This window comes from Corella eumyota, chromosome 6, assembly GCF_963082875.1.
Source record: "Corella eumyota chromosome 6, kaCorEumy4.1, whole genome shotgun sequence".
Lineage (NCBI taxonomy): Eukaryota > Metazoa > Chordata > Ascidiacea > Phlebobranchia > Corellidae > Corella > Corella eumyota.
In genome coordinates this window covers 7,128,502-7,413,379 of record NC_137495.1, presented here as the reverse complement: position 1 = coordinate 7,413,379, position 284,878 = coordinate 7,128,502, and the positions used below count along the sequence as shown (strand labels likewise).

At 31.0% G+C, this 284,878-nt stretch overlaps 29 protein-coding genes and 1 non-coding gene across 32 annotated transcripts in view; 12 read left to right on the top strand and 18 right to left on the bottom strand.

The window, feature by feature from the left end:
• Positions 1-51,291: 51,291 nt before the first annotated feature.
• On the bottom strand, positions 51,292-52,548 carry LOC145755272 (uncharacterized). Its single transcript, XM_082571496.1, has one exon. The coding sequence runs from the start codon at positions 52,468-52,470 to the stop codon at positions 51,901-51,903; it is 570 nt and encodes a 189-aa protein (XP_082427622.1). The 5' UTR covers positions 52,471-52,548; the 3' UTR covers positions 51,292-51,900.
• A 427-nt stretch (positions 52,549-52,975) lies between these two features.
• LOC145755185 (cap-specific mRNA (nucleoside-2'-O-)-methyltransferase 1-like) lies at positions 52,976-62,566 on the bottom strand. Its single transcript, XM_082571413.1, has 18 exons — positions 62,399-62,566; positions 61,736-61,818; positions 61,061-61,207; positions 60,410-60,547; positions 59,990-60,061; positions 59,761-59,916; positions 58,741-58,927; positions 58,239-58,357; positions 57,705-57,934; positions 56,977-57,162; positions 56,771-56,827; positions 56,415-56,676; positions 55,805-55,927; positions 54,953-55,044; positions 54,627-54,746; positions 53,862-53,977; positions 53,453-53,561; positions 52,976-53,293 (listed from the first exon to the last, which is right to left on the bottom strand). Exons 1-18 carry the CDS (start codon positions 62,517-62,519, stop codon positions 53,155-53,157), a joined length of 2,457 nt encoding a protein of 818 aa, XP_082427539.1. The 5' UTR covers positions 62,520-62,566; the 3' UTR covers positions 52,976-53,154.
• On the bottom strand, positions 62,564-67,035 carry LOC145755184 (serine/threonine-protein phosphatase 6 regulatory ankyrin repeat subunit A-like). Its single transcript, XM_082571412.1, has one exon. It carries the CDS (start codon positions 67,014-67,016, stop codon positions 63,699-63,701), a length of 3,318 nt encoding a protein of 1,105 aa, XP_082427538.1. The 5' UTR covers positions 67,017-67,035; the 3' UTR covers positions 62,564-63,698.
• Positions 67,036-68,062: 1,027 nt separating this feature from the next.
• On the bottom strand, positions 68,063-74,982 carry LOC145754983 (uncharacterized). Its single transcript, XM_082571168.1, has 11 exons — positions 74,810-74,982; positions 73,849-73,981; positions 73,052-73,214; positions 72,302-72,483; positions 71,851-71,976; positions 71,403-71,486; positions 70,878-71,058; positions 70,471-70,734; positions 70,115-70,227; positions 69,437-69,595; positions 68,063-69,355 (listed from the first exon to the last, which is right to left on the bottom strand). Exons 1-11 carry the CDS (start codon positions 74,862-74,864, stop codon positions 68,620-68,622), a joined length of 2,196 nt encoding a protein of 731 aa, XP_082427294.1. The 5' UTR covers positions 74,865-74,982; the 3' UTR covers positions 68,063-68,619.
• Positions 74,983-96,992: 22,010 nt separating this feature from the next.
• Positions 96,993-102,869, bottom strand: LOC145755764 (organic cation transporter protein-like). Its single transcript, XM_082572010.1, has 13 exons — positions 102,700-102,869; positions 102,400-102,487; positions 101,758-101,910; positions 101,487-101,590; positions 100,753-100,907; positions 99,882-100,071; positions 99,311-99,434; positions 98,755-98,917; positions 98,379-98,552; positions 98,058-98,166; positions 97,662-97,761; positions 97,279-97,478; positions 96,993-97,080 (listed from the first exon to the last, which is right to left on the bottom strand). The coding sequence occupies exons 1-13, from the start codon at positions 102,867-102,869 to the stop codon at positions 96,993-96,995; spliced, it is 1,818 nt and encodes a 605-aa protein (XP_082428136.1).
• Positions 102,870-104,463: 1,594 nt separating this feature from the next.
• Positions 104,464-105,911, top strand: LOC145754792 (N-alpha-acetyltransferase 20-like). The gene is made up of 3 exons (XM_082570910.1): positions 104,464-104,744; positions 104,919-105,130; positions 105,641-105,911. Exons 1-3 carry the CDS (start codon positions 104,565-104,567, stop codon positions 105,783-105,785), a joined length of 537 nt encoding a protein of 178 aa, XP_082427036.1. The 5' UTR covers positions 104,464-104,564; the 3' UTR covers positions 105,786-105,911.
• LOC145755763 (protein max-like) lies at positions 105,860-108,636 on the top strand. Its single transcript, XM_082572009.1, has 6 exons — positions 105,860-105,886; positions 106,371-106,430; positions 106,579-106,608; positions 106,803-106,910; positions 107,229-107,352; positions 107,924-108,636. Exons 1-6 carry the CDS (start codon positions 105,860-105,862, stop codon positions 108,019-108,021), a joined length of 447 nt encoding a protein of 148 aa, XP_082428135.1. The 3' UTR covers positions 108,022-108,636.
• On the bottom strand, positions 107,808-110,932 carry LOC145754609 (RNA exonuclease 4-like). The gene is made up of 4 exons (XM_082570689.1): positions 110,064-110,932; positions 109,519-109,673; positions 109,047-109,211; positions 107,808-108,599 (listed from the first exon to the last, which is right to left on the bottom strand). Exons 1-4 carry the CDS (start codon positions 110,688-110,690, stop codon positions 108,350-108,352), a joined length of 1,197 nt encoding a protein of 398 aa, XP_082426815.1. The 5' UTR covers positions 110,691-110,932; the 3' UTR covers positions 107,808-108,349.
• Positions 110,933-111,306: 374 nt separating this feature from the next.
• LOC145755189 (uncharacterized) lies at positions 111,307-113,498 on the bottom strand. The gene is made up of 8 exons (XM_082571417.1): positions 113,410-113,498; positions 113,085-113,280; positions 112,673-112,893; positions 112,468-112,510; positions 112,290-112,363; positions 111,955-112,170; positions 111,728-111,890; positions 111,307-111,660 (listed from the first exon to the last, which is right to left on the bottom strand). The coding sequence occupies exons 1-8, from the start codon at positions 113,453-113,455 to the stop codon at positions 111,567-111,569; spliced, it is 1,053 nt and encodes a 350-aa protein (XP_082427543.1). The 5' UTR covers positions 113,456-113,498; the 3' UTR covers positions 111,307-111,566.
• Positions 113,499-114,048: 550 nt separating this feature from the next.
• On the bottom strand, positions 114,049-119,054 carry LOC145754603 (Golgi resident protein GCP60-like). Of its 3 annotated transcripts, none has more exons than XM_082570681.1 (9): positions 118,891-119,054; positions 118,159-118,306; positions 117,474-117,614; positions 117,269-117,406; positions 117,076-117,167; positions 116,798-116,998; positions 116,156-116,302; positions 115,822-115,959; positions 114,049-114,880 (listed from the first exon to the last, which is right to left on the bottom strand). In XM_082570681.1, exons 1-9 carry the CDS (start codon positions 119,024-119,026, stop codon positions 114,672-114,674), a joined length of 1,350 nt encoding a protein of 449 aa, XP_082426807.1. In that variant the 5' UTR covers positions 119,027-119,054; the 3' UTR covers positions 114,049-114,671. The 3 variants fall into 3 exon arrangements, with proteins under 3 accessions (XP_082426807.1, XP_082426808.1, XP_082426809.1); XM_082570682.1 differs by having other exon boundaries at positions 114,049-114,877; XM_082570683.1 differs by having other exon boundaries at positions 116,798-117,002; positions 117,080-117,167.
• Positions 119,055-119,057: 3 nt separating this feature from the next.
• LOC145754604 (zinc transporter 7-like) lies at positions 119,058-121,851 on the bottom strand. The gene is made up of 2 exons (XM_082570684.1): positions 121,729-121,851; positions 119,058-121,513 (listed from the first exon to the last, which is right to left on the bottom strand). Exon 2 carries the CDS (start codon positions 121,466-121,468, stop codon positions 120,404-120,406), a length of 1,065 nt encoding a protein of 354 aa, XP_082426810.1. The 5' UTR covers positions 121,469-121,513; positions 121,729-121,851; the 3' UTR covers positions 119,058-120,403.
• Positions 121,852-122,535: 684 nt separating this feature from the next.
• On the bottom strand, positions 122,536-128,258 carry LOC145754910 (aminopeptidase NAALADL1-like). The gene is made up of 14 exons (XM_082571077.1): positions 128,044-128,258; positions 127,332-127,626; positions 127,054-127,261; positions 126,628-126,820; positions 126,366-126,520; positions 125,691-125,853; positions 125,288-125,486; positions 124,897-124,979; positions 124,325-124,412; positions 124,168-124,247; positions 123,483-123,670; positions 123,199-123,283; positions 122,874-122,966; positions 122,536-122,754 (listed from the first exon to the last, which is right to left on the bottom strand). The coding sequence occupies exons 1-14, from the start codon at positions 128,256-128,258 to the stop codon at positions 122,556-122,558; spliced, it is 2,244 nt and encodes a 747-aa protein (XP_082427203.1). The 3' UTR covers positions 122,536-122,555.
• A 2,473-nt stretch (positions 128,259-130,731) lies between these two features.
• Positions 130,732-139,014, top strand: LOC145755762 (uncharacterized). The gene is made up of 16 exons (XM_082572008.1): positions 130,732-130,805; positions 130,933-131,091; positions 131,541-131,734; positions 132,056-132,300; positions 132,399-132,574; positions 133,019-133,197; positions 133,712-133,869; positions 134,284-134,482; positions 134,720-134,951; positions 135,377-135,879; positions 136,060-136,191; positions 136,566-136,781; positions 137,176-137,252; positions 137,409-137,535; positions 138,129-138,320; positions 138,784-139,014. The coding sequence occupies exons 1-16, from the start codon at positions 130,732-130,734 to the stop codon at positions 138,951-138,953; spliced, it is 3,033 nt and encodes a 1,010-aa protein (XP_082428134.1). The 3' UTR covers positions 138,954-139,014.
• Positions 138,972-142,634, bottom strand: LOC145754923 (uncharacterized). Its single transcript, XM_082571093.1, has 3 exons — positions 142,501-142,634; positions 142,303-142,368; positions 138,972-142,161 (listed from the first exon to the last, which is right to left on the bottom strand). The coding sequence occupies exons 1-3, from the start codon at positions 142,523-142,525 to the stop codon at positions 139,463-139,465; spliced, it is 2,790 nt and encodes a 929-aa protein (XP_082427219.1). The 5' UTR covers positions 142,526-142,634; the 3' UTR covers positions 138,972-139,462.
• A 282-nt stretch (positions 142,635-142,916) lies between these two features.
• On the top strand, positions 142,917-151,511 carry LOC145754891 (uncharacterized). The gene is made up of 16 exons (XM_082571052.1): positions 142,917-143,078; positions 143,183-143,312; positions 143,393-143,575; positions 143,992-144,249; positions 144,373-144,431; positions 144,628-144,741; positions 144,996-145,080; positions 145,298-145,417; positions 145,850-145,979; positions 146,438-146,571; positions 146,965-147,109; positions 147,649-147,833; positions 148,205-148,384; positions 148,467-148,722; positions 149,345-149,528; positions 149,612-151,511. The coding sequence occupies exons 1-16, from the start codon at positions 142,963-142,965 to the stop codon at positions 151,185-151,187; spliced, it is 3,855 nt and encodes a 1,284-aa protein (XP_082427178.1). The 5' UTR covers positions 142,917-142,962; the 3' UTR covers positions 151,188-151,511.
• A 285-nt stretch (positions 151,512-151,796) lies between these two features.
• On the top strand, positions 151,797-153,684 carry LOC145754894 (protein Abitram-like). The gene is made up of 4 exons (XM_082571055.1): positions 151,797-151,904; positions 152,021-152,385; positions 152,985-153,199; positions 153,385-153,684. Exons 2-4 carry the CDS (start codon positions 152,104-152,106, stop codon positions 153,506-153,508), a joined length of 621 nt encoding a protein of 206 aa, XP_082427181.1. The 5' UTR covers positions 151,797-151,904; positions 152,021-152,103; the 3' UTR covers positions 153,509-153,684.
• Positions 153,589-158,533, bottom strand: LOC145754893 (uncharacterized). Its single transcript, XM_082571054.1, has 5 exons — positions 158,409-158,533; positions 157,985-158,189; positions 156,884-157,005; positions 156,337-156,508; positions 153,589-154,156 (listed from the first exon to the last, which is right to left on the bottom strand). The coding sequence occupies exons 1-5, from the start codon at positions 158,470-158,472 to the stop codon at positions 153,910-153,912; spliced, it is 810 nt and encodes a 269-aa protein (XP_082427180.1). The 5' UTR covers positions 158,473-158,533; the 3' UTR covers positions 153,589-153,909.
• On the bottom strand, positions 154,052-155,989 carry LOC145754892 (protein phosphatase 1 regulatory subunit 36-like). The gene has a single exon (XM_082571053.1). The coding sequence runs from the start codon at positions 155,787-155,789 to the stop codon at positions 154,419-154,421; it is 1,371 nt and encodes a 456-aa protein (XP_082427179.1). The 5' UTR covers positions 155,790-155,989; the 3' UTR covers positions 154,052-154,418.
• Positions 158,534-163,821: 5,288 nt separating the features above from the next.
• Positions 163,822-163,895, top strand: Trnan-guu (transfer RNA asparagine (anticodon GUU)). Its single transcript has one exon. It is a non-coding gene; the product is annotated as a tRNA-Asn (tRNA).
• Positions 163,896-168,947: 5,052 nt separating this feature from the next.
• Positions 168,948-190,421, top strand: LOC145755759 (complement receptor type 2-like). The gene is made up of 32 exons (XM_082572007.1): positions 168,948-168,995; positions 169,367-169,521; positions 169,597-169,652; positions 170,285-170,384; positions 170,613-170,677; positions 170,833-170,889; positions 171,089-171,202; positions 171,728-171,925; positions 172,123-172,329; positions 172,921-173,127; positions 173,214-173,420; positions 173,531-173,737; positions 174,123-174,329; positions 174,714-174,875; positions 175,821-175,964; positions 176,615-176,827; positions 177,184-177,396; positions 180,361-180,414; positions 180,668-180,770; positions 181,785-181,855; positions 182,453-182,509; positions 182,838-182,951; positions 183,415-183,603; positions 184,263-184,439; positions 185,126-185,302; positions 185,958-186,161; positions 186,648-186,842; positions 187,163-187,378; positions 188,290-188,496; positions 188,939-189,145; positions 189,564-189,767; positions 190,168-190,421. Exons 1-32 carry the CDS (start codon positions 168,948-168,950, stop codon positions 190,419-190,421), a joined length of 4,989 nt encoding a protein of 1,662 aa, XP_082428133.1.
• Positions 190,422-191,433: 1,012 nt separating this feature from the next.
• Positions 191,434-205,474, top strand: LOC145755758 (sushi, von Willebrand factor type A, EGF and pentraxin domain-containing protein 1-like). The gene is made up of 30 exons (XM_082572006.1): positions 191,434-191,507; positions 191,993-192,196; positions 192,744-192,947; positions 193,657-193,863; positions 194,096-194,302; positions 194,532-194,738; positions 194,974-195,180; positions 195,406-195,618; positions 196,041-196,253; positions 196,740-196,949; positions 197,120-197,323; positions 197,702-197,908; positions 198,141-198,347; positions 198,579-198,785; positions 199,021-199,227; positions 199,462-199,668; positions 199,904-200,110; positions 200,345-200,551; positions 200,786-200,992; positions 201,225-201,431; positions 201,661-201,867; positions 202,103-202,309; positions 202,544-202,750; positions 202,985-203,191; positions 203,426-203,632; positions 203,862-204,068; positions 204,303-204,509; positions 204,744-204,950; positions 205,185-205,391; positions 205,452-205,474. The coding sequence occupies exons 2-30, from the start codon at positions 192,064-192,066 to the stop codon at positions 205,472-205,474; spliced, it is 5,754 nt and encodes a 1,917-aa protein (XP_082428132.1). The 5' UTR covers positions 191,434-191,507; positions 191,993-192,063.
• Positions 205,475-205,629: 155 nt separating this feature from the next.
• Positions 205,630-207,926, top strand: LOC145755461 (uncharacterized). Its single transcript, XM_082571699.1, has 4 exons — positions 205,630-205,832; positions 205,980-206,105; positions 206,950-207,165; positions 207,590-207,926. Exons 1-4 carry the CDS (start codon positions 205,649-205,651, stop codon positions 207,829-207,831), a joined length of 768 nt encoding a protein of 255 aa, XP_082427825.1. The 5' UTR covers positions 205,630-205,648; the 3' UTR covers positions 207,832-207,926.
• A 2,577-nt stretch (positions 207,927-210,503) lies between these two features.
• LOC145755757 (replication protein A 14 kDa subunit-like) lies at positions 210,504-210,842 on the top strand. Its single transcript, XM_082572005.1, has one exon. It carries the CDS (start codon positions 210,504-210,506, stop codon positions 210,840-210,842), a length of 339 nt encoding a protein of 112 aa, XP_082428131.1.
• Positions 210,843-211,041: 199 nt separating this feature from the next.
• Positions 211,042-234,431, top strand: LOC145755756 (5'-3' DNA helicase ZGRF1-like). Its single transcript, XM_082572004.1, has 28 exons — positions 211,042-211,150; positions 211,271-211,414; positions 212,173-212,346; positions 212,643-212,750; positions 213,327-213,479; positions 213,823-213,920; positions 218,533-218,587; positions 218,944-219,091; positions 219,249-219,278; positions 219,381-219,415; positions 220,660-220,785; positions 221,338-221,486; positions 225,855-225,885; positions 225,950-226,034; positions 226,931-227,071; positions 227,209-227,337; positions 227,935-228,017; positions 228,172-228,298; positions 228,820-228,968; positions 229,083-229,226; positions 229,289-229,329; positions 229,674-229,788; positions 230,087-230,226; positions 231,227-231,402; positions 231,744-231,915; positions 232,313-232,441; positions 232,718-232,867; positions 233,641-234,431. The coding sequence occupies exons 1-28, from the start codon at positions 211,133-211,135 to the stop codon at positions 234,290-234,292; spliced, it is 3,702 nt and encodes a 1,233-aa protein (XP_082428130.1). The 5' UTR covers positions 211,042-211,132; the 3' UTR covers positions 234,293-234,431.
• Positions 221,223-225,246, bottom strand: LOC145755214 (uncharacterized). Its single transcript, XM_082571442.1, has 4 exons — positions 224,586-225,246; positions 221,951-224,216; positions 221,735-221,813; positions 221,223-221,581 (listed from the first exon to the last, which is right to left on the bottom strand). The coding sequence occupies exons 1-2, from the start codon at positions 225,244-225,246 to the stop codon at positions 221,959-221,961; spliced, it is 2,919 nt and encodes a 972-aa protein (XP_082427568.1). The 3' UTR covers positions 221,223-221,581; positions 221,735-221,813; positions 221,951-221,958.
• An 824-nt stretch (positions 234,432-235,255) lies between the features above and the next one.
• Positions 235,256-236,849, bottom strand: LOC145755755 (diencephalon/mesencephalon homeobox protein 1-A-like). The gene is made up of 5 exons (XM_082572003.1): positions 236,732-236,849; positions 236,351-236,526; positions 235,876-235,960; positions 235,508-235,601; positions 235,256-235,420 (listed from the first exon to the last, which is right to left on the bottom strand). The coding sequence occupies exons 1-5, from the start codon at positions 236,847-236,849 to the stop codon at positions 235,381-235,383; spliced, it is 513 nt and encodes a 170-aa protein (XP_082428129.1). The 3' UTR covers positions 235,256-235,380.
• Positions 236,850-239,232: 2,383 nt separating this feature from the next.
• On the bottom strand, positions 239,233-244,525 carry LOC145754833 (solute carrier family 49 member A3-like). The gene is made up of 7 exons (XM_082570968.1): positions 244,256-244,525; positions 243,160-243,364; positions 242,859-243,074; positions 242,143-242,266; positions 240,459-240,723; positions 240,106-240,338; positions 239,233-239,829 (listed from the first exon to the last, which is right to left on the bottom strand). The coding sequence occupies exons 1-7, from the start codon at positions 244,469-244,471 to the stop codon at positions 239,664-239,666; spliced, it is 1,425 nt and encodes a 474-aa protein (XP_082427094.1). The 5' UTR covers positions 244,472-244,525; the 3' UTR covers positions 239,233-239,663.
• A 7,872-nt stretch (positions 244,526-252,397) lies between these two features.
• Positions 252,398-255,875, bottom strand: LOC145755190 (transmembrane protein with metallophosphoesterase domain-like). The gene is made up of 7 exons (XM_082571418.1): positions 255,737-255,875; positions 254,730-255,277; positions 254,190-254,329; positions 253,885-254,055; positions 253,707-253,812; positions 253,144-253,283; positions 252,398-252,714 (listed from the first exon to the last, which is right to left on the bottom strand). The coding sequence occupies exons 2-7, from the start codon at positions 255,266-255,268 to the stop codon at positions 252,524-252,526; spliced, it is 1,287 nt and encodes a 428-aa protein (XP_082427544.1). The 5' UTR covers positions 255,269-255,277; positions 255,737-255,875; the 3' UTR covers positions 252,398-252,523.
• A 249-nt stretch (positions 255,876-256,124) lies between these two features.
• Positions 256,125-262,829, top strand: LOC145754965 (protein FAM227A-like). Its single transcript, XM_082571145.1, has 17 exons — positions 256,125-256,250; positions 256,433-256,576; positions 256,647-256,829; positions 257,171-257,233; positions 257,309-257,361; positions 257,861-257,998; positions 258,417-258,515; positions 258,849-258,953; positions 259,114-259,336; positions 259,698-259,809; positions 259,964-260,054; positions 260,779-260,838; positions 260,912-261,052; positions 261,477-261,571; positions 261,680-261,754; positions 261,861-261,933; positions 262,566-262,829. Exons 2-17 carry the CDS (start codon positions 256,453-256,455, stop codon positions 262,641-262,643), a joined length of 1,713 nt encoding a protein of 570 aa, XP_082427271.1. The 5' UTR covers positions 256,125-256,250; positions 256,433-256,452; the 3' UTR covers positions 262,644-262,829.
• A 12,543-nt stretch (positions 262,830-275,372) lies between these two features.
• The window catches only part of LOC145755513 (fibrillin-1-like), a 22,271-nt gene continuing 12,765 nt past the window's right edge, over positions 275,373-284,878 (bottom strand). The window contains exons 34-59 of the mRNA XM_082571756.1: positions 284,633-284,790; positions 284,225-284,394; positions 283,912-284,101; positions 283,591-283,716; positions 283,266-283,402; positions 282,792-282,987; positions 282,485-282,610; positions 282,250-282,372; positions 281,918-282,034; positions 281,632-281,754; positions 281,397-281,519; positions 281,065-281,187; positions 280,676-280,885; positions 280,430-280,549; positions 280,059-280,181; positions 279,841-279,966; positions 279,529-279,663; positions 279,262-279,384; positions 278,879-279,031; positions 278,591-278,770; positions 278,196-278,318; positions 277,899-277,999; positions 277,392-277,533; positions 277,000-277,216; positions 276,743-276,886; positions 275,373-276,557 (exon numbers count right to left, since the gene is read on the bottom strand). Coding sequence (XP_082427882.1) covers positions 275,942-276,557; positions 276,743-276,886; positions 277,000-277,216; positions 277,392-277,533; positions 277,899-277,999; positions 278,196-278,318; positions 278,591-278,770; positions 278,879-279,031; positions 279,262-279,384; positions 279,529-279,663; positions 279,841-279,966; positions 280,059-280,181; positions 280,430-280,549; positions 280,676-280,885; positions 281,065-281,187; positions 281,397-281,519; positions 281,632-281,754; positions 281,918-282,034; positions 282,250-282,372; positions 282,485-282,610; positions 282,792-282,987; positions 283,266-283,402; positions 283,591-283,716; positions 283,912-284,101; positions 284,225-284,394; positions 284,633-284,790 — 4,225 coding nt within the window. The 3' untranslated portion in view covers positions 275,373-275,941. The remainder of the gene's footprint in view (positions 276,558-276,742; positions 276,887-276,999; positions 277,217-277,391; positions 277,534-277,898; positions 278,000-278,195; positions 278,319-278,590; positions 278,771-278,878; positions 279,032-279,261; positions 279,385-279,528; positions 279,664-279,840; positions 279,967-280,058; positions 280,182-280,429; positions 280,550-280,675; positions 280,886-281,064; positions 281,188-281,396; positions 281,520-281,631; positions 281,755-281,917; positions 282,035-282,249; positions 282,373-282,484; positions 282,611-282,791; positions 282,988-283,265; positions 283,403-283,590; positions 283,717-283,911; positions 284,102-284,224; positions 284,395-284,632; positions 284,791-284,878) is intronic.

The window sequence follows — 284,878 nt, the reverse complement described above, 5'->3', positions numbered from 1 at the left end:
TAATTTTTTTCAAAAAATTTGTATGCAATACATTGGCCAAAAATATCACGTGACCTAATTAAACTCAAAATAAAAATCATCTCAAACTTTTGTTCTACTCAAAATTTTCGCAAAATGTTTTATCTTGAATGTTAGTTAGGCCAATGCACGCCTAATTAAATATAAAATTTCAGATTTTGAGATTTCATAAATTTTTAATAAAAGTTTCATAATTTTTATGAATATTAATATTTTCGAAAAATATTTTGTAAACACGGTAATTGGACCTGTGCGGTTCTAACACAACAATTATTTTTCGATTTAAAATTTTTTATTTTTTTTAAAAATTTGTATGCAATATCATTGGCCAAAAATATCACGTGACCTAATTAAACCCAAAATAAAAATTACCTCAAACTTTTGTTTTACTCAAAATTTTTGCAAAATGTTTTATCTTGAATGTTAGTTAGGCCAATGCACGCCTAATTAAATATAAAATTTCAGATTTTGAGATTTCATAAATTTTTAATAAAAGTTTCATAACTTTTATGAATATTAATATTTTCGAAAATTATTTTGTAAACACGGTAATTGGACTTTTGCAGTTCTAACACAACAATTATTTTTCGATTTAAATTTTTTTTTTTTTTTTAAATTTGTATGCAATATCATTGGCCAAAAATATGACGTGACCTAATTAAACCCAAAATAAAAATTATCTCAAACTTTTGTTCTACTCAAAATTTTTGCAAAATGTTTTATCTTGAATTACCTCAAACTTTTGTTTTACTGAAAATTTTCGCGAAATATTGTTAGTTAGGCCAATGCACGCCTAATTAAATATAAAATTTCAGATTTTGAGATTTCATAAATTTTTAATAAAAGTTTTATAACTTTTATGAATATTAATATTTTCGAAAAATATTTTGTAAACACGGTAATTGGACCTGTGCGGTTCTAACACAACAATTATTTTTCGATTTAAATTTTTTTTTTTTTTTAAATTTGTATGCAATATCATTGGCCAAAAATATCACGTGACCTCAAACTTTTGTTTTACTGAAAATTTTCGCAAAATACTTGATCTTGAATGTTAGTTAGGCCAATGCGCGTCTAATAAAATACAAAATTTTAGGTTTTTAGATTTCATAAATTTTTAATAAAAGTTTCATAACTTTTATAAAAATTAATATTTTCAAAAAATATTTTGTAAACACGGTAATTGGACCTGTGCGGTTCTAACACAACAATTATTTTTCGATTTAAAATTTTTTATTTTTTTTAAAAAATTTGTATGCAATATCATTGGCCAAAATTATCACGTGACCTAATTAAACCCAAAATAAAAATTACCTCAAACTTTTGTTTTACTAAAAATTTTTTCAAAATGTTTTATCTTGAATGTTAGTTAGGCCAATGCACGCCTAATTAAATATAAAATTTCAGATTTTGAGATTTCATAAATTTTTAATAAAAGTTTCATAACTTTTATGAATATTAATATTTTCGAAAATTATTTTGTAAACACGGTAATTGGACTTGTGCAGTTCTAACACAACAATTATTTTTCGATTTAAATTTTTTTTTTTTTTTTTTAAATTTGTATGCAATATCATTGGCCAAAAATATCACGTGACCTAATTAAACCCAAAATAAAAATTAACTCAAACTTTTGTTCTACTCAAAATTTTTGCAAAATGTTTTATCTTGAATGTTAGTTAGGCCAATGCACGCCTAATTAAATATAAAATTTCAGATTTTGAGATTTCATAAATTTTTAATAAAAGTTTCATAACTTTTATGAATATTAATATTTTCGAAAAATATTTTGTAAACACGGTAATTGGACCTGTGCGGTTCTAACACAACAATTATTTTTCGATTAAAATTTTTTTTTTTTTTAAATTTGTATGCAATATCATTGGCCAAAAATATCACGTGACCTCAAACTTCTGTTTTACTCAAAATTTTCGCAAAATACTTGATTTTGAATGTTAGTTAGGCCAATGCGCGTCTAATAAAATACAAAATTTTAGGTTTTTAGATTTCATAAATTTTTAATAAAAGTTTCATAACTTTTATGAAAATTAATATTTTCAAAAAATATTTTGTAAACACGGTAATTGGACCTGTGCGGTTCTAACACAACAATTATTTTTCGATTTAAATTTTATTTTTTTTTTAAATTTGTATGCAATATCATTGGCCAAAAATATCACGTGACCTAATTAAACCCAAAATAAAAATTACCTCAAATTTTTGTTTTACTCAAAATTTTCGCAAAATACTTGATCTTGAATGTTAGTTAGGCCAATGCGCGTCTAATAAAATACAAAATTTTAGGTTTTGAAATTTCATAAATTTTTAATAAAAGTATCATAACCTTTATGAATATTAATATTTTCGAAAATATTATGTAAACACGGTAATCGGACCTGTGCGGATCTAACACAACAATTATTTTTTGATTTAAAATTTTTAATTTTTTTTCAAAAAATTTGTATGCAATATCATTAGCCAAAAATATCACGTGACCTAATTAAACCCAAAATAAAAATTACCTCAAATTTTTGTTTTACTGAAAATTTTCGCAAAATACTTGATCTTGAATGTTAGTTAGGCCAATGCGCGTCTAATAAAATACAAAATTTCAGATTTTGAGATTTCATAAATTTTTAATAAAAGTTTCATAACTTTTATGAATATTAATATTTTCGAAAAATATTTTGTAAACACGGTAATTGGACCTGTGCGGTTCTAACACAACAATTATTTTTCGATTAAAATTTTTTTTTTTTTTAAATTTGTATGCAATATCATTGGCCAAAAATATCACGTGACCTCAAACTTTAGTTTTACTCAAAATTTTCGCAAAATACTTGATCTTGAATGTTAGTTAGGCCAATGCGCGTCTAATAAAATACAAAATTTTAGGTTTTTAGATTTCATAAATTTTTAATAAAAGTTTCATAACTTTTATGAAAATTAATATTTTCAAAAAATATTTTGTAAACACGGTAATTGGACCTGTGCGGTTCTAACACAACAATTATTTTTCGATTTAAATTTTTTTTTTTTTTTAAATTTGTATGCAATATCATTGGCCAAAAATATCACGTGACCTAATTAAACCCAAAATAAAAATTACCTCAAATTTTTGTTTTACTGAAAATTTTCGCAAAATACTTGATCTTGAATGTTAGTTAGGCCAATGCGCGTCTAATAAAATACAAAATTTTAGGTTTTGAAATTTCATAAATTTTTAATAAAAGTATCATAACTTTTATGAATATTAATATTTTTGAAAATATTATGTAAACACGGTAATCGGACCTGTGCGGATCTAACACAACAATTATTTTTCGATTTAAAATTTTTAATTTTTTTTCAAAAAATTTGTATGCAATATCATTAGCCAAAAATATCACGTGACCTAATTAAACCCAAAATAAAAATTATCTCAAACTTTTGTTCTACTCAAAATTTTTGCAAAATGTTTTATCTTGAATGTTAGTTAAGCCAATGCACGCCTAATTAAATATAAAATTTCAGATTTTGAGATTTCATAAATTTTTAATAAAAGTATCATAACTTTTATGAATATTAATATTTTCGAAAATATTATGTAAACACGGTAATCGGACCTGTGCGGATCTAACACAACAATTATTTTTCGATTTAAATTTTTTTTTTTTTTTAAATTTGTATGCAATATCATTGGCCAAAAATATCACGTGACCTAATTAAACCCAAAATAAAAATTATCTCAAACTTTTGTTCTACTCAAAATTTTTGCAAAATGTTTTATCTTGAATGTTAGTTAGGCCAATGCACGCCTTATTAAATATAAAATTTCAGATTTTGAGATTTCATAAATTTTTAATAAAAGTTTCATAATTTTTATGAATATTAATATTTTCGAAAAATATTTTGTAAACACGGTAATTGGACCTGTGCGGTTCTAACACAACAATTATTTTTCGATTAAAATTTTTTTTTTTTTTAAATTTGTATGCAATATCATTGGCCAAAAATATCACGTGACCTCAAACTTTTGTTTTACTCAAAATTTTCGCAAAATACTTAATCTTGAATGTTAGTTAGGCCAATGCGCGTCTAATAAAATACAAAATTTTAGGTTTTTAGATTTCATAAATTTTTAATAAAAGTTTCATAAATTTTATGAAAATTAATATTTTCAAAAAATATTTTGTAAACACGGTAATTGGACCTGTGCGGTTCTAACACAACAATTATTTTCGATTTAAATTTTTTTATTTTTTTTTAAAATTTGTATGCAATATCATTGGCCAAAAATATCACGTGACCTCAAACTTTTGTTTTACTCAAAATTTTCGCAAAATACTTGATCTTGAATGTTAGTTAGGCCAATGCGCGTCTAATAAAATACAAAATTTTAGGTTTTTAGATTTCATAAATTTTTAATAAAAGTTTCATAACTTTTATGAAAATTAATATTTTCAAAAAATATTTTGTAAACACGGTAATTGGACCTGTGCGGTTCTAACACAACAATTATTTTCGATTTAAATTTTTTTATTTTTTTTTAAAATTTGTATGCAATATCATTGGCCAAAAATATCACGTGACCTAATTAAACCCAAAATAAAAATTACCTCAAATTTTTGTTTTACTGAAAATTTTCGCAAAATACTTGATCTTGAATGTTAGTTAGGCCAATGCGCGTCTAATAAAATACAAAATTTTAGGTTTTGAAATTTCATAAATTTTTAATAAAAGTATCATAACCTTTATGAATATTATTATTTTCGAAAATATTATGTAAACACGGTAATCGGACCTGTGCGGATCTAACACAACAATTATTTTTCGATTTAAAATTTTTAATTTTTTTTCAAAAAATTTGTATGCAATATCATTAGCCAAAAATATCACGTAACCTAATAAAAACCAAAATAAAAATTACCTCAAACTTTTGTTTTACTGAAAATTTTTGCGAAATATTTTATCTTGAATGTTAGTTAGGCCAATGCGCGTCTAATAAAATACAAAAATTAAGGTTTTGAGATTTCATAAATTTTTAATAAAAGTTTCATAATTTTTATGAATATTAATATTTTCGAAAAATATTTTGTAAACACGGTAATTGGACCTGTGCGGTTCTAACACAACAATTATTTTTCGATTTAAAATTTTTTATTTTTTTCAAAAAATTTGTATGCAATATCATTGGCCAAAAATATCACGTGACCTAATTAAACTCAAAATAAAAATTATCTCAAACTTTTGTTCTACTCAAAATTTTCGCAAAATGTTTTATCTTGAATGTTAGTTAGGCCAATGCACGCCTAATTAAATATAAAATTTCAGATTTTGAGATTTCATAAATTTTTAATAAAAGTTTCATAATTTTTATGAATATTAATATTTTCGAAAAATATTTTGTAAACACGGTAATTGGACCTGTGCGGTTCTAACACAACAATTATTTTTCGATTTAAAATTTTTTATTTTTTTTAAAAATTTGAATGCAATATCATTGGCCAAAAATATCACGTGACCTCAAACTTTTGTTTTACTGAAAATTTTCGCAAAATACTTGATCTTGAATGTTAGTTAGGCCAATGCGCGTCTAATAAAATACAAAATTTTAGGTTTTTAGATTTCATAAATTTTTAATAAAAGTTTCATAACTTTTATGAAAATTAATATTTTCAAAAAATATTTTGTAAACACGGTAATTGGACCTGTGCGGTTCTAACACAACAATTATTTTTCGATTTAAAATTTTTTATTTTTTTCAAAAAATTTGTATGCAATATCATTGGCCAAAAATATCACGTGACCTAATTAAACCCAAAATAAAAATTATCTCAAACTTTTGTTCTACTCAAAATTTTCGCAAAATGTTTTATCTTGAATATTAGTTAGGCCAATGCACGCCTAATTAAATATAAAATTTCAGATTTTGAGATTTCATAAATTTTTAATAAAAGTTTCATAACTTTTATGAATATTAATATTTTCAAAAAATATTTTGTAAACACGGTAATTGGACCTGTGCAGTTCTAACACAACAAATATTTTTCGATTTAAATTTTTTTTTTTTTTTAAATTTGTATGCAATATCATTGGCCAAAAATATCACGTGACCTAATTAAACCCAAAATAAAAATTATCTCAAACTTTTGTTCTACTCAAAATTTTTGCAAAATGTTTTATCTTGAATGTTAGTTAGGCCAATGCACGCCTAATTAAATATAAAATTTCAGATTTTGAAATTTCATAAATTTTTAATAAAAGTTTCATAATTTTTATGAATATTAATATTTTCGAAAAATATTTTGTAAACAAGGTAATTGGACCTGTGCGGTTCTAACACAACAATTATTTTTCGATTTAAAATTTTTTATTTTTTTAAAATTTGTATGCAATATCATTGGCCAAAAATATCACGTGACCACAAACTTCTGTTTTACTCAAAATTTTCGCAAAATACTTGATCTTGAATGTTAGTTAGGCCAATGCGCGTCTAATAAAATACAAAATTTTAGGTTTTTAGATTTCATAAATTTTTAATAAAAGTTTCATAACTTTTATGAAAATTAATATTTTCAAAAAATATTTTGTAAACACGGTAATTGAACCTGTGCGGTTCTAACACAACAATTATTTTCGATTTAAATTTTTTTATTTTTTTTTAAAATTTGTATGCAATATCATTGGCCAAAAATATCACGTGACCTAATTAAACCCAAAATAAAAATTACCTCAAATTTTTGTTTTACTGAAAATTTTCGCAAAATACTTGATCTTGAATGTTAGTTAGGCCAATGCGCGTCTAATAAAATACAAAATTTCAGATTTTGAGATTTCATAAATTTTTAATAAAAGTTTCATAACTTTTATGAATATTAATATTTTCGAAAAATATTTTGTAAACACGGTAATTGGACCTGTGCGGTTCTAACACAACAATTATTTTTCGATTAAAATTTTTTTTTTTTTTAAATTTGTATGCAATATCATTGGCCAAAAATATCACGTGACCTCAAACTTTTGTTTTACTCAAAATTTTCGCAAAATACTTGATCTTGAATGTTAGTTAGGCCAATGCGCGTCTAATAAAATACAAAATTTTAGGTTTTTAGATTTCATAAATTTTTAATAAAAGTTTCATAACTTTTACGAAAATTAATATTTTCAAAAAATATTTTGTAAACACGGTAATCGGACCTGTGCGGTTCTAACACAACAATTATTTTTCGATTTAAAATTTTTTATTTTTTTTCAAAAAATTTGTATGCAATATCATTAGCCAAAAATATCACGTGACCTAATAAAAACCAAAATAAAAATTACCTCAAACTTTTGTTTTACTGAAAATTTTCGCGAAATATTTTATCTTGAATGTTAGTTAGGCCAATGTGCGTCTAATAAAATACAAAAATTAAGGTTTCGAGATTTCATAAATTTTTAATAAAAGTTTTATAATTTTTATGGATATTAATATTTTCGAAAAATATTTTGTAAACACGGTAATTGGACCTGTGCGGTTCTAACACAACAATTATTTTTCGATTTAAAATTTTTAATTTTTTTCAAAAAATTTGTATGCAATACATTGGCCAAAAATATCACGTGACCTAATTAAACTCAAAATAAAAATCATCTCAAACTTTTGTTCTACTCAAAATTTTCGCAAAATGTTTTATCTTGAATGTTAGTTAGGCCAATGCACGCCTAATTAAATATAAAATTTCAGATTTTGAGATTTCATAAATTTTTAATAAAAGTTTCATAATTTTTATGAATATTAATATTTTCGAAAAATATTTTGTAAACAGGGTAATTGGACCTGTGCGGTTCTAACACAACAATTATTTTTTGATTTAAAATTTTTTATTTTTTTTAAAAATTTGTATGCAATATCATTGGCCAAAAATATCACGTGACCTAATTAAACCCAAAATAAAAATTACCTCAAACTTTTGTTTTACTCAAAATTTTTGCAAAATGTTTTATCTTGAATGTTAGTTAGGCCAATGCACGCCTAATTAAATATAAAATTTCAGATTTTGAGATTTCATAAATTTTTAATAAAAGTTTCATAACTTTTATGAATATTAATATTTTCGAAAATTATTTTGTAAACACGGTAATTGGACTTGTGCAGTTCTAACACAACAATTATTTTTCGATTTAAATTTTTTTTTTTTTTTTAAATTTGTATGCAATATCATTGGCCAAAAATATCACGTGACCTAATTAAACCCAAAATAAAAATTATCTCAAACTTTTGTTCTACTCAAAATTTTTGCAAAATGTTTTATCTTGAATGTTAGTTAGGCCAATGCACGCCTAATTAAATATAAAATTTCAGATTTTGAGATTTCATAAATTTTTAATAAAAGTTCTATAACTTTTATGAATATTAATATTTTCGAAAAATATTTTGTAAACACGGTAATTGGACCTGTGCGGTTCTAACACAACAATTATTTTTCGATTTAAATTTTTTTTTTTTTTAAATTTGTATGCAATATCATTGGCCAAAAATATCACGTGACCTCAAACTTTTGTTTTACTGAAAATTTTCGCAAAATACTTGATCTTGAATGTTAGTTAGGCCAATGCGCGTCTAATAAAATACAAAATTTTAGGTTTTTAGATTTCATAAATTTTTAATAAAAGTTTCATAACTTTTATAAAAATTAATATTTTCAAAAAATATTTTGTAAACACGGTAATTAGACCTGTGCGGTTCTAACACAACAATTATTTTTCGATTTAAAATTTTTTATTTTTTTTAAAAATTTGTATGCAATATCATTGGCCAAAAATATCACGTGACCTAATTAAACCCAAAATAAAAATTACCTCAAACTTTTGTTTTACTAAAAATTTTTGCAAAATGTTTTATCTTGAATGTTAGTTAGGCCAATGCACGCCTAATTAAATATAAAATTTCAGATTTTGAGATTTCATAAATTTTTAATAAAAGTTTCATAACTTTTATGAATATTAATATTTTCGAAAATTATTTTGTAAACACGGTAATTGGACTTTTGCAGTTCTAACACAACAATTATTTTTCGATTTAAATTTTTTTTTTTTTTTTAAATTTGTATGCAATATCATTGGCCAAAAATATCACGTGACCTAATTAAACCCAAAATAAAAATTAACTCAAACTTTTGTTCTACTCAAAATTTTTGCAAAATGTTTTATCTTGAATGTTAGTTAGGCCAATGCACGCCTAATTAAATATAAAATTTCAGATTTTGAGATTTCATAAATTTTTAATAAAAGTTTCATAACTTTTATGAATATTAATATTTTCGAAAAATATTTTGTAAACACGGTAATTGGACCTGTGCGGTTCTAACGCAACAATTATTTTTCGATTAAAAATTTTTTTTTTTTTAAATTTGTATGCAATATCATTGGCCAAAAATATCACGTGACCTCAAACTTCTGTTTTACTCAAAATTTTCGCAAAATACTTGATCTTGAATGTTAGTTAGGCCAATGCGCGTCTAATAAAATACAAAATTTTAGGTTTTTAGATTTCATAAATTTTTAATAAAAGTTTCATAACTTTTATGAAAATTAATATTTTCAAAAAATATTTTGTAAACACGGTAATTGGACCTGTGCGGTTCTAACACAACAATTATTTTTCGATTTAAATTTTATTTTTTTTTTAAATTTGTATGCAATATCATTGGCCAAAAATATCACGTGACCTAATTAAACCCAAAATAAAAATTACCTCAAATTTTTGTTTTACTGAAAATTTTCGCAAAATACTTGATCTTGAATGTTAGTTAGGCCAATGCGCGTCTAATAAAATACAAAATTTTAGGTTTTGAAATTTCATAAATTTTTAATAAAAGTATCATAACCTTTATGAATATTAATATTTTCAAAAAATATTTTGTAAACACGGTAATTGGACCTGTGCGGTTCTAACACAACAATTATTTTTCGATTTAAAATTTTTTATTTTTTTAAAATTTGTATGCAATATCATTGGCCAAAAATATCACGTGACCTCAAACTTCTGTTTTACTCAAAATTTTCGCAAAATACTTGATCTTGAATGTTAGTTAGGCCAATGCGCGTCTAATAAAATACAAAATTTTAGGTTTTTAGATTTCATAAATTTTTAATAAAAGTTTCATAACTTTTATGAAAATTAATATTTTCAAAAAATATTTTGTAAACACGGTAATTGAAACTGTGCGGTTCTAACACAACAATTATTTTCGATTTAAATTTTTTTATTTTTTTTTAAATTTGTATGCAATATCATTGGCCAAAAATATCACGTGACCTCAAACTTTTGTTTTACTCAAAATTTTCGCAAAATACTTGATCTTGAATGTTAGTTAGGCCAATGCGCGTCTAATAAAATACAAAATTTTAGGTTTTTAGATTTCATAAATTTTTAATAAAAGTTTCATAACTTTTATGAAAATTAATATTTTCAAAAAATATTTTGTAAACACGGTAATTGGACCTGTGCGGTTCTAACACAACAATTATTTTTCGATTTAAATTTTTTTTTTTTTTTAAATTTGTATGCAATATCATTGGCCAAAAATATCACGTGACCTAATTAAACCCAAAATAAAAATTACCTCAAATTTTTGTTTTACTGAAAATTTTCGCAAAATACTTGATCTTGAATGTTAGTTAGGCCAATGCGCGTCTAATAAAATACAAAATTTTAGGTTTTGAAATTTCATAAATTTTTAATAAAAGTATCATAACTTTTATGAATATTAATATTTTCGAAAATATTATGTAAACACGGTAATCGGACCTGTGCGGATCTAACACAACAATTATTTTTCGATTTAAAATTTTTAATTTTTTTTCAAAAAATTTGTATGCAATATCATTAGCCAAAAATATCACGTGACCTAATAAAAACCAAAATAAAAATTACCTCAAACTTTTGTTTTACTGAAAATTTTCGCGAAATATTTTATCTTGAATGTTAGTTAGGCCAATGCGCGTCTAATAAAATACAAAAATTAAGGTTTTGAGATTTCATAAATTTTTAATAAAAGTTTCATAATTTTTATGAATATTAATATTTTCGAAAAATATTTTGTAAACACGGTAATTGGACCTGTGCGGTTCTAACACAACAATTATTTTTCGATTTAAAATTTTTTATTTTTTTAAAATTTGTATGCAATATCATTGGCCAAAAATATCACGTGACCTCAAACTTCTGTTTTACTCAAAATTTTCGCAAAATACTTGATCTTGAATGTTAGTTAGGCCAATGCGCGTCTAATAAAATACAAAATTTTAGGTTTTTAGATTTCATAAATTTTTAATAAAAGTTTCATAACTTTTATGAAAATTAATATTTTCAAAAAATATTTTGTAAACACGGTAATTGAAACTGTGCGGTTCTAACACAACAATTATTTTCGATTTAAATTTTTTTATTTTTTTTTTAAATTTGTATGCAATATCATTGGCCAAAAATATCACGTGACCTAATTAAACCCAAAATAAAAATTACCTCAAATTTTTGTTTTACTGAAAATTTTCGCAAAATACTTGATCTTGAATGTTAGTTAGGCCAATGCGCGTCTAATAAAATACAAAATTTCAGATTTTGAGATTTCATAAATTTTTAATAAAAGTTTCATAACTTTTATGAATATTAATATTTTCGAAAAATATTTTGTAAACACGGTAATTGGACCTGTGCGGTTCTAACACAACAATTATTTTTCGATTAAAATTTTTTTTTTTTTTAAATTTGTATGCAATATCATTAGCCAAAAATATCATGTGACCTCAAACTTTTGTTTTACTCAAAATTTTTGCAAAATACTTGATCTTGAATGTTAGTTAGGCCAATGCGCGTCTAATAAAATACAAAATTTTAGGTTTTTAGATTTCATAAATTTTTAATAAAAGTTTCATAACTTTTATGAAAATTAATATTTTCAAAAAATATTTTGTAAACACGGTAATTGGACCTGTGCGGTTCTAACACAACAATTATTTTCGATTTAAATTTTTTTATTTTTTTTTTAAATTTGTATGCAATATCATTGGCCAAAAATATCACGTGACCTAATTAAACCCAAAATAAAAATTACCTCAAATTTTTGTTTTACTCAAAATTTTCGCAAAATACTTGATCTTGAATGTTAGTTAGGCCAATGCGCGTCTAATAAAATACAAAATTTTAGGTTTTGAAATTTCATAAATTTTTAATAAAAGTATCATAACCTTTATGAATATTAATATTTTCGAAAATATTATGTAAACACGGTAATCGGACCTGTGCGGATCTAACACAACAATTATTTTTCGATTTAAAATTTTTTTTTTTTTTTAAATTTGTATGCAATATCATTGGCCAAAAATATCACGTGACCTAATTAAACCCAAAATAAAAATTACCTCAAATTTTTGTTTTACTGAAAATTTTCGCAAAATACTTGATCTTGAATGTTAGTTAGGCCAATGCGCGTCTAATAAAATACAAAATTTCAGATTTTGAGATTTCATAAATTTTTAATAAAAGTTTTATAACTTTTATGAATATTAATATTTTCGAAAAATATTTTGTAAACACGGTAATTGGACCTGTGCGGTTCTAACACAACAATTATTTTTCGATTAAAATTTTTTTTTTTTTTAAATTTGTATGCAATATCATTGGCCAAAAATATCACGTGACCTCAAACTTTTGTTTTACTCAAAATTTTCGCAAAATACTTGATCTTGAATGTTAGTTAGGCCAATGCGCGTCTAATAAAATACAAAATTTTAGGTTTTTAGATTTCATAAATTTTTAATAAAAGTTTCATAACTTTTATGAAAATTAATATTTTCAAAAAATATTTTGTAAACACGGTAATTGGACCTGTGCGGTTCTAACACAACAATTATTTTTCGATTTAAATTTTATTTTTTTTTTAAATTTGTATGCAATATCATTGGCCAAAAATATCACGTGACCTAATTAAACCCAAAATAAAAATTACCTCAAATTTTTGTTTTACTGAAAATTTTCGCAAAATACTTGATCTTGAATGTTAGTTAGGCCAATGCGCGTCTAATAAAATACAAAATTTTAGGTTTTGAAATTTCATAAATTTTTAATAAAAGTATCATAACCTTTATGAATATTAATATTTTCGAAAATATTATGTAAACACGGTAATCGGACCTGTGCAGTTCTAACACAACAAATATTTTTCGATTTAAATTTTTTTTTTTTTTTTAAATTTGTATGCAATATCATTGGCCAAAAATATCACGTGACCTAATTAAACCCAAAATAAAAATTATCTCAAACTTTTGTTCTACTCAAAATTTTTGCAAAATGTTTTATCTTGAATGTTAGTTAGGCCAATGCACGCCTAATTAAATATAAAATTTCAGATTTTGAGATTTCATAAATTTTTAATAAAAGTTTCATAATTTTTATGAATATTAATATTTTCGAAAAATATTTTGTAAACAAGGTAATTGGACCTGTGCGGTTCTAACACAACAATTATTTTTCGATTTAAAATTTTTTCTTTTTTTTAAATTTGTATGCAATATCATTGGCCAAAAATATCACGTGACCTAATTAAACCCAAAATAAAAATTACCTCAAATTTTTGTTTTACTGAAAATTTTCGCAAAATACTTGATCTTGAATGTTAGTTAGGCCAATGCGCGTCTAATAAAATACAAAATTTTAGGTTTTGAAATTTCATAAATTTTTAATAAAAGTATCATAACCTTTATGAAAATTAATATTTTCAAAAAATATTTTGTAAACACGGTAATTGAACCTGTGCGGTTCTAACACAACAATTACTTTCGATTTAAATTTTTTTATTTTTTTTTAAATTTGTATGCAATATCATTGGCCAAAAATATCACGTGGCCTAATTAAACCCAAAATAAAAATTATCTCAAACTTTTGTTCTACTCAAAATTTTTGCAAAATGTTTTATCTTGAATGTTAGTTAGGCCAATGCACGCCTAATTAAATATAAAATTTCAGATTTTGAGATTTCATAAATTTTTAATAAAAGTTTCATAACTTTTATGAATATTAATATTTTCGAAAAATATTTTGTAAGCACGGTAATTGGACCTGTGCAGTTCTAACACAACAAATATTTTTCGATTTAAATTTTTTTTTTTTTTTTAAATTTGTATGCAATATCATTGGCCAAAAATATCACGTGACCTAATTAAACCCAAAATAAAAAATTATCTCAAACTTTTGTTCTACTCAAAATTTTTGCAAAATGTTTTATCTTGAATGTTAGTTAGGCCAATGCACGCCTAATTAAATATAAAATTTCAGATTTTGAGATTTCATAAATTTTTAATAAAAGTTTCATAATTTTTATGAATATTAATATTTTCGAAAAATATTTTGTAAACACGGTAATTCGACTTGTGCGGATCTAACACAACAATTATTTTTCGATTTAAAATTTTTTATTTTTTTAAAATTTGTATGCAATATCATTGGCCAAAAATATCATGTGACCTCAAACTTCTGTTTTACTCAAAATTTTCGCAAAATACTTGATCTTGAATGTTAGTTAGGCCAATGCGCGTCTAATAAAATACAAAATTTTAGGTTTTTAGATTTCATAAATTTTTAATAAAAGTTTCATAACTTTTATGAAAATTAATATTTTCAAAAAATATTTTGTAAACACGGTAATTGAACCTGTGCGGTTCTAACACAACAATTACTTTCGATTTAAATTTTTTTATTTTTTTTTTAAATTTGTATGCAATATCATTGGCCAAAAATATCACGTGACCTAATTAAACCCAAAATAAAAATTACTTCAAATTTTTGTTTTACTGAAAATTTTCGCAAAATACTTGATCTTGAATGTTAGTTAGGCCAATGCGCGTCTAATAAAATACAAAATTTCAGATTTTGAGATTTCATAAATTTTTAATAAAAGTTTCATAACTTTTATGAATATTAATATTTTCGAAAAATATTTTGTAAACACGGTAATTGGATCTGTGCGGTTCTAACACAACAATTATTTTTCGATTAAAATTTTTTTTTTTTTTTAAATTTGTATGCAATATCATTGGCCAAAAATATCACGTGACCTCAAACTTTTGTTTTACTCAAAAGTTTCGCAAAATACTTGATCTTGAATGTTAGTTAGGCCAATGCGCGTCTAATAAAATACAAAATTTTAGGTTTTTAGATTTCATAAATTTTTAATAAAAGTTTCATAACTTTTATGAAAATTAATATTTTCAAAAAATATTTTGTAAACACGGTAATTGGACCTGTGCGGTTCTAACACAACAATTATTTTTCGATTTAAATTTTTTTTTTTTTTTAAATTTGTATGCAATATCATTGGCCAAAAATATCACGTGACCTAATTAAACCCAAAATAAAAATTACCTCAAATTTTTGTTTTACTGAAAATTTTCGCAAAATACTTGATCTTGAATGTTAGTTAGGCCAATGCGCGTCTAATAAAATACAAAATTTTAGGTTTTGAAATTTCATAAATTTTTAATAAAAGTATCATAACTTTTATGAATATTAATATTTTCGAAAATATTATGTAAACACGGTAATCGGACCTGTGCGGATCTAACACAACAATTATTTTTCGATTTAAAATTTTTAATTTTTTTTCAAAAAATTTGTATGCAATATCATTAGCCAAAAATATCACGTGACCTAATAAAAACCAAAATAAAAATTACCTCAAACTTTTGTTTTACTGAAAATTTTCGCGAAATATTTTATCTTGAATGTTAGTTAGGCCAATGCGCGTCTAATAAAATACAAAAATTAAGGTTTTGAGATTTCATAAATTTTTAATAAAAGTTTCATAATTTTTATGAATATTAATATTTTCGAAAAATATTTTGTAAACACGGTAATTGGACCTGTGCGGTTCTAACACAACAATTATTTTTCGATTTAAAATTTTTTATTTTTTTAAAATTTGTATGCAATATCATTGGCCAAAAATATCACGTGACCTCAAACTTCTGTTTTACTCAAAATTTTCGCAAAATACTTGATCTTGAATGTTAGTTAGGCCAATGCGCGTCTAATAAAATACAAAATTTTAGGTTTTTAGATTTCATAAATTTTTAATAAAAGTTTCATAACTTTTATGAAAATTAATATTTTCAAAAAATATTTTGTAAACACGGTAATTGAAACTGTGCGGTTCTAACACAACAATTATTTTCGATTTAAATTTTTTTATTTTTTTTTAAATTTGTATGCAATATCATTGGCCAAAAATATCACGTGACCTAATTAAACCCAAAATAAAAATTACCTCAAATTTTTGTTTTACTGAAAATTTTCGCAAAATACTTGATCTTGAATGTTAGTTAGGCCAATGCGCGTCTAATAAAATACAAAATTTCAGATTTTGAGATTTCATAAATTTTTAATAAAAGTTTCATAATTTTTATGAATATTAATATTTTCGAAAAATATTTTGTAAACACGGTAATTGGACCTGTGCGGTTCTAACACAACAATTATTTTTCGATTTAAAATTTTTAATTTTTTTCAAAAAATTTGTATGCAATACATTGGCCAAAAATATCACGTGACCTAATTAAACTCAAAATAAAAATCATCTCAAACTTTTGTTCTACTCAAAATTTTCGCAAAATGTTTTATTTTGAATGTTAGTTAGGCCAATGCACGCCTAATTAAATATAAAATTTCAGATTTTGAGATTTCATAAATTTTTAATAAAAGTTTCATAATTTTTATGAATATTAATATTTTCGAAAAATATTTTGTAAACACGGTAATTGGACCTGTGCGGTTCTAACACAACAATTATTTTTTGATTTAAAATTTTTTATTTTTTTTAAAAATTTGTATGCAATATCATTGGCCAAAAATATCACGTGACCTAATTAAACCCAAAATAAAAATTACCTCAAACTTTTGTTTTACTCAAAATTTTTGCAAAATGTTTTATCTTGAATGTTAGTTAGGCCAATGCACGCCTAATTAAATATAAAATTTCAGATTTTGAGATTTCATAAATTTTTAATAAAAGTTTCATAACTTTTATGAATATTAATATTTTCGAAAATTATTTTGTAAACACGGTAATTGGACTTGTGCAGTTCTAACACAACAATTATTTTTCGATTTAAATTTTTTTTTTTTTTTTAAATTTGTATGCAATATCATTGGCCAAAAATATCACGTGACCTAATTAAACCCAAAATAAAAATTATCTCAAACTTTTGTTCTACTCAAAATTTTTGCAAAATGTTTTATCTTGAATGTTAGTTAGGCCAATGCACGCCTTATTAAATATAAAATTTCAGATTTTGAGATTTCATAAATTTTTAATAAAAGTTTTATAACTTTTATGAATATTAATATTTTCGAAAAATATTTTGTAAACACGGTAATTGGACCTGTGCGGTTCTAACACAACAATTATTTTTCGATTTAAATTTTTTTTTTTTTTTTAAATTTGTATGCAATATCATTGGCCAAAAATATCACGTGACCTCAAACTTTTGTTTTACTGAAAATTTTCGCAAAATACTTGATCTTGAATGTTAGTTAGGCCAATGCGCGTCTAATAAAATACAAAATTTTAGGTTTTTAGATTTCATAAATTTTTAATAAAAGTTTCATAACTTTTATAAAAATTAATATTTTCAAAAAATATTTTGTAAACACGGTAATTAGACCTGTGCGGTTCTAACACAACAATTATTTTTCGATTTAAAATTTTTTATTTTTTTTAAAAATTTGTATGCAATATCATTGGCCAAAAATATCACGTGACCTAATTAAACCCAAAATAAAAATTACCTCAAACTTTTGTTTTACTAAAAATTTTTGCAAAATGTTTTATCTTGAATGTTAGTTAGGCCAATGCACGCCTAATTAAATATAAAATTTCAGATTTTGAGATTTCATAAATTTTTAATAAAAGTTTCATAACTTTTATGAATATTAATATTTTCGAAAATTATTTTGTAAACACGGTAATTGGACTTTTGCAGTTCTAACACAACAATTATTTTTCGATTTAAATTTTTTTTTTTTTTTTAAATTTGTATGCAATATCATTGGCCAAAAATATCACGTGACCTAATTAAACCCAAAATAAAAATTAACTCAAACTTTTGTTCTACTCAAAATTTTTGCAAAATGTTTTATCTTGAATGTTAGTTAGGCCAATGCACGCCTAATTAAATATAAAATTTCAGATTTTGAGATTTCATAAATTTTTAATAAAAGTTTCATAACTTTTATGAATATTAATATTTTCGAAAAATATTTTGTAAACACGGTAATTGGACCTGTGCGGTTCTAACACAACAATTATTTTTCGATTTAAATTTTTTTTTTTTTTTTAAATTTGTATGCAATATCATTGGCCAAAAATATCACGTGACCTCAAACTTTTGTTTTACTGAAAATTTTCGCAAAATACTTGATCTTGAATGTTAGTTAGGCCAATGCGCGTCTAATAAAATACAAAATTTTAGGTTTTTAGATTTCATAAATTTTTAATAAAAGTTTCATAACTTTTATAAAAATTAATATTTTCAAAAAATATTTTGTAAACACGGTAATTAGACCTGTGCGGTTCTAACACAACAATTATTTTTCGATTTAAAATTTTTTATTTTTTTTAAAAATTTGTATGCAATATCATTGGCCAAAAATATCACGTGACCTAATTAAACCCAAAATAAAAATTACCTCAAACTTTTGTTTTACTAAAAATTTTTGCAAAATGTTTTATCTTGAATGTTAGTTAGGCCAATGCACGCCTAATTAAATATAAAATTTCAGATTTTGAGATTTCATAAATTTTTAATAAAAGTTTCATAACTTTTATGAATATTAATATTTTCGAAAATTATTTTGTAAACACGGTAATTGGACTTTTGCAGTTCTAACACAACAATTATTTTTCGATTTAAATTTTTTTTTTTTTTTTAAATTTGTATGCAATATCATTGGCCAAAAATATCACGTGACCTAATTAAACCCAAAATAAAAATTAACTCAAACTTTTGTTCTACTCAAAATTTTTGCAAAATGTTTTATCTTGAATGTTAGTTAGGCCAATGCACGCCTAATTAAATATAAAATTTCAGATTTTGAGATTTCATAAATTTTTAATAAAAGTTTCATAACTTTTATGAATATTAATATTTTCGAAAAATATTTTGTAAACACGGTAATTGGACCTGTGCGGTTCTAACACAACAATTATTTTTCGATTAAAATTTTTTTTTTTTTTAAATTTGTATGCAATATCATTGGCCAAAAATATCACGTGACCTCAAACTTCTGTTTTACTCAAAATTTTCGCAAAATACTTGATCTTGAATGTTAGTTAGGCCAATGCGCGTCTAATAAAATACAAAATTTTAGGTTTTTAGATTTCATAAATTTTTAATAAAAGTTTCATAACTTTTATGAAAATTAATATTTTCAAAAAATATTTTGTAAACACGGTAATTGGACCTGTGCGGTTCTAACACAACAATTATTTTTCGATTTAAATTTTATTTTTTTTTAAAATTTGTATGCAATATCATTGGCCAAAAATATCACGTGACCTAATTAAACCCAAAATAAAAATTACCTCAAATTTTTGTTTTACTCAAAATTTTCGCAAAATACTTGATCTTGAATGTTAGTTAGGCCAATGCGCGTCTAATAAAATACAAAATTTTAGGTTTTGAAATTTCATAAATTTTTAATAAAAGTATCATAACCTTTATGAATATTAATATTTTCGAAAATATTATGTAAACACGGTAATCGGACCTGTGCGGATCTAACACAACAATTATTTTTTGATTTAAAATTTTTAATTTTTTTTCAAAAAATTTGTATGCAATATCATTAGCCAAAAATATCACGTGACCTAATTAAACCCAAAATAAAAATTACCTCAAATTTTTGTTTTACTGAAAATTTTCGCAAAATACTTGATCTTGAATGTTAGTTAGGCCAATGCGCGTCTAATAAAATACAAAATTTCAGATTTTGAGATTTCATAAATTTTTAATAAAAGTTTCATAACTTTTATGAATATTAATATTTTCGAAAAATATTTTGTAAACACGGTAATTGGACCTGTGCGGTTCTAACACAACAATTATTTTTCGATTAAAATTTTTTTTTTTTTTAAATTTGTATGCAATATCATTGGCCAAAAATATCACGTGACCTCAAACTTTTGTTTTACTCAAAATTTTCGCAAAATACTTGATCTTGAATGTTAGTTAGGCCAATGCGCGTCTAATAAAATACAAAATTTTAGGTTTTTAGATTTCATAAATTTTTAATAAAAGTTTCATAACTTTTATGAAAATTAATATTTTCAAAAAATATTTTGTAAACACGGTAATTGGACCTGTGCGGTTCTAACACAACAATTATTTTTCGATTTAAATTTTTTTTTTTTTTAAATTTGTATGCAATATCATTGGCCAAAAATATCACGTGACCTAATTAAACCCAAAATAAAAATTACCTCAAATTTTTGTTTTACTGAAAATTTTCGCAAAATACTTGATCTTGAATGTTAGTTAGGCCAATGCGCGTCTAATAAAATACAAAATTTTAGGTTTTGAAATTTCATAAATTTTTAATAAAAGTATCATAACTTTTATGAATATTAATATTTTCGAAAATATTATGTAAACACGGTAATCGGACCTGTGCGGATCTAACACAACAATTATTTTTCGATTTAAAATTTTTAATTTTTTTTCAAAAAATTTGTATGCAATATCATTAGCCAAAAATATCACGTGACCTAATAAAAACCAAAATAAAAATTACCTCAAACTTTTGTTTTACTGAAAATTTTCGCGAAATATTTTATCTTGAATGTTAGTTAGGCCAATGCGCGTCTAATAAAATACAAAAATTAAGGTTTTGAGATTTCATAAATTTTTAATAAAAGTTTCATAATTTTTATGAATATTAATATTTTCGAAAAATATTTTGTAAACACGGTAATTGGACCTGTGCGGTTCTAACACAACAATTATTTTTCGATTTAAAATTTTTTATTTTTTTAAAATTTGTATGCAATATCATTGGCCAAAAATATCACGTGACCTCAAACTTCTGTTTTACTCAAAATTTTCGCAAAATACTTGATCTTGAATGTTAGTTAGGCCAATGCGCGTCTAATAAAATACAAAATTTTAGGTTTTTAGATTTCATAAATTTTTAATAAAAGTTTCATAACTTTTATGAAAATTAATATTTTCAAAAAATATTTTGTAAACACGGTAATTGAAACTGTGCGGTTCTAACACAACAATTATTTTCGATTTAAATTTTTTTATTTTTTTTTTAAATTTGTATGCAATATCATTGGCCAAAAATATCACGTGACCTAATTAAACCCAAAATAAAAATTACCTCAAATTTTTGTTTTACTGAAAATTTTCGCAAAATACTTGATCTTGAATGTTAGTTAGGCCAATGCGCGTCTAATAAAATACAAAATTTCAGATTTTGAGATTTCATAAATTTTTAATAAAAGTTTCATAACTTTTATGAATATTAATATTTTCGAAAAATATTTTGTAAACACGGTAATTGGACCTGTGCGGTTCTAACACAACAATTATTTTTCGATTAAAATTTTTTTTTTTTTTTAAATTTGTATGCAATATCATTAGCCAAAAATATCACGTGACCTCAAACTTTTGTTTTACTCAAAATTTTCGCAAAATACTTGATCTTGAATGTTAGTTAGGCCAATGCGCGTCTAATAAAATACAAAATTTTAGGTTTTTAGATTTCATAAATTTTTAATAAAAGTTTCATAACTTTTATGAAAATTAATATTTTCAAAAAATATTTTGTAAACACGGTAATTGGACCTGTGCGGTTCTAACACAACAATTATTTTCGATTTAAATTTTTTTATTTTTTTTTTAAATTTGTATGCAATATCATTGGCCAAAAATATCACGTGACCTAATTAAACCCAAAATAAAAATTACCTCAAATTTTTGTTTTACTCAAAATTTTCGCAAAATACTTGATCTTGAATGTTAGTTAGGCCAATGCGCGTCTAATAAAATACAAAATTTTAGGTTTTGAAATTTCATAAATTTTTAATAAAAGTATCATAACCTTTATGAATATTAATATTTTCGAAAATATTATGTAAACACGGTAATCGGACCTGTGCGGATCTAACACAACAATTATTTTTCGATTTAAAATTTTTAATTTTTTTTCAAAAAATTTTGTATGCAATATCATTAGCCAAAAATATCACGTGACCTAATAAAAACCAAAATAAAAATTACCTCAAACTTTTGTTTTACTGAAAATTTTCGCGAAATATTTTATCTTGAATGTTAGTTAGGCCAATGCGCGTCTAATAAAATACAAAAATTAAGGTTTTGAGATTTCATAAATTTTTAATAAAAGTTTTATAATTTTTATGAATATTAATATTTTCGAAAAATATTTTGTAAACACGGTAATTGGACCTGTGCGGTTCTAACACAACAATTATTTTTTGATTTGAAATTTTTTATTTTTTTCAAAAAATTTGTATGCAATATCATTGGCCAAAAATATCACGTGACCTAATTAAACTCAAAATAAAAATTATCTCAAACTTTTGTTTTACTAAAAATTTTTGCAAAATGTTTTATCTTGAATGTTAGTTAGGCCAATGCACGCCTAATTAAATATAAAATTTCAGATTTTGAGATTTCATAAATTTTTAATAAAAGTTTCATAACTTTTATGAATATTAATATTTTCGAAAATTATTTTGTAAACACGGTAATTGGACTTGTGCAGTTCTAACACAACAATTATTTTTCGATTTAAATTTTTTTTTTTTTTTTAAATTTGTATGCAATATCATTGGCCAAAAATATCACGTGACCTAATTAAACCCAAAATAAAAATTACCTCAAATTTTTGTTTTACTGAAAATTTTCGCAAAATACTTGATCTTGAATGTTAGTTAGGCCAATGCGCGTCTAATAAAATACAAAATTTCAGATTTTGAGATTTCATAAATTTTTAATAAAAGTTTCATAACTTTTATGAATATTAATATTTTCGAAAAATATTTTGTAAACACGGTAATTGGACCTGTGCGGTTCTAACACAACAATTATTTTTCGATTAAAATTTTTTTTTTTTTTAAATTTGTATGCAATATCATTGGCCAAAAATATCACGTGACCTCAAACTTTTGTTTTACTCAAAATTTTCGCAAAATACTTGATCTTGAATGTTAGTTAGGCCAATGCGCGTCTAATAAAATACAAAATTTTAGGTTTTTAGATTTCATAAATTTTTAATAAAAGTTTCATAACTTTTATGAAAATTAATATTTTCAAAAAATATTTTGTAAACACGGTAATTGGACCTGTGCGGTTCTAACACAACAATTATTTTTCGATTTAAATTTTTTTTTTTTTTTAAATTTGTATGCAATATCATTGGCCAAAAATATCACGTGACCTAATTAAACCCAAAATAAAAATTACCTCAAATTTTTGTTTTACTGAAAATTTTCGCAAAATACTTGATCTTGAATGTTAGTTAGGCCAATGCGCGTCTAATAAAATACAAAATTTTAGGTTTTGAAATTTCATAAATTTTTAATAAAAGTTTTATAATTTTTATGAATATTAATATTTTCGAAAAATATTTTGTAAACACGGTAATTGGACCTGTGCGGTTCTAACACAACAATTATTTTTTGATTTAAAATTTTTTATTTTTTTCAAAAAATTTGTATGCAATATCATTGGCCAAAAATATCACGTGACCTAATTAAACTCAAAATAAAAATTATCTCAAACTTTTGTTTTACTAAAAATTTTTGCAAAATGTTTTATCTTGAATGTTAGTTAGGCCAATGCACGCCTAATTAAATATAAAATTTCAGATTTTGAGATTTCATAAATTTTTAATAAAAGTTTCATAACTTTTATGAATATTAATATTTTCGAAAATTATTTTGTAAACACGGTAATTAGACTTGTGCAGTTCTAACACAACAATTATTTTTCGATTTAAATTTTTTTTTTTTTTTAAATTTGTATGCAATATCATTGGCCAAAAATATCACGTGACCTAATTAAACCCAAAATAAAAATTACCTCAAATTTTTGTTTTACTGAAAATTTTCGCAAAATACTTGATCTTGAATGTTAGTTAGGCCAATGCGCGTCTAATAAAATACAAAATTTCAGATTTTGAGATTTCATAAATTTTTAATAAAAGTTTCATAACTTTTATGAATATTAATATTTTCGAAAAATATTTTGTAAACACGGTAATTGGACCTGTGCGGTTCTAACACAACAATTATTTTTCGATTAAAATTTTTTTTTTTTTTAAATTTGTATGCAATATCATTGGCCAAAAATATCACGTGACCTCAAACTTTTGTTTTACTCAAAATTTTCGCAAAATACTTGATCTTGAATGTTAGTTAGGCCAATGCGCGTCTAATAAAATACAAAATTTTAGGTTTTTAGATTTCATAAATTTTTAATAAAAGTTTCATAACTTTTATGAAAATTAATATTTTCAAAAAATATTTTGTAAACACGGTAATTGGACCTGTGCGGTTCTAACACAACAATTATTTTTCGATTTAAATTTTTTTTTTTTTTTAAATTTGTATGCAATATCATTGGCCAAAAATATCACGTGACCTAATTAAACCCAAAATAAAAATTACCTCAAATTTTTGTTTTACTGAAAATTTTCGCAAAATACTTGATCTTGAATGTTAGTTAGGCCAATGCGCGTCTAATAAAATACAAAATTTTAGGTTTTGAAATTTCATAAATTTTTAATAAAAGTTTTATAATTTTTATGAATATTAATATTTTCGAAAAATATTTTGTAAACACGGTAATTGGACCTGTGCGGTTCTAACACAACAATTATTTTTTGATTTAAAATTTTTTATTTTTTTCAAAAAATTTGTATGCAATATCATTGGCCAAAAATATCACGTGACCTAATTAAACTCAAAATAAAAATTATCTCAAACTTTTGTTTTACTAAAAATTTTTGCAAAATGTTTTATCTTGAATGTTAGTTAGGCCAATGCACGCCTAATTAAATATAAAATTTCAGATTTTGAGATTTCATAAATTTTTAATAAAAGTTTCATAACTTTTATGAATATTAATATTTTCGAAAATTATTTTGTAAACACGGTAATTGGACTTGTGCAGTTCTAACACAACAATTATTTTTCGATTTAAATTTTTTTTTTTTTTTTAAATTTGTATGCAATATCATTGGCCAAAAATATCACGTGACCTAATTAAACCCAAAATAAAAATTATCTCAAACTTTTGTTCTACTCAAAATTTTTGCAAAATGTTTTATCTTGAATGTTAGTTAGGCCAATGCACGCCTAATTATATATAAAATTTCAGATTTTGAGATTTCATAAATTTTTAATAAAAGTTTTATAACTTTTATGAATATTAATATTTTCGAAAAATATTTTGTAAACACGGTAATTGGACCTGTGTGGTTCTAACACAACAATTATTTTTCGATTTAAATTTTTTTTTTTTTTTAAATTTGTATGCAATATCATTGGCCAAAAATATCACGTGACCTCAAACTTTTGTTTTACTGAAAATTTTCGCAAAATACTTGATCTTGAATGTTAGTTAGGCCAATGCGCGTCTAATAAAATACAAAATTTTAGGTTTTTAGATTTCATAAATTTTTAATAAAAGTTTCATAACTTTTATAAAAATTAATATTTTCAAAAAATATTTTGTAAACACGGTAATTGGACCTGTGCGGTTCTAACACAACAATTATTTTCGATTTAAATTTTTTTATTTTTTTTTTAAATTTGTATGCAATATCATTGGCCAAAAATATCACGTGACCTAATTAAACCCAAAATAAAAATTATCTCAAACTTTTGTTCTACTCAAAATTTTTGCAAAATGTTTTATCTTGAATGTTAGTTAGGCCAATGCACGCCTAATTAAATATAAAATTTCAGATTTTGAGATTTCATAAATTTTTAATAAAAGTTTCATAACTTTTATGAATATTAATATTTTCGAAAAATATTTTGTAAACACGGTAATTGGACCTGTGCGGTTCTAACACAACAATTATTTTTCGATTTAAATTTTTTTTTTTTTTTAAATTTGTATGCAATATCATTGGCCAAAAATATCACGTGATCTCAAACTTCTGTTTTACTCAAAATTTTCGCAAAATACTTGATCTTGAATGTTAGTTAGGCCAATGCGCGTCTAATAAAATACAAAATTTTAGGTTTTTAGATTTCATAAATTTTTAATAAAAGTTTCATAACTTTTATGAAAATTAATATTTTCAAAAAATATTTTGTAAACACGGTAATTGGACCTGTGCGGTTCTAACACAACAATTATTTTTCGATTTAAATTTTTTTTTTTTTTTAAATTTGTATGCAATATCATTGGCCAAAAATATCACGTGACCTAATTAAACCCAAAATAAAAATTACCTCAAATTTTTGTTTTACTGAAAATTTTCGCAAAATACTTGATCTTGAATGTTAGTTAGGCCAATGCGCGTCTAATAAAATACAAAATTTTAGGTTTTGAAATTTCATAAATTTTTAATAAAAGTATCATAACCTTTATGAATATTAATATTTTCGAAAATATTATGTAAACACGGTAATCGGACCTGTGCAGTTCTAACACAACAAATATTTTTCGATTTAAATTTTTTTTTTTTTTTTAAATTTGTATGCAATATCATTGGCCAAAAATATCACGTGACCTAATTAAACCCAAAATAAAAATTATCTCAAACTTTTGTTCTACTCAAAATTTTTGCAAAATGTTTTATCTTGAATGTTAGTTAGGCCAATGCACGCCTAATTAAATATAAAATTTCAGATTTTGAGATTTCATAAATTTTTAATAAAAGTTTCATAATTTTTATGAATATTAATATTTTCGAAAAATATTTTGTAAACAAGGTAATTGGACCTGTGCGGTTCTAACACAACAATTATTTTTCGATTTAAAATTTTTTATTTTTTTTAAATTTGTATGCAATATCATTGGCCAAAAATATCACGTGACCTAATTAAACCCAAAATAAAAATTACCTCAAATTTTTGTTTTACTGAAAATTTTCGCAAAATACTTGATCTTGAATGTTAGTTAGGCCAATGCGCGTCTAATAAAATACAAAATTTTAGGTTTTGAAATTTCATAAATTTTTAATAAAAGTATCATAACCTTTATGAAAATTAATATTTTCAAAAAATATTTTGTAAACACGGTAATTGAACCTGTGCGGTTCTAACACAACAATTACTTTCGATTTAAATTTTTTTATTTTTTTTTAAATTTGTATGCAATATCATTGGCCAAAAATATCACGTGGCCTAATTAAACCCAAAATAAAAATTATCTCAAACTTTTGTTCTACTCAAAATTTTTGCAAAATGTTTTATCTTGAATGTTAGTTAGGCCAATGCACGCCTAATTAAATATAAAATTTCAGATTTTGAGATTTCATAAATTTTTAATAAAAGTTTCATAACTTTTATGAATATTAATATTTTCGAAAAATATTTTGTTAGCACGGTAATTGGACCTGTGCAGTTCTAACACAACAAATATTTTTCGATTTAAATTTTTTTTTTTTTTTTAAATTTGTATGCAATATCATTGGCCAAAAATATCACGTGACCTAATTAAACCCAAAATAAAAATTATCTCAAACTTTTGTTCTACTCAAAATTTTCGCAAAATGTTTTATCTTGAATGTTAGTTAGGCCAATGCACGCCTAATTAAATATAAAATTTCAGATTTTGAGATTTCATAAATTTTTAATAAAAGTTTCATAATTTTTATGAATATTAATATTTTCGAAAAATATTTTGTAAACACGGTAATTCGACCTGTGCGGATCTAACACAACAATTATTTTTCGATTTAAAATTTTTTATTTTTTTAAAATTTGTATGCAATATCATTGGCCAAAAATATCACGTGACCTCAAACTTCTGTTTTACTCAAAATTTTCGCAAAATACTTGATCTTGAATGTTAGTTAGGCCAATGCGCGTCTAATAAAATACAAAATTTTAGGTTTTTAGATTTCATAAATTTTTAATAAAAGTTTCATAACTTTTATGAAAATTAATATTTTCAAAAAATATTTTGTAAACACGGTAATTGAACCTGTGCGGTTCTAACACAACAATTACTTTTGATTTAAATTTTTTTATTTTTTTTTTAAATTTGTATGCAATATCATTGGCCAAAAATATCACGTGACCTAATTAAACCCAAAATAAAAATTACCTCAAATTTTTGTTTTACTGAAAATTTTCGCAAAATACTTGATCTTGAATGTTAGTTAGGCCAATGCGCGTCTAATAAAATACAAAATTTCAGATTTTGAGATTTCATAAATTTTTAATAAAAGTTTCATAACTTTTATGAATATTAATATTTTCGAAAAATATTTTGTAAACACGGTAATTGGATCTGTGCGGTTCTAACACAACAATTATTTTTCGATTAAAATTTTTTTTTTTTTTTAAATTTGTATGCAATATCATTGGCCAAAAATATCACGTGACCTCAAACTTTTGTTTTACTCAAAATTTTCGCAAAATACTTGATCTTGAATGTTAGTTAGGCCAATGCGCGTCTAATAAAATACAAAATTTTAGGTTTTTAGATTTCATAAATTTTTAATAAAAGTTTCATAACTTTTATGAAAATTAATATTTTCAAAAAATATTTTGTAAACACGGTAATTGGACCTGTGCGGTTCTAACACAACAATTATTTTCGATTTAAATTTTTTTATTTTTTTTTTAAATTTGTATGCAATATCATTGGCCAAAAATATCACGTGACCTAATTAAATCCAAAATAAAAATTACCTCAAATTTTTGTTTTACTCAAAATTTTCGCAAAATACTTGATCTTGAATGTTAGTTAGGCCAATGCGCGTCTAATAAAATACAAAATTTTAGGTTTTGAAATTTCATAAATTTTTAATAAAAGTATCATAACCTTTATGAATATTAATATTTTCGAAAATATTATGTAAACACGGTAATCGGACCTGTGCGGATCTAACACAACAATTATTTTTCGATTTAAAATTTTTAATTTTTTTTCAAAAAATTTGTATGCAATATCATTAGCCAAAAATATCACGTGACCTAATAAAAACCAAAATAAAAATTACCTCAAACTTTTGTTTTACAGAAAATTTTCGCGAAATATTTTATCTTGAATGTTAGTTAGGCCAATGCGCGTCTAATAAAATACAAAAATTAAGGTTTTGAGATTTCATAAATTTTTAATAAAAGTTTTATAATTTTTATGAATATTAATATTTTCGAAAAATATTTTGTAAACACGGTAATTGGACCTGTGCGGTTCTAACACAACAATTATTTTTTGATTTAAAATTTTTTATTTTTTTCAAAAAATTTGTATGCAATATCATTGGCCAAAAATATCACGTGACCTAATTAAACTCAAAATAAAAATTATCTCAAACTTTTGTTCTACTCAAAATTTTCGCAAAATGTTTTATCTTGAATGTTAGTTAGGCCAATGCACGCCTACTTAAATATAAAATTTCAGATTTTGAAATTTCATAAATTTTTAATAAAAGTTTCATAATTTTTATGAATATTAATATTTTCGAAAAATATTTTGTAAACACGGTAATTGGACCTGTGCGGTTCTAACACAACAATTATTTTTTGATTTAAAATTTTTTATTTTTTTTAAAAATTTGTATGCAATATCATTGGCCAAAAATATCACGTGACCTAATTAAACCCAAAATAAAAATTATCTCAAACTTTTGTTTTACTAAAAATTTTTGCAAAATGTTTTATCTTGAATGTTAGTTAGGCCAATGCACGCCTAATTAAATATAAAATTTCAGATTTTGAGATTTCATAAATTTTTAATAAAAGTTTCATAACTTTTATGAATATTAATATTTTCGAAAAATATTTTGTAAACACGGTAATTCGACCTGTGCGGTTCTAACACAACAATTATTTTTCGATTTAAAATTTTTTATTTTTTTAAAATTTGTATGCAATATCATTGGCCAAAAATATCACGTGACCTCAAACTTCTGTTTTACTCAAAATTTTCGCAAAATACTTGATCTTGAATGTTAGTTAGGCCAATGCGCGTCTAATAAAATACAAAATTTTAGGTTTTTAGATTTCATAAATTTTTAATAAAAGTTTCATAACTTTTATGAAAATTAATATTTTCAAAAAATATTTTGTAAACACGGTAATTGAACCTGTGCGGTTCTAACACAACAATTACTTTCGATTTAAATTTTTTTATTTTTTTTTTAAATTTGTATGCAATATCATTGGCCAAAAATATCACGTAACCTAATTAAACCCAAAATAAAAATTACCTCAAATTTTTGTTCTACTGAAAATTTTCGCAAAATACTTGATCTTGAATGTTAGTTAGGCCAATGCGCGTCTAATAAAATACAAAATTTCAGATTTTGAGATTTCATAAATTTTTAATAAAAGTTTCATAACTTTTATGAAAATTAATATTTTCAAAAAATATTTTGTAAACACGGTAATTGGACCTGTGCGGTTCTAACACAACAATTATTTTTCGATTTAAATTTTTTTTTTTTTTTAAATTTATATGCAATATCATTGGCCAAAAATATCACGTGACCTAATTAAACCCAAAATAAAAATTACCTCAAATTTTTGTTTTACTGAAAATTTTCGCAAAATACTTGATCTTGAATGTTAGTTAGGCCAATGCGCGTCTAATAAAATACAAAATTTTAGGTTTTGAAATTTCATAAATTTTTAATAAAAGTATCATAACTTTTATGAATATTAATATTTTCGAAAATATTATGTAAACACGGTAATCGGAACTGTAACACAACAATTATTTTTCGATTTAAAATTTTTAATTTTTTTTCAAAAAATTTGTATGCAATATCATTAGCCAAAAATATCACGTGACCTAATAAAAACCAAAATAAAAATTACCTCAAACTTTTGTTTTACTGAAAATTTTCGCGAAATATTTTATCTTGAATGTTAGTTAGGCCAATGCGCGTCTAATAAAATACAAAAATTAAGGTTTTGAGATTTCATAAATTTTTAATAAAAGTTTTATAATTTTTATGAATATTAATATTTTCGAAAAATATTTTGTAAACACGGTAATTGGACCTGTGCGGTTCTAACACAACAATTATTTTTCGATTTAAAATTTTTTATTTTTTTTAAATTTGTATGCAATATCATTGGCCAAAAATATCACGTGACCTCAAACTTCTGTTTTACTCAAAATTTTCGCAAAATACTTGATCTTGAATGTTAGTTAGGCCAATGCGCGTCTAATAAAATACAAAATTTTAGGTTTTTAGATTTCATAAATTTTTAATAAAAGTTTCATAACTTTTATGAAAATTAATATTTTCAAAAAATATTTTGTAAACACGGTAATTGAAACTGTGCGGTTCTAACACAACAATTATTTTCGATTTAAATTTTTTTATTTTTTTTTAAATTTGTATGCAATATCATTGGCCAAAAATATCACGTGACCTAATTAAACCCAAAATAAAAATTACCTCAAATTTTTGTTTTACTGAAAATTTTCGCAAAATACTTGATCTTGAATGTTAGTTAGGCCAATGCGCGTCTAATAAAATACAAAATTTCAGATTTTGAGATTTCATAAATTTTTAATAAAAGTTTCATAACTTTTATGAATATTAATATTTTCGAAAAATATTTTGTAAACACGGTAATTGGACCTGTGCGGTTCTAACACAACAATTATTTTTCGATTAAAATTTTTTTTTTTTTTTAAATTTGTATGCAATATCATTGGCCAAAAATATCACGTGACCTCAAACTTTTGTTTTACTCAAAATTTTCGCAAAATACTTGATCTTGAATGTTAGTTAGGCCAATGCGCGTCTAATAAAATACAAAATTTTAGGTTTTTAGATTTCATAAATTTTTAATAAAAGTTTCATAACTTTTATGAAAATTAATATTTTCAAAAAATATTTTGTAAACACGGTAATTGAAACTGTGCGGTTCTAACACAACAATTATTTTCGATTTAAATTTTTTTATTTTTTTTTAAATTTGTATGCAATATCATTGGCCAAAAATATCACGTGACCTAATTAAACCCAAAATAAAAATTACCTCAAATTTTTGTTTTACTGAAAATTTTCGCAAAATACTTGATCTTGAATGTTAGTTAGGCCAATGCGCGTCTAATAAAATACAAAATTTCAGATTTTGAGATTTCATAAATTTTTAATAAAAGTTTCATAACTTTTATGAATATTAATATTTTCGAAAAATATTTTGTAAACACGGTAATTGGACCTGTGCGGTTCTAACACAACAATTATTTTTCGATTAAAATTTTTTTTTTTTTTAAAATTTGTATGCAATATCATTGGCCAAAAATATCACGTGACCTCAAACTTTTGTTTTACTCAAAATTTTCGCAAAATACTTGATCTTGAATGTTAGTTAGGCCAATGCGCGTCTAATAAAATACAAAATTTTAGGTTTTTAGATTTCATAAATTTTTAATAAAAGTTTCATAACTTTTATGAAATTTAATATTTTCAAAAAATATTTTGTAAACACGGTAATTGGACCTGTGCGGTTCTAACACAACAATTATTTTCGATTTAAATTTTTTTATTTTTTTTTTAAATTTGTATGCAATATCATTGGCCAAAAATATCACGTGACCTAATTAAACCCAAAATAAAAATTACCTCAAATTTTTGTTTTACTCAAAATTTTCGCAAAATACTTGATCTTGAATGTTAGTTAGGCCAATGCGCGTCTAATAAAATACAAAATTTTAGGTTTTGAAATTTCATAAATTTTTAATAAAAGTTTCATAATTTTTATGAATATTAATATTTTCGAAAAATATTTTGTAAACACGGTAATTCGACCTGTGCGGTTCTAACACAACAATTATTTTTCGATTTAAAATTTTTTATTTTTTTAAAATTTGTATGCAATATCATTGGCCAAAAATATCACGTGACCTCAAACTTCTGTTTTACTCAAAATTTTCGCAAAATACTTGATCTTGAATGTTAGTTAGGCCAATGCGCGTCTAATAAAATACAAAATTTTAGGTTTTTAGATTTCATAAATTTTTAATAAAAGTTTCATAACTTTTATGAATATTAATATTTTCAAAAAATATTTTGTAAACACGGTAAGTGAACCTGTGCGGTTCTAACACAACAATTACTTTCGATTTAAATTTTTTTATTTTTTTTTTAAATTTGTATGCAATATCATTGGCCAAAAATATCACGTGACCTAATTAAACCCAAAATAAAAATTACCTCAAATTTTTGTTTTACTGAAAATTTTCGCAAAATACTTGATCTTGAATGTTAGTTAGGCCAATGCGCGTCTAATAAAATACAAAATTTCAGATTTTGAGATTTCATAAATTTTTAATAAAAGTTTCATAACTTTTATGAAAATTAATATTTTCAAAAAATATTTTGTAAACACGGTAATTGGACCTGTGCGGTTCTAACACAACAATTATTTTTCGATTTAAATTTTTTTTTTTTTTTAAATTTGTATGCAATATCATTGGCCAAAAATATCACGTGACCTAATTAAACCCAAAATAAAAATTACCTCAAATTTTTGTTTTACTCAAAATTTTCGCAAAATACTTGATCTTGAATGTTAGTTAGGCCAATGCGCGTCTAATAAAATACAAAATTTTAGGTTTTGAAATTTCATAAATTTTTAATAAAAGTATCATAACTTTTATGAATATTAATATTTTCGAAAATATTATGTAAACACGGTAATCGGACCTGTGCGGATCTAACACAACAATTATTTTTCGATTTAAAATTTTTAATTTTTTTTCAAAAAATTTGTATGCAATATCATTAGCCAAAAATATCACGTGACCTAATAAAAACCAAAATAAAAATTACCTCAAACTTTTGTTTTACTGAAAATTTTCGCGAAATATTTTATCTTGAATGTTAGTTAGGCCAATGCGCGTCTAATAAAATACAAAAATTAAGGTTTTGAGATTTCATAAATTTTTAATAAAAGTTTCATAATTTTTATGAATATTAATATTTTCGAAAAATATTTTGTAAACACGGTAATTGGACCTGTGCGGTTCTAACACAACAATTATTTTTCGATTTAAAATTTTTTATTTTTTTAAAATTTGTATGCAATATCATTGGCCAAAAATATCACGTGACCTCAAACTTCTGTTTTACTCAAAATTTTCGCAAAATACTTGATCTTGAATGTTAGTTAGGCCAATGCGCGTCTAATAAAATACAAAATTTTAGGTTTTTAGATTTCATAAATTTTTAATAAAAGTTTCATAACTTTTATGAAAATTAATATTTTCAAAAAATATTTTGTAAACACGGTAATTGAAACTGTGCGGTTCTAACACAACAATTATTTTTGATTTAAATTTTTTTATTTTTTTTTTAAATTTGTATGCAATATCATTGGCCAAAAATATCACGTGACCTAATTAAACCCAAAATAAAAATTACCTCAAATTTTTGTTTTACTGAAAATTTTCGCAAAATACTTGATCTTGAATGTTAGTTAGGCCAATGCGCGTCTAATAAAATACAAAATTTCAGATTTTGAGATTTCATAAATTTTTAATAAAAGTTTCATAACTTTTATGAATATTAATATTTTCGAAAAATATTTTGTAAACACGGTAATTGGACCTGTGCGGTTCTAACACAACAATTATTTTTCGATTAAAATTTTTTTTTTTTTTTAAATTTGTATGCAATATCATTGGCCAAAAATATCACGTGACCTAATTAAACCCAAAATAAAAATTACCTCAAATTTTTGTTTTACTCAAAATTTTCGCAAAATACTTGATCTTGAATGTTAGTTAGGCCAATGCGCGTCTAATAAAATACAAAATTTCAGATTTTGAGATTTCATAAATTTTTAATAAAAGTATCATAACTTTTATGAATATTAATATTTTCGAAAATATTATGTAAACACGGTAATCGGACCTGTGCGGATCTAACACAACAATTATTTTTCGATTTAAAATTTTTTATTTTTTTTAAAAATTTGTATGCAATATCATTGGCCAAAAATATCACGTGACCTAATTAAACCCAAAATAAAAATTACCTCAAACTTTTGTTTTACTAAAAATTTTTGCAAAATGTTTTATCTTGAATGTTAGTTAGGCCAATGCACGCCTAATTAAATATAAAATTTCAGATTTTGAGATTTCATAAATTTTTAATAAAAGTTTCATAACTTTTATGAATATTAATATTTTCGAAAAATATTTTGTAAACACGGTAATTCGACCTGTGCGGTTCTAACACAACAATTATTTTTCGATTTAAAATTTTTTATTTTTTTAAAATTTGTATGCAATATCATTGGCCAAAAATATCTCGTGACCTCAAACTTCTGTTTTACTCAAAATTTTCGCAAAATACTTGATCTTGAATGTTAGTTAGGCCAATGCGCGTCTAATAAAATACAAAATTTTAGGTTTTTAGATTTCATAAATTTTTAATAAAAGTTTCATAACTTTTATGAAAATTAATATTTTCAAAAAATATTTTGTAAACACGGTAATTGAACCTGTGCGGTTCTAACACAACAATTACTTTCGATTTAAATTTTTTTATTTTTTTTTTAAATTTGTATGCAATATCATTGGCCAAAAATATCACGTGACCTAATTAAACCCAAAATAAAAATTACCTCAAATTTTTGTTTTACTCAAAATTTTCGCAAAATACTTGATCTTGAATGTTAGTTAGGCCAATGCGCGTCTAATAAAATACAAAATTTCAGATTTTGAGATTTCATAAATTTTTAATAAAAGTTTCATAACTTTTATGAAAATTAATATTTTCAAAAAATATTTTGTAAACACGGTAATTGGACCTGTGCGGTTCTAACACAACAATCATTTTTCGATTAAAATTTTTTTTTTTTTTTAAATTTGTATGCAATATCATTGGCCAAAAATATCACGTGACCTCAAACTTTTGTTTTACTCAAAATTTTCGCAAAATACTTGATCTTGAATGTTAGTTAGGCCAATGCGCGTCTAATAAAATACAAAATTTTAGGTTTTTAGATTTCATAAATTTTTAATAAAAGTTTCATAACTTTTATGAAAATTAATATTTTCAAAAAATATTTTGTAAACACGGTAATTGCCCCTGTGCGGTTCTAACACAACAATTATTTTCGATTTAAATTTTTTTATTTTTTTTTTAAATTTGTATGCAATATCATTGGCCAAAAATATCACGTGACCTAATTAAACCCAAAATAAAAATTACCTCAAATTTTTGTTTTACTCAAAATTTTCGCAAAATACTTGATCTTGAATGTTAGTTAGGCCAATGCGCGTCTATTAAAATACAAAATTTTAGGTTTTGAAATTTCATAAATTTTTAATAAAAGTATCATAACCTTTATGAATATTAATATTTTCGAAAATATTATGTAAACACGGTAATCGGACCTGTGCGGATCTAACACAACAATTATTTTTCGATTTAAAATTTTTAATTTTTTTTCAAAAAATTTTGTATGCAATATCATTAGCCAAAAATATCACGTGACCTAATAAAAACCAAAATAAAAATTGCCTCAAACTTTTGTTTTACTGAAAATTTTCGCGAAATATTTTATCTTGAATGTTAGTTAGGCCAATGCGCGTCTAATAAAATACAAAAATTAAGGTTTTGAGATTTCATAAATTTTTAATAAAAGTTTTATAATTTTTATGAATATTAATATTTTCGAAAAATATTTTGTAAACACGGTAATTGGACCTGTGCGGTTCTAACACAACAATTATTTTTTGATTTAAAATTTTTTATTTTTTTCAAAAAATTTGTTTGCAATATCATTGGCCAAAAATATCACGTGACCTAATTAAACTCAAAATAAAAATTATCTCAAACTTTTGTTTTACTAAAAATTTTTGCAAAATGTTTTATCTTGAATGTTAGTTAGGCCAATGCACGCCTAATTAAATATAAAATTTCAGATTTTGAGATTTCATAAATTTTTAATAAAAGTTTCATAACTTTTATGAATATTAATATTTTCGAAAATTATTTTGTAAACACGGTAATTGGACTTGTGCAGTTCTAACACAACAATTATTTTTCGATTTAAATTTTTTTTTTTTTTTTAAATTTGTATGCAATATCATTGGCCAAAAATATCACGTGACCTCAAACTTTTGTTTTACTCAAAATTTTCGCAAAATACTTGATCTTGAATGTTAGTTAGGCCAATGCGCGTCTAATAAAATACAAAATTTTAGGTTTTTAGATTTCATAAATTTTTAATAAAAGTTTCATAACTTTTATGAAAATTAATATTTTCAAAAAATATTTTGTAAACACGGTAATTGGACCTGTGCGGTTCTAACACAACAATTATTTTCGATTTAAATTTTTTTATTTTTTTTTTAAATTTGTATGCAATATCATTGGCCAAAAATATCACGTGACCTAATTAAACCCAAAATAAAAATTACCTCAAATTTTTGTTTTACTCAAAATTTTCGCAAAATACTTGATCTTGAATGTTAGTTAGGCCAATGCGCGTCTAATAAAATACAAAATTTTAGGTTTTAAAATTTCATAAATTTTTAATAAAAGTATCATAACCTTTATGAATATTAATATTTTCGAAAATATTATGTAAACACGGTAATCGGACCTGTGCGGATCTAACACAACAATTATTTTTCGATTTAAAATTTTTAATTTTTTTTCAAAAAATTTGTATGCAATATCATTAGCCAAAAATATCACGTGACCTAATAAAAACCAAAATAAAAATTACCTCAAACTTTTGTTTTACAGAAAATTTTCGCGAAATATTTTATCTTGAATGTTAGTTAGCCCAATGCGCGTCTAATAAAATACAAAAATTAAGGTTTTGAGATTTCATAAATTTTTAATAAAAGTTTTATAATTTTTATGAATATTAATATTTTCGAAAAATATTTTGTAAACACGGTAATTGGACCTGTGCGGTTCTAACACAACAATTATTTTTTGATTTAAAATTTTTTATTTTTTTCAAAAAATTTGTATGCAATATCATTGGCCAAAAATATCACGTGACCTAATTAAACTCAAAATAAAAATTATCTCAAACTTTTGTTCTACTCAAAATTTTCGCAAAATGTTTTATCTTGAATGTTAGTTAGGCCAATGCACGCCTACTTAAATATAAAATTTCAGATTTTGAGATTTCATAAATTTTTAATAAAAGTTTCATAATTTTTATGAATATTAATATTTTCGAAAAATATTTTGTAAACACGGTAATTGGACCTGTGCGGTTCTAACACAACAATTATTTTTCGATTTAAAATTTTTTATTTTTTTTAAAAATTTGTATGCAATATCATTGGCCAAAAATATCACGTGACCTTATTAAACCCAAAATAAAAATTACCTCAAACTTTTGTTTTACTAAAAATTTTTGCAAAATGTTTTATCTTGAATGTTAGTTAGGCCAATGCACGCCTAATTAAATATAAAATTTCAGATTTTGAGATTTCATAAATTTTTAATAAAAGTTTCATAACTTTTATGAATATTAATATTTTCGAAAATTATTTTGTAAACACGGTAATTGGACCTGTGCAGTTCTAACACAACAATTATTTTTCGATTTAAATTTTTTTTTTTTTTTTAAATTTGTATGCAATATCATTGGCCAAAAATATCACGTGACCTAATTAAACCCAAAATAAAAATTATCTCAAACTTTTGTTCTACTCAAAATTTTTGCAAAATGTTTTATCTTGAATGTTAGTTAGGCCAATGCACGCCTAATTAAATATAAAATTTCAGATTTTGAGATTTCATAAATTTTTAATAAAAGTTTTATAACTTTTATGAATATTAATATTTTCGAAAAATATTTTGTAAACACGGTAATTGGACCTGTGCAGTTCTAACACAACAAATATTTTTCGATTTAAATTTTTTTTTTTTTAAATTTGTATGCAATTTCATTGGCCAAAAATATCACGTGACCTAATTAAACCCAAAATAAAAATTATCTCAAACTTTTGTTCTACTCAAAATTTTTGCAAAATGTTTTATCTTGAATGTTAGTTAGGCCAATGCACGCCTAATTAAATATAAAATTTCAGATTTTGAGATTTCATAAATTTTTAATAAAAGTTTCATAATTTTTATGAATATTAATATTTTCGAAAAATATTTTGTAAACACGGTAATTCGACCTGTGCGGTTCTAACACAACAATTATTTTTCGATTTAAAATTTTTTATTTTTTTAAAATTTGTATGCAATATCATTGGCCAAAAATATCACGTGACCTCAAACTTCTGTTTTACTCAAAATTTTCGCAAAATACTTGATCTTGAATGTTAGTTAGGCCAATGCGCGTCTAATAAAATACAAAATTTTAGGTTTTTAGATTTCATAAATTTTTAATAAAAGTTTCATAACTTTTATGAAAATTAATATTTTCAAAAAATATTTTGTAAACACGGTAATTGAACCTGTGCGGTTCTAACACAACAATTACTTTCGATTTAAATTTTTTTATTTTTTTTTTAAATTTGTATGCAATATCATTGGCCAAAAATATCACGTGACCTAATTAAACCCAAAATAAAAATTACCTCAAATTTTTGTTTTACTGAAAATTTTCGCAAAATACTTGATCTTGAATGTTAGTTAGGCCAATGCGCGTCTAATAAAATACAAAATTTCAGATTTTGAGATTTCATAAATTTTTAATAAAAGTTTCATAACTTTTATGAAAATTAATATTTTCAAAAAATATTTTGTAAACACGGTAATTGGACCTGTGCGGTTCTAACACAACAATTATTTTCGATTTAAATTTTTTTATTTTTTTTTTAAATTTGTATGCAATATCATTGGCCAAAAATATCACGTGACCTAATTAAACCCAAAATAAAAATTACCTCAAATTTTTGTTTTACTGAAAATTTTCGCAAAATACTTGATCTTGAATGTTAGTTAGGCCAATGCGCGTCTAATAAAATACAAAATTTTAGGTTTTGAAATTTCATAAATTTTTAATAAAAGTATCATAACTTTTATGAATATTAATATTTTCGAAAATATTATGTAAACACGGTAATCGGACCTGTGCGGATCTAACACAACAATTATTTTTCGATTTAAAATTTTTAATTTTTTTTCAAAAAATTTGTATGCAATATCATTAGCCAAAAATATCACGTGACCTAATAAAAACCAAAATAAAAATTACCTCAAACTTTTGTTTTACTGAAAATTTTCGCAAAATATTTTATCTTGAATGTTAGTTAGGCCAATGCGCGTCTAATAAAATACAAAAATTAAGGTTTTGAGATTTCATAAATTTTTAATAAAAGTTTCATAATTTTTATGAATATTAATATTTTCGAAAAATATTTTGTAAACACGGTAATTGGACCTGTGCGGTTCTAACACAACAATTATTTTTCGATTTAAAATTTTTTATTTTTTTAAAATTTGTATGCAATATCATTGGCCAAAAATATCACGTGACCTCAAACTTCTGTTTTACTCAAAATTTTCGCAAAATACTTGATCTTGAATGTTAGTTAGGCCAATGCGCGTCTAATAAAATACAAAATTTTAGGTTTTTAGATTTCATAAATTTTTAATAAAAGTTTCATAACTTTTATGAAAATTAATATTTTCAAAAAATATTTTGTAAACACGGTAATTGAAACTGTGCGGTTCTAACACAACAATTATTTTCGATTTAATTTTTTTATTTTTTTTTAAATTTGTATGCAATATCATTGGCCAAAAATATCACGTGACCTAATTAAACCCAAAATAAAAATTACCTCAAATTTTTGTTTTACTGAAAATTTTCGCAAAATACTTGATCTTGAATGTTAGTTAGGCCAATGCGCGTCTAATAAAATACAAAATTTCAGATTTTGAGATTTCATAAATTTTTAATAAAAGTTTCATAACTTTTATGAATATTAATATTTTCGAAAAATATTTTGTAAACACGGTAATTGGACCTGTGCGGTTCTAACACAACAATTATTTTTCGATTAAAATTTTTTTTTTTTTTTAAATTTGTATGCAATATCATTGGCCAAAAATATCACGTGACCTCAAACTTTTGTTTTACTCAAAATTTTCGCAAAATACTTGATCTTGAATGTTAGTTAGGCCAATGCGCGTCTAATAAAATACAAAATTTTAGGTTTTTAGATTTCATAAATTTTTAATAAAAGTTTCATAACTTTTATGAAAATTAATATTTTCAAAAAATATTTTGTAAACACGGTAATTGGACCTGTGCGGTTCTAACACAACAATTATTTTCGATTTAAATTTTTTTATTTTTTTTTTAAATTTGTATGCAATATCATTGGCCAAAAATATCACGTGACCTAATTAAACCCAAAATAAAAATTACCTCAAATTTTTGTTTTACTCAAAATTTTCGCAAAATACTTGATCTTGAATGTTAGTTAGGCCAATGCGCGTCTAATAAAATACAAAATTTTAGGTTTTGAAATTTTATAAATTTTTAATAAAAGTATCATAACCTTTATGAATATTAATATTTTCGAAAATATTATGTAAACACGGTAATCGGACCTGTGCGGATCTAACACAACAATTATTTTTCGATTTAAAATTTTTAATTTTTTTTCAAAAAATTTGTATGCAATATCATTAGCCAAAAATATCACGTGACCTAATAAAAACCAAAATAAAAATTACCTCAAACTTTTGTTTTACAGAAAATTTTCGCGAAATATTTTATCTTGAATGTTAGTTAGGCCAATGCGCGTCTAATAAAATACAAAAATTAAGGTTTTGAGATTTCATAAATTTTTAATAAAAGTTTTATAATTTTTATGAATATTAATATTTTCGAAAAATATTTTGTAAACACGGTAATTGGACCTGTGCGGTTCTAACACAACAATTATTTTTTGATTTAAAATTTTTTATTTTTTTCAAAAAATTTGTATGCAATATCATTGGCCAAAAATATCACGTGACCTAATTAAACTCAAAATAAAAATTATCTCAAACTTTTGTTCTACTCAAAATTTTCGCAAAATGTTTTATCTTGAATGTTAGTTAAGCCAATGCACGCCTAATTAAATATAAAATTTCAGATTTTGAGATTTCATAAATTTTTAATAAAAGTTTCATAATTTTTATGAATATTAATATTTTCGAAAAATATTTTGTAAACACGGTAATTGGACCTGTGCGGTTCTAACACAACAATTATTTTTCGATTTAAAATTTTTTATTTTTTTTTAAAATTTGTATGCAATATCATTGGCCAAAATATCACGTGACCTAATTAAACCCAAAATAAAAATTACCTCAAACTTTTGTTTTACTAAAAATTTTTGCAAAATGTTTTATCTTGAATGTTAGTTAGGCCAATGCACGCCTAATTAAATATAAAATTTCAGATTTTGAGATTTCATAAATTTTTAATAAAAGTTTCATAACTTTTATGAATATTAATATTTTCGAAAATTATTTTGTAAACACGGTAATTGGACCTGTGCAGTTCTAACACAACAATTATTTTTCGATTTAAATTTTTTTTTTTTTTTTAAATTTGTATGCAATATCATTGGCCAAAAATATCACGTGACCTAATTAAACCCAAAATAAAAATTATCTCAAACTTTTGTTCTACTCAAAATTTTTGCAAAATGTTTTATCTTGAATGTTAGTTAGGCCAATGCACGCCTAATTAAATATAAAATTTCAGATTTTGAGATTTCATAAATTTTTAATAAAAGTTTTATAACTTTTATGAATATTAATATTTTCGAAAAATATTTTGTAAACACGGTAATTGGACCTGTGCGGTTCTAACACAACAATTATTTTTCAATTTAAATTTTTTTTTTTTTTAAATTTGTATGCAATATCATTGGCCAAAAATATCACGTGACGTCAAACTTTTGTTTTACTGAAAATTTTCGCAAAATACTTGATTTTGAATGTTAGTTAGGCCAATGCGCGTCTAATAAAATACAAAATTTTAGGTTTTTAGATTTCATAAATTTTTAATAAAAGTTTCATAACTTTTATGAAAATTAATATTTTCAAAAAATATTTTGTAAACACGGTAATTGGACCTGTGCGGTTCTAACACAACAATTATTTTCGATTTAAATTTTTTTATTTTTTTTTTAAATTTGTATGCAATATCATTGGCCAAAAATATCACGTGACCTAATTAAACCCAAAATAAAAATTACCTCAAATTTTTGTTTTACTGAAAACTTTCGCAAAATACTTGATCTTGAATGTTAGTTAGGCCAATGCGCGTCTAATAAAATACAAAATTTCAGATTTTGAGATTTCATAAATTTTTAATAAAAGTTTCATAACTTTTATGAATATTAATATTTTCGAAAAATATTTTGTAAACACGGTAATTGGACCTGTGCGGTTCTAACACAACAATTATTTTTCGATTAAAATTTTTTTTTTTTTTTAAATTTGTATGCAATATCATTGGCCAAAAATATCACGTGACCTCAAACTTTTGTTTTACTCAAAATTTTCGCAAAATACTTGATCTTGAATGTTAGTTAGGCCAATGCGCGTCTAATAAAATACAAAATTTTAGGTTTTTAGATTTCATAAATTTTTAATAAAAGTTTCATAACTTTTATGAAAATTAATATTTTCAAAAAATATTTTGTAAACACGGTAATTGGACCTGTGCGGTTCTAACACAACAATTATTTTTCGATTTAAATTTTTTTTTTTTTTAAATTTGTATGCAATATCATTGGCCAAAAATATCACGTGACCTAATTAAACCCAAAATAAAAATTACCTCAAATTTTTGTTTTACTCAAAATTTTCGCAAAATACTTGATCTTGAATGTTATTTAGGCCAAGGCGCGTCTAATAAAATACAAAATTTTAGGTTTTGAAATTTCATAAATTTTTAATAAAAGTATCATAACTTTTATGAATATTAATATTTTCGAAAATATTATGTAAACACGGTAATCGGACCTGTGCGGATCTAACACAACAATTATTTTTCGATTTAAAATTTTTAATTTTTTTTCAAAAAATTTGTATGCAATATCATTAGCCAAAAATATCACGTGACCTAATAAAAACCAAAATAAAAATTACCTCAAACTTTTGTTTTACTGAAAATTTTTGCGAAATATTTTATCTTGAATGTTAGTTAGGCCAATGCGCGTCTAATAAAATACAAAAATTTAGGTTTTTAGATTTCATAAATTTTTAATAAAAGTTTCATAACTTTTATGAAAATTAATATTTTCAAAAAATATTTTGTAAACACGGTAATTGGACCTGTGCGGTTCTAACACAACAATTATTTTCGATTTAAATTTTTTTATTTTTTTTTTAAATTTGTATGCAATATCATTGGCCAAAAATATCACGTGACCTAATTAAACCCAAAATAAAAATTATCTCAAACTTTTGTTCTACTCAAAATTTTTGCAAAATGTTTTATCTTGAATGTTAGTTAGGCCAATGCACGCCTAATTAAATATAAAATTTCAGATTTTGAGATTTCATAAATTTTTAATAAAAGTTTCATAACTTTTATGAATATTAATATTTTCGAAAAATATTTTGTAAACACGGTAATTGGACCTGTGCGGTTCTAACACAACAATTATTTTTCGATTAAAATTTTTTTTTTTTTTAAATTTGTATGCAATATCATTGGCCAAAAATATCACGTGACCTCAAACTTCTGTTTTACTCAAAATTTTCGCAAAATACTTGATCTTGAATGTTAGTTAGGCCAATGCGCGTCTAATAAAATACAAAATTTTAGGTTTTTATATTTCATAAATTTTTAATAAAAGTTTCATAACTTTTATGAAAATTAATATTTTCAAAAAATATTTTGTAAACACGGTAATTGGACCTGTGCGGTTCTAACACAACAATTATTTTCGATTTAAATTTTTTTATTTTTTTTTTAAATTTGTATGCAATATCATTGGCCAAAAATATCACGTGACCTAATTAAACCCAAAATAAAAATTATCTCAAACTTTTATTCTACTCAAAATTTTTGCAAAATGTTTTATCTTGAATGTTAGTTAGGCCAATGCACGCCTAATTAAATATAAAATTTCAGATTTTGAGATTTCATAAATTTTTAATAAAAGTTTCATAACTTTTATGAATATTAATATTTTCGAAAAATATTTTGTAAACACGGTAATTGGACCTGTGCGGTTCTAACACAACAATTATTTTTCGATTAAAATTTTTTTTTTTTTTAAATTTGTATGCAATATCATTGGCCAAAAATATCACGTGACCTCAAACTTTTGTTTTACTCAAAATTTTCGCAAAATACTTGATCTTGAATGTTAGTTAGGCCAATGCGCGTCTAATAAAATACAAAATTTTAGGTTTTTAGATTTCATAAATTTTTAATAAAAGTTTCATAACTTTTACGAAAATTAATATTTTCAAAAAATATTTTGTAAACACGGTAATTGAACCTGTGCGGTTCTAACACAACAATTATTTTCGATTTAAATTTTTTTATTTTTTTTTTAAATTTGTATGCAATATCATTGGCCAAAAATATCACGTGACCTAATTAAACCCAAAATAAAAATTACCTCAAATTTTTGTTTTACTGAAAATTTTCGCAAAATACTTGATCTTGAATGTTAGTTAGGCCAATGCGCGTCTAATAAAATACAAAAATTTCAGATTTTGAGATTTCATAAATTTTTAATAAAAGTTTCATAACTTTTATGAATATTAATATTTTCGAAAAATATTTTGTAAACACGGTAATTGGACCTGTGCGGTTCTAACACAACAATTATTTTTCGATTAAAATTTTTTTTTTTTTTTAAATTTGTATGCAATATCATTGGCCAAAAATATCACGTGACCTCAAACTTATGTTTTACTCAAAATTTTCGCAAAATACTTGATCTTGAATGTTAGTTAGGCCAATGCGCGTCTAATAAAATACAAAATTTTAGGTTTTTAGATTTCATAAATTTTTAATAAAAGTTTCATAACTTTTATGAAAATTAATATTTTCAAAAAATATTTTGTAAACACGGTAATTGGACCTGTGCGGTTCTAACACAACAATTATTTTCGATTTAAATTTTTTTATTTTTTTTTTAAATTTGTATGCAATATCATTGGCCAAAGATATCACGTGACCTAATTAAACCCAAAATAAAAATTACCTCAAATTTTTGTTTTACTCAAAATTTTCGCAAAATACTTGATCTTGAATGTTAGTTAGGCCAATGCGCGTCTAATAAAATACAAAATTTTAGGTTTTGAAATTTCATAAATTTTTAATAAAAGTATCATAACCTTTATGAATATTAATATTTTCGAAAATATTATGTAAACACGGTAATCGGACCTGTGCGGATCTAACACAACAATTATTTTTCGATTTAAAATTTTTAATTTTTTTTCAAAAAATTTGTATGCAATATCATTAGCCAAAAATATCACGTGACCTAATAAAAACCAAAATAAAAATTACCTCAAACTTTTGTTTTACTGAAAATTTTCGCGAAATATTTTATCTTGAATGTTAGTTAGGCCAATGCGCGTCTAATAAAATACAAAAATTAAGGTTTTAAGATTTCATAAATTTTTAATAAAAGTTTCATAATTTTTATGAATATTAATATTTTCGAAAAATATTTTGTAAACACGGTAATTGGACCTGTGCGGTTCTAACACAACAATTATTTTTCGATTTAAAATTTTTTATTTTTTTAAAATTTGTATGCAATATCATTGGCCAAAAATATCACGTGACCTCAAACTTCTGTTTTACTCAAAATTTTCGCAAAATACTTGATCTTGAATGTTAGTTAGGCCAATGCGCGTCTAATAAAATACAAAATTTTAGGTTTTTAGATTTCATAAATTTTTAATAAAAGTTTCATAACTTTTATGAAAATTAATATTTTCAAAAAATATTTTGTAAACACGGTAATTGAAACTGTGCGGTTCTAACACAACAATTATTTTCGATTTAAATTTTTTTATTTTTTTTTAAATTTGTATGCAATATCATTGGCCAAAAATATCACGTGACCTAATTAAACCCAAAATAAAAATTACCTCAAATTTTTGTTTTACTGAAAATTTTCGCAAAATACTTGATCTTGAATGTTAGTTAGGCCAATGCGCGTCTAATAAAATACAAAATTTCAGATTTTGAGATTTCATAAATTTTTAATAAAAGTTTCATAACTTTTATGAATATTAATATTTTCGAAAAATATTTTGTAAACACGGTAATTGGACCTGTGCGGTTCTAACACAACAATTATTTTTCGATTAAAATTTTTTTTTTTTTTTAAATTTGTATGCAATATCATTGGCCAAAAATATCACGTGACCTCAAACTTTTGTTTTACTCAAAATTTTCGCAAAATACTTGATCTTGAATGTTAGTTAGGCCAATGCGCGTCTAATAAAATACAAAATTTTAGGTTTTTAGATTTCATAAATTTTTAATAAAAGTTTCATAACTTTTATGAAAATTAATATTTTCAAAAAATATTTTGTAAACACGGTAATTGGACCTGTGCGGTTCTAACACAACAATTATTTTCGATTTAAATTTTTTTATTTTTTTTTTAAATTTGTATGCAATATCATTGGCCAAAAATATCACGTGACCTAATTAAACCCAAAATAAAAATTACCTCAAATTTTTGTTTTACTCAAAATTTTCGCAAAATACTTGATCTTGAATGTTAGTTAGGCCAATGCGCGTCTAATAAAATACAAAATTTTAGGTTTTGAAATTTCATAAATTTTTAATAAAAGTATCATAACCTTTATGAATATTAATATTTTCGAAAATATTATGTAAACACGGTAATCGGACCTGTGCGGATCTAACACAACAATTATTTTTCGATTTAAAATTTTTAATTTTTTTTCAAAAAATTTGTATGCAATATCATTAGCCAAAAATATCACGTGACCTAATAAAAACCAAAATAAAAATTACCTCAAACTTTTGTTTTACAGAAAATTTTCGCGAAATATTTTATCTTGAATGTTAGTTAGGCCAATGCGCGTCTAATAAAATACAAAAATTAAGGTTTTGAGATTTCATAAATTTTTAATAAAAGTTTCATAACTTTTATGAAAATTAATATTTTCAAAAAATATTTTGTAAACACGGTAATTGAAACTGTGCGGTTCTAACACAACAATTATTTTCGATTTAAATTTTTTTATTTTTTTTTAAATTTGTATGCAATATCATTGGCCAAAAATATCACGTGACCTAATTAAACCCAAAATAAAAATTACCTCAAATTTTTGTTTTACTGAAAATTTTCGCAAAATACTTGATCTTGAATGTTAGTTAGGCCAATGCGCGTCTAATAAAATACAAAATTTCAGATTTTGAGATTTCATAAATTTTTAATAAAAGTTTCATAACTTTTATGAATATTAATATTTTCGAAAAATATTTTGTAAACACGGTAATTGGACCTGTGCGGTTCTAACACAACAATTATTTTTCGATTAAAATTTTTTTTTTTTTTTAAATTTGTATGCAATATCATTGGCCAAAAATATCACGTGACCTCAAACTTTTGTTTTACTCAAAATTTTCGCAAAATACTTGATCTTGAATGTTAGTTAGGCCAATGCGCGTCTAATAAAATACAAAATTTTAGGTTTTTAGATTTCATAAATTTTTAATAAAAGTTTCATAACTTTTATGAAAATTAATATTTTCAAAAAATATTTTGTAAACACGGTAATTGGACCTGTGCGGTTCTAACACAACAATTATTTTCGATTTAAATTTTTTTATTTTTTTTTTAAATTTGTATGCAATATCATTGGCCAAAAATATCACGTGACCTAATTAAACCCAAAATAAAAATTACCTCAAATTTTTGTTTTACTCAAAATTTTCGCAAAATACTTGATCTTGAATGTTAGTTAGGCCAATGCGCGTCTAATAAAATACAAAATTTTAGGTTTTGAAATTTCATAAATTTTTAATAAAAGTATCATAACCTTTATGAATATTAATATTTTCGAAAATATTATGTAAACACGGTAATCGGACCTGTGCGGATCTAACACAACAATTATTTTTCGATTTAAAATTTTTAATTTTTTTTCAAAAAATTTGTATGCAATATCATTAGCCAAAAATATCACGTGACCTAATAAAAACCAAAATAAAAATTACCTCAAACTTTTGTTTTACAGAAAATTTTCGCGAAATATTTTATCTTGAATGTTAGTTAGGCCAATGCGCGTCTAATAAAATACAAAAATTAAGGTTTTGAGATTTCATAAATTTTTAATAAAAGTTTCATAATTTTTATGAATATTAATATTTTCGAAAAATATTTTGTAAACACGGTAATTGGACCTGTGCGGTTCTAACACAACAATTATTTTTCGATTTAAAATTTTTTATTTTTTTCAAAAAATTTGTATGCAATATCATTGGCCAAAAATATCACGTGACCTAATTAAACTCCAAATAAAAATTATCTCAAACTTTTGTTCTACTCAAAATTTTCGCAAAATGTTTTATCTTGAATGTTAGTTAGGCCAATGCACGCCTAATTAAATATAAAATTTCAGATTTTGAGATTTCATAAATTTTTAATAAAAGTTTCATAATTTTTATGAATATTAATATTTTCGAAAAATATTTTGTAAACCCGGTAATTGGACCTGTGCGGTTCTAACACAACAATTATTTTTCGATTTAAAATTTTTTATTTTTTTTTAAAATTCGTATGCAATATCATTGGCCAAAAATATCACGTGACCTAATTAAACCCAAAATAAAAATTACCTCAAACTTTTGTTTTACTCAAAATTTTCGCAAAATACTTGATCTTGAATGTTAGTTAGGCCAATGCGCGTCTAATAAAATACAAAATTTTAGGTTTTGAAATTTCATAAATTTTTAATAAAAGTATCATAACCTTTATGAATATTAATATTTTCAAAAATATTATGTAAACACGGTAATCGGACCTGTGCGGTTCTAACACAACAATTATTTTTCGATTTAAAATTTTTTATTTTTTTCAAAAAATTTGTATGCATTATCATTGGCCAAAAATATCACGTGATCTAATTAAACCCAAAATAAAAATTACCTCAAACTTTTGTTTTACTGAAAATATTCGCGAAATGTTTTATCTTGAATGTTAGTTATTTCACGTACATAGAATCGTTCGCGTGACCTTTTGACCTATCAAAACTGTATACTTAGCTCGACCAATGATCATACAAGGGTTGTATGATCATTGGCTCGACCAAAAAAAATTTTTTGTCGCAAAACTTAAAATTTTATAGTTAATTAGAATTGTAATGACGTTACTAAGATTCAAGATAAAGAAAGTTTTTCAAAAAGTCAAAAGAACAAAAATTTGAGCACTTTTTTCTTTGCATATTCATAACATAAATTTTTTTTATATTACAGGTTGTGACTATAGCTATGCGTGAAAAAAAAAATTTTTTTCCAATGGGGAAGCTGGGTTTCGAACCTAAGAATTTGCTACTTACAACGTATGTCATTACGCGTTGAGCTACCGGACTCGATATATAAGCGTTACTTATTTATATACATATGTTTGCAAGAGACTTTCGATAATAAAAAAAATATTATGATCAATTTTATTAAACAAAAATGATTTTAGAAAGTTGAACAACCGATGTTGTTATGTGTTGTAATGATCAATACTGCCTGTAAAACAAAAATATATTTAATAATATATTACATAACGTAATTTAAAAACTTAAATTACACGCGATATATGAATATAAACTGTATACGTAATATAAAAATGATGTAATTTTTGTTCTGTTCAATATTTTTTGAATTGTTTTTTATCTTAGGTGTTCTTTTGAGTGTTTTAACATAAATATAATCTTAAGTTAAAGTAACGACATCCAACTATTTTGAAGTACTTTAAAAATAAAATTTTACTATGATTGTTTAAGCCAAACACATTTTAAAAGTTAAAGCAAACAAACCTAAAACCTAAAAGTAATCAACAAATTAAATTTATTTAAACTTGATAAACGCAAAAATGAAATTTTGTGATCGTCAGTAGAGATATAACAATATTAGAGATATAACAAGACACTTTGGCACGAAGAAATACTTTTGTAAACAGTTAATATTAATAACATTTTGTTGTTTATTATCAGATGATGTTTTTATTCTCCTATTTACAACATTTAATTATCATAAATTACTAATTAATAGGTGTTTGTTTATTAAAATTTAACGGTTGTTATTAACTTTTTAAATCTTGGTCAATTGTATATCGTGATATTAGTAACTCAAAAACGAATTAAAATTTTAATTTTTATCACTAATTACTAATTATTAGGTGTTTGTTTATTAAAATTTAAAGGTTGTTATTAACTATTTAAATCTTGGTCAATTGTATATTATAATATTAGTAACTCAAAAACGAATTAAAATTTTAATTTTTATCACTAATTATTAATTAATAAAGTATGCAGAAATAAATGAAAAATAAAGTTATATAAGAAAATGAGTTGACAGTAAACACATGCAACAGATGTGCATATGGTTAATTTTTAATGCAAGCATAATTATCTCTTGTCTAATTTAGTTAAGTATAAAAAATTGATTACAGTTTTTGTAGCAATATTGCATTTTCTGACAGTTTAATTCAATGTAAAACACACTAATACTTTTCACAATCACTACTGGTGTACTCAGTACAAATGGAGTTATTTGTTACTTCTGTAAACCCCCTTATTTTGTCTAAATTTGCACCTGTAAGTAAATTATGTAGATTGCAATAATTTGTGCCAAAATCCAAAATTGCATACCATAGAGAAGACTTGGAAAATCCATTTACTGTACAACCAACACCACTGCTGGTTTGCTTTTCAAACCTAATAGCCTTTTTGTTGCCTTGTCCATGCGGTTCAAGATCTATAGTGTTTGATACTTGCAATGTTTTAAAATCCATAACCAAAGTATCAATGTAATGCTTCTTAGGCGTAATGTGGTTTGCCTTAATTTCTGAGGGAGTAGTGCTTGTCAGCTGATAAAGACACTTCTCACCGCCATTCTTACAGTTCTCAGCCCCGTTCCATTTTTGTATTTGATCGATAATGGCGGTGTGTATTTCTTCACACGAAGTCGTTGGAAAATTCCATTGTAATTTGCAAGAAGCGTGGTACGGGTAAGACTTTACTTGATAACAAAAACATAATATAAACAAGACCGAAAATAATTTATACAACATGACGTTTTCTTAGGTACTGGTATCAATCTACAGACGAAGCTGTTTTGTTAAATTACGGACGACTTGATAAATTATCTTATTATATAACTTAAAAACATTAATCAGCTGATCAATTAAGTCTACTGACCTCCTGTGGATTTTTAACATAACAACATAGACACTCAATAAATTTAAAACACAATTTTTTTTAATTTATCTAGGCAGGAAATAGATTCAAATTTCCTTTTAGATTTCTGTATTACAACTTCCTTTAAAATAGCCAAAAATTATTTTATTTTACCAAAAATTATTTTATTACACCAAAAATTATTTTATTTTACCTAAATTATTCTATTTTAACAAAAAACTATTTTTATTTTACCTAAACTAAAATTATTTAAGAACTTACAAGGCAAAATAACTACCTAGAAATCTAAAACACATACAATCATCCCACATCTACCTAAAAACACATCGCCACTATTTCTACATTTTAATTGAGAAAACTAATTTATAAAATGTTTGCACTTTTGCCAAGTTTAAACTATCCAGAATTCTAAAAAGGGGAAATTAAGAGCATTAGAATATTGTATTTCATACAAAATTGCGTAGAACAACAATAAAAAGTTGAAGCCAAAAAGGATGTAGCTCAATTACGCAAGGAACAAAAATATAGGAAGAAAAAAACTAAAACACAAACATTCCTCAATGTGGACAGCGTTTGCTTACAAAATCTATGATTTGGTCCCTTGAAACAAAACTGGGGCGATGTGATACCATCTGGTCATTATGAACCCTAACATATTCGTTCCAAAACCAATTGACTCTTGTACTTTTGCACAATCTGTTAAAAAAAGCAAGTTTAATCAAATGTCAGTCTTATATTATAAATTCATGACCCCTTTTAAAAAATAGGCTCTTTTAACCCTGAAAACACATCATTTACTTACTAAGTTACACAGAAATACCCTCAAAAAATGTTTAAATATTTTATTATACTTACTCGTAAGGTGCATTAAAATCTGGGGGGCATTCGAAGCTTGACTTTTGAGTGTGCTGGTTGTAAAAGTAATTCTTGCGTTGCGATTTGCTAAACTCCATAGACCAGGGCTCTAACAAAATCAATTCAAAAAAGGTAAAATATTGAACTCCCCACTAACAGTTAGCACCAGCAACGTGGTGGAGTCGTCTGAATACATGGCTTTACTACATGATGTCCTGGGTTCGATTCCTACTGCTCTCATGCTGTAGTGCCCTTAAGTAAGGCACTATAAAAAGTATAAACTTCTGCCAAGCCAACACTTAATCAGCAGCATAATTACCTGATGTTACTCTATGGAGTAACTGATGTTACTCTATGTTGAGGTCGACCTTCTCACGCGAGGATAAATAAATATAAAAGTAGAACTTACCTTTTGCAAAGTTAACAAACGTTATTCCAGTTGGAACAAAGCACGATTCTGTGTCGGAAATATTGCTGCAAACTACAGGGTTACCACCATGTCCCTTTACACGTTTCATGACAAGACTGGGTAAAATAAAAATCAAAGAATATTTATAAAAATTACTATCCCATTTGGCAGTAGAATAAAATTTTCACCATTTGAAAAGCATTAAGAATTTGAATTTGTAAGTGCACAATGTATAATAGTCTTGGCAGCAGACTACGAAATGAAAGGTTTTTGGTTAGAGTCCCACCAAAGCCACACTATTCGCCTTTTGAGCCTGGCATTAATGGAAGCTCAAAAACACATCCGAACAGCACAACCTTTTTATTAAGTTTTATATATACATTTAAATAGGCATAATTTGAACTCAATAAAAAAATGAACGTTTAGTCTTACCTTAATACAAATAACACATTCTTTAAGTAAAGACAATGTCAATAAGTAATATAACTTGAACCGGCAGCGTGGTATAGTGGTAAGAACACTTGCTACACCACCACAAGGTCGTGGGTTCAATCCCCACTGCTCTCATGCTCATGCCGCTATGAACTCCTGCTGATCCAGCACTTAATCAGCAGCATAATTACTGGGTAATTATAATCTATATAATATCCCAAACAGCTAAAGACAACTCGAAACTGAGTCGGAATAACTGATGTTACTCTATGTTTAGGTCACGCATTCGACCTTCCCACATCGAGGATAAAGATATATACAAAAAAAACTTACCCCGAGTTAAAAATATCTTTGATATTTTCCAGTCTGAAGATTCTTTTGGAGCGAACGACATTCAGATGAGGACAACTCGGCTTACTGATTGCCTTGACAAACATTGACAAACTTTGCATTCTGAAAATTAAATAAATTTAATTGGTAATTTTTATATATTATCAGGTTTTTCGTGCACTGTTGTAAACTAAAATATTTAAAATAAATACTACAAAAACGTCAATTTTATTATAAACAATAAGGTTTACATAATAGATAAGATAGTAATTATATGCAATAGTAATAGCAAAAGCTTATCCCAATTTTAAAAATGCAATTTATTTTACCTATCTGCATAGTTTAGTTTTCTGATATCGTCACCCGCTAAGACTAAGGCATCAACTGCATGTAGAGAGTACACTCTGTGCTGGCCTTTACCCTAAGATCAAATAAGGACTTGTAATAAAAAAATGCATATTAATTTTTTGTTTGTAGATATTAATTTATCCTTATTGTAAAGGTTAGCTTCATAACCTAAACAAGGAGTAACATCAGTTACCTACCCAATTCGAGTTGTTTTGGCAGTTTGGGATATTATAGATTATATTTGTCCAATTATTAAATTGCTGATTTGTTTTGGCTTATAAGGAGTTCATACAATATAAATTGCCTTACTATAGGGCACTACAGTATGATAGCAGTAGTAATCGAACCAAGGACCTCATGTAGTAAAGCCAAGATGTCTAACCACTACATCACACTGGACAATACTAAAGTACCGGATGCGGGATCGAGCGGGACCGTATGTAAACGTTAACGAAAATTCGCGGAATGCGGGACGGAACGAAATTCTTGTACTTTTCTGCGGGATGATTGCTGTTTTTATCTAAAGGGCTAAGGGGTGATGCGGGATTGACTTTAAAGGTTAAGAAATGATGCGAAATTGAATATAAAGCACAAGGGAAAATTAGGGGAGGGTATAAAAAGTCCGTCATTTTTCGCATTCAGCGTCTTTTTGTTAACGTTTACATACGGCCTCGGTATTTCCCGCACCCCGCAACTTCCCGCATCCCGTATTTTAGTACTACCCATCACACTGCTGGTTTTTAAATACCCCACATTTTATACACCTGTCTACAACAAAATCGTAAACCGAAAAATAATTATTGATAAAAATATATTTTAAAATTTTAATTAACCTCTCCTCTAAGCTCTTGAACAATTTCCGCCTCCAGAATTGTATTTCTGGGAATTTTGCAGTTGACCTGGGTTAGGTTTGACCATCTTTTATTTCTTTCATTCCAAAGTGAAGTAAAGTTACCCTGAATTAAAATTCAATAAAAAATGAGAAAATAATAAAAAAATAAAAGAATTCTCCTCTACCACACACCCAAATCTTACTAAATAGAACTCGATACGTAATAATATAAACTCGTAAACAATTAAGTTAATTTATCAATAAATTTAGGATCACATATGTTGTGCGGTTCTAGACAAAATATAATTACACTACGGCTCTCCTAAATTCTCTCGTCTGGATTACAGTGCGAGAGAATTATCAATTACAGATTACAGATTCTCTTCTATGGTAAGCAGCATGTTGTTTTGTCTAGAGCCGGACAACATACATGACTCTAAATTTATATATAATGGGGCTAAGTGAATCATATCTGTATGTCAAATTTATAGGCCTATAAAATAAACTTAAGTGCCAGCTAAGAGTTGCGACCATATTACAGCAATTAAAAAGTCACCATATAACAGACTAACAGCTAGTTTACTATGAAGAGAGATATAAACACAACTTACCCCAAGGCCCACTATAATACTGCTACGCCCAGCGCTCAGGTAACATTTAAAGTTATGGAGTTTGCCCAGTTTCTGTTCCAAATTGTCCGATTTTAGTTCAACCGAGAGGCTCGACAGCTCCCCAGGATTATCGAGCCCGGTAAACTTATGGAAGACCGAGCCTGCATCCGTTCGAGGAGGAGCAGATCTTACCTCGTTAGGGATTCCCCATTTTTGGAGACACTTTAAGCGAATGTCGTGCTGTTTTAACTCCATTAAAGTTCTAAAAAAAGATAATAAATTTAAACTCATTTACTTATCCTTATGTAAGGTAAGGTAGGATAGTTAGAAAGGTTTAAAACTTTAAAGTAAAATACCTGTCTTTTGAATAAGCGTGGATTTTTGCCAAGGCTTTGCACTGTTCTTCTGCTATCCTAAATAAAATTTGTCATCTTAAAAAAAATTTAATATGGTTATCATTGTCTTATAGTGTTCTTATAATCCAGAACTAATAGGGTATATAAAGAAACTGATTAATTTAGAAAAAAATTAAACTTGAAATTAAAAAAAAAACTGCAAATACTTTTCGTTTGACAGTTTCACGTAGTTCACAAACTCTTCATCCCCGAGCAGGATCTCCATAGGAACAACCTCCAGGATATCTTCGTCAGAAGATTTTGCCTTGAACTGATTCAGCATGTCGTTAATAGACATCATATAATCACACACTTGACGATCGCCATCGCGATAACCTTCGCAGACTACATACCTAGAATTAATAGGTTTTATGTAAGATAGATTTGATGATAGAATAATTTAGCTCAAAGACAACTCAACTTTATATAACTTAACCGGAAGAGTACTTTTGCCAAAGACAACTCAACTCTAGATAACTCAACCCAAAAACAACTAAACTTGGACAACTCAAATCAAAGAAAGCATAACTTTGAACAAGTCAACCTAAACCTAACTTAAGATAACTCAAACTAAGGAGAACTTAACTTAAAGTTTTTGGGTTGAGTTGTGTAGGAATAATTTTTTGGAGGTTAAGTTGTCAAGGAATAAGTTTTTTTTTGTTTAATTTTTTTGGTTGATTTGTCCAGGAAAAAAATTTTTTGGAGGTAAGTTGTTTAGAGTTAAGTAGTCTTTAAGTTAATTTGTCCAGGATTACATTTTTTTGTTCAGTTGTCTATGAATTAAGTTGCTAACGGTTTAGTTGTCTAGAGCTCAGTTGTCTTTGATTTATACTGTTACAGAATCTATTTTTTTAAATTAGATTTAAACAATAATTGTTTTGCAAAAATTCCAAACCTTTCAGAGTTAGCAGGTCTACTCGTGACCGGTTTAAAAATACAAATTCTCTCAAAAGCAATTCTGAGCAGATAACAAAGACCGACAGAGAATGGGGTAAAAAGGTCAAATGTTTTACACACGAAATTCCCTCCTTGTCTTAGAATCGAAAGTGCACAAGCGAATTGACATAAGAGCAGTTGTTTTGTCAGAATTTCTTGGATATTTTCTTGACCTTCGACAGAGAATCCCTTAGAAATAAAAAACAAAAATTAACAAAAAAATATCTTTGGACAATTTTTAAAAGACCGGCAGCATGTTGTAGTGCTTAAAACACCTGACTTTACTACATAAAGTCCTGGGTTTGATCCCAACTGCTCTTATGCGGAAGCAACCTTAAGTAAGGCGCTAAAAACGATATAAACTCCTGTTGAGCCAACACTTAATCAGTAGCTTAATTATTGCAAAATTACAATCAATTATATCTTAAACTATACAAAAAACAGCTACATTGACAATATTTATATTTAAAAACCAAATTTCTGAAACAATCACCCCATCTGCCATAACAAAGTGCACACCTTCCCCATCTGTGTTGTTAAGCACAAAGTTTTGAAACTCATCCAAGTTGTCTGATTTCATTATGTCTCCGTCTCCGTTTATACCTTTAACACCTAAAAATTATTGATTCTCTTTCACATCTTTCTTGCTTATTTTCTCTTGTAATTTGCAGGCTTTCCTTAATCACCCTTGTACCTTACAAACCAAGTGTCCTGGTTTTTAACAAGGACACACTTGCTACACCACATAAGGTCATGGGTTTAATCCCCACTGCTCTTATGCTGTTCCGCAATTGAGTAAGGCGCTATAAACAGTATAACATCCTGCTGTACTTAATCAGCAAATTTATTATCGTGCAATTATAATCTATAACATCCCAAACTGCCACGCAAGACCGGGACAGGTAACAGTTGTGAGTCTATGTTTAGGTCGCACATTCGACTTTCCCACATCGAGGATGAAGATATATACAAAAAAACGCTTTGACATTACTTACCATAAACTGGCTCAAAAAATTCAGAATTTGCTGCGTAAAACTGTCCAAGCTTAAAGTCATTATTTCCTTTTAGAGTAAAGCCAAAACCTTTCGATTTCCACTTTTTCCTCCATAAAACATATTCAGAGAAACCTCCAGGACCAGCGCACACATCAGCAAAATACAGCATATCATTGCTTTGTAAATTCTATATAAAAGAGTTTAATAATATTAGTCTATTCAGGGCAAAGCATACTTACTTGCAGGGTGGTGTAATGGTAAGAACACTTGCTACACCACCATGAGGTCGTGGGTTCAATCCCCACTGCTCTCATGCTGAAGCACCCTTGAGCAAGGCACTATAAACGGTATGAACTCCTGTGAAGCCAGCACTTAATCAGCAGCATAAATACCGGGCAATTATAGACTATATAATATTCCAAACTGCCACGGGTAACTCGAGACTGGGTTGGAGTTACTGATGTTACTCTATGTTTAGGTCGCGCATTCGAGGATAAAGATATATACAAAAAAAGGATAAAAAGTATAGCAAAGTTTAAAATCTTAACGGCTATATTCTAACTATTTGAAAATGAACCTGAATTTATTTTTTAGTTACAATAACCTTAAGTATCAGGGCCCTACTCTGTAATTTAGTTTAGGTGAAGTTAAATTTATAGATCTAAACCAAAAAAGGCAAACAGTGTTATACATATATGGGGCAACACCAACAGTAGCCTAGACAGACTTGGCTTTAAAACAGGAGGTCACTGGTTTGATTCCCACTGCATACATGTCGTAGCATACTTGAGTAGGGCATTATAAATAGTATAAATTTTTTCTTATAATTTTTTTCTCACAACTAATTGGCAGTTTAATTATCTGACAATATTATCCTCAACTGCCTAAATTCATTTAACACTTTGTTGACAGAAAATTGGATGTTACTCTATTTTTAGGCTGCAAAGCCGAGCATCCCACATTAAGAACAAAATATACAAAAAAATCGAGGTTAAAAAAAATTGAATAACAACCACCTACTTTCGGTGACGTAAACATGTAATCTAAGCACTGGTCCATGTTTGCCATTTTCATTGCAGCACGGTTGAGAAAAATCACTCCTTTTATTGTCTCGAAAGGATTTGATCGCATTCTGGCATTTCTCATTTCAGGCCCCTCTAAGTCGTCGAATATCGACTAATTATAAATATATATTTTTTTACATTTATTTGAAAATAATTTTTACGAGCCTTATTAAATAACGCATTACCTTGCACTGTAGAACTGTAAGAAGAAGCTCTTTTTTGCAGAATAAAGTCTCGTCTTCAATTATTAATTTTTTCTAAAAAATTATTTTGGATATTTAAATTTATATAACTTTATGCTCAATGTGGGAGGGTCAACTTCACGACCTCAACATAAAGTTACATCTGTAACCCCGATCCAGTCTCAGGTTGCCTTTGGCAGTTTGAAATATTACAGATTATATTTATCTAATATTTAAGCTGCTGATTAGGTGTTAGATTAGGAAAAATTTATACCATTTATAAAGTTTTACTTAAGGGCGCTACAGAACGTGAGCAGTGGGGATGGAACCGAAGACCTTATGTAGTTAAGCCAAGTGTGCCAACCACTACACCACGCTGCCTGTTATAAAAGTTATAAATGATGCACCAACATTTTTTTTTACCTTTCCAGGAGTAAACCAGTCTCTCATCTCCTCCTCTTCCGGAATCTCATCCAGATAAGGTGGCATCCACACCACTTCCTCATCAGTACTCGGCTCCTTTCCATCATCCCAATGCACAACTATCTCTTTGTCGAGAGCCTGTGTAATAAAAAATCATTAAAAAAAATTCGAAGTTAAAAATTAATTCAGATAAGTCAAGTTATATATTTAACGGCCTATTGTTCTTTTTAGATGTGTAGTAGCTATGGACTACTTTTGAGTCAATAAAAATAACATTAAAAACTATATATACTTATAAATCTGCATATGGTTTACACACAAATAGCAGATTCGCTTATAATTGTTTAAATTAGTTTTAATAATCTAAGTATAAATCTCTTCTTCACATAAATATACATATAATCCATATAATGGAGCGTAGAGGACAATTTATGTCCAATTCATATGCCTGCACAATATATAAAACTGCCGTTAGTAATGCGCAGATAAATTATCGCAGGCAAATATCAGTTGGGATCATATTACGACAATTTAAATTCTGACTGTACAGCAGGCTATAGACTAGTATGATGATGTTTACTGCTAGATATAACACCCAAACCTTAAGAATTTACGACACAATCACCAATATACAATTATACCAGAACCCACCTTTACTTTTAGACCAAGACCTCTTCTTCCACGTTGCTGTGAAGCGGGGACTATATCAACCCTTCCCTGCCCCTCCTTTCCCAGCCCCCCTCCTGCTTTGTAACCCATCTTCGACATCATTTTACTGGCTACCGAGCTGTAGTTGCCCTGTTATGAAAAATTCTTATTAAAAATATATATAAATTAAAAGTCTTGAAAAAGGAATTATTTTTATAATAGCTTCAAGGTTCAAAGCTTTACAAGTATTGCGTTTTTCGTTTTAAAAACAATTTTATACAGAAGTGCAAGTTTTCTAGCCTAATTTATTTTAAATATATTTATCCTCAATGTAAAAAAGTCGACTCCACGACCTAAACATAGAACTACATCAGTTATCCTGACCCAGTCTCAAGTTTCCTATAGCAGTTTTGGATGCTATAAATCATAATTGCCAGATAATTGAGCTTTTTAATAAGTAATGGCTTAGTATGAGTTTAGACCATTTATAGCGCCTTACTCAATGGCGCTACAGCATGAGAGCAGTAGGGACCGAACCCAAGAACTTGTGTAAAGAACCCAAATGTTCTAACCACTACACCATGGTGCACATTTTATAGTTTATTGATATTTTTATTTTTTTTTGCAATTGATGAACATAATTAACATCCAAAACACACAAAAAATTATTGTCCTTACCAGCGCTTGCATTTCATTCATTTCTTTGTTGTGATTGCTATCTTCTGAACTCTGTGATGAGTCTGTGCCACTCTTATCATAATCTGATAAAAATTAGCAACACAGTTAAAAACAAAAATACCTTAAGCATTTTAATGCAAAAATTCAAGCTTAACCAAAAATTATTCAAAATATATACACAATGAATCTTATTGGACAATTTTACTATATATGTATGTCCAATTTATAGATCCACAAAATAAACAAAACTGCCATTTGTGCACAGCTAAATTATTATGGGCAAATATCGATTACAATTCCGGCAGTAGGACAGGCTATTACCTAGTATACCCTAATAAATAAATATTTTTTTGTATATATTTTTATCCTCGATGTAGGAAGGTCGAATGTGCGACCTAAACATAGAGTTATATCAGTTACTCCAACCCAGTCTCGAGTTGCCTTTAGCAGTTTAGTTATTATAGAGATTATAATTGCCCGGTAATTATGCTGCCGATTAAGTGCTGGCTCAGCAGGAGTTCATACCGTTTATAGCCCTTTACTCAAGAGCGCTACAGCATAAGAGCAGTGGAGATTGAACCCACGACCTCATAGTAGTGTAGTAAGTGTTCGTACCACTACACCACGCTGTAAGGTAATATAAAGCAAAACATAATATTATACTTGTTTTTCTTTTTTTGGTATGTTTAAAATTTTCCAAATCTTTAGCATTTTTTCTTTTGAAATTATTCGAATATTCATCACTTTCCGAATCAGAACTTGAATCCGAGCTTTTGGAAGCCATTTTTATTATTTCAACTATAACCTAATGCCCCGAAACAACTATAAGCAAAACAACAATTAGTTTGGTATATATTAATTTTAAACCATAATAAAAAATCAACAAAAGTTACTGGTATTTTAAATTTATGTAAAATTACCCAGAGTGTATTTTACTTTAATTGTTTTAAACAGGTTTTAAGGTAACAAAACAGTACATGCAGATACTAAAGTTTTTTATCTGACAACATTTTTTTAGTATTAGATTATGCTTATATTTAAGATTTAAATTGAAATTAATAAACATGGAAAATACATCCAAGTTTTTTATAGGAAATACATAAAGCCACAGGCATACTCAGTTTTATGGGTGTTTAGTTACAGAACAGAACACAAAAAGCTATAAATAAATCAGTTACTGTATGCTTACAACTAAGTTAATAAAAAACATTGATTTGCAATTTTAAATATCCTAAATTAGCAATTTCTTAGTTGTAATATACAGTGGTATTTTGGTTAAAAAAATTAAATTCGATAAGCTAGGTTTATAAATATTACGAATGCAAGTACCAAAACAAAATAATAAAATGTGTACTGTTCGAATAAAGGTCGTTTTGTACATATACCTTTACAAAAGTTTTAATATTTAGTTATTTTATAAGAAAAAAAAATGGTAATTTAAATTTGAACTTTAACATGAATACATTCTTTTAAAATTTTTATGAACTTAAACATAATATAATTTCAAAGTTTTTTAAAAAAAAAATTAACAGTAACGTTTTAGCTATTTCTTCTTAAACACATATTTTTTAAGGAACAATAATTTTAAACAACCATAGAGCTTAATAATACAGAGTAATAAAATAAATTTCAATGACAATGAACTGCACAGCACAGTGAAAGTTAAAATTATGATTGATCAAAATAATTTTACTTAATACTAAATAAATTTGAATATTAAATTGGCAAGGGCATCTTGCTTATAAATAAATTATTAACGTGAATATTAGGAAATAAACAATGCTGACATTGCTGACCCTGAAACTGTGCTGTCAGTATTTTTGATTTTTTTTTAGCCAAATAGAATTCCTATGTTTAAAAAAAATAACAAAACTAAAACAATCATCACAATAAACTAAAGCAAACCACGCGTACATTTTTTTTAAATTTTTTTTTTGTATTTACAAAAAAGTCTGTTTATAAATTAATACGTCTCCGAATCACTATCATCATCTGTAACAACAGATTTTTCGGCTATTGGTACTGGGTACGCATCACTCATCAATGAAAAGCGCTTCTTTTTTTCCAAGCCACCGTCTTTTTGTTCTCCAAGGCTCTTTCGAACAGACTGAAAATTAAAGGCCTCTGAGCGACAAGCCGGCGTGTCCGATGTACTCTTAAGCATGAGGGTAATAATCAAATCCAAGCAATCCACAACATTGTTGTTCGGTGCACAGGCCAGAGCTGGAGTCAATGCCTCGTTATCCATGATAGTTAAGCTGCAATTATTCTCTAACAGTGCCATCACAGCAACTGTCAAGCCTTTTCTTGCTGCAATATGAAGGGGTGTCTGTCCGTTATTATTCTGAGCGTTGATAACTGCCGGCTCATCGATTACCTTGAGTAGAATTTCTGCTGTGAATTCGTTGTCGTGAATACAGCACAAGTGAAGGGCATTATTGTTGTCGGTATCCACGAGAGCATAGTCAGCTTTTACTTTTAACAGAACTTCAAGAGAGTTGTCATGGCCGAGTTGGGCAGCCAACATCAACGGAGACTGTCCTTGATTGTCGGTGGTATCCACATCTGCGCCATGCGACAGCAAAAAATGGACGCAATCGGTGTGATTGTTTTGGACAGCAGCGTGCAGTGGCGACTTGCCCAGCTTATCCTTTAAAATGACTATTTCGTCACCCAGGGTTTCCAACAGTCTATCAGCACATGCCTCATTATCATTAAACACAGCACAGTGTAATGGACTGAACAAAGATCCTTCAAACTTCGAAAAGGAGCTGTGCAAAAGCAAAGCATCGGCACATGGCTCGTGCCCGTAAAAGCAAGTATAATGAAGAGGTGTATACCCAAACCTGTCGATCACATTAACTTCGGTTGCCACCTGTAGCAAGTTTTCCAGCATGCTTGCGTTGCCCTGAATCGATGCAAAATGAAGGGCAGTTCGACCAGAATGACTTCTGCTTAAAACTGGTGACATCTGGCTGGAGACCGATTGAATAACAGTACCAGAAGCAACAGTGTTTTCACTGTCATTTGTGAATCGAGCACGAATCGGCCGACTCTGCTGCTGCGAATGGCCAAGAAGATTCCGTACAATATCCTCATGACCTATAACAGCTCCTCGATGAATAGCTGTGCAACCGAATTTATCCACTGGCCACACGAGTGCATTTTTAGCTAGAAGATAATCAACTGCTGTCAGGTGCCCATTTGTGACACAATGCATCAGCGGTGTGCATTTATCAATATCCCTTGAATTAATATATCTAGCAATTCCATTGCCTTCCATGTTAGCTTGATCTAAAGAAGCTCCATCAACAAGTAACTGCATGCATCTTGCATGCCCGTTGCAAGCTGCCATATGCAAAGCTGTCTGCTTGTTTTTCGGATTTTTCTGTGTCATCGAAGCCCCTTGCATTTGAAGTGCTCGAATACATTCTGAGTTGCCCTGAAAAGCTGCAAGCTCCAAAGGCGACCTACCTTCGTTATCAGGAATATCAAGATAAAGCAAAAATTCTGACAAGTACATAACAACATTGACATGGCCATAGTAGGAGGCCAGATGCAGTGGAGAAGGCACTGCTGCTTCACTGACATGTGTAGCTTTAAGGATATTATTATTTGCTTCTGTGAGTTGTTTAACAACAGTATCATGACCGCATGCAGCAGCATAGTGAAGTGCAGAATTGCCGTTAACATCCTTTTTGAGAACATCCACATCGCGCTCTAATAAAAGCTCAACGCATCCACCGTTAACATCTGCATAAGAGGCATGATGAAGCAAGGTCCTCCCATCATTGTCAGGCTCATTTAGATCTTTGGAAAAATTCTCCTGCTTCATTGCACTGATTAGTCGCAGAGAGCATTCTCTGCGAGCCGAACCGAGTGCGTAATGCAGTGGCGTGCGACCTTTGTTGTCCTTTTGTGACAGAATATTAATTGTGTCAACAAATGCAAGAAACACTTCAAGACACTCAATCGAACCACCACATGCAGCATGATGAAGGCAAGATCTTCCATCTTCATCGGTTTTTCCAATAATCTCAACCGCAGACAAGCCCGATTCCTGGTAAATACAAGAATGTAGTAGTTTCCTGCAACAGTTGACATGTCCATTCAGGGCAGCAAGATGAATAGGAAGTCTTCCTCGAGATCCATGCATGTTGGGATTTACTCCAGATTCAAGAAGAGTAGAAACTAATAGCTCATGCCCATACCTGGCTGCTACATGCAAAACGCTGTTACCTTGGTTATCAACAGCTTCGGCATTAGCTCCAATCTGCAACAAGGTTTGCGATCTTGTAAAACGACCGTGTACTGCAGTCATGTGCAATGGTGTCTTTCCTTCCTTGTTACACACGTTGACATTAGCTCCATTGTTGACCAATAATTCTAAACAAAGGGCTCCCTGGGTGGATGCAGCAGCATGGTGCAAGGCAGTGCAGCCAGCATCGTTAACAATATTCGGATCAGCATTGGCTTGCAACAGCTCGTGCACAACAACATCTTGTCCGTTAATGCAAGCTATGTGAAGAGGCGTCGATCCTAGTGAATTCTGATTGTTGATATCAAATCCAAGATCAAGAAGGATTTTAACAGCGGAGATTTGGCCGGCAGCTGCGGCAGCGTGCATAGGAGTGTCTCCATTTCTCTTATCCTTGCAGTTCAACTCCGCCCCATGAGCAACTAGAGTCTTAATAATCTCTGTGTGCCCTTTGACAGCAGCCCAATGCAGTGTACGGCGTTCTTGCCTGTCATAGGCATGTATGTTTGCACCATGTTTAAGGAGTAAATTAACAACATCCAAATGGCCGTTAAAGGCAGCATAATGCAAAGGTTGACGACCTGCCCTATCCGAAAAGTTCAAATTACTTAAATGGGGAATCAGAAGCTCGACGCACGACACTGCATCATTTGCAGCTGCAACATGCAACGGAGACTGCCACAACTTATCTCTAGCATTTACGTCGGCCTGATGCTTCAGCAGTGCACATACCGCTTCTTCAGATCTGGAGGCACATGCACGATGCAGAGGAGTAAGCCACCTGGAGTCCTTGGCATTGATTCTAGCTCCACTCAAAATTAAAGTATTGATAATTTCAGGATCACCCAGATAAGCAGCTCCATGCAATGGTGAGCGCCTTTCCACATCCAGAGCATTAACATCTTCCTTGCTGTTAATCAGCAACCTTACTTCATCCGCATCACCTTGAAAGATGGCCTGAACCAAAGGGTTTTCATCGCTTAGACTGGATATAATAGACTGAGATGCCAAAAATGATTGCATTTTTATCACAATAACTTAAACAAACTACTTCTTGAAAAAGAAATATTTATGTATATATATATTAATATTTTATTTAATTTGACAGATTTGATGACAATTATTGACACTAGATAAATTAGAAAATAACCTTCTAAAAATGTGATTCACCTCACAAAGTAACACCTGACTAACTAAATATGTAAATAAATCAGTATGTGCATTTTTTAAAAAGAGCGGACAAAAATCTTATATAACAAAAATTAAGATTAAATACAACTTTTTTAAGGCTGCCTTTTTTTTGTATATATCTTTTCCCTTAATGTGAAAGGTCGAAAGCACGACCTAAACATAAAGTAACATCAGCTACTTTAACTCAGTTCAATTTGCCTTTAGCAGTTTGGGATCCGATATTATGTAAATTATAATTGCCAAATAACTATGCTGCTGATGAGGTGCTGGCTGAGCTGGAGTTCATAGTGTTTACATCGCCTTACTTAATGGCGGTACAGCATGAGAGCAGTGGGAATTAAACCCACGACTTCATGTGGTGTAGCAAGTGTTCTTACTGTCTTACCTCGCCACAACACCAACATCAATCACGCTGTCTGGCTGCTTATAAACAATTTATAAACAAATAAACTTGAATAAATTCTTAAGCAATAAACGTTAAAGACTTATCGCAAATGTTAGATATTACAAAATTAACCGGTTAAGGGTTAGGTTGTGGGCAGTAGGCTTTCAGTTTCTATTAAAAAGATGGCAAAAAGTTAATCCAAGTCTCCATATTCAGATATTGTGTTAAGAATACGGAACCAAATACAATAGGGGTCGTAACAAATTAAATCCGGATGAGGACCAATAGTCATGACATCGAACTATTTTTTCTGACATTATAAATAATAATTTTATCCTCTAAATTGTATTTATAAAATTGTTTTTTTAATATTTTAAAACGAAAGGTTTTCAAATATTTCAGCTTCGGACAATTCTTAGTTTACATAAAAATAAAGTTAATTAACAGTAGGCTATGCTATAACTTTTACAATTAAACAAAGTATAACTTAATATCTGGATAAATCCCCTTTATTTTAAAGTAAAGAAAAAATAAATTGGTATTAAAGTGCGATAAGCTACTCCATTTACATGTAAATAACTTCTAAAAATAGCCGTCCACAAAAAATTCACACAATCACAAAAAAAAATCCCATTATTGTAAAAAAACACTTTAGAACAAACAGGAAGTAGCCTATATTTAAAAAAAGGCAAGAAGATTGGCAAAAAATAAAAAATAAAGACTAAATCTGCAAACATTATACTAAGTAAAAACCCTTTTTATAGCCCTTGTTGCACAAGTTTATTTATAATAGTTTTTATATAGACTATTCTAACGCGGTTATAATTAGCTATATACAAAAAAATGTTTTCACTTAAAATGCGTAAATTTTTTTTGTCATTTTTCGGACAGTTAAAACTGTTTTTATACACGCCAATTTTTTTATATAACTCTAAGGCCTAAATTATTTGTCTTTTTTCTCTACAAATGGCACTTCTAGTTTTTGATTTTGTTTTCTTCAAGTAATTGTTGGTGTCTAAAAGAGCTTGAAATTAGATCTTTAAATCATCTTCAAATTTCTGATTGTGGTGTCGGGGTCTGGTCTTGATAGTTGACATCTAAATCTTCTTTGGTAATCTGACTTTGGTTTGAGACGTCGATTCTTAGGTTTTCTTGTGAGGATTGAATTGAACTGTGGACCAGAACGTTGACCATTAAGACATTTTTAGAGGCTGGGTTTAAATCTTGAGAAATGATCTTTGAGTCATCTTTCGAGTTCTGGTTCAAATCTAGAGAATTGATCTTTAGGTCATCTTTGGAGTCCTGGTTAAGATCTTGAGAATTGATCTTTAGGTCATCTTTGGAGTCCTGGTTAAGATCTTGAGAATTGATCTTTAGGTCATCTTTGGAGTCCTGGTTAAGATCTTGAGAATTAATCTTTAAGTCATCCTTAGAGTCTTGGTTAAGATCTTGAAAATTGATCTTTAGGTCATCTTTAGAGTTTTGGTTTGGATCTTGGACTTTATTATTTAGGTCTGTTTCGTTATTACGGATAATTGGAAACAAGTCAATGGTTTCGTAGTCATCTTTGTTGTCGATTACTAATGCTAAAATTGGTTTCCGGGCTTTTGCCTTTAGTTTATTGCCTTTTACAGATGTTGACCTTGATTTGTTAGCTTTAAACAGTGAGTTATACTTGGAATTCGGCAGATTTTGTTCTTGTTGTTGGTTTAGATCCTTAGGAGAGCTACAAAGATCTTCAGACACTTGGCCATTTGTTCTAGCGAACTCCTTTGATTTATTGGTTCTAGTTAAAACCAGGATTTAAAAACGCACTAGTAATGTAATTGGGCTATTTACAACGTAAACTCTAATTATACAAACTTACTTGGGAGACTTTGTCGAAAGTGTAACCACCGAAGTACTGTTTGTGTTGCTATCTTTTCTGGTACCTGATCTAGTGTACCTTGTTGAACCCAAGCCCCTGCTGGTAGTGGTAACGCTCAAAGTTAATCTGATTGAGTTGGAAGCTTTAAATAGGGCCAGCCTTTAAAAATAATATATAAATTATATATTTTAAGGGAAACTATGCATCATTATACATCACTACCATAGTTAAGGCAAAGTTTAAGCCTAATTTGGCGTTGAGTCCAAACAAAAAGCGGAAGAGTTATTTGATTGAACTATTGACAAACAATGACATTTAAAAAAGAAAATCAATAAAGCCAAAATAAAAGTTATTGAAAAAAAACTCAAGCCATTCATAAAATTTCGCAAGATCCTATTAACTAATTTGGGTTTCTTTAAAGGCTTTGAAAGACGTGAATACGTTTATTGTTAGGAATACAAACAGCTTCCGTGTTTTTCAAAATGTGTTTTAAAAATATTAAAAACAAAACTATATTGACCAATAATGAATAGGTTATATTGGAATTGTGTATTTTGTCAAGGTTGTTGTACTAAACATTTTAACGAACATAAAATTATATCCAAAACCAAGAAAAACAAAGTGGAAATACTCTTGTGTTGTATTTGTATGTATAACAACCAAATCTAGTTTAATCACCTTAATCTTCGTAGGAATTGATTTCCTTTAACGCTGTAAAGAAACGGGTTGACAGCCGAGTTCAAAAAAGCTAATAATGTCGCAATATTAGGCAACAATTCACAGAGATCGTCCTGTAAAAAAAGTGTGTACTTATCTTTGAAATCATTTTTTTTTCTTCATAGCATCATATGGTACACTGTAGCTAAGCCTATATAGCATAGTACGGCGTTAGGGCAAATCAAACTTCGGACCCTTTAATCAGCACTAATCAGTATGTCAAAATATTTGAAGCTTACACAATAACACCTATTTAAATTTTATAAAATAAGTCGTTAATAAGATAATGCGTTTCATATAGGTAACACATGTTAAACCTCTTCTTTGACGAGTGGTATTCCTACAATTTTGGCGAGATGATTAACGTGAAAAGGAAGCCAGAAGAGTCCAAATGATGCCACCAACATCACGCACATTATCGTGACTCTTTGTCGATCCGCGGATGATCCAGTAGACATTTTTCTTTTTCTTCGTGTAGTTAATAAGTTGTTCGCCCGTCGTGAAGCAATTTCTGATCTTTTCAGCCTAACACTCGAATCATGCAAACGAATAACTATGCAACTATAGCATATGCTCATAATCTGCAAAAAGATACAAAATTTGCAAAAAAAATTATATATAATCACTAAAAAACTTCACGGTATTGCCTGTTTGTCTTGTCAAAATACTGTTCTAAGGTATACATACCATTACCAAGCAAGCCTTTAATATGATACCAACTTACGATTAAAGGCAAGATGAACATCCCGACAAAAATAAAAACCAGAAAGGCAATGTAGCTGTTTGGTGCGTTCCAATAGTTGCACATATCTGAGTAAGTTAGTTCGGACTTTTGGGATTCAACATTATAGGTGTTATATGCCATAGACTCTTGGGATAAAGTTTCAACACTAGAATTGTCATCACTAAAAAAATGTCTTTATTTATAACATATCCTTTTCTTTTTTGTATATATCTTAATCCTCGACCTAAAAAGGTTGAATGCGCGCACTATACATAGATTAACAACAGTTACCCTGAACCAGTCTCAGTTTGCGTTTAAAACGCCTTACTCCAGGGCGCTACAACATGAAATAACTAAGGATCAGAAGAAAAAAATAAAGAAACGGGAAAAACAGTTTAAAGTGATCCGAAAGATTTGTTAGTGTGACAAACCGGGCTTAATTTCAATATGTACCAAAGCTATGTTATCTGTATTTATTTCGTGCACTAACAAGTATTATATAAAAAAATAAACTTTAATTCTTGCCTATAAGTTTCGTACTCCATATTGTCCGGCGGTGATGTCGTTTCAACTGACAAATGACTTTCCGATGACTGGGGGTTCGAGTCTCTTAATAAAGTAGGTAGTACATAACGTTTTATTTTTTAATTTTTTTTATATATTCATCCTTGATGTGGTAAGTTTGACTTCACAACCAAAATTTAAAGTAACGTATGTCACCCCGCCCAGACTTGAGTTGCCTTAGGAAGTTTGGGTATTATTGATTATAATTGACCAATACTAAGCCGTTGATTAAGTGCTGACTCAGCAGAAGTCATGCCGTATTGAAGGTCGCTACAGCATGAGAGCAGTGGGGACCATACTCACGAGCTGCTCATGTAGTGTAGCAAGTTTTTTGACTAAACTACATCATGCTGTCGGTTACTATATTTTAGAATAAAAAAAATTTACAATATGATTCCTAGTTTCTTACTTGCAAAGTGGCTCGTTGTTATTTGCGTGCTCCTTACTTGTCTTTATGCACTCTGTAATATTTTCAAGGGAAAAACCCTCGCGTTTACAAAACCGAAGATGCTCATCTGGATCGGGAAACTTGTACCTGTGTTGAAAAAATGTGTTGAAAAAATGTGATGAAGTCTTAAACAGCAATTTAACTATAGCAACTTATGGACGATTTTTTATTAACACAATAATATTTAAAGGTCGAGGAGTAGACAACTATTGAAATGAAAACAGCTGATTTAAGATCTTTGGCCCAATGCTTTTATTTTCAAGCATTTTTTGCCGAGCTAAACAGTAACTGACCAGAAAGATGCAACTATGTTAGGAAATATCTAAAGATTGGTGATTAAACAATGCTAAGGGCAATTGTACATAAAATTCAAATTGTTTTCCCAAAATGGCATCAAATCAAGCCGATTTACCCGCATTTACACTTCGGTTGTGCTCCCATCTTATGGCTGTACATCATAATCGGAATGCACATAAGCAAGGCAAGCGACCAAGTGACGACTGTTATAATTCGGGCAGATTGTTTCGTACGAAGTTTTCGCAGAATTTTGTGCAGTCGTTGACACACGGCAATGTATCTGTCGACACTCATTACCTGAAAAAATAGTGAAATGCTGTTGTGGCATTCTAGATACAACCAATTAGTATGTTTTTTTTTTTGATCGGCAACGTGGTGTAGTGGTCGGAACACTCCCTACACTACATGAGGTCCTGGGATCGATCCCCAGAATCTTACGCTGTAGCGCCCTCAAGTAAGCGCTTTATTTAAACAGTATGAACTCCTGCTAAGTAAATTCTTAATCGTCAATTATCTGTCAATTTTAATCCATAATATTTCAAATTGCCATAGGCAACTCAAGACTGAGTCGGGGTAATTGTTGTTAATCAATGTTTAGGTCGCACATTCGACCTTCCCAAATCGGGGGTAAAAATATATACAAAAAACCTTGGAACTTGCCGTCCGGTAACAACTTTTATACACGACAGACTCGAAAAAAATATTTCGACTTTACAGAGACTGAAAAAAATTGTTAACATGTATTTATTATTGAAATTGAAGAGTCGACTTTATGGCCTCAACACAACATCAGCACAGTCAAAAATCGCCTTCAGCATGAATAAAATAAAATTTCATTATCTGATAAGTAGAACATTGAACTTACCACCAAAAATAAGCAAGAAGCAAAGTAGTTCAGGAACAGAATCGTTTCTTTTGTTTTGCATAACGCCTCCGAAAAGTCCCATCTATTATTAAGGTCCTCTGTTGCGTTAAAGAGAATGGTTACAAGAAATAAAAAGTCGGCAATAGCAAGCTGCAAAACATACCTAAAAATATATTTTTTAACCAAGAAATTAAATTTGCACTTAACTTGTGCGTTATAAACATAAAATATACTTATTTCATTACTATTTAGGTTTTAGTAAATTGAAAATCGCCTTAAAAAGTTAGTATCAGTACTTTAACCGCTTGAACATCAACTAAAACTCTAGTAAGGGAGAAGGGAAGGAAAAAGGTAAAGGGGGATATAGAAAAGGGGTGAAAAAAAAGGAAAAGTGGGAAAGGGGAGGGGGAAAGGGAAAAAGGAAAAAGAAAAAAGAGAAAGGTGGATGGATAGAGGAAAAGTGAAAAGAAAAAGGAAAAAGAGGAGAGGAAAAAGGGAGAAAGAGAAAAGGAAAATAAGAGGAAAGGGAAAAGAGGAAAAGAAACATAAAGAAAAAAAAAGTGATTTTAATTTACTTTTTTAGCTTAAAACTATTTACAAATGCTCAGCTCACGTTAGGTAAAAATCAAATATTTTTAACCTAATAAAATTTTTGTTGTTTGGGCTAATTTCAATAGCAAAAATCATATAACACGTCGGTTATATATCATATCAACATATCCAGTAAAGCAAAACAAGCCACAAACATATGGTAGATGTACACAGGCTTACAATTTATTATCCAGTTTTTAACTTACCAGTTGGTGATCGATTTTTTGTATTCTTTTAACATCAAAATAACGAAAATAACCAAGGCATTTCCGAAGAGGCCGACAAAGCAAATCAGCAGACTGATTACGATTTTGGGCAATGGTACCATATAATCATCACCTTTATAATAAAAGATTTATATTAAACTAAAAGAATGGTTTGATTTTTAGCTACAACGTTTGTTTTTTTGTTTTTTTTTTACAAAAACATGTAAATGTCATATATTAGCGAGATTTTTATACTTAGAAATTAATAAAGTTGGGGTCACTGAACACAAAAATAATTTTAACTTTAAAAAATTTCACTTATTTTTTAAGTTATACAACTTTTTTTTTAAAATTTAAAATTAATTAAAAAAAAGAAAAGGGAAGCCCTGTTTGTGATGACGTAGAAAGACAGTTCTGGCGTGAATACATTTACTACGCTAACTGGTACTTTCTACGAATCGCAATTAATCTACCTGACGAAAATATATATTTGACGGATCAACGGATCGCACGGATTAATGTATCGAGTTTTATTAACTGAATAGAATAAATATAAAATAGATATGACATAATTCGAATGCAAATCTACGGATATTTATTTAAACAAAAAGTTTGCATGAATTAAACCCTAACCCTCACCTATTCAGATTACCCATTAACACAACCGACCCATTCGATTCTTCTATCCATCGTATAGTCAGTCAATCCATACGATCCGAAAATATATTCTCGTCAGGTGGATTAAGTGGTAATCACTTTCTACGTCACACAAAAAATATGGTGACCTGGTTTTTTATGTTAATCATTTTCAAGTATTTTTGAAAATTAAATTGTGAATATCACAGACATTTTTAAAGGTTGTAAACCCATTTTATGATTTAGTGTCAACCATACTAACATGCTGTATACATCACTTACAAAATTGCAAAACTCTGTAATATAACACTTTAATGTTGCTTACCGTTGCTGTCGTCAGTCTCTTCTTCAAGGTAACTCTCGCTCAAATTTCCGGACATTTTGTGTAACTCAAAAAAAATCTTTTTAATATAACACACTTTTATAAGCTAGTTTTAAAGAAATGCACACTGTTCGAAGTAACCGCTAACCGGATTTATTAATACTAGCTACCATAAGTATAGCAATATAATCAGAAATGCGGAAGAAAGATGAAACGGTTTTGCTTACCAAATTTGAGAATGAAAACACTTCCGCATTCGCAATTGTTTGACATCTACTTTATTGTGAATGGCATAATGGATTTGCCCACAATGAGTTATATATATCTAAAGAAAAATTAAAATCAATAAAGATTGTTCCATATGAATATGCATGCGTCAAAGAATTTAGGGTCTTAGTTGCCTAAATTTTAAACAATTTCCTATTATGTATTAAGTTGTTGTTTTAGCAAATTACCCATTTAAGGCTATCCGTGGACGAATATTCTTTTATATTCTCCCAAAGGAAGTAGTTTATTTCGATATTGTATTAAGTGTGTGACATGAGAGCGTGTTGAAGCCATCTGTAAGCGCCGGACTCAAGGACGAATAGTATGGCATTGGTGCGGCTTGAAATCTAAACCTTCTGACTTGTAGTCTGTCAATATGTTCAGCTATACCATCCCACATCTGGACCTTTTTTTATTTAAACACAGTTATACACTGTATTTCATACTTGCCTAGGCACCATCTAGCGGTTGAAATTTTTTGCAAAAAACAACAATTTTTCAGCGCACGTCACAGCAGTTCCAAGAAAAGCAAGTTTATAACCTTGCGGCTATTTTAATTCAAGCAAAAGTAAATTTGTCCTCAACTTAAACAATGTCGGCTTAATTTGTATTTTGTAAATAAACAAAGTTTTATTATTCTTAAATTAAAACCCAACAACCTTTGGAATATCCTATATTAACGGAACTATTCTCGGTAATCTCCATAAAAATTGCACAATTTATTAATCTCTCTAACAAAACACAATCCAAAAATAACTTTGCAAATGTTTTAAATAGAAAGCTGTAACAAAAATAAAAACACTTTCCTCGTCTGGTTTAGCAAAACATAAAATACTAGTTTATCGAAAACCGTTGCCCAAAAAAGTGCCTTACGAACGTTTACTAATTTGCTTGTACCAGTCGACTGCTGCTGTTCGGCCCTGGCAAAAATGAACTATGTCATAATTAGGCATCCGCCCACGCTTTGTAAGGCTACGAATATTGTTAATTTGGTGGTACGCAAGCGATCCGATTTAGATTAGAGATTGCTAAAGCGTTGTGTCGCCCTGATGTCAAAACCTAGGCTAATCGCTTCGCTACAAACAGCCGCAAAACGGGTTTTGAAATAAAGTGAATCAAAGTGCACTTGACATCGGCACGAGCTTATTTAAATCGCGGACTTGTGGTTAAGAACATTTTTGACGAATTTACCGAATTAGACAAGCGGTCAAAATCACACGAATTAGGCAATTTCCTCTATTTTAAAAACAGCCTTTTGCTATTTTTGAGACGGCGCAAGCTCAACTATTTTAATTGAGTCTAGCTGTTTAATCATCGCTTTCGAATTGCGTTAATTACTTATATTAACGTACTTGCGTATATCGAAAGTGTCATGTTACCCTAATAACTTTATAAATTTAAACATTTTTAAATAAACAATATTTAAATAAAAAAATGATAACTTACGTCAGGGGTTTCAGGTGTCTAAATCATACCAAGTTTCGTATGTCTGCGAATTTTTTTTTTAAATAAATTTAAAACTTGTCCGGTTGCATGTAAGGCCCTCTCCCTACTCCGTCGTATTACTAATAACAAAGTCACATCGCGCAGTACCACCCTATTGCTTGTGTCCTTCATCCGCCTAAATTAGATATTTAAAAAACGTGTTTTTCTGGGTCTATTTTAAGATGTTATAAATTTTGCAAGCCAATATCTGTATATATATTCCGTTGGTAGCAACTGCAATTCATAATCGAAAGAATATAACAAGTATTGCACCTCAAAAACGGTGGTCTTAATATTTATAAAACGGTGGTCTTAATATTTATAAAACGGTGGTCTTAATATATATATTCTTAATATTTATGGTCTTAATATTTATAAAAAAGAACTTTAATAAAATGACTCAAAAAGTTGCTAAGTTTGGTTTATTTGCAAATTTATCGCAAAAAACAAAACTAGGTCTAGCGCTTTATTATGCGTTTTGTTTATTAACTTTCGGATGCAGAACAAGTCAATCCGTAACCGTCAGGATGAGGAGTCGGAGAAGGCAGAATTCGCAATTGAGCATTGCCGAGATTTTGAACCTAACAAACTGGGATCGACAATTTCCAGCGGAGGCCGATAGCATTGCAAGGAAAATAGCATGTGCTCACATATGTTGTGATTGCGAGAATCAGGCAGGCCGCAAATTTCTGAAAAGCGCCATTCTCTCTGGAGTAGATATGCTTTGCGAAGAAGAGATATTCAGCAAAGTGTACGATACGAAATGGTCCGTACGCACCGTGAGGCCGGGGTCTATGCTAAAGACTATTAGTGGCCGAAAACCAAGAACTTGGAAAATATGGAGAAAGAATAATATGTACATGTTTGCGTTGCCGAAGCCCGGCACCAATGACCGGTTCTACTTTCTAAGTCGGTGCTGCGGGAACAAGCTCTGCCTTTCCACCCGAGCCTCTTCAAAAACCAGCATAACCGACAGTCCGATCGGTCGGATATTTGTATACACGAAGAGTCGGCTGCAGCATTTGGAAAGCGGGAAATTTTTGGGTTTTTCAAACGTCGGTTCGAAGCGCCAGGTCGTACTCACTCACCTCGAGTATTCGGCTGAATGGAGAATCGGTCACGTGACCAGGCAGAAAACTAACTTCTTGCTGTCCCGTTTTAAAACGTATTATAACACCTGTACAACCTCACTGTGATTTATTGCATTTGTATATACTCAGGTTGTGCTTCTATTAACATTTTGCGATTTTCTATCATGGTGCAACTAACGCCGACGTGTCGAAATGTTTTATCCGAAATAAAAATAAAACTTTAATGCAAGCACGTGTTACATGACTTATTTGTAAAGTAATAAGCTTAGTTATTAATATTATTAAGAAAATATGGGAAATGCAAGTAGCTTAGATATGTGTATGGTTAATATTTGCCCAATTTACCAGAGAACCTTTCATCTAAAATATAATTCGTTTTTTTTGCATTTAAAGTGACTGTATTCGAGGGCAACGTATTGTGGACCTTGGACGTTTAGTTACACTTACACCTTTTTATTGTGTCATCATGTAAACCAAAAGGCCGACACAAAATATACAAAGCACATCGCTTGCTTCTGCTAGCAACCGCAATAACTAACACATTGCTCTGGGCATGTCCCACTACTTTAACAGAATTCTTTAAAGGTAGTTGAAGCATCTACTGTAAATATTTATTCAGATTATGGCTCGGTTGTATAAGATAAGTTAAATACGGGAGAAAAAAAAACTTACTACTTAACATGCGATTGAAATCATGTTGTTTATGGTAATCCAATAAATATGTGACCCGAGGAAATACATTGTAGGGTATGGAGAAAAGGCAAATGCATTGTCGTACGGTGTTTATATTCAAGTCGTTGGAATTGTAAACCAACACCCAAAACACAGTGTCAAAAAAAATTTGCGCAATATGCAAAATTATGAAATCAATTAATCTTTAATTTTTTTCAAATTTCAAAAAAATGGTAGTATTAAAATATTAAACTAATATGTTTCGATTTAGAAGATAAATTGGTTTAAAGCGTTCGCCGGCTGAGGTCGCATTCGAGTAGTAAGCGGTATTGAGAAATACCCAAATGACGATTTAAATAACCTCGCGTCGGGTAGTTTGGTGTAACTTAAGACTCGTGCATATAATATTCACCAGGATGTTCGAATAAAAAAATTATGATACTGAATTAAATAAAAAAAAATTTCCAGACCCGAGTATTTTCTCTTAACAAAGCAGCGTTAAAAATGGCTCATCTAGTCATTTTTTTAAATAATGGGATCACTGGATACCTAAAGATGATAAAAAATAAATCAAAGTGTCATCTAATAACAGGACCCACTGAAACGAGTACTCATAAAAATTTACATGAGTTAGCATCATAAATTAAACCTAAATATACAAACCGAGTTTTTTTAAGCCAAAACTAATAAAAAATATTAATTCGTTATCGAGTTTCGGTCAAAAACTAAAAACTTGTTTAACTAGTAACTTTATTTAATCAGTAATAGTTTCATAAACAAAAAACACTTATTTAGATACAAAAATCGGAGTCAAACCTATGGATACGTGACCGAAATCGACGGCCCTAATAAATCTGTTAATCATTTATTCGTCAACACGTGGATACGTAACTATATATAAAACGATTTGCACACATAACCAAACTGCGATTAAAGAAAGTAGAAAAATGTAGATAGGGTCTGCAATGCCATACGCGGGGGAAAATTTCGGTTGTTAATAATTTAAGAATTCAACGAAGAAACTGGATATTTAGTGATTCCTTCAAATTTTTTGCGAACTAAAATATAAGAAAGGGAGATCAAATTTAAGCCTTACCAAGTACAGGCACTTTATATATCCCAAGCATATTATTAAGACAAAATAATACTGTGATAAATAAAACCACTAGATTATAATTTCGTCATTCAGAGATATAACTAAGTTCTTATAAAAATTTGTAGGCCTAGAAATTGCAAAGCTAGGTCGAGTAGTACCACGTGATATTGCATTACCAATTCCACTGACCTGTATCGGTGTAGATACATCTATTTAACGTCGGAATTTCCAGGTTAATGGGTACAAATATCTTTAAAAAAAACGAATTTCTCATTAGTTAACAATAGTCGAAATAATTTGCCAAAAATTTTGAACTCTCAAAAAATATATAGAAGAGGGCTAAATAATATATTGAAGAGGGCAATTATACGTCTCGCCGTTAAAAATTGTTGTTGTTTTTTTAATAATTAAAATATAACTATACAAAATGGTCCCCTTTTAAAAATTAACAGTATTTAAATTGAGCAATTTTATGTATAAATCGAAATCCATTTAAACAAGCTTTTGTGCGCAAGGGCGTAATACATGCTTTATTATAAGTTTAAACCTGTATGTACTGTGCCTTTTAACATAATGGGCTTTTAAAAAAAAGTGCAAGTGTTATTGCAAAAATTTATAAATTAGGGCAATATAGGACATGCACAACAATCCCTTTTTACTACGTTTTTGACGTCTGGGGCTTTTTACACCCTATTTACCTATATAACGCTTATGTAAGCATCAACGCTATTGGGTGGCTCGCTTTATAATATAGAGAACCAAGCCATGCAGACTGACGTAAAAATAAAAAAAATGCTTAGAGATAGTAAGGCTACCAATTGTAAGGTCAATAATGAGTTAGCCTCTTTTAGATTCTAGTTTGCAGCAGCTCATGATGTAATGAGTAGTGAAGCCAAGCCAAGAAGTGTATATAAGATGCAGATCAAGATGACTACCTCATTAGTCGTGATCAGACAATTTAAAACTAGATACAAGAGATCAAGAAAAACATTGTTACTTCTTCGGAGCTAAAAAAATTCAAGTCATATTAAACAACAAGAATTCATACTAACACAATGATCGTTTACCTTTCAAAGGCAATTACTATGCAGTTGCATTCACTTAGCGGAGATAAGGTCTTGAAAAAAAGAAGCACTGCCAAGCTATTATACTACGTAGCAGTGCTCTGTGCGATTATGGTTTCCTCCTGTGCTGTGGCAGAGGATAGGTCGCTTAACTTTGACAGTACAGGGCTGACAATTCTAAGAAATTTAGAGTCAGACAACGTTGGAAAATCTTTGCTCAAAAGAATTGCGTGCACTCACAAGTTAGCCGGTTGCCCCAGCAGCAGCACTACTAACCTTGGCCATGCGCGGTATGCAAGATCAATGTCCAGAGCGCGTCCGATATCCCAAGACGAGATCGTGAACCAAGAGTACGACGGAAAATGGTGGGTCAAGTTGGCCAAGGCCAACGCCAAGCTTTCGTCCACTGTTACCGGAGAAAAGAAAAATTGGAGCGTTTGGAGAAGACACAACAAGTTTATGTTCGGTCTGCCCGCTAATTCTCGAGGGAGATACTACTTTGTGGTCAACTGTCCTAAGCAAAGAGATCGGTTATGTCTTTCGTCCTCATCGCGAGCAGTTAGTTTCAGGGCGAGCCCCAGAAATCGAATTTTTGTCGGAGGTTACTCGCCGGGCCTGCAGAAATACCTGATACAACATGCTAAAAGTGGAAAGTTTGTTGGCCAAGAGAAAAACAACTTCAACAAGTTGGTACTTACCAGAAAAGAGCACGGTCATTCCTGGGAGATCGGCGAGTAAAAAGCAGTCAAACCGCCATGTAAAGTAAGTTATTTTGCAATCTAAAACGTCAGTTTATTCTATATTCAACCCACGCCCAATATTGCCATGTACAGCTTTTTTTTTATAAGTATTTACATTTTTTTTTATTTCAAGCTTTATGTATGCAATTTTTTTACTTCTTTCTGTATGCAATCCTAAAAATATTAAATTTTGTTGTGATTTTTTATTTAATTTTGCTTAGCCCCCTTCTTGCCATCAATTTTTTTTACTAGGTATTGCTTGCTCGCATTTTTAAGCCTGTTTTTTATTTAAAAAAAAGTGTTTTAAAACTAGAATTCCTTGACTAGACATTAAAAATTAATTCTCTTTTAAATTTAAACATAAAATTTATAAAGTGATCTTAAATCATTATAACGTGTTTCGATATTATAACCGCATTTTTCTAAGGTACTTTTTCTGTATTTCAATGTCATCAAAATTTATTAATATCCAAACAATCTTATCGTGTATGTCTATTTGTTAATTGAACCTCTTACTGTAAATACATTCACTAGTGTTTTTTCTAAATTTATAATACAAACCTAATTACTGTTTACTATAAATATTTCACTGCTCTATGCTTTCGCTTCTATTTTTTTAGCATTTTTCTCTTGTGAATTTGTATTTTATCGATTTATTGCTATTATTAAAACCAATATACCAAATAAAATGGTGTTTTTTGGTAGATGGTTAGCTGACTAAATTGGCCGAGGCCATTTTTAAGACCGTAAGGCTGTTTTAAAAATATTTATAAACGTTTTAAATAAAGCAAAAACTGTCTGTGAATAAATTTTAATAGACTGTTTTTAATAAACAAATATTTAATGTCTAAGCCTACAAATTAATAAAAAATATAAATAACATGCTAAATATAGGACAAGAGTGTAAAGTTTGTTATTGTAAAATAAAATTTTACAAAAACCAGTTACGTATATCAACTTACAGTTACGAGAATTAGTAAAAATTTGCATTTTATTTTTCAAGCCGAGTCACAAAAACACATTAAGTTCAAGTTTCTATATAGAAAGCATGCAGTTTACAAGTAGCACTCAAAAAAGTGATGAAATTAAGCACATTAAGTAGATTATGAGCATTTCAGCTAATAACGTAACTTCAAAAGGAGATAACGCACGCACTGCCTTTTTTCCATCACGTTTTAAATGGCCTAATTTTCTTACCTTTAGTTAAGGGTATTTAATACGTGTTATGTTTAGTAATCAAGTATGCTATTGACTAGTAGTATACTAAAATACTTTTTTCAATGTAAAAAATAAAAAAGTGTCTATTTTAAGACGGAGAAGCCGAAAGTAAATACTAAAGTAGCCCCGATTGTTAGTCTAACGCTTATTATTTATGATGTCATAAATACAGGCTCGGCGTAATGTCGCGCGTATATAAAGCCCGGGTTTACTGGAATCTTCAGTCTAACATCGAGCAATTTAAGAAACAGAACAAAATAAATATCACGAATTATTTTATTTCTGCTGCAGTTTAACAACTATTACTAAAACAAAATTAGCAACAAAACGAAAATATGACAGTCTATATTTCGCAGGAAGTCTCAAGACATTGTCTTAATCTCGAGGAAAATTTAACTAGGTGTTTACGAAATGGCCGGACTTTCTTATACTACGCCATTTATTTTTACGCGCTTATGGTATACTGCTGCCGAACCACTCAGGCCGCACCGCTCGGCTTTGGAAAAACGACCAAGTCAAGCCTGGATATTTTAAGTTCAACAGATATGGAAATAATGCAAACTCAAGAGGGTAGTTTTTTGTTAAGAAGACTAGCCTGCGCTTACATGTGCTGCGACTGCGTCGACAAATCAGGTCGCCTTGACCGAGAACGATTTCTAAACGCTATCGTGTCCAGCACCGATGTCGAAATGCGTTTTCAAGACGAAATTGTGAACAACGTTGACGATGGAAAATGGTGGGTGTCTTCGCTAAGACCCAACCGTAAAATTATGGCTATCAATACCGGCGAAGAGAGGAACTGGACGGTGTGGAGGCGACATAACTTGTACATGTTCGGCCAGCCTGCAGGCACCGACGGTAAATATTTCTTTGTCGTAAACTGCCCGAGAGGGGAAAGACTCTGCCTATCGCCAGCAACTCGGGCTACTAGCATAGCTGACAGCCCGATTCGACGACTTTTTGTTGGGAACTATTCCAGACTGTTATCCATTTACCAGTTGCAACATTTGGAAAGTGGAAAATTCGTTGGGCAGCAATCGGCAGGCTCAAGCAACAACGTAGTGCTAACAGAAGAGCAGTACGCCCATGACTGGAAAATAGGCAATTAAACCCCGAGGTACAAATTGTTAAAATTTTACAATACCCACCCCTTAATGGCCATGTTATATTTTACTGGTGTCTAACGCCATTAGCTTTTACCTCCATTTCTACCAAAAAATGCATTGCAAATGTACAGTTTATATTTATTTATTATATTATTATTTTTACAAATACTTTATATTTTTACTGCCTTATTTATTAGATTTTTTATTTATTCTTGGCTATTCGTTTTTTACCTATTTTTGTATTCATTTCTTCAAGAGTTAATTATTTATTCATCGTTATTATGTAACTTATTATGCATAGTTCTTGCCAGTAGTGTACTTTTTACTATAGTTATATGTTGCGTGCTTAAACGAATGGTGACATTACTGAGGCCTAATTAGTTTTCTAAAACTGTGTTCTTTCGCTAAAAAACGTGACAAAATTCGGCCTTGAATAGGATTAAATGAACTATCAGCTCACCAATAGATTTCTACGCAACAATTTGTTATTTAGGCAGAAATTTAAATTGCAAGAGAATGTTACGATATTTCGAACCAATTCGTATGCCTAAAATATCGAAATTGCCCAAAGTGTACCTTGTTTAGTTATTTATAACTTCAAAAAATTGCCTTGAAGATCTTATCGAAATTTTTTTTTGTTTTAAATTAACTAAAAATGTAAGCACTGTGCCTAACAATGGTTTCATAGTGTTTTTGAATTTTAAATCATGTTTTTTTTCCTTATACTTCTTATGCAAACTTTTAGCTTCAATTTTAATATTTATCGCGATACTGTTTTACTTATTCCACTGCCAAAGTTCTGCGTTTTTTTATAGAATTTGCGTTTTATTTTCATATTAATACAAATATTTATTCTTATACGAATATGTTGGTGTGTTAAATTAATTGGTCAAAGGGCTTAGCAGATGGACTAGAATTTAACCAGCAAAACAAATAATAAAATGTTTGCTTAGACAGATAGGAATTCTATAAAAAATCCAGCAAAAATGCGAAGGCAAAGGAAAGAGAGCACTTGACCCGTATTTGCATAGGACGGCAATGACGAAACAACATTCTAATTATGAGCTAAGAGCGCTTGCTGACCTATTATAACCCAAGCTTTGGTCTTGATCAAACGCCCGATACAACTGGTTAATTACGCCCTGTCACCTTAACAGTATAGCGTACCATAAGCTTATAGATTACCACGTGTTTTAAGCTATGCCAGAGCAAGGCACAGTACTCTTGGCCAGCACATACTTCGGCGTTTTTGTTTTAGTGTAAAACTACAAATTCAAGTGTTTTAAACATGATTATATGCACTTGCCTAATAGCTCGGTAGAAGTGCGTCATTTGTGTTAATTTAGCATTTAATGTGTAACCAAAAAAATCCATTAAAAATAGAAAGAAAGAAGCTATGCTATCGTAGTTTGAACAACAATTTAAGGATAATACCTGGAGTAAAGAAAAGCAGCTAAATGCACAAACAACTCATTACGAAAAACATGAAACTTAAGTATTTCCAATTCCAAATTGCTACTTGAAAAATAAATCACTTTACAACTAAATTGCGATCTATAATAACATCTATAATAACATACTGAACAGCAAATGACCTAGGTTAGCGCAATTAAAATAGTCGGATAACAACTTGCCTAAACTGTTCTTGGGATAGCACATAAAACTATGTTGATGTCACAGTGTGGTTAAAATCAATTGTGGGTACACAGCACACCTTTAATATTTAAAAACATATGGTCGTGCGGTTTTATATAATCAGCAATACACGACTGAACCTTCGTCTAGAAAACCGGGCTTAATTTGTTGTTGTACCAAGTCGCTGCGAAGTGCAATTACGCATTTTTGGGCAGCAATTAGGCCTTAATCCAATCTTGTCCTTCGTGAGAAAGGACCGCTTTAGATCGGCGAGTTTTCCCAGAAAAGAAGTAGACCTTCAAGCGTGTGTATTACAAGTGCAAAAAAATTGCCTCAAATGGTAATTGCAATGCCGTGCCTTGGATGGCCGAAGCGACGAAATTGCCGTATAATTGAGGGGGCATGATGCAATGCCCGTGCAAGCGTGTTAATCAATTGGGTCAATCCAGGATAACTGGCCCCGGAGAAAATCCCCAAATCGGCGTTCGCGCTGTAATCTTAACCCCCCCCCTAATTTTGCAAAATCGAAAAGTGCCCGTTGCTATGCTCACGATCTAAACACACATGGAGCACTTAATTCCACCGGGACATTTTACGAATATATTTTACTTTGTAGCGTGCAAAATTTTTTTTTCAAATTCCGACGAAAAAAAGGCGAAATTTTTAAATTAAAAATTAAATTAAAAAAAATGAGTGTATTTCAAATATTTCTATAAATTTGTAATGCCTTATATACTTGAAAAAAACTTAATTTATCTGAAACTTTTTAAAAGTTTTCAAAAAATTAAATATTTTGCATAAATTCAACACAGAAGGCATCTTAACCATGTCCCTTTTATTCGCCATCCCGTCGTCAAAGGGTCGCGCAATTACTAAATCGCGCTAAGTAAGTCATATCATGCTATATGTTAGTTAGTGGGAATAATCGCGTGGCTATTACGCTTTAAATCGGCTCCTTAGGTTTAATGTCGTCATTAGCTACAGCGTTTCTTCGAACCATAAGCGTTCGCGGAATTGGTCTATTTGAAACATAGCCGGCCCATATCACTCGCGCTATTTTTGCCTAGTTTTTGCAGGGGCGGTGGAAAAACTAAATTTAAGCTTGTTAACAATTCGAATCGTTTTGGTTTTGACGCAGTCGACTGTCGGAAAATCTACGCATGCTGTCTGTAAATATATTGGTTTCTAGTACATAGTTTTGACGCCTATTAGCCCGGCCTTTTAAGTGGATTTCAGCACCTTATTAGCATTGTTAATAATTAACTAAAATTAGGTTATTTCGGTTTAAATATTTCATAATTTTATGGGAATTACTAATGCGCGTCATTTGCCATAAGGTTAATGGCCAACGAATCCGAACCATATTTTCCTTATATGTAAGATAGCATTTGTGCTATCCTCCATACCTTTCGCTTTTAAAAGTCACATGGGCTCTTAGCACGCTAAATGACTACCGGGAAGCGATCTCATTTAAAACAGTTTAGCAAATTATTTGCCCGTTTGATTGATGTGAGATTCGAAATCGCTTCCGATTGCAAAACTCAAATTGCCTAACGCGCAATTAGGATACACACTTTGATTTATAAATATCCATTTTCTACGATTTCTTATTAGGAATTCAGTAAACGTAAATTGGCTAATGTATATTGTACGTGTTATGTCAATACCAATTTAGCTTGTGTAGAATGTAGATAATACGAGTATTGCAGAGCTATATCATACGGTAAAGAACAATTTTTTGATATTCTGACAGATTACAGGGGGATTTTTGCTTGATTACCAGCGCTTCTAATTGCATTAAGTTTATTAAATTTTAAGTGAAATATTATTAATTAATGACATTTCGTTGGACAGTAGCAATTTTTTTTTAAATTAATTAAATTGAAAAGCGTTTTTGCATTAACATTTTAGAGCACTTAACAGTTTTTGCATAATATTTCTTTAAGTATTTATCGCCATTTTATATTTATTGGTCCCTTTGTTTGAACCACAAATGTTAAGCGGAGCTGATAACGTTGCAAAATGGAAAAGTAACAAATGCAATTAACATCTTTCCGAATTTAATTAATCATCTTCATTGAAAATTAAATGTTCTATTTGAAGTGACGTCACGGCAACAAAGGCAGCTTCCGGTCGTGCGCACGCGACCACGTGTGTTTTAAAATTTTTTTTTTTGAAAAAGAAGAATATAAGAGAACCTTTGACCAGAAAGCTTTAAAAAAGTTACAAAAAAAACAATTAAAATATTTAATATTTCAAACTGCCAAAGTCAACTTAATACTGGGTCGGGGTAACTGATGTTACTCTATGTTTAGGTCGTGCAGTAGACCTTTCCACATCAAGGATAAATAAAAATAAAAAAGGACAAAAAACCAAAGACCCACTTTCGACCTCGCATAACCTTTCAGACCAACTTTTGTGACGTCATTTATGGAACAACCAATGATTTTTTTACTCGTAAAAATTGATATGGTTATTTTGGTATATCTAAAACAGTTTCAAGCAATTTTGCCATCTTCGTAAAATTAACGTAATGACTTTCAAAAATTTTGAGGTGATGTTGTTACCTGATGTAATAGTCAGCAGTTTCTTAATAAAAACCAAAAACCATTCAAAAATACCCTAAAACGTGTTCTCTTTACTGATCATAACGTATTTAATTAAAGTGCCAAGTTACATTTTGGTGTATGTAATCGTTTGATATGAAATGCCAAATCATATTGCGGCCCGAGCGATGGTTATAACGCTCACACCTACATTATAGCTCAGCATTTTGGAGAAAGGGCATTGCAATTTAAGCCGAGTCATTCGAAAATTACGTTTTTTTTATATCATTTACTTGGGCCAAGTCGTTACCCACAGCTATTTAAAATTTCAAGACTTAGACAATTTAAAAACTATTGCAAAATCGTTTTTTTTTTTTTTTTATTTTGGTTTTTTGCGCATTATTGAAAGTAAATAATAAATACGATATACAATTAATATTACAACAATGCGACGGGAAAAAATGACAAAATCAATTTAATGATATCAATTTAATGAATTTAATAAAACATGCCAAAAGTATTAATGTTTACATGAAGATTTTAATTATTTTATGGCATGGTCACCAAACCCAGTTTGTATGTGTAATACAGGCAGATCGAAATCGAAATTATGATGAATATTTCTGTTATTCAGTTTTGTAATAAAAATAGAATAAACTATGTTTGATAATTTAATTTTCTTAGTAAAAAGACTTTTGTCAATTAAAAATAACCATTCCCTTTCGCAGAAGCACGAAAAAAAAGTGGTTACTTCAATTTAAATATTTGTTGCTTGCAATTAATACCTAATAAAAAAAACTACAAAAATGCAATTAAAATCGAAATTAAATTAAAATGCAATAAAAAATCTTTTTTTAGCCAAAAAAACGACATCCGTTAGCATGCAATTCTGTGCAAGTTTTTATTAGACAAACACGCGAAAAAACTGTTAATAAACACGCAATGCGTATAGTGACTCACCGATGCATAAAAGCTTTGCATATAACTTTTAAGGGAAAATACATGTGATTTCCTATGTGTGTATTTATTACTTGTTATTATATTTAATATCTGTATAACCGCACGCGAAGCATGCTATTTTTGGCGGCAGCATTTAGGGTCATTTTCCTAGCGTTTTTAATTGGCTTTTTTCAATAACTTGCCCCTTTCGCAATTCTTTGTGTGTTATTATATAAGAATGGTTGTAAATACATCTTGTATTCAAAGATTTTACGCATTTAGAAATTGGGAATGCACTTTTAGGTTAGTTTGTTTGCCATACATAGTACACATACCGCTGTAAGGCAATTATTTATTAACATTTGTTTAATAAATGCAAATTCGAGCGCACTGTAGTCAAAACCTTAGCATGATCTAAAATTTTAAATCCGAAAAATTTACATAGTTATTACATTTCTAATGAAACAATTAAAATAAATTAACATTTTTCCCGATTCCTACTTAATATTATGATTTCGATTTCGGTTTGTGATCGAATTTTTTTTCGGAAAATCATGGCAATCGTTTCGTGCTGTTTTCGTCGAATTAATTTGTTTAATAATCAAGATCGCATTCGTTCCATATTTAGTTTTTCAATTGAAACTGCCCATATTGCGTGTCAGTTAGCATGTGTCACAAAAGTTTCATATGCATCGTGCAATTAGCAACACGTCGGAGGCTTCCGAGTAAGAGAGGGCGTAGAAAGTGAAAAAAAGGTTATACATGTAATTAACCTACTGACCGTTTAATTATCTCAATTACTTTTAAAACCAGATTTTTTTACAGATTTTTGCAAAAATTAAGGATAATTTTCCATGTATTTTTATATATATATAGATAAATATCACTTAATTAAGTTTGCAAAATTGCTATCATAATTTAATGTCGAATTTGCTAAAATTTAAAACCAATTTTTGCGACGTTAACATTACTTTTAGATAGAAATCTCATGTGTGCCAACCCGAGATCGTGTAAACAAGTATTTCTTGTTCTATTTTGAGCGAAATTTAAAAGAAAAACAAACAAGCAAACTGACAAAACAATTACCGGCCTAAATTTAACTTTTGACACGTTAAGTATATAAAAAAGTAAACGACTTTAACTAACAGAGGTTTTATTGTATTAATCGTATTAATTAGAAGTTCTGATTACAAACGCGGGAATTTTCTGATTTTTCATTCTAGGTTTACTCGAGTACGAATATCATATTGTAATCAAAAAAAGTATCTACTGAGTTTATTTGAGTGCGATTACCATGACGTAAGAAATTAAGTACTTAACCCAATTTAAAAATTAGAAAAAAAAATTTAAAAATTAGACAGTAATTTTTGTTTTAATTTTTTTTTCGATTTGGAAGCTTCTTCATAACTTCAAAATATCACTTGTCATTGGGTTACGTCATCACGTAAAGGGATGACGTGTTTCATGCGCATTTCGTCACCAAAACACCGGAATTTCTGTCAAAACATAAACGACTATTAATAACACCAAGAAAGTTTGGTAACTTTCTCGCGAAAAAAATTTTTGATGAGAAAAAAAATTACGATCGTTGCCATTCGTAATAAAATTTTTTTTATCGGACTTACGAAACCGTTTAGCCGAAGATATTTCAAAACAAGAGAAAGGCCTAAGAAATGACGCAAAAAATTTCCGCGATTAAGGCGAAGCATTAGTAACTAACTACATTACATATCAACTAACCAAGTTCTATTTTTGTCCAAAAGTTATTTTTAACCGTAAAAGGCATTTTTAATAAAACGTTACACAAATAATAATAACACGCTTAAACGTGTGTTAAAATGCCTCGCACGGGCATCTGTAATTAAAATAAGATTTAAATCCTTAAACAGCAGAAATTGATGATTTCAAGCGCTGGCCAATGCCGTATATAGATCTGAACATGTAATTCAAATGCCACGTTAAAGAAAATATTAACAAACAAAACATGACTGCATGACACATCGCTCTATTTAGGTGGCAGTCTAAATTTACATGGAAAACAATGATATCATTTATTTTGTCATCGGTGAATTATGTAACAGGCAACTGAGAATTGAATATTTCGGCTTTGTATGCAAAATTGAAAATCCGTTCAGAAATTCGGGTGTTACGTTTTCTTATTTCATTTGTTTATAGTTTTAAGTGAAACAGGTATTTAAATTATCTATAAGTTGATATACATTCCTTAGCGGTTAAATTGGACGCTGGAATTTTAAAGCGAAACCTTTTTTAAAAGGGAAACTTTCTTTCTCGTCTTTGTCTGTTTTATTTTAAAACAAACATCAAAGAAGTAGAATTCCCATAAATTACGGATCACTAAGATTTGTGACAATGACAAGGATCAATTACGTAACACATAACCGTCATAGGAATAGTAAATTGCGGTCCGCTGGCTTTTAAAAACATACCTTAAAACCCGAATTTTACACTCTACTACCCAAGCCTGGCAAGCCGGGTATATACCGGGGGATTTCCCCGCCCATTCATAAATTCGACAATTCGTGAGCTGCATACTTCTGAGACACGTCAGCGCGAATACAAATAAAGCAAAAACAGTTCTATTTTGATAGCGACGCTTTAAAAATATTAATCATAAAAAATAATGATAAAATTATATGAATACTGGTTAAAAAAAACTCGTCGAAAGGAAATGAGATTTCGTTTTGTAATCTGAAAACGCAAATTCCTGACGAAGCAGTTTGCGAATCTTAATTATTCGTTTTCGCTCGAACTGACTGACGTCATTACTGTACAAATCACATGTGATGACGTCATGAATTTCTGTTTATAGTGTGTAAAAATAAACGCGACTGCATTAAGAACGGATTATTAATTAAGGATATTTTCAGTTAGGGGGAATTTCAAACAGCAACTGTTTTAATTCAAAGACAAATAATTTAATACGACAACACAAATTAGGTCATATAAGGTAGAACAAACAACTTTTGTGTTGGTGTAAAAGTAGAGAAAAAATTACGTTATCACTATATTTATAAAACGGGCAAAATTTTTTTCTATTTTTGAACGCCTTTATATACGTTCAAGAAACAAAAAGCTGAGTCAGAAGGCAATAAATCACTACATGCAATATACGCTAAGATTTCAAGCGCATATGGCAAGTTATTCACAACCTTCAAATAAATAAAATCCTTCTTATTATATTTATTAGATACATAATTAGGTTACATGCGTAAGATATTACGACAGTTCAAATTTGACGACTTGACAAAAAAGCTAAGTCAGAAGGCAATAAATCACTACATGCAATGTACGTTAAGATTTCAAGCGCATGGCAAGTTATTCACAACTTTTAAATAAATAAAAGCCTTCTTATCATATTCATTAGTTACATAATTAGGTTACATGCGTAAGATATTACGACAGTTCAACATTGACGACTTGATATTTTAAGAAAAATAGGAAAATTCGATGCCCATATTTGGCGGCACTGGTGAAAAGAAACAGCATTTAAAGATACGATCCCTAATTAACGACGCCAAAAATAAAATACTTTGTTTAAATTCTGACGCAATAATCTTATTACAACAATTTTGTCTGGAAAACGCAACCTGAGGACGACGTAAACAATATCACATTGTTTGCCGTTCAATTTGACACAATAAACACAGTTAGATTGTGGTGTATTACATGTGTGTCATCCAACCCTAACCCTAACCCTAACCCTAGCCCACTTAAAGCGTATGAGTAATCGTTTCATAACAAAAAAGCGCCTAATTTTTCAAATTTAAACACCAAATTATAAATAAAATATGGTTATTAGAGACACCTGGAATACTATTGTAAAAGTAATATATTGTTTCTATGTTACCCAAACCATTCGACGTTTAAAAATACCTTGTTTTTATTGTTTGAAATTAACATAATAAAAAGTTGGCACATTTTGCAAATTAACCATGCTGTAAATTGTTTTATTAAGTTTAATGCTTCTTTGAATTTGGAATCACAATCTAATTTAAATGTAAATGTATTTTTAAATAATTGCGTCCTTAATACGTTTTTGCAAGCAAAATATGCGCTAGGACGGTGCAGAAAACGCGACGATCATACGATTTTGCATATAAATAACTTTACGTAAATTACGCGTACGGTATATATAGCGTTCAAATTTAGTTCGCTACACTCCAGTGCCTGCGTTAAGTTTCAAAACACAAAAAGAGAGTTGCGTCATCATTCTCAAATGCAGAATTTTGCAAGACCTTATTCAAAATACTAAAGCTTGTAGCAAATTTTAATTTTAGAACAATAAAATTTAATCCAAAATTTTCTTGATGTAATACAAGCAAGGCACGCCTACCTGTTTGGCTATTTTAAGAATCCAAAAATAAAATTCTGGCCACAATTCTTACATTGTTTACATCGAACTCGAGCCAAAGCCCACTTAAATTCATGGGTCGTACATTACATTTAACCAGAAACATAAAAATTCATAATTAGAAAAGGCGTCGACCCGGTTATATATGACCTAATAGAGTAACATTAAAAGATACCGTCTAAAATCACAAGACCGCGGCTCCAGGCAGTTCTAGGAATATGGGTATGTGCAAGGGGTGTGTGTGACATACTAACAACATAACACAAAAATAAATTAGTTTGTTGATAGAGTATTTTGTAATGATATCAAATCTATCCGATTAAGGGTGTGCTGGTAATATCTTAAGGTGAAGCTTGGTTGGTTGTGAGCTGCAAAGGTTAAGACGTCTGTTTGATGTTTAGGTGTTTGTTGCTTGGTCAAATGTTTAGTAATTACTAGATTAAACTGATATTTGTGCCAAACCCTAGACCGAGTTATCCGCAATGGCCCAAGGGGCTTTTACGTCAAAGAAAAAATACATTTCTTTTTGATTTACTTTGGTTGAATAAATAAAAAAGGGAAAAAATGAATGACTTTCTTTAACAAAAGGGGGGTTATTTTCTAGGCTAACCACGGTCAATCGACCTTTTAAATAGACTCGAGTTCAAAAAAACTGCTCAATAAAAAATGACGCCATGCTCTAGTAAATCAAAACACAACAAACAGTGACGTCAGTTCCAGCATGGGTTTTCAGTGGCGCGGTGGGGTTTTCTAGAGCAGAAAATAAATCCCCTAGTCGCCAACTACCCTGGGATTCCCGGTTTCTTTTTTAGTCTCAAAGCAGCGCCAGTTGCGTTGACTTACACAATTACAGTTAAAATCCCCCCAAAAAAATTTTTTTTGCGGGGTTACCGGTTTAAGGTTTAGCCTCACAGCAGCCGGATTGGGTTTTTCCTATAAAAATGTATTGTTACGTAAAATCCCTAATTTAGTGTGTCGGCGGAGGCATACCGACAAGGCTAAGGGGCAAGTAATGGAAAGTTTATAATAGTCACAAAAAACTACAATAAAATATTGGTTTATGCCTTGAAAACTAATGTTACAAATTTTATACCATTACTGTTTATTAAAAACCTTTAACAAAAACCCCACAACTGCTAAACGCAAATTTTCATGTTAAAAGTAATTACGTAATTATTCGAGAAGGTTCGAAAAAATTACAATGATCACGTAAGCAATGACGTAATCAGTTCTAATAATATTTATTGTTAATCGTTTTTGCATTTTAAAAAGTTTGTTTGGGCCCTTATAGGTAGAATTACCAAAATTTTATGTTACAAAATTATATTGCAGATTCCAATACGTCATATCTACAAAATTTACTCCTTTATTTATTTTTTTAAAAATGAAACTTTGCAAAATTTTGATTTTAAAAAAAATGTATTTTTAAATTATGATTTAACTTTGTTTCTATATACCATTGATTACGTGCATTTTAGTATTAATGTATTAAATATTAGCATATATGTTATATAAACTTTAACAAATCAATTAAGAGTGGGATGATGCAATTAAGTAAAAATGTGAAAGGGCAAATCTGCGTCAGATATTTCAAAATGCGTCAAAACGGTCAATTAAGAAAAGCGGGCGACGCTTGGAAATGTCAATACAATAAAACCACACCCTTTTGCAATTAAGATAGTGAAAGTTTATTAAATTTTGCAAGCGTATGTACGCAATAGGCAATTTTAGTTAAATGAGGGAATTTGCAAATATGTTTTAATAATATAAGATCCAGCAGCAGCAATTTTCCATAGCTATTATACTGGTAAAATAAACATATTTAATCCATGACCCAGTCATGGGGCTTTTCTAATGCTACCTTTTTAAAAAGAAAACTCATTGCAGCATTTTTAAAGCATAAAATCAGCTCTTCTGGTATTGTATTGCGTAATATTGGTCAACATTGCGTGCACGAAGTGCTTCTTTACGTTTGGTGCTGCCATGCGTACGAATTGAACCCAAGATAAGAAACCAACTCAACCGATGCAAACGCAATGCCAACACGCTAACGTCAACAAATTTAACAAACCGGCGCCGTTGCATGATTAGGCACATTATACTTCGATTGTTTATATCTTATATAATTAATAAATGAGTAACAGGATGTAGGAATTCCTTCCTAGCATGTTTTAAAGTCTGCTTACGACGTAGTCTAATGTCTTGTGTATGCCATATTATTAAAAACAATAAATTTGTCATTGGTTAAAGTAAGATTTAATGAACTACTTTAAATGCCAAATGCACATTTGAGTTTACTAAACAACTTTTATATTTGATTTTCATATTTACTTAATAATACCTGCAATCGGTTAACAAAAAAACATAACTTACCGAACAAACTTGATGATATATTTCTTCTTTGGTACATGCTGCTGCACTAACTAAATTACTTTAAGTGTTGATTTAACAAAGCAAAGCTGTGAACAGAATTCCACAAGCTCCCCTTGCTTTTCCAGAAAGGCGACGCATCTTGCGCAAGGCATTGCCAGTGATTTTGTTAAAGTTCAAAATGTGATAAATTAAAAGTTTATAAAGCTTTATTTTTTTGAAATATTATTGCACAGAAAACACTGCGATTTGCATGTAAAATAAATTTGCTAGCTAAAGTTTATGACAAATTAAAACACCATAGGCCTATATGTTTCTTATAAAATTATTTACCTTATAACATACAATATACAACCGAGTGTTTATTTCTAACTATGTAACGGGCAGCATGGTATTGGTAAGAATACTTGACTTCAAGACATGAGGTCTTAGGTTTGATCCCCGCTGCTTATAATGTAGCGCCCTTGAGGAAGGCGATATAAACAGTATTAATCCTGCTAGACCAACACTTAATCAGCAGTTTACTTATTGGGCAAATATAATAAATAATATCCTAAACTACCACAGGCTACTCGAGATAGGGTCGGGGTAACCAAAGTTAATCTATGTTTAGGTCGTAATTTTGACCTTCCCACCTCGGAGATAAAGATATATAAAAAGCGTATTGCTACATAGAATATTAATACCTAATGATCATACAACATGTGATCTTTATTGCGCAATTTTTTTTGGAAGGCAACCGAAATGTCTGCCCGATTTCATTAAAAATCGTGAGACATTCCGTAACAAAGCACACATTAAATAAGCGACAAGGCATATTAATATTGGTTCCTAATTGCACAACACACTTCCCTTTTACTAAACGAGAGATGTAATTAACGTGGACAGGGGCACGCGAATATTCAATCAGCAGCTCAAAAAATGCTTTTGTAATGTTGTGAAAGATGATGTAGCCAAATTTTTATTGAGCAATAAAAAAATATTTTCTACAAATCGAACCCTACTAAATAACTTGAAAAATATTTTAAAAATTTGATTTTAAACATAAAGATGTAAAAGTTTTTTGTTGTTGTTGTAAATGATAATTAAAAGTTAGGTATAAAAAATTTAGGGTAGTCATTGAAAAGTCGCAGATTCAGTTTTAAATTTTCGAAAATAAATTTAAAAATTGCTTTATATATAGTATTAAGTGATATGTGCTGTCTATATGTAAGCGTATATTTTAATACACTTTCTATTTAAACACGGCGTCCTATTTTAAAAACTATGACCTAGTAGATGTACGTAAAAATAACACTAAACTATTACAATCTTAAAATATGCGATAGAATTTTTATGACTCATCAGAAACCTATTCGTAAAAAAAATTGCTTAAAAAATTGCTCTTTATTCCACCTGCCGGAATTTAAAAATTTACACAGAATAACCAAAATTTGCCAAAATACTTTAAAAATTAATTTAAAAACATAACAGCACACAAATGATAGTTAACAATTTTAAAACAACATATTAGACCAAAACATAACGTTAGAACTATTTTGAATAAGTCAGTACCAAATGTCTTTAAACCGGGCTGTGGCGATATTTAAAATCTAGTCTGATCCCCTTTTTCTTCTTCGTCTTCATATCCTTCATTAACTTGGACTGTAAGATCTTCTCTCTTAGTTTTATTTCTGTAAAGATTAATACTAAGTTAAGCAAATATCTTTAAAGAGTTTTAGTTATAAAACTGTGAATCCTTGATACAGTTTTAAAATTCAGTTTAAATTTTAAGTAATTGTGAACAAATGTTACTAAACGAATACAAAACCTGTAATATGTAATCAATAATAACCCATAAACAGCATCTTTTTTTAAAGAATATTTAAAACATTGAAGGCGACAAATAACTTTGCCAAAAATTCATGATAAAAAAAACAGTCGTTGACCTGTTGAAGCACTTTGCAATCGCCATATTCTCCCAATAAAATTCTTCAGCTTCGTCCAACGTGTGAAGGTAATCAGCTTTACCCGTTTCGGGATACAAAAGAACCAAAAGACCCGACGTTACAGACAAAGTACCAAATATGGTCTAAAAACAGAGTTCAAATTTTGGATTTTTTGCTAGTAGTATTGGGTATGAACGGCATTATACATCAGATTGCAACTTTTAACTCAAATTTGAAGTTAAAGACAGGACTGATCTATTGCAGTGGTCAGTACATTATAAGTTTAAACATAAGTTCCTGTGTATAATAAAAGAATATTTTTTCACCTGTGTAGCCCAGGGGACACTAGATTGAAGTTGCAAAGTAAATGGAGTGATCATACTTCCAACCCTGGCCGCCATTGATCCCATACTAATACCTGAAACTCTGTAAAATTAAACACTTATTATCAATATACACATTGCAGTAATGCAACAATTATTTATTTGTTGTTTTTTAACTTAAATGTATTTAAATTTTTTATCGGGTATTTTTTTCCAAATATTACTAGAATCAAAATAGTAAAATAGAATATACTACACAATTATGTAATTACGAAATAAAGTTGTTGGCCATGACATTTAAAAGGTGGCCATTTTTACTAGGTTTTAATTTGTGGTTAATTAAAAAAAAAGGGTACTTTCCATTAAACAAACTATATTAATTTTACACATTTTACATGCCTTGCATTTGTTGGAAAAAGTTCAGAGGTGACAGAATAAACCAAACAAAAGCCAATCGAAGCAAAAAATTTGCCCGTGATGGCCATAGCTGTGCTGGCAGAAAGTAGCTCTAAAAAAATTAAGTAACACAAGTTACAACTTGCTTTGTGTGTGGATAGATATACGCCATACATCATAGGTAGTTTCAAACGTTAAACACAAAGAATGCATTATAATATAGCCTTGTATGCATCTGTGTTTTATACAGTAATATGTGCTTTTTTAATATAAACAAGAAAAAATGACTCTTTTTGTCAGAGATTCACAAAAAAACATTTATACCTGTTCTCCCGTTTGCATTAATGTCGCACAACATAGAAACAATGCAGCACACTCCCGCCATTATATAACTTATCGCCATAATAGGTTTTCTTCCAAGACCAGAAGTGAAATAAACTAGGCCATATGCAGCAATCTCAACCAAGCCGTTTAAAGCGTTGTTAAGATACGGATCACCTGCAAATAGGGCAATCAATACATGTTGAACTTTTATTTATAACAAGATATTTGTTATTTAAGGGAAAGTACAAGTAGTATAAATTTAGGTCTAGTGCGAACAGGCCAAGTTCTGCAACAGTCTATAAAAGTGTTAGAAGTTTTAAAATGTTGCCCCGTATTAGTAATATGACTTTTTGTTATACAGCTAAAGCTGTTCTACCTGACAGATTTCCCCCGTTCAAGGCAAGTCCATAAAACACCATGCTGATTGTAAACCAAGATATCATTACGTTTACGGACACAAACCTCATCAAAGGTCGACGGAAAAAATCCCAAAACCCGATTTTTTCGTTGTCCTTGCTGGCCTCGTCGGCGACATTTTTCTAAACAAGTATGGCGAGTTAAGCTTATGTTCAAAAAAGTCAGATTAAAAAAAGAATAAGCAAAGATGTTTAAAAAGAATAACCAAAGATGGCGCTGGGCGACATCGCGAACGACTCTTTCTAAACTTGCAAATTTAATTTGGAAATTTGTATAAAAATAAAAACGCTTTTAATATTATAAAGTGAGTCATCAGTAAAACTGTATTTAACTAAAACACTGTCGTGCTATATTAGGGTTGCAACGTTAAAGTTGGAAAAAAGATAGTTATCACATGTACTTGAAATGTTAAGCATATTGTAGTCTTAATACAAATTTAACAAGTGTTCAACTTTAGAATGATTTATTTAGAAACAAGCATACGCTACAGTGCGTTATTTTTATACAGAAACGACCTTTTCTTTTTCAGTTTTAACAATTCTCTCCCAAGTGTCGTCATCCAGTTCTTTCTTTTTGCTTTTAGCATATTTTTCGACTACCAATCTTGCTTCGTCGAATCTTTCTTTTGTCATCAGCCATCTTGTAAAAAATAAATTTACAGTTTTTAAGAAAGATAAAATTGACAACATTTTAAAGTTTCTAATACAAAACATTAAAGAAAAATAAGCTTAAACTGTTTTTAAACCTCATCTTGACAATAAAAGTGCAGAATAACCGTTGGGATATTAACATCAGCTAATAACATCTTTTTTATATATTTATTTATTCTCGACGTGGAAAAATTGACTCCATGACCTAAACATAGAGTAACACCAATTACTCCAGCCAGTCTCAAGTTGACTTTGGCAGTTTAATATATTATAAATTTATAATTTCCCAACAATCAAGCTGCTGATTAAGTATTTTCTCAGCAAGAGTTTATACCGCTTATAGCGGCCCGGTCAAGGGCGCTACAGCATAAGAGGAATGGAAGTCAAACCCATAAAATAGTTTAATACTGTAGCGCACTTGTGAAAGGTACTATACCTTGGTGACTCAGGAATAAAAAAACTTAGCAGCAAAAACGGAATAGGTATCAGACATATTGTTAAGTTGAGGTAGTGCCAATCTCTTATAAAGTAAGCGATTCCAGGGTAAATTGAATGTGAGAATGCAGTTGTCAAGTTGGCGTAAGCTCCGGACTCAGCCCTCCATTTTGTGACCACAACTTCCATCGCTAAATAAAAGTTAATAAAAAAATAAAACAAGCAATTTTATTAAACTTTTTAAAAAGTGTAACAAATCAAAAATGTAACATATGGTTGATATTATAAATTAGTGGTAATTTTAAGAATAAATTTTTACATTTTTTTTTCTGTATTTATTTTTATCCTCGATGTGAAAAAGTCGAATGCGCGTCTTAAACATAGAGTAACATCAGTTACTCCGACCCAGTCTCGAGTTGCTTGTGGCAGTTTGGGATATTATAGATTATAATTGCCAGATAATTATACTGCTGATTAAGTGCTGGCTCAGCAGGAGTTCGTATCGTTTATAGCGCCGTACTCAAGGGCGCTACAACATGAGATAAGTGGGGATTGAACACACGACCTCATGTGTGGTGTAGCAAGTGTTCTTACCACTACACCACGCTGCCGGTTGTATGAAACACCACATGAATAAGAAAATTAATATTAAGGTTATGTTTTTACAAATAAATGTTTCTGTACAATTACAAAACAACACAACTAATATTTTAATTAAAGCCTCATGACTACTCCACGTATACAAATTTACTTTAGACAATGTTGCTAATACATAAATACATTGAACCTATTTACCATATAAACCTAACCTTCAAATACATATGTGTATACTTAAGTTAGTAGCGCAAACAACCCAACCTCCTTATACTTACAATAGGTGTAAACCGAAATAAAACAGGTTATTCCGAAGGCAGCTTGAAAGACTCTCAGGACCACGTAAACTTCGTATGTAGGTGAAAAGGAACAACCGGACCCAAATGCGATAAGTCCGATGGCAGTCACTCGCATTGCAACTTTTCTGCCGAACCTAGTTAAATAAGACACAAAAAAAAAAATTTTTTAATGTAGACTCAAAATTTTTAATGTCATTAGCATTGAACTTTACGTTTAAAATTTTAGAGTCCTACTAAATACCAGACAGGAATACCACACAGAACGGGTTAACTGTTTATTAGGGGTTACTGTCATTTAATTAAAAACCAAAGACTAACAGTAAGATACTTTTTATTAACCCCAACCCTAACCCTTTCCGAAAAATGCTTTTGGTTGTCCTAAAAATTTTGCCTTTTTTTGTCTTGTGTGGTAAATGTATTGTCCTGTATTGTCTATGTTGTTTTATGTGGTAATAAGTAAGACCGTTTTAATAAGAGAATAATAATGACCCAATGTCGTATAATGACCCAAACAGTAAATTAATTTCGAAATCAGCAAATTCCGCTATTACCTTATTCAAGTACAAATTTAAATCCACATTAAATAAACCATAAAATTAACAGCCATTTTTATATAAATCAGTAACTTGTGTCAAAGTTTTAAACCAATGAAGCAAATATTGGTGCCCTAGATAAGCTCAAATTATGAATAAAGCAAACAGAAAATGATTTACCAGTCCGACAAAGGCCCAATAAAAAAGGAGCCGATGAAAAATCCAAGGAAGAACAAGGTGTTTGCTAAAGAGTCGAGATACTGCCTATCGCAAACCAGATTGAACTAAAATATAAATATTTAAATAATAATTTTTTTAAGTCATTTAGAAACTACAAAACTGTATTGCAAAATCAATATAGCATATTAATTCAAATATAGCAAGTTTATAAAAAGAAAAATACTTATTTGTTATAGTATTTTACAACATAAAATCATAGTAATCAAAGCACCTGAGATACGGTGGTTTCAGTATATATACTTCTATCATAATAATATCCGTAATCACAAGTCTGTGTGCCAGGATTTTTCTCATTGAGGCATTTTAAATCATCGCATGTGCATGTTGTCAGGTTGTAGTCATATCGAAAACAAGATTCGTACTCCTAAAATTTTTTTTTTTTTTAATTATTTCATTAGAGAAAAAACATTTTTTTCAACATTGTTTAAAAGATGCAAATTATGCTTGGTGTGTATTTGATGTAGAATGTAAATTGTTTATCTGTCGTTTCTTTTCACTATAGCTAGTCACCTATCTAGCAAACAATGATATTAAAGGTTTTTTGGTATATTTGATTAATGATTAGCGTGCTTAGGATGTTGTTAAAATTAATAAGTCACAGGCAATGTCCTTGAGTATAGTAACGTGGGTATACCCTAATTAAACAAAAACATAGCAAAAAAATCATAAAATTTATTAAATTTTTGCCAATAAAAATTCTAATTTTTCTACACTATTAATGTCTTTATATTCATAAACAAATATTTCATTTTATAATTTTAAAACCAAAGAATTTAAATAGCACAAATTAAATGTGCTACACTGCCCATATGTCTAATTAATCAAATATAAATAATATAGAATAGAACGTTACCGAGTCGGCAGAGTTATAAGGAATGGTCAGGTTGTAAATATCTGCCTGAGTTAGATCTTGACATGTGTCTATAGGAGGAACCGCACATCTAGAAAATATTTTGAACAAATTAAAAAAACTTTTAATAAAAAATAAATTTGTCTTTTTAAATAAAATATTTGTTTTATATTTAATTAGTTAAAAAACTTAAACTAGCAAAATTAGTTTTTTTAATTTTAAATTTTTTTTTGAAACTTCTATGATTTTTTTAAAACTTTTTTACATGCCTTCCTAATCATAATTTAATATATTTTCACGTACCTGTGTTGCGGTACTGCGCTTAGAAAAACAGCGGATTGAGAAGTAAATCCAGATCCGAATGTTAAAATACCAGCACCGACTACCAGTAAAATTTGATACAAACTAACGCCTCCGATTTCCTCTTGAAATTCATCTAAATCCAGGGGTTGAAATTTTTTATCCTCTTGCATAACTGACTTATTAACTACTTAAGAAAACCACTTTATTAAAACAGACTAGCTACAACGCATGTATAAACGCCAATGCAATAACGTACGAGCATGTTGACATAATGCTGCTACATGATAAAAGATTGGCGGAGTTCTAGCTAAATATTTGCGTTTAATTACCAAACCCAGTTTGTGTTTGTCTAAGCAACTCGAGATAAACATCAAAAAGGGACGTTGCAATTTTCGATTGTTAATTTACAAGGCTAAAAAATTTACCTGGTCATTTTATGTGGTTATCTAATGTAATCCGTTGACAAAATAGATAGCTCCGTGTTTGATTTAACAAGGCAATGACCTTTCGTGCTTGCTTAACGAAAACGACTTTTAACCTTTTCATACCTAAATTTTTTTTATAAAATTGTAATAAGAAAAAGTGAAAGGCTTTATCTATTAAGGATAAACTTCAAATTAAAATTTACTTTGCATAGAATGTGCAAAGTTTCAAAATGTGGGAATCAAACCTAGGACCTAACAAATGGAAAATACAACAAAATAAACAAACTTCAAAATAATACTGCTATTTGTGGTGACCAAATAGTTTTTTAACTTCTAAAATTAAAACGGCCATTTTTTTGGCATACAACAAGGCCTAATTATTTATGAATATTTTATATAAATTACTTTGCAGAAAAGTGTGCAAAGTTTCAAAATGTGGGAATCAAACTCAGGACCTAACAAGGAAAAAATATAATAAAATAAACCAACTTTAAAGTAATACTGCTGTTCGTGGTTACAAGAACAGGTTTTTTGTACTTTTTCAAACATTACAAAAAGAAAAAACAATATTTTTCGCCATTCAACAAAGTTTAATAATAAATATATTTTGGAATAATTACTTTGCAGAGAAATGTGCAAAGTTTCAAAATGTGGGAATCAAACTCAGGACCTAACGATAGACTAGTAGACTATGCCAAGTAGGTTTGAAAATAACGCTACCATTTGTGGTGATTTAAAAAACTGTATTTTTAAAAACTGAGCATGGTAAAATAATTTTCTGCAGAGAAAACTTATTTTTAATGTTAAAATTATAAATTGATTAATAAATAAATATTACTTTTCAAGAAAAGTGAAAAGTTTCAAAATGTGGAAATCGAACTCAGGACCTCATACCTTCAAATCGAGCAAATGGAAGCTACGTTAAAAAATAAAATGCCATTTGTGGTGACCGAACATTTTTTAATATAAATATAACGACTACATTTTTTTTTTAAATTTGACTGTTAATTAGAAATAAGGGCATGTCTGTAAACAAAAAACATACTTTGTTAATTAATAACTACGTAAAACGCAATATAACTGGCTGTAAACTGATGTATTTTAACCTAAAATACAGCCAAAGTTGTGGTGACTTGAATTTTAATTCCATCTTTGCTTTATAAAAATATAAAAAACCCAATTGAATAAAGCAGTAATTTTAAAAATTAACAAGCTGTTTAGTTCATTAATTTATGTATAAACAAAATGCGAAGCATTTATTAGCAACTAGCCTATGACGCAGCGCTTGAATATGTTATAAGCCCCATTGCCATCTTGTTTACTTTTTTTATTTGTTATACGTTAATGATATATGGTAAGGGTTTAACTTGTATCTTATAACCGCCTGACTGTATTTGTGATTCACAGGTTGTTAAATATAGAATTTTACACGGATTAGAAATGACTTATTACAGACCCTTTACCTGCAAGGATATGCTGAGGTTCAATCGAATTAACCTTGATCCATTGACTGAAACTTACGCCGTCGGTTTCTATTTACAATACCTTGCAAAGTGGCCTGAATATTTTATGATGGCAGAGTCAGCTTCGGGAGACCCAATGGGATACATAATGGGAAAGGTAAATGATAGAAATTTCGTAAAGTGACATTTTTTTCTTTAACTGTTTTTCTAGAAAATTATTTAAATACCAAATTATATTTATCCTCAATATGGAATTGTCAATTTTTTTACACATACAATTATGATATTTTTTAAGTTGTTCCTTATGACATTTCTTTTAAATTTTAATTAGGTCGAGGGTCGAATGCAGGACGATTGGCATGGTCATGTGACTGCCTTGTCTGTGAGTAGTGAATATAGGCGTTTAAAATTAGCTGCTGAGCTTATGAAACGTTTGGAGGATATATCCGAACAAAAAAAGGCTCTTTTCGTGGATTTGTTTGTGCGCAAGTCTAACCAAGTGGCGGTTGAAATGTATAAACAACTCGGATACGTTTTGTACAGGTCAGTTAACATGTTAATATCTGTTGGGTTAAGTTTGCCACATTTAAAATTTTTAAATAGTTTAACTGTTTTTTTATAAACTTAATTAATGGAGCGTGGTGTAGTGGTAAGAACACTTGCTACACCACACAGGAGGTCGTGGGTTCAATCCCCATTGCTCATATGCTGTAGCGCCCTTGAGTAAGGCGCTATAAACGTTATAAACTCCTGCTGAGCCAGCACTTAATCAGCAGCATAATTATCAGGCAATTATAATTTATATAATATCCCAAACTGCCACAGGCAACTCAAGACTGGGTCAGAATAACTTATGTTACTCTATATTGAAGTCGCGCTTTCAACCTTCCTACATCAAGGATAAAGATATATACAAATCTATGGTTACGCTAATGCTTTTTAAACCAAGGCCGCTTTTATAAAGAAATATCATATAAATTATAATTTTTTTATTGCTAATCCTTAAACCCATTTTTAAATATTACTAACTTAAAAACTCAATCTGATTTTTAGGACAGTTTTAAATTATTATTCATCTGCAAATGGAGAATCAGATGAAGATGCTTATGACATGCGTAAACCAACTTCGAGAGATGTTAATAAACTGTCAATTAAAACAGATAAAAGTATTATTACACCCGAAGAACTGCATAGCTAACACAGGACCAGCCCCTGACTTTTCTTATAAATAATAATTGTTAGGGATTATTTATTTAATGTTACTCTAAAATAATGTTGTATTGCTTTTTGGTGTTGATTGTATATAATAAAATACATTTGCAGTCTTAAAGCTAATGTTTCGGTGTTTTTTGTAGTTTTTAAAGTACAAAAAATTAAATTTAGACTGGTGTGTAACATATATAAATAAAATACTAAACATTAACTATTTAAAGTGAAAGTAATGTAGTATAATTATAAGTGAAGAAAATTTCTTTAAAAATCTAAGACCACAGCCACGCTGCCATCGGTCACAACACTTACACCACCTCGCCTCTAAATAATTTTTATAGGAAGTCGCGTGCAACGTTTGTTGTTTGACGCTTTTGTTTGGGTTTTTGCGGTTTTGTCGCAATATATTCAATTTAATGACCATAAAATTTATCTTTTAGACCTTATATCGCGATTCGTAGATTTGTTGAAGAAAGTTAGTGTGTAGCCCTATTAAAAATTGCTGAATATTCTATTATCTGTATGGCAACGCCAACCATATTTCCTACTCTATTGAAAAACTGAAACAAAAAAGCTGGATCACGAATATACCAAATCGTTTGAGGAGGATAGAGAGGTAGATGTTGATAGCGATGTAAGTGTATACCATTGTCACTTTTTTATCTTTAACTACGCGTGAACAAACAGACAAAGGCAAAAAGGCTTTATTGTAATTGTTTACCAGTTAAAAATTGTTGAGATTATCATATTCTTGTGTTTATATTTTCATTTTTATTTTACAGGGCGATGGAAAGTCGGAAATGTCAGGAGGGGTAAGTAATTGTGTATATATATAAAATAAAAAATCCTCGTTAAAAAGGGAACCCTAATTATTATCAGCATTATCGCTTAAATAAAAAAAATTTTAAGTCTATTGCTGAATTAATTTTTTAAACAATATTAATTTTATTCTTCCATGTGTTCAAGTCTTACTTTCGATCTTGATTTAACTTTTTTGTTTATTTAGGTTAATAAAAGGTCACACCACAACGCCCTAGAAAGAAAACGACGCGATCACATAAAAGAAAGTTTTAACGGATTACGAGATTCAGTTCCTTCTTTGCAAGGAGAAAAGGTATGACCCTGCAGATTTTTTACTCTTTGTTGTATATCACCAGCAGCGCTGTGTAGTGGTAAGAACACTTGTTACACCACCATGAGGTTGTGGGTTTAATCCCACGGCTTATTTATTCGGTAGCATTTTCCTAGCCAATACGTCTACTAGCACTTAATTAGCAGTTAGCTTGATTACCGGGCAATTATAATCTGTATAATATCCCAAACTGCCACAGGCAACTTGAAACTGAGTCAGAGTAAAGGATGTTACTCTATGTTTGTTTAGTCAACCTATTCAAGTTTTCTTATGGTAGGTAACATGTGTGTTGTTTAACAGGCTTCCAGGGCACAAATTTTAAACAAAGCGACAGAATACATTCAGGACATGTCACGCAAAAACTCGTCCAATAAACAGGATATTGAGAATCTACGAAGGCAAAACAACCAGCTGGAATACAGAAGTAGGTTTTTATACCAACTACTTTAAGTTTGTTATAACATTTATATAGAAGGGAGGTTAATGGACAATTATATACATATGTCCAATTTTAAGGGGTTCCTATAAACTATACAAGATCGAATGAATGTATATCAAATGGTTATCGAATGAATCGAATGGATCAAATGGATAGAATGGAACAAAAATATTGCATAAATTAAACCCTAACCCCGACCCTCACCCATTTAGAATAAGCATAATGCATGTGATCCATTCGATCCGTTCGGTCCATTCAATCCATTTGGTTTATTTGAAAACCATTTGATATACGTTCGGGTACATTCTATTTATTCGATCCATTTGATCCTGTATAGTTTATAGGTACCAAATTTTAAGCCCTGCAAACTAAAAAAAATGCTGTTTTTGGTGCATGGGTAAAACTCACAGGCAAACATTAGTTGAGAGTTGTGACCATAATATGACAATTGAAATCCTGACCCTAGGGTGGGCTATCGACTAGTTTTGACAATTTTATTGTAACTCCGAACTTGAAAAAGAGTCCGAACTTGAAAAAAACCTTTTTTTTTTTTTAGTAAAATCTTTGGAAAGAGCAAAGCGGGAAGGAATATTTTCATCAACACCTGGCGGAAACACAGAACAAAGCATGGACATGGAGCCGGACAGTTCTTAGTCTGTTGAAGACCAAATTAGAATCGTAGAATGCATTTTTTTGGGACTACAGTTTTAAACACCCGATAAACTTAGCCATTGTCAAAAACTTGTCTTCAGTTATATTCTTTTATTTTATTTTTACTATACCTAGAGATATATATTTTAAAAAACTTATGTACGTTTGGTAATCTTGCATAATTTTACTGTTTTCTCGTTTTTTTTTTGTAATTAATTGGATTTCAGCAAATTTTCAGTGTACACTTTTGATTTAATGTATCCTACCATGTTTTTCCCCCTCAATTAAAATAAACAATAATATTTTAAAAGGCAGTAGAAAAAAAGTTATCCTAACTAGTTGAAGAGCTTTTTGCTAAAACCTTGTCAGTGCTAAGGTTCTTTTTCGCCTTTTTGCTTAGTTTTGGGGTTGTCTTTTCCGCTTCCCATTGTTTTTTGTGCATAACATACAGCCTCATAGCAGCTTGAGCATCTTGCACAGAGCTGTGCTCCCCTTTTTGAACTTGTACACCGAGAATCTTGGCACATAATACTCTTAACGCAGGTGATCTTCCTGCTGTCATTGTTTTAAAGGGAATGTACCTAGAGAAGAAGGGTTTGCTTATTAACCCTTAAACTAAGAAAATTACAAGCTTTAAATTTTAGAATCGAAAATACATTTTACAACATAAACAATTTTTATAATATGTTAAGATTATGGCTGAAAAGTATGGCGAAAAAAATTAACGACAGCGTGGTGTAGTGGTAAGAACTCTTGCTACACCACACATGGGGTCGTGGGTTCAATCCCCACTGATCTCATGCTATAGAGCCCTTGAGTAAGGCGCTATAAATGGTACGAACTCCTGCTGAGCTAGCACTTAAACAGCAGCATAATTACAGGGCAATTATAGTCTCCATAATATCCCAAACTGCCACAGGCAATTCAAGACTGGGTCGAAGTAACTTATGTTACTCTATGTTTAAGTCGCGCATTTGACTTTCCCACATCGAGGATAAAGATATATACAAAAAAAAAAAAAAAAATACTTTGCTGTGTCCCTGATGCATCTTTTAGGATGATCCAAAAACAAAACTTTAAAGTCGTTCCACAGAGCATGACCAACTAAGATTCTTCCTTGGAGGATATCTGCAACTTCCTTTTGTACAACCTCGAAGTCCGGAGCGTCAACTAAATCTTGTGGCCGAATACCGCTAAAATTAAAATTAATATAATCAACTAGTTTTACAATTCAGTTAATTCGTGTTTACTATATTTCTAAAATTTGAAATAAATAATAAAATATTTTTCATAGACAACACATTGTAGGACAATTACAAATAATTTACTTAGGTAGTTAAATTAAAATCATAGAAAGATATATATAACCTTACAGAGTTTAAAAAAATGGAATTTAAAGAAGAAGCCAGTAAATACCAGCATTAAAAAAACAGCTTATTTAAAATGATATTTATATTATTTCCGTGTTTTTTGGATCAAAAAAATACTCTAGTACCGTACCTTACAAATGTCCTGTAGTCTGTTACCTCCTCCCTGGACTTGACATATTTGTCGTAAATGCATTTCCCAAACTGGTTGACTAGAGAAACTCGAGCTAAGACTGAATTTCTTCCTTCCTCACCTACCCCAACCATCTCACAATCCATCGCCACAACCTAAAAAAAACATTTTTTAACTAAGTAAGGTATATATATATACAATATAAATTAGTTGCTCAGCATTGACTGTGCGTTTTTTCCAAGGATTTGTAATTTTTTTTTTGTATATATATATATCTTTATTCCCAATGTAAGAATGTTGAATGTGCGACCTAAACATAGAGTAACAACAGTTACCCTGACCCAATCGCGAGTTGCCTTTGGCAGTTTGGAATATTTACTGATAATTGCTGACTCAGCAGGAGTTTATACCATTTATAGCGCCTTACTCAAGGGCTTTACAACATAAGAGCAGTGGGGATCGAACCCTTGACCTCATGTAGTGAAGACAAGTGTTTTGACCACTACAAAATGCTGCTGATTAACACATTGACAGGTTAGGCTTACCTTAGTTAAACCACCAAATGCATTGGTTTTAACCAAAGTTTTTGCATTTTCGTTTAAAGGAATTTTTTTCGATTTTCCCTTCTTTACTATTTGCATTGGTTCTTCAGATTCGGCCGACAGTAAGTCATGTACATCAACATTATCAAACCAAACATCCTTGTTAAATTTGGATTTTTTTGCATTTTTGGAAAAATCATTGTTGGTATAATGAAGTTTCCGCTTATGCGATTCCTTTTTATTTTTTTCGTTGTCCCGTTTTAGTTCCTGTTCAAGAATTTTCCAATTCGAGGAACAATTTAATATTTTCTTTTTTGATTTATTTTGATTTTTTGGTATTAACGTTGTATCACTTAAAGTTTTTGAATTGTCATTACCATTTTCAACCAAAGATAAGTTTTCTTTATGATTTTTTGATACTTTTTTAACAGTTTCAGATTTTAAAGTTATATTTTCCGGTAAAGTTTCAGTTTTTAACTTCTTTTTTAGCTTATTTTTAGAAGGTTGCTTCTTTAAAATTACTTTATCGATTATGTTTAGTTTGTCTTTCTTTTTCGAGAGTTTTTTAAGGTCTTTGGTTTTCTCTTTTTTGAGAACTTTAGATTTCATGTTATTTTTAAAGTCTGTCATTCACAATCAGACAAGAGTATACATAAAATATATTTTTCGTCAATCGAATTTCAGATTTTTTGTTAGCAGTACAAAAAATGATGTAACGTTAATAAACCTGAAATAAAAGGCGACACAACCTGGCCCACCTAATGTGATACTAAATATTAATTTATTTCACTTTAATCAATAAGTCTCGTAAGTTAATATCGACTTTCTATGTATTTAAAAGAAAAAACACGTGTCCGCATGTTTATGCTGCATTAGCTCTTCACGAAAAAGCTGGATAGGAAATTGTATTTACACCCACGCATGAGTAATTTTTCTATATTCACATTTATCTCCAATCCTTTGTTTTACAAATGGAAAAAACACTTTTATTTTACACTCAAAATTTAATACAACACAAAATGATTGTCAAATTACCAGTAATTTTGTTTTAAAGATATAAGTAAAGGTTTAATTTAACATTTAAGTAAACCAATGTCGTGGTATAGGTCAATATATCTAACCTAATAATATCCATTCGACAATTTACATTTATCAATATATTATCGATTTAATTATCAAATTATTATCATTTACAGCTTAGAAAGTATTTTAACATAAAATTGTGCAAGAAAACGTGTGAAAAATATATAAATAAGTGTTTGGTACATATCTGAAGTTTAGAATATTCACAATCAAGAAAAAACACAGTATTTATCAAAATTTTTCAACAATAATTTAACAAACTTTAAATACAAACAAACTAAGGTGAACTTTACAGAAAAACACACAACAAAAAATTACAAAAAAATTAACAACTGAAAAAAAAATATGCTTCAAGTTTTAATACAAAAATAATAATTAAACAGTTTGACTACCTTTGGTTAACTTATCACAGAATTTTTTTATCTAAAATGTATGGTGCTCCGAATACGAGTTCAGCTCTTCCACTCCGTGGGCAAAGTGGCAAGCAGGGCCAAACGAACACTTTTTCTGCAGCCATCTGATAAAAAAATACGAGGAACTGTATAAAAGTTATTAAAAAAAACGATGTCTCCACCAATACTTACAATTGACATATCTCGGTTTTGAACTTGTAAATTGTTGAGAGGTCTTTACGCTTTTCCATTTCGTGGTGTGCAAAAGTACACTGGGCTCCGTAAGGACATCTACCGGTGGTAAAAAACACCTTGCACATTCGGGTTTTAAACTTCATAAACAATTCGTCGTTTCCTAAAAAAATGTAGTGTAATATTAAATGTAAAAACCAGCAAGTGCACCAAGTACTTATATTTACCGTGCGCAAAATCGCACTTTTCGCCGTAGCTGCATTTTCCGGCAAGACCCCAAGCTTTGCAAAGTCTGGTTTTGGTGCGACTGACAGACTTCTCCACGTTTTTGTGATAAAAATTGCAATTCTCACCGTAAGGGCATGAACCAATTGTATGAAATGTTGTACAGGGTTCGGTTCTAAACTTGTAGCGCTTAAACCTTTTCGAGCCTTCAATTAAAACTAAATACATATATTTTTAAATGTCAAATATTAAAGTCAATTTATTCTCGAATGCAATATACATTTATAAAAAAAAAAAAAATTAAGAAAATGGTGGAAAAATGCAATTTCTGTCGTACCTGAAGATTTTTCGGCTAATTCACCTGTAGCGTCGTTATCCAGGCTTTTGTTTTCTTTCAAACTTGAATTGCACCTAAAATAAAAAAGGGCAATTATATGAAGGCAAAAAACCTGTTCCAGATATGCTTTATTTAACTATTTTTTATGTAATTAAGTAAGAAAAAAATCCATACTTACAGCCCTGTCTTCGATTCATTTTGAAGTATAGACTCGGTTGAAACTATTTAAATAAAAAAGGATTAAATTATTATTTTAAAATGACAGTTTAAAATAAACCTATCAGATTTTGTGATTTTTTTTTAAAACAATTTAGGGTTCATGTTACTTTAAATTTACTCTTTACTTTTACGGTTCTTAGAAACCTAATACAACTTAAACTCACACAGACTTGAGCTGCCTATCGCCAGATTCGTAAGATCCTTTGCAATGACGTCATCAACAGACGTCTCGTCACTTTGATGACGTAAATGCCCAGGAATAAACTCTGTGGCCCGGGGATTGAACATGGAGCACGTGGCGCTGTCGTCCTCCAAAGCACTCTTTTTCTCTTCGTGGATTAGGGGACATTTTGGGCCCAGCTCGCACAAGCCTTCGTTGTGGTACCTGGAAATGGCAACAGGTCGTAAGGTTAATTAACTTTAAACTTTCATTGTAATTTTATTATCTAATTTTGAAAAATTTATTACACTTTGCCCTATAAATAGCTACCCGCTTCGAAGCGGTTAAAGGCTTTAGCTTTTTCGTTTTAAAACCTTTATTCGCTTTCTAATCATGTGATTTGTTACCTACTTTACCTTGGGCAGAGTCGACTGCTTTCTATATCCGCGTCAGCGAAAGTCGAGCCAATACCCGAATCGAACGAGCCAGCTCTGCTGAATTCATCGTAAGAGCAACCGTCCGTGACGTCATCGCCTTGGTATTTGGGGACGGTAAGGTAGGGCGAAGAAAACTTTCGAGGGCGGAAAATCAAAGGAATAGGTGTACGAAAACCTGCGTTAAAACCGTTATTACTTGTTTGTTGTATTAAAATTTGTTCTATAAAGCTTCCGTTACATTTTGTAGGCTATTATGATCGTATAGTAGATCCTAGAAAAACTGCCCAAGTTATACCTAGCCTACCTTTGACAGGAGCCTTAATTTCTTGAAAACTTTGATTGTATTCCATTACTGATCTTAGAAGAAAGAACTGGAGTGGTCGTTACTGTTCGGTTTTGTAGTGCTTAGCTCCAGACGCTCTTTTTCTTTTAAAAAACTGATACTGATTTTCCATATTGGCCCTCAAGTTGTTTCGCACGATTTGTTCAGTCTAAACATAGATAAGAGTGATAAGGTTTAATATGGTTAGATATAGACAGCAAAAGTCGGCCATTGAGTTGATAATAAATAAAAGAATCCGAAATAATTTAATATTTTTACCAAACTGTCAAAACATAACATTTAAAATTGTTAGGCTACGAAAGAAAATAAACTGAAGTTGTAAAACGAAAATATAAATGTAACTTGCTAAAAAATCAAATACCTATTAAATGTAGGTATGAAGCAGAAGCTATAGTATGAAATTTTGAGCAACAAGAAATGCAAAATTTAAAATATCTAAAATGTCATACTCTTTTTACTACCTTTATAATTATTCACATTATATTGTCTACATGAACTATCACAATATAATAACTGCTCCCTAAGACTACAAAAATATTTTTAATCTAACTCCTTTTATATTAGATATCAACTAAGTACAATAATGCAGGCTAATAACATGAATATGATTATGTATTCTGGACAATATACGATGTTCAAACCAGCAGTTTCTTAATTAAAATTCAGACCTTCGAATTTTACGGGTAAGGATAAGTTTAAACGGGAATCGCTTATAATTACGTCATGCTAAAAAGTGTTTACTAATTTTCAACTTGCAATAGTATAAATATAGATATATAAATTTAAATAACAACAAGGGTTAAAATACTTAAAAAGGGGCCAAAATAAATAAACATTTTCGGCGATTTTCTAGTTTTAGAGGGACTAGTGTTTTCTTAAGAAAAGAAATCTTTAAAAAAAAGCTAAAAGTTTTTAATTTAAACGAAAAAAAAATGCTAATTCATTTACAACATATTGTTAATAACATCTATTCTCCTATAGCCTTAAAAAATCAACAATTATTAAAATAAGGCAAATCAAATTTGGTGGCGTGGCCTAAGATCATAAATTTATCACTACCACTGTGTTACTGGAATCGGAAAATCATGGCAAAAAAAAATGGAATAAAACAAATACAAACGAAGACTGCCTCAAAAAAGCCTCGCGTTGATATAAATAAAAAAAAAATCAGCCACAAAAAATAGGCGTGACGTCATATCAGCACCGTGACGTCATCCTCGGCTTTATCTTGTGTAGTAAACCCGGTAGTAGAGGGTTTTGGACCGCCACAGTGAGTAGCTATTGTCAAATTTAAGAAGGTAGACGCCGCGGCCGGGGTAGCGGTGTGAGCCGGCGTGAACCTCGGTGTGACTTTCACGTCGATACACGGGGACAACTTCGTCAACTGGCGGTCGATCTTCGCCACCAGAGCCCCTCTCTAAATCACCACCTTCTACAAAACAGGGAATTCTAAATTTGGGTGGAATTCAAAAACTAGTGATTGGTACTTCTTAAAATTTATTAAAATAGTTGTGTATTGCGCATAGGTGGCCACAGTTAATCGAAAAAGTAACTTCGTTAAATGGTTATTCGATACACAATACAGTAACTTCGCTAACGTTTTTTCGTTAAATTAAACCAAATGTAACGGAAGTTATCATTGAACGTTAACGTTAAAATTTAATTAAAACAAACAAAGAAATTACCTTTTTTATAAAAAAAATGTTTTTTTTTCTTAATCGATGTTTTAACTAGACGAAAATGGTTGAGAAGAAGTTTTTAAAACTGGCACAGGCCTAATGCCCAAATAACAGTGGCCGGATAGTAATTACTTACATCGTTTAAAAATTGCAACGTTTAAACCGGATAAACGGCGATATTAAACATATATATTCCTTATATTACCATGGATTTACTTGTAAAATATTGAGTTAACGGGCTTAATTTAACGGAAGTACAATTTAACGAAAGTTAACAGGTCCGATAACGATTTTTAAAATTAACTTAAAAGTTAACTTTTAACAAAAAATTCAACTTCGTTATTTAACGTTTAACGCATTAACGATTTGGTGCCCACCTTTGGTATTGTGATATAGCGGATATAGCGTCAGACTACAAGCCAAAAGGTTTCGGGCCGCACCAATGCCAAACTATTTGCCTTTAAGCTCGGAGCTCGGGAATAGCCTTAAAATGCATTACTACAGTACACTCTTACCTAATAAAAATACAAAAACCTATCACCTTAAGGCGATATAAAAAAAAATTAATCTATACAGGCAAGAAAGGCCAAAGACTGACAAAAAATTTTTTGATATTTGACGAAGGCTTTTTGTAGACATTCTGTGTTCATTACTATGTAAGACATTAAAAAAATGTTGGAAAAATTTTTTGTACCTTCGTCAGTGTCTTCGTCAGAGCTTTCACCGACTTGTACAGAAACCCTCTGATCACTGCTTGGTTCTGACCACTCAAAATGAACTCCGAATCCAAGGTCATAATAATCTGTCGCAAACTCCCAGAAAACATAAGCTCCTAAAACCCAACAACAATTTTTTAAGGAACTATAACTATTCTATTATTTTAAAGTTTGAAATTTCATATTATTGTTAATTGTATAAAAACTAATACATTTATATTTAAGACACAAGTGCATATCTGTTAAATGTTTTAAAGTGTTGTATTTAGAGGTAAAATGACTTAAGTTTTACTAAAACTCGACTCAAGTTACCTTCTTCATGAGTTGGAACTCTCACAGTGACGACTTCCCCTCTTCCCACGTTGATAACAGACTCAGGATCCCTCTTTATCTGGGTTTTAAATTCATCTATTTGGGGTCGGGTCCATAAGGAGGGGTCGGCAATTTTGGGCACAGAAACTGAAATATTTTTAAGGGTGATAATGTCTTTTTTAAATATACTAGCGATATCCAACCCCACAGTCGGAATTTTAATTGTCATAATATGGTTGCAATTTTCAACTAATATTTGCCTAAGACAATATCACCGTGCACCACAAACAGCAGTTTTTTTATTTTGTAGGCTTATAAATTGGACATATATACCTTCCACTAAGCTCCATTATAAATAGAATAAATGCAGACATGTAATGGTTAAGTGCTAGTGTGGTTAAGTGGTCATGGCATTAAACTACGGGCTAATAGGTCACAGGTTTGACATGCAACAATGTCACACTTCAACCTTGAGCCCCGCATTCGAAGATGTATCACATATGTCCTGACTGCACACCCTTTCCAAATAAAAATACAGAAACCATAACCTCGAGGTGATATGGATAAAAAAAGAGTGGCCAAATTATGTTAAGATGTAAGGTATTTAGGACCTTAACAACCGTATTATTATCACTAATTTACCTTCAGAACTTTCACTTTCAGTAGAATCGGATTCATTTGCTTTTGCATCATTAGACGGTTGTTGTTGTTGTTGTTGTTGTTGTTGTTGTTGGGGAGTTGTCTGTGCTTCTTCTTGTTTTTGTTGTTGTTGCTGCTGCTGTTGCAGATACAAATTCATGTATTGTTGATAGTGTTGTTCCTGTAGATGGCTGATCAAGACTGCTTGCTATTAGAAAAAACAAAAAAATATTTTTACGGTAAGTTTTATATTTTTGTGATTTTTTTGAAATTTAAATCACTTGCCTGCTCGGGGTTGCCTGGGTATTGCTGTGCAGCGTATTGTTGAAATTGAGCTTGTGTTTGCGCATTTAAGGCTGTCATTATTTGCTGCCTAACAAGTAAATACCAAAAAATTACATTTTCAAAAAAAAATTGAAGCTATAAACTTAAAATTAAAAATCGAGCATAAAAAAATGATAAAATGCTGTTTACTTTTGTTGTTCTTGTTCATTTTTAACTCTTTTTTCTTCAGCCATTTGCTGAGCAATGAGTTCTGTTCTTTTTCTTTCTTCCTCCTCTCTTAATTTATTTTCTTCTTCGAGTTTTCTCGCAGCCTCTTCCTCTTTTTTCCTAAGAAATCAAAAAAACATAAAAAAAAAAAAAATTTAAAAAAAAATTTTGTAAAATACTATTTTACCTTTTTAATTCTTTCTCTTCTTTTTCTTTTTGATGAGCAATCATAAACGGAGCAAAAACAGGTACGCTCGTTTTTATTTTTTCTATAAACTTTCTTCTAGCGTCGTTTGAAGAAACATCGCCCAACGACTCCCATACTCTCCTAATATAAAAATTTTCTAGATTTTTATTTATGTAAACAATAAGCCCTATAGAAAAAACATAACCATTTTTTTTATCTTTATCCTCAATGTGGGAAAATCGAACTTTACAACCTAAACATAAAGTAACATCAGTTACCCCGACCTAGTCTCGAGTTGCATTTTACATTTTGGAATACTATTGATTACAATTTACTGATAATTAAGCTGCTGATTAAATGTTGGTTTAGCAAGATACCATTTATAGTGTCTACTTAAGGGTGCTACAGCATGACAGCAGTTGGGATCGATCCCAGGACCTGGTGTTCTGACCACAACACCACTCTGCCAGACAATTTTGATTGCCATAATATTGTCGCAACTTACAAGTAGTTTTAATGCCTGTGATAATTTACATGCGCACCACAATTACTAGCTTTTTTATTTTAAAAGCGTTAAAATTGAATCGTCAACCAAGCACCAATAGTATATAAATAAGAATAAATTTCACATCATTTTTTTTAGACTTGTATTTTTCGCTGCATATCCAATTATAAAATTCTTTACCTTTTATCGTGGCCAAACATGTCAAGATATCCGATATCAGGTAGTTCAGTTTGTGAGCTCAGAGGTCCGTGTGATACTTGCTTGGTTAAAGCTGATAGGTAAACTTTATCATCGTATTCCATGTTAAAGGTTCTCTTTCCTTCATTTTCTGTCGATAAATAATTTATAAACCAACATGAAATATTTTAGATGCCGTTCTTGTATTTTTGTTTGTAATTAACCTTATACAAGTTTTACAGTTATGCAAATTAGCAATATTGTAACATACAAGTTGATAACCCAAACTACGGTCAGATTTTTAATTGCTGTAAAATGGTTGCAACTTTCAGCTAATATTTGCCAGCAATAATTAACCTGCCCACCACAAACAGTATATATATATAGCAGTGATACAGGCAGCATAGTGTAGTGGTAACAACACTTGCTACACCACCATGAGGTCGTGGGTCAAATTCCCACTGCTCGCAAGCTGTAGCACCCTTGAGTAAAAGCGCTATAACTGGTATGAACTCCTGCTGAGCCAGCACAATAACTATCAAGCAAGCAAAAAATTTTTATGATACTCTATGTTAAGGTCGCGCATTTGACCTTCCCACATCGGGGATAAAGATATATACAAAAAAAAAATGATGAAATTTTAAACTGGTAAGATCTTTTTAAAGAAGTTCAATTTTAATAAATTTTAAGTAAGTAGACGGTAGAATAAAACAAAATATAAATGTTTGCACTTACCTTTGTAAAATTTTATTGCCATTTTAAAAGCCTCAAAGAGAGAGAACCCCCAGTACGTGTCTTCGTCATCTTTTCCATTTTCGACGATCTCTATTTTGTCAATTTTTTCCGTAACCGATTCTACTTCAGCAGCCATTTAGTCAGTTGCCCTAATTTAAACAAGCCTATCTAAAATGAACACCGGCAAAAAATTAATACAAAATCACAAGGCAAAAGAATTAAATTTGTGCCTAGTATTTTAAACAAGCATTTGAAAATTATTATTGTAACAGTATATTGTCTGTCATGGTTTAAATTTAAATCCATTTTACAATGGCATTGTTTTTACACAAAGCAAAAATGAAATTATAATAATTACATTTACAATATTTTGGCCAATATGGGGCTTTATATATAACTTTAACCGGTATTTTGGTTTTTAGAAACATTGCCAAAGTAATTGAATTATCGCCACAACATTAATATTGTGGTAGTTTGACAGGATAATTTCTATTGGAAAATTATTTTGTGGCAAGAAGATAGATCAGTACAGCTTCGTTATTATTTAAATCTCGAGGAAATTAAGAACTTATTAAGAAAATAACCAGATTACTGCAATGAGCAAAAAATTTCAACATTTGAAAAACGATAAATTAAAAACACAAAAAAAACAATTTGTTATATAATTGCAATATAAACTGTTTTTTGTTTCAAATAAATTAAGAATTTTACTAGTTTTAATTTGCTAGTTAACTAATAAAAGCATTTACCTAAGAATAGGCCAATTTTTACAAATAATAATAATATGTTATACGTTATCATATAAAAGGCCAGTACTCATATAATTCATTGCACATAAGGGCCATTATAACAATAAAATATCGAAATTCAACCAAAGCAAAAAGAGAATTGTTAACAATTATGTAGGTATTATAACATTAAAACTGAAATACAAATAGAGTTGGCACAATATTAACAGGATGTAAGAATAGTAGGTTATTGTTTGTTTTAGCAAATAAAACACTACACATTTCGGTTTAATTTAACAAATCTAGCAACTTTTAGAAGGATTTCTTTAATTCATATGTACTTTTAAAGATATGATTGTTTTACTAAAGTAGTAAGTAAATTTTACTATCCATTTATACAGTGTAAAAAATGTAAAAAAAAATTGACACCGGTTTAATAAAATCAAAACACCATACGCAATTGACAATAATGGGCAAAAGTGTTTTACTTTATATGTTATGGGTATTAAAAAATAATTTAAAGTATTTTTTTACCAATTTAACGTGGATATCGTGCTTTGATGCCACTGAATTAAAAAAATAGATATAGTCAAGACAAATTTTAAAAATAATTAAGACACAAACTACTATACAATAATGCATTTAATAATATCTAAGAAATAAATACAATTTGTTTATATTATAATTCTCATAATTTTCTAAAAACTTAAAAAAAAGTCTACTATATGAACGCTTCTACTATGATTTTAAATTATTCTTTGAGTATAAAACAATTAAAGCAGCTACTATGATACTGGAAAATCAATTTGAACATACAATTCCCTTACTCCAATACTGGCATATATAAGATGGACTTGGTTTTGTATATAACCCGGATTTGCATTGGGCGCTATTTGTATTTTTATTGTACCAACATACACGTCAGAACATAGAGTCCAAAAATGTGGCTCGTGAATTCTGTATACCCCCTCCAACTGCATGACCTTTTGGTGGCAGTTGTGAACAGAGTGGTCAAGTTGTTTTGGTGTTCTTTGCATAAGGATACCAACAGAGTCTTGTAGAAGTGGTATCACGCTTATGGCAATTAACCCGCCTATCATGAGTGAGCAAATGGGATCGGCAATCATCCAGCCAAAATAGTGCATTAAAAGCGTGGACACAATCACACCTGCACTACCTAAGGTATCTGCTAGGATGTGTAAAAACACGCTGTGAAGAATTTGGCTCTGTGATGACTCAGGAGTATGCTCGTGAATGTGATCATGGTCGTGATGGTTATGTGAGTGTCCATGATCATGTACATGGTTGTGAGAATGCACATGGTGGGAATGACCGTGATCGTGACCGTGACTGTGGCCGTGATGACCGTGTCCATGAAATACAAAAATTCCAACCATATTTACTATAAATCCAAGAATTGAGACAATTAACAAACGTTCATGCTTTACTTCAGGGGGCTCGACAAGTCTTTCAATGGCCTCCGAAATAATGAAAAATGAAATGAATAAAAGAAAAAGTGCATTAATAAAACCAGCGAGAACCTCGGCCCGCACATAACCATAAGAGAATCTGTCATTTGATTTCCACTTTGCGACGACTGAAGCTGCTAACCCAGCGAGCAAAGCTGTACAATCAAAAAACATGTGAAATGAATCTGATATTAGTCCTAAGCTGTTGCTCCAAATACCCCACAAAAGTTCAACAAAAGCAAACGAGAAATTCAGTAACAAGAACATCAAAATGTTTCTGGAACTTTCGTCATATATCACAGTGCTGATCCAGCCTTTTAACTTCGAGAAAAAGCTGACTCCGGGCTTGTATTCCCCATCTTTGTGATTAACAGGCAACATTGTCTGTTGTCGGAGCAATTTGCTTAATTTTAAAAACTATACAAACTGTAAAATAAAAATAAAGCTCGTTCTAACTTAATATTTAGCCATTCAGACAATAGCCTATCAAAATTTAACAAAACTGCATGTTTAAACAACCTATTTTTACCAACTGTATTGCTTAATAACTTACGTTAACCCAAATTAAAATAATATAACTTTAGTGATTTTAAAAATGTATGTCGTTTAAATTTGTTTCCATAATTACTTAGTTTACTCACGTTCTAATATACAAACTCTTAGTTTTACGTCGAATAAAACAGATAACAGTGTTCTATTTAGGCAACACTTATATAATACAAGCCAAAATCCAAAATACTACGCCTATTTAAAGTTTTTTCTAACATGTAAATTGCTTTTCTTTTAGTTGTTAGATGAATCCATTAAAAGCCAGACACGTTGGTTATCGCTACAGCGGTTTTGTAGAACAGAGTAATGTCCACCATTTAATTCGGCAATATGCCACGAGAACCTACACGCAATAATATTAATTAATTCACAAAGTTATAACTTAAAATTTGTTAATTATTTATTTTTAATCAATTAATTTAAAAAATTTATAAAAATAAATAAATATATATATACAAAATAAAATATGTTGTCTTCCGACTTTTTGGTCACGTGTTATAAAAACGCGGTTCATGGATGCGCTGAAACAATCTGACAAGATTAGCGGAATCTAAATCCTGTTTATATATTAACTACATCATTTTGTGTGTTTAAAAAGAATAAGCATATCTCAACAACAAGCATACACCAAGGTAATAAACTGTTATTCTGGTTAAACTAATAAATAAGAAATATCTTGCAAATCCGAACTAAAAATTTATTTTGCAAAATCATGCAGTCAAATACAAACGAATAATACAACAAATTTTGTATCTTTCAACTGCCAAACATTTTACACATACTTGTTGGTATGCTCTTGCCTGCTCCGTGTTTGGCTGTAGGCTCTAATTAGACTAGTAACATAAATTTTTACATTTTGCTGAAATAAGGCTAAGAGAATTAAACAAATATTAGGATGTAAGAGTTTTGTTATAAATAGCTAATAAACTTGTAATCCATCGATTCTTAACAACTTGATGGCTAAATTTAGCCTGTAGGTTACTATGGCAAGCTGCTGTTCGACAATTGCCCAACGACCTTCTTGATCGGGATCTGAAGAAATTTTAAACATTGCATCTTGAATGCCAGGAAAGGAGCCAGTTGTGTCATCAAGGCTACCAGGAGACCCAGAAACATGGCTGTCAAAAAAAAGGTAATTTTAGGGTAAAATTTTTAATAATTGTGTCGGAAAATTCAAAACCTGGCCTAAACAATTTTTAAGTAAATTATTGTATATTTGACTCAGGACATTTGTTACCGTAATTGTTTCTTGTTGGGCAAACCATTGGGCTCTATAAAGGCCTTTTCCAGCTTCAAAAGTCTTTCGTTGACAAGGTTTATACTTTTCGGGCTACAGTCAAAATAAAATTTATAAGCATTAGTAGTATTTAAGTGTTTTATAGTTGGATTACCATTTTTAAATCTCTGGTTTAAAGTAAAATTCTTCCACATTTATTTTATTAAACATTTACTATTTCGACACTGGCTTATAAATATTTCATATTTACATTAAATTAAATATTTGGGACTGTGGACAAACATTGTTTTTATAAATAACATATATAGTTTTAATTTATAGCTACTCATTTCGATTCAACTTGGTTGCAATGTATTCTTGCATTAAGTCAACTGCTGATTTAAAATCAGTTCCTGCTTTTCTTAAATATTCTGTAATACATAAAAAGTAAGTATTTTTATAAATATTAAAAATTCCCTATTTAAAATTAACATTTTAAAGCTTACTTCACACGTATTAAACCAAATAATTTAAGATATAAAAATTACAAAAACAGTAAAGTTAGGTAACATAAATCGAATAGTTTTCTACTTAGTCATATTTTTTATGTTTGCTCAGCAAAATATTAACCTAATGTGATCCCTTTAGCTGTAAATTGTGTTTCAAAAGTATCTGCAGTTGCCTGGATTTGAGCTTGAATAAAGTCATTCATTGGGGACAAGGAAAATGGAATGATTAACGAATCAGAAAGAAGAAGAACTGCCGAACCTGCTATACGAGCAATTGCTTGGTGGGCAAAAAATCCTGGGTCTACAAACCTAAATGAAAACGATTTAAAAGTAAGTCATGTCTTTTGTCATAATATGTAATGTACAGTTATTTTTTCTATCTTTATCCTCGACGTGGAAAGGTTTCAAATTTTTGACCTTAACATAGAGTAACATTAGTTACCACGACCCAGTCTTGAGTTGCCTTGGCAGTTCAGGATGTTATAAAATATAATTTCATCGCTGATTAAGTACTGGCTCAGCAGGTGTTATAATGTTCACAGCACCTTACTTAAGGATGTAGAGCATGAAAGCAATGGGGATTAAACCCACGACCTTATGTAGTGTAGCAAGTGTTCTGACTACTGCCCACACCATGCTGCCGGTATTACACCAAAGGGATAACATTTTGATTAAATGCTTTACAAAATATTAATATATTTGTTAACCATGACAGTTTTAATATCTTAAATTTTAAGAGAATATAGACTAGGTTGTATGTTTTTTAATGAAAAATTAAACGTTGTTGAAAATCAAATGTAGTTTACCTGTCAACGTAGTCGAACGTATCATAGGCAGTGTGGTAGACGGGATAAGGCGATATCAAATACCTAGGATCTTTCTTAGACTGTAAGCACGAAAAAAAAGTTCACGTACAAAAACTTTATAAATAAATTTAGCTTGTGAAGATAGAGAAATATTTACGTTTCCTCGGTATGATAAATCCGCCGATGTAACGCCAGCCAACATGAAGAAAGGCGCGTAATCTGAGCTGGTATAAAGACGGCTAATGCTAATGACAAAAAATAATGAGTTTAATTCGATTATAAAATTATTAAATCTTAAGTATTTCCGATGACGTTGCGCTTATTGTTTTAAGACTTCGGCATTTGCAATACTGTATTATAAGCTTTGGCAGGATATGTATTCGAATAACAATATAACACTCATTAAAAATGGGATTATACATGAAATTTTAATTTATTTAATTACATTTATATTAGGTCACTACATATAGGGGTATTGTGCTACTAATATTTTTTTTATAGTAAAATAACCTAATACTCGACCGGGATACTTTTCCTATCCTTAAATTACTAAACACGGAAATACTCTTTAAGTCGACTAAGGCAACCAACCCCAGACTGGTCGGGCTTACAACAGCTTTAAATATTAAGTACAAAGTAGGCCTTTTTACGTTAAAAATACATTAGTACAAAATATATATATTGACTGTTAACATTTTGCGATTTATTTGGGCACCTCTATGTACTTACATAGGATTGTCGTTGTTGTCGTTGGGAAAGTTCTCTTGCCAGACTTGTTTGGCTGTGAGGGATGGATCGTTAAAATCAGTAACCTACATTTAAAATTACTATTTTTATTAACAATTAATTTATAAAAGTTTTAAAATTACAAAGTACAAAAAAGAAAAATTTAATAGCTTTGCTACGCAATGAAAAAAATAAAATGTTACCAACATTTTTATATCATTGCGTTCCGTATGTTTTTTTCAGAAAATAGAAACTTATTTTCGTGATTAACACGCTTTATTTGTTTTTTTATGTACGCACAAATTAACAAATAAACACATGACCACGCATTACTCATTACAACACTTCTACACACAATGACATGCACTTTCGCGGAGTCCGGCAACAAACAAACCTTTTCCGCCGCGTCGTACAAAACCTGTGTCATCAAAGGACTGGCACGGGCGAAAAACGACTGGTTGGCAAACACTGCAATGTCGACGTTGATATACGACAGCGCGCGGTCGCTCATCAGCCCGAAGTTGTCCTCTACCCATTCGGTCGACCCGATCAACCCGAATTCTTCGGAACCCCAACTCCCAAATACAATTGATCTAAATGAAGAATTTCACCTCAAATTTAACAACTAATAATTTTTAAATATTATTATAAATATTTTTTCACTTTCATACCTAATGTTTACCTAAGCCAAATAAACAAACTTGGTATTTATAACAAAACAAGCTACTTATCGTCAAAATAGCTTGTCAAGAAATAAAAAGTTGTTACCTTCGAGCTAAAAAATAAAAAGTTGTTACCTGCGTGGTCGCCACCCATTCTGACGTAACTGACCCAGCACCCTTGTTATTTCCATCATACAGGCGGTCCCGGAACCCGGGTCCACTGCCCCATACACCCACGAATCTCGGTGGTTACCGTACATGACGTATTTGTCCGGCTCTTCACTTCCTCTTATAATTCCTTAAAATATAAATTAAACGAAATCAAGTAAAATGGAAGCTTTTGTTAATTGCTTGGCTAAATATTATAATATTAGACCATGCTTTTAACTCAGTTTTATACCACTTTCGAAGGACATGCATTTAGCCTAATATTGTGCCACTGTTAGGGCGTGCATTTGGCTCAGTACGATATCCTTGTAATAAGACATGCGTTTGGCTCCCAGTATTATATAACACTGTCATTAGGTTATGCTTTTAACTCAGTATTATACCACTGTCATAGGACATACATTTGGCTCAGTATTATATTACTGTTATAAGGCGTGCATTTGGCTAAGCATTATACCACTGTTATAGGGCATGGGTTTGGCTCAGTATTATATTACTGTAATGCAATCGGCTTCCAGTATTATATACCACAGTCATTAGGCCGGCCATGCATTGGTTTTAGTGCGTAATTTAAACCGCAAGTTCACTAATTGCAATATAATAGTAACTTTGATACGTTGGTAACACGCTTTTTCCACTTACCAATAACGTTGTTCGATTCTGTAACATTGTATTGGTTGTTAACAACGAGGTGAACTTCACTGGTTTCGTTAGGGGCAGCAAATCCCGCGCCCACGTGAATTTTCGATGCTAGTCCCGTCGAAAAGCTCTCAGGGGCGATTGATCCCCCCAGGTTGCTAAATGAACAAGGATATTTGTTAAAGCAGACTAACATCCTTAAACAACCGTCCCTATACTAAATATGGTGTAAAAAAATTTAAAAATAAGAAAGAAACATTGTTACCTTAAAAGATACCCTGCATCTTCGTACGCGATGGGCTGTAAAGGTAAGGGTATTAGGGTGTCAATTTTGTCCATGGGTAATCTGTAAACGTACGGTGTGGACGGGTAACCTGGGGTAGAGAGGTCGCCGTAATCTGACTTAGCCGATCCCCGCTGTACTCCAGTCGGTGGGAGACTTGAATCGTCAGGGTAGCCTATTTAATAACTTCATGGGTAATAAATATAGCGGTTTTAGTTGTATTGTGTTGCGTTAAATTTATGAGAGATTTTCAGCGCCTTACTTGCGATTTTTACTACCTGGATTACGGTTATGTTATTTACCTAAACGAAGAGTTATTACTTGTAAGTTTCAATAACTGTTTTTTAAGTATTGATAACCTTTGAAGTACTCCCATTATTGCTATTAAAAAATATGTTTGTTATTTACCTTTTTCACCCTCCACTACCCAGCATTCTGGGTCCGAATACACTAAAACCCCGACAACCCCGTAAGGGGCGGCGTTGACCGATTTTCCGCCCCTGCCTACTCCGCCCCCGTACTTTACTAGCGCAATTGTCCCATTTAAGTCAACGCCCAGTTTCCGAAGAGCAACGTAGTCGTCGTCCGTTCCGAAATTTGCAAAAACTAGTTTACCCTGTCAAAAATTTAGGGATTAACACCATTTTAAAAATAAATATATTAATAATAATTTGGAATTTTTGTACCTTTACGTCGCCTGGCGGGCTGAATGTATTATAATAAGGGACAATCCCTTCCGGATCTTTCATGTATTCCTCGTACACTACCTCGGTGGTTCTTGTTTCAAAATAAACGGTACCAGCCGTGTCCACGACCGATGCGACGTTCGGTTTATTCGGGTCGGTCGATACGTACCCGTGCATGATCTGGTACGGAGTAAGGTAAGCCTCGTCCAACACCTCGGACCATTGTTGCTGAATGTATTTGGCCAGTTCTACATCGCGTGGTGACGTGGCCATGTGAGGCTTGTCAGCAAAATACCTAAAAGTGCGATTTGAATAAACGTTGTATTATCAATTTAAAAGAGTTTGTTATACTGACAGTGTGGTGTAAAGGTCAGAACACTTCCTACACCACATGAGATTTGGGTTCGATCCCCAGTGCTCTTATGCTGTAGCGCTCTTAAGTAATTCGCTATAAACAGTATGAACCCCTGCTGAGCCAGCACTTAATCAGCAGCGTAATTATCGGGTAATTATAATCTATATAATATCCCAACCTGCCACCGGCAACTCGAGACTGGGTCGGAGTAACTGTTGTTACTCTATGTTTAGGTCGCGCATTCGACCTTCCCACATCGAGGATAAAGATATATACAAAAAATATATAATTATGCAATGTTTCAATAAAGCGCACTTGTGCACACGCACTTTTTAAACTCTTGTGGTTACGACTTACTTTAAATTGTTTTTTATGTTCTCGGCTTGTATGTTTTCCACGAACGTTGCCACGTTGTTTGGGTCGACGTCTTTAAAAAACGCCTCGACGTTAGCGGTCCAGGGTGGGGCACTTGACCCTTCTTCGGGGTGAGAAAAAAATCCTATGATTACCCCCAGTGCTATCCCAAATACCCCTACCCCGACAGCTAGTAACACAGTAGCTGTTCGCGACATTTTAACTGATATAACCTTTGTTAACTTGAAAAAAATAATTATACTTTTTTTTGTAATTTTTTTATTTTAAGAATTTAAACTATGATGTTAAAGTTACTTCAAAAATTGCTTCTATTAATTTTTTTTTATTATTTTTTTAATTTATCTACAACTTGCAACAATTTATGTCTTATAAAATAGCCCAATATATATTTACAAAAGTGTATTTTTTTATTTAAAATAGTTTTAACTCCTGTATATACTACAGCCGTCTTAAATTAGCTAAAAAAAGCAACTTTCATTCACTGGCGCTTCCCGCTTAAATGATAAATTTCTACGCGTAATAGTTTAATGTTTAACCCTTAACCAAGAGATAAGGACACAACTATCTCTTTGTTGTGAAGGTAAAAAGGGTAAACTAGTGGTGGGAATACCGATGCAAACACACTGATGCAATCCCTAATCATTGTTAAATATTTAACGACATTGTTCAAACAATCGTAAAGTTCCGTTGCTCGAGTAATCACAGAAATTCATTGCGAGTGTCACATGATAATTTTAATTGAAAAAATGTTCATAAATAACACTTGTAGATAGCCCGCCCTACAATTTTAATTGTTGTAATATGGTCGCAACTTTCAACTTATATTTGCACGCGGTAATTTACCTGCGCACCACAAATGGCAGTTTTTTTAAACTTTGTAGGTCTATAAATTGGACAAATAAATTTGTTTATTTTGTACCATACTCCATTATTATAAACAGATGGATGTAACGAATTTGCTAATACATTGGGTTATAATCATATTCAACGGACGGTGGTTTAAAAATACTTAAATTTTTAACAAATAATCCGTTTTTAATAATTAACACGATACACCTTATCTTCTTCGGTTTAGAAGTCGCCTTCCTAAACTTTGGCGCTTGCATTATGACGTCATATAAACAATACCGCGTCATTATTTAGCTCGATTGCTTTAATTTAATTCTTAAAAACGCGGTGACACGTAAGACTACAAAAAAATAAAAATTCTAATTTTTGCCTTTCGAACAATTGAAGTTCAGTTATTATATTAGGTCAACGCATAAGCACTGTATAAAAATGAAGTTTTTTTACATGTTAATTCTATATTTAAGCTTATTATATATTGCAGGTAATAGAATGTTTTTGTTAGTTACGTAAGGATAAATGCCTAAATGTAAAAAAATTATAGATAGTGTTTTAAATGGTGAAAAAATTATACTTAGCCAAAACTTTGGTGTATTTTAATTTTTAAAACTATAAATTACGAATTTTAAATTTCAAATTTTTAATTTTTAGAGTCGTGTAGAGACAAAATACCTACCTCACAATGCCAAAAATATCTTCATCAAATTTGTTCGTCAGATCAGCGTTCGTATTGTGCCAAGTCATGCTGTAAGTTACGTTTTTTCTTTTCAACTATGTTGGTATCTTTTTTATGTCTTTATTTATCCTCGATGTATAGGTTGACTTCACAATCAGACATAGAGTATTAGTAACTCCGACCCAGATTTAAGTTGCTTTTGGCAGTTTGGGATATTTTGATTATAATTTGCCAATAATTAAGCTGCTAAATAAGTTTTGGCTTAACAGAAATTTAAACCGTCTATAGCGCTATACTCAAGGGCGCTCCAGCATAAGATCACTTGGGTTTGAACCCAGGACCCCATGTAGTAAACCGAAGTGTTCTGATTACTAGACCAGGCTGCCAGTTATATAATATAATAAGGCCGAACAAGAAAAATAGAGGATTATGTATTTAACACCCCTTAAAAATGTTGATTTTTATGGCTTCATTAGTATACAATGCTAAATATATGGACGGATATTTTTTTATAGAAGATTTAAGCATAATTTTATATTTATTAGCCATAATTTGTATTTTACATAGGTTTATGCACGGACTGGTCTCATAATTGCAAGTATTTAATTTCTACATTTTCATGCCAGCATCGGTCTACCAGCCAACTGTGCCCTAAGTCTTGCTGCAGATATTCCGAGGGTAAAATGAAATAAAATAAAATATTAAAAAATAAAAATTTAGTATAAAGAATATAAGATTGACTGATGATTAAATTTTTACCTTTTAAGTTGCTTTAGTATGTTTAAGCCATTATTATATTACCTTACAATAGATAAAATACTAAAATACGGATTGCGGAGATCAGAAAATAACGTGACTGTGACTGTATGTTAACGTAACAACAAATGCGGAAAGAAACCGATTTTTAAACCTTGTCCCTTTCATCCCTTGGGCTTAAAATTTTATTTTACATCATCTCTCGACTCTTAAAGTTAATCCTGCATTATCCCTTAGCCCTTCACGCAAATACCGCATCCATCCCGCTGCAAAGTACAAAATGTCGTTCCGTATTCCGCCAATTTGTGTTAACGTTTACATACAATCCCGCACTATCCCGTACCTTAGAATTATCCATTAAAAATTTTATGCGGAAATTATATATTTGCAGAATGGCTGGATTGGTCCGCTTGGTCAGAATGCTCAAAATCGTGCAACTCTGGCGCCACAACGCGGACAAGAAAATGTAAAACGAACAGTTGTGCTGGGAATTCTTTGGAAACCAGGCAATGCAATACTCACCGATGCCCCAGTAAAAATCTATTTTAATTTGAATTATTTATTTTTAATCAAGTTTTTTTTCAATTTTAAAGTATGCGATTTTCTGTAGCTTGGACAAAGTGGACGAAATGGTCGAGTTGTAGTACCACGTGTTCGACAGGTCACGTGGCAAGGTCACGTGACTGTGTCTACAGGGACGAGCGCGTCAAAAACGAAAGCCTTTGCCTCGGAAAAACCCTGCAACAAAAAAGGTAAAAAAATATTTTTTTCCCAAACAAGTATACTATTTTTACTCCATTTAATGTAACTACCTATTAAAGCCTTACAATTTTTTTAAATTTGATAGGGGAATTTATTAACGGCAGCGTGGTGTAGTGGTCAGAACACTTGTCTTTACTTCATGAGGTCAGGTGTTCGATTCCCACTGCTTTAATTCTTTAGTACACCTAAGTAAAGCGTTATAAACGGTACGAACGCATTCTGAGCTAGCACTTAATCAGCAGCTTTTTTATCAGGCAATTATAATCTATAATATCCTAAACGGCCATAGGCAACTAGAGACTGGGTCGGGGTAAAAAAAGTTACTCTTCGTTAAGGTTGTGAAATCGACCTTCCTACGTCAAGGATAAATAAATAATAAAATACATGTATTTTACGCATTTACATTTAAATATAAACCAACTTATTATTTAAATATTAGTTGTAATCGGCCTCCTTGCCAGCCAACCCTACCCCAGCTAAACGACGACGATAGCGGCCCGAGTACAAGGCAAGCAGGTCCGGTCTTGTCGGCAAAGGGTTGCGAAGGAGAATTTTGTCATCAGTTTAATATTACCTCTATGCTTAGTTGTGAGATTGGATATGTGTGGAATAATTCAACTCAGCTTTGCGAGGGTATGTTGGGTTATATGCTAACAATTGCAATGTTATCGTATTTTAACTTAGTCATAAACACCCTCTTTTGATTTCAAAATAAACTAATTTAGTCTGCCAATAACTAAATCTAGAGGAAAGATAACAAAGAACCTGGCTTTAAAAATTTGTTTATCCTATTAGTAGAATTAAAAAAAAAATTCTATAATACCAAAAAATTTTTTATCTGATAATTTTAGGCCTACTAAAAAAACATTTCAATTATCTCATATAAAAAGTAGTGTAATAAAAGAGGCATAAATAATTAAACATTTTCCAAAAAATTTTTTTTTTATTTTTTAGACGTAAATGAATGCCTAAAATGGAACGGCGGGTGCCCGGACCGATGCGTAAACACAATGGGCTCGTACGCATGCGCAGATAACCCACGTGACGTCACTTGTTCTTCGGGTTACCGTCTAAGGTACGGATCGACCAACATGTGTTGTAAAAAGGACGTCGCGACCTCGTGTGGCCAGAATATCGAGGAGGACAAGGATAAAATTGTCGGAGGAGAGGACGCGATTTTAGGAAGATGGCCATGGATGGTAAAATATTTAATTAAAATTTAATTTAATTTGTTTATTTAATTTGCAACATTTTTTAGTTTAAATTTATTTATTTTTTATTAAATCAAAAATTTTAGGCAAGATTGCTTATAAACGGTAAAAGTTTGTGCGGCGGGACTATGATCCACTCGAAATGGGTACTGACAGCTGCCCATTGCTTACGTAATAAAGACGTCACGCGTACCGGTCGGGTGGTTGTTACTGTCGGAATATTAAACCAGGAATTAATGTACGAACGTAGCAGGCAATACAGGTAAAATTTAGAAATAACAGAAAAAAGTAAAATATGCATACCACTCTTTACAGTGTAATTATCTTACAATACTTGCTATGCAATTTGTTATGGCTTAAAAGCTTTCTCAAATTGCCTTTAAAAAAATAAATATATATTTTTATTCTCGATGTGGGAAGGTCGACTTCACGATCTTAACATAGACTAACATAATTGCTCGATAATTTAGCTGCAAAGTGTTGGCTCAACCGGAGTTTATACTGTTTAAAGCGCCTTACTCAAAGGTGCTACTGCATGAGAGCAGTGGGTATCGAACTCACGATCTCATGTAGTGTAGCAAGTGTTCTGACCACTACACCACGCTGCCGGTATATTGTAACTTTCTCCCCTAAAATTAACTAACAAAGAATTTCCCCTAAAAATTAACTAACAAAGAATATTGTTTAATTATATACATCTAAACAGAATGGACAAGCGGACCATTATTCATCCCCAGTTCAAGTTTCCACAGAACGATATAGCTTTAGTTGAGGTGGACAGACCGTTCGACGTTTCAAGAATTTTCGCTCGACCAGTCTGCTTACCCAATGGCGAAATGCCCAAAACCGGGCAACGATGTTACGCAACCGGCTTTGGTACTCTAGGTAAGATCAAAATTGTAATATTTATGTTTAGCCTATTTTGTATCTTCTGATATCAAACACCATGCACTGAACAAGTGTTATGATTTGAAAATAAGATTCTCGTTAAACATTTTTAAAGCTATTCGGTAGCGTGGTGTAGTGGCAATAACAGTTGTTACACTACACGAGGTCGTTGGTTCGATCCCCACTGTCCTCATGCTACAGCGCCCTTGAGTAAGGCGCTATAAACGGTATAAACTCCGGCTAAGCTAGCACTTAATCAGCAGCTTAAATATTGCGCAAATATAATTAATAATATCTCAAACTGCTAAAGACTACTCGAGACTGTGTCGGGGTAACAAATGTCACTCTATGTTTAGGTCGTAAAATTGACCTTCACGCATCGAGGATAAATTTATATAAAAAAGCCTTTGAAAATTGTATTAAAATGGTTTAAACTTTTCATTGCGGCGTAGTAAGAGCTAACTGACAAAATTTACAAACTAATGCTTAAAATATTCTTTTTAAATTGCAGAATTTCGTGGCCAAATGGCTCCGGTCTTGCAGCAAGTCGACCTACCTATAGTGGATCACCCAACATGTTATAACTCGTACAGTAGAGTCGGCTGGAAATTGAAAGAATATCAATTCTGTGCTGGTTATATGAAACAAGGTGGTAGGGATTCGTGCCAGGTAATACATGAATAAAAGTAAAGTGTATACTTATGTGTACTTATGTAAATTTTAATCTATACCAAGGCGAATACTTATCTATACTAATACGAATACTAATTTATACTTATACGAATTTTAATTTATACTAACATAAATACGAATCTATACAAATACAAATACTAATCTACACAAATAGTAATCTATAAAAATACGAATACTAATTTATACAAATACTTATCGATATTAATAAAAATACTAATCCATACTAAAAAAAATACTGATCTATGCAAATTTTATTCGTTTTTAACACTAATTTATACTAATACAAATACCAATCTATACCAAAACCAAACTATGCTAATACAAAACGTGCAGGAGCACTAAGACTCGGCCTTGACCGTGGGTAACTATTAAATTATCCATTATCCCTAGGGGGACAGCGGGGGCCCGTTGGTTTGCCAGCGCTGCTCCTCTTGCAGCTGGTACCTGGCAGGAGTGACGTCATTCGGTCACGGTTGTGCGCAGCCCGGATTTCCTGGTGTATACGTAGGCGTAAGGTATTTCGAGGATTGGATATCGAAGCATACAGGGATAACGACCGGCAACAACGCGACATGCAAGACTGTTATTGGTATTTGTTTGTTTATTTAGGAAAACATTTGTGATTTTGTGACATTTACAGCTTAAATCGAGAGGGGTAGGGTTTAAAATGCAACTTGTTCAAAGTTTTTGACTTTACCTACCGTTACTAATAGTTAAATTTAGTAGGGTTATGCCATTTTTTTAACAAAAATGGCCTTTTTATTATTTAAATTAAAAAAAAATTGTCGATTTGTCAATAAAAAAAAATCTAAAATTATTTTTTTAGAATGGCAACCCTGGAGTTCCTGGATCGAATGTAGTTCCTCCTGCGGCGGAGGAATACAGCAGCGCGCAAGAATATGCATCCGCGACGGAGCATCGGTTTCCGACCATGTATGTACAAACCAATTAGGGTCATATGCCATCGAGCAAAAAACTTGCAACCAAAATCCTTGCCCGATTTGGACCACGTGGAGTCACTGGGGATCGTGTAATGCGACTTGTGGTACTGCCTTAAGGTAACGTTAAACAATGGATAAATACATTTATGTCAGTAGAAAAGTTTAGTTTTAGGTCAATCTTAAAAAAATAATGGTGAATGATAAATACTTGAAAATAATGTCGTTTTTACTTTTTATTTTTTTATTCTCTATGTGGGAAGGTCGACTTTACGACCAAAACATAGAGTAACATCAGTTACCCTGACCCAGTCTCGAATTGCCATTGGCAGTTTGGGATATTATTAATAATAATTGCCCGATAATTACGCTGCTGATTAGGTAATGGCTCAACAGTAGTTGATGCCGTTTATAGCGCCTTACTCAAGGATGCTACAGCATGAGAGCAGTTGGGTTCGAACCCAGGACCTCATATAGTGTACTAAAAACTACATTACACTGCGGGTTAAATTTTTACCACAGAACAGTTTAATATTTCGGTTTAGATTAAGAAAACGGGCTTGTTTACATGGAAGTATGAACCAGTGCCAAGGGGGCAAAGCAATGAGTTTTGAGACCCAGGCATGTAATGTCACCTTGTGTCCTTATTGGTCGAATTGGGGCCAGTGGGGGTCGTGCGGGGCAACATGCGGAAGCGACGTTCTCCGGAGCAGATTGAGAATTTGCGTAAACTGGACGCCGGGTGTGCTTGGTTGTCTAGGCAACCAGACCAGCGATTTTTCGAACTGCGGCTTAAAACCGTGTTTGTCTTGGTCAAGCTGGAAACAATGGTCGTTATGCTCGACTACGTGCGGAAGAGGAAGCAAAATAAGAAAAAGGCAGTGCCAGAGCGGCTTTAATTTCACAACGTTTAACGACGGCGTTAGCGTATCGCCGAACAAGACCGGGTTCAATATGAGTGAGCGAACACTTAACACGGAGTGTACGGGTTTAGATTACGAGACTGGCTCGTGCAGGATTCGGTCCTGTCCCAGATGGAAGCCATGGGGTTTGTTTATGATTGTTTTCATCATTGTGCTCTACATGTTTATAGTATTTTGTGTAATTTTCCTCAGTATGCGACGCGTTTAAAAAATTTATTAAAACATACTTTAAAGAAATCGGGTTTATATTTATTGGTAAAGAACAAGTCACAACAACGAGTAGGGACTTTAAATTGTTTTGACAGGTCAATGGTTGCCATGCAGCGTGACGTGTGGCGGTGGCACAAGTCAGAGGACAAGGGTATGTTCGCATAGCGGAGAATGCAAAGGAAAATCGACGTCTTCTAAACCATGCAATGATTTTATTACCTGTCCACGTAAGTAAATATAAGATATATATATATATATATATATATATATATTTTTGTAACTTTATCCTCGATGCGGGAAGGTCGAATGCGCGACCCAAACATAGAGTAACAACTGTTACCCTGACCCAGTCTCGAGTTGCATGTGCCAGTTTGGGATATTATAGATTATAATTGCCCGAAAATTATGCTGCTGATTAAATGTTGGCTCAGCAGGAGGTAATACCGTTTATAGCGCCTTACTTAAGGGCGCTACAGCATGAGAGAAGTGGTGATTAAACCCACAACCTCATCAGGTGTAACAAGTGTTCTTACCACTACACCACGCTGCCGGTAAATATTGCCTGGTAACCCCTTAAAAAATTAAAACCATGTTTTATTAGCTACGAAATGTACGAAACCTCTTCCAAATTTATCGAACGGATTTTATCAGTGCGACGACGGCAACTCCATCGGGTCTTTCTGCGTTTTCAAATGCCACCTCGGTTACATCATTAAAGGTGACGTCACAGCTACGTGTTTTAAAAACGGGAACTGGAGCTTAAACAAAACGTCTCGTTGCGAATCGACAATAGCAAGAAAAGTTTACGAAATTCAGGGTAAGTGACGTCACAAAACGTTTTAAGTATATAATAATTTGATCGTAATACTCAAGAAATCTAAAGATAAGAGCAGTGGTGATCGAACCCATATCCTCCTGTTATAAAGCCAAGTGTTCTTACCACCACATCACATTGTTTCTTACCTTAAAAACAACCATCGTAAACTAATACAGTATGCGTGTGTTTTTAGGAAATTGGAGCAAATACAATGCTAACATATTCTCAATATCGACAAGCTTTATTGGTGAATGGGTTATAGATACCAAGGGCAATATTTTCTATTTAAACAACTCTATCAAATCCCCCCGTTATAAAGGTATTGTAATTTCAACATGTTATACTTGTGTTATTTTTGTAATTTTTTTAATTAATATTTAACGTGTTGTTATAGAGAATCTACGATGGATGCAGGTTGATGTCAGGGGTTGGAACCCGAGTAACAATTGTAGTTCATCTAAAATAAATCAGGTTTAATATAAATCACATTTATAGGCCAATTTCTTACTGGGTGCATTTATTGTTAGACAAACCGTATATAAGTATTATTTGAACATTTGTTTTTTTGCATAACTGCCTTATATACAACATAAATTTGCTAATTTAGGCCTAAATGTTTTTTATTAGGTGCGTCCAGTAGAAATACGAACCGAATTTCGATATTTATTCATGATGGATTCTTGCGGAAATACGTTTAGAAGAATGGGGATTTCGTTGCTTAATCCGACTGGATATTACTGGAAACTGCTAAAAAGTAAGTTTTGTAGCGAATGCTTTATAAACAATGAATGTAGTAATGTTTACAAGTAAGCTAAAAACTAAAAACGTAAAGGAAAATCCAGTAAAATTGCTGGGTCCTTTAATATACTTAACTTTTTGTAGCTTTTTAGAAAAGAGATTATTAATTGTTAACATTTGGCTCTAATTTAAACTATAAAATCAGCTAAATGATTCGGCTCATGTTTGTAGATTTTTAGTCTTTCATTAAGATGTAGAGGTTATAATTTCCTTATAATTAAATGCGCACAAAAAAGAGCATCGGGCCAAGGCATATGTTCAGTAAACATTAATAGGATTTATATACCTACACAAACTTTTTTCAGTTAGCAACGTTATTCGCTTGCACTATAGTATAGTAAACCAATAATGATTATAAGACAGCTTAGGTTGTGTTGTAAAACGCTTACTTAAAAAGCAAGACTGGATGCTGCAATAAGGAAGAAAATCAAGTTAAATAGAAAAACAAAGGCAGAAATATAATGAAATTAAAAGAAAGGCAGGTTAGTAAGAAGTGTTATAAAAGGCGATTTTAAAGTATAACTTAATTTATACCCTTTACTTTTTTAGAGACGGAGCAGAACAAAATTATTCAGTCTTCTTTGCATAAATCTGGGATGACGTCACTTTGTAACGTTACAGCTAGTACTCAATTATTGAATAAGTCTAGCGGAAATGACGAAGGTATAATAAGCGAATTATGCCAAGTTGGAAATAATCAATTTATGTTAACCGAAAACGGAACGTTATGGCAATTAACAGGTTTGACATAATTAACATATTTGTATATTTCTTGCTTTAGCCAATTAAACATTTGTTTGTATATACTTTAATCCTTGATGTGGGAAGGTCAAATGCGCGTAACATCAGTTACCCCGACTTAGTCTCGAGTTGCCTTTAGCAGTTTGGGATATTATACAGATTATAATTGCACATTATCATGCTGTCGATTAAGTGCTGGCTCAGCAAAAGTTTATACTGTTTATGGCAATTTACTGAAGGGCGCTACATCACGAGAGCAGTGGGGATTGAACCCACGACCTAATGTGGTGTAGCAATTGTTTTTTACACTACACCACACCGCCTGTTTAGCATATAAAGGTTTTAAATGGGCACAATCACCCTTGGTCTGATACTTGATACTATGTCCTGACAACGACTTATTCACATTAGGAATCAGATTACAAAAGAACAATTGTTCACTTAGAAATATAAACTGTTTTAGGTAAACCAGGCTTCAACTGTATTGATATGAAATGGAAAAAAATTGCATCTAATATTGGTGGGCCGGGAGATTTTAAATTATCATGCAATTCCGACTTTGAGAAAACTTATCCAATTGATGTAGTCGTTATTGATTCAAACAATAAGCTAACAAAATATAGCATATACTAAACTTCTTTTATTTCGTGCATAAGTTATACACTTCATTCTCTTTTATTTATAACTAAATAAACCCTGAAATTTATGTCTGATTCTTTGTTAGTTAGAATACTACTCAAATGGATTGAGAGGTTATTATTAGTAAAACTACAAAATACTAAATATATATATATATAAGTACAACTATTTCGCATAGAAAATCAAATTAACAGTGGTTAATATTTTAAACAAAACTAAAGCAAGAAACTGTTTTTATACTAAAGAAAAGAGTGCTTCTATTATTTGGAAATGACTAAATTAAAACGCTGGAACAATAGTGCAAAAAAATTACAATGTACACTAAACATATTGGCATGATATTAAAAATAATTAAACATATTTTACAAAAACGAAACTTAAAATGATATACAACTAAATATAAAAACATTGGCTTGAAAATTACACAAAAAATAAACAAAAATTGGGCTAATAAAAAGGGCTGCGAAATTAATAAAATTCTTAGTTAAAAGCAAGCAAAGAGTTTAGTTATCACTTTTAAGTTTTTTGCTTGGGTTCATTCCCTCTAACTTTTCTTTCTCAGTCTCCAGGAGAGATACAAGGTGTGGAGGCAACTGACTTCTGTATCTTGAAAATTCCTCGCATGCTTTTACGGCTTCCTCGACTCGATGGCTCAATTTTCCTGCAACTACAGCACGAGCAAAATTTAGGGTGGCCCAGCATATTTCGTTTTTCTTGGCTCGTGATTTGTAGTACTTGAAGTAGGTATCAAAACACTCCTCTGCCTCTTTGAACTGACCACTTGCTGCGTTAAACTTGCCACAGTAAATCATGCAGTTGCTGGACATTGCAACTCTGCCATGGTGCTCCTCTGCCAAGCTCATCAGTTGCTTACTTACATCAGCACCTTTGCTTACGAAGTCATCCTTTTCCTTGTCATGTGCATAAAGCCTGGCGTTGACTCTTACTAGATAGCGCAGCACCTGCATTTGTGCTATAACACCGCTTTGTTGTTTTAAAAATCCGTGCTCATAGAACCTTGTCTTTCCAGTATCTGAAGCTTTGTTCTGCTCAATCACTTTAAGACAGAGGTCCTTTGCCCCCCTCAAATCTGTTGTTTCGGTGTCCTCTTTAGTTTTCAACTTTAATACCAACGGAATAAACCCTCCTACTTTAGACAGGTATTCAGTTAACAGGGTGACGTTTTCTGTTTTGCTTGCAACAGCAATCTCATAGGCCAGCTTGGAATACCATGTGTAACGCTTGTATTCCTCGTTTTTTTCCAGAGCTTGCCCACACAAAGGGAGTCGACTCATGCTATGCAAAATCATAGCAATTCTTTCTGCAAAAAACACCTTTCTGTGTGTTTCCTCTTGCAAAAAGAGGTCACACTGACGCAGGGTATTAATTTTTTCAAGATCCAGTGTTCCAGTGTCCACCACCTTTTCTTTAAAACGCTTAAATTTTCTTTTGTTCTTTGCTTGCGCTTCGAGAAATTCCATTTCTTTTGCTTGTTTAAAAACTACAACTTTTGACTCGTAGTCGGCGATAAAATCTTTCGGAAGTGCATTGCCAGCAAGTACACATAAATTGGCAATTTTCTTAGCATATTTAACCGTTTCCTCATTGCTCATTGGTTCATCTTCAAAGTCTTCCTCTTCTTCAGAGTTTGATAACTTTCTTATAACTTCCCACATCTTATCCAAGGCAACCTCGAGATATTCAGTACGCCTCTCTGCAAAAATTGTAGAAGATCCTTGAACAACAGCACCAAAAACTTCGTATATATGGGCCAAAACCATCTCGTTTAAAATTCCTTTAAAATCAATTGTTGATCCAGTGGTTTGTAGGGTAAAAATTTGTTGTTCCTCTTTTTCTAATTGAAAACAGTGCTCTAAAAGCGAATACATGTGAGGCAAAAGCTTAATCATGCCATTAGCAATTTGACGATCCCTCATGTCCTTGGTGCTAAGGGAAGCAATAGAAAAAATTGTGCTCTCTAAAGGTTCGATATCTTGATTGGGCCTTAGCTTAAAAGCGTGAAGAACAACCTCATGGCAACTAATCGAGGTGTACTCAGTATTTCCACTTTCACCATCTTCCTCGTCCGAATCACTATCTTCACTCGTACACAATGCATTCTCCTTCATCGTATTGATAAAATCCTTGCACTCCAACTTGTTCTTCGGCTTTTGCTTCCCTGAGTGTGGAAGAGGCCGAAATCTCTGACACAGAGAATTTATCACAAAGTAGGGTATTCTAATGTGATGAAGATAGGCCAAACATGAAAGTATCTTCCAATCCAAAAGCTTATCTAGATTATTGGCAAATGGAATGGATATTGCTTGATAAATGTGCACTGCGCTTTCTCCATCCCGCTTCTTTAAATTTTTTATCTCTTTTGTCTCAACAAAGTTGACATCGGAGTTTAGCAATTCTAAATACTCCTCATAATTGTACCCAATAGACCTACAAAGGCCTTTAACTGTGCGCAAACCAAGCGGTGATCGGCTGAACCAGCGAACAATTTTTTTTGCAGCTGCTTTGTTTTCATTTGTTGTTTCTTCATCACTGTCCATAAGATAATCCTGTCCTTCCTTAGCAGAAAATCCTTCTATTTTCTGGGATATAAAGCTCATTCCTTCACACTCACTTTGGTCAAGCATAAACGGTTGTTTACGACTTGCAATGTAGATGTGGATTTTTGTTTCAATTTGAGAGCTACTAAGGTTTCTCAGAAAGTCACAAAAAAATGTCTTGTCTGCCTGACGCATATCTTCAACTAAAATGAGGATTGGCACATCACATTTTATTTCACCACACAAAATTTTTACCAGCGAGTTAGCCGTATCTCTTTTAACTTCTGTCATTAGGTGATCTTCGTTAATTGGTTTGGACAGTAGTCCACTCTCACTCATTTGCACAATCATTTTGACCAGCTCCGTTTTTAAATCATGGGTTTGATCATCACATTCAATGTGCCACTTTACTGTATAGTGGGCATCGAAGAACGGAAAACCCTCAGCCAATCTGCAGACAGTTGTAGATTTGCCGGTTCCAGCCAAACCATGGCAATGGAGCACCAAAAATTCAGGAAAGTTTTTAACTTTTTCATAAAGTTTAACATAGGCACTAGTTATTTTTGCATTTAGAATTGGTTTCCGACAAGTATTTATTGACTTCATTACTGGAGTTTTAGGCTCATCAAATGACTGGTTCATTCCTTTAAAAAAATAAAACAACCAAGTATTTAACAAGTGCATAAAAATTAGCTTACAATTGCCAATTGATCGGTCAATTTTGTTTATAAGTACTTATATTAAAAATATATTTAACCAGTAAACAGTTTTGATTTTTGGTCTACCTGCATTTATAACCACATTCTGTACATCGGAAATATTCATCATGTTGTTATGTGCATCTAGCCTTCCTGTAATTATACATGTAAAATAGGCGGTCAAGCTGGTAATAATCTGATATAATTTCTAAGCAACAGAATAATAATTTTCTAAGCAAACAGAATTACGTAACCACAAAAATTGTATATATATGTATTAAAAACCTGATTGGTTTAAATCTTCCTCCATATTTATAAGTCACCTTCCCAAGTTTTACCAATTCCACTTGCAAGTTCAGCAGTCAGACAGTCTCGGTTGTCAGGTTATAGCAATACGCGTCGTTCGCTGCAAAACAGTTTCTCCCAATAAAACAAATAGACAAAGGTTGATAAAGGGATAAATGTTGATAAAGGGATAAATATTTTATTTATGTTAAGACTTATCTAAAAAAGATTTTTATGAAATAAAAATCACATATAAAAACTGTAATGTGTGACAAAAATCAACTTTTTTAATTTTGTCGTGCATAAAACTGCTTAACATTTAAATTATTTGATCACGTACTAATGTCTGACAACACTGCGAGTTCAATCGAGTAAATCTCGTTTTGCAGGCATTAATGTTTTAGGTTGAAAATCAACGATGTGGTTTAGATATTTGTGCTAGAACCTTAACTCTAAAATAAAATGGACGACGTTTTGCCAAGAAAGAAGAGGGTGCAGTATGAGAGTCATTCCAGAAAAGGAAAGTCGGGCTTGTCGCTTTTTAAAAAACGGCTGAAGATTTCAAAGATATACAAACGGTAATTTCAATTTATAACCAACAATTTCCCAAGTAAAATAAAATAAAAACTATTATAGTCTTCATAGATTACTGGAAGATTTTAATTAAATTCTGTTTTATTAGTTTAGCGACAAAGTCTTCAGTTCATAGTCGAAATATCCGATCTCTTATGCATACATGGAGCCAATCTGAAATAAAATCATTAGTTGATCAATATGAAATAACATCTATGCTTAAAAGCCTCTCTGAAACTGTAAGTACACTTAATTTTATGTGATATATTGTAAAAATTTAGCTTTGATTACATTTTTAATATTGTGGTTAATTTTTTAGGCTGATGGGGCACGTCTCGTTGCAAAAAATGCATCTCGTGATTTTCTTAAACTCCGAAAAAATGGATTTTTGTGCGATTTAACAATAAACACTTACAATGCAAACCATCAAGAAATCGAATCAGCACAATTTAACTCCACTCTGTTTTTGAAGAGAACCGGCCTTGTTTTAAATAAAGAAAAGGTAAGTAAACTATGTTTTGTTATTAGTGGTCACTTCAAATAGGCTGTAATATATTGTAGAACTGTATTGGATTGAGTTAATAGGGTTTTTGCACACTGTCAGACAAAAGTCTGGACAAACTAAAAATGATATATAAATAGTATATGTGTCTGCACACATTGCACACAGTCTTTTAAAAACCCCCGCTTGTTATTAGCGTCAGAAAACTGTCAATTTTTTTTATTATGAAAATTGATTTGACTTTTTTTTATTAGTGAAAAAATGCTGTCGTTATATGTGTATTGGTAATGGCAATGTGCTTTTTTAAACTCAGCATTTGATCTATCATACAAAATGAGAAAAAAAATGTATATAATATATATACAGATTTTGTTTACAATGTCCTAATTATTAAAAAGTTAACTTTTTATTTTTAGGCATTGAATGATCTGGATGCTTTTAACACAACTGATAATCTTTTGTGTCTGCCGTCGCACTCTTCACCTATCAACTACAACTATACGCAAAACAAATTGCAATTAATGTCTAACAATTTCCCACCGAGTTTTTTGAAAAAATTAATGTTAAATGTGTACTCGGACAACTCGTTTAATGATTCACTGAAAGACATACGAAGTGAATCTTTTCAATTGAATACGCCAAAAAAGTTAAAAAATAGCAAAGATTATAATGAGGTAGGATGTAAAAATGATAATATTTAAAGTATAAATAGTTAACCTAGATATAAAAAAAACAAAATTACATATTACCTTAAACTTTTGTAGTTTTTAAATTCATTTTTTTAATGTGATTTGTAGGACAAGGCCAGTGGAACACCTTCTAAACTAACTATCAAGTTATCAACCACTTTAACCAGGTTCGAAAATGTTTGTTTTTATATAGCCTATATACTTAAAAAGATTAGTTTTATATATCTGTGATTTATTTTTTTTTAATCGGGTATTAACTTTTTTTTAAAATGCAGTTACATTCATATTTTTAATTCTGTAATATATTATATGTATATATGTAAAATAAAACTTACTAGGATTTATTTTTTAAATTTTTTGTAGTAAAAAGGTTCCGAGTTTCAATCGAGGGTTCTACTCTGACATGAGGGATTTGTTTTTATCAGGAAACACATCGGGAGATATAAGACTGACATGCGTACCCTCTTTAAATATTGGGTTAGTATAGCAATATAATAACTATTTAATATAAGTTTTACTAAAATTGCTACCAAATGTTAAAAAATGCACAATTTTGTATCTATTTTTATATTAATCAGCACAATTAATAGTAATAAGCTATATATAAACTTTATTTTAGACGTATTTTAAGTTATTTGTTTTGTTTATTGCCAGCAATTAATTTAGTTTTTTAATCTAGAAAAACAATGGGATATTATATAATCATTTAAATGTAATGCATTTTTTTTTAGTGGTAACCAATCCAGTTTTCTATGCCATAGTTTTGTTCTTGCATCTAGATCAGGGTTTCTAAAATCAGTCATAGAAAAACAAAAAGTAAGTAAAAATGCATAAAAAGTATTTTATTATTATCTTCTTAGATTTTAAAAATTTTAGTTCTTGTCCTTTTAGGTATGTTATTGTTTTAGGTATGTTTATCGTAGATATGCCTATTGCATACTTTATGTTATAAAATATTATATACTGTATATATAAAGAAATGTTTTTTAGTTTACAAAAAATCAGGTAGTAATAAAATGTAATATTTGTTTAGAATCGAAGTGACTTAACTACTGACAGTTGCTCTCCCAATTTTATGACAATCCAGTTAGAAAGCAAAGTTTTTCCACCAAAATATCTGCCTGTTGTTCTATATGCTATGTACACAGACGAGGTAGGATTTAAATAGTTTTTTTTTTTTTTTTTGCTTTTAGAAATTTTTATTTACAAATGTTTAAACACTACATGAGGTTGTGGGTTCAATCCTTACTGCTTTAGTGTTGTAGCACCTTTGAGTAGGGCATTAAAAACAACATGAGCTCCTGCTGAGCTGGCCTTATCAGCAGCTTATTAAACAGGCAATTATATTGTATAATATCCCAAACTGCCAAGGGCAACTCGAGACTGGGTTGAGGTAACTGATGTTACTCGATGTTTAGGTTGTGAAGTCGACCTTTTTGTATCGAGGATAAAGATATAAAAAATGCATATCAATGTAGTTTTGGGGGTAAATAAGGTTCACTAATTTGTGTTTTAACTTTATATTATGTTGTGTTTTTTTTTTATATTTACAAAAAAATTCTAAAAAAAATGTTTTTTATTTTAGATTGATCTTCAAAGAATATCTAAAGATAATTTAAGGCCCAACAATGATCTGGAATGTGGTGAAAATGTTAAAGATTTAATGGAAATTCTTTATCTCGGTCGCTTTTTAGAGTTCCCTTACTTAACACAAGGTAAAAATGAGGTCATAAGGTGATAAACTTTTTAACACCTAATTTAATGTAATTGCTCTAGGTAAAAAATTCCTTGTAAAACTTTAAATAAAATAACAATTACATGAATGTTATATCATATATACCTTAAAAGTTATAGGCTATATAAAACCAGCAGAGTGTTGTAGTGGTAAGAACACTTGCTACACCACCATGAGGTTGTGGGTTCAATCCCCACTGCTTTTATGCTGTAGCGCTATAAATGGTGTGAACTTCTGGTGATCCAGCACTAATTAGCAGCATAATCACCGGGCAATTATAATCTGTATAATATCTTAAACTACTTTAGGTTGCGCATTTGACCTCCCACATTGGGGATAAAGATATATAAAAATATATATATATACACATCAATATTAACAAATACTATATTTATGTGATAGACACCAAAAAATGCTATGTTATTTTTTTATTTTAAGCTTGTGAGGATTTGATAGCGCTAAAGTTAAATTCGTCAAACATCGTTGAGGTATTAAGATGGTCATCCAAACCTCATGGTTCCTTATGGCTGAGGCGCAAAGTTGTGCAGTATATAAGGGACAATCTCACGCAGGTGGGTTTATTATATTATATTTATGGTTATAGGAAAAAGTGGCTTACAAATTTTAGTTGATATTTAATTATTAAATAGTACTATCTTATTTTAAATAATCAATGTCAATTCGAATTTTTTTGAATACATTTTGAGAGACAAATACTATTGTTATTGTATTTGGCTCTTTAATTATTAATCACTAGTGTAATAAATAATTCATGCATTGCTCACATTCTAAATGTAGGTTTACTGGTAAATTTACATTCACAACCTTTATAATTAAATGCATATAAAACTTACAATATTTTAAACAAATTTTCTCAAATTAATTAATCTTACTTACACTGAGTGTATTTTAAATTTACTTATAGGTTAAAAAAAAATTTACTTAGAGGTTAAATTTACTTATAGGTATCTGGCGTGCTTTGTGACCTTACAAAACAAGAGTTAAGTGAGGTGATAAGATCTGATTACGTGAATGCGCCTGAGTTAGATATCTTGAAAGTGGTCTTAGATTGGGGGGAACATGAATTGATAAGAAACATAGAGGCTAGAGGTAGTTAATTAAAGAAAAATTTTATGTTTTGCCAATTACAATCATAAATACCGGCAGCGTGGTAAAAACACTTGCTTCACCACACATAAGGTCGTGGGTTCAATCCCCACTGCTCTCATGCTGTAGTGCCCTTGAGTAAGGCGCTATAAAAGATATAAACTTCTGCTGAAGCAGCACTTAATCAGCAGCATAATTATCAGGCAATTATAATCTATATAATATCCCAAACTGCCACAGGGAACTTGGGACTGGGTCAGAGCCACTGATGTTACTCTATGTTTAGGTCGCACATTCGACCTTCCCAAATCGAAGATAAATGTATATATACAAAAAAAAACTAAATTTATTTTGGTGGATGAATTTTTATTGAAAATTTTTTTTTAAATTTTTAAATTTAAAACATTTTAGGAATTTTATTATTCCAATTAATTTTAGCTTTTTATATATTGTCATGCACAAAACCAGATAAAAACTTAAGTCTTAGGCTTTAAAAATTACATAGACATTATATATATTTATAATATCTTTCTCAATGACAGAACCAAATCTTGTCCAGACCCACATAACTTTAAATTCTCGAACAAAAAGTTATCGGACATCTTCCTTGATGTCAACTCGCAGACACGAGTTACTTCTCACCTCAAACTCGGAGGAATTACACGACTGCACAGCTGACCTTCTGTCTGCCGTCCGACTGCCACATATTTTACCGCCTAATCATGAGGTCAGCATTTTTTTAAAGATTTACAGCCTTATTGTAATCATTCATCTTATTTTTTGTGAGGTTTAATGCTTTTTATTTCTAACTGTATATATATTAAGTAATAAAAGTTTAAGTTGTTAGTTGGTTAAATTATTAAATATACTAGTCAATAGCTCACCCTATAGCCAGGATTATTGTTGTTGTAATATAGTCACAACTTGCAACTAAAATTTGCATGTGATATCTTACCCCTACACCACAAAAGGCAGCTTTATTTATTTTAACACATATATATCGTTATCCACTAAGCTTCGTAACATGTACAGAAGTAATGTTCAATACATGAGGTTCAATACATGAGGTTTATTACTTACAAAACGTTTTGTTTTTAGATTGTAGCAAATGCGATGAAGCGCGGTGTCATAAGTTCCCCTCCTGAGCATCTTCTTGAGTGGCACCATCCTGGAGGCACAACCCCAAACTCCCAACGAGCATTCTTTTGGCTCCGGGACAAAGCGGGGTTAGGGTTTTCCCCGCCCAGGTTGTTTACCCCGCATTGGGAAGAAGCTAAGGTGATTTTTTGGGATCGACGTAATAAATATTTTTTTGTTTAACAATTAACATGATATTTAAAAACTTCTTGATTTTCCACAGGCAATTTTAGAAGATCGGATATGTCAAGAATCGACCTCGAATTCCACAAATGTTAATCTTTGCGCTGTCCGTCAAAACTCGACACAAGGTGACTCTGTTCTGCCCTCTGGTGGTGTTGTGCCAGATGCTCTTTACATGGTCGGATCTGGTCGAACTGCCGCGGCTCAGCACAAGTGTGACACGTGCCGAAAGCCGGAAATGGGAGTCACGTCCTTGGCGACGACCAGACTCAAGTACATCAATAAAACATTTCCAGGTAAAATTTGATTTATATTCTTAAGGTTACTATTTAATTTTTTTAACTAAAATTAATATATATTTCTTGATTTTATTACCAGGGTACGAATTAACGTTTAAAAAACGATTCGCTAAAAATGAGGTTGCATTTTTAGAGTAATTATTAGGTTCAAGTCATAATCTTCGTTTTTTTGTAACACTTGACGCGCTGCGTGGCCTTTTTTAAAATGTAACCTATTGTTAAACAATTGTTAAAAATATTTTGCAAGAAAAACGAGACATTTTTAATTCTTTTAAGGCTGTGTTATGCATTTAAAAAATTGCGCAACAACTGAACGATCTCGGGAGCGAAATTTACGCATTGCCAAAACATGGAAAGTTATTGTTATTTAATGCCCTATAGTGACCTACATTTACGCAGGATTATGATGATGTAATTAAATTAGTGTAAAACCGGTGTAAAATAAATCGTAAAAATATACACGAGAGTTCTATCACTGCCTGAACCTTTTTTTTGTTGGTTCGTTATTTCTAATATATTTGTAAAAAACGATTCGCTAATTCAAAAAAACGATTCGCTTTTAGCGAATAGCGACCCGTTATTTCGTTCCCTGATTACCAATTACCATTTTGTTGTGTAGTTCCTGACCCCTCCATAGCTAGTAAATTACTGTCACATGAGCGACATCTACGGCAAACAGCTTGGGTCAAACAAATCCTACAATCTTGTCATTCCGCTTCTGTTGGACTTCCGCATTGTTGCTGCAGGTCGCAACGCTACTCGGCTAACGCTTTAGAAATTGGTGAAAATTCAGTGATGCTGTGGTACGCCTTTGTTGTCATAATTATCTTCTTTTTTTAAAAAAAGATTATTTTTAAATTTTATTAAAATTTTAAATAATATTTAGTAATTTGTGTCGTGCTGAGCACTACATTCGATTGATTTGTGTTCGGGAGCAAAATCTTCCGGATGCCACCAGCGATGTTCTGCGCAGACCCCACCTCTATTATGATCCAGACGACCTGTTAACCTTTCACAGTTCGACGAGTTATGGTGAAAAGGAAACGAGAATAAATCCGGGACCCCAAATTCCCCGAAGGAAGTTACAAAAGTTATTTCAAAAGAAAACAAGGAACAAGACTTGTGATGTAATACCGCCAGTTGTCGTTCACCGAAGTTGGAACAGAAGTTGTGACTTTAGCAGCAACAGCGACCTAAGCGAGGGTGATAACAACGAGTGGCCATTTCCGTACATCAATGCCATGCAGTCGCGGCCACTAAGGGGGCATAACAGTGATTCAAGCATATCCATTGAAGCAATAAATGCTTCGATCCCTGATGTTGCTGCTTCTGCGGATTCAACGATAAAAAGTTTACGATCTTTGTTGAGCAGCAGTAGTAACTCTGATTCGGTAGCTTCGGCTCCTTTTCCTGGTGACTTATTTTTGTTGCAAAACACTGAAGAGCCTAAAATAGAGGAAAAAAATGAAATTGAAACTGTTACTTTTAAACGAAAGGCCTCTGCTTTGTCTTATGCTCAATATTTAAGTATGAAAAAAGCCCCAACAAAGACTTTTCAGTCAGAGAGTTTGCGGTCGAGTTCTAGTTTTCGACTTTACCCAAAAACGATTTTCAATTCGACTGCAAAATCAAAATCCAATTCACTTTATTCTCCTAAGGAAATTTCTTCCTTTCATTTTAAATCTTCAGGTTCAACCACAAAGGATAGTTTGGAAAAACTAAATTTTTCCTTCAATGATACTACAACTTCTATCTCCAACACCAGTACTAATAATGCTGCAATCTTAAGTAAAGCAAATGAATTAGATGTAAATACCCTTACTACGATGACACTTACATCTGAAAAAATTGGTTTACCAGATGATATTCAATCAAGTATGTTACATCTAAATGTAGAAGATAATTTATTTTTAAAAGGAAAGGACCGGTCATCAGAGCCTTCATGCTCTTATGCTGGTAATGCACGTAACGCTCCAGACATTTGTGCCTCCTCAACGATCCAATTCATTGATGCCGACAATTCGTCAGAAGTTTTAAATGACCAGTTTGAAAATCAAGCCCCATTTAAAAATCATGTTATAGATCATAAAACTACTGTTTCATTACAAGGTGATACTTTGCATATTCAGAACAAAGATTCAAGTACAAGAGATGTGCCAACTAAGTTAGAACTTTTAATGCCTAAAAACACTCCAGAAAGTTCTAAACCTAACGTCAACGTTATAACACCTTTGTTAAATCATATGACTGGTAAAGAAAATTTTACATATGACAATATGAGCTTTTTTTGTGAAGAACCCACAGATAGTATAACTACTTCGAAATCTAATTTTTCAGGCTTAGATGACAATAAAAAACAAAATATAATTAAAACATCACTGGACTCGTTGCCTGGCGCAGCGTTTCTTTTAAATGAAACTATTATAGATAGCTCCTTTATTGATAAAGAAACAACTCTCTGATTTTTTTTTGTTATCATGTTTTGCTTTTGTAATTGGTATCTTTAGAATTTTTAGATGACGGCCCGCTTATGTTTTTTCAAGTTATATTTTTATATTTAAAATCAACATTTTCTTGTATCTATTTTAATACTACATTACGTTTTGCCTAAAATTAATAGTATTTGTATGGAAATTTGTTTATTATGTGTAATTTTCTTTTTTTTGAACTGTTAAGTTACATTCTAACTTTTTTTTTCAAATGTTAAGTTACATTCTAATTATTTTTAAATCTCATTGGTGCACTGTGTATTGATTGCATAATACAGTTTTCTTTATCGTTTCTAGGCATTTTAGGAAAACTGTGGTTAAAATTAGGGTTGTGACTGCTTTATGTCTACTGCCGGTGTTTATCAGAGAACCTTTAAGCCGCGACCACCTCTCAAAGGAGCTTTTCCATTAGATCACGAAGGTTACTAACAATTTTCAAATTTAATTTTTATTAACGAAAATGTATTTTTGATGCTTTATCTTAAAATAATTTTTTTATTAATTCCTTGTTATAGTTTTAACATGCAATAACTTTACGTCTTGGCTACTCTTAAGACTAACTAAACCCTTTTTCACAGGAGAGTGCAAAAATTTTAAAGAGATTTTTATGAACTGTATGAAAACGAATTTGTACGACAGCAGTAAGTGCAGGCTGCAATCAAAGGATTATCTTATGTGCCGCATGGAAAAGTAAAAGTTTTTTTCAGATTTTTGTGATATGAAATCAAAATGTTTTGTATTATAGTGTAAATATAAAATAGTTTTCTTCTTTTTAAAGATGTTCATTGCCAGTATTTTATATTTAGAGACTTAATGCAACCAGAAACTTTAACGCAATTAGGATACAAAGACTTGGAGCAAGCTCAATAAACTTTTTAAAAAATTAACCATGGATGTTTTAACCGATACAACAAAAAATGAAAATAATTATGAAGAAGTTCAGCCAGCAAGATTATGCCCGTCAGTGGCAGACAGATATTTTGCTCAAGGTTACAAAATAAATCTGCCACGTGCGAATAATTTTGAGAAATTTCTGGACTCGAAAACTTCAAATCGAAATGATGTTAAAATTTTGCGCCATTCAAATCGAATTTGTCTGGTGACTTTAGCATCTTATCATCCAATTGTCGCCAACCGTGAAACTGTTAAAGTAACTTCGATTAATTTTAAGGTAATATTTGATGATGAAATTAATTTCTGTTTTTTATATTTTATAAAAAATGTTCTATATATTTACAGATTAAAGTGACAGTTTATTGTAAGTAGATTTATCAGAAGTCAAGATTTAAAGGTTGTAGATAGATAATCAATACTAAAAGTTGGGCAAGTCATTTCAAGATGACTTGTCCAGAAAATACGAAAAGAATAAATTTTCAGAAAATACCAAAAAGTTGATTTGCCAAGGTACATTTTCAGAAAATACCAACAAGTGGAATTGCTAAAATAAATGATTAGAGAATACTAAAAAGTTAAATTGCTGAAATACATGTTCATAGAATACTAAAAATGTTAAATTGCCGAAATATGTTTACAGGAAAGACCAAAAAGTTTATTTGCTAAAATATATGTTCAGAAAATACTAAAAAGTAAATTGCAAAAGTGTATAGGCTATTTAAAAATAACAAGAATTTAAATTGCCTAAATACATGTTCAGAAAGTCAGAATACTGCTATTTTTCAGAAATACCATTATTAAGAAAAGGTAGGTTCTTATATTGTAAACTACTTTTTACATACATTTAATTATTAATTTAGTGCTTTATTGTCTTAGGTAACAGATAAATGTGACCGCTCTAAAAATAATGTGTCTGGAAAACGAAAGCGTGGCGCACAATGGTTAAATGCTGATAGCCCATTGTGCTTAGTGACATGCGATGATGGGACTACTCATACAATCTATTGTGGCATGCGAGGAAACTTGGTTGAAGTAAATGAACGATTGTTGAACGAACCATCTTTAATACAAGAATATTATGACACAGATGGGTAACTAAAATTAATTTTACCCTAAACCATAAAAATATTGTTTTTTAGGCAAAAGTTGGCAATGACTTCTCAAATTAGAACAAATTAAAAAAAAAAAGGTTTATGTGCATTAATTCTATTTCGACGTTTTTTTTAACATTTCTTAAAACGATTTATCAAAAATACCTTACCTAAATTTGTTTTAGGTATATAGCTATTGTTATGCCCAAGCTCCATGAGGCTGATGCCATGATGGAAAATCTCTTGTCAAAAGATCAATATAATACTTACACTCAAATTTTAAAGCAAACCGATAACTCGATACAATAGTTTATTTAATATATACAAATAAAATAAAACACGCAAATCTTAAGCATTAAATTTTAACTTATTGTTTGCTGCCTGCAGCCTTTGTCTTTATTACCATTAAAATCAAAGATTCATTTACTTTACAATGATTTTGTATAAATTGTGATAATTTGGATGAGTTAGGCCCAAAAGAAACATTTGGAAATATTGTTAGCTTTGTTTATCACTAGAGTTTAGGATCACAGTACTCTTATTTAAATGGAAACAACTATTGTGGTACTGCAAAATGTTTATTTAAAAATGGAAGGTTGAAATTGATATTATTAAAAAATGGCAAAGGCTGGACCAGTTTCAAAGAGATACTGTTGCAATTTTTTTGAACTTTGCTCTTATAGCCTACTTCAACTTTTCGAATATTAGCTTTACTTTTTTTTGTAATATGAAAAGTATTCAGTTGGATTTATTGAATAGACCTGAGAGATTTGAATGGCATGGTCTATGCTGTTATGGGCACACTCCATCAAAGGTTTCGAAAATTCTGAACTATCTTTAACAAAGCCAGCAACCCTGGAAGTCCAGCAGCTGTCACAACCCAGCTGATTGACGGAATAATAAGTACTGTAGGTTGTGTTTGAAATTACTGAATCGCAGCTACATATTGTGTCCCCCCTAAAAAAGTTAAAACTACATTAAAAACTTAAACTAAAATAATATATTTGCAAGTTCTGCTTTAATATAAAAATTGTGTATATAAAAGCCTAGCAGATGAAATATATACAACATCATTGTGCAACATAAATACTGTCTGTGGGCTAGCTAACTTTCAACAAAGCCAATGTTCCATACATCATATTTATTATTTTGTGCTACAAATAAGTGTTAAAAAATATGCAAAAGGTAAATAATTGTAATTTGTGCAAAAGGTAAAGTTTTAAGTATGATCGCCATCTTCTGTCGTGGCCCTGGACACAGCACTGTGCTTAGATAATATTTGTCCTGGATGTGTATTTTTGTTTACAGACAAAGAAGGGGAATTTTCGTTTCTGGAATCTGTGTCATCATCGTTTTCCATATTTCTTGGCAACAAGTTTTCTGGGTTGAACAACTCCATCGGCTCACCAATGATCCCGATCTTTTCGCTTGATGTTAGCACTTCTTGAAACCGGAGTGGGTCAAAAATTTGTTCAGCTTCCTGTTTAGTTTCATTGTATTTTTGCCTACTTGATCCAAATAGATATGATGATTCTTCTTTTGGCAACGGAAGCAAAGATACAAGAGCACTTGAACGTTGGTGAATTGCTTTCATGATTGCAGGTCTTTTTCCATTCTGTCTTCTCCTCTGAGCTGGGGTGATTTTTTCGACTTGAGGTAACTTTGTTCGTAACAGATCCTGCACTCGCTCTGCAACCGGCTTTTTGATAACCGTATTAAGATGCCTGGAAACTGGTTTTTTATTTTTGGGAGTCTCATTATTTTTAACAGGGGTATGATGCTTGTGCCTTAATGCGGGGTTAAATGTTTCTGACCTCAGCATGTCACCGATTTCCATACCAATGCGATCGAATTCTCTACGCCGAAATGTCACCCAGATTAAAAGCGTGCAATAAGTGTACAAATCTTCAAATACTTTTTTGTCACGATGCGTCGAAGAAACCCTCTGTCGACCACAGCCCATGTGATGATGCTTTTCAAGACCCAGTCCCAAAAGAAGAACACAGTATGACTGTCCAAGCTTTCGTTTTGAGACGGCAAGTTTTTGTTTTGTTTCGGCAATTGCTCGAACCTCTGCCTTGCTTGGCTCCAGGTAACTTGTCTTCTGCGGCTTTTTCTCTTGTTCAAGACCCTCAAAAAAACAATTAAAATAACGAAGCAGCGTAACCAAGAAGCTGTTAAACTGGTGGGTTGTAACAAGCTCCCTAAATGAGGCAGAGATTTTTGCATGTTCCATTTCCTTTTCAGTTAACAAAATATCCATTACCACAGACTTGACATCATGGAGTTCAACTTCAGAGTTCTCGCTAAATCTAAGAGCTCCTCCGAGCCTCGGTGACCCTCGATTAAGACCATGTCTGCCAACCATACGGCTGGAACCAATTCCAGTGTTACCAGCAATAGATGGAACGTAACCATGCACAGATTTTGTAGGCTTATAGGAAACCTGAGGTAATCCAACCGAAAAATGACCCTTGTTGCGTTTACGTCGGTGATCGCTGGTGTCATACAATGGATCTTCGGAAATAAATTCTAAGTTGTTGATCTGATCGTTCCATTCGTAATGACCTTTTGCAGATAACGATGCCATGACTTTTAATTGGGCCTGTCGCCAAGGATATTTTACTAAAGTTACGTTAAAGTCATGCAATCTACTGTTTAATTGTTAAACTAAAAACAACGTTAACGAGTTTACGGCCAGATTGTTAAATTAATATTCTAATGACTCTGGTATATTTCTTTAAAGCACGAAATCTGCAATACCTTTAAAACATTCTAAGTGTATTAATGTATAAATAACTGAATACACCCGGCAAACTATCTGATTTAATCTGCAAACCAAAACGTTATTTGCCGCTTTGCGTATCGTCATAGCTACCAAAAACAAGAGTCGTAACTTTCTGCACAACAGTGATGTCAAGAATTTTTTTTGTTAAACTGATTTTTTAAAAGTTAGCCCTGTATTTATTTTAATTTGTTTTTTATTAACATTATTTTAGTTTAAATATGCTTTCTGTAAGCGTAATATTTGTCGGCTCGCTACGTATCGAACGTATATTTATATTCGTTTACCGTTGATGATACAACTCATATGTTACTGCTTAGGAAAATTGTATGTATTTAATAGAGTTTCCTACCTGCACACTGTATATTTATCCAAAAAGTCCAACACTTCAGCTAAGCTTTTATCCGTCTTTTCGCCGTTTGCAACGCATGTCTGGAACGTATATTTTGATTCCGTAGGACAGGCCAATTGGTCGACTCGAATTACTTCAGGTTTACTCCAAACCAAAGAAGTTGTGGATATAGCTAAACAAGAAATTATTAAGTATAGTCCATTATTTTAAAGCTATTTTCTGGTATAAGCGTTTCTAATATAAACAACTGGTAAAAGACATGCCATTGTTTCAATCAAAAATCTCCCATTTGCATACAAAACAAAGGCAATACATTCCAAACCGCCTCATTACATTGTATACCTCTTCGTTTTGGCGAACTATAGTCTAATGATTTTTTACATAAATTCTGCCAGTGTCGATTCCTTTTGGAGAAACAGGCTTTCATGATAAAAATGTTATCGAATTAATTTTAAAGCGTACACAAAAAATGTTTTAAGGATACCCAGAACCAATAACGAAAACCTGAAATTAAAAAGTAATTCATTTTTTTAGCATGAGCATTTACCTGATATATCTCGTTTGTAAACATAAAATGCTCCGATGCAGTATTGCAGCGCGTAAAGAATTTTCGAATCCAAAGTAAGTAGAAGTTTGGAATTGTAAATCCAGCACTCAAATGAGTCGTTGCTAAAAAGAAAAATTAAAAAATAATTTTCCAAGTGGAGGTTAATTTTAAAAAAGGCTGAAAAAAAGCAGAACCATTAAGAGATTTAAAACATTTTTCTGCCATTTTGTTGGCAGACGACGTCGATTAAAAATGTCATGTGAAAATCTTTTGGCGTGTGAGAACTGCTCTTAATCACGCGATCTAATTAGCAAATTGGCGATTTCGAAAATAGTTTGTTAAGTTTAATTGCACCATTAGGTTGAAAACTTAAATTCTTGTGTTTAATTACCCAACGCGAAAAGCAGTCCGCGCTGCGCTACTTGAGTAAGTCCACCCAAATTGCGCTTAAAACTTAAGTGTTCAGGTTAATTTTTATAAGTGAGTGCCACTTCATTAAGGCAATGCGAAGTTGAAGTTTTAAAGCCAGGCTGCAAATATGTCTCGATTTAGTGATCGCAAAATTTTGCCATGTAATTATCTTCTTTTTATGACGATGTTACTCGGCGAATGACCTTAGATTAGTTGAAGGACAGTTTGCGGTGAGTTTAAATTACAGGCCAATTAATGCATTTATTTTAAACCTATAAACCAGTAGCTTAATTACGGTTTGAAATCGCATAAAAATTATATATTAGGTTGTCCGTACTATAATTACAAACGATGCTTGGTTTAATATAATGCCCCTCCTAAAATTAACTTCGCAGCAAAGCAAGTCTTTGGAAGTTAACCAATTAATACACCTTTTTTGATAAAAAAAATATTTATTATTTTTTGCTTTTAAAAACATAAAAAACAATGTAATCTAAGATTGTGAGAATACTTAGCCATAAACTTTACTTGCTCCGTATTCGAAATTTCTTACAATTTTATAGCATTCTTAAGAAGTATACTCGAAATCCGCCATTTAAATTTATAGTTAAAATCTATCGGTTAAGCGCCCTAATATAAAGAAACTGTCACATGTTAGGTTAGTTAAAAATGATCAAAAAATTAACTTACATGCAAGTTGCATCACTCTGTTCATACCACTTCGAATTTTCGACAATAAATTGTACGATATTCTCAAAGTTTATCGAATCGTCACCGAATTTCGTTTCCATGCATTTCGGGAAGAAATTGTAGATATGTTTCTTGGCCGTGTCGGTTCTTGTTGCGTTTTCCGCAGATAGCGATCGCTTGATGTAATGCCCAAAATAATGACAACCTGATATAAAAAATAAATAAAAAAATATAAGTTTGTATTCCTATAACTAGATTACCTTAATATTATAAATATGTAAGTTATATTTTTAGCAACAAAAATCTTATTTCGTTTCTATTAAAATTGGAAATTTAATCTTGATATGGTTTACAAAATGGCGTCGCTACCTGAAACTAATCACAAATTTTTATCCGTTAATAAAATATTAAAAAAAACACTTACCATCGACAGAAACATTTAAAATCAAAAGAGCTGCCGCCGCAAAAAGAATTTGTGCCTGCCTCATTTTTGTTGTTTCAATATTTATTTAAACCTTTTTAAATGAAAATAAAAATTTAAATAATAGTAAAAATCTAAATTAAAATAATTTATTTTTAAACCATCTTATGCAGTACTTAATAAACTTAATAAATTGCAATACCCTTTTAAAATTAATTTCTTACTAAACCTTAATGGTAGGTTGTCTTATATAGACTAACGTGTACTTTATCTTAAGACCGCAATTTATATAACGCTAATAGGCGTGGCTTTTCATCCTTATATGCCTAAGCCACTTCTTCCAACAAAACGGTCTAATCACAAATTTCTTGACTTTAATTACAATTTACGACTTCCCTTATTTAGAGCCTAAGTGATTACTGCTCTAGTTCACGGCAACTTGAACAATTTTTATTGTAGCCTATATCTATTAAGATTGCATGCGACATTTCGCTTTACGGCGCCGTATATTTTGCGTCTGTCAAATATAGCATTATTGGTTTATTTTTTTGGCTTTTTGAAATAAAGAGGCGCCGTCATTGCTGCGTTAAAAAAAATAAAAACCCAAAAAACAAAATAAATGTGAGCTGACTCTATAGATATATACATCCACAATAATTAATAACCAAAAACAGATTAAGGATATCGTTATTTACGCTTCTATCTATTTACGAAAATTTATTTTTAATAATTTAAGGTTCGTTTTAAAAAAATATCATTTGCGTAATTATAAAATGTACCTGACGTACAAAATTTTTTTCTGATTAATGGAAATTAGTAATCGTCGACCACTTTATTATTTTTCCCCGAATTTAGAATTAAAACTGAGTTTGACATTTAAACACTTTGACAACCCAAATTTGTTATCGGTAATCATATCTTGGTGCGCTCTATTAATAAGTTATCTCCATTGAAATCTCATTTTAACAAAGTTTAGTAAATATTTCATCGAGTTAATTAAGGCTGATAACAAACTGCTTTGATGCCAAATTGTCCTTAGAATTCAGTCACAAAATTTTACGCCCATATCTTTCTTGCTAAAACGCATGCGTTTAGATGTTATATACCTTTTATGCAGCCCTTCACTGCCTAGACTTTTTATGCTCTAGGATCTGAAGTTAAAAAGGGCGTCTTTTTATTATTAGGTACATTTAGTAATTTAAGTCAGTTTTTAGTTTATACTGTCATAAAATTAACATTACATTTAAAATTTAACACAGCCGATTTTTGACCAAAATCCTTGCGTCTTCAGCTAAAGTTTGAAACCCCTTTTATATATTTCACATATCTTTTGTAACACAATTTTTGTAAATGTACTGTAACAATTTTGATCCACTTTATATATAGCTTCGAACAGTTTGTGAAAAAGAGCAATGGGTTTAAATGTAAAGTAAAATGGGGAACTTCAGTTCAATAAATTACTATGTTGTTACATTAACTTATGCAATCTTATTGCTATTAATTGATGTATAAACATGCACAGTCATTGCCAAATGCGCGAACTTGATTTTACCTTGTTCGACCTCAAAATTGTTAGGGCTCACTGTCTCAGCAGGTTAAATATACTTTTAATAACACCTTCCTGAATTCGCCACTAGTGATTAAGCTACTTACAATTAAGATTCGTTGTAATTAACCCGCGCGACAAGCTGCAAAATCCTGGCACATTTCGGCGAAAAGTCGACCGCCAAATCCTTGGTAAAGGCCATTTTTCCATCAAAAAGTTATTTTAGTTGACATGTCAAGCCACATTTTAGCGAAATACCTTTAATTTTATAACGCCTTATGCGGTAATGTACTTACACTACGAACAAATTAAATAGGACTTATCGGTTTAAAGAAATTTCCTATGTTATTACAACTATCATGTATTCCTGTCTTCTGCGAATTACGTTGGTTACCACTTACGGTAATAGACATAGGGTGATTTTAATTTTACTACTTATGTATTTATAGAAAGGTGAATTTTTTCTAAAACAAAACCTTATATTATCTAATTTTAAAACTTTTTAATTTTTTTTTTAATAACTGGCATTTTTCATATAGGAATACCAGAATATTTGCCTTATTAATTAAGTCAAGCCACACGAACCACTAAGTGTTATCCTTTTTATTAATATATAGCTGAGTTTTGTGTATTTATTTAATAAAGGATTACTACTGTGTTTTGCACGTTTATTAAATGGGATTTTACGTTTAAGTCTTGTGTAATAAACTTAAACAAATCCAGACCAGAGTTGGGCTTTATGTTTTACTTAAGCACAATGCTAAATTTCTACCTTAAAGTAGAGGTATTTTTTGTAGATATCTTTACCCTCGATGTGAGCGCCTTACTCAAGGGCGCTACAGCATGAGAACAGTCGGGATTGAACCCACGACCTTATAGTAAAGTAGCAAGTGTTTTTAACACTACACCACGCTGCCGGTTTATTTGTTAATTTACAAAATTCCTTTAAAAAGCTGTAGGCCAAGTTGTATTATGTCGTTAGAATGCCACCTCTATGTACTACATTGTTATTGTTAGTATAACACACTTGACCATTTACAAAACTAAACAAATTGTATAAGGGAAAATAATTGAACGAGCAAGTGTTTAAAAAGTTCCTGAGCGCTTATCCGTTAACGTCGCAGAGCAGGATTTTAACGGATTTCCAAAACTGGAATCCATTTTGACTAAAGCGGCTATTCTTGACGACCAGCAGCTGTCGCAACGGAGTGCCTTTTCGGCATAGTAGTCGTTAAATGCGCGATTGTTACCCAGTACCTTCTGGCAGTTACAGGAGCTATCAAACAAAAATTTAGATAAAGTTTAAAATTTTCAAAAATCTTTTACAAACGTCACATATGTCAGTCTGTAATCTTCTTACCTGCATTTGACTTTTTTATCGATAAATTCCACGACAGATGAGAAATTCGAATTTGGATTCTTTTTGTCCATGCTGAAAAAGTAATTGTTAACACACAGGTCAAAGTTGGCAAAGGTTCGAGTTGGGCAATCGTTTTCGTTTTCCCTCGACTCTTCTTCTGGTACTGACAATGATATTCGATATTTCGGTTCTAAAAGCAACCAAGGATTTAAATTTAAAAGTGATTGCTAGTTTAGCGATGCTTTTTTCGTTTTTTTTTGCGCAATAATGAAAAAAAAGGTAGATATTAAATAAATATTGCAGTACTGCCTCGAAAAAATAGGCCAAAATCAATTTTATAATTTAAAACATGTTATAAGTATTAATGTTTATATGAAAATTGTAAATATTTTAGGGTATGTTGCATACATATATTTACAATATCTTTCTTTTTTTTGTAAAAAAAAACTGCCATTTTTTGGGTGAAATTAAACCCATTAAATATGGGGCCTTGGCAGTATTAACACTTTACAAGTTGTTATTAATTAAATTAGTGTTATTTTAAAAAAAATCTGTATTGCAAACAGCAGATGACTTGCTAAAGTAAAACATACAGAAGTCATATTAAACGCGTTACATTGTTTATTTGAACATTCATAATAGTTGTTTTCATCATAAAATTTTTTAGTAGTTTTCAGACCATAAGTTTATCCAAAAACAAAAAAAATTTTAGACCTTTCATGTCCTAGTAAACCTTATGCCTAATATGGTGGTCGTTAAATTTAATGAAAGATAATTAATTTTACGATCGCCCGTAACATTTTTACAAGCGTGTGCTTTTAGTCACGTTTAGATGTGTATGCCTTAGTCACGCCTAAACGAACAGGTAACATTTCAATTTTTACTACTTAGTCAAATGCTTATAATCTTATATTAATTGACTTAAATATTTATAAAGCTCTTTCAATGCTCCATTTTCTAGTTTGAAGTAAAATCAACTTGTTGAATATTTTTTAATAAACACCACTAGTAAATTAACTACCAGGGATTGTGTTAGTAACCAATTTTATGTTGCTCTTATTGCTATACAAAATGTTATTTTGTAATTTAGCCCACGAAACTTTTAAAGTAAACAGTTTATTTTAATCGACTTTTCTAAAAATTTCAGTAACTTACGTTTTGAGATGTCCCGATCTAAGTAACGGTAGTCGTCAACGCACCATCTAGCGGCATACAAAACTTTCGAATTTTCGACTAATAATTCGTCTAGGCTTGTTTTCCAACACTGAACAGTGTCAAAGTCGTTGCTTTAATAAAAAAATATTGAAAAAGTTAAAAGTACGTCGCCTTTATAAAGTTGTACGAAATATAATTAAGAAGCAGTTCTTTATATCAAATAGCCTGTAAAAAAAACAATTTGCACTAACTTTACATTTTTTTTGTTCACCTTTTTTGTTCTATGTCACTTACATTAAAAAAACTTTTACAATACGCTTAAACTTACGCGCAATTTTCCGAGTTTGCCTCTGAAAACCACGACGTGTTGTCGACAATAAACTGCACGACAGCGTCAAAATCAGCACCTTCTTCTGGCGCTAGGTTTCTCATACATTGTGGAAAGAAATCCAATATAGACTGACGCTGGGTATCTTCAACGGACAACAACTGGCTAACTGAGGCAAGACTTAAGTCAGTAGATAGGCTTTCGTCGGTTGATAGGCTAGTAGAATCAATTCTAGATTCTTGTCGCTTTCCTCGGACTAACAGCAGTGCTGCTGCTGTTGTCGCTTGGTCATGACCACCGTAATGACATGCTGAGAATAGGAAATATATCAATATATGTATAAACATAAATTAAAGTTAAGGTTACATTTTATTTTCGTAATATTATAGTTTTAACCTACCACAGGCCGTGTCAAAATTACATAATACCCAGCTACAGTAAAGCAAAAATGCTAGAAATTTCATTATTATTCTTGCCTTTATATCTAAAACAGCTTAACAATGCCTTTTCTAACCCGTTTATAATTGTCGTATTATTTTTTAAACTAAATCTCATGTTGAAGATAGTTCTTTGTTTTCGATTTTTGTTTGTAAACATTTTTACCGCGCCCGAGGTGGAGGGCAACTCAGTCTAAAATGGATATTTTTACTTTCCTTCTATTTTTAACTCTGACCTACTTTCGTGTCTATCAATTAGTTAATGATCTTTTGACTTTTAATTTAAAGATTAACCGTTAAAAGATTCTGAATTAGTAATCCAATGGCATACAACAGGTTGGTAACCAAAATTTACATTTTTGAAAGTAAATTATTTATTAAAAAAATGATTTTTTTTTAGATATTTCATACGTAGATTTACGACCCAGATCAAATAATTCAAAATATTATATTTTTTTTAATATAAATGCAAAATTATTATTAATAAGAGACAAGACACTAGTTTTTAATATTACGTTATTTTCATTGCCAACCGCATGGCATACGTAATGTTAACAATCACATCCCAAAGTAACGCAGTTTCGAACGTCGTCTCTGTGGCGCAATCGGTTAGCGCGTTCGGCTGTTAACCGAAAGGTTGGTGGTTCGAGCCCACCCAGGGACGCTCTTTTTTAATTTATTTTTTTATTAAAAAAAAGTGTTTTTAAAGGTTATATTCTGAAGACCACACAAATTTAAGTTTACATAATTCAGTATTATAATAATATTAATTTTATATTCTAAATAGTAACTAAGATTTATTTAATAAACAAAATATGGTTCGAAAACATTTGATTTTTCTTAACATAAATCTTTTTAATAAACAAACGCCTGTTAATTATTATTAAGTAATAATTTCATTTTGAAAGTGGGAAGTTGGAATACTTTTTTCGTTTTGTTGATAAACATTTGTAATTTGACTAAAACATTTTTAAAATCTCGGTAAGGATTATACGAAATTGTTCCCTTCTACAAAGGTAACTCTAGGTTATTCAAGGGTTACTACAGAACAAACTTTTATCATTTACTAACTTTGTGTAAATAAAAGTCAACTTTAAATAAAGAAGGTAAAATAATTTCAACACAGACCAGTTTATAAAAAAGGCATCTCCTAAAAAAGGGTTCACTATCTATTATTTTCTTTTCTGAATTATTTGTTTATCATTAACATATTGAACTGTTTAGAACAAGTTGTTTAATAAAGGTTATATTGAACAAATTAAAAGTTATTTGTCGGTACTCAATCAACAGCCAAACATCAAATTAAATATTTGCAACAAACTACAGTGTACTTTGATCCAGGTTACTTCTGGTTAGCTGGGTTACTACCGGACAAAAGTTTATTTGTAAAACATGTCGAAGGTTAATTCTTTGTGTTTGAAAGGTAAATAAAAGATCAATCTTGTAGGACAATTTGAAAGCGTTCTCGAAATTTATTAAAAAGTTCCTCAAACTTGGACCAACGGGGCAACAATATTTAGGTAAAACAAGTTCAAATCATATATACCCTATTAGCTTACTACTTGACATAGAACAACCGGTCCACAAAAAAGCAGTTCTTTAAACAGTTATTTTATATTGTAACTAAATACATTTAAAGAAAATACCTAAGTTAATTTATCTTTTTTATTATATTATTCACATTGTTGTAATAGTGCATGAAAAAAATTCGGGTTAACTTTAGTGTATCCGTCATACCAGCACATTGTCAATAAAATATGATACATAACTTCTTGCAAAATTAAACAGAAAAAAAATGGTACAACAAACTAAATAAAGTTAAGTTTTGTACATTTGGTGTATAAATGAGAAGTTGTGACAATGGGAAACTTGCATTGGTTAAGCATAATAAACCACACAGATATATTCAAAAACTTTGGCAATAATAATATGATGCGAATATAATTTACGGACAACAAATTTATAACTGAAAAACGATAAACTGTGTTTACTTAACGAAATATTTGTCTGGCCTTGAAAATTAATCATTAATAAACTAAACATTAAACTGTTACAACATAAAATTGATGGGCATCGGGGCAAGGAAATATTTAAACCGATCTAATTTCATGGCGCTCGTCTAGTGGAAAAATACCACGCATTCATTCCTGGCAGGTTCCTACGTGGGCTCTTAACCAAATAGGCATAGTGAAGGTGTATGTAGTTATATTGGCAAGTACATAACTCGCCTTACTTAAACAAACGACTACAACTGTTTATGGAAGTTACCCACGCGGGTAGTAACGATTTGAAAAATATTTTAATTTACAAACTTATCAACCTGAAAACCAATTGGTTTTAAAGTATCATTTGTTACTGCTTGTTCACAGTATATAGATTGCCTGTAAGGCGGCCAAATTCAAAAAAAAACGTCAAAGCACATAAAATAAATATTAAATATATATATAAAAAAAAAACAATTTACATCATCGAGGTGCTGCACAACACGCACCCACCTATGACAAGCACGCTAAGGGCTAAGAGCAAGAGGTACGTTGCCTGTATCTCCTTTTTAATTCGCAAGGTGATCACATTGGTGGCCCTGTAGTCCTCCACGACGCTGGCTTTGGCGTTTTGGTGTGGAAACGACTGTTTCGGAACCGGGATGTCCAAGAACTTACAAAGTGGCTCCCAGCCGTCCCTGACGTCGTAAATCAACAGTTTGTCTTTCGGCGCTTTCTGTGACGTAACAATCACGTGGTTATTAAATTTTAACGGCGAACTCAAACAGACCGTTAAAATGTTTGTTATGTCAGACAGTACAGGACTTTGTTGCAAAAAGACCTAGCTTTGCCGATTAGCAAGTATTTTACAGTCTTATAAAAATGTAACGTTGTTTGCCTTCAACCGAATAATACACAGTCACATGCTCTGCTTATACGTAGATTACGACATATTGTCTTAAGGTATAAAATGAAACATATGACGTTAAAAGCTTAAAATAGGTCGTTTAAATATTAACGTAGTAATATTAGTGTGTGCTTAAATATATGAACGACCGGTTGCCTAGAAATTTAAAATGAAACCAAATAGATGCTTAAATTTTGAGAGGACATTGCGCAATTACTTAATTAATATTTACCAACTTTCGTTTTTAAATAAAGAACCAAACCACATTGTTTACAAATCTTAGTAAAGATAATGAGAATTGGAAATTTTGAAATCAATATTAAGATCAACTGATAAAAGCGATTTGCCAAAATTGTCCCAAAATTATTAGTTGTTGTTTTTTTTTGTATATATCTTTATCCTCGATGTGGGAAAGTCGAATGCGCAACTTAAACATAGAGTAACATCAGTTACTCCGACCCAGTCTCGAGTTGCCTGTGGCAGTTTGGGATATTATATAGCTTATATTTGCCGATAATTATGCTGCTGATTAAGTGCTGACTCAGCAGGAGTTCACATCGTTTATAACGCCTTACTCAAGGGCGCTACAGCATGAAATCAGTAGGGATTGAACCCACGACTTCATGTGTGGTGTAGCAAGTGTTCTTACCACTACACCACGCTGCCGTTTTTTTATCACAACAAGACCAATGTTTTTAAAAATTGAAAAAAAAACAGCTTGACAAGGTATATCACACATTAGACAGCTCATCTCTAGTACTAGGTTTGATTCCCACTGCTGACATGTTTTATATTACTCTTTTAATTATTTGTGCCTAATTAGTATAACCAACAAACCAGAATATAAATACTAACTTAAAGACTAGACCAAGTGATAAAATTGACTTTGAGATTTAAATGTAAAACAACATCTTGCGATTTAGAAAATACGACAATTTAAAACTTACCGTCATGACATAATTATTATGTTCTCGGTAAATCCGTTTCATTATCATAGCGTTGTGTATTTTTGGTTTTCTTCGATACCACGTACGGATAGCACCGAAATGGAAAACTATAAATAAAAGCAAATATATAGGTTATTTTTTAACCTATTAATTTAACCGAATTATATTTACTTTAATAACCACAGCTATTTCAATATCCCGAACTAGTGCAATATTGGATTCTTTTCTGTAACGCCCATTTCAAGGTTTAATGTTTGTTTAATATAGTTATTTTAAACGACCTTTTTATTAGACGAAAATCGATAAACGGTGTATACAGTTTACTTTGTAAGGGTCGCTAACCTCTTGCTCGGCGGCAGTCAAATAACTGAATAAACCGTAAAACGGGCGACACACTTTAATTTTTTTTAATTTTTACACACTGTAATTTTAAATTTTAAATTTTAAAAAAATATAAAATAATCAAGCCTTCTATAAACGATTTTTGGTTTATTTATTTTTTTTTTATTTTTTTATGTTAAAGGTTATAAAAAAAACTTACAAAATAAATTTGTGTATGAAGATAGTCGCCAACCCGACGGACAGACGTTACTTAGCATTTGCAAGTGCGCTACGCTGTTCAGGGATTCGAACTGTCGAACCAAGCTTTTATACCAACTGTCTTCTTCCCTTATGGTTAATATTATCTAAAAAAGATACAATTATCTGCATGGAATAGTATTTTAATTTAATGTTTTGTATTAATTTTTTTTTAGGGTAATTAAATAAATTGCCAAAATTTAATAAATTTGTGTATAAAACGCTTGGAAAAAAAGACAAAAATTTTTAACAAAAATCTTTGTTAAAATAATTAATTACCTTCGCATCCGGAAACGCTTCGTGTATTTGTTCCCAGAACCAAAAACAAGGCGCGTCGGTTACTGCGTCCACGTCCTTGTACATTCTCCTAAAGTCCTCTATAGTTCCTCCTTTCGTCATTATTTTCGTCCAATCGTCGCCGAGGTACCAAAAATTTTCCATCCAGTCGTAGGTCCTTAGACCCAGAATTTGAAAGGCATTCGCCATGGTTTTGGTGCCAGTTTTGGCATACCCCGCCAAAATGACCTTCATTTTGACTCGGTTAGTATACAAAACGCTAAACTTGTAATTTTACGTTGATCAAGAACCAGACAGCGCCACTTTTAATATATAGGGTTATAACACGAGAGCGGGCGACTTTAGCTGTCCGTCTTTCGTAACGTTGACTGGCTTATTAATATGTGTTCAATAAATACCAAGTGCCCCTTTTTTTCTTCGGTGAGAATGTGTGCTTCGAATGTTTGTCCAAGCAAAGCGTGGTAAGCGGTTTGTAAATATATAAAAATATTCCGAATTAAATAAAGTGATAATGAACGATGATTTTTAAGAAACAATTTAATTTTTTTCGTCATTTTTTGAACTTGAAAAACAAATCAACAAAATATATTTTAAGTCAACGTACGGCCAATCATAAGTTAGGTTACAATATACGTACAAGTGACATCATCGACAAATACGTATTATGTCTTGTGACTAAAAGCAAATAATAACCTTATGAGAAAGCCTCGCTTATTGGGCGTGAGGTTGTTTAAATATAGCCGGTGATAAAATTCACATTTGACCGTTTACCTACTTTTTCCTTACACAAAAGTGTTTTGAAATACGCTCAATTTTTTACAAAATGTGCATTGTAATTAAGCAATTTCGCAAAAATCTACGACATTGCCCTATAGTCGTTAAGGGAAGATAAAATATTGGTTTTTATCTGGCGATTTCCAAACAAATTGTTGTATGAAAAGGTATGTGACCGGTGTTATGCTATTACTGCATCTGAAAACAGGGTAAGTTAGTTGTAAGTCAACATGCACGTGCAAATTGGTATCAGTTTGGTTTTGAGGTCTGTCTCACCTGTAACTATGTACCCCGAGGCATTATTTTAATGTAAATATTCGGACATAAGGTTTTAAGCGATATATTTTATATTTTTTTAACGTTTTAAAACTTTTGGGCCGACCTAAACAGGATGTTTTATACAGCGCTTTAATTGAGGTATGGGTAAATACGCTTTAGGCCATGATTACGCTATGTCTAATAACTATTGTAGATTATCCACAAATCAAAAATTACGTAGTTGCGCTAACCACACCTTCAGAAGAGACATCACTTCGATCGCAGAAACAGCTATCTCCGAAAAAAACTCACTACCGCATATATTTTACCATTTACTTTTTTGTTAAGTTATTGCGAGGAACTAAAATTTTGTACGTGTTTTATAATTTAGGTAGAGCAGCCGAGTATGTTACTTTTAACTATTGTTTTGCTTGTGTTATTTCAAAATCTTGTTGCTAGTCAAAATGATTGCGATTTCAGCACGCCTTTAAGTTCAAGGAGGTCATGTGGTTTCGATAGTCCAACACTGAGCCAGTGTTTAGCTCGGTAAGTTAACTAACTTTGACGTTCCTTATTTATTTATTTTATAAATTCGTTAGAGAATCAAAGTTTAATTTTTAGGGGTTGTTGTTACGACCAAAATACCTTATCCCCCACACTGAGATGTTTTTCTAGAGGTAAATGTTTTTATTTATTTTAAAACTTTTTACGATAACGTTGCAAACTTTTTATAACGCAGCCACATAAATTCTATGGCAATTTTGTTCTCTGATTCGGGTTTTCCCTAATTAACTTATAACCACGAAGTTGAAATTGCATTGCGCTGACGTTCTGTTAAATTGTAGTTAATATAACGAAGCATTTAAACATTTAGGAAGGGTTCTTAGTTTGGAATATCCTAGCTTTCGCAATTCTCGGTCAGGACCACAAACAACTGGTTTGTACTGGTTTAAAAAAACGTCTTTGCTTTAAATTTGACTGGCAGCTTCGTGTAGTGATAACAACACTTGCTGCACCACACATGAGGTCGTGGGCTTAGTTTCCACTGCTCTCATACTGTAGTGCCCTTAAGTAAGGCGCTATAAACGGTATGAACTCCTGCTTAATCAGCAGCATAATTATCGGGCAATTGTAATCTATACAATATCTCAAACTGCTAAAGGCAACTTAAAACTGGGTCGGAGTAATTATGTTACTCTATGTTTAGGTCGTTCATTCGACCTTTCCTCGGGGATAAAGATATATATACAAAAAAAATAAAAAAACAATTCTGATAAGTATACAATTTTTTTTTAATTACGTGTTTTAGAGATATTGTCTTTTGGAGGGGTGAATAACCATCGAGGATCACAAATTTTAACTCAATGCACTGGCAACATTTTATGCGGAAATCCCTTTTTTGTCACTCGGTGAATTATTGAATAATTTTTTTTCGTTAAGCTGTTAAGCCAAAAGCAATGTTTAATTTTTTTGTTCTTCGAGGCCTGAAAAAAAAATGTGTTTACTCCGTTTTATCTCGAGAATATATATTTTATGAAACTACTATCTTTAAAATAAGTTTTTGAAAGTGTGAAAAGTGCTTCAGATAAAAAATCTACAATATAAATTCAAGTGAAAAATCAATTTATCTATTTTAGGTCGTCATGTCGAAGATGGAATTGTTGCTGGTCAGCAGGAAGATGTGTTCAATCAGTGAACAACAGTATGAATATCGAATTTGAAAATTTAAAAATTTTAAAAATTTTAATAATGCAAATTTCACTTTTTGTAATGGAAATTTGGTGAAAGCATATTATGTGAATATAAAACTATTATGTTATTGTTTCAATAATTAATTTTTGTTAATTTTTTTTTTAGTAATTCGCCTTCGGCCGAGCTGTGAGCCAGGGTTTGCCAATCCACCTCGATGTGACGGTAACTTTTTTAAGCAACTATTTAAATTAAAAAATTGAACATAATTTTTGACTGTTTTTTTTTTTGCTTATATTAAGGCAGTAAAATAAAATTTAATGGTGAGGTTTTGCTTATGTCAAAGATGCGCTAATCTTAAGTACTTTTTATTTAACAAAAAAGCTTTTTTGTGATCAGATTATATCTTAATTAAAACATGTAGATATTGATGAATGCTTATGTAATCCCTGTCAAAACGGAGGTTCTTGTACAAACAGAATTAACGGATATACTTGCACTTGCCCACCAACATTCGATGGTTTAAACTGCGAAATATGTATGTAAACGTGTAACAAATTAAAAACTGAATTATTTTTAAACTTCTATTTAGCTTAATATAAATATTCATTTAAGGGTAAAAAAATGTAGGTGATTTTAAGGGGTAGGAAGGACTAATTTCTTTAAAATTAATGTGAAAATTACTGTTTTATGACTATTTTACTAAAAGAGGAAAAGTGGATATCATCTTTAAAAAAATGTATTTTTATCTTCGGTATGGGAAAACGTAGAGAAACATCAGTTACTCCGACCCAGTCTCGAGTTGCCTTCGGCAGTTTGGGATGTTATAGCATATAATTGCACGTTAATTACGCTGCTGATTAAATGCTTGCTCAACAGGAGTTCATATCAGTTAAAGGGCCTTGTTCAAGGGCTTTACATCATAAGAGCAGTGGAAATCGAACTCGGGGGCTCGTGTAGTGTAGCAAGTGTTCTGACTACTACATCATGCCACCGTTTTTAAATACCATTTATAATAATCTCTTAAAAAATTTTTAAATTTTTTATGTGGTTTGTAATTTAGTTCTACAATGCATTACATCGGCTGTGAGTCCTAGCCCCTTACTTAATGGATTTATAGTTATGATACAACCCATATATAGCCTTAATGACTTTGTAAGATATGAATGTAATCCTGGATTTACCCTAAATGGACTAGATATAGTGGTTTGTCTTGATACCGGACGATTTTCGGAACTTATAGCTCAGTGTAATCCAGATAGTAAGTCCTTAAATAAAACAGTTCTGCATTGTTAAGCATATTATAACCAACGGTATATGTTCTGCGTTATTAAAGTCAACTTTTTCTGTTTTTGATTGATTGCTGAATGTGGTTAATTAACTGTCGGTCGATATCTAATAAACTTAAGGCTTACGTGTTTGCCTTTTTTTTTTTTTGTTTCCTATGTTTTTGTTTAGACTGTTTACAATCGCCTGAGATTCTTGTTAATGGAGCCTTTACGCCAGCCCCCCCTTATCCTATTGGTACTATTATTACTTATTCGTGCAATTCCAATTATCTTTTGGTGAATATTTTGAATGAAGTAATTCTAAATATGATACAAGTAGAATGCCAAACAGCGGGCAATCTTGAACCCCTGCCTGTTGGAATATCTTGTCAAAGAGGTTCGTTAAACAGTGATATTTTAAAGCTAATGTGATTACAGTGAACACGAATGTCAGTGAACACAAATTTCTATATAGAGGACAGCTAATAAGATGTTTGCTGCAATTTAATGAGGGGCTATACCCTTGTAGAAAATGTTAAAAACAGGTTTTAAATGTCAGGATGGCTTATAGTTGACTGTTAGTGTTTTTTTTGCAAAAAATGCTGAAATATTTTTTATTCATTTTGGCCAAATTTAGCAAAAACACTAAGGTTATATATATACCCTTGTAGAAAATGCCGAAAATCGCTGTTTTGGGGAAAAAAATTAGTCACCGAAATTCGACAAAAACTTGATTCTAAAGACGTTAAACTGACTTAGATTAGATTAAAAGAAATTTTTTTTGCCCCAAAATTCTTTTTTTACCTGTATAATTATTTTTTTACTGCAAAATGGTGCACGAGAGTCGCTTTTTTTCAAATTTTATTTTTTGATAAAAACGTGTTTTCTAAATTGTTAAAAACAGGTTTAAAACGTTTGGGTGGGTTATAGTAGACTATTAGTTTTAAACCTATTTTTTTAATGTATTTAAACGATTTTCAATATTCAGAATGTAGTCCTCCACTACCAGTTCTTACAGATGGAGGTTTCCAACCATTATCTGGACCATACTTTGAAGGCTTACCAGTTACATATACTTGTAACGATGGTTTTGTATTGGTTGATGTGTTAGACCAGGTTATTCAAGATTTAACCATTCAATGTCTTAGTAATGGGAATTTTGAACAGTTACCAGGATATACAAGATGTCTAAGAGGTGGTTAAAACTCGCTAAACCTTTACTCTAAACCTAATATTTGACATGTTTGGTTTAATATTTAACTATCATTTATTTTTTCTAAGAATGTGCCACCCCCCCAATTCTCGGTAATGGCGATTTTGCAGCTTCGAATGAATTGCCATACTTTGAAGAAGTAAGGCTAGAGTACACTTGTAATGTGAACTTTGTACTAGTCAATGACATGGATATGGTAATTCAATCTTTGCTTAGGGAATGTCTTGGCAGTGGTGATTTTGAACCAATACCTCCAGGAACAAGATGTGTACGAGGTTTGTTTCACGCACTGTAACTTTCGAAATTGTAATTCAACATTGCCCGCTTTTTCTGTCGTTAAATACTAACAATTTGGTGTTTTACAACATTTTTTTTAAATTTTTAGGATGTTCTTCACCCGCCATGCTTTTAAATGGAATTTATCTAGCTTCACGACCACCCCCATTTACAGTGGGTGTAATTCTTAGATATTTTTGTAATTTCAATTACCTACTTATTAATATTTTTGCGGTTGTGGTAGATCAACCTTTTGAAATTGAGTGTACAGAGAGTGGTTTTGAACCCATAGAAGTAGGAATATCTTGTCGAAGAGGTAACTGATATATTCGAATGCTTGACCTAAACAGAAAGTAACAACAGTTACACTGACCCAGTCTCTAGTTGCCTGTGGCAGTTTGGGATATTATATATTCTAATTGCCGTATAATTATGCTGCCAATTAAGTGCTGGATCAGCAAGAGTTTATACCGTTTATACCGCCTTACTTAAAGGCCCTACAGCATGATAACAGTGAGTGTTGAACCCATGACTTCATGTGTGGTGTAACAAGTGTTCTTACCACTACACCACGCTTCCGGTTAAATTGGCACTATTGTTCGATTACAAATCCCTATAGTTAAAGAGTGTGATTAAGTGTTTTCACAAACTTTCTTAATTTAAAGTTTTAAAGCATTAAGAATTAATTTATTTCTTTTAAGAATGTGCTTCCGCCCCACCTCTGCTTTCGAATGGAGATTTTGCACCAATGAGGGGTCAATATTATGAAGGCTTAATACTTACATACACTTGTGATGATGGTTATCATTTAGTTAATGAGATGAATCAAATTATTAATAGTGTGGATATTCAATGTCAAAGTAGTGGTGATTTTGAAACAATACCTTCAGGAACTTCTTGTCGAAGAGGTGTTAACAGATTTCATATTGTTCCTTTTTTTGTATAAATTTATCTCTGATGTGGATCGAATGCGCGACCCAAATAATGAGTAACAACAGTTACTCGGACCAAGTCTCGAATTACCTGTGGCAGTTTGGAATATTATAGATTATGGTTGCCTGATAATTGAGCTGTTAATTAGGTGTTGGGTTAGCAGGAGTCATACTGTTTATAGCGTGGTAGCATGGGATTACTGGTGATTGAACACAGGACCTCATGTAGTGTAGGAAGTGTTCTGATAATTAGAAAAATTTATATACTGTATGACTTTTATAGCTACAATCAAACATCGTGTTTTTCTTTAAAACAAAACCAACACCAAGAAAATTACTTTACTTTTAATACCATTTTAGAATGTAGTTCAACACCAAACCTCGAAAATGGGGCATTTACAACACTGGCCAACCCTCCTTACATGATGGGGGATATGCTTACCTTTACATGCTTTGATGGATTTGTTTTAGTTATAAATCAAATCGTAGAAACCATGGTAACCGCTCTTTGTCAGGAAAATGGTATTTTCGAGGAATTTCCTTCAAATACAGCATGTCTTGGAGGTCTCAGTGAACATTTTTTTAGAAATTGAAATTTATATTTTAGATGGTGCCCGAAAGTTACAATACTAAACCTTTAAATATTTGCTAAATATTGAAATATGGGTTTGGTGAATTTAAAAATTGGCAAAACGTAATTTTACCTGTTTTGTTTTGACTTCAATTTTTCAGTATGCTCTTCCTTACCCCCGCTTTTTGAAGGAGCAATTTATTTTGAAATTCAATCCATTTTTTATGATGGGTTACCTGCAAGTTACGTTTGTCGTGATTCCAATTTATTTAGCCTATTCCCGGTACCTGAGTTTGCACCTGCCTCGATTACATGTTTAAGTACTGGACAGTTTGAGAGCTTTCCTTCGGGCTCAATTTGTTTTCCAGGTTTTTTTACTTTTTAATGTTTACATTTTTCCTTATTTTTTCCAAGGAAAACGAAGGGGAGTTTTGGATGAACTTTTTTGTATATATCTTTGTCCTTGATGTGAGGGGTCGAATGCACGACTTAAACATAAAGTAATATCAGTTACTCCGACCCAGACTCGAGTTGACTTTATCAGTTTGGGATATTATATAGATTATAACTGCTCGATAATTATGCTGCTGATTAGGTGCTGACTCAACAGGAGTTTATACCGTTTATATCGCCTTGCGTAAGGGCGCTACAGCATGTGGGCAGTGGGGATTGGACTCACGACCACGGCGTTTACGGATAGCTCAAAACACGACATAACAGTACACCCTTCCCCAATAAGAAATATAAAACCTATCATAAAAAAAAATTTCTGTTAAATATGTTTGTTGTAAAATTGAAACAGCAGTCCTTTTTTGGTTTTATATAAGTACTATGTGGCAAGCAACATATCCTTAATATCGAGTAAACATTAAACTTTGAAATTTTTATTTTTAAAGATTGTAGCATAGATGGCATCTGCGCCACGGATAATAATTTTGGTACCTTAGGTTGTTTGAGGTCAGGACCAGACGAGGGTTGCTGTGAATTGGACACTTTTACTGGGCCTACTTACACAGTCATGCTTAACGGTTATTTTGGTGGTAAGTAATTATATATTAATACAAAACTATATTAATATAAGTCTTATTCGCTTTAAATATTATTTTGAATTAAGGCGTTGTTTGCGAAATACGACTAATCGACAACTTACGTACTATTGTTTTATAGTATCTAAATACCAACATGGTTCAAATTAGTTATTGCTGATTTTGCGTGATAAATCACCTTCAATATCTTCCTAAAAATATTGACGGTTTTGTACACCCCTGTTTAAAAAAAATTCACGGTAAAGGAGGTGTCCGCCGGCCGAAGTCACTTTTTTGTATATATCTTTATCCTCGATGTGGGAGGGTTAAATGCACGACCGAAACATAAAGTAGCAACTGCTACCCTGACTCAGTTTCGAATTGCCTTCTTCATTTTTGAATATTATAAATTATAATTGCCCGGTAATTATGCTGCTGATTGAGTTCTGACTCAGCAGGAGTTCGTACCGTTTATAGCGCCTTACTCCAGAGCGCTGCAGCATAAGAGCAGTGGGGATTAAACCCACGATCTCATGTGGGGTGTAGCAAGTGTTCTTACCACAACACCACGCTTCCGGACATGCTTTCGATAACAACGTTAGCACTAAATCAATCTTTAATTTCTTGAGATGTCAACTACTTTAATTTTTTTTTGCTTTTTTAAGAATGGACGCAAGGTAATCCACAAAACCAGTATCCTATGGAATATCGGGGAACAATGCTTCCAGATTATCCCAACGATTTCTGTGATGAAACGCTTTTGGTGCGACCTATTTCGAGTGATAGTCACTCTCTCGGCATTGCCGTTGCTATAGCAACCGGAGCTTCAAGTAGGGGCATTCCTCAAACAGTGTTTATGGCCGATCTTGAATACCAAGGTTGGTAAATGTAGTTTTAAATGGAGGCCATTTTTACCAAAAAATGGACACTAAATTAGGAGCCCTTGTTGTCTATTTGGGCCTGTTTGAGCCTGCAGTTATTTGCTAATGTAGGTTTCTTAATAACTTAAAAAAGTTAACCCTGTTTTTTATTTATTTCAAATATAAACCAGAGTTTCGAGCGTAAGTTGTTTAGCCTTGCTTAACTACATTTAAGATTACTATTTAATTCAACTTCAACGTTTCACTACAGTAACTTTTTTCCGTACTCAAAACCACGTCGAGTTGGACTAAAACGAAATTTTCTGTTACGGAGATGTAATTTTGCACAATATAAGTTATTTTTCATATTCCAGGTGATGATATTGTTCATAGAGATGGTAGTTTGGCGGATATAAGTTTTTATACTAATATACCATCTGATAATGGACAGCCCTTGTGCGTGTTGGTTGAATCGGAGGCATCGTTGGACCCAACAATAGAATTCACTTACGTGTTCGAGTTATCGAATACCCAATGCGGTTCAATTCAAATAGCAATGTGCCAGCGTCCGAGAATGCCAGAACGATGTTCAATGTTATCAAGGCCCTGAAACCATATCTAGTACCAACTTAAAGAGCCTGTAATTTTAATTCTAACAGTCTTGTATTTGTAACGTGGTGAACTACTTTTATTTACTATCCATCTGTATTATTACTTGACTTTGAATATTACTAAACAACTTATATTCCTAATTGCGTTGTTTTGGTGACAAAATTAAATGTAAAAGGAGTCAAATATTGTGTTTTTTTTTACCCTTATTTTTCTTATTAGTTACTTTTTAGTGGACAGGTTGTGTTTAGGGCTGATTTTTGATTTAATGGTTGGCAAAAATTGTTCTTAAATGACCATTACTTTTATAGTGTAACACATTGGTATTTAAATCACCGGCAGCGTGGTGTAGTGGTGAGAACTCTTGCTACACCACACATGAGGTCGTGAGTTCAATCCCCACTGATCTCATGCTGTATATTTCTAAAATTTGCTGTGCTTCCTCCTTGAATGGTAATGCCAATTCGGTTCTTTAAGTAATTTAAGTTATGTACAGTTTGTTATGTATGCACAATTTCTGTGCAATTCTTTTTGTATTCACCTTTATCCTTGATGTGGGTACGAATGCGCGACTTAAACACACCACACATGAGGTCGTGAGTTCAATCCCCACTGATCTCATGCTGTATATTTCTAAAACTTGCTGTGCTTCCTCCTTGAATGGTAATGCCAATTCGGTTCTTTAAGTAATTTAAGTTATGTACAGTTTGTTATGTATGCACAATTTCTGTGCAATTCTTTTTGTATTCACCTTTATCCTTGATGTGGGTACGAATGCGCGACTTAAACACAGAGTAACATCAGTTACTCAGACCCAGTCTCGAGTTGCCTGTGGCACTTTGGGATATTATAGATTATAATTGCCCGATAATTATGCTGCTGATTAAGTGCTGGCTTAGCAGAAGTTTATACCGTTCAAAGTGACTTACTCAAGGGCGCCACAGCATAAGATTAGTGGGGATTGAACCCACGACCTCATGTTTGGTGTAGCAAGTGTTCTTACCACTACAACACACTGCCGGTTTATAAACGTAGTAGAAGCATTAGGCTATTTGCTGCAAATTTTAACTTATTAAAATTTTTTAAAGATTTTTTGAAATAATTTTGTTGGCCCGGAATCTATAAAGTATAATTGTAGAATTTAAAGTTGAGCTTTTTTATATTAGATATTCTATATTCTAAGCAATAATGGTTAATAGGCGAAAATTAAAGAAAAAACTTTCTAGGCTGGTTGACGTAGTCAATACTTGTAAATGTTGCAGTTTGTAGACAATTGAGAGATACCATTTCACGACGCTAAGGCGATTTTGGCTATTTTAAACTGATGCGACGTCATCAGTTTATTTTTATTATTTGACATTACAATAAGTGATACTAAAAATTTTTTATACGTAAAACTTTAGGTTGCTCTTCGCGACATAATTTTCAGTAAATTGAAAGGCCATATTGCTTGTATGTATTTTTTTAAGTAAACGATCGAACGCGCAGGCTAAATGCGAAATTCATAAACGCCATTTAATTTAAAATAATAATATAAAGTACATACAGGTCAGTGAAACTAACGGTTTCGGTGCTGTTATTTTTTTGCACCCCGAGGCTTCATTACGGCATAAACTCATATTCATAATATTATTTTTTCGAAACATTTTGCTGGTTACGGTTAAGGTATTCTAAACAAATCACCTGTAAATAGACAGGGAAACCGCTAAATGGTCAGACGTGGTTAGATTTCAGTTTATTTAACATTAAAGTTAAAAGTTGTAAAATGTCTGTAAGGGTGGATAATATTTTGCAGATATAAAAAAGGCCTCTTGTTTTATAAACAGTTATTTTTACACACAGCACCGGCGACCTCTCGTCCAAATACGACAGTTTAGCTGTAGGCTCTATTAAATAAAGGGTGGAGTAGAAATGTAACCCAAATTTTAAATTATCGGCTTAAGTAAAACATGGTAGAATGGATCTAACCTGCCAAAGCTAGATAACTTGTAGCAACATATTTTTACTAGGTTAATATTAACCTAGATTTAGCAACAAAAGCAACAAGGGTCGTGTTAGTGTATTTATTAGCATTTCTATTTTAGAAGCTTTATTTGTTGTTGATAAACAGAAATAGCAGTTTCTTTAAAGGTTAAGATAATTTAAAGCGTATGCAGCTCGAGCTAAAAAAAAAACGGAGGCTGATTTTTTTCTACAAGCTTTTCTAATATATTTAATTGTGTTTAGTAGTTTGTTTAGTTTAATATATAGAAATTACACGGCTACAATAAACATTATTTGGTGCGATAACGTTACTAAGAAAATTGCGTATTTCTTTTGTTTAACGATTCGTATTGTTTAATTTCAGCTAACTCTAAAATGATTCTAAGGCTTGCTCATGCCATACTTCTTTTTACAATATTCAAAATCCGTATCAACGCGCAGCGTAGTTTTTGTAATTTTGCGTTGTCACCTCGCTCAAGAAGGCCCTGTGGCTTCATTTTCGTGACTAGATCTCGGTGCGAAGCTCAGTAAGTATATATTTTAAATATCTACGCTTCATCGTGAACGTTAATGTTACTAAAGTGCCTTCTACCGGATGTAATTTTATATGCCACAAAAGATTATTTATGTAAATTCATATCTTTAAAAGCTATGAGAATATTAATATCTTTAAAAATGTTGTAGGCGTTGCTGTTATGACGAACGCGCATCATTTTTTTCAAGATGTTTTCATAGAGGTAGGGCTTAAATTAAATGACTATAATTTTATCAATAAATAAACTATTTAATAGAAAAAAAACACAATTATGTGCTGTAATGTTTTAGGGAAACTACCTTAATCGTATTGTCGAAAACGTTCTTTACTTAATATTCAAATTTGATAAAAAGGCGGGGTGTTTAAAACTTTAGAATGCTGTTTACAAAAACAAAATAATTTGAAGTTTATTTTCTTCCAATAGTTTCATTACCTGTTTCTACAAACAATGGCCTACAACAGCCAAGCAATGGACCAGGTAATTAGAGAGTTATTTGTGCGAATAAGCGATTCGTTTATATTTTCAAATTTACAAAATTTTTTGACATTTTTAAAAATTTTTAAGACTGTAATGACCAAATTTTAATTAATGCTATTTGCCTATTATATCGATCATATGTAATAGAATTAAAGTTTTTATATAGTTAAATTTTTTATTAAATTAAGATGTCAAATATAAAACAAAAACTGACAATAGGATATTTTGTTTATTTGTTTTAAATTTTTTTTAGTTTTATTAACTTTTGGTGGAGAACCTGGCTTTCAAGGATCTCAAATCCTTAAAAGATGTACTACTAGAACAAGAATTTGTGGACACCCGCGCTTTACCACTGCGTAATTTATTTACTTTTTATTTCAATTTTTTTTTAATTACAAATGCTCAATTTATACTATAAAAATTAAAAAACAGTATTTTTTTGTATTTAACTTTATCCTCGATGTGGGAAAGTCGAATGCGCGACTTAAACATAGAGTAACATTGGGTTACTCCGACACAATCTTGAGTTGCCTGTGGCAGTTTGGGATATTATATATTATAATTTTCCGATAATTATACTGCTGATTAAGAGGTACCTATAAACTATACAGGATCGAATGGATCGAATGGATCGAATGGATCGAATGGATCGGATGGATCGGATGGATCGAATAGATCGAATAAATAGAATGTACCCAAACGTATATCAAATGGTTTTCGATTAAACCAAATGGATCGAATGGACCAAACGGATCGAATGGACCGAATGGATCATTGCATTATGCTTATTCTGAATGGGTGAGGGTCGGGGTAGGGTTTAATTTATGCAATATTTTTGTTCCATCCTATCCATTTGATCCATTCGATGCATTTGATGATATACATTCGATCCGTTCGATCCGTTCGATCCGTTCGATCCGTTCGATCCATTCGATTCGTTCGATCCATTCGATTCGATCCATTCGATCCATTTGGGCGCTACAGCATGAAAGCAGTGAGAATTAAACCTCTGACTCCATGTGTGGTATAGCAATTGTTCTTATCTCTACACCATGCTGCCGGTAATAAAATATGCTGGCATTGTGGTGTAGTGATTAGAACATTTGGCTGTATTACATGAGACTCTGGGTTTGATCCCCACTGCTTTCATGCTGTAGTGCCTTAAGTAAAACGCCATAAATGGTTTGAACTCCTGTTGAGACAAAACTTAATCAGCAATTTAATTATTAGGCATTTTTAAATCTATATTATCTTAAACTGCTGAAGTCAACAAACTGATGTTACTTTATGTTTAAGTCATGAAGTCAACCTTTCTACATCAAGGATAAATAAATATAAAATAAAATTTAATATTGTTTATTATTTTTTAGATCATCATGTAGCAGATTTCAATGTTGCTGGGACCCACAAGTGCGAAGATGTTATGTTTCAACTCTAACTAGTAAAAATTTTAGTAAAATATGAAAAAAAATCACATCTTATTTTGTATTACCATATACTTTAAACAATATGTATATATGTTAAGTCAGAATACTTTTATTTTTAAAACAAATTTTAAAAAGTTAGAGTCAGTGTAAACATAATTGGCAGCGTGGTGTAGTGGTAAGAACACTTGCTACACCACCATAAGGTTGTGGGTTCAATTTCCACTGCTCTCATGCTTTGGCGCCCTTGAGTAAGGTGCTATAAACGGTAGAAACTCCAGCTGAGCCAGCACTTGATCAGCAGCATAATTACTCGGCAATTATAATCTCTAAAATATTCCAAACTGCTAAAAGACAACTCAAGACTGGGTTGAAGTAACTGATGTTACTCTATGTTAAGGTCGCACATTTGACGTTTCCACATCAAGGATAAAGGCATTTATATACAAAAAAATAATTATTGTTCTATACTATGTTAAAAACAATTTGCTTGATCATAGGGTTATTAAATTTTTTACTGATTCAGTTTTTACAGTCAATAAAAATTGTGTAAAATTTTTAACTAAGCTATTTGCCTTAAGGTTTTATTAACGTATCAAAAATTATTATTTCAGTTATTCGTCTCCGCCCTAACTGTGCTCCTGGTTTTGTTAATCCACCCAGATGTGACGGTAATTTTATTTTTTCATTTTTTTTTTATTATTATTAGTTTAGAATAAAAATTTACATTTTAAAATTAGATATTGCACTATCAAGTTAATTTATTATATTAAATTATGGTTGGTATTTTGTTGGGGCTGCTTTATAAATAGACCATATTTTTTAAACAACTTTTATTAATAAAATAATTAGAATTTATTATAATTTTTTGCGCTTCATTATAAAATTTTTTCTGTGTTGTAAAAAGTGTTTTTTGTATTTCTTGTAAATGTCAAATGTTGCGACAGCTTACAAAAAGGTTATATATAATTTTGATGATGTTTTAAATTTACTTTCTAGAAATTAATGAATGTGCTTCCAGTCCTTGTAGAAATGGTGGGATATGTATGGATCGCATAAATGGCTATACCTGTCAGTGTCCTAGTATAGTAGAGGGTGTAAATTGCGAGTTATGTAAGTACCTAGGAGATGTATTGTAATAAAGTAGATATTTATTTGTTAATTGATAGTTGTTTAAAAAAGCATTAACATTTGTAATTAAATTTGGTAAAAGATTGAAAAGTAAAAATAATTGGCAAAAAATTATATCTTTGGTTTGATCCTCACTTCTGTCATGCTGTAACCCTCTTGAGTAAGGTGCTATAAACCGTATAAACTTCTGTTGAGCCTACACTTAATCAACAGTTTTATTATTAGGCAAATATAATCTAAAATATCCTAAACTGCCAAAGGCAATTCGAGACCGGGACAGGGTAACAGTTGTTACTATATTTTTAAGTCTCGAGGTAAACTTTTTCACAAAATACACAAGAAAATTGAATAAATATGAAAAAAATAAATATATACAAAAGAAAGCGTAAAGCCTGCTTTATTTTACACGCCCTAAAATGACTTAATATCAATATTCTATTTGCAGTTCGATTTTGCTTGGTTTTGCCCCAACCGTTGCCCAATGGCTTCTTTCTGCCAGACAAAACAATTTATGATGTTAATGAAGTGATAACTTACCAATGTGATCCTGGATTTACAATTAGCGGATCTGTTACTGCTTTCTGCCAGAACACTGGACAGTTTTCGCCTGTGCGTGCAATTTGTGTTGAAAATGGTAAGATGCCAGTAAGTTTGTTTTTAAGCTAATGACAAAATAAATAAACTGAAATTACTTGCACTTTTTTGTATATATCTTTATCCTCGATGTGGGAAAGTCGAATGCGCGACTTAAACATAGAGTAACATCAGTTACTCCGATCCAGTCTCGAGTTACTCGTGGCAGTGTGGGATATTAAAGATTATAATTACCTGATAATTATGCTGCTGATTAAATGCTGACTCAGCAAGAGTTTATAGCGTTTATAGCGCATTAATCAAGTTTATACCGTTTATAGTGCGATACAGCATGAGATCAGTGGGGATTGAATCCACGACCTCATGTGTGGTGTAGCAAGTGTTCTTACCACTACACCAACTTATTTTTGTTAGTTCTTTTTCTTAATCCACATTACTTGCTAATTCCACTTTGTGCTTTACAGTCCCTGCTAATTCTCTTTTGAATTTGCTGGTCTTTACAAATAATTTTGCGTAATGTACAAGCACGAATTAGCAAGGGCCGTAAAGTACAAGAGAAAATTACCAAGGGCCGTATAGTACAATCTATAAATTCCAAATAAATAAATATAAAATTACTAAAAGCAAATATTTGTTGTTTCTTGTTTATTCAGTTTATTTGCAATTTCATAAAACAATCGTTTTTTTTTAAATTTACAGTATGCAGTAATCCATCGATTTTGGGGAATGGTGATTTTGAACCTAAACTGACTACCTACCCCATCGGCATGTCTGTTACATATACCTGCAATTTCGGCTACAGATTACTAGGATCAGATTTTGTCATATGCCTTTTGACTGGGGAGTTCACTGCACTTAATGCTGAGTGCATAATATGTAAGAAACTGTTGCTCTTAACAAATTACCAATTTTTCTTATATATTTTAACAATTTTTTATATAAGAACAATTGCTACACCACACATGAGGTTGTGGGTTTAATTTCTACTAATCTCACGCTTTAGCACCCTTGAGTAAGCCGCTATAAACGGTATGAACTCCTGCTGAGCCAACACTTAATCAGGAGCATAATTATCAGGCAATTATATTCTATATATTATCCCAAACTGCTAAAGGCAACTCGAGACTGGGTCAAAGTAACTAATGTTACTCTATGTTTAAGTCTCACATTCGACTTTCCCACATCGAGGATAAAGATATATACAAAAAAAAATTTTTTCTCAATGTGAAAAGGTTGCTTTTACAAAGACTTAGTCTTAAAGTGGCCTATATACTGTTTTTGGCAAAGACACTACAACATTAGATTTGTGGGAATTGAACCCAGGACCTTATGTGATAAAGCCAAGTGTTCTAACCACTACACCACACAAGTTATTTATTTTTTTTTTAAATGTCTTAAAATTTTAATCATTAATTATTGATTATTTAATATGCAAGAAATAAATATTAGTTCTTATAAAAAATTACCAATAAGACTTTTCAAATTACCGGTTTATGTTCAAAAATTGTTTTTTCTTACTCTTAAATATCCTAATCAAAATAAAAAAATATTTTTTTTCATAGTGTGTACCTCTCCTGTTAATTTGGTGAATGGATTTTATTCTCCAATCTTGACAACCTACGAAGTCGGCGTATCACTAACATATGGGTGTAATCCACCATTTGAGTTACAAGGCCCAAATCGAGTTACTTGTCAAAATGATGGAACGTTTAGTCCACTGCTTGCACAGTGTGATGCGGGTATGTTCTGTTACAATTTTTTTTTATATATTGAAATCTTTATTGTCGTTGTGGGAAGGTTGACTTTACGACCTTAACATAATGCAACAACTGTTACCTTGACGTAGTCTCAAGTTGCCCTTAGCAGTTTGGGATATTATAAAGATTATAATTGCCCGGTAATTATGCTGCTAATTAATTGCTGGCTTGGCATGAGTTCATACTGTTTATAGCACCTTGAAATTTCAAATTTTTTTATTTATTTTTTGTAAAAATCGCCATCCTCGATGTGGGAAGGTCAAATGCGCGAGCAAAACATAGAGTAACATTAGTTACTCTGACCCGGTCTCAAGTTGCCCTTAGCAGTTTAGGATATTATAAAGATTGTAATTGCCCGGTAATTATGCTGCTGATTAAGTGCTGGCATAGCAGGAATTTATACTGCTTATAACACCCTACTTAAGCGCTACAGCATAAGAGCAGAGGGGATTGAACCCACGACTTTGTGGTGGTGTAGCAAGTGTTCTTACCACTGCACCATGCTGCCAGTTGTTCGAAGTGTTGTTCAGGTCATAAAGTTCGACTTTTTTAATCAAGAATAAATAAATATTAAAAAACTATATTTAAAGCAAGTCGATAACTATAAATCCGCCTAAAAAATTGATGTTTAATTTAGTTTGCAGTAGACCGACTCCACTCACAAATGGAGCAATTGACCCTGACAGACTAATGTATAGCGAAGGGGAAGTAGTTACATTTTCTTGCAATCTAATGTACATCCTTGTAAATAATTTAAATAATCCTATTGATGACATTGAAAGGACTTGTTTAAACACGGCGTCGTTTAATACATTGCCCACTGATGTAAGGTGTAGAGCAGGTATTATTTTTTTGTATTTATCTTTATCCTCAATGTGGAAAGGTCGAATGCACGACCTTAACATAGAGTAACAACAGTTGCCCTGACCTAGTCTCTAGATGCCTCTGGCAGTTTCAGATATTACAGATTATAATTGCCTGATAATTATGCTGCTGATTAGTGCTGGCTCAAGTTCACACTGTTTATAGCGCCTTACTCAAGGACGCTACAGAATGAGAGCAGTAGGGATCGAACCCACGTCCTCATGGTGGTATAGCAAGTGTTCTTACCACTACACCACACTCGGTAATTTTATTATCGGATTACCTCTAAATTTTATGTTTTGAAAGTGTGGTTCATATTCTGACAAATGAAATATATGTTTTTTTAAGAAATATTAATTTAAATATAAATTTCATAAGGCTTTAATATAAATTTTTTTTTGTGAATAAGCTGTAGGAAAATATCAATTTAACGAAAGAAATAAAATTATTGACATTTATGTAGTTTGCAGTAGACCAACTCTACCAACAAATGGGGTAATTAATCCTGATATTTCAACTTATAATGAGGATGATATGGTTACAATCTTATGTAGGAATATGTACACTCTAGTCGATGATATGAATAATCCCATTATGGATATTAAAAGAACATGTTTAAACACGGCAATGTTTGATCCTATACCAACCGGCACCAGATGTAGAGCAGGTTCATTTTTTTGTATAAATCTTTATCCTCAAAGTGGGAAGGTTGAATGTGCGACCTAAACATAGAGTAACATCAGTTACTCGGACTCAGTCTCGAGTTGCCTTCAACAGTTTGGGATATTATATAGAATATAATTGCCCGATAATTATGCTGCTGATTCAGTGTTGGCTCAGGAGAAGTTTTTACTTAAGAGTGTCTTACTTAAGAGTGCTATAACATGAGAGCGGTGGGAATTGAACCCTCGACCTTATTGTATTATTTAAAAATAAAAATACTGTTTTTTACCTATAAATTTTTTTGTTTGTTTGTAGTTTGCAATAGACCCACCGTCACTCTCACCAATGGAAGAGTATCACCAGATCAACTTCAATACAATGAAGGTGAAACAGTTACTCACTCGTGCAATCCAGCATTTGAGTTAGTTGATGGTGCCAATACAAACATCCCAAATATTGTGTTTACTTGTCCGTCTTCTGCTGTTTTTCCAACGTTGCCATCTGGAACAATGTGCATATCTTCTATGGCTGGTTAGTATTTTTTTGGCTGTACAATTATTATATGCGTAGACTATAAAACCGACATATTTTTACCAAAAATGGCATTCAGTTTTGCATTTAACTTAAATTGTTGCTTGAAGGGTCATAACTTCCATAAGAGTACATTACATGGTTGTCTAAGCAGCAGACTTGATATTAAATATAAACTCTTAAAATGCTAAGAAAATAAGTTTATTTTTTTAATTTTTTTTGTATATATTATTTTATAATATATTATTCTTGATGTGGGAAAGTCGAATGCGCGACTTAAACATAGAGTAACATCAGTTAATCCGTCCCAGTCTCGAGTTGCCTAGGGCAATTTGGAATATTATAGATTATAATTGCCCAGTAATTATGCTGCTGATTAAGTGCTGGCTCAGCAGGAGTTCATACCATTTATAGCGCCTTACTCAAGGGCGCTACAGCATGAGATCAGTGGGGATTAAACCTGCAATCTCTTGTATGGCGTAGCAAGTGTTCTTACCACTACACCACAGTGACAATTGTTAACTAATAAATAAAATGGGTAAATTATTTTAATTTAAACGATAAAAATACAGTTGTGAAATTAAACTTTAAACCGGCAGCATGGTGTAGTGGTAAGAACTCTTGATACACCACAAATGAGGTCGTGGGTTCAATCCCCACTGATCTCATGCTGTAGCGCCCTTGAGTAAGGCGCTATAAACGGTATGAACTCCTGCTGAGCCAGCACTTAATCAGCAGCTTAATTATTGGGCAATTATAATCTATAATATTCCAAACTGCCACAGGCAACTCGAGACTGGGTCGGAGTAACTTATGTTACTCTATGTTTAAGTCGCGCATTCGACTTTCCCACATCGAGGATAAAGATATATACAAAAAAAAAAAAAAAAAAAAAAAATTTTATATTTTAGTTTGCAATAGACCAACTCCCCTTCAGAATGGTTTTATCAACCCCGACCAGTCCACGTATGATGAGAACAATGCTGTTACTTTTTCCTGCAATGCTAATTATGATCTTGTTGATGCCATGGACATGAATATTGAGGACATAGAGAGCACATGCTTGTCTACAGGGATGTTTGGCTCATTACCACCACCTGGCACTCGATGTCGAGCAGGTACTTTAGTTTTAGAAATCATATTTTAAAATGCTTGATGTCACTTCTTTTTTGTTATGAAGATTTTTTTTTTTAGTATATATCTTTATGCTCGATGTGGGAAAGTCGAATGCGCGACTTTAACATAGAGTAACATTAGTTACTCCGACCCAGTCTCAAGTTGCCTGTGGCAGTTTGGTATATTATAGATTATAATTGTCTAATAATTAAGCTCGTGATTAAGTGCTGGCTCAGCAGAAGTTCATACCGTTTATAGCACTTTACTCAAGGGCGCTACAGCATAAGAGCAGTGGGTATTGAACCCACAGCCTCTTGTGTGGCGTAGCAAGTGTTCTTACCACTACACCACAGTGACAATTGTTAACTAAAAAATAAAATGGGTAAATTATTTTAAATTAAGCAATAAAAGTACAGTTGTGAAATTAAACTTTTTATATTTTAGTTTGCAATAGACCAACTCCTCTTCAGAATGGTTTTATCAACCCCGACCAGTCCGCGTATGATGAGAACAATGCTGTTACTTTTTCCTGCAATGCTAATTATGATCTTGTTGATGCCATGGACATGAATATTGAGGACATAGAGAGCACATGCTTGTCTACAGGGATGTTTGGCTCATTACCACCACCTGGCACTCGATGTCGAGCAGGTACTTTAGTTTTAGACATCATATTTTAAAATGCTTGATGTCACTTCTTTTTTGTTATGAAGATTTTTTTTTTTAGTATATATCTTTATGCTCGATGTGGGAAAGTCGAATGCGCGACTTCAACATAGAGTAACATTAGTTACTCCGACCTAGTCTCGAGTTGCCTGTGGCAGTTTGGTATATTATAGATTATAATTGTCTAATAATTAAGCTCGTGATTAAGTGCTGGCTCAGCAGAAGTTCATACCGTTTATAGCACTTTACTCTAAGGCGCTACAGCATAAGAGCAGTGGGTATTGAACCCACAGCCTCATGTGTGGTGTAGCAAGTGTTCTTACCACTACACTACGCTGCCGGTCGATTGCATCTATTGTTATGAAATTTTTTTTTTATTTAATCATGACATTTTATATTTTAGTTTGCAATAGACCAACACCTCTTGCAAATGGCATGATTAACCCTGATATCCCACAATACAATGAAGGTAACGTTGTTATTTTTTCATGTAATCCGATGTACACTCTGGTTGACAGCTCAAATACACCTATTATGGATATTGAGAGTATGTGTTTAAATACTGCAATGTTTGCTTCCTTACCAACTGGTACCAGATGTAGAGCAGGTATTTTAAATATGTAGTTCATTTTTTTTTGTATATATTTTATCCTCGATGCGGGAAAGTCGATGCACGACTTAAACATAGAGTAACATCAGTTACTCTGACCTAATCTCGAGTTGCCTGTTGCAGTTTGGGATATTATAGATTATAATTGCCCGATATTTGTACTGCTGATTAAGTGCTGGCTCAGCAGGAGTTTATACCGTTTATAGCGCCTTACTCAAGGGCGCTACAGAATGAGATCAGTGGGTAATGAACCCCCAACCTCATGGTGGTGTAGCAAGGGTTCTTATCACTACACCATGCTGCCGGTATCTTGATATTTCAGCCTCTATATTAGGTAAAATTAATACTTCATTTAAAATTATGCTGTTTTATAATACTCTATGTGTTATCTTTTTAGTATGCCAAAGACCAACTTTACCGACAAACGGGGAAATTAATCCCGATAATCCAACTTATAATGAGGATGATGGTGTAACAATCTCATGTAGTCCTATGTACACTCTAGTCGACGATATGAATAATCCAATTATGGATATTGAAAGGACATGTTTAAGCACTGCAATGTTTGATCCCTTACCACCTGGTATTAGGTGTAGAGCAGGTATTGCTTTATTTGATAAATACTTTTTACAAAGTACTTGTTGCATGTAATTGGTGTTGTTTAGTTATTTTCTCAATGTTTTTGGCGGTGGCCAGACATTTGAATCCCTTACACTTGAACCTCTTACATTAAAATCCCTTTATTTGAACCCCTTCATTTAAACCCCAAGAGTTTAAATGTAAGGGGTTTTAACTAAAAAAGTTTAAATGTAAGTGGTTTAGGTGTAAGGGGTTTCAAATTCAAGGGGTTTAAATGTAAGGAGTTTAAATGTGAGGGGTTCAACTGTAAGGGGTTCTAATCCAAGGCGTTTAAACAAAAGGGGTTTAAGTGTAAGGGGTTCAGATAAAGGGGTTTAGATGTAAGGAGTTCAGTTAAAATGGGTTCAAATGAAGGGGTTCAAATAAAAGGGGTTCAAATGTCATGGAATCATTTTTGGCTTACTTAAAAAGGTTACTTTTGTTCGTAGTTTGCAATAGACCAACTGATACACTTACCAATGGAGGAATATCACCAGATCGATCTCGATACAATGAAGGTGAAACAGTTACTCATATGTGCGATCCAACACATGTATTAGTTGATGGTTCTGACACAATTATTCCAGATATTGTTTTTACTTGTCCGTCTTCTGCTGTTTTTCCATCTTTGCCTGGAGATGTTATGTGTAGATTACGTGCAAGTTGGTTTTTTTTTTTTTTTTACAGAAAAATTTTCAAAAGTTAATTTTTTATTTTTTTTGAATTTTGTTTTTGTTAAATTCAAACTTTTCTATAAATCTAAATGATGCAATGAAACTTCGGTTTATGTCTGAGGACTAATTTTTTTTACAATTTGTTAGCGAAAAGTTTTTTTTTTGCTATGCCATATTTAACCATTCAAAATCTGTCTCTTTATTACAAATTATTTTTTTTTGTGATTCTGTATAGTTTGCAGTAGACCAACTGTACTTACTAATGGAGGAATAACACCAGACCAAGCTCAATATACTGAGCCTGAAACAGTTACCCATATGTGCGATCCAACATTTGTGTTAGTCGATGGTTCTGACACACTTATTCCAGATATCGAGTTTGCATGTCCGCCTTCTGGTGTTTTTCCATCTTTGCCGTCAGGAACTAGGTGTAGAACTGCAACAGGTAAAGCTTAAATGTTGATTTGTGTTCATGGTCACAAAGAAAGAATTTACCGAAACTAGGACATTGCTTTAATTTTTTTTCCCTTCATGTGGGAAGGCCAATGCACGACCTAAACATAGAGTAACATCAGTTACTCTAAACCAGTCTTGAGTTGCCTGTAGCAGTTTGGGATATTTTAGAGACTTTAATTGCCAAGTAATTATGCTGCTGATTAGCAGGAGTTTATACCGTTTATAGCACCTTACTCAAGGCCGCTGCATCATAAAAGCAGTGGGTATTGAACCCACGACCTCATGGTGGTGTAGCAAGTGTTCTTATCAAAACTAGCAGGCAATTAAAGTTAACAATATTCCAGGAATCTTTACACTGGGTTGAGTAACAAATGCTACTTTATGATTAGGTTGTTAAGTTGTTCTTTACAAGTTAACAACAAATACATTTGAAAACAAGTTTAACAAAACTAAATTTAAAATAATTTGTTTCAGTTTGTCCTCGACCAAGTCCACTTACAGGTGGTCAATTAACACCAGACCAAACACAATATGAAGAAGGTGAAATGGTGACTCACTCTTGTATTTCTCCGATGGTATTAGTGGATGACACTAACATGATCATTCCTGATATAACTTTAACTTGCCCATCAAGCGGTGCTTTTCCACCTTTGCATCCAGAAGCTAGATGCCGAGCTGGTATATACTTGTATTGTTAAGTGGCTCAACCTTTTTTTTGGATATATCCTTATTCTCGATGTGGGAAAGTCGAATGCGCAACTTAAACATAGAGTAACATCAGTTACTCCGACCCAGTCTCGAGTTGCCTGTGGCAGTTTGTGATATTATAGAAACTATAATTGCCTGGTAATTATGCTGCTGATTAAGTGCTGACTCAGCAGGAGTTTATTTCATTAATAGTGCCTTACCTAAGGGCGCTACATCATTAGAGCGGTGGGGATTGAACCCACTGCCCTCATAGTTTTGTTGCAAGTGTTCTTACTACTACACCAAGCTGCTGGAACCTTATATTTAACAATAAATTTTACTACAACATTCTCCATATTTTAATGTAAAATGTTTTCTTTTTAATTTTTTTCTTGTTGGGAACTGGTAAGCTGGTATAGTTTAGTTACTGTAAAAGCAACCGTAGACATCCATTTTTTTTCTAAGTTTTAAATAAAAGGAAAACAATTTTTCTAATCATTTTCAAAAAAACTATGTTTTTGTAATTTTTTTTATTCAGTATGCAATAGGCCAGATCCGCTTTCAAATGGACAAATCATGCCTGATAATGCACAGTACGTTGAGGATGATATGGTAACTTTTTCTTGTAATGTAATGTATCTACTTGTTGATGATAATGACTCACCTATTCCTGATGTTGTTGTAAGCTGTTTATCTACTACAATGTTTGAACCTTTGCCTTCTGGCATTAGGTGTTTTGCAAGTAATTTACTTTTCTTTTTTAGATTAAGTTATTTATTTTATGTAGTGGTCAGAACAGCAGCGTGGTGTAGTGGTAAGAACACTTGCTCCACCACCATGAGGTCGTGGGTTCAATCTCCACTGCTCTCATGCTGTAGCGCCCTTGAGTTAGGCATTATAAACGGTACAAACTCCTGCTGAGCCAACACTTAATTAGCAGCATAATTACCGGCCAATTCTAGTCTCTATAATATCCCAACCTGCCACAGGCAACTCGGGATTGGGTCGGAGTAACTGATGTTACTCTATGTTTGGAGATATATACAAAAAGTGCATACATGATTTATTAAACAATTTTTAATTTTAATTTGCTTAATTGGTAAAAATTGCAGCTTTAATTACAGAAAAATTTTCAAACGAATGTTGTTGTTTTTGTTAAAACACATTACCAGATAGTTATTGATTCAATATAAGCAAAAAACATGCTAATATTTAAATATCAACTATTTCGTTTTTTGTTTTTGGAGTTTGTAAACTTAAAAAAAAAATCTAGTTATCTGTTTGGTTGCACAATTTTTCAAGCATTGTTTGTGTTAAAGATTCTGCTTAATTTTAAAAATAAGATCGCTTAATTTCATTTAATTTATTAAGTAAATTTTTTTTAAAACAATAAAAGTGCTTTTTAACTATAGGGTGCTTAAGTTTATTATCAACATACTTTTTATATTAAGTGTGCAGTAGACCTACTCTACCAACAAATGGGGTAATTAATCCCGATAATCCAACTTATAATGAGGATGATGGTGTTACAATATCATGCAGTCCTATGTACACCCTAGTTGATGGTTCAAATAATATGATTCCAGATATTGATACAACTTGTATGGATACAACATTGTTTGATCCAGTAGTACCAATTGATATAATGTGCAGAGCAGGTAAATTTTGTTGCTAAACTGTGATTAAGTTGTCATTTTTATTTTTTAACTTTAAGATATTTTTATTGATTTTGTGAGATTAAAATGATTTTAGTTAAAAAGCAGGTATTTTTCCTTAAAATATTATATTTACTTTTTTCCAGTTATCTTTATAGTTTTTTTTTTTTACTTTTTTAATCTATAATTAAAAAAAGTATTTTTTCTGTAAACAAAATTTATAATTTTGTTTTAGTTTGCAATAGACCAGACCTACCAACAAATGGGGTAATTGATCCTGATACTTCCACATATGATGAAAATGATGGGGTTACCATATCATGCAGTCCTATGTACACCCTAGTTGATGGTTCAAATAATATGATTTCAGATTTTGATACAACTTGTATGGATACGACATTGTTTAATCCAGTAGTACCAATGGATATAATGTGCAGAGCAGGTCAATTTTGTTGCTAAACTGTGATTAAGTTGTCATTTTTATTTTTTAACTTTAAGAGATTTTTATTGATTTTGTAAGATTAAAATGATCTTAGTTAAAAAGCAGGTATTTTTCCTTAAAATATTATATTTACTTTTTTCCAGTTATGTTTATAGTTTTTTTTTGACTTTTTTAATCTATAATGAAAAAAATATTTTTTCTGTAAACAAAATTTATAATTTTGTTTTAGTTTGCAATAGACCAGACCTACCAATGAATGGGGTAATTGATCCTGATAGTTCCACATATGATGAGAATGATGGGGTTACCATATCATGCAGTCCTATGTACACCCTAGTTGATGGTTCAAATAATATGATTCCAGATATTGATACAACTTGTATGGATACGACAATGTTTGATCCAGTAGTACCAATGGATATAATGTGCAGAGCAGGTCAATTTTGTTGCTAAACTGTGATTAAATTGTTTTTTTTTTTTCATTTTTTAATTTTTAAAATTTTTTATTGATCTTGTGTAATTAAAATGATCTTAGTTAAGAAGCATTTCTTTTTCCTTGAAATATTATATTTACTTTTTTTCAGTTATCTTTTATAGATTTTTTTTTACTTTTTAATCTATAATTAAAAAAAGTGTTTTTTCTGTAAACAAAATTTATAATTTTGTTTTAGTTTGCAATAGACCAAACCTACCAATGAATGGGGTAATTGATCCTGATAGTTCCACATATGATGAGAATGATGGGGTTACCATATCATGCAGTCCTATGTACACCCTAGTTGATGGTTCAAATAATATGATTCCAGATATTGATACAACTTGTATGGATACAACATTGTTTGATCCAGTAGTACCAATGGATATAATGTGCAGAGCAGGTATATTTTGTTGCTAAACTGTGATTAATTTTTTTTTTCATTTTTTAACCTTTAAACTTTTTTATTGATCTTGTGTGATTAAAATGATCTTAGTTGAGAATCAGGTATGTGTCAAAATATTATTTAACATTTATTCACTTATCTTTATTGATATTTTTTTATTTTTTAATTTATATCTTATAAAAATAATTGGTTGTGTTAATAAAATCTATGGTTATTCTGAAGTTTGCAATAGACCAACTGATACACTTACCAATGGAGGAATATCACCAGATCGATCTCGATACAATGAAGGTGAAACAGTTACTCATATGTGTGATCCAACATTCGTGTTAGTTGATGGTTCTGACACAATTATTCCAAATATTGTTTTCACTTGTCCGTCTTCTGCTGTTTTTCCATCTTTGCCTGGAGATGTTATGTGTCGACTTCCAGTTGGTAATATAAACCTGAGATTCGTTGTTAATTTTTATATCGTTTATAAAGTTTTTCGTTTTACTTTATTGTTTTAAAAAGCATGACAGCAAATATTTTACAATAGAATTTTTCTATTACTTTTAAACATTGGCTGGTCAAATTTATTTTGGAATAGCTTAAAGTAATTTTTACGAATTTCCTACAATCTTTTTCTGTCTAAAAATATGGGTATGCTGATATTTAAATTTTTTTTATATAAATAAGCCCAACGGCAAAAAGAATTTACGATAAATTCTTGTTTGTTTACTGTTATAAGAAGTTTTGAATTTATTTATTAACACTTTATACATGGTTTTAACATATATTTTTAATTTTTTAAACATGAATTTTGTTTTAAAATGCTTACCTAACCAAAACAACTTTTTGATGTTATTTTTATATAGCTTGCAATAGACCAACTGATACACTTACTAATGGAAGAATAACACCAGATCGATCTCAATATACTGAGGGTGAAACGGTTACTCATATGTGCGATCCAACATTTGTGTTAGTTGATGATTCTGACACACTTATTCCAGATATCGAGTTTGCATGTCCGTCTTCTGGTGTTTTTCCATCTTTGCCGCCCGGAACTAGTTGCAGAACTGCCACAGGTAAACTAAAACTGGTATTGTTAAAATGGAAAATGCTACATGCAGAACATGGCATATAAATGCCTGCGGCTTTGTGTACACTTTTCTATTGTACACAAGGTCCTGGGATTGATTCCCAGTAATCTCAGGCTGTAGGAGTAAGGCATTATAAACAGTACCAACTCTTGTTAAGCCACCACTTAATTAGAAGCATAATTATCGGGCAATTATAATCTATATAATATCCCAAACTGCCACATGCAACTCGAAACTTGGTCAGGGTAACTGTTATTACTCTATGTTTAGGTCGAGCTATCGACCTTCTCACATCGAGGATAAAGATATACACAAAAAAAATAGTGTTTAAATAAATTTAAAACATATTTTTCAAATTTTTAATTTAGTTTTTGCAGGACATTTTGAGTTTTTAAAGCAATTTTATTTTTTGATGTAAGCACAGACAATTTTTTTTTTAATTTCAAGCTGAGTGATTTAAATATTTTTCAGTTTGTCCTCGACCAAGTCCACTTACAGGTGGTCAAATAACACCCGACCAAACACAATATGAAGAAGGTGAAATGGTGACTCACTCTTGTATTTCTCCAATGGTTCTAGTGGATGGCACTAACATGATCATTCCTGATATAACTTTAACTTGCCCATCAAGTGGTACTTTTCCATCTTTGCCAAGTGGAACGATGTGTCGCGAACGAGCTGGTAAATTTGTTTAGGAGAGTTTAATTTATGGTATAAAGTTTTTTTATTAATTAAAACAAGATCAAAAATATTTTTCGAAAACTGAAGTTGCATTATATATTTTATTGCAAATTTTTTAGCAAGTTTTTTTTTTTAATTTTTACTTTTAAATATGACATTCTATATTTTAGTTTGCAATAGACCAACACCTCTTGCAAATGGCATGATTGACCCTGATAACCCACAATACAATGAAGGTGACGTTGTTACTTTTTCATGTAATCCGATGTACACTCTGGTTGACAGTTCAAATACACCTATTATGAATATTGAAAGGACGTGTTTAAATACTGCAATGTTCGATCCCTTACCAACTGGTACCAGATGTAGAGCAGGTATTTTAAATATGTAGATCATGATGTTAAAGTTTTAATAGGGGACAAGTTGATACTTTAAACATTGTGATTTTAAAAATATTGATACATTTTGCATGGATACAACATTGTTTGATCCAGTAGTACCTATAAATATATTGTGCAGAGCAGGTATATTTTGTTGCTAAACTGTGATTAAATTGTCATTTTTATTTTTTAACTTTAAGATTTTTTTATTGATCTAATGTGATTAAACTGATCTTAGTTGAGAAGCAGGCCTTTTTTCTTAAAATATTATATTTACTTTTTTTTAGTTATCTTTATAGATTTTTTTTTGACTTTTTTTAATCTAAAAAAATATAATTTTTTGTGTTAACAAAATTAATCGTTATGTTTTAGTTTGCAATAGGCCAACTCTACCAACAAATGGGGTAATTGTTCCTGATACTTCCACATATGATGAGAATGATGGGGTTACCATATCGTGCAGTCCTATGTACACCCTAGTTGATGGTTCAAATAATATGATTCCGGATTTTGAGACAACTTGTATGGATACAACATTGTTTGATCCTATAGTACCAATGAATATAATGTGCAGAGCAGGTCAATTTTGTTGCTAAACTGTGATTAAGTTGTCATTTTTTTTTTAACTTTAAGATATTTTTATTGATTTTGTGAGATTAAAATGATCTTAGTTAAAAAGCAGGTATTTTTCCTTAAAATATTATATTTACTTTTTTCCAGTTATCTTTATAGTTTGTTTTTTTTAGACTTTTTTAATCTATAATTAAAAAAGGTATTTTTTCTGTAAACAAAATTTTGAATTTTGAATCAGTTTGCAATAGACCAGACCTACCAATGAATGGGGTAATTGATCCTGATAGTTCCACATATGATGAGAATGATGGGGTTACCATATCATGCAGTCCTATGTACACCCTAGTTGATGGTTCAAATAATATGATTCCAGATATTGATACAACTTGTATGGATACGACATTGTTTAATCCAGTAGTACCAATGGATATAATGTGCAGAGCAGGTAAATTTTGTTGCTAAACTGTGATTAAGTTGTCATTTTTATTTTTTAACTTTAAGATATTTTTATTGATTTTGTGAGATTAAAATGATTTTAGTTAAAAAGCAGGTATTTTTCCTTAAAATATTATATTTACTTTTTTCCAGTTATCTTTATAGTTTTTTTTTTTACTTTTTTAATCTATAATTAAAAAAAGTATTTTTTCTGTAAACAAAATTTATAATTTTGTTTTAGTTTGCAATAGACCAGACCTACCAATGAATGGGGTAATTGATCCTGATAGTTCCACATATGATGAGAATGATGGGGTTACCATATCATGCAGTCCTATGTACACCCTAGTTGATGGTTCAAATAATATGATTCCAGATATTGATACAACTTGTATGGATACGACATTGTTTGATCCAGTAGTACCAATGGATATAATGTGCAGAGCAGGTCAATTTTGTTGCTAAACTGTGATTAAATTGTTTTTTTTTTTTCATTTTTTAATTTTTAAAATTTTTTATTGATCTTGTGTAATTAAAATGATCTTAGTTAAGAAGCATTTCTTTTTCCTTGAAATATTATATTTACTTTTTTTCAGTTATCTTTTATAGATTTTTTTTTACTTTTTAATCTATAATTAAAAAAAGTGTTTTTTCTGTAAACAAAATTTATAATTTTGTTTTAGTTTGCAATAGACCAAACCTACCAATGAATGGGGTAATTGATCCTGATAGTTCCACATATGATGAGAATGATGGGGTTACCATATCATGCAGTCCTATGTACACCCTAGTTGATGGTTCAAATAATATGATTCCAGATATTGATACAACTTGTATGGATACGACATTGTTTGATCCAGTAGTACCAATGGATATAATGTGCAGAGCAGGTCAATTTTGTTGCTAAACTGTGATTAAATTGTTTTTTTTTTTCATTTTTTAATTTTTAGAATTTTTTATTGATCTTGTGTAATTAAAATGATCTTAGTTAAGAAGCATTTCTTTTTCCTTGAAATATTATATTTACTTTTTTTCAGTTATCTTTTATAGATTTTTTTTTACTTTTTAATCTATAATTAAAAAAAGTGTTTTTTCTGTAAACAAAATTTATAATTTTGTTTTAGTTTGCAATAGACCAAACCTACCAATGAATGGGGTAATTGATCCTGATAGTTCCACATATGATGAGAATGATGGGGTTACCATATCATGCAGTCCTATGTACACCCTAGTTGATGGTTCAAATAATATGATTCCAGATATTGATACAACTTGTATGGATACGACAATGTTTGATCCAGTAGTACCAATGGATATAATGTGCAGAGCAGGTCAATTTTGTTGCTAAACTGTGACTAAATTGTTTTTTTTTTTTCATTTTTTAATTTTTAAAATTTTTTATTGATCTTGTGTAATTAAAATGATCTTAGTTAAGAAGCATTTCTTTTTCCTTGAAATATTATATTTACTTTTTTTCAGTTATCTTTTATAGATTTTTTTTTACTTTTTAATCTATAATTAAAAAAAGTGTTTTTTCTGTAAACAAAATTTATAATTTTGTTTTAGTTTGCAATAGACCAAACCTACCAATGAATGGGGTAATTGATCCTGATAGTTCCACATATGATGAGAATGATGGGGTTACCATATCATGCAGTCCTATGTACACCCTAGTTGATGGTTCAAATAATATGATTCCAGATATTGATACAACTTGTATGGATACGACATTGTTTGATCCAGTAGTACCAATGGACATAATGTGCAGAGCAGGTCAATTTTGTTGCTAAACTGTGATTAAATTGTTTTTTTTTTTCATTTTTTAATTTTTAGAATTTTTTATTGATCTTGTGTAATTAAAATGATCTTAGTTAAGAAGCATTTCTTTTTCCTTGAAATATTATATTTACTTTTTTTCAGTTATCTTTTATAGATTTTTTTTTACTTTTTAATCTATAATTAAAAAAAGTGTTTTTTCTGTAAACAAAATTTATAATTTTGTTTTAGTTTGCAATAGACCAAACCTACCAATGAATGGGGTAATTGATCCTGATAGTTCCACATATGATGAGAATGATGGGGTTACCATATCATGCAGTCCTATGTACACCCTAGTTGATGGTTCAAATAATATGATTCCAGATATTGATACAACTTGTATGGATACGACAATGTTTGATCCAGTAGTACCAATGGATATAATGTGCAGAGCAGGTCAATTTTGTTGCTAAACTGTGATTAAATTGTTTTTTTTTTTCATTTTTTCATTTTTAGAATTTTTTATTGATCTTGTGTAATTAAAATGATCTTAGTTAAGAAGCATTTCTTTTTCCTTGAAATATTATATTTACTTTTTTTCAGTTATCTTTTATAGATTTTTTTTTACTTTTTAATCTATAATTAAAAAAAGTGTTTTTTCTGTAAACAAAATTTATAATTTTGTTTTAGTTTGCAATGGACCAAACCTACCAATGAATGGGGTAATTGATCCTGATAGTTCCACATATGATGAGAATGATGGGGTTACCATATCATGCAGTCCTATGTACACCCTAGTTGATGGTTCAAATAATATGATTCCAGATATTGATACAACTTGTATGGATACGACATTGTTTAATCCAGTAGTACCAATGGATATAATGTGCAGAGCAGGTAAATTTTGTTGCTAAACTGTGATTAAGTTGTCATTTTTATTTTTTAACTTTAAGATATTTTTATTGATTTTGTGAGATTAAAATGATTTTAGTTAAAAAGCAGGTATTTTTCCTTAAAATATTATATTTACTTTTTTCCAGTTATCTTTATAGTTTTTTTTTTTTACTTTTTTAATCTATAATTAAAAAAAGTATTTTTTCTGTAAACAAAATTTATAATTTTGTTTTAGTTTGCAATAGACCAGACCTACCAACAAATGGGGTAATTGATCCTGATACTTCCACATATGATGAAAATGATGGGGTTACCATATCATGCAGTCCTATGTACACCCTAGTTGATGGTTCAAATAATATGATTTCAGATTTTGATACAACTTGTATGGATACGACATTGTTTAATCCAGTAGTACCAATGGATATAATGTGCAGAGCAGGTCAATTTTGTTGCTAAACTGTGATTAAGTTGTCATTTTTATTTTTTAACTTTAAGAGATTTTTATTGATTTTGTAAGATTAAAATGATCTTAGTTAAAAAGCAGGTATTTTTCCTTAAAATATTATATTTACTTTTTTCCAGTTATGTTTATAGTTTTTTTTTGACTTTTTTAATCTATAATGAAAAAAATATTTTTTCTGTAAACAAAATTTATAACTTTGTTTTAGTTTGCAATAGACCAAACCTACCAATGAATGGGGTAATTGATCCTGATAGTTCCACATATGATGAGAATGATGGGGTTACCATATCATGCAGTCCTATGTACACCCTAGTTGATGGTTCAAATAATATGATTCCAGATATTGATACAACTTGTATGGATACGACAATGTTTGATCCAGTAGTACCAATGGATATAATGTGCAGAGCAGGTCAATTTTGTTGCTAAACTGTGATTAAATTGTTTTTTTTTTTTCATTTTTTAATTTTTAAAATTTTTTATTGATCTTGTGTAATTAAAATGATCTTAGTTAAGAAGCATTTCTTTTTCCTTGAAATATTATATTTACTTTTTTTCAGTTATCTTTTATAGATTTTTTTTTACTTTTTAATCTATAATTAAAAAAAGTGTTTTTTCTGTAAACAAAATTTATAATTTTGTTTTAGTTTGCAATAGACCAAACCTACCAATGAATGGGGTAATTGATCCTGATAGTTCCACATATGATGAGAATGATGGGGTTACCATATCATGCAGTCCTATGTACACCCTAGTTGATGGTTCAAATAATATGATTCCAGATATTGATACAACTTGTATGGATACGACAATGTTTGATCCAGTAGTACCAATGGATATAATGTGCAGAGCAGGTCAATTTTGTTGCTAAACTGTGATTAAATTGTTTTTTTTTTTCATTTTTTAATTTTTAGAATTTTTTATTGATCTTGTGTAATTAAAATGATCTTAGTTAAGAAGCATTTCTTTTTCCTTGAAATATTATATTTACTTTTTTTCAGTTATCTTTTATAGATTTTTTTTTACTTTTTAATCTATAATTAAAAAAAGTGTTTTTTCTGTAAACAAAATTTATAATTTTGTTTTAGTTTGCAATAGACCAAACCTACCAATGAATGGGGTAATTGATCCTGATAGTTCCACATATGATGAGAATGATGGGGTTACCATATCATGCAGTCCTATGTACACCCTAGTTGATGGTTCAAATAATATGATTCCAGATATTGATACAACTTGTATGGATACGACAATGTTTGATCCAGTAGTACCAATGGATATAATGTGCAGAGCAGGTCAATTTTGTTGCTAAACTGTGATTAAATTGTTTTTTTTTTTCATTTTTTCATTTTTAGAATTTTTTATTGATCTTGTGTAATTAAAATGATCTTAGTTAAGAAGCATTTCTTTTTCCTTGAAATATTATATTTACTTTTTTTCAGTTATCTTTTATAGATTTTTTTTTACTTTTTAATCTATAATTAAAAAAAGTGTTTTTTCTGTAAACAAAATTTATAATTTTGTTTTAGTTTGCAATGGACCAAACCTACCAATGAATGGGGTAATTGATCCTGATAGTTCCACATATGATGAGAATGATGGGGTTACCATATCATGCAGTCCTATGTACACCCTAGTTGATGGTTCAAATAATATGATTCCAGATATTGATACAACTTGTATGGATACGACAATGTTTGATCCAGTAGTACCAATGGATATAATGTGCAGAGCAGGTCAATTTTGTTGCTAAACTGTGATTAAATTGTTTTTTTTTTTCATTTTTTAATTTTTAGAATTTTTTATTGATCTTGTGTAATTAAAATGATCTTAGTTAAGAAGCATTTCTTTTTCCTTGAAATATTATATTTACTTTTTTTCAGTTATCTTTTATAGATTTTTTTTTACTTTTTAATCTATAATTAAAAAAAGTGTTTTTTCTGTAAACAAAATTTATAATTTTGTTTTAGTTTGCAATAGACCAAACCTACCAATGAATGGGGTAATTGATCCTGATAGTTCCACATATGATGAGAATGATGGGGTTACCATATCATGCAGTCCTATGTACACCCTAGTTGATGGTTCAAATAATATGATTTCAGATTTTGATACAACTTGTATGGATACGACATTGTTTAATCCAGTAGTACCAATGGATATAATGTGCAGAGCAGGTCAATTTTGTTGCTAAACTGTGATTAAGTTGTCATTTTTATTTTTTAACTTTAAGAGATTTTTATTGATTTTGTAAGATTAAAATGATCTTAGTTAAAAAGCAGGTATTTTTCCTTAAAATATTATATTTACTTTTTTCCAGTTATGTTTATAGTTTTTTTTTGACTTTTTTAATCTATAATGAAAAAAATATTTTTTCTGTAAACAAAATTTATAACTTTGTTTTAGTTTGCAATAGACCAGACCTACCAATGAATGGGGTAATTGATCCTGATAGTTCCACATATGATGAGAATGATGGGGTTACCATATCATGCAGTCCTATGTACACCCTAGTTGATGGTTCAAATAATATGATTCCAGATATTGATACAACTTGTATGGATACGACAATGTTTGATCCAGTAGTACCAATGGATATAATGTGCAGAGCAGGTCAATTTTGTTGCTAAACTGTGATTAAATTGTTTTTTTTTTTCATTTTTTAATTTTTAGAATTTTTTATTGATCTTGTGTAATTAAAATGATCTTAGTTAAGAAGCATTTCTTTTTCCTTGAAATATTATATTTACTTTTTTTCAGTTATCTTTTATAGATTTTTTTTTACTTTTTAATCTATAATTAAAAAAAGTGTTTTTTCTGTAAACAAAATTTATAATTTTGTTTTAGTTTGCAATAGACCAAACCTACCAATGAATGGGGTAATTGATCCTGATAGTTCCACATATGATGAGAATGATGGGGTTACCATATCATGCAGTCCTATGTACACCCTAGTTGATGGTTCAAATAATATGATTCCAGATATTGATACAACTTGTATGGATACGACAATGTTTGATCCAGTAGTACCAATGGATATAATGTGCAGAGCAGGTCAATTTTGTTGCTAAACTGTGATTAAATTGTTTTTTTTTTTCATTTTTTAATTTTTAGAATTTTTTATTGATCTTGTGTAATTAAAATGATCTTAGTTAAGAAGCATTTCTTTTTCCTTGAAATATTATATTTACTTTTTTTCAGTTATCTTTTATAGATTTTTTTTTACTTTTTAATCTATAATTAAAAAAAGTGTTTTTTCTGTAAACAAAATTTATAATTTTGTTTTAGTTTGCAATAGACCAAACCTACCAATGAATGGGGTAATTGATCCTGATAGTTCCACATATGATGAGAATGATGGGGTTACCATATCATGCAGTCCTATGTACACCCTAGTTGATGGTTCAAATAATATGATTCCAGATATTGATACAACTTGTATGGATACGACATTGTTTGATCCAGTAGTACCAATGGACATAATGTGCAGAGCAGGTCAATTTTGTTGCTAAACTGTGATTAAATTGTTTTTTTTTTTCATTTTTTAATTTTTAGAATTTTTTATTGATCTTGTGTAATTAAAATGATCTTAGTTAAGAAGCATTTCTTTTTCCTTGAAATATTATATTTACTTTTTTTCAGTTATCTTTTATAGATTTTTTTTTACTTTTTAATCTATAATTAAAAAAAGTGTTTTTTCTGTAAACAAAATTTATAATTTTGTTTTAGTTTGCAATAGACCAAACCTACCAATGAATGGGGTAATTGATCCTGATAGTTCCACATATGATGAGAATGATGGGGTTACCATATCATGCAGTCCTATGTACACCCTAGTTGATGGTTCAAATAATATGATTCCAGATATTGATACAACTTGTATGGATACGACATTGTTTGATCCAGTAGTACCAATGGACATAATGTGCAGAGCAGGTCAATTTTGTTGCTAAACTGTGATTAAATTGTTTTTTTTTTTCATTTTTTAATTTTTAGAATTTTTTATTGATCTTGTGTAATTAAAATGATCTTAGTTAAGAAGCATTTCTTTTTCCTTGAAATATTATATTTACTTTTTTTCAGTTATCTTTTATAGATTTTTTTTTACTTTTTAATCTATAATTAAAAAAAGTGTTTTTTCTGTAAACAAAATTTATAATTTTGTTTTAGTTTGCAATAGACCAAACCTACCAATGAATGGGGTAATTGATCCTGATAGTTCCACATATGATGAGAATGATGGGGTTACCATATCATGCAGTCCTATGTACACCCTAGTTGATGGTTCAAATAATATGATTCCAGATATTGATACAACTTGTATGGATACGACAATGTTTGATCCAGTAGTACCAATGGATATAATGTGCAGAGCAGGTCAATTTTGTTGCTAAACTGTGATTAAGTTGTCATTTTTATTTTTTAACTTGTTAACATTTTTACCTTGTAAAAATGTTATGTTATTCAAATGTTAACGTACTTTTACTTGTGATATTAAACTAATTTTAATTTTATTTTGTTTAGATTGTAATGATCAGTTATGTGATCCAATATCGTTTAATTTCGCTGCTGCTGGTTGCCTAGACTCTGGTTGTTGTGACTGTGAAGCTCAAGGTGGAATTGATTCACCAGCCTGGGGATTTTTTTGTGGTAATTATTTAATGCTTTTTGTAAATTAAGTTAAAAAAATTACTCTGCAAGTTTGTAATCTCCTGGTAATAAACAACTGAAAGGTATATAATACATGTTAATTTATTATATGTTTTTTGTATTTATTTATCCTTGGTGTGAGAAGGTCGACTTTTCAACCCAAACATAAGGTAACACTAGCTACCGCAATCCAGTCTCGATTCGGCTTCGGCAGTATTAGATGCTATAGATTAGAATTGCTTGATAATTATAAGCTGCTGATTGTGTGTTAACTTGGCAATCCTAAGTTTATACAGTTTATTGCCTAACCTAAGTGGGCTACAGCATGAGAAAATTTAGTTGTCGAACCCAGGACCTCAAATAGCAAAGCCAAGCTTTCTGACCTTTACACCACTGAAAAGTTCTTAAGAGCCTTTTTTTTATATATATACATACATATATATTTATTCTCGATGTGGGAAAGTCGAATGCGCGACTTAAACATAGAGAAACATTAGTTACTCTGATCCAGTCTCGAGTTGCCTGTGACAATTTGGGATAATGTAGATTATAATTGCCCAATAATTACGCTGCTGATTAAGTGCTGGCTCAGCAGGAGTTCGTACCGTTTATAGCGCCTTACTTAAGGGCGCTAAAGCATAAGATCAGTGGGGATTGAACCAATGACCCCATGTGTGGTGTAGCAAGTGTTTTTACCACTGAACCACACTGCCGGTCTTATACTTACTAATATGGCTTTAGTAGGGTTTAAACGTACCAGTTGGATTTAAACTTTCTAGGTCCTATAACAGTTTTTTATAGCATCTAAATAACAAGCCAATGAACATTAATTTTGTATTTGAAGATTGGGTTCCAAGCGACCGATTACAATTTCAGGGATCAAAAAGCGACTCGGCAATATCATCTGAAACAGCTATATCATTGTGCCCAAGTGGTACAGAGATAGGACAACCAATGGCAGGTCAGGAGCTTGCTATTGGATATGCTGTTGCTATTGGTACTGAAACAGGAAATCCTGATCTAAGTGGTGTTTTATTTTGGTCGGGAATTATTAAAAATGGTTAGTATATTAAATAAATTTAACTAAAAGTAATATGATCACAGCTTATGTTTAGATGCGCATCGTCAGCATTATTTATATATTATTTATCCTTGCTGTAAGAAGGCCGGATGCGTAGCCTTAACATAGAGTAAAACCTGTAACTGCAACCCAGTTTCAAGTTGCCTTTGGCAGTTTAAGATATTATAGATTATACCTGCTTAACAATTAAGCTGCGTATTAGATATTGGCTTAGCAAGAGGTCATCCCCTTTATAGCACCTTGCTCAAGGACGCTACTGCATAAGAGCAGTGGTGATTAAAAATACAAATACATAGCTATTGTCCATTAAGGTTTATTATTTGTAAAAAAGTGTATCAAGTTTAATATTTCAAAAATAAATGTTTTTGGTTTAACTCTAAATGGCTTATTTTGTTATCAACAGGTGCAAATGAATATGTCTACAGTTCAACAAATGCACTTGTGGATACAAGTTTTTTTGTTGCAACTCCTGCCTCACCGGTGGACAGTAACCGATGTGGTGCAATTTCAGTAACCAGAACAAGTAATGTTTCACCTTCACCTGTTTACCAATTTACCTTGGTGGATACAGATTGTAGTGCAAGTATCGACATGTATTTGTGTCAGCGTACATTGGTTGATGATAGGGAAAGTGTTTGTTGTTAATAGTATAAAAAATATGTGGCATAATAGGCAGTACATGCCTACCCGAATGTCATTTTGACTGTAGTAACATGAAATGCGAATTTCAAGACACTTTTATTTAAGCCTTTTGATTATTTATGTTTTTGATTTAATATTTTTTTTTTTTGTTTGATTAACATGACAGGGAGATTTTTAATTCTAACAAAAATGTTATTTTCACATTGATATTTTATTTTGCAATAAATATTTTTTATATTTGGAAGCTCTACCATTTACTTTTTTTTATCTAATATTTTATTTAAATTGTCATTAAGTTGTGATGCCTAAAGAAAAATTTATGCGCTGTCGAAATTGATTTAAAGGGTTTGCAGAAGTGTTTTTAACATGTATTTATAATGTCTCCCTAACGCCACATTTTTTAAACTTAAATCTAACCCAGTTGTATGTCATTAAAATAAAATTTTGCTGGTTGTTGTATGATAGCAATCACACAATTGTGACTTTTTCTTGTTAACAATGGGAATTAAACTTGGAACCTATTGTTATTTATTCATGCTAACATTTTTAATCAAACCTGGTGTGTGTAAGTCATTAAGAAACCAGGCGTCCAGTCTGCCTAATTTAAATTTACCCATGATTTTTAACGCAAGCGTGGAAGTTATTTTTGTAGGGTCCTACTAAAAAAATAATTTTAGAGGTATTTATATGAACCTGTGTTTGTTTATGGGAGTCAAATGTTATCTATTGGGGTTAAAGGGTATTTATAAAAGTCAAAAGTTATCTCTGGGAAAAATTCATAAAAATCGGAGTGTTTATATGATACCTGGGGTGTTTATATAAGACCAAAGGTACTTATACAAAGCTTAGGGTGTTGTCTTGGGTGTTTATATGAGGCCCAAGGTGTTGTTTATTTAGCATGGGTTGTTTATACTATTACGGGAGTGTTTTTTATGAGGCCCAGGGTGTTGATGCGGGGCGTAATGTGTTGTATTTTGAGCCTGGGGTGTTTATATTAGACCCATTGTGTCTTATATAAAGCCATGGTATTTATACGAATGCGAAGTAATTGTATGAGTATTATTGGAAGGGTTTGTACAACCAAATTAACAGAAAAAGTTGTAGTAGTTAAACTAATCGGCATATTTTACATTGATTTTTAGTAAAAAACAAAAATATTTACCTTTACTTTTAAAACATTTAGCAAAAAATATGATACCAATCTTGTGATAAATGGTATTTCACATTTTGCAAACCTAGCACCCATTGTTACATAGATATATTAACCCTAGAAATTAAGTAAAGAAAAATGTAGCCTTTCAGTATAAATTTTATATGTCACCGGCAGCGTGGTGTAGTGGTAAGAACACTTGCTACGCCACACATGAGGTCGTGGGTTTAATCCCCACTGTTCTCATGCTGTAGCGCCCTTGAGTAAAGCGCTATAAACGGTGTGAACTCCTGCTGAGCCAGCACTTGATCAGCAGTATAATTATCGGGCAATTATAATCTATAATATCCCAAACTGCCACAGGCAACTCGAGACTGGATCGGAGTAACTGATGTTACTCTATGTTTAAGTCGCGCATTCGACTTTCCCACATCGAGAATAAAGATATATACAAAAAAAAAATGTCAATACTAGAAATTAAACTTAGACCTTGTATGGCTTATGTCAACATCTAAATTAAACCCTGACATGTCAACTGTGGGAATCAAGCTTGAAAACAACTGTGACTTATACATGTAAACACTAGAAATCTTATTCAGTTTTAAATGTGAATTATACATGTCAACTCTGGGAATCAAACCCAAGACCGAAGAGACTTACTATTTATAACTTACAAAATCGGGAATTAAACTCATGACAAAGTGTGACTTATTCTGATTAACATTGGGACTTAAAAATTTGTTTAGCAATTTATTAAGTTTAAGCAAATATGGGCCTGCACAAGATAAGATAACTTACAAAAAATATTTAAAAAAAATCTAATGACATTTTCTGTTTAGTAGTGACGTAGAATTGTACCTGGGTGTTTGTGTTAAAGTGCTGTAGTCAATGCATTTCAATTTATTATTGGCGGCTATTTATGAAAGTTATGGAATTTTTTTACTCAATTAAATTGCAGTAAAACGTTTTCTTTGGCCGTTAAATTTGCGACTGTTGGATTAAAAAATCAACATACTTAAAACAAAGTTTATTACAAGTTATTGCCGCGTCCATAAAAGCAATTCATATACGCAGAGAACTTCTGCCATACATTTATACGTACTGACAGACTGACGTATTGCTTTACCATTAGACTATTACCACCTGCAGACCTGACCAGCAGTAACTACCGGCAGGGTGGTGTACTGGTAAGAACACTTGCCAAACCACGTGAGGTCGTGGGTTCACTTTCCACTGCTCTCACTCATGCTGTAGCGGCATTGACAAATTGAGTAAGGCTCTATAAAGAGTATGAACTCCTGCTATGCCAGCACTTAATCAGCAGCATAAATATTGATCGGGCAATTATAATCTACAATATTCAAAACTGCCACAGGCAACTTAAGACTGGGTCAGAGTAAATGACGTTTCTCTATGTTTAGGTCACACATTTGTTTTTTCTGCATCAATGTAACTTATTTAATGTTTTTAGACAACGTAATTATAGTAATCACTCAAGTGTTTAAAGTGTTAAGCTTGTTTTGGAATGGAAGGTACACGACCCAGAGTTACAGTATCTATGCTGCCGAAGTTTGTACAAAAAAATGTCACTCTGCTTGGCAACGTGGACTCTGGAAAAATATCATCGGATGGCACGTCTTTTCAGTTACATTGTGGCAAGGAGGGCGAAGTCAATGTCATGATGAACACACCATTGAGTGAGCTTGTTGAGGATCTTGTAGAAGTTTCAGGAATGGTGGATAATCAGTACAATATTCAATGCACGAGTTATAATAAGCTAAAATCAACAGTGCCAATGGACTTAGATCTCTATAACTCGGCTATAGAAATGACTCATCAGCATTCAAAAGACTGCAACTATTAGATGTAACAGTGGATTTCAATATCAAGCTATCTTGGAGTTAAACAATATATTGCAAAGACTAACATTAAAAAAAATTATGTATATGTGCTTTAAAAATATGGTTTGCAAATGTTCAAACAAATCTACCAACATACTGTTTGGTTTTAATTCATGTTCTATATAAAGTTATACTTTTAACATTAAATTCTGATTTTTTCGTAGAAAAATTGCTAGGTACTAAATTCCTGTAGCTCTTTAACATTTTAAAACATTTGTAAGAAATTGGACTTAATTAATTTTACATAGACATAATGAAGAGAAAATTTAAGGTATATATATATATATATATATAATATTATATTTTAAACTATTGTGGATATCATATTTAAGTTTTGAAACTTTTAACTGCTTATTATTACTAAAGCAAAACAAAAATAAAATTAATCCAGGTTTTATACACGCATCAAAAAACTAAGAAGCGCAAAACTTGGCAAGATGGGATTTTAATTCTGGCTCTCAATGACGATACAAGAGGTTCACTTGCTGATGATTCAAAACAACAACTAACAACTCTATACCTAGAAAAAATTGTTGTAAGTAGGGATGGGCTGAAATCCAAATTACTCGGATTCGATGAGCCCGAGTATTTTGTCGCGATACTCGCCCGAGTCAGAGTACTCGGTTATGACGTCATTTAAACGTATATAACTGTTCACGAGAATCTTTCCCGCATAATTTTAAAACTGCAAAATTTGCCAAAAAACACATATTTATGAATTATAAAAGGTTTAACGTTGGCAAAACTACTTACCGCTGATAGCAATATCATTTTAAGTCCAAACGAAAATGTTTAAGTCTCAAATTTATTATGCGTAAAATTTAGTAAAAAAAGTGTAGTAAAAAGTGTATTAGTTGCGCAATTGTTGCTTAAATAACGTAATATAATTGAGAGTAGATTACAAATTATTAGAAAAAGGCAAACCTCGTGTTTTTTTATGTTTAGTAAATCGTATACGATCTTAAATGACAAATTATTACTCGGCGTCCGAGTACTAAAAAATGCTCGACGAGCACGAGTATTAAAATATGCTTAATACTCGGGCCGAGTACTCGGACTCGGATTCGATTGGCCCATCCCTAGTTGTAAGTTATGTATTGTTAACGCTTTTTTTGGTGCAGTAGTACAAGTGTAACGTAGTGTGTTGCATATAGGTTACTTAGCATTTTACATATGTAGATTGCTTTACAATTTGATTGTAAACGTGAAGATAATATTTTCTACAATAAATCGGTATTAAAAAACTTTTTTGTTTTACAGTAAACCTAAATAGGCAATATTACATTCTTTTAGGTTAAACCGGGCTTAGATTTTGAAAGTGGAAAATACTTGATTCAAGTTGAAGAAGAAATCTCTCTCATTTCACCCAAATCTACATCCACAACATTTGTTGAATCTATGTCCGGTAGCAGTATGTCACAAGTAACAGTTCCACAATTCAATGATCAGAAAAAGTCAAGTGTTCAGGTACTAATTTAAACTTTTTAAATTTTAAAACATTTAAACCACCCAGCCTTGTATTTACTATTTAGTGTGTTATCATCATTTCCATAAACTATTTAATAGCTTGACTTACACTCAGGAATTTCATTGTTATAATATAGTCATAACTAATATTTGTTCACACTAATTCACCTGCCATTTGAGTTATTTTGTAGGCTTATAAATTAACATGTACATATATAATATGTAACAGCTACTATGCTCCATTTAATATAAATATAGACTTAAAACAATATTTCTTTAAAATATTTTTCTTTAAGATTGACAATACTTTAGTTTTACTGAAACGTAAGCGATCTTTCACGGTCCCTAGAAGGCTGTCACCTGCTGTTAAAACTGTATTATCTTCCTCATCTGAAAAGAACCAGGTTAATTACGGTTATTGTCTTTACATTTACTTGGGTTTAAAATCTTTAATTTTAAAAAATATTATTATTGTTATATAAAATTATTGAAAATCATATATAAATTAAATTTCATAGATTAATTTAAAAATTTTACTTTTAAAATTTGGATAATGTATATCCTGATATTACTAACTTCAAACTGATATTACTAACTTCAAAAAATTGCTTGTTTATTTTATCTGAAATCTTTTTTGTTTTATTTAAAATCAAAGTTTGTTTATTTAAAATCAAAGGTAACTTATTTTTAATTTTGTCTATTGTATATGCAATACCAATAATAAAAATTGGAGTTCGAATTTTTTGTTTATTACAATAAAATTCCTAATTGTTTATTTAAATTAAAAAAAAAACAAGAAAAGGTTTATTTTGTAGTTATTGGGTACATAATCACAATACAATTAAACCAATTCGCAAATTTAATCTAATAATGAAACTTTTATTTATAAATTTATTTTTGACGTTCTTAATGAAGTAAAAATTTCAAATAAAAATGTTTTGAAATATTTACCAACAAAATAATAACTTTGTTTTGGTTAGGAAATTAATGGTTCAACCCAGAACAGTGGAATATGGAGTGGTATGAATACATCAACAAATGAAGAAAGTTCAGTTTTACAAAAAAACAACAACCAAGTTAGGGGAGCAGAAGATTTATTAAAAATGTTAGTGAGCTCAAAAGAACTAAAAAAGGTTAATTTATAAATCGGAAAAACATTTTTATAACATTGCAAAGATATAAATTTTTTTTGCAAAAATACAAAAATAATTTTTTAGTAGTTTGTTATTTTTTCTGAAGTTATTTAAAAGTGTTTGTATAGAAAGATAGGCTAATAATTTTCGGCAGCATAATGTAGTGGTTAGAAAACTTTTTACACCACATGAGGTCGAGGGTTCAATCCCCACTGCTCTCATGCTGTAGCGCTTTTGAGTAAGGCGCTATAAACGATAAGAATTTTAAATAACTCACTGTTTATTGTGTAATAAGAACCAATAGTATCAAACACCTATATATAATTTTTTTTTATGTTTTTAGAAACCTGAAGCATTTACTACAATCACTACCGTCTCAAATTTTCAAACTGCAAATTTGAATTTAAAAGAAAATTTATCACCAACAAATTCACCCGCCAGGTATATCACATATATATATTTTTTTTATTATCTTGCTTGTTAGTTATACTTCTTGGATTAAAATTAGTTAAGATACAGTCAGATTAGTAACAGCTAATAGGGTGAATATAAACACTTGAATTTAATGTGAGCTCTAATTTAATTTATACACATAGGATTTTTGTAGACATCATTAGTAAAGCAATATAGTGCTATGATAAAGCTCAGAATGGAAAGCAAATTGAATTTAAAATAAAATAAAAATAAAAGTCAATTTGTTGTTCAATTTGTTTTCCATTCTGTAGGTTGAAAAGAAAAAGAAAACACAAGTCACACGCAAATACCAAAAGCAAAATTTTGAGTGTCGATGCATTGAGTAAGCAATCCTCGAAAACGTTTTGTACTGGCATCAATCATGAAAGTAACAAAACAATAAATGAGATATGTGCGACAGTGCTATCAGAAATTGTGATAAAAGTGGACAAACAAGTTTATCGAAAAAACAATATTGCTGAGCTTACCCAAAATCATCTGCTTAGTAAAACTTCTTGTGAGAATAATATAGAATGTCAGTCTAGGGTATTGGACGTTAAATTGGGCAGCAAAAAAGACAGGATTGATGGTCAAATCAAAACACTTAATGACCACGACAAAAAAATTATAAGTAAATGCGAATCAAGCCCCTTTTTGATTACAACTGACAACCTTAATTTAGTTTCGGAACAAAACATTGATTTATGTAAACCTAATGTTGTCTTGACTAAAACTCAGAATAAATTGGATACTTTGATAAATAAAAGGTGTTTTAACAATAACATTGATTGTCGAGATGTATCAAGACAAGAAGTTCCTGATGACCTATCTCTTCATTGTTTTACTGGCGAATTTAATAGTGATTGCAGTCTAAGTCAATCAAATTTTGGCAATCCTAATATCAAGAAACAAAACTCTAAAAAAGAAAACGAGCAAAATTTAGAAGATGAAGAAGAACAAAATTTGAAAGATGGAGAGAAACAAAATTTAAAAGATGAAGAGGAACAAAATTTAAAAGATGAAGAGGAACAAAATTTAAAAGATGGAGAGAAAAAAAATTTAAAAGATGGAGTAGAACAAAATTTAAAAGATGATAAGGAGCAAAATTTAAAAGATGAAGAGGAACAAAATTTAAAGGATGAAGAGGAACAAAATTTTAAAGATAAAGAGGAACAAAATTTAAAAGATGAAGAGAAACAAAATTTAAAGGATAAAGAGGAACAAAATTTAAAAGATGGAGAGGAACAAAATTTTAAAGATGAAGAGGAACAAAATTTAAAAGACGAAGAGGAACAAAATTTAAAAGATGTAGAGGAACAAAATTTGAAAGATGAAAAAGAACAAAATTTGAAAGATAAAAAGGAGCAAAATTTAAAGGATGAAGAGGAACAAAATTTAAAAGATGAAGTGGAACAAAATTTAAAAGATGAAGAGGAACAAAATTTGAAAGATGAAGAGGAACAAAATTTAAAAGATGAAGAGGAGCAAAATTTAAAAGATGAAGAGGAACAAAATTTAAAAGATGAAGAGAAAAAAAATTTAAAAGATGGAGTAGAACAAAATTTAAAAGATGCCAAGGAGCAAAATTTAAAAGATGAAGAGGAACAAAATTTAAAGGATGAAAAGGAACAAAATTTTAAAGATAAAGAGGAACAAAATTTAAAAGATGAAAAGGAACAAAATTTTAAAGATAAAGAGGAACAAAATTTAATAGATGAAGAGGAACAAAATTTAAAAGACGAAGAGGAACAAAATTTAAAAGATGTAGAGGAACAAAATTTGAAAGATGAAAAAGAACAAAATTTGAAAGATAAAAAGGAGCAAAATTTAAAGGATGAAGAGGAACAAAATTTAAAAGATGAAGTGGAACAAAATTTAAAAGATGAAGAGGAACAAAATTTGAAAGATGAAGAGGAACAAAATTTAAAAGATGAAGAGGAGCAAAATTTAAAAGATGAAGAGGAACAAAATTTAAAAGATGAAGAGAAAAAAAATTTAAAAGATGGAGTAGAACAAAATTTAAAAGATGCCAAGGAGCAAAATTTAAAAGATGAAGAGGAACAAAATTTAAAGGATGAAAAGGAACAAAATTTTAAAGATGAAGAGGAACAAAATTTAAAAGATGAAGAGGGGCAAAATTTAAAAGATGGAGAAAAACAAAATTTAAAAGATGAAGAGAAACAAAATTTAAGAGATGAAGAGGAACAAAATTCGGAAGATGAAGAGAAACACAGTTTAAAAGATGATGAAGAACAAAATTTAAAGGATGGAGAGGAACAAAATTTAAAAGATGAAGAGGAACAAAATTTAAAAGATGTAGAGGAACAAAATTTAAAAGATGAAAAGAACAAAAATTTAAAAAATGAAAAAAATAAAAATTTTAAAAATGAGCCTGTAGATAACAAGTTGTTTATGAGTTGCAATCTAGAGTTACCAATCCCTACATTTGATTTTGGTTTCGATTTCTGTGACACAACATTTAATTATTCAACCGATGCTAAAACAAATTTGAAAGAAAACATATCGTCTCATTTAAATGACCAATCAAAATCCATTACTTCTCCGTTGACAAAAATTTGCAATGATTCACTAAAGCTATCTGAGCTTTTTGAAACAGTAAACTGTAATATTACAAATACGTCCGATTGCCAAATAAACTCTGAAGACAACTTAATGATGATTTCTCCTTCTGGAAATAAACCTTTTTTTAATCCTGTCAATAATTCTAAAGTTAGCGTTGTTTCACTTATTGATACTAACAAGGACATTAATAATAGAAACAAACATGAACTGTCGAATTGTAATAGAGAAGAGGTTCAAACACTTCAAACTGAGAAAGAAGATTTCCAAAGTAATTTTTTAACCCATAAGGATTTCCAAAATCTGGAAAAGGAATTTTTCGAAATAATTAACTCATTTGAACTACCTGACAGCTGTACAATGTACAACAAAGACTTGACTTTTTCACCTATAGAGTTGTCAACAGAAAAAAATAATGTCAATAAATCACATAATTTGTCCAATACGACCAATGGGTACATAGTTCCACAATTAAATGAGGAAGATGATGTTATTTCAGCTGGCAGCAGCCAAAACTCACATGTTGGGCAAAGAGTTCCTGTGAAGCTTGACCAGTATTTTGTAGCAACTACGAAGTGCAATCAAGACACAACTTCACAGCAACTTAAAGTTGGTGATACAGAAAGTTTATCTGTCAATTCTTTAAACAATGTAGAAAGTTCAAAAACAAGTGGTCGAAAATATTATAACAGTAGCGCTGCTATATCTACTTTAGACAAGGTTAAAGAAAAGTTGAGTGACAAGGATTCGGTCCTTCAAATAAAAGGCTTGGTGGGTGAGGTTGCTTCGCATGACAACTTGATAATCAATAAACCTAAACAACTTTTTGGCAAATTTCCAAATTTATTTCAAAAAAATGGGATTTTTGGCAAGTTACCTACAAATTCGACTGTTTTACGTTCAAAATTATCTAATTGCAAAAATAAAAAATTAATGGACACTTCTTGCGACTTTTTTGATGCATCGCTTCTACCCACAATAGATACTGTTAATCATTCTGACAATATATTTTCAGGCCGAGATTTAAATAGTCCAAACACATGTCTTGTAGAACAATCGCAACCTGACACCCCTTCTTTTCCTTCATTTTCTTCTAAGCATGAAATTAATAATTATAATAAATGTTATTCTCCTAAATGTGACCCCAATGTGAAACCAATCTTGAGACATCCAAATTTTAATTTAAAAAACGAAACACCAAAATTTCAATTTGATGTAGACAATTTCGATGACATTAATTCAAAGGATTTTGATGTTTTCAAACCCAGTTCCTCACTTTTGAATGATGATTACTCGGACAATAAAGAATCAACTTCAAATTGGGGAAAGTTTGTTACCCCTGATAGATATGAGACGAAATCAAGAAAAGTAAGAGAAAGTTGGGTAAAGGAAATTGTAAAACAGGAGAAAATCGCGAAGTTGTATTGTGACTATAATGCACACAATAAGTCTAACCAGTTTGATATTTCACAAGAAACATATAATATAGAGAAGAATAATAGTAATAATTCCCATGTGATTGATGAATGTGTTTCTCCTTATTATGGTTGTGACTTTATGAACTTTTATGCAGATGAAGATTTTGTTTAGTTCAACAGTTTATAAACTTTGTTGTATAAACTATGTTATTATGTTAAAAAATTTCAAGTATATTGTTTAGCTTTTTATTCTGTTTATTTTATTTTTTTTCTAGTTACATGTTGTTTGTTGTTAAAGTTTTATTGTTTTTTAAGATATTTCTATTTTTGACTTGTTTTTTTTTATTAATAAAAAATAAAACAAACTGTTCGATGTACTGATTATGAGTAAATGCTTTTGAAGTATATATAAAAACTATAAAGTCTTTAAGTAAGAAATACGTATAAGTGTAAACAAAAGTTTAAACATAACAAAAAGGTTTTAGCAAATTTTAGATAAGTCAAAATCACAGCATTTAAACAGAAATATTTGTTAAGTTAAAGATACCATATCTACATTAAACAAATAAAACAAGTAATTTATTTCTTTTAAACTTGTGTAGTGACCTGTCAAGAATTGAAAACAACCAAATAAGGAAAGAGTTGGAAAAAATAAAGGTATAAATATTTTTTTGGTATATATCTAGATATGGAAAGGTCAAAAGCGCGACCAAAACATAGAGTAACATCAGTTACTCTGACCCAGTCTTGAGGTGCCTTTTTGCAGTTTGGGATATTAAAAAGATTATAATTGCCCGGTGATTATGCTGCTGATTAAGTGCTGGCTCAGCAGGAGTTTATATTGTTTATAGCACTTTACTCAAGGGCGCTACAGCATGAGAGCAATGGGGATTGAACCCACGACCTTATGGTGGTGCAGCAAGTGTTCTGACCACTACACCACATTTCCGGCTCTATATAATACATATATTTAAAGTTATTTGTTTTACAAACAATTAAAACTTATTTTAAAGAGTCGATTCGTGAAAGAGATTTTTTTTCCAACAAATGAGCAAGCTGCTTTACTGTCAGTGAATAATTTACAACAGCCATTTACAATTGTTCCTGTCTGTTTTGCATCTGTAGAGGAATACATTAAAACATGGTCTGCAGTTATATATGGCAAGTATTAAATATTTTATTTTTTTACAAAGTTTTTAATTTTCACTAAATTTGTAAACAACTATTCTGGTAATAATTCGAAAATTAAATTTTTCGTAATACAAATTTTTTTTTCTATTTTATACTAATATATTTACTCTTTGTATTAAAAATTTAGAAAAAATTAACAAGAGAATTTGGGAAAAGAGTAAGTGTTTTTATTCTCTAATCAATGTTGCTGACCTTAGCAAATTATTTTTGCAACCTTTTGAAAATTCTGTCGAAATTGATGAAACATTTTCTTTTCCAGAGGTTAACAAACCTGATGCTCCAACAGATGAAGAGGTAATGTTTATATTATAAGGTTGCTATTAACTTTATAAACTATTTTTTTAAATTTTGGGTTTTGTAATGTTACAGTTTAACATAGGTAACAATGTTGACCGGCAGTGTGGTGTAGTGGTAAGAACACTTGCTATACCACACATGAGGTTGTTGGTTCAATCCCCATCCCCACTGCTCTCATGCTGTAGCGCCCTTGAGTAAGGTGCTAAAAATGGTATATACCCCAGCTGGACCAGCACTTAATCAGCAGCATAGTTATCGGGCAATTATAATCTATACAAAATCCCAAACTACCACAGGCAACTTGAGACTGGGTCGGAGAAACTGATTTTACTTTATGTTTAAGTCGCACATTTGACTTTACCACATCAAGGATAAAGATATACAAAAAAATGTAAAATGATACTTTGACCAGCAGCATGTTGTAGTGGTTAGAACACTTAGCTTTACAACATAAGGCCCTTGGTTCGTTTCCTTAAGTAAGAGGCTTTAAATAGGAACTAAGGATTTTGCAATAAACACACATTTTTTAGGGCATAAGGTTTCCTTTTTCACAACAAAGGATAATATATATATCAGGGTACAAATGTGGTCGATTTTTCAGGTCAATAGTTAGGCCTAAGTCATGATATTCGCGTTTTTGTAACACTTAACGCCTTGCGTTGCATTTTTAAATTATAACGTATTGTTAAACAACTGTTAATTAATAGTAAAAAGCTTCACGTAACATGCAAATTTTTTGCACAAACAACGTGTTTGTTATTTTTTTTTATTTGTTTTATTTTGGTTTTTTGCACATTGATAAAAGTAAATAATAAATACGATAAAAGTAAATAATAAAATATATACAATTAATATTACAACAATGCAACGGGAAAAAATGACAAAATCAATTTAATGATTTAAAACATGCCAAAAGTATTATTGTTTACATAAAGATTTTAAGTATGTTGTGGCATGGTCACCAAACCCAACAATTATATGCCCTATAGTAATATACGTATCTGCAGGTTATGCTCATGTCGTTAAATTAGTTCGGAACTGGATTAAATAAGCTTTTTAAAAAAAATTGTAAATTTACGCGGTTGTTTTATTTTTGCCTGGATCATTTTTGGTGGATTCGCTATTTCTAATAAACATGTAAAAAACGATTCGCTTTTAGCAAATAGCAACTCGTTATTTCAATCCCTGTATATTGGTATAGATATATAGACCTGGTAATAACTTTTATGTTAATTTGTTAGTTGGCTTCTATGGAGCCTCCTTACTGCTCTCACGAGAGACCTTCGAAAGTTTGTCGAGTCACGAAAGAAGGGACAAACCACGGGAAAGTGTTTTTCACTTGTGCGTTGGGCAAAAGAAAATGCAAAGTAAGTTTAGAATATCAGTTAAATATGTTAATTTATTATCCATTAAAAAGGCTATAACTGTAATCCTGAATCTTGATTATTAATTTGCCGTATATTTGTTTGTCATTTATTTTTCCTAATTAAAAACTAAAAGTTGTTTTTTGAGTTTGGTTATAAAATGTTAAAATAGTTTTGTTAATTGTAACATAATTATGGATAAACAATTGAATGCCAATATGAACATGAGGTATTTTAATACAATCACATAATGAAAGTAAAAACTATTGCATAATAGAATATGTAGAAGCAAAAATTATATTTTAAATAATAAACGATAAATAGAAAAAATAGATTAATTTAAAACAACGTTAAATCTTTAGAATCACTCATACTTTACAATCTTAAAAAATTAAACTATAATTGTAAAGTTTAAGAAAGAATTGACAAGGACCGTAAAGTACAAGTGTTCAAATCTTCATATTTTTATTTTAGCTGTGCTGTTACAAAAATATGTATCAACATTTTTTTATGTTATGGAAATTAAAACATGAAAATAAAAAATTTTATTTTTAGTTTTTCAAGTGGGCTGACATCTCAGCATCTAAAGAAATGATCAAAGTTTTGCTGCCCAACAAACAAATTAAAATCAACAACGAAAGAAGTTTAATAACTTATCTAAATCGAGGGAATATCAATTTGTTTATGAACTGTCAAACTTTCAGGTAAAATTTTTGTCGATATAAAAAAAGTTTTTTTTATTTTTTTTTGTAGAAAAATTTGAACGGTTTGTTGGTATTTGAATGATGATTGCAGTTTTCTGTTATTAAGAATTTTTTTTAAAGTTATACAAGTAATTTCCTTGTTTTTATAAGTAATTTATAAAATAATATTTAGAACAAAACTTTTTATTTTTGGAAAAAAAAAGTTTTTTTATTTTTTTTTTTACTAAAATAGTTGAATAGTTACAAACCTTTTTTATAAGATTGCGGAAAAATATTAAATTTAACTTCTGTGGAAATATATTTTTGTTGGTTCTGTTTCCAATGTAACTAAAACAATTTTTAGTTAGTTATTTATCATACATATAAATTTACAAATGACATTTCAAAAAAAATTTTTTTTTTTCATTTTTTTTTTTCATTTTTTTAAATAGGTAATTATTAAAAATTTTGTATATAGTTTTTACCTTTTTTGTTAACATTGAAAACTAACATGATCTCCGTTACCGCTTGAAAACACAACCATAACATTGTCATTATGGGATTTTGGTTGGGTTGTTCTTTTTAGTTTCTTTGGCTTAACCGGCGTTCTTTTCCTATTGTTGGGTGTTATCACTTTAGTGCTGGTATTAGGTCTTAATACTTCCCATGCTTTTTCGAGAAGCTGTTTGTGTGAGTCTACCTCTTTTACAATTTCTTCCGGAGTGTTTTTCTTGCACGAAATGGATCCATATTTTCCATTTTCCGATGTCACCTCGAACTGTGTGCCATTGTCTGACCAGGATATCACCTGACTGTCTTTGTCGTATCCCGAAAGTTCTTTTATGATACTTGGGTACAAGGGACTTTGAGTTCTCAAGGGCTGCAGCCCTGTTGTAGGTCTGGTGACCGCACTCTGTACTTTTTGAGATGTTTGAGTCTCCATGCACTTTTGCCTTTTAACCTGAAAAATTTGTGGAGACTCTGGGTGCTGGGTGAACTGACTACACTGGCTGCCGAGGGGGCTTACTTTAGCAGAATGCGTAAGAAAACGCGGAGTCGATTTTTTTCTGAGTTTGAGCATTCCCGGCACAATTTTTTTGTAGGTTTTTTCGCCGGAAATTCCATTGTCCTGTGAGCTGTTGAGCACCATTTCCGTTAAATTTAACACGGCAAGCTCTCTGGATTTTTGTTTTGCTTTTCTCATAGCTTCGAGTTCGTCGATTTTCTTCTTTAAAGGTGAGCGATCAATGATGTTGTACGTTTCTTTCTTTGCAATTGTTGTCATTCTTTTGTGTGCATTTAAATTTATTCTCGATTCGAATCTGGGCTGTACAGATGGAGTTTCAATTTTCCTTTTTTCCAAAACTGGTGAAGTTATTCTGGTTTCAGCATCCCCTAAGTTGCTGATTATTTTTGGGTCGTATTTATGGTGCAGCTGCTTTTTCTTAGTGGACACTGCCAAGTTGTCCTCAATTGGTTTGTCTTGAAACTTTTTCGCAGACATTGGTTTTGGATTTACAATGGGAATGGGTGGCAAAGGTTTTTTTCTAGAAAACCCATCACCTTTGTTTCGAGAGACTCCTCTATCTAAAGTTTTTTGAAAAAATTCGATGATTGAATTTCGTCTTGGTTTCGAGCTTTTGCGTTTTTCAGTTTCTTTTGAAATTGGTCGACTGGTTAGAGAATGAGATGTTAACGGTAAGATGCAAGGAACTCCGATTCTGTTCTCTCTGTTTTTCCGCTCGTGGTGAACTTTTTGCCCGACATTTGCCTCTTTCTTTAAAACTCTTACTTTATACTCTTCCTCGAAACTAAGAAACAGTCTCTTCTTGCTGGTGTCATTTGCTGATATTTGGTCCATTTCAGACGTTGGTGGTTTTTGTTGTTTGTTGTTAGATGCAACAGTTGGCTTACCTCTTGTTTTGCTACGCGAAGGCATCGAGTTGCAGTGAAGTTGCTCGACTGAGTTTTGGAAATCTGATTTTTTAGTTTGGTTCTCACCGCTTCGTATCATCATCTTGGCTTTGTCTACAAGTTTTGGCGCTTTTTCATGCTCAACTTTACTTTTTGTTCTTGTGAAAGTGTCCCCAGTTTTTGGGGGCGACTTGTTGCTTACGGGTTCATTAATTTTGAACTCTGTAGAAGAACTTTTTTCTGCATCGAACTTTTTTGTTTCAACTTGAGATAAACTTGAACAATGAGGTTTTGAATTTGAAGTTGTTGAAATCGTTTTTGGCAATTCTACATTCGCTTCGCTTGACATTTTTACATTAACTTTTCCCTCTAACGCTGATTTTTTGAAATCTTTTTCTTTCATAACCCTGTCAGTTATTGGCGCATTGTTACCTTTTATTACTGGATCTTGAGATTTTTCAAAGTGGCCAGCAGCTGTGCCAATTGAATGTAAAGCAAATTCATTTTCTTTTGTTAATTGATGTTCTGACACAGGCTCAGTATGATTTTCTAACGTCATAGCATTATTTAAAGTACCCTCTGAATTTGTGATTATGTCTTTTAAGTATCTTGAGTCAAATTTTTTCAAGGGTTTTTGAGGATATTCTGTGTTATTGTTCCCTTTGTAGTTTTTATCTTCTTTGTTGTCATAAGTTATTGTTTCGTCTTTTGTTTTGTTTGTTATCTCAAGTGCAACGTTGATCTCGATTTGGCTTTTTCTTTGAGTATTGTTGTTTAAAAAAGTGTTTTCAATACAATTGTTTACATTTTCGTGCTCGAATTGAGTATTTACTTGTGCTGAAAGAGAATCTTTTTTTATTAGAGTGGAGTTTTTGGTATCTTGATATGATAAATTTACGTTTTGCAATTTGATGACATTTTTTGTTGGACGAGAACTGGTCTCAGTTGTCAAATTGTCTTGATTTGAATTGCTTGTATTAAAAGTATTTTCTCTAATAAACATATTTTGTTGGGACAGTTCTTGTTTGTTTAAATTGAAATTGTTATTAAATTTGTTTGTTGACGGTCCTAAACTAAATTGAGAACTGTCATCATCAGATAATGATATTTTTTTTGAATTATGAAAAGAAGTACGACTGAAGCTATCACCATTTTCATACAGTAAATTATTATTTATACTTGAATTTGTTTTTTTATCATAAAAACCTGTTTCCATTAGAACCTTTTCTTTCATTATCATTGCCTGAAAGTCATCGGTTGTATTAGATTCACATGACCATGTTGAGTATTCACTTTCGGCATAACTATTTTCACTTTTTGTCGAGCTCATATTGCTGGGCCAACTTTGTATAAAAACATTTGACATTTTACCAGAACTTATTTTTGTACTTCTGCTTTTATTTTGACGCATAGAGTTAAACAAAGCTGTCATTTTGAGATTCAAAGAAGAGTTTTGTCTTTTTGAAAATGCAAGATTGGGGGATTTAAATTTAAATTGTGCACTCTTGTTATATTGTACTTCTTCTTCTTCTTCTTCTTTCCACACTTCTTTGATTGTTAATATATCGCTTTGGTTGTCAGTTAAGCTTTCTCCACCATCGTTACTTTTAATTGACCAGTTAATATCACTGTCATGGTCAATTTGGTGATTTTTAATGGTTCTTATCCTGTGTTTGTGAATGTTCAGTTTAGGCGGAATGCTTACCTCCATCATTTTGTCCTTAAATGGATTTTGCCTTAGTTTAATCGAAGGCAACTTTTGTAACTTGATTTTTTCTTTTGTTAAATTTTTTTCGGTTTTGATTTGATTTTGTCGCTTGATTTCTTTGTGGTGCAAAAATTTAATAAGGTAGCTGTTTGGCTCCATGTTTTCAATTTAAAATTTACATTTTTTTTGAATACATTAAAACAATAAGCTTCTATTGTTAATCAAATCTAAATAGGCATCAAATTGGTAATTTTTCTTTAACAACTTGCAAGTTTTTTTGTTATTTTTTATGCTAGTATAAATAGAATTAATCTTTACTATTTTGCTTGAAGAATTTACTTTTGCCTATATAAGCTATTGGTTACAGCTTACCAACTAGGTTTTAAATAATTTTCACACATGTAAATAATACAATATTATTTAATTTTTATAATGCCCTCTTGAAACGTCTAATGTTACATACAAGAAATAGTAATTAGCATATACATTCATAGCTTGATTTGAAACAGCATCTTGGTCTGAAATAATGATAATAGCGAAAACTGTTAGAGTGTCTACAATTCTTAAAAACAGGCACTCAATCTAAATTAGCAGAATTAAGTGCCTATTGATTCACACTTGAGAAGGTTTAGTCCTTCGTAATACTCTTTTATTGCATTTAACTTTTACTTAAAAGTAACTTTTTTGTAAATTTTAGCATTTTTGTTTTTTGATACTTTTTTCTTTAAAAATTTTTTTTTTATAAATTTATCATTTTTTGTCTGCAGAAGGTCAACCACTTTAGAGGCTTCATCTAAGGTAACTCTTAAAATTTTCATTATCTGTACATTTTAAATTATTTACAATAAATATTTGATTTTAGCAGAACAAGCCTACACTGAGTCATGGTAAACGTCTGTTATATTTGAAGTTGTCCAGAACAAGCAACGTCCTTTGTAATATAAAGGGTAAGTATAATAATCAAAAATATTAAAATCATATTTTTAAACACTTGGTTTACTTGTACTTCTTGGTTTACTTTGTACGGTTCTTAAACAAACTTGACCAGCAGCGTGGTGTAGTGGTAAGAACACTTACTACACCACCATGAGGTCGTGGGTTCAATCCCCACTGATCTCATGCTGTAGCGTCCTCGAGTAAGGCGCTATAAACGTTATGAACTCCTGCTGAGCCTGCACTTAATCAGCAGCATAATTACTGGGCAGTTATAACCTATTATATTCCAAACTGCCATAGGCAACTCGAGACTGGCTCGGAGTAACTGATGTTGCTCTATGTTTAAGTCACGCCTTCGACTTTCCCACGTCGAGGATAAAGATATATACAAAAAAGAATCTCACACTTCACAGTCTCTGCTAATTCTTTGTCATACCTTAAGGTCCTTGCTAATTCCTTCTTGTATTTTATGGTCTTCCTAATTCTTTTATTGTACCTTATGATTCTTCTTTTTTATATTTGATTTCTGCTGATTTTTATGATTCTCGGTGATATTCTTTCATATTTTATGATTCCTGCTATTTTTTTTGTATTTTACTGCTCTTGTTAATCTTTTTTTACAGTCCTTGCTGATTTTTTTTCACATTTCATGTTTTTTTGCTGATTTTCTCTTAAACTTAATCTTTTCTTAACTTAAATCTTGTTATTTTTTTTACTTTTTGGCTTAAATATTTAAATTCGATGTTTTATATAAGGATTGACTTTGCAGCACAAACATAAAAAAAATTTTGGTACTCTAGCCCAATCCTTATTTCCATTTACCAAATATGGATATGTTTGTCCTGGTGATTGATTTAAAAAATTAACCTAAACAAAAAAAATTGTTATTGATTTTTTTATATTTCAGATGAAGTTTGGGCTCTATCTTCAGCAATAGATTTTATTAAGGTTTATTTTGTGAGAGTTTTGTCAAATTCTGTTTCTTCACAAAATGAAGTTGTAATTCAACCTTTGAATAATGTTCACGATAGCACTTTCAGTGATGGAGGCATGTGATTTTTTTTTTAACTTTGTTAACCTTTATTTACAATTTATTGTTTAATTTGAACCACACTTTTATTAATAATTTAAGTTAACTTCATGTTTTCGGATATATCATATTTTATTATTTTTTTGTAATTTTAGATATATTCCATGTTATCAGTCTTATCAATTGTGGTCTGGAATTTGCTTGTTTGCTGAACCTCTACAAAAAACTAAAAACTCTTCCAATTTTGCCAAAGATTTTCTCACCAACTCCAAATATTATATCAAGTATGAAAAATTCATTATTTTTTGTGTGCAATAAATTGGGCTGAATTTTAGAATCTGTTTAAATATTAGACTTTATTTTTATTTTTATAACCTAGTCTATAGCCTGTCCTACGTAATATGGTCCCAACTCTTAACTAATATTTGCCTGCAATAAATTTACAGTGCACCACAAATGGCAGTTTTTTTTATTTGTGGGCATAGAAATTAGACGTTGTATAAGTATCTATAAATATTATTTATCCTCGTTGTGGAAGGTCAAATTTGCGACCTAAACATAGAGTAACATTAGTTATTCCGACCCAGTCTCGAGTTGCCCTTAGCATTTTGGGATATTATAGATTATAATTGCCAGTAATATGCTGCTGATTAGTGCTAGCTTAGTAGGAGTTGGTACCGTTTATAGCGCCTTACTCAAGGGCGCTACAGCATGAAAGCAGTGGGGATTGAACCCACAACCTCATGGTGGTGTAGCAAGTGTTCTTACCACTACACCACGCTGCCAGTTAAACATATATATATTATTTAATTAGCTTCATTATATATGTATATATATATATCTTTAGCATCAACTTACCTCCATTTATTTATTTTTATTAGGTAAAATGAAAACTGATTCAATAAACAAAAATATAAAGCCAATGTCTATGAAACCCTTATTTAGTCAATCCTATAATAAAATGGTACATATAAAAACTTTTTTTTTAAAGACTACACATTTCTACAAAAGCTTGTATATAAATTTTACTATATTAGAATGAAATAGAATTAAAACATTGCTTTTAATATTTTAGCGTTTTTTTTAATAACTTTATAAAGTTTACTTTGATTTTGTAGTTGGAAATAGCTAATACTCTTAAGATAAAATACAAACTAAATGACGATCAATTTAATATACTGGAAGGAGTACTGGACTTATTATGCAACAATAAAAACACAGTTTCGCCAGTTTTACTAATTAATGGTAAGTATGATTTATGTAATTTACCTAAAGTTCTATTTTAGTGATATCTTTATACTCAAAAATTAATAAAGTTGGTGTCACTTAACACAAAAATGATTTTAACTTTAAATAATTTCACCTACTTTTAAAGTTATACAACTTAAAAAAAAAATTAAAATTAAAATTAATTAAAAAAAAGAAATAGGGAAGCCCTGTTTGTGATGACGTGGAAAGTACAAGCTTGTATACATTCACTTTGCCACTTGGTACTTTCTACGTCACGCAAAAAATATGGTAACCTGGTTTTTTATGTTAATCATTGTATGTACCACAGACATTTTTTAAAGGTTCTAAAGCCATTTTGTGATTCATTGTCAACCATAACAACCTGCTATATACATCACTTACAAAATTCTGTAACATGACACTTTAACAGTAATTTACAAACCGTTGACTTAGAACAACAACTCTCTTGTTTTAAGAGTTAATTTTGAACAAAGAAAATTTTACTTTTATATATTAAAATTTTTTATATTTTTTAGGTGTTCCTGGTGCTGGCAAAACTTACATTTTATCTGTTATCATAATTTTAATCTCACTTCTACTTGCCCCTCCTTCTTCATCATCTGATCTTCCCAAGAAAAGCAAGCCCAGTTGGAAGTTATTAATCGCTTCTCAAAAAAATAGTGCTGTAGGTTTGGGTTTTTTAATTGTTTAAATTTTTTTATATTATTTAGCATATTATTAAGAATTGTTAAAAAAAAATTTGCCATAACTTTGTCTTATTTATAAAATTAATTCAAAGGTTGATGGTCTGCTTGCTTGCTTATTAAAGTTAGGATTCGATAACTTTGCCAGAATTGGTAACCTTGAAAAAATAGAAGAATCTATTCTTCCATATAGCTTTCATAACAAGGGGGGCATAGTGGAGCATAATAATAAATTAAAGGTATATAATATTAAACTATGTTTATGCCTTTTTTTTTAATTTATATTTTTATAATTTTTTAGACATTGTTAAAGAAGTACAACTCATCAGATACAGCATATCAGTAAGTTAAAATATTTTTTTTTGTATATAATTTTGTTTATCCTTGATGTGGGAAGGTCGAATGCATGACCTAAACATAGAGTAACATCAGTTACTCCGACCCAGTCTTGAGTTGCCTGTGGCAATTCGGGATATTATATAGAACATAGTTGCCTGATACATATGCTGCTGATTAAGTGCTGGCTTAGCAGAAAGTTATACATTTATAGGGATTTACTCAAAGATGCTACAGCATGAGAGCAGCGGGAATTGAACCCACGACCTTATGTGACTTTCATAAAGACTAACATAAATTGTCACTAGCTAATGTATACAAATTAATACAAATATAATTATATGATTTAGATCAATACAAAAAAGTTTAAGCACCTCTAATAGACATCGTCTTCATAACGCCACTGTCATAGCAACGACTTGTGAAGACAGTCTATGTTCTGTAATATCACATTTCAAATTTCCTGTGAGCCAAATTTTTTTAAATCTTTGTTTACTAAAAGACACAACACTATTCTTTTTTAAAGTTTTTAATTTTTTTAAATATTTGGCAGTTAATGATGTGGCAATATAAGGCCAATGCTATCACAAACAACCTTAGGCATCTCAAGTCTAAGCTAGGGCTGCAAAAATTTCTTGGTGGTTGGGCTATCAAGTCTGCTTTTTTAAGATTAAAATCATACCATGTAACAATTTGCTTCATACAACCAAGACTTTTAAATAATACTTTTTTTATAAATATTTGTTGGTTGTTTTTTACTTAGGTTGTAATAATGGACAATTCTGTGGGAATTTCTGAGCCACTGAGTCTATTGCCACTTGGTCAATTTTCAAGTTTAAAGCTTATTTTAGCTGGTGATTCTCGTTCCACTGAAAACAAGCCTAACCATTCTTTATATACTAGGTTTGTTTTTTTTTAAACTGTTTTTAACATGATTTGTATTGTAAGATTTAGGAAAATACTTTGAAAGCAGTGGTTAGAACACTTGGCTACACTAAATACCGGCAGCGTGGTGTAGTGGTAAGAACACTTGCTACACCACACATGAGGTCGTGGGTTCAATTTTCACTGATCTTGTGCTGTAGCGCCCTTTAGTAAGGCGCTTTAAATAGTATGAACTACTGCCAGCACTTAATCAGTAGCATAATTATCGGGCAATTATAATCTATAATATCCCAAACTGCCACAGGTAACTCGAGACTGGGTCAGAGTAACTAATGTTACTCTATGTTTAAGTTGCGCATTCGACTTTCCCACATCGAGGATAAAGATATATACAAAAAAAAATGAGGTCCCAGTCTTTACTGCCCTCATACTGTAGTTCCCTAAAATAACCAATCAGAAATCGAGCATCTATGATCTACAATATCCCAATAGCAACTCAAGACTTGGTCAGGGTAACTGATGCAACTCTATGTTTAGTTAGTAAAATTGACTTTTCCGCTTCGAAGATAACTAAACATAAAAAACCTTTTTCATATGTACTATTCCGATCTAAGGAATAAATAAGGCAGCATAATGGTAAGAACACTTGCTACACCACCATAAGGTTGTGGGTTTAATCCCTACTGCTCTAATGCTGTAGCGCCCTTGAGTAAGGCGCTATAAACGATATGAACTCCTGCTGAGCCAGCACTTAATCAACGGCATAATTACTGGGCAATTATATTCTATAATATCCCAAACTGCTGAAGGCAACTCGAGACTGGGTCGGAGTAACTGATGTTGTTCTATGTTTAAGTCGCACATTCGACCTTTCCACATCGAGGATAAAGATATATACAAAAAAATAAATTAAGACTTTGGCGTAAACAACAAGATGGCGGATTCGTTACAGAACCCTGTTATGCATCTTTTTAATCAAAATAAAATTTTATGAAAAACTGGATTTTAAATTGTTCAGGCTGTTAAACATGGGATTGGAATCATATACTTTAAACACACAGCTAATGTATATACCTATAATCACATCTCTTCTAAATGACCTGTTTTACAACAATGCAATCAAAAATCAAAATGTCGAAGACCATAAAAGTTTGTTGGAAGGATTACCCGAATTATGTTTTTACGACGTCATAGGTTTGTTGTTATTTATATTAATGTAAAACAATGTGCTTTTTTTACAACATGATGCCCTTGCTTTGATTTTCACTGCTCCTATGCTGTAGCCCCTTTAAGTAAAGCGCCATAAAACGCTATGCACTCTTGCTAAGCCAATACCTAATCAGCTGCTTAATTATCGGGGCGATTTGAGTTTATAAAATCCCAAACTGCCAAAGGCAACTCAAAAGTTGGTCGGGGTAACTGATGTTACTTTATGTTTAGGTCATGAGTCACCCTTTCCACATAAAGGATAAAGATATATAAAAAAAAATATCAAGTGTAAAATCCTAATTTCATTGTTTTTATTTACTTTTTAGGTAATGAAGAGTTAAGCTCTACTGGAGGGTACTGCAATTCAATGGAAGCCAAGTTTATAGCTGATCTGGTGACTTTATTTTTAGGCCATGGCGTACCGGGCACCAGTATTATGATAGCAACAACATACGAAGCTCAATGTAGAGAAATTAAATCGGCACTTCAAAATATCGAGTAAGTTTTTTAGGTAATTAACAACTCATTTCACAATATGCTATTTTAGTTAAAAAGGTAAACTTGTTAACTCGTTGTGGGAAGGTAGACTTTACGATCTAAACATTAACATTCAGTTACAACGACCTAGTCTTGAGTTGCCTTGGTCAATTTGGGATATTATAGATTATAATTGCCCGATAATTGAGCTGCCGATTAAGTGTTGGCTCAGCAGAAGATCATACCATTAATCGCGCTAACTAAAGGGTGCTATATCATGAGAGCAGCGGGGATCAAGCCCAGGACCTCATGTAGTAAAGCCAAGTGTTCTGACCACTGCACCACGATGCAGATAACTATAAGTTAATATGTAATTGAGTCGATAATAAAATTTTAATGATAATCTTGTTTTTTTTAGGTTTTATGATTTAAGTGATGTGAATTGCATAAGGGTGAAGAATTGGGAGGATTGCCTATTTACGGATACATCTATTCTTTTACTATCTCTAGTTCGTACCAGTTGCATTGAGCATTTTAACTCTACCAGGTAGTTAAATGTGAATATGTAATAAGGGTAACATAGGATCAATGGCCTAAAAAAATCCTCAATTGGTTAGAAAGCTTGGCAGCATGGTGTAGTGGTTAGAACACTTGGCTTCACTATATAAGATTCTGGGTTCAATTCCCACTGCTTTCGTGCTGTAGCGCCCTTAAGTATGGCGCTTTTAACTGTAAGAACTCCTGCTGAGCCAACACTTAAATCCACTATGCATAAGGTTTTTATTAACATTTATAACTAAATTTTTTATTTAATTTTTTTTAGAGAAATCATTGGAATACTCAGCAGGGCCCGAAATCACGTGATCGTCGCAGCCAATCAGAGAAACCTTTGCAGTGACGCAAACTGGTCGCGTGTCGTTGATTGGTGCAACAGAAGCGGGAAAAAATACCTTCAGACCTCGTTTCAATTCAAGTAAGTAAATACGTCGGGTGTTTCAATTATTTCACCAACAGCGTGGTGTAGTGGAAAGAACACTTGCTACACCACCATGAGGTCGTGGGTTCAATACCTACTGCTCTTATGCAGTAGCGCCCTTGAGTAAGGCGTCATAAACGGTATGAACTCCCGCTGAGCCAGCACAACTATAATCTCTATAATATCCTAAACTGCCAATGGTAACTCGAGACTGGATCGGAGTAACTGATGTTACTCTATGTTTAGGTCGCACATTCGACCTTTCCACATCGAGGATAAAGATATATACAAAAAAAATTTCACTGACGCTGTATGAGCTAAATTAAGGGTAAAATGAATGCTAGCGCTATCGTCCGAATTTGTTTAACCTGCTTAAATGTTTGATTGATAGAGTTCAATACGCATAAAACACGCGATACGTAGAAAAAAAACATGCTTAATTTCTCCGACCAAACTATAAGAAAACGGGTAACTTTAAAAGATGAAAACTTAAAATTAATGTAAATGACGTAGTATAGGTCACTTTGCTCTAAAATACACACTAGAATACGGTTTTATTCGGTCGTTTAAAATAGATATTTAAAAGAACGGGATAAACATAGAAACAATACAAAAACCTAAAAACAATTAACTATTGACTTGTTGTAGTACTAGTTCAATGGCACAGTTAGTATACTAATAAGTAATAAGCGAGTTTAGGTTTAGAATATAGATAGCTAAATGGATTGCTTCGGATCTTCAAGATTCAAATATTCGTTTGTTTTTTCAAGGAAATACTTACAGCGCATGATGAGCGCGTCACGTGACTCGGACCTGACGTCAGAGGTTCCGCTCCGGCTGCAGCATCGCCCGACCCTGCCCGAAAATGACGTCAGCGACGACGAAACGCTGCAAAGTTACGATAGCGATGCCTCGCAAAGCGAAGATGACGTCACTCTACCAACGTTGGTTTCTCGATTCAAAAAACGAAGAGTCGTGCTCGATTCCGACTCTAGCGAAAATAGTGACGTCACTAACCCTTACGTTGATGAAGTCACTAACAACTGTTCTGGTGACGTCACTGAAAAATATATTCCGGTAACGTCACTGACAGAAGTAATAAACAGTGACGTTGTGGATCAATCGAACAGTAAAATTGATGACGTAAATGGTATAAGCAATAACGTCGATGACGTCATAAATCGAGTCACCGATGACATAACAAAAGAGCAATTTGATGACGTCACTAATTTAGTCGCTGATGACGTAACAAAAGAGAAAAACGGGAACTTCGTGAAGGAGAAAGTTATAGATACACAAATAGAAAATAATGACAGTATTAATAACACAACTGATTTAAAAAATAAAAATAATATTTCTAAAAATAAAAACTCAGTGTTTGTTCTTGAAGATGTCAGTTTGACACAGATAATGAACTTCTAATTAACTTATTCGTTACTTTGTTTGTTTACGTTGCTTTTTTATTGAATAAATCTATTTTAATATACGGTTTCGGGTATTGTGTTTAGAATTCCTGAGATGATGTAGCCCGAATTGTTAATTAAAAATTATTATTGTTAAAAAACGCATGCATGTAAAGAGTCTTAGAAATGAATACGTTAAAAATTGATTTTAATTATATTTCAAAAAAATGGATTTTAATTACATTAAAAATACTTAAAAAGTAACAACTGTCTTTTTGATATGGCTAAATTTTGCTTTTCATGCTAAGTTTGTTTTCTGCAAAATTTTTTTTTAAAAAGGTACAACAAACGGCTCGGAAAGGGCAAAATAAAGTTATTTTTTATATCGGCCAGCATATGAACTTACGACGATGACGCCGTGCGTGCATGACTCGCGAGCGTAGGGACTTTCCCTATTTACAATATTTGCCTTTAAATCCCGATATCTCGAAAACTACTTGACCAATTTTTAAAATAAAGATATCCTCGTGCAAGTTGGAAAAATTCCAACATTATTAAAAAAGAAACTCTGCGACCACGCCATCTTTTCAAGCATTTGAATAACTTTATTTTTGGTTTGGTGAGTTAATAAAGGTAAACTATGTAAAAACAATTATAATGATACTATAAATTTGGTTGAAATATCGTAAAGCGTAAAATACTAACGCTACCTAAAAGCAATGATTGTAAAAAACGGCAAAATAAAGCGTGCTAAGCAAAAAGCATTTAACTAAAGAAATAGATACACAGTGTAGAAAAATTTTCGGATCACTTGAACTTAACGGTTCTTGAAAAATCTTAGGACCGTAAAGCACGAGAGAAAATTAGAGAGGACCGTTAAATACGAAAAAGTATTAGCTAGGACCGTAAAATACAAGAGTTTTTTCTGAGAACCGTAAAGTACAAAGGATCCAAAATTTCTTATAAATAAACATAACTCGAGTTTAGGAAGTTTTACAATAATAATGTGTTCGTAAATTTAAAAATAAAACTTTGTTTTTAATGACATTTTAAAAGAATAAATACATATATATGTATGCAAAAGTAAAGTCTTAAACTTTGTTTGTTTCAATTACAGTCTTGGTTGTCTGTTTTCTCTAGTTTAACTCTGTAATAAGTGTTAAAAATATTTTTTTAATTACAGTCTTATTTTTAAATTAATTGAAAAACCATTTTTTAAATATTTTATGCTTACGTTAATGGGGGTTCGTCCATTTTGGTGCTTTTATCAATATCATTGCATGTACCATCATTTTGTAAAGAAATATTTAAACTTGAATCGGAGTTTTCTGGTAATGTTGTAATGATTTATTGTTTTTTTTATATAAAATTTTAGAAAAAAATTTAGGGACCATGAAAAAAATCAAAAAAAAGTTGAAAATTTTAAATCGAATTTTAATAGTACTATGTTACCTCAATTAGTCTGAACAATGTTTTCCTAAAAAATTAGCAAAAAATATTAACAATTGGTAAAGGTATGACAAATTTAAATATTTAACTGCTGTTGTGCTATGTGACTTTTGAAGGATGTATACTATATAGATATAAATTGATTTTGGCTACCTTTTTTCAAAGTGTTCGCGCGTTTCTGTAATTGGTTGAGCCGCTGTAGCTTTCGAAACTTGGCCCTTCGATTTTTGAACCAAACCTGCAAAAAGTTCAAAAAAATCTTTGTTGATTTTTCCCACGTCGGCTTAACGCCTATCAAAGACTCTTTAAAAGGATTATCCGGTATGAGCACGACAAAATAATGGTGTTTTGTCGTGTAGAATTGTGTTCCCAACTTTACTGTGCGCTAATTTGAATTTACTTCATGTTATAGCTTATACATTGTTACTTGCTGTAGTACATTTTTGCTAATTTTTGCAAGGGACAAGTAATATCAATTTGATAACAACATTTTGTTACAAATTAGTAATAACAACATTAACACACAAAAAATAAACTCTTATGCTTTATCGTCAAATCTTAAGATGTTATCTGGTTAAATAAGGGTCTATCAACAGTTTTGATATACATATATCTATACAAGCTATACCTGAATTCTGGCTTCTGCCAGATTCGTAAGAATCGCTAAATTTTCGCGCGTGGTTACGTCGGGGTACTGGCTCTCTGCAAACGTTTTTTCCAAAGCATCTAACTGCACTGTTGTAAAGGCAGTTCGACTTCGCCGATGTTTGCGAGGCAGTACACCACTGTTGAATAGAATTTCTGCTAAAAAGATGTGTAAAAATAGATCTGATAATATATGTCAAAACAACCAAATTTTTAGAGCTTTGTATTTTACAAAATGTGCGCAATATAGTATTGCGATTATAACTTTGAGTTTTATCTTATTTGGTTAGGACAAGTGCTGTTCTAACTAGTTTAAAATTATTTTGAAAAATAACCAAGTTAACAAATAGTTACAAGAACTTACCTGCCAGAATTTCGGCGGCGTTGTGGTGTGACTGAAAAAGTAAGGGGTAGTAATTTCGAAACGGAAAATACGGAGTTCCCATGTTTGGCACCTTCCAAAGATTTTCGTTAAAATTCATCATAAATTAAAGATATTATCTATCTAAGTCAAAAATCTAAAATATGTAGTGTTAGACTATTTGAACATTAAAAATGTAAATAATGATGCAACTATAAGTTAAACTAGCTTGCGATTTAATGAGTCAATATCGTAAAACTTCTACCCTAAACCTTGAATTAATCTGAGTCTAGTGCTGCCAGTGCTCTTTTTCGTTAAAGCTGTTTCGATTTACAATCGTCGCTCCGATTTAAGTCGAAACGAGCGTTAGTTATCCTGAAAAGGGGTGTCCTGTGTGATTTTACATAAGTACGTTTACGCTGTGGATTAGCGCCGAATTATAACACTTCAAGTCAGGGGCGGCCTACTAAAAAGATTGTTTTCGTAACTTCGCCGAAGCACAAAAAGGATTACTTGTTATATATTCCAATTACTTGATTTTAATTATTTTTACTAGTAATTCACAATTTTTTCTACTACTTTCACTTTGTAAGGCAATTTGCTTGAAAAATTGAGTGTAAATTATTCTTACTTATTTTATAGTCGTTTAAATAAGTGTTTGTTAAATTTACTTTACCTAAATAAAGCACTGCTTAAATAAACTAGTACACTTTATGACACACAATTAATGCGAATTAAAAGTGTCTAATTTTCATTTATAAAACTAGTCGTGACACAAGATGGCGCTGCAGAGCGTTAATTGTTCCTTAGGGACATTGTTATGGTAAAAAAAATTTTTAAATATTGATCGTTAATTTGGAATTTATCGTTTTCATTTAGGATTTAAATAATTTAATTGATAATCTATTACGCCTTTAGTTAAATTGTATTACAATGCTGTTATTAATACATTTAGTATTAATGACGTTTAATTTTTGTCATAGCTTTATTAATGCTTAAGGTATCTTAAACTTAAACGGGTTAAATGTATATAGCATATCCTAATTTGGAATTTTGAAAGATTATAATGATTTAAATTTGTAAGCCTATCCATATTACACACAATAAATTTAAAGTTAATTTATAAATCGATTTAAAGCATTGCTTTTAAAAGAAATATTATAGTTAAAATTTGCTATCACCTAATACAAACTTTTTTAAGGCAGGTTACAATAGGTAAGTAGGTACAAATAAATTAAAAAAAATTAATTAAAAAATCGCCTTTAGAGTGTTTATTAAGCGATAAATTAGCTTTGACGATTTATTGAATCTCGATCATCTGAAATATCGATTTTCGTGATCAAATTGTTTTTTAATTGACTTTAAACAGATTGCAAATGATAAGTGGCAAATTAAAGGGTTAATTGGACACACTAGCGTTTTGATCAATAGCAATTTAAATCAAAAATTTTTCCTATTGCTCCGAAACCTAAAAATTTTTTTATATTGTTGTGACCGAAATTTTTTATCGTTATTTTTATATTTAATTATATTTTGTGGGGAAAAATATTTACCCATTCGTGGCTATGTAATTGTTTAAGTTATAGACAAGTTGGAAAATTCCGTGGTTGAGTTAAATAAATATTATGAAAATAAAGCTTGTCACATAAAGGGTAGGGACTAGCCCAAGCGAGAACTTTCGGCAATAATAATAAAAGCGGAGGCGTATTTATTTTAAACATTGGCGGGGCGTTCTTATAAAGGAAATGAGGCATAGAAATTGTTACGAAAAAATCACCCTTCACAGTTATATAAAAAATATTTATATAATTATTCTATTGATCTTAAATTTTTGTTTAGATAAATTGATTTGTCATAATGTTGTTGTTTTCACAACAAACTTCTCCTGAAAAATGTTTTGCATATGAAATAAAGTAGAATAACCTTAAGCTCTTCTAAATACCTATGACTAAGAAGAGCTTTTTAAAATAATGCAATGTAGTTCAACTTTGTTTTGTTATTATTTTATTGGCATAGCAACCAAGTTTTTGAATCTGATTGTATAACTTGGTCATTGTACTTGCCGAGGACTTGATTTAGTTTGTTTTGTCAGTATATTTTGATTAATTGTTTTTTTTATTAATTGATAAAATTATATGACCCATCGCCTTTTGTTAAACAACTTTATTTAATTAGTGATAATTTTTACCATAAAAAAAGCAGTAAACAGCAAAGAAATGGCAATGTTAAGGCCCTAAAGCACCACGAAGTCTATGTAAACTAATTTTAAGCACAAAAAACAGGGTTTGTTTTTGGAGTGCCTCCCTAAAAAACAAAATTTTATTTCATTGTTAGCTTCTCGCCCGCGACTGTTCATCTTATACTTGTTTATCGTTATCACAGAAAATAAAGTGTTTTTAGACGAATTCTGGCTTGATTTCAGCAAGTTTTTTAAACCCATATTCCTTTTATTGTCATTTACCATGACGATTGGATGGGGAAAATATTTAAAAAGCAAGTTGAATTGCAAACCATTCGAATTTATTTTTTATTTTTAAAAAAATAACAGAATTTATTATTCTATAGATCTCAAAATTACAACTTATAAAAATTTAAACGTAGGATGTTACAATAATACTAATAACAAAGATTAAATAGTTCAACAGTAGAAATATAAAGTGCATTCGGAAGTTTTAGTATTGAGCAACAAAAATGTTAATAAAAAATGAAATAGAATTAAAAGTTAAGAAAATAAACTTAAAACAGTGTGTCGATATAAACATAAAAATCTGATTGTTGAATTTTTAAATCCTGAATTCTATATTATCAAGGCCTTGAAATAGTACATACGTTATTCACGTTCAATATGCATGGCAAATCGTGCTAAATCCTACGACTTAACCGTATCTACCGCACGCAAAGTACTCGGGTATACATATCCCTGCACTACCCGATATCACGTCCTTTCCTCTACGTTCTGCCTACGATAGCTCGTGCGAAAACAGATGACGAACAAAAGGCACACAACGACCGTGTAACCTAATAATACGTAAGCGGGAATCGACATGTCCCTGATGGTAATCGGTTTCTGCAAGGGCTGTGATAAATCCTCGCTACGGCATCTGTATGAAAAATTATGTTAATTGAATAATTTTATCATAATTTAGGGGTTACAGTATATAATACATGTAATTGATTCTTATATGTATTCATTGTCACTGTCTATAGTATTTGTTTGCTGTTTATAGCGTGTCTAATTTATGAGCATCTATATATGATTGATTAAACAATCTTTAAGGGACTTATTTGCATATTTGATTAAATTAGTTTAGAAAACTGTACGTTTGGAGTTTTTTATTTTTTTTCCAAATCCTCTTTTTTTAAAAAACAAAATTTACCTTGTTATATTCTCGTACTGAGAGTCTAAGGGCTGTGCTGTGTTTTGCAGCAAAAGCACGAGTACCATTCCCTGAAGTTGTCCGCTTAAAAACACTAGCCCCGAACTGGTTGCCGTTTCGACGGGGTACGTTGTTTCGACGACCAGCTCGTTACCCAGGGGGAAAAGGGGAAGTCCGAAAAATCCGATTAGGCCCACTGAAACTGCGATAAGAGCTTCCTGATTTTGTTTATTCTAAAAATAAAAGTTTTAAAAGGTAAAGTTATACATTTTAGTAAAAACAACTGACACCTAACTATTGATGACATAAACGTGATGACGTCATACTATTATTACGTCATAGTAAAAACAAACCTGCAGAACGACGAACATAACAACAGCACACATGCAAGCAAAATAAGAGATCTTGGTGACCCCGACGAATTTCTTCGTCCTGTCGGCTACGATCCCGGCTATCAGGGCCCCTAAAACCCCAGCCACTACAAGTGTTGTCCCGCATACGACCCCGGCAAAGAAGTCAGTGTAACCCCAAGGGCAGAGGATCTGCTCCAGGAACACAGTGAGAGCGGTGTAAATTCCAATTCCCCCTCCGATGCTGATGAAGATTATCCAGTAGTGTCTGAAAAAGTTTATGCAATTCAAAATATTTTTGTCTAAAGTTTGTACTGGATCTAAATTCCCCTCAAGACAAGGCTATTCAGTTAGTTTCACTTTAATAAAATAGTTTTATGCGGATTTGCGTTGTGTATATATATTAACTTAAGGGTGGTTTTATTTGACCAAAAGGTTAAGTCAGTTGCTAGTAGCATTGAATTACCAAAATATTGTGTTTGATATAAGAATATCACTGTGCCTTGCTTGTCGGTTACTAGGGTATCTATTATACATCGTCATTACCCGTTATTATGATACGCGTTCATTGAATAAAATAAATATTATCAAACGGTATTTGAAATTTCGTAACCGCTAAGCCGCAAAAAAATGTTCCTGCAGCAATTTAGGGCAACCCGATCTAAAATAAAAGACCAAAACTCGAGTAATACGTTTCGATTAAAATTATTCGAAAAGGCGTTTTTTTGAAATCGCGTGCGCGGTTGGGAAGGTTATCAACGGATTAATCAAGAAGATTGCGATCGAATGGTCGCGTATTTCGCTAACCATACCGCATATTGTATAACCAATTACCAGATTAACGTAACTAGAAATCGAACCAATTTAATGCAATTTGAATTTCGATTTTTTTGGTAGGTTAACGCATAGGACAAAATTGGCAAGGCTTTTAAACGTAAAGTGTTTAAAAAAGGTAAATTAAAAAATTGAGGTTTTTCTAGCCGGTAATAGAACGCTCGCACGTTAGTGCTTACAAATATGTCATCCTAAATAAACCAAATCCAAAATATGCAATCGAAACTACTTGACAGCTATTAAATTGTATTTAAAAGAAAAATATCAATTTTTAAAGTGACTAAATGGAAAAACATGACATTTATTTTATTTTTAGTAGAAACGCTGTGTTTTACATAGCTTTTAACTTTACATGGTTGTGCTCTATTGAAATTTCAATGTTTTTTGGTAAACACAATTACCATTGAAGGCTAGCACGGAATAAAAGCAACAGCAATATACAAATAATGAAAGCCATTCGGTTCTAACGATTTTAGTGTTGGTTTTTCTTAATTACCACAACAAACCCTTTCAATATTACCGATTGCATACGTTAAGCAAAATGTATGGATTTTTTTAAAGTTTTGTCGTTAAAGAGTTTTCGTATTTGTTTTGCAGACGAAGTCCTTTCACAAAGTGTAACTAGACACCGCCAAAGCATGCCATTGACTGAATAGAGGTTGTTTTTAAACCGATCAAAACAAAAATACAAGCTCTACGACCTATCGTAAGTTTATATAGCCATAAAACTTCCCTTTAAATGAGCCCTACAACAGTTTACTTATTTGTGAATTTGCTAAATAATGTCTTTACGAAGTTTGATATGAAACAGGCTTAAATTTCAAAGGCGTAAAAATAAACAAAAGTTACTTACTTGTTTCGCACAAGTTGCTTTATTCCAACCCAAAACGGTTCAGACTTGGCATTGGCACTAATCGACGGTGGCAGTTTGGGTTTGTCGGTTCGAATACCGGCAGTGGCAAGTAGGGAACCCAAAACTAAAAAAAGTAATAATTGGTTAAATTTAAAAAAAAATTTGTTTGTATTTGCGCGGTATTTCACACACTATCGTTTCAAAAGTTTTCAAACTCTTTGATCCTACACTATTTAGGATAAATTAAGATTAAGACCGTGATATAAATAGCACCTATGCCAGCAATAGTGCCATTATGTCATATTAATATGCATCGGGGAGTGGGCATATAAATCCCTTTACGAAAAAATTTCGTACATAAAGAAGTTGCTTTAAGCCTAACTGTATGTAAATTGCAGATTTTAATCCTTGAAGGAATAAGTGTCTAGAACTTTAAAATAATAAAATATTTAATAGACAAAGCAAAGCTTATATTTAAAATTTATTAACCAAAAATATTAAACAAACCAAACCGTAAACAGATTATGTTATATGTTTAGACCATAAGCTTTGTATTTACGAGTCAAATTTTTACAAGGTTGTGTTAGTTGGACACTTTTAATTAAAATCAATAGTATTATTGAATATAATGAATATTATTTAAACAAAATTTTGGTTTGGCTATCCTAAATATATATTAATAATGTTGAACAAACTATTTTGTAATCTAAACTTACATGCTGGACATGCAAAAACAATAAGCATAATAAGTATGTCGTCCGGGTGTTTAACAAGTACTGGTGACAGAATGCTGGCAGTCATAATTCCCAGGGGGTTGCTGGTCGTCGCTATGGTGTTTGCCAGTGCTCTCTGGTTGTCTGGGAACCATATTGCGGCTACTTTGGTTGGCGCGAACATAAAAAATGGCTGCGCTATGGCAGAAAGCACATGGCCTAAAAAGTATAAAAATAACAAGCTTTACTATTAGGCATCTTTGCTTGGGACGTGGCAAATTGCCTAAAAAAGCTTAAATCTTACCTAAAAATACAAGTAGTAGTCTTTCTGACTGTCCCAGGCCTGGCACAGCGCTGACAGTTCGAAGCACACTACCAGCAGTTTGTACCCAAGAGGCAACGATCAACGATAGTCTAAGCCCAAATTTGTCCATGATATAAGTTGCCACTAGACCGAACGGTATCCCTACTATCATGTAAACGATTGCCATCCAATTAATTGTTCCAATCTGTGCATATTGGTTATAGTTTAAATATAATTTATCGTGTGCATGTAAAACCGTCGGCGTGATTTAGGACTCAAAAAACTTGCTACATACTAGAGGTCCTCGGTTCGATCCTCACTGCGTTCTTGCTGTAGCGCCCTTGAGTAAGACGCTATAAAGAGTATAAACTTCTGCTGAGCCAGCACACAATCAGCAGCCAAATTATTGGGCAATTTCAATCAATAATATCCCAAACCAAACTGCTAAAGGCAACTCGAGACTGGATCGGGGTAACTGATGTTACCCTATGTTTATGTCGTAAAGTCGACCTTCCCACATCGAGAATTAAGATATATTAAAAAAATAAAAATAAAGTTCGCTGAAACAGGACAATTATTTTCACAATATTTTAATAAGAACGAGAAAGCAAGTCGCTTTAAAGAATTATGTTTTTTTGATCTATCACGCCTTTACGGTCAGCATAGGTCGTAGTTTTCGTAGAAACATATAGGTAGACTGTTGTTTTTACATCACGTTTTATTACAAAATGAAAGATTGATAATTTTCACGTGGTTAAAATTGAAACCGTATTAAAAATTTGTACACCACTATTATTAATGTATCAAAACTAGCTAGTTATAGTTTAAGTAAGGGTGAAGATCATATCGCTTTGACAGGGCGTAAAATTGTATGTAAATACCTGTTATACCAAAGTGATATTATAATACCTAATAATACCGTGTATTGCTCTTTATATAAAAAATAAAGTAGCACAAATGCTTTAATTTTGAATACAAAAAAACTTTTAAAATATTTGTAAATTTTCTGTTTGAACAAGAAATTTTAAAAATTCGAAAAATTTTGAGTAACATTTTTATTTAAACCCGGAACATTTAAATGCATTGTAATTGATACCTCGGTGTCGTAGAAAGTAGCACTCGTGTAGGCTACCGGGCCAAACGCTATCCTTGACATTGAGTTTGAGTAAATCAAAAGCGCCAGAATTCCGAGAACTAACCATCGTGTTTTGTAGGTACGAGTCTCCGTAACGGCAAAGTCCAATTCCTTTGATTTTTCGTCTTTGACTTTAGCCAGTTCGACCTGACTGTTATCCGACTCCGTTTCCGACATTTTAAAATTAAATGACAAAAAAATCAAAATTGCTTAAAAAAATGATTAATAATCAAAACTAAAAAAAATGGTTATAAATATTTATTATTTATTTTTAGCTCATCCAAATGAAAAGCATATTGAAATTCAAAAGCTGGTATACCGAATCAAATGTTCTAAAGGTGAGTAATTAACGTAAGATTCTCATTTGCCTTATGCTAAATATAGAGTTCAATAACTAAAACAAAATAACACATTCAAAAAGCAATATTACGGTTTTTAGAACAACTTTTTTATTTAAAAAAAATTTACTGTTCTGTAGTAATATTTTCACTAAGGGTTTCTACTTTAATCTTAGAATACTGTTAAACTTATATTACCGGATATAAACTATCTAGCCGCAACGCTGGACTTAAATGTTTTTCAAGCATCCGTCTCTTTATATACTCACATTGTCGCGACGATATATTTAAATAAAACGCGTTTTTTTTCGTTAAATACAATACTCTAGGGTATTTTTTTTGTAAATGTCCTAGTAATTTTATAGTAGGTATGTGCGCCTTGGCGAACAATTATAGCTTAGTTTGTTTTTTTAAAGCATAAGCTAACCCTTATTTAAAAAATAGCCTGATTTTAATTTTTTTTTTAATTTCCCGCAATTGTTAATTTTTTATTCAAAATTTTAAATGTCGTATTAACTAATACTAACTAAGCGATACTAATTTTCTTAACCTACATGTCTATCTGTCTCTCAATGATAAGTAAGCTTGTTAAGGGTACGCTCTATTTGCATTGAAAAATGAACCGCTTTAAACTGTTTACGTCACTCTGATTCGAACCACGTCACGTTAGCAAATGTTTGTCATTTAGGAGAAGCTTTGGTGCTATTAATTACCGGGTCAATTTGTTTACCACTTCTTCGCTGTTTAACTTTAATCGAATAAAGTTAGTGTTCGACCGGTCTGTTTGGAAAACTATTTACACAAAACTCACGTTAATTTGATTTAATATACCTTTACAGTTCTGTAAACTGACTTTAGGTCCAAATTAAGCGTAGATTGGCAACGAAGTCTGTATCCCATAACACAACACTAAACATTAGACACATTTCCGTCTTATTTTACAATAGCTAACTAGCATTGACCCCAAGCTTTATTATTAAACTAGCTGTGTCAACATATAAAATGATGACGCTAGAATTAGAACATTATAAACACTTAACTAGTTTTCTGTAAAGTACAACATACTTATGTTCTGATCAAATCCTTGCACGACTAAAACGTTAAACAAATATTTACAAAATGTCATAACAGTGCGCACAATGTTTTATACACCCTATCGGCTATGGTAGTATAGCTTGTACGAAATAGGCCACATACAGATCGTCTGATAACTACATACTTGGCCAATATTGGCCAGTGATTGAGTGTAGGTAAATAGATTGCATAACATAATTTAATTTGCAACAATTGTGTACAAGGTCCTATTAAGATTTGCTAGATATGCACTTTGTCATTAATACACATATACTGTTTTTAGTACTTATTTTGTTAATTCTAACAATTATTGATAGTGACTGGTGCTATACTGTATATATTACAATATGTTTAGGTATTAATTTTTTGTAATTTTATTTTCGATTTGAATTATTTTAACTTGTCGCGTTAGTAACTCACATTTTTAAATGCGGTATTTGGGGTGTAGATGTCCTTAGGCTATTTGTATTTTCTATAGCTATTTGTTTTTTATTGTTTCTGTAAATTTGAACGTAAAAACCTTTATTAACTTTTGTTTATATATTTTATTGAGTTTATTTTAAAATAAAGGTATTTATAGCGAAATAACGCAAGTTTTTTTGCATTTACTATTCAAATTAAAAATGTAAAAAAGGGGTTTGTTCAAACTGCAACTTCCTTGTAAATGGCCCCTAGTAAACATGACCAAAAATATTAAATAACCTTATGTTCAAGTTTATGTATTAGTTATCCTAAATGTGGTAAGGTCTGCTTCTTGGTTTAAACATAGAAAAAACATCAGTACTGTGACCCGGTCTTGATTGACTTTAGCAGTTCTGGATGTTATGTTAATTATAATTGCCTGATAATGAAACTGTAGATTGTTTTTGGCTTAGCAGGGTTTATACCAAATTTAGCGTTTTACTTAAGGGCGATACAGCATGACGACAAAAGGGATCAAACCCAGCATTTACTACAACAAAGTATAGTGTCCACTACGCTGGGGTCCATAATTATATTTTATTTGTTTTTAGAAAAAAAGACAACATCAAAAGGTCAATATACAAAAAAAGTTACTAGGCAAAAGATGTTAAAGAAGTTTGATAAAGTATTTATTATGAGCAAAGATTGCATTGCAGATATCCGAAACAAGCCTGGACAAGATTATATATAAAAATTAGCTGTATAGTTCAACCCAGAATAAACTTGCTTTTAGAATTTTAACACAGACATTCAATTTTGTTTTTAACAATCTTAAAATCACGTTTTTATCAAAAAATAAAATTTAAAAAAAGCGACTCTCGTGCACCATCTTGCAGTAAAAAAATAATTATAAATTTGGCCAAAAATGAAAAAAAAATATTTTGGCATTTTTTTGCAAAATAGGCACTAATAGTGTACTACAAGCCATTCTAACGTTTTAAGCATGTTTTTAACAACTTAGAAATCACATTTTTAATAAAAAATAAAATTTGAAAAAAGCGACTCTCGTGCACCATTTTGCAGTAAAAACAATAATTATAAAATTAAAAAAAAACATAGTTTTGGACTTTTAAGGCAAAAAATTAAATAATGCATTTGTTCTTTTGTTCTTGTATTTTTTTAAATAATTGTAAATTTTATTGATATTTGCTTTATCCTACCATATTATTTTTTTAATTCTATTACAAACCTTTTGTAAATAAATATTTACCTATTCTCAAAATAATATATAGCTTCTTTTAATAGATAATATTTATTTTTTTTAATTATATTATTAACATATACAAACATGCTTTTATTAATTAAAATATATTTTTTTTTTTACAAACTAATTTGTATATATCAATTAATATGACATTTTTTTTAACATACACGTTATATATTTGGTGGAAAAAATCGAATCCCAATTATCATCTTCACAGACGACAACACTGTATTATATATATGTTAATACAATTGTAGCAAATAAAATAGTTTGGTTTATTTAGTTAAAGAAATATACTATAGAAGCATGAAATCTAGTTTAAAATACTCACAAAATCTATTTAAAAAATAAAATATGGTTTGGAATGGTTAACTAAATATTAAAAATATATTTAAATATATCATTTTAAATATACTTAATTAAATAAGTCATTCACTCAGTCATAATTATTATACGAGTTATATAACAATTTATGTTATTAATTAATTGTGTAAAAATTAAGTCAACGTTTGTACTAACAAAATTATTCGTATTTTAGCGCCTCAATATTAGTAACAAAGCAATCCTTTATGTGATAGATTGAATATTATTTTAATTTACCAAATTAATTTTTTTATAAAAATTTAAATAAAAGGCAAAAGTCGATTAAGGTCCATACATACATAATTTTTTTTTTAATTTTTGGGATCAAGGTGAAGCGCTTTGTGCTAATTACTCGTTTTTCTTTCTTTTTAAGCAAAGTTTTGATTACGTCTTTTGTTGCTCCCCTAAGCAAAAAATGCTTGGTTTAGGCACACCAAACTTAGGTTACTTTATTTAAATCATTTTTAATTTTATATCTTTATTTAAGGTAGAACAATACAAAGTTAGATAGCTAATAATATGTCTTAGAGAATTGTTATTTAGTAATATCAGTTTATTATTAGAATATGATGGTAGACGTCTTAAATAAACAAAGTTTTATAAACAGCGGATGGATACATTGGGCGTCACAGCACTTGTTACGTCATGATCATAGCGTAGCGGATGAATACATGCTATCACACCTTAGTAGTCGTTTTTAATTGGTTATTTATTTTGAAGAAGCCGGGGAACAATCAATTTTAGTTTAGTTAGTGTTTGTAGATGGAGAAGTCGGCCATCTTTTTCCAGTTACAACTTAAACGACAACTTCATTAAGAGAGTAGTTAGTTTTTTTAGTCAAAAAGCAATTCTAATACTAAATATTATGTTAAACAGTTTAGTTTTATTAATATATATTTAAATCATTTTTAACATTTGGTGTTTCAACGGAGCGATCTTCAACAAATTAAAGTAAGTTAATTAATATCTTTAAAATATTGTATAAAATATTTTCGTGTTGCTCTTTGAATATACAATGGGTTAGGGGTAGGATCGCGACTGACACTCGTTATTGTACGTCTGCCAGGCTAATTGCGTTTAACAGTCGACATATTCAATAAAGCAACACCCCTTTTATTTAATATAACTTTAACAAGACCTAATTGTACATAACTAATTCCTGTATTTTAACCTTTTTTTAAGACGATCTTGCGAAGCCGGAAGGTGTGATAATGAGACCTTGAGAGAAATAAAGGAACATGAACTAGAGATAGTGATTTCATGAGAAATGGAGGAACTTATGGGCAACCAACCTGGAGGAACTTATAGGCCTTGGTGTTTTTCCTAAATTTGGCCAAAAATGAAAAAAAAATATTTTGCCATTTTTTTTGCAAAAAAGTCACTTACAGTTTACTATAAGCCATCCTAAATGTTTTGAACCTGTTTTTAACAACTTAAAAATCACTTTTTTATTAAAAAAAAATTGAAAAATGGCGACTCTCGCGCACCATCTTGCAGTAAAAAAATAAATGTAAAATTAAAACAAAAAAACATAATTTTGGACATTAAAGGCAAAAAATAAATAATGCATTTGTTTTTCATTGTTGTTTTTTTTTTTTAAATTTTTAAATGTTATTGTTATTTGCTTTTTCCTACCATACTATTTTTTTAATTCTATTACAAACCTTTTGTAAATAAATATTTTACGTATTCTCAAAATAATATATAGCTTCTTTTAATAGATAATATTTAGTTTTTTTAATTTTATTATTAATATAATACCAATATGCTTTTATTAATTAAAATATTTTTTTTTACAAATTAATTTATATATATCAATTAATATGACAAAAAATATTAATTAATGACATTTTTTTAAATATGCACGTGATATATTTGGTGGAAAAAATCGAATGGCAAATAATTATCTTCGCAGACAAGGACACTGTATTATATATAATTTAATACAATTGTAGCAAAAAATTTACTTTCCTTTATTTAGTTAAAGAAATATACTATAGAAGCACGCAATCTAATTTAAAGAGAACTTACAAAATATATTTAAAAAATAAAATATGGTTCGAAATGGTTAACTAAATATTAAAAATATATTTAAATATATCCTTTTAAACATATCTAATCAATAAAGTCATTTACTCAGTCATAATTAATATGCGAATTATGTAATAATCTATGTTATTTATTAATTGCGTAAATATTAAGGTAACGTTTGTACTAACAAAATTATTTGTATTTTAGCGCCTTAATATTAGTAGCATAAGCAATACTTTCTGTACCTAGATTGAATATTATTTTAGTTTACCAAATTATTTTTTATATCAAAATTTAAATTAAAAGACGAAAGTCGATTTAGGCCCATACATATTTTAATTTTTTTAATTTTTGGAATTGAAGTGAAGCGCTTTGTGCTAATTACTCGTTTTTCTTTCTTTTTAGGCGAAGTTTGTATTACGTATTTTGTTGCTTCCTTAAGCAAAAAAAATGATTGGTTTAGGCACACCAAACTTAGGTTACTTTATTTAAATCGTTTTTGATTTTATTTTATTTTTATTTTTTTAAAGTAGAACAATACAAAGTTAGCTAGCTAATAATATGTATTATAAAATAGTTATTTAGTAATACGAGTTTATTATTAAAACATGATTGTAAAAGTCCTTAATAAATAACGTTTTTATAAACTGCGGATGGATAAATTGTGCGTCACAGCACTTGTTACGTCATGATCATAGCGTGGCGGATGAATACATGCTACCACACCTTAGTAGTCGTTTGTGATTGGTTATTTATTTTGAAAAAGCCGGGGAACAATTAGTTTTAGTTTAGTTAGTGTTTGTAGATGGAGAAGTCGGCCATCTTATTCCAGTTACAACTTAAACGACAACTTTATTAAAAGAAAAGTTAGTTTTTTAGTCCTGAAGCAATTCTAACACTAAATATTATGTTAAACAGTTTAGTTTTATTAATATATATTTAAATTCATTTTTAACATTTGGTGTTTCAACGGAGCGATCTTCAACAAATTAAAGTAAGTTAATTCATTTCTTTAAAATATTGTATAAAATATTTTCGCGTTGCTCTTTGAATATACAATGGGTTAGGGGTAGGATCGAGACTGACACTTGTTATTGTACGTCTGCCAGGCTAATTGCGTTTAACAGTTCACATATTCAATGAAGCACCACCCCTTTTTATTTAATATAACTTTAACAAGACCTAATTGTACTTAACTAATTGCTGTATTTTAACCTTTTTTTATGACGATTTTGCGAAGGGAGGGGTGTGATAATAAGACCTTGAGAGGAATAAAGGAACAGGAACTAGAGAGAGTGATTTCTTGAGAAATGGACAAACTTATGGGCAACCAACCTGGAGGAACTTATAGGCATTGGTATTTTCGCTAAATTCGGCCAAAAATGAAAAAAAAATATTTTGGCATTTTTTCGCAAAAAAGGCACTTACAGTTTACTATAAGCCATTTAAACGTTTTAAATCTGTTTTTAACGATTTAAGAATTACGTTTTTATTATAAAATAAAATTTGTAAAAAAGCGACTCCCGTGCACCATCTTGCAGTAAAAAAATAATTAAAAAAAAACAACGAATTTGGGGCATTCTGGGGCAAAACAATTTTTTTTAATCTGATTTAAGCCATTTCAACGTCTTTAAAATCAAGTTTTTGTCGAACTTCGGTAACTTACTTTATTTCCCCAAAATAGCGATTTTTGGCATTTTCTACAAGGGAATATATAGACTCGGTGTTTTTGCTAAATTTGGCCAAAAATGAAAAAAAATATTTTGGCATTTTTTTGCAAAAAATGCACTTACAGTTTACTATAAGCCATTTAAACGTTTAAAATCTGTTTTTAACGATTTAAAAGTCACTTTTTTATCAAAAAATAAAATTTGAAAAATAGCGACTCTCGTGCACCATCTTGCAGTAAAAAAATAATTCTGAAATAAAAAAAAACGAATTTGGGGCATTCTGGGGAAAAATAATTCCTTTGAATCGTTATCAATATTTTTTCGGATTAGCCTTAGATATAACTGTCAACTGTTTATGTTTAGGGCAATAGAAGAACCTATGATGAAAATTGCTCCTTAACATTTTTAAGGTTTTACAGCGGTTGATGACATCACGCAAAATGGCAGTTTAAAGAGAATGACGTCAACTTACATAAAGAACAACTCAAGATAGCAATGACGCCACCAAAAAGAAAAGGTAAATGTTTTGGTCGAGTTAAGGAGGATCTCAGAGTTTGATAATCGACGTGACAACGTTCGGAAAGGTAGTGGGTTCGATACCCACTGTTCGGCAGAGACAGTGGCGTCTCAAAACCATCGTCGTAACGGTCGACGCCAGCCATAGTCGTAAGGGCCGACAGCCATCGTCGTAAGGGCCGACGCGGGTTGGGGTCGATTCCCAGCATACAGTTGACCTTATAGTCTTCCAATTCGCCACAGAAAATAATATTTAGCCCCTTTTATGCAGAACAAAATTTTATAATGCAACCTCTTATCAACTTGTACTTGCTATTATTAATATAAAAGTTCTGATTTTACTACAAATTAATTTTTTTGAGAAATTGCTACAACGATGACAATAACAATATGTTTTGAAATAGAAGATTTCGAACCATAATAAATTTATTTTCTAGTAGCACGAATTTCAAATTGAAGAGCACTTATAAATAATTGCAACACATGAATTAGAGGTATAAAACAGTTATTGTGACATTTTTTAAAATATACATACACTAAATGGTCGCAAAATCAAATTCTATATAAATTATTACACAGCCTTAAGCGTAATGTGAGTAATTTCTGGATGCGATCCCAGTCTCAATGGAAAACCGTAATACACACTTCCTTGCGATACATAAACATAACTATCGCCATCATACTTGTGAAGTCCCTCAACGTAGGGGTTAAATAAGTAACACAGCCAAACAATGGGGTACATTTGACCCCCATGAGTATGCCCTTAAAACATAAACATAAATTTAAAAAAAAAGTTACATTTTTTTTGGTAGCAAAATCAAATTTTTAAATTTTCTATACATTTAAACGCTTCCCCCCCCCCCTTTTTTTGTACATAACTTTATCCTCGATGTTGGAAAATCAAATGCGCGACTTAAACATAGAGTAACATAAGTTACTCCGACCCAGTCTCGAGTTGCCTGTGGCAGTTTGGGATATTATAGAGACCATAATTGGTAATTATGCTGCTGATTAAGTACTGACTCAGCTAGAGTTCATACCGTTTATAGCACCTTACTCAAGGGCGCTACAGCATGAGATCAGTGGGGATTGAACCCACAACCTCATGTGTGGTGTAGCAAGTGTTCTTACCACTACACCCCGCTTTAAATATAACCTGTATTGCAAATACTTAATTTGCCTTCAACTTACCAGAAAGTACTAACTGTATGTTATATCCCGCATCGAGGGCTTTTTTAGCAGCTTTCGGTTGATGTGCAATAAGTATAGCAGCATGTTTATCATCACATCCCTTATAAGCAGCTGTTATATTCATACCATGATCGTTGTAACTATCCAAGAAAAACAAACAAAAATATAAAAAACTTGGTTTAAATTAAATATCATAAGCCAAACCGGCAGCGTGGTGTAGTAGTAAGAATACTTGCTACACCACACATAAGATCGTGGGTTCAATTTCCACTGATCTTATGCTGTAGCGCCCTTGAGTAAGGCGCTATAAACGGTATGAACTCCTGCTGAGCCAACACTTAATCAGCAGCATAATTATCGGGCAATTATATTCTATAATATCCCAAACTGCCACAGGCAACTCGATACTGGGTAGGAGTAACTTATGTTACTCTATGTTTAAGTCGCACATTTGACTTTCCCACATCGAGAATAAAGACATATACAAAAAAAAACACACATAAATATACCATTAGATATTGACAAAAATTGAAAAAACAATTTATAACTCTTTGGATAAAGACCTGATTTGGTCAGCTTGTAAGTCATCGATTCCCAATAAACAAAACCAATCCGATTTACTTTCCTTGTTGTATATTTTTTTGTTGGAGTTGTGCAGAATGTTAAAATCTACACAAAAAAAATTTAGAGTTTATTACAAACATAGCGCAAATTAAATACAAAAGCTTTCGCGATATTCACCAAAAGTTTTTAATAAATTAAACCAATTGTCCACATCTCCGGTGTAATATTCATGATTTCCTGTTACAAAGTATTTTCCATATTTCGGTTTTAATTCACTTAGCGGCCTCGCCACATGACCCATATCTTTAACTCTTGCATCCGTTAAATCACCAGCCAAAATAACCATATCTAAAAAGGTAAAACACATCGTTTAACCACTCATTTTAGCCTAATTGTGTATTTCATTTTTAATCAAACTTTTTTTTAGATTGGCAACAAAAATTATATTTATATTTTTTAAAATTCAATTTTTTTATCTTTACCAGCATCTAGGTCTTTAGTCATTTTCACGATTCGGTTAAGAAGGGTAAATCCAACCGTTGGGCCGAGATGTATATCACATATTAGAGCTATTCTTAAGTTGGTCATCGATTTTGGCAAATTTTTCACTGGAACTTCAACACTAAAATGAAAATTCAAATTTAACATGGTAAATATACTTTTTGAATTGGCCTAAACATTTTGCATTTAGAAAAAAGTATAACCAGCAGCATAATGTAGTGGCCACTGGTCATAACATTTGTCTTCACTACATGCAATCCTGAGTATGACCCCCACTGCTCCCATGCTGTAGTGCCTTTAAGTAAGGGGCCATAAACGGTATAAACTCCTGCTGAGCCAACACATTCATCAGCAACTTAAAATTAGTGGGCAAATATAATCAATGATATCCGAAAATGCCAAAGTCAACTCGAGACTTGGTTGGTTTAAACTGATGTTACACCATGGTTTGGTCGTGAAGTTGACCTTCCTACATCGAGGATAAATAAATGTGAAAAAAAAAATAAAAAACAATAACTTACTTAACTATGTCTGGTGCACTGGCTGCTACATTATAGGCAAACCATGTAAAAATTGAAACGAAAATAACACAAAAAACTGATTGTTTTCGTCGACTGATTAACCTTCTATGTGTCAGCTTATTTAGTAGATGAACCACCATGCTTAATGGAAAGAGCGTAAAAAATAAAATGATATAAGCTCCAAAGCAAGTCCATGCCGCCATGCCAATAAACGTTGGGTCATCATGAAGGGTGTAAATTGTAAATGGGGCCAAGTGGGATAACCCCAAATACACAACAACTAGAAATTTCCATGGGTAGGTAATAATCTTTGGTGTTATTGGCCTTAAAATGTCTTTAATTAATCTTTTCCACAGATACTTGGAGCCCACAATAAACACAATGTTAAGAACAATCGCAAATTGAAATCTGTATATTTTGTACTTCAGTTCATGGGACATGCTGATAAACACAAAAGCTTCGAACATGAATAGGGAAAAACAACCGACGCCTGCTGAAAGCTTTGTCCAAAATTTGGAGGTATCATCATGCGGACTCATAGTATGTTTCTGCACAGATAATTTTTTTACATTAATTTATTTTTTTTTTTTTTATTTTGGTTTTTCGTGCATTGATAAAAGTAAATAATAAATACTATATACAATTAATATTACAATAATGCGACGGGAAAAAATGACAAAATCAATTTAATGATTTAAACCAAAAGTAATGCCAAAAGTATTAATGTTTACATGAAGATTTTAATTATTTTATGGCATGGTCACCAAACCCAGTTTAGTTTCAATGTAATTTTATTGACTTAACGACAGAAACATAGAATAACATCAGTTACCCTGATGCAGTCTTGAGTTACCTTTGACAGTTTGGGATATCATTAAATGTTAATTACTTTTGGCTCAGTCAAAGTTCATACCGTTTACAGTGACTTACATAAGGGCTCTACAGCATAAAAGCAGTAGGGATCAAACCCAGGACTTCACTGTTAACTAAAGATGTTTTGTGGTTACCTGTGGTCTGGTTGGGTTAAAGATAGTCCAGAATATTTAATCCAATTCGGAAATCACATAAAGAAGTCTAATAAATACTTTACAACTTGTATTCCTAAATATTATTGGTCTTTTGGTATGTAAACAAACCAGGAAGTATGTAAACAATAAATACGGATTTAAAAAAAATAACGGATTATGGCTTCCGCAGATTTTTAAAATTCATGCATTTATATCGGATCAAGTACTTTGCGGATCGCAAAATTTTTTCCGCATTTACGTTTCTTTCACAACATTGTTTCCGGTTTTAAATGGCCGCTACATTGTTGAAACGTGGTTTTATTGATAAAACACTTGTTAAAAGCAATTGTAGTTCTATAAACCCTGTGAATAGGCTAATTTTAACCGGTATTATCTTTGGATTCGAATTTCGCGGGCAATGACGTCATTAATTGTAAATCATGGTTGCTATGACGGCGCGGGAAACCTGAAATTTTCTCAAGTGCAAAGACAGAATGGATACTTGACATAACAGGTAAGCAAAATTATAACTATACTAGTTTATTTTTGTATTAGTGTATTTATGCAATATTTAAACGCAAATTGTTTTCTTGCTGTGTTTTTTAGTTATACAAGCGGGTAGTGCTAGTGCATATATATTTGTATTTTTTTCCATCTTAATTTGTTTAATTTTTATTTCCTTAAAAAACTGAAAAGGGTAATAAGGGATTAACAAAATGGCTGACATAAGTCGTATTGCTTCACCTATGAGCTTATGTGAGGAAGATTTATTCGATGTCACAAAAAAAGTTGAAAGAAAAAAGAAGGAATTGTTGAATTTGCAAAAGATCAAACCTGCTCGTAAATTTTAAAATTTTATTTAAACCAATTTATACTTCAGTTTTTTCTGAACCTAATTTTTATTGTCTAGCTTTTTTGGTTGGTTCAATTCAACGAGTTAACGAAAGAATTTGTAACTTGGATTCAGAGTTATCAAAGTACGATAATAAACTTGCAATAGAAAGTCGAACTCCGGTTGAGGAGGCGTATGATCCAGCCACTGCAACTTTTAGGCGAAAACTCTCCTCCAGAAGATCGACAAGGTCAGCCAAAGGTAGTTATGCCAAAAATTTTTATTTTAAGACATTTAGAAACTTTGTGTAAAACTAACACTTTGGTGTAGTGGGTAAAATATTTGGCTTTACTATGTGAAGTACCTGGTTTAATTCCTGCTGCTTCTAGGACAAACAATAATAATATCCCAAACTAAAAATGTTGTTTTAAGACTGGATCAGGTAAAAATTATTACCCCATGTTTAGATCGTGAAGTTGGTACTTCTATATCAAAGTTAAATGCATACGTTGTAACTAATTGTGTATCCATATCAGTCAATTAATGATTCTTGTATGTTTTTTAAGCTTTTAAATTTAATGTTTTCAAATTGTTTATTTCAGAACGAGAAGAAAAAGCGACCCAAAAATTTGCCGGCAAATTTTCTCAGGATTCCACTTACTCAAGTAAAACCTAATTTTATACCAACTCTCCTTTGAAACCACAACGATACAAATAAAACCATTTTTTTTTCTTTTTAGTTGATTTTCAAGATGAATGGAAAGTCAAGAAGAAAACCATAGCTCCCGCAAAGGTAAGGCCTTAATATTGACCGGCAGCATGGTTTAGTGGTAAGAACACTTGCTACTTCACACATAGGGTCGTGGGTTCAATCCCAACTGACCTCATGCTGTAGCGCCCTTGAGTAAGGCGCTATAAACGGTATGAACTCTTGCTGAGCCAGCACTTAATCAGCAGCATAATTATCGGGCTATTATAATCTATAATATCCCAAACTGCCACAGGCAACTCGAGACTGGGCCGGAGAAACTGATGTTACTGTATGTTTAAGTCGCATTCAACTTTCGCACATCAAGGATAAAGATATATACAAAAAAAAAATATTAACTAGTCCAAAGTTTGCCTTTTGGTGGGAGTTTAATTGTCATAATATGGTTAGAACTCTCAACTATAACTTGCCCTCGATAATTTACTAGCACACCACAAACGCCATTTTTTTATTTTTAAAGCTCTTTTACATATATAAATTATATGTTTTTTTGAACTTAAAATTATATATTTTTTTTACTTAGAAATCGGATGCCCCAAGATTGGTTGAGTTGCAACAGTACCCCGGTTTCACAACAAGGGTAACCCCCCTACCCCATGCTCTGGAAGCTACCACTGTACTTGACTATGTCATTTCAACACAGAATCATTTAAGAAAAAAGGTAAGATGCTAAAATAATTTAATTTTGTTTTAATTTCCGTATATACTTTTGTTGCTTTATTTAAAATTTTTTCCCACTTTTTTATATTCTGTTCTGTATTTTTTTTGTATATATCTTTATCCTCAATAAGTTACTCTGACCCAGTCTCAAGGTGCCTAGGGCAGTTTGGGATATTATAGATTATAATTGTAATTATGCAGTTGATTAAGTGCTGGCTCAGCAGGAGTTCATACCGTTTAAAGCGCCTTACTCAAGGGCGCTACAGCCTGAGATCAGTGGGGATTGAACCCTCAACCTCATGTGTGGTGTAGCAAGTGTTCTTACCACTACACCTTGCTGCCGGAGTTTATATATGTCTAATTTTTATTTTTATACTTAATTTAGATATATTTTACTCGTTTTAAATTCATTTTTTTAGCCGACTTATTGCAAGGAGTTTAAAAAAATGATTTATTCACAAACTCAGCGATCAATCTTGCAAGATACCTTCTGGTGGTTTTTCATTAACAAATATCATGTAGGTATCCTTTCTGATTAATACAAATTAAAGCCTACTGCTCCCATGCTGTAGTGCCCTTGAGTTAGGCATTATAAACGGTACAAACTCCTTCTTAGCCAGCACTTAATCAGCAGCATAATTACCAGGCAATTATAGTCTCTATAATAATCCAAACTGCTACAGGCAACTAGAGACTGGTTCGGAGTAACTGATGTTACCCTATGTTAAAGCGCGGACCGACTTTCTCACATCGGGAATAAAGATGTTTCCAAAAAAAAATATATACAAAATTTAAAACCATAAAAATGATGTGTCATTTTTTTCAAATTTGTTTATTTCTTTTTGTCGTAGCCCCATGCTGAAAATCAAAGCAATTTGTTTAAGAGGATCGCAAAGAATTTTGCGAGATTTCTGCTGATGTCCAACAGCCCAAAATTTCGGGATACCTTTTTCATGGTATGTTTTGTCTTATTTTAAACTAACTTTAGTCATAATAAACCTTAATAAAAGCACCTTATGTTATTGCTAAAAATGCACTGGTATTTTGCCAAAGTACACATGACAATTTTAGATTGTATTAAAAATTTTTTTTCTTTGCTACTCTTACTTCATGCAGAGTTACGCCAACATTCTAGCACAATCAGTTTACTCTGCTTTTTGTCTGGCCTTCCCACAATCGTGGAGACAGTTTGACGAGCCCCAATTCAAGGAGATTCTCATTTCTACTACGACTGTTTGGATAAATGGAATAAAGCCTCCTCCGAGACAATATGAAAAGTGGAATTATTTTGACCTGGAACCAAGAGGAATGAGAAAAGAGGAAAACATGAAAGTTAAAAGTAAGAAATTTCAGGATTTTTAATATTCAACTTTTTGCAAGTACGTTAAAACTTGAAACTGTTTTCGGATTTATTTTTCTGCGCCTTTTAGTACTTTCTTTAAAATTACCGACATAAAACTAAAAACCATTTTATTAAATAAACATTTTTAAACCATTTCTCCAATAACATTTTTTTACAGACAATACTGACCCCCTTATAAATATTAACCCTTGTAGATATTGGATATTAACCCTCTCATACCCCACCCCTCTAGAAAATTCCCTTCAATTTTTTTATATATATATATATATATACCAATTACGTGACTTAAATGACATAATTAAAAAACAGTTTATAGTTTTATTATTTGTTTGATTAGATGAAAAAAGAAGTCAAACTGCAACCGCCAGTGCAGGAAAAATAAGTCCGAGTAATTCTTCGTTCTCTTCCAAGACTCAATCTAGAACTGGGTCAAACAAAGATATAATTAAGTTAGTTTACCTTAAAAACATTTTTTACGCAGACTTTTAAATTGCATTTACCAACCAATAAGCATTATTGTATGCCTAAAAATTGTAATTTTTAATACCCAAATTTATTTTTTCTAACGCCAGATTACGATTTGTTCTTAATTTTGTTTTATAGGAGAACAAGGTCTGAAGCACTGTCTACTGTATCTTCTTTAAAAACAAGATCAAATGAAACAGCTGAGAAAACTCTTTCAACTATAACTGAGGTATACCTTTATTTCACATTTATTTATTCTCGATGTGGGAAGGTAGACTTCACGGCCTAAACTTAGAGTAACATTAGGTACCCGACCCAGTCTTAAGTTGCCTTTGGCAGTTAGGAATATTATAGATTATAACTTACAGCTTATTCTAAGCTGTTGATTAAAGTATTAGCTCAGTAAAAGTTTATAGCAACTTGCTCGAGGTCGCTACGGCATAAGAGCAGTGGGGATTGACCCAGGACCTTACATTGTGAAAACAAGTGTTCTGACTATAAACCATTTTGCCGGTTATTTATTCTCTGTATTATTCAATAAAAAGATTTGCAGCAACATAGAGAATTAGGGAATTATGTTAAATATATATTTCAAGTGTCCATTTGTGTTATGTTTTGTAGATTGTAAGTCATTTTGTAGTAACTGAGTTTTTCGGTATGCCTTTCTTTTTTCATGCCAATTGTAGTTTTCTCCTATTTTGTTCAGGGATTTTTCCCTTTTTTTGTTAAGTTCTCTTTTGTGTTTGACTTTTAGTTCTTGCTAGAAGGTAGACAAATTTATGTTAATGCATGCAATCTTGTTTCGTTTTGTCATTTTATTAATGCATGTTATTTATATTCTATTCGATTAAGTAATAAATAATGTGTTTTTTTATTTATCATATATATATATATGTAAATTTTATTAACTTAGCCCTATTATATTTAGTTTTTTAATCCAATTAACTTTTAAGGTTCCGAAATCTGATGACGAGGCAAATAAATTGTCCCTTTACAACAAGCCTTATGTATCAGTAAGTTAATAATAAATTTTTTTTTTAATTTTAAAAAATTTTTTTTTAATGTTAATTTTATTTTACTCTCTAGTCGAGTGCGTTGGGTCGATCTGCAGAGTTTGATCGTTGTGTGTTTAACATTTATGGACGATCCCCCCTGTTTGATGAATACCTGTTTCAGCGTGGTCTAAATAGAACGACAGGGACGGACCATCTAGTTAGAAGAACACAGGTACTTAAATTTATTTGTTCCACATAGTATATTGCAAGCTTCGATTATTATTAAACAAAAACCAAACTTAATGCACCGCTTCATTAACTTTTGTAATTTTTTGGGTAATGCATGTGGTTGTCGATGCATTAAGTTTACTATAATTAAGACCCTGTGTATAATGAATCCGGCAGCGTGGTGTAGTGGTAAGAACACTTGCTACACCAGACATGAGGTCATGGGTTCAATCCCCATTGTTCTCAAGCTGTAGCGCCCTTGAGTAAGACGCTATAAACGGTGTGAACTCCTGCTGAGCCAGCACTTAATCAGCAGCATAATTATCGGGCAATTATAATCTATAATATCCCTAACTGCCACAGGCAACTCGAGACTGGGTCGGAGTAACTTACATCCGATTAAAATTTTTTTGTTTTTCAACTTTTAGATCGAATCTTTTCCTGATAAATCAGCACCGACTTTTAAAGCATGCGTCCTGGAAAGTTCGAACATAATTAAAGAAACAACTGCCAATTTTAACCGGCTAGTATAATTTTTTTATTTATTGAAATAGTCTAAAGTAATAAAATTTTATACCTAAACCATTGTAAACTTTTGTTAAAAATAATTGTAATTTTTTTTGTTGAACAGGACTTACTCGTTTTTCGAGAAAACTGGAAATGAATTTGCAAACAAATTGGCAGATGAACACAAGAAATTTACTATGTATGTTTTGTAAATTTTAAAATATCAACTGAAATGAATTTGAAATGTTAAAAAAAAAATTTTTAAAAATTATTTTTTTGTTTTTAACAATTTTTTTTTTTTACAGGAAAGCTAATAAGATTTTGGCAAGACCTAGACAAGTTAGATATTTGAGTAATCTTCTGCTAATGGAAATGAAGGTATGTTAATTTTTTTTTTAATATTAAATAATTATATTGATACAAGGTCGACAGATGGAGTATACAGATTTCCCTTTACCAGTTTGGGTATTTTATATCAATTCTGAGCAGAGGATATTAAATATTTTTTATATTTGCCTTTTGTGATGGAAGGGTTTATAGAAATTTCTGACCTTTTACATAAGGTGTCACCGGCAGCATGGTGTGGTGGTAAGAACACTTGCTACACCACACAATCCCCACTGATCTCATGCTGTAGCACCCTTGAGTAAGGCGCTATAAACGGTACGAACTCCTGCTGAGGCAGCATTCAATCAGCAGCGTAATTATTGGGCAATTATAATCTATAATATCCCAAACTGCCACAGGCAACTCGAGACTGGGTCGGAGTAACTGATGTTACTCTATGTTTAAGTCGCGCATTCGACTTTCCCACATCGAGAATAAAGATATATACAAAAAAAAAGTTAACTTGTTTATGGCTTGGTGCATTGACATAACTTAAAGATATGAATAAGTTTACATTTTATCCCTGTTCCGTACTTACTTCTGGTATTGGATGTTTGTTATTATATCGTATCAATACTAATAACTACTTCAGTTCAACTTGCCTAATTTTTATTTTTTTTCAGAAATCTTCGGACGAAACTAAAATTGTTGGAGCAGCTGCTGCTTTGAATGCAGCTCTTTGTGCAGAATCTATAAACTGAACTAACCCAATCTCAAGCACTTATTTTAAGTATAGTTATTTTTTATATTGCCCATACTAATTACCTAATTGTTTTACCTTTTCTTTAGTTACCTTTGCAAAAGTATTAAATTTTAACTATTGCCTGTTATTGATTGATACCTTATGCTCTTTTGACTTAGTGCACTTTATCTTGAAAATTTTGTATGTTTCGTTACTTGATATTTTTTATATTTAAAAGTTTGTTTTTTTTTGTTTTTTTTTAAGTTTGTTAAAAAAATTATAGGCTTTCAAAGTAAGTTAAATTAAAAAAAAGGTTTTTATTCGTACATAAAAAAGACCTAATGTTAAGAAGTCTGGAGTACGAATCCTGGCGAAGGCTATTAAAAGTATAAGCTACATAGCTTAATCAAATTTGAGTACAATAAGTTTTTCAATGTGTATTTACATTGCAACCAATATAGCTATAAAAATGAAGTTATAATAAAGCTGCCACAGTAGCAGAGTGATTAGTCGACAGGCCTTGTGTCAACGCGGTAGTGGGTTCAAATCTCAGACTTAAAGTCCTATATTAGCGATATTTTTATACTTAAAAATAAAAAAAGATGGTGTCACTGAACACAAAAATGGTTTTAACTTTAAATAATTTCACCTATTTTTTAAGTTATACAACTTTAAAAATTAATTAAAAAAAAGGGAAGCCCTGTTTGTGATGACGTAGAAAGTACTAGATTGTATACATTCACTACGCTACTTGGTACTTTCTACGTCCCCCAAAAAAATATGGTAACCTGGTTTTTAATGTTAATTATTTTCCAGTATTTTTGAAAATTAAATTGTAAGTACCACAGACATTTTTTAAAGGTTCTAAAGCCATTTTGTGATTCAGTGTCAACCATACTAGCGTGCTATATACATCACTTACAAAATCGCAAAACTCTGTAACATAACACTTTAACATCTCTTAACCAATATTTAATAACGTATTTTAACGTTGCAACCGGCAGCGTGGTGTAGTGGTAAGAACTCTTGCTACACCACACATGAGGTCGTGGGTTCAATCCCCAGTGATCTCATGCTGTAGCGCCCTTAAGTAAGTCGCTATAAACGGTACAAACTCCTGCTGAGCTAGCACTTAAACAGCAGCATAATTACGCGGCAATTATAGTCTCTATAATATCCCAAACTGCCACAGGCAACTCGAGACTGGGTCGGAGAAACTTATGTTACTCTATGTTTAAGGCGCGCATTCGACTTTCCCACATCGAGGATAAAGATATATATAAAAAAAAAAAAAAAAAAAAAAAAAACTAGTACCCTCGAAATTTAAATACCAATTCAGCAGCCACGCTCTTGTGGTTAAGCGACTGAACTATTGTCCACGATTTGTGTGTGTTTAAATCTTAGCAATAGCAGAGGTGGTAGACATTCTATTTTAAACATTTTGAAGCAATTTTGTTTTAGGTTTATACATTATTTTAATGACATTTATTTTAATCGACGGATTTTATATTAGATTTAATAAAATAAAAAAAATTATTAGGTGGATTGCCTCTAAAAAAAAGAAGTGTATTGGATGCAATATCACAGGTAAGTAATTCATTAGGTTTATATAACAACTTCTTGCAAGAAGTATCATAAATATCATTACAAATAAAGGGTGATTTTTCATCTTCCCCGTTAGCCTAGTGGTTAAGGCGCGTGTCTGTTAAACAGTCAGCTCGGGTTCGATTACACCCTTGGGCATCTTCAAGAGTCGTAGAAACAATGTTTTTAATAAATCTTGCAAGAATTGGTTACGTTTGAACAAAGTATCCTCAAAAATGCAGAAGATTAGATATTAATTTAGTTGGACGTATCACACTATAGTTAAATATCATTACAAATAATCGGTAAATTTCCATCTTCCCCGTTAGCCTAGTGGTTAAGGCGCTTGACTGCTATTCAGTTACCTCGGGTTCGGTCCACGTTTGGGCATCTTCAAGAGTGGTAAAAACAATGTTTTTTTAACAAATCTTGCAGGAAGAGGTTACGTTTGAACGAAAGTACCCTCGAAAATGCAGGTGATTAGGTGCCGCCACGACAGCTGGAGTGGACAGTCGACTACTTGTGAGTTGGCTATGCTGGGTTCGATACCCAGCACGGCATGGGGCACGGGCCCACAAGGCGCTACGTCGCCGAATTAACGTCGCCTAAGGCGACGGAGTCGCCTCTTCGGAGTACTAGGCGCACATACCTTGGACTGTTCACACACATAACGTTCGCTCACACACGTTCGCACACATAAGGGGTTTCGAGCGACGACGACGTTGCGGTTGTTCAAGCCAACCATAATAAGTCGAATCACAGTTCGGGTTAAAGTAATACCGCCCTCGACGGATGTGGCGGGTCCAACAACCCGAACAACAGTGATTTGTCAAAATTTTCTTCTAAAGTATCTAAAGTATCTTAAGTGTCTATAAGTAAGTATCTTAAAGTTTTTTAAGTGTCTAAAAGTAAAACTTTTTTTGGCGGAGCACTCTCGGCTCCACCGCCGGAGGCGGTGTTCGAGCCGGCGACTGCGTCGCCGTTAGGCGACGCCTTGACGGGTCCCATCGCCTTCGGCGATGGTCAAGGCGACGTGTCACCTGTGCCGAACCCGAGTTAACTACTTAACAGACACGCGCCTTAACCACTAGGCTAACGGGGAAGATGCAGAAGCTCCTTTTATTTGTAATAATATTTACCTATAGTCTTTTACGTTCATCTAGAATAATTCCTAATCTTTTTCGTTTTTAAGGATACTTTTGTTCAGACGTAAACACTTCTTGCGAGATTTGTTAAAGACATTGTTTCCACCGCTTTTTTCATATTTTATTTTTTGATAAATACGTGATATTTAAATTAAAAAAAAACAGGTTTAAAACGTTAGGATGGCTTATAGTAGTCTGTAAGTGTCCTTTTTGCAAAAAAATGCAAAAACATGTTTTTTCATTTTCGGCCAAATTTAGCAAAAACATCAAGGCTATATATACCCTTGTAGAAAATGCCGAAAATCGCTGTTTTTTGGGGAAAAATTAAGTTACCGAAATTTAACAAAAACTTGATTTTAAAGACGTTAAACTGACTTTTATTAGATTAATTAAGTTTTTTTTGCCCGAATATGTCTAAAAATTTTTTTTTATAAATATTTTTTTACTGCAAGATAATGCACGGGAGTCGCTTTTTTTCAAATTTAATTTTTTGATAAAAAACGTGATCTTTAAATTGTTAAAAACAGATTTGAAACGTTGGGATAGCTTATAGTAGACTATAAGTGTTTTTTTTGCAAAAAAATGCAAAAATTTTTTTTATTTTTGGCCAAATTTTGCAAAAACACCAAGGCTATATATACCCTTGTAGAGAAAATAGCTGTTTTTGGAAAAAAAATAAGTTACTGAAATTCAACAGAAACTTGATTTAAAAGACGTTAAACTGACTTTTATTAAATTAAAAAGAATTTTTTTTGCCCCAAATAGCCCAAAAATATTTTTTTTCATTTTAGAATTATATTTTTTACTGCAAGATGGTGCACGAGAGCCGCTATTTTCAGATTTTATTTTTTGATAAAAACGTGATTTTTAAATTGGTAAAAACAGATTTAAAACGTTTGGATAGCTTGTAGTAGACTATAAGTGTCTTTTTTGCAAAAAAATGCAAAAATTTTTTTTATTTTTGGCCAAATTTAGCAAAAACACCAAGGCTATATATACCCTTGTAGAGAAAATAGCTGTTTTTGGAAAAAAAATAAGTTACTGAAATTCAACAGAAACTTGATTTAAAAAACGTTAAACTGACTTTTATTAAATTAAAAGGATTTTTTTTTGCCCCAAATAGCCTGAAAATATTTTTTTTTTATTTTATAATTATATTTTTTACTGCAAGATGGTGCACGAGAGCCGCTTTTTCAGATTTTATTTTTTGATAAAAACGTGATTTTTAAATTGGTAAAAACAGATTTAAAACGTTTGGATAGCTTGTAGTAGACTATAAGTGTCTTTTATGCAAAAAAATGCTAAACTATTTTTTTTTCATTTTTGCCCAAATTTAGCAAAAACACCAAGGCCCTTGTCGAAAATGCCAAAAATCGATGTTTTTGGGAAAAAACTTAAGTTACTGAAATTCAACAAAAATTTATTTTAAAGACGTTAAACTGACTTTTATTAAATTAAAAGGATTTTTTTTGCCCCAAATAGCCCAAAAATATTTTTTTTCATTTTAGAATTATATTTTTTACTGCAAGATGGTGCACGAGAGCCGCTATTTTCAGATTTTATTTTTTGATAAATACGTGACATTAAAATTTTTAAAAACAGGTTTTAAACGTTAGGATGGCTTATATTAGAATGTAATTGCCTGTTTTCCAAAAATATGATAAAATTTTTATTTTTTTCGCCTTTTTTTATATCTAGGAATTAAACACACTACCTAGACGACATTGTATATTGACTATCTACATAAGCTATCGTAGCAGCTTGTTTAACACTTGTATGGTCCCACAGCGCCCAGTAGCGGTTCTCCATTCGTTATAAGAATAATCACCATCTGCTACTTCCCCCGATTATCTAAGACACTAAAAAGAATAAAACACAGTTGGGAGTTATATCAGTGTCTAATTAAAGAAAATAAAATATTTTATAGCGTCATTTTACCTTAATTGGTAGAGGAGGAGTTGGTTTTTCGCTCCTCCATTTGTTACAAATTCATCATCATTATCATTATAATCATCATCCATTATCAGTTTTTCTCCGCGAGGTTGTTATAAACTTGGAAAACATATAGCAATTAGTTTTATTTAATTGGGTAATATTAATACGTTTAAACTAATTTTACAATGGTGTTGCCGCATTGAATATGCGGACTGTTAAACGCAGTTAGCCTAGCAGACGTACAATAACGAGTGTCGGCACGCACGTTTTCCTACCCCCAACCTATTGTATATTCACAGAGCAACACCACAAATGTTTACACAAAATTTTATAGAAATAAATTAACTTATCTTAATTTGTTGAAATCCGCCCTGTCGAAACACCAATCTTTAAAGATGATCTATTATATATTGATAATACCAAACTGTTAAGCAAAATAAACATTGTTAGTATATTGCTTCATGACTAAAAAAACTAACTTTTTAATTATTAAAGTTGACGTTTAAGTTGTAACTCGAAAAAGATGGCCGACTTCTCCACTTTGACTACTAACTCAACTAAAACTGATTGTTCTTTGGCTTCATTAAAACAAATAACCCAATCACAAACGACTACCAAGGTGTGGTAGCAAGCATTCATCCGCCACGCCACAATCATGACGTAACAAAAGTTGCCCGGCTTACTCGGCTGTTGTCAAAATTATTGTTTATTTAAGACTTTTACGATTATATTCTTTTATTAAACTTAATGGTATTAAGTAATAATTTTATAACGTATATTATTAGCTATCTAACGTGTATTGTCCTACTAAAATAAAATCAAAAATGGTTTTATTGAAGTAGCTAAAGTCTTGTGCGGCTTAACCAAGCATTCTTTGCTTAAGGATGCAACAAAAAACGTAAACAAAATTCACTTAAAAGGAAAAATAAGTATTTAGCCTAAAGCATGTTACATCAATCTCAAAAATTCTGAAGAAAAAAATAGTCTGTACAAAAATTTATTTGGCATTCGATTTGTTTACCAAATATATCATGTTAATATCTGAAGAATTGTCATACTGATTATTATTGTTTTTATATCTTTATTGTTCATCTGTTGCAATTATTTGTAGGTGCGCAATAACTGAAAAATTATTACAAAATCTTTAATTTAAATATATTATTATTGTCATTGTAGTAACATAAATTAATTTGTAAAAAGGAGAATGTTTTCATTAATAAAAGCATAGACCGGCTTCAACAAAAACACACCAAATAAGCCTAATTTATAATTTGCTTTAATATTCATAAATAAAAAGAAAATCAGGAAAATATATAAATTTACTAAATTAAAAAAAAATACTAAATTTTTTATTAATAAATAGTTAAAGAATGTATTCACAATAGCATTTATTTTAATAAAATAAAATACAGTGTTCAAATTTGTATACGTTTCAAGTTTTTGTAGTGTCCTTGATGTTTGATGTAGCTGGGTTTTGAACCCAAGACGTTGGGTTAGCCAAGTTAGAAATACGTGTGGGCTTCGTCTGCGTTGTTGTATAAGATTTCGAACCTTCGGTTGGCAAACGCAATGCAAAAGAATATAAATAAACCCTGTAACACAAGTTAAATTGTATAACTGAACTGATGTAACATCATAATCAATTTCAATTCACACAATTTACCTGCAGCGAGTTAGTTAAACACAGTAAAAATCCACTGCTTGACGGTTTGAAAACCGATATCTGGAGACACCAAAATAAGGTAACCAAATATCCAAGTTAAACCCATCATGGTGCTTAATGTAACGACGTTTAGTAACTGATTTGTTCGACTTCGTTTCTTAGCTGAAGAACGAATCTGAAATGAAAGCCTTGCATTTAAAATTTATGAACAATATTTTAGGAAAAGTTCATGACTATTTCTATTTTACATCCTTTCTCGTGTCAATATAATTAAACGCTTTCCGATTTATTTCCCTTTGTTAAAGCAAAAAATCACTAGAACAAAAGTGACGTATTTGTAAAGAAGAGCAAGACCAACTGGGGGGAAAACAAAACAGCGATTTTCGGGCCTTGGTGTTTTTGCTAAATTTGGCCGAAAATAAAAACAAAAAAAATTTGGCATTTTTTTGCAAAAAAGGCACTTATAGTCTACTACAAGCCATCCTAACGTTTTAAATCTGTTTTTAACAATTTAAAAATCACGTTTTTTTAAAAAATTAAATTAAAAAAAAAGCGACTCTCGTGCACCATATTGCAGTAAAAAAATATTTATAAAATTAAAAAAGGGAGTTTTATACATTTTGGGGTTATGTAAAGCAAATTTAATTAGTTATAACTTTCTTAAAGAGTAAACTGTGTGGCTAAAACCATTTTTAAGCAATGCCTGTTCAAAAATAAAAATTGCCTATAGTGTTTAAAAAAAACGTTTGCCCCTTTTTTAAAACAAAATAGATTGTTTAAAATATATGATCAATACAAAAAAAAAACTTTTATGTGAAAAGAATTGTTAAACATATACCGCAAATTCAATAAACAATTCCTAGTCAAAAAGGCTAAGGATCTACTTATTAAAATAGGGGAAAAATAAATAAACGCTTGTCAGCCAATTAAAACATATTAACAATCTTAAGAAAAAATGGTATCACTTTGAACGTAAACAATGTAGCTAAATCAAAACTAATTAAAACTTAATTAAAAGTCTAGGCCAGAACTAATCAATAATAAATAACCTGTATTGAAAAAATTAGGTCAAATTGCTGTTGGCCTTTTACAGCAGAGATTAAAAAACTTGAACACATCAAATTAGATTACTAGGCCAGAAAAAACAAATTGCAAGTCGTACGTACTTACTGAGCATAGATTTTACCAATGTTTATTTTTGTAGAATTAAATAACATATGATAAATTTACAGAAATAAATTTTTTGATTTTTTTTTTCAAGATATTTGAGAGTGAAAAATGGTAGGGAAAAAGGGAAATGGTTCAAAGTTTTTGGAATGTAATATTTGTAATAAGGTTTTTAAATCATCTGGTGGGTTACGCTACCACGATATGGTGCATAAAAACGAAAAACCATTTAAATGTGACATTTGTGAAAAAGGTTTTATTCTTAGACGAACTTTAAAAATTCATCAAAAAATTCACAACACGGGATCGAAGAAATACGAATGTGTTATATGCGAGAAAAAATTTAATTTTAATTCGAAATTTAAATCCCACATGCTAATCCATAACGAGGAGAAAAAGTATAGCTGCGACATTTGCATGAAAACTTTTCGTTTTTCAAGTAGTTTAAAGACACACAAACTTACTCACCTCGATATTAAGCCTCACAAGTGCAAGTTGTGTGACAAGAGTTACAGGGCAAGAGAGAGTTTGAGACATCACTATGCAGTTCATTCTGGTGTAAAACAATTTAAATGCGAAATTTGTGAAATGTCATTCGCTACGACTGGGCTATTAGCAGCACACAAGCAAATCCACGATAAACACTCAAAAAAGCACAAATGCGAAATTTGCGAGCGAAAGTTTCGTAGAAATTCTCATGTAAAAATGCATATGCTTTCCCATACTGGGGAAAGACGTTTCAAATGCGATATTTGCGAAAAAATGTTTCTCCGCAGCGGACACTTAAAAAGCCACAAACTGACGCATACTAACCAGAAACTCTTTGAATGCAAAATCTGTGGGAAAACCTTCAAAGCAAAAGACACAGTGAGATACCATGACAAAATGCATAAGGGAGAAAAACTATTTAAATGTGAAATTTGCGGGTATTCCTGTATTGCTGCTGCCGATTTAAAACAACATCACCTTGTTCACAGCAAGAATCCAAAGAAATTCGATTGCGGATTTTGCGATAAAAAATTTCTTCAAAATAGCAATTTGAAACAACACATAAAAAGTCGCCACTCCACAAAATAACCGCTTTCTTAAATTTGTGTTTAGTAAGGCAGTGGACAAAAAACTAGTACATTGGTATATGGTTAACACCGATCTAAATTTTTAAAAACAAAGTTTCTAAGATTAAGACCGTTAAGTTGGCCTTAAAAAAACTTAAATACATTCTTTGGCTTTTTTGCATGTTTTTTTTTCTTCGTATTTTGAATTGTTTAATGGTGATGTTAAAAACACGTGTTTGCTTCATTTAAAATAAAATCTTTGTAAATAAAAATCGCCCAACTTTGCAAGTAAAAGTAGAACATATATTTAGGAAAAAATTTATAATAGTAACATATAATATATAACAATTTTAAATCAGGTTTAACTAAGGGTTATCATGGTTAAATGCTTTCTATTTTTATGTAAATACGAGATGTAACCGAGAAGTGTAAACTCTAAGACTAAAGACGAAAAGCAAATTTTAAGTTAATTAACTTAAGTAACTAAGTAAGTTTTGTTAAACCTTTTCAAACAGTCAATAAAATTTTAGATCAAAACTTTATGTGTTAAAAGCAAATCTGTTTGTCTTACGCTTTAACTATTAATGGGTATTTAAAAGCTATGACTGGTCTACATAAATAACAAAACTTTTCTACATTAAGTTATATTTTTTTGAAATGATGATTTACATTTTTTTTTTGGTATCCAATATGTTGAATAAATAGTTACAAAATACATTTAAATTTCACTCAACAAGGCCCTATAGAGTTACAAACAGTTTACAGTTAATTTTTTTCATGAATACATTAACTTGTGAATATTAACAAGAAACAAAATCTAATTTTTACAAAGAGTTTAACGCAGCATAAAAATGTAATCGTATTAAATTAACAAACAGCTACAAGCTTTAGTTTAGCAAATGCCTTAGCTGTGATTTTTTGCATGTGCTTTTTCAAGTCGATATTTAGTAGAAAGTTTTTATTGCAATATATACATTGATATTCACATGATTTATTTCTTTTATGCATTTTGTCATGATATCTGACGGTAGATTGTGATTTAAAGGTTTTTTCACAGACTTCACACTTGACGGGCTTCGTCTCTCCATGAACAAATTGATGTATATTTAAGTGATATTTGCGAGAAAAAGTTTTCTCGCAAATGTTACATTTAAAACGTTTTTCCCTTGTATGCGTAAGCATGTGCGATTTCAAATGAGCGTTTCGGCGAAACTTTCGCTCGCAAATATCGCACTTGTGTTTCTTTGAGTTCACATCGTGGGTTTGTCTGTGCTTTGCTAGATCAGAGCGACAACCAAATGGCCGTTCACAAATTTCGCATTTATGCCGCTTTTCACCAGAATGAACTATATAGTGAAGTTCCAAACTTCTTTTTGTCGTGTAAATCTTGTCACACAATTTGCACTCGTAACGTTTATTATCAATGTGGGTAAGTTTGTGTGTCTTTAAATTACTCGAAAAACGAAAAGTTTTCATGCAAATGTCGCAGCTATACTTTTTCTCCTCGTTATAGATTAGCATGTGGGGTTTTAAATTTGATTCGAAATTAAACTTTTTTTCGCATATAGTACATATGTGTTTCTTCAATCCTGTGTTGTGAATTTCTTTATGAGTTTTTAAAATTCTCTTAAGAACGAAACTTTTTTCACAAATGTCACATTTGAATGGTTTTTCTCCTTTATGTACTAATTTGTGATAGCGTAAACTGTTCGATTTTTGATAGACCTTACTACAAATATCACATTCAAAAGATCGTAATTCACTATGTTTTTTGCCGACCATTTTGCAACGTTTAACAATCTAGAATTAATAAAATGATATAAACAGCAATGTCCTGAAATCTGATTCAATATCTTTTTTGTTAAGCTCTACAAAACAAAAGTTATCGCCAGGTCGAAAAATTTGCTACAGCTACCTTTTATTTGTCTCATTTAAATTCTATTCGTCCTGACTGAGTTGACCAAATCAATTAAGGACGTATTTCGACCAGTTATTGCTGCAACTGAATTTTAAACCTATATTAAGTAACAGCTACACTAACTATAAAACAAAGACACAGAACCAATTTAGTCTTTACCAACACAAATGAAATAAAATTTAGTTGTAAATAATTGGTTTTGAGCGATTCAGGAGTTTATAATCTTTTGGGAAGAAACATTTAAGATATTTTTTATCTTGGTTTAAATAAAGCATAAACCACATGGACACGTTTTAGCCGGCCGTAGTTGATTAATTACTTTTATTTAAAAAAAAATTTAAATTAAATAAAAGTTTAATTTATAAAAATTTAAGATTTGTATTAATAATTTTAAGGTAAACAAAAGAGTGTTTTTTACAAATAAAGAATATTTTTTTAAATTTTTTGCAAAAATATATTTATTCAATATAATACTGTAACGAATCCGTCATCTTGTTGTTTACATTAAAGATGCCATCAATTTCTAGTCACGTGTACACCTATTGGCGATCTGTTGTGTTCTTAATCACGTGACGTGTTCTTAATCACGTGATGTATTGGTTTAACTGTATCGAATGTATTTGTATAAAATATTCTTAATACGAGTTAATGGGCGATTGTACGAAACTTTCCGCAATAAAATACAATAAAATATTGATACAGCTTTCATATAAAAGTCTTCAGGCAAATTACGTTACAATACCCTAGTTTAGCATGTTAAAGCACAAACATGAAGTTTGCAAAAACTTTTAGACCACTGTTTCAACAATAACATATCACCAACTGAGGTTTATTGAACGACGTTTGTCTGAAATCATACTAACAAAACTACTTAATTTTTGTTTAAAATTGTTAGTTAGTGCCCTTGATGAGAAGACCACTAAAGAACTTATATACAAACGTTAAAAAATAAATGCAGAGTATAGCAAAAGAAAAGACTTAAGTATCCGCAACAAAATGAATTTTAAAATAAAACAAACCATTTAAATGTTAAAAATATATTAAAAAATGTTTGTCAAAAAAATACTTCAAAAAATGATACCACCTTACTTATACTCAATAAGCACCACAAATTCTTATTTATTAATAGTCTCTCGAAATAAAATAGGTCTATACAAATATATTTTATCCTACGATTGTAGAAAAAAGTTCATAATAAAAAATAAAAAAAGCATTTAAAAATACACAACCCTTATATTAGCATTGTAAATTTTCGATAAAATAAAACTGCCTCTATTTTTTAGTATTTAAATTACTGATTAGTAAAAACGTTCACTAAATGACTACAAAACTATATAAATAATATTTACTTACCAAAATCGGAAGATGATTTCAAGTTATTCCTACATTTGATTACGTTTTCCGTGGCCACTTGTTTTGGTAAATCCTTTTACATGTGAGTTAAAAACCAAATTCGTGTGCCGAACAAAAATCAACTTAAATTATATAACCTTCAAAAAAAAAATCAAAATTTTTGTTGTCTGAAAAAAATGTAAAAGTTAAGTATATTTTTTAATAAAACTGCTTTTAAATGTTAAAGTTTAGTCGATTTGTAATTTTGTCTACAAGTTTGGTGCAATAAACAAATATTTTAATCGTTTGCAACCCTCGTCCTTTTCTGCTTTTTAACAAAAGACGACCTCTCAAATTTAATATTAGCCTGTATTTCGCTTACCAGATAAAAAAAAACTCGTGTTATGCCTCTAGTAAACTTAATAAAAACTCTTGCAAAGGCTTTTATTTTTCGTATTCAATGATGAACTACTTTATAAGAACAGTTTGACTTTTTTATCTTGTTAGTACATATACAAATCTTAAATATAAAACCACCTAAGCACATTTTGTTACAAGCGCACAAACTGTACAAAGCGTAATCGACAAAGCGCCCTAGGTTTAACTTAATCAAGAAATTAAAGAAAAGAGTTATTTTGCTGTTTAAGCTACATTAAACTTATTTATTTAATACGTAGTTCAAATTTAAGTTAATTTATATTTGGATAATTCGTCTGAAATTAACTTTTCTAACCTGAGCACATTGTAAATCTAGGATTAACTACCAAAGGCATTTGACAAACGCTATCAGATTGTGAAGCTGAAAGCAAACTTCATTTAGTTTTTACAAAATAACCATAGTCAGTCTACTACTACATTGAGTCCTTAGGAAATAAACTTAACCTTGGAAAGTCTAAATACTTAATTTTGAACAGTCTAACACTTCTAGCACTTAAATAAATCACACAAATTGACGTGCTTACTCTGTAATGACGTTTGACTACATTGTATGGAACTTGGCCGCAAAACATTTGGTCGGCAACGGACCTGTTATAATATAACGCAGTTCTCTCAAAGTGTTAAAAGCTAGGCTATTACGCCAAGTGAGAGAAAGGAAGAAGTATTAGGATATTATTGCCAAGTGTGAGAGGAAGCATTGCTGAAAAAAAGAAGCGCGGGATTATATAAAGGTGTGTGTATGTACATAGCGGAGCAAAAGAAAATAAACACAATTAACCTACTACAAAAAATAGTTCATCATATGCTGTTTCGAAATACTAGACGTAAACGATAAAAATACGTATTAGATGATATCACTTGATAGGGTGAATTTTACCAAAAAAGAACACTAAGACAATGTGGGTATAATACTAATAATAAGGACACGTTTCAGACCGAAAAGGCAAAACACGGCTGTTAAAAAAAGAGAAATAATCGCACTAGTAGGGCAGTTTTGGAATTTTTAAAATTATTTTAGAAGTTAGCCGGTACGGTGGCGGCCCTTATCTAGGAATTAAAGTTTTTTTCGAAGGACTTTACTCAAGGCTCCTCGACATGAATGAGCACTTGCAATTTCACTTCGGTTGCAATGGCCTCTTCGATTGTCTCGGTTTCAAGGGAAACGCGTTGCACTTCGTCGGGCTCCATATTGGTGGTGGCTCGCACGGTGATAGTGTAGGTTCCGGGATTGATGATCACGTTTTCTTCCTGGTCGCGCAAGTGCTTGGCGAAGTGCAAGTTGCTCACGGACTTCTTATGGTGGAAGCGGAACCTTCTGTCTTCGTTTCCGGAGACGATGATGTACTTGGCATGGTTGCGCATCTGCTTCAATGCTGGGTGAAGGCTTAGCAACGTGGTGCGGTGGGTCAAGTCGGTGCTCTGAACAAAGATGTGGATGGGGATAGAGGTGTTGACTTCACCCTTTCCGTACTTGGCGCTGACCTCGATGAATCGTCCCTCGGGGTCGGCAGAACGTCGGTGTCGGCGACCAGAGTCAGCACCCGGCACGCAGCTGAAGCAAACGGTGTCTTCGACTTGGCGACCGCCACGCATCGGGGGTGGCATACCTCCCATTGGGAAGCCTTGTCGGAAGCCGTTGAAGCTTGGGTAATGTGGGATTCTTTGTTGGAAGCCACCACGACCTTGTAGACAATGTCTAAACATTTAAAATTTTGCGTTTAAATAAGAAAAAAGGTTTAAACAAGAAGGACCTCAAATCTCATATATGCATGTCAACCAAATAAATTTATTATTAAAAAATAGACTCTTACAATATTGGTATTAACATTCCACCTAAATATTTTATCAACAAATATTTTAAATTTATTTTAAATTTCTTACCCTCGACCCATCCTGAAATAATCTTGGTTACATCCGCACTGGAAGTTACCGTATGTGTTGGAGCAGCCATATTGACAACTTCCACCTCCCAAATTACATTCGTTAACATCAGCACATCCTCCTCCTCGGGTCTTCACCGTACCTCTAAAAGTTTCAAAAATTTAAATTTACTTGAAGGTGAATAAGCGATTTTATTTAACTTAAATTTTACCCAACCTAAAATCAGTTACTAGCGTCTTGATTTTACATATACTAACCTTCCACAGCCGCATGTAAATGCACCAGGAGTGTTTGAGCAGCCTTGACCGTAAGAACAAGGGTTATGCACACATTCGTTGACATCTTGGCAGCCACCGGTCATTCTGTTGGGAATGTATCCGCTTCCGCAATGACATCTATAGCTACCGGGTACGTTCTGGCACGAACCACTGCACGGGCCTTGTATTCCTCGTCCTCTACCGCATTCGTTCAAATCTGGGTTTACATTTAATATATTTAAAAATGTGCAAAAAAGATGGTAAATCTAACAGAGTTAAATGTTTAATATGCTGGTAACGACATTGTACTCCTACGAGTGCAATAGGTTATGTTTTCTTTCGCTATTCGAGTTTATGTTTACAAAAAAAAAAGTAGTTTAACAATTTCTTACCAACGCATTGTTGGTTTCGGTCTCGTCGGTATCCTCTTGGGCACTCGCAGTGGTAGCCACCTGGGTCATTTCTGCAGACGCCGCGTGCTCCACAAACTCCGGGTAAGTCCACGCATTCGTTCTTGTCAACACATTGTGAGCCCTAAAACATGAAAATACGACGTATAAGGCTGTATCAAATATAAATCGAAAACATATTTTTAAAAGTTTTTTTTCAAGTTTTTTGAAGAAAATAAATATATTGTCCAACTGAATAAAAAAATTCCCAAAACTAAAAAAACACTATTTTTTATTAGCATTAATATTTAAATATATAATAAAATTCGTTAAAATTAATAATGGTGGCTTGTGTAACGAAGCCGCCATCTTGTTGTTTACGCTAAGTGTTATCAGATCCTAGTCACGTGTTTACACCATAAGTCACGTACTGACACCGTTTCTTTAATCACGTGATTTGTTAGTTAACTGTTTCAAAATTATTGTAAGCTGGTATTCATATTAACTTACCTCTTGTGTGAATCCATGTGGGCATTCGCATTTGAAGGAGCCTACAGTATTCTTGCAAACGTATTGACAGTTGCTCTGTTTCAACGCACATTCGTCAACATCTGTCAAAAAATTTATTTTTTTAAAGATTGCAACATCAAATCTAAACCTATGGAATTTTAAGCAAGGCAGTAGGATGATTATTTTTTATCTATATGCGTAATTTACAAAACAATTTGTATGGATTAGTAAAGATTAGTGATGCTAATCTGTGTTTTATATAAAATTCAAACTTTAAAAAAGTACAAATAAACTCACCAACGCAAGTAGATTTGTCACTGTCGACTTGGTATCCCTTGGGACAGATGCATTCGTAACCTCCGTTGAAGTTTTGACAATCAAAACTGCATGGCGTAGGCGATGCAAGACATTCGTTAATGTCTAAACAATAATAAATAGTGATCAATTTACATGGAACCATTATTGTTTAAATGCATGGCACGAAGTGGTAAAAGTTTATAAATAAGGCAATGGAAGTTAATAAAGATATTTTTATTGTGCAGATATATTTTGTTCAACAAAATTTTATTTTGCCAACTGCAAACATAGCGTTAAACAGTATCTTACCATATAAGTATAATTTCTAAATTAATACTTTACAAATGTATTTTAAGGGTTTTAATTTTGTTAATCCATTCCAAATTTCCACTTACCAACGCAAGCTCTCTTTGATCCAGATGGTTGGTATCCATGATCACACGAACACCTGAAACTTCCGAGGGTGTTGATGCAGGTTCCGTGAGCGCAGAGGCCGGGAAGCACGTTACAGTCGTCAATATCTTCTCCGTTTGGTTTATAGCCCATTCCATGTGGACAAAGTGCCAAGAAAGCACCTAAAAGATGACGTGTTCAAGTGTTAGAACCCATTTTTTAGAATAGAGTTTTGACAATAATGATTAAATTTATATCAGGGTTTATAAATGTTGTGTTGATTGTTTTACCTGTGCCTGGATGCGGGCATTCTTCACAATCTTCTCCCCAGCCTTTACCTCGGTTGCAACAGCACTCAGCCTTAGTAAAACGCAAACCGGTCGTGGACGAAACTTCGCATCGTCGTTGATGGACTGCAGCAAAGCAAACGCCTTGTCGGGTGTCTAAAACATAAGTTTAAGTTAAAAATTACAACTTCATTGTTAAAAATATTTTTAATTAAGCCATATTTAAAAAAGTTCGTTTTAACAAATTTGCAGAACTTGGCATTAGTTGAAACTGCTTTCATACAACCAATTTTTTATAAAAAAAAGTTAAACGTTCAGTCCTATTGAGTAGGCATGATATAACTTTGTTAAAAATAACTTGAAAGTATTTAAAATTAAAATCTTACCCAAGCACATCTTATGTTCTTCGTCAAAGTCGTATCCCTCAAAGCACTGGCAGGTAAATGTGCCCTCCATGTTAACGCATCGGCCGTTCGTGCATACATGATGAAGTTCACATTCATTTACATCTGTTGTTTAATTAGTTTAGGTTAATTTTAACTGGTATAACCGTATCTGAGAAATGTATTCCCCCTTTCAGAACATTATTTAGAAGCTTGATATTTGTTTTATTAACTTTTTTGTTAGCATTTGAAAGTTAAAAGAGTTCTTACCAACACACACGTCTGTAGTTCCAATTCTTCTAAAGCCAGCTGGACACATGCACAAGTGCGATCCAATAATGTTGTTGCAGGCCATACCTTTGGTAGCACAATCATTTGTGACCTCAAGAGCACATTCGTCAATATCTAAAAAAGGAAGAACAGTTAACTCAAAATGATGAGTTCAAACAGAAAATCGATATAAGAATGTTTGAAGTTTTGAGTTAACCTTGTAGCTTAGTTATAATTTATAAAAGCTAACAGCCATTTTATTACCAACAAAATATGAAAAAAAGAAAAAGTCAAAACTAGAAACGGATTTACCTTCGCACATCTTTCCGTCCGCTCGAAGCTGGAATCCGTTGGGGCAACCGCAGTGGAAGCTTCCTTCTGTATTAACACATCTAAATCCACAGTTGTGCAGTCTCTTGGAAACGCATTCGTTTACGTCTGTACAAAGAGTAAAATTTATCATTTTCCATTTAACTACAAGGTGAGGTCATTTTCAAACTCAGTCAAAAAAGAAGACGTTTTTTTCTTACCCAAACAGATCATTCCGGGTCCGTTGTAGAATCCCTCCTCGCAGGTACATTCGAAATTACCTTCGGTATTATGGCAGGTACCGTGTTGGCAAATGTTGTCAGTGCTGGTACATTCGTTAATGTCTGTAACACGAAAATTGCAATAGTTAAGTCTTATGTTATAAAGTTTATACATATAAGAACTAAACAAGAACATTTAAAGATAGAAATGATAGTCGCATTTAATAAGTGCTGGCTTAAAGATAAAATAGAAAATTAATATACATGTTAAGGACAAAGTAATTTAACCTTTAAATTGTATGTATATTTAGTCGCTTAGGGGTCAAACAGGGAACCTTATTAACAAAACCAAGTGTAAAAATTAATCTTACCGACACAGTTGGTGTTGCTGGCATCCAGTGTAAAACCGGGCGCGCAAACGCATTTAAAGCTGCCAGCTAGGTTGACACAGTCGCCGTTGGAGCACGGTTTGTTAATACACTCATCAATATCTAAAAAGAAATAATATCTCGTATTAAGATAAAAAAATTTAATTGTTAATATATTCAAACTCGACTTATTTTTTTATAACGTGTGCAAAAACAAAATAATTTAAACGATAGTTTTATAATTCTTACCTGTTCTTAAAGAGTCATAACCACATCCTCTAGGGCAAAGGTGATTAAAATCAGCGGTTCCATTAAGTGGACATGCCTGGCAGTTACTGTCCAATCCCCATCCGCCGCCTTTGCATGTACAACAGCATTGACTATGCGATGTTGGCCTAGAACCTGATGCACTACAGACACCGTTTTCGAAAGTGTCGTAACACAACCGCTGGCGCATATCTGCGATAAAAATGACACGTGGTTAAACTTCCAGTAGCGTTGATAGTAGTCAAAACAATTCATAACATAAGGTACAGGGTTCTATGCAAAAGGCATTTAAAAATATAACTAATTGGTTGTAAAGTTTGCCGGGCTTGTACAGTTAAATTCAATATAAATAAATTTAAACTTAACCTTACCAATACAATATTTCCTGTTTCTGCTTAGCGTGAAGTTATGCGGGCAAGTACACTCAAAGCTTCCAATAAGATTCTCGCAGGACCCAAACTTACACATATCCACAATCTGGCATTCATCGACGTCTAAAGCACATAATACAAATACTATTTAAACAACCATAACATGTAAATACAAAATTGACATAAATGTAGATTAGATGCGCCAAACATTTTTTTGTGTAGTTCATAGGTTTAATTATTTAACTAAGACTGTAAAAATAAAAAAATTAAAACACCTTTTGCACACTTTCACATAACGTTTATAGCATACAAATTGTTTAAATTTTTCTTACCGTCACATGCAGTATTGTTGGTGCTTATGTAGCCTTCTGGGCAGAAGCATTTGTAGGAGCCGTCCATGTTCTGACAGGTACCCACTCCGCACACTGCCACATTTTCTTTGCACTCGTTCTTATCTGTTAACAAATGCTTTTAAATTTTTGATAACCACAAAAAAACGTTAATCATAAGTATAACTAGAAGGAAATTCAAAAACGACTAAATTACTGATAGCAAAATTTGACTTACCTATGCAGTTTCTTCCGTCGGGTGTCGCCACGTAGCCTTCGTCGCAATCGCAGCTAAAACTACCGGCGAAATTGTCACAATAACCGTGGTTACATTGATTCTCTTCATCACACTCGTTTGTATCTGTTAAAGTAGGATAAAGGTTTAATTTATTAAACGAATTTACACTGAAAGTAATGCTTTAGATTGGTAAACTGCATACTTATTCAAAAGAAAATATATTTTAGGTCATTTTGAACAAGTTTATCTTAGTTTAATTTGTTCATATTTTTAACTATACCCTTACCAACGCAGTCGCCGTTATCTGAAAGTCTAAATCCTGGATGACAAGCGCACAAGAATGTTCCAAACATATTTCTGCACGTTCCATTGCCACACGGGGCTCGATCACACTCGTTAATGTCTATGTAAAAAACACAAAATCATTTACTTAAAGGCTACTAAAGCATACTTGATGTACATATGCACATGCTAGTGCTATGTAAATATTTTTTGTGTTTGAAGCCTGCGGGTTCCTAGTGCCAAAAACCGTTTTTAATAATTCAAGAGTTAGATAACAGATCTACCTAATTTGGTTTTAACGGTGCCTCTATTAATAAATTAATTAAGTTAACGTACCTTCGCAAGCCTTTTCTTCCATAACCGCCTTGAAACCTTGGTTGCAATGGCAGATAAAGGCGCCGTTTGTGTTTTCGCATCGACCATTTGAGCACATGCCTTGCAAAGAACATTCATCGACATCTAAAAAAAACAGAGAATAATTTAAGCAAATCACATCATCAAACTTGAATATAAATGTGAGGACACAATACATTCGTCTTTAAAGGCCAAATAAAATAGGGTCTATGTTTACCTATGCATGTGTCAGTTGAGGCATCAAAAACGAATCCCTTTCTGCAAGCGCAATGGTATGAACCGGGTGAGTTGCTGCATTCTGCATCAGTAAAACAAACTCCCTCGTCCAGACATTCGTCAACGTCTGCCAAACAACAAATTTGGTTAAAACATTTGATTGAAATTTTATTGTTAACAAATGAAAAACGTTCAGCAAATTTTACTTTTATGAAGAACGTTCATCAAATTTTACTTTTTTTTCAAGTATAAGCTGGCCTACTACAGCAAGTCTTACATAATATTTAAGTTACAGGTTAACTTCTTACCTTCGCAAATGTGCACTTTCTCGTTGTAAAGGAATCCTTGCTTGCACTCGCATCTAAATCCTTCTATGTCGTCGGATGGAACGCACAAGCCGTTTTTACACAAGTCGGGAAATTTAGCACACATGTTAACATCTTGAAGGAAGACTTCGCTGTCACATAGATCAAGAAATTCATCGGTCTCCGGTTGAGGACAACGCTTTAATACAAAAAAATTAAGTTAGTTTTGGTAAAGTTAAAAGAGAGGACAAAAACTGTAGTGTTTTAAAGAACGCTATGGTAAAAAAAAACACAAAAAGTAAATCTCAATAAATTTAATTAAATGCAATTGTTTTAAAGCGTGCTATACTATAAATACCAAATAGTAATTCTTAAAAATGTTTGAGTTAAACAAAATGTAAATTAGTTTGAAGTCTATTAAAATGCTAACATGACATGCAATAACCTACAAAACTTATTTAAATGTGTTTAATTTACCTCACAGGGTGTATTCCAACCTTGGCCTATGTTAGCGTAACAGCAACACGATTTCTTTGTATCTTCGAAGATGAGTTCGCTCGAGCAAGTGCTTGAGGTTTCGTTGTAATATCGATGGCATGCTGCTTTTCTAATATCTATAGTAAAGTAAACGTAAAAATACTAATAAAAATGGTATGTAAATCTATAAAAGAGATAATTTATTGTTGTTTATATAAGATGATTCGTTTTTTTAACAAAGGGGTGTAACATTGGGTCATGCAAGATTCTTATTAAGAATTGGGTGCTTCGGTTTACTATCATACCAGACACAAATTGTTCTTACCTTCGCACTCGCGTCCGCCCTTAATCGATTTGTAACCATCGGGGCACTTGCAGTTATAGCCACCGTCGCTATTTAAGCAAACGCCTGGTCCACAGATATCCTCTACATCATCGCATTCGTTTACGTCTGTATTAATAAAATAAACATAGGTTTAAAATACCAAGCAATATCAGGATTAAATATCCCAAATTTAATTAAAAATAAATAACTTAGTATTAACAATAGGCATTTACAGTTTAATATACTCAATGTAATATCTGTACAAAAGTTCGTTATTAACAAATACACACAGCATATAAAACCGTTAAACACAAGTTTTACCTTCGCAGGTTCGAGTCTCAGTATTAAGAGTGTAGCCAACTGGACACACACAAATGTAAGATCCGAATACGTTTTCGCATCTTCCTCCTCTGCAAAGTCCGGGAAGAGTTCTACACTCATCGATGTCCTCCAGAAGAACGTTGATCTCGTTTGGCATGAATCCAAGTCCTCCAGGACACAAAGTATTGTACTATACAAAAAAGGATTAATTATTTTAAGACATAAACAGAGAATTCAAATGATAAATTCCATATTTAAACAAACATCTCAGAAATGTTGCATTGTAAATTAGATTTTATAATAAAGATCAAACCTCAGTTGAGTTCACTGGAGGGCAGACTTCACATGGGTTGCCCCAACCGCCGGAATCACCGAGAGTACAGCAGCAAACAGATTTGTAAACTTGTACGCCAATAGTGTGACTACAGATTGGAGCATCATCAGTTCCTTCTTTGTGCAAGAAGCAGTCGCCAGTTCTGGTATCTAAACAAAACAATAAATAATTTAAATATATAAGAAGTCATAGTCCTTAAAACGTGAAAGAACTGAAAGTTAAGAGTTAAACTTTTTGATGGCATTTCTTTTGTTCAGAAGATTATTAATAGCGTTGTATGAAGGAAAATAAAATACTTTTTATTTAATTTGACAAACAATGTCCTAAACAGAGCTTTAGAAATAATCTTCAATAACTCCTTGAAGTAAAAAGTATTTAAGAACCTACCAACACAACCGATGCCAGTAAGACTCTTGTCAAAACCGTCCGGGCACTGACATTCGTAACTACCATCTGTGTTGACGCAGTCGCCGTTGATACAGTTTCCAGCATCTTCACATTCGTTAATATCAGTGCAGTTTGCTCCCAATTCGTCTTTTTCGTAACTATATAAAACATACTTGTTTTTTTGTTTTTTTTACAATACATAAGTCTATATAGCTAAGATTCGTTTTCTAAAAGCCTATTAAATCT

What these genes read in the sequence shown, in the direction of transcription:
- LOC145755272 (XM_082571496.1), bottom strand. Translation starts at nt 52,470, where the DNA reads ATGTTGTATAAATTATTTTCGGTCTTGTTTATATTATGTTTTTGTTAT.
- LOC145755185 (XM_082571413.1), bottom strand. Translation starts at nt 62,519, where the DNA reads ATGGCTTCCAAAAGCTCGGATTCAAGTTCTGATTCGGAAAGTGATGAA. An exon ending in ATTTTTTGAGCCAGTTTATG is followed by an intron (nt 58,358 to 58,740) that starts GTAAGTAATGTC and finishes AATAATTTTTAG; the next exon opens with GTGTTAAAGGTATAAACGGA. An exon ending in GTGAAACTGTCAAACGAAAA is followed by an intron (nt 56,828 to 56,976) that starts GTATTTGCAGTT and finishes AATTTTATTTAG; the next exon opens with GATAGCAGAAGAACAGTGCA.
- LOC145755184 (XM_082571412.1), bottom strand. Translation starts at nt 67,016, where the DNA reads ATGCAATCATTTTTGGCATCTCAGTCTATTATATCCAGTCTAAGCGAT.
- LOC145754983 (XM_082571168.1), bottom strand. Translation starts at nt 74,864, where the DNA reads ATGTCCGGAAATTTGAGCGAGAGTTACCTTGAAGAAGAGACTGACGAC. An exon ending in AACAACGAGCCACTTTGCAA is followed by an intron (nt 71,487 to 71,850) that starts GTAAGAAACTAG and finishes TACTTTATTAAG; the next exon opens with AGACTCGAACCCCCAGTCAT. An exon ending in CTTTCGACAAAGTCTCCCAA is followed by an intron (nt 69,356 to 69,436) that starts GTAAGTTTGTAT and finishes GGTTTTAACTAG; the next exon opens with AACCAATAAATCAAAGGAGT.
- LOC145755764 (XM_082572010.1), bottom strand. Translation starts at nt 102,869, where the DNA reads ATGCAAGAGGATAAAAAATTTCAACCCCTGGATTTAGATGAATTTCAA. An exon ending in CTGAAACCACCGTATCTCAG is followed by an intron (nt 101,591 to 101,757) that starts GTGCTTTGATTA and finishes TTTATATTTTAG; the next exon opens with TTCAATCTGGTTTGCGATAG. An exon ending in TAATGCAAACGGGAGAACAG is followed by an intron (nt 98,167 to 98,378) that starts GTATAAATGTTT and finishes TAATTTTTTTAG; the next exon opens with AGCTACTTTCTGCCAGCACA.
- LOC145754792 (XM_082570910.1), top strand. Translation starts at nt 104,565, where the DNA reads ATGACTTATTACAGACCCTTTACCTGCAAGGATATGCTGAGGTTCAAT. An exon ending in TGGGATACATAATGGGAAAG is followed by an intron (nt 104,745 to 104,918) that starts GTAAATGATAGA and finishes AATTTTAATTAG; the next exon opens with GTCGAGGGTCGAATGCAGGA. An exon ending in CTCGGATACGTTTTGTACAG is followed by an intron (nt 105,131 to 105,640) that starts GTCAGTTAACAT and finishes TCTGATTTTTAG; the next exon opens with GACAGTTTTAAATTATTATT.
- LOC145755763 (XM_082572009.1), top strand. Translation starts at nt 105,860, where the DNA reads ATGTTGTATTGCTTTTTGGTGTTGATT. An exon ending in AGGTAGATGTTGATAGCGAT is followed by an intron (nt 106,431 to 106,578) that starts GTAAGTGTATAC and finishes TTTATTTTACAG; the next exon opens with GGCGATGGAAAGTCGGAAAT. An exon ending in AGTCGGAAATGTCAGGAGGG is followed by an intron (nt 106,609 to 106,802) that starts GTAAGTAATTGT and finishes TTGTTTATTTAG; the next exon opens with GTTAATAAAAGGTCACACCA.
- LOC145754609 (XM_082570689.1), bottom strand. Translation starts at nt 110,690, where the DNA reads ATGACAGACTTTAAAAATAACATGAAATCTAAAGTTCTCAAAAAAGAG. An exon ending in CATTTGGTGGTTTAACTAAG is followed by an intron (nt 109,674 to 110,063) that starts GTAAGCCTAACC and finishes TGTTTTTTTTAG; the next exon opens with GTTGTGGCGATGGATTGTGA. An exon ending in TGCATCAGGGACACAGCAAA is followed by an intron (nt 108,600 to 109,046) that starts GTATTTTTTTTT and finishes CTTCTTCTCTAG; the next exon opens with GTACATTCCCTTTAAAACAA.
- LOC145755189 (XM_082571417.1), bottom strand. Translation starts at nt 113,455, where the DNA reads ATGGAATACAATCAAAGTTTTCAAGAAATTAAGGCTCCTGTCAAAG. An exon ending in AATTAAGGCTCCTGTCAAAG is followed by an intron (nt 113,281 to 113,409) that starts GTAGGCTAGGTA and finishes GTTTTAACGCAG; the next exon opens with GTTTTCGTACACCTATTCCT. An exon ending in AAAGTGCGATTTTGCGCACG is followed by an intron (nt 111,891 to 111,954) that starts GTAAATATAAGT and finishes ACATTTTTTTAG; the next exon opens with GAAACGACGAATTGTTTATG.
- LOC145754603 (XM_082570681.1), bottom strand. Translation starts at nt 119,026, where the DNA reads ATGGCTGCTGAAGTAGAATCGGTTACGGAAAAAATTGACAAAATAGAG. An exon ending in TGAAAGTGAAAGTTCTGAAG is followed by an intron (nt 116,303 to 116,797) that starts GTAAATTAGTGA and finishes AAAATATTTCAG; the next exon opens with TTTCTGTGCCCAAAATTGCC. An exon ending in TGACGAAGACACTGACGAAG is followed by an intron (nt 114,881 to 115,821) that starts GTACAAAAAATT and finishes CCTGTTTTGTAG; the next exon opens with AAGGTGGTGATTTAGAGAGG.
- LOC145754604 (XM_082570684.1), bottom strand. Translation starts at nt 121,468, where the DNA reads ATGTTGCCTGTTAATCACAAAGATGGGGAATACAAGCCCGGAGTCAGC.
- LOC145754910 (XM_082571077.1), bottom strand. Translation starts at nt 128,258, where the DNA reads ATGTCGCGAACAGCTACTGTGTTACTAGCTGTCGGGGTAGGGGTATTT. An exon ending in GCCCGCCAGGCGACGTAAAG is followed by an intron (nt 127,262 to 127,331) that starts GTACAAAAATTC and finishes AATTTTTGACAG; the next exon opens with GGTAAACTAGTTTTTGCAAA. An exon ending in GACAACAACGACAATCCTAT is followed by an intron (nt 124,413 to 124,896) that starts GTAAGTACATAG and finishes TTTTGTCATTAG; the next exon opens with CATTAGCCGTCTTTATACCA.
- LOC145755762 (XM_082572008.1), top strand. Translation starts at nt 130,732, where the DNA reads ATGGCTGGATTGGTCCGCTTGGTCAGAATGCTCAAAATCGTGCAACTC. An exon ending in ACTTGTGGTACTGCCTTAAG is followed by an intron (nt 134,952 to 135,376) that starts GTAACGTTAAAC and finishes ATTTCGGTTTAG; the next exon opens with ATTAAGAAAACGGGCTTGTT. An exon ending in TGATTTTATTACCTGTCCAC is followed by an intron (nt 136,192 to 136,565) that starts GTAAGTAAATAT and finishes ATGTTTTATTAG; the next exon opens with CTACGAAATGTACGAAACCT.
- LOC145754923 (XM_082571093.1), bottom strand. Translation starts at nt 142,525, where the DNA reads ATGGAGGAAGATTTAAACCAATCAG. An exon ending in GGAAGATTTAAACCAATCAG is followed by an intron (nt 142,369 to 142,500) that starts GTTTTTAATACA and finishes GTATAATTACAG; the next exon opens with GAAGGCTAGATGCACATAAC. An exon ending in GAATGTGGTTATAAATGCAG is followed by an intron (nt 142,162 to 142,302) that starts GTAGACCAAAAA and finishes ATTTTTTTAAAG; the next exon opens with GAATGAACCAGTCATTTGAT.
- LOC145754891 (XM_082571052.1), top strand. Translation starts at nt 142,963, where the DNA reads ATGGACGACGTTTTGCCAAGAAAGAAGAGGGTGCAGTATGAGAGTCAT. An exon ending in GTTCCCTTACTTAACACAAG is followed by an intron (nt 145,980 to 146,437) that starts GTAAAAATGAGG and finishes TTTTATTTTAAG; the next exon opens with CTTGTGAGGATTTGATAGCG. An exon ending in TAAGGGACAATCTCACGCAG is followed by an intron (nt 146,572 to 146,964) that starts GTGGGTTTATTA and finishes ATTTACTTATAG; the next exon opens with GTATCTGGCGTGCTTTGTGA.
- LOC145754894 (XM_082571055.1), top strand. Translation starts at nt 152,104, where the DNA reads ATGGATGTTTTAACCGATACAACAAAAAATGAAAATAATTATGAAGAA. An exon ending in TAACTTCGATTAATTTTAAG is followed by an intron (nt 152,386 to 152,984) that starts GTAATATTTGAT and finishes TTATTGTCTTAG; the next exon opens with GTAACAGATAAATGTGACCG. An exon ending in GAATATTATGACACAGATGG is followed by an intron (nt 153,200 to 153,384) that starts GTAACTAAAATT and finishes AATTTGTTTTAG; the next exon opens with GTATATAGCTATTGTTATGC.
- LOC145754892 (XM_082571053.1), bottom strand. Translation starts at nt 155,789, where the DNA reads ATGGCATCGTTATCTGCAAAAGGTCATTACGAATGGAACGATCAGATC.
- LOC145754893 (XM_082571054.1), bottom strand. Translation starts at nt 158,472, where the DNA reads ATGAGGCAGGCACAAATTCTTTTTGCGGCGGCAGCTCTTTTGATTTTA. An exon ending in CAGAGTGATGCAACTTGCAT is followed by an intron (nt 157,006 to 157,984) that starts GTAAGTTAATTT and finishes TTTTCTTTTTAG; the next exon opens with CAACGACTCATTTGAGTGCT. An exon ending in TTACAAACGAGATATATCAG is followed by an intron (nt 156,509 to 156,883) that starts GTAAATGCTCAT and finishes TTTCTTGTTTAG; the next exon opens with CTATATCCACAACTTCTTTG.
- LOC145755759 (XM_082572007.1), top strand. Translation starts at nt 168,948, where the DNA reads ATGCACGTGCAAATTGGTATCAGTTTGGTTTTGAGGTCTGTCTCACCT. An exon ending in TATACCAACCGGCACCAGAT is followed by an intron (nt 186,843 to 187,162) that starts GTAGAGCAGGTT and finishes GTTTGTTTGTAG; the next exon opens with TTTGCAATAGACCCACCGTC. An exon ending in GTGCATATCTTCTATGGCTG is followed by an intron (nt 187,379 to 188,289) that starts GTTAGTATTTTT and finishes TTTATATTTTAG; the next exon opens with TTTGCAATAGACCAACTCCC.
- LOC145755758 (XM_082572006.1), top strand. Translation starts at nt 192,064, where the DNA reads ATGGTGACTCACTCTTGTATTTCTCCGATGGTATTAGTGGATGACACT. An exon ending in GGATATAATGTGCAGAGCAG is followed by an intron (nt 199,228 to 199,461) that starts GTCAATTTTGTT and finishes ATTTTGTTTTAG; the next exon opens with TTTGCAATAGACCAAACCTA. An exon ending in GGATATAATGTGCAGAGCAG is followed by an intron (nt 202,310 to 202,543) that starts GTCAATTTTGTT and finishes ATTTTGTTTTAG; the next exon opens with TTTGCAATAGACCAAACCTA.
- LOC145755461 (XM_082571699.1), top strand. Translation starts at nt 205,649, where the DNA reads ATGAATGGGGTAATTGATCCTGATAGTTCCACATATGATGAGAATGAT. An exon ending in GGATATAATGTGCAGAGCAG is followed by an intron (nt 205,833 to 205,979) that starts GTCAATTTTGTT and finishes TATTTTGTTTAG; the next exon opens with ATTGTAATGATCAGTTATGT. An exon ending in GTCGGGAATTATTAAAAATG is followed by an intron (nt 207,166 to 207,589) that starts GTTAGTATATTA and finishes TGTTATCAACAG; the next exon opens with GTGCAAATGAATATGTCTAC.
- LOC145755757 (XM_082572005.1), top strand. Translation starts at nt 210,504, where the DNA reads ATGGAAGGTACACGACCCAGAGTTACAGTATCTATGCTGCCGAAGTTT.
- LOC145755756 (XM_082572004.1), top strand. An exon ending in CCAACAAATTCACCCGCCAG is followed by an intron (nt 213,921 to 218,532) that starts GTATATCACATA and finishes AAACTTGTGTAG; the next exon opens with TGACCTGTCAAGAATTGAAA. An exon ending in CAAGAGAATTTGGGAAAAGA is followed by an intron (nt 219,279 to 219,380) that starts GTAAGTGTTTTT and finishes TTTCTTTTCCAG; the next exon opens with AGGTTAACAAACCTGATGCT.
- LOC145755214 (XM_082571442.1), bottom strand. Translation starts at nt 225,246, where the DNA reads ATGGAGCCAAACAGCTACCTTATTAAATTTTTGCACCACAAAGAAATC. An exon ending in AAAGGTTCTAATGGAAACAG is followed by an intron (nt 224,217 to 224,585) that starts GTTTTTATGATA and finishes ATTCTCTTTCAG; the next exon opens with CACAAGTAAATACTCAATTC.
- LOC145755755 (XM_082572003.1), bottom strand. Translation starts at nt 236,849, where the DNA reads ATGAATTTTAACGAAAATCTTTGGAAGGTGCCAAACATGGGAACTCCG. An exon ending in CGCCGCCGAAATTCTGGCAG is followed by an intron (nt 236,527 to 236,731) that starts GTAAGTTCTTGT and finishes ACATCTTTTTAG; the next exon opens with CAGAAATTCTATTCAACAGT. An exon ending in CGCGAACACTTTGAAAAAAG is followed by an intron (nt 235,602 to 235,875) that starts GTAGCCAAAATC and finishes CAACATTACCAG; the next exon opens with AAAACTCCGATTCAAGTTTA.
- LOC145754833 (XM_082570968.1), bottom strand. Translation starts at nt 244,471, where the DNA reads ATGTCGGAAACGGAGTCGGATAACAGTCAGGTCGAACTGGCTAAAGTC. An exon ending in ACTACTACTTGTATTTTTAG is followed by an intron (nt 243,075 to 243,159) that starts GTAAGATTTAAG and finishes TATACTTTTTAG; the next exon opens with GCCATGTGCTTTCTGCCATA. An exon ending in TTATGTTCGTCGTTCTGCAG is followed by an intron (nt 240,339 to 240,458) that starts GTTTGTTTTTAC and finishes TTTTATTTTTAG; the next exon opens with AATAAACAAAATCAGGAAGC.
- LOC145755190 (XM_082571418.1), bottom strand. Translation starts at nt 255,268, where the DNA reads ATGAGTCCGCATGATGATACCTCCAAATTTTGGACAAAGCTTTCAGCA. An exon ending in TAATTTATTAAAAACTTTTG is followed by an intron (nt 253,813 to 253,884) that starts GTGAATATCGCG and finishes TTTTTTGTGTAG; the next exon opens with ATTTTAACATTCTGCACAAC. An exon ending in CATACAGTTAGTACTTTCTG is followed by an intron (nt 252,715 to 253,143) that starts GTAAGTTGAAGG and finishes TTATGTTTTAAG; the next exon opens with GGCATACTCATGGGGGTCAA.
- LOC145754965 (XM_082571145.1), top strand. Translation starts at nt 256,453, where the DNA reads ATGGCTGACATAAGTCGTATTGCTTCACCTATGAGCTTATGTGAGGAA. An exon ending in TTCGGGATACCTTTTTCATG is followed by an intron (nt 258,954 to 259,113) that starts GTATGTTTTGTC and finishes TACTTCATGCAG; the next exon opens with AGTTACGCCAACATTCTAGC. An exon ending in TCAAACAAAGATATAATTAA is followed by an intron (nt 259,810 to 259,963) that starts GTTAGTTTACCT and finishes TTTGTTTTATAG; the next exon opens with GAGAACAAGGTCTGAAGCAC.